Source organism: Suncus etruscus, chromosome 4 (assembly GCF_024139225.1).
Source record: "Suncus etruscus isolate mSunEtr1 chromosome 4, mSunEtr1.pri.cur, whole genome shotgun sequence".
Classification (NCBI taxonomy): domain Eukaryota; kingdom Metazoa; phylum Chordata; class Mammalia; order Eulipotyphla; family Soricidae; genus Suncus; species Suncus etruscus.
In genome coordinates, this window is record NC_064851.1 from 101,266,353 (window position 1) to 101,554,710 (window position 288,358).

At 36.9% G+C, this 288,358-nt stretch overlaps 3 protein-coding genes, 3 non-coding genes and 1 pseudogene across 6 annotated transcripts; 5 read left to right on the forward strand and 2 right to left on the reverse strand.

The window, feature by feature from the left end:
- Nucleotides 1-11,056: 11,056 nt before the first annotated feature.
- Nucleotides 11,057-13,693, forward strand: LOC126007143 (fibroin heavy chain-like). The gene is made up of 5 exons (XM_049772623.1): nt 11,057-11,167; nt 11,278-11,372; nt 11,898-12,491; nt 12,862-13,413; nt 13,609-13,693. The coding sequence occupies exons 1-5, from the start codon at nt 11,057-11,059 to the stop codon at nt 13,691-13,693; spliced, it is 1,437 nt and encodes a 478-aa protein (XP_049628580.1).
- On the forward strand, nt 11,331-135,944 carry L3MBTL3 (L3MBTL histone methyl-lysine binding protein 3). The gene is made up of 22 exons (XM_049771161.1): nt 11,331-11,372; nt 37,089-37,205; nt 49,070-49,181; nt 49,560-49,634; nt 51,008-51,167; nt 53,063-53,189; nt 55,310-55,394; nt 58,395-58,486; nt 60,778-60,882; nt 67,689-67,824; nt 70,740-70,831; nt 73,681-73,832; nt 88,253-88,329; nt 93,079-93,164; nt 94,726-94,836; nt 102,317-102,431; nt 103,796-103,898; nt 109,692-109,841; nt 122,501-122,580; nt 127,964-128,133; nt 128,566-128,628; nt 135,555-135,944. The coding sequence occupies exons 2-22, from the start codon at nt 37,104-37,106 to the stop codon at nt 135,696-135,698; spliced, it is 2,337 nt and encodes a 778-aa protein (XP_049627118.1). The 5' UTR covers nt 11,331-11,372; nt 37,089-37,103; the 3' UTR covers nt 135,699-135,944.
- Nucleotides 135,945-141,116: 5,172 nt separating this feature from the next.
- On the reverse strand, nt 141,117-188,083 carry SAMD3 (sterile alpha motif domain containing 3). The gene is made up of 10 exons (XM_049772625.1): nt 188,005-188,083; nt 187,155-187,344; nt 183,051-183,158; nt 168,546-168,731; nt 168,036-168,120; nt 163,590-163,757; nt 148,994-149,194; nt 144,020-144,191; nt 143,471-143,553; nt 141,117-141,398 (listed from the first exon to the last, which is right to left on the reverse strand). The coding sequence occupies exons 1-10, from the start codon at nt 188,081-188,083 to the stop codon at nt 141,117-141,119; spliced, it is 1,554 nt and encodes a 517-aa protein (XP_049628582.1).
- On the forward strand, nt 166,383-166,484 carry LOC126007469 (U6 spliceosomal RNA). Its single transcript, XR_007495038.1, has one exon. It is a non-coding gene; the product is annotated as a U6 spliceosomal RNA (small nuclear RNA).
- Nucleotides 188,084-260,587: 72,504 nt separating the features above from the next.
- LOC126007941 (small nucleolar RNA SNORA51) lies at nt 260,588-260,719 on the forward strand. The gene has a single exon (XR_007495408.1). It is a non-coding gene; the product is annotated as a small nucleolar RNA SNORA51 (small nucleolar RNA).
- A 3,139-nt stretch (nt 260,720-263,858) lies between these two features.
- On the reverse strand, nt 263,859-263,992 carry LOC126007717 (small nucleolar RNA SNORA5). The gene has a single exon (XR_007495210.1). It is a non-coding gene; the product is annotated as a small nucleolar RNA SNORA5 (small nucleolar RNA).
- A 5,202-nt stretch (nt 263,993-269,194) lies between these two features.
- LOC126005830 (F-actin-capping protein subunit beta-like) lies at nt 269,195-270,138 on the forward strand (annotated as a pseudogene).
- The last annotated feature ends 18,220 nt before the right edge of the window (nt 270,139-288,358 follow it).

The window sequence follows — 288,358 nt, forward strand, 5'->3', positions numbered from 1 at the left end:
TTTCAAATGATTCCTAGGGAATATTCAAGATTACTCAGTAGAGACTATGAAGAAAGTAGAGAAGGCCAAAACATAATTCTAGAAACATTTTTACGAAAGGGAAGGAGAAAATGGACAAGGTAGAGAGACTATTAAGTTCTGAGCACATATGATAATCTCCCCATCCTCAACACTGCATTTTCAAATAAAGGATTATTTCAAGCTATAAATATACAATTAAAATTTTAAATAGAAAGAGATATTAATCCATAGGTTTCATATTTAGGAAGTCATTAGTAACATTTATAGGGAAAATATATGCAGCAAGACAGAAAAAGCAAATGTAAACTAACATACTTGCTCCAAAGTTTGATATAAGGCCAGAGAAGTAGGACAGGAATTAAGGTACTTGCTTTGCTGTTGACCCCAATTCCAATACCCTACCTACACTATGTGTGGCCCCTCTAAGCATGATCAGGCTCACTCCTAAGCACAATGCCAGAAACAGTCCCTGAGCACTCCAGAATAAAGTCTTCAAATCAAGTTCAACAGCAAAGGGACAAAGAAACTATGGTAATTTAAAGGGATACAAACTCAATTTTTATGACATTCTATGATTATACAGTGGGTAAGGTACTTGACTTGGATGTGGCCTATTTCAGTTGGATCCCTGGTACCAAATGCGTTTCCTATATAGTATCACTCTTGGCATGAATGATCATCATATCATGCCAAGAGTGATGCCTGAGCACAAAGTCAGGAGTAGACCCTGATTCCAAGTGTGGCCCAAAACAAACAAATAATTGTAATTGAATTGTACAGATATGAATATGTGTGAAGGCAGTGAAAGATCACTGGAGAATAATGAGCTGTAAATACTAGAAGAAAGTTAAAAGTTCATAAGGAAATAGAGGATATGGTGAAGAGCAGATTTAGAGGGTTGCCTGAAGAAGAAAAGACATTGGACAATGTGGAAGAAAGTTAAAAAGTTAAAAAGAACACCTGAAGGTACTTGCTTTAGGATAAAGAGAAAATTCTAGAGTGGAATCTTGAGATTAAACCTATTTGGACTGAGTCAAATAAAACTTCACCCAGTTGCCCAGGTTTATCAGGATCTTCTGGGATCTTCTTAGACCTATTTTAATTTGAAGATAAGTTAATAAGCTGAGATAGTGGTCCAAAACAATCTTTTAGTCAAAAGTATTCCCATATTTTCCTGAAACCCTGCAGATATCTGATTGGATTTAGGAATGTCCCATATTTTATTCTTTTCTTGACACTTAGCTGAGATAAGTCTTGCTGACTTCATAATGATTTTTAGCCATTTTCTTTTCATTTTCTATAAATTAGGCATACAGACACAAACTCTTGACATAAGAAAAGAAATACATCCTTGAAGAGTTTTTCATAGAAAATCTGGGAAATTACTGAAATATGATAAAAATGCTTCAATACTGAACTTTAAAAATTTTATTCTTTTTTTGTTTGTTTTTTTTGTTTTTGTTTTTGGGCCACACCCGGCGGTGCTCAGGGGTTACTCCTGGCTTTCTGCTCAGAAATAGCTCCTGGCAGGCACGGGGGACCCTATGGGACACTGGGATTCGAACTAACCACCTTTGGTCCTGGATCGGCTGCTTGCAAGGCAAACGCCGCTGTGCTATCTCTTTATTTATTCTTAAATTATTTTAAAATCATTGAAAAACTTGTTTAAGAACTTATCTATTGATTTCAGTTTTTGAAATAGAATCAGATAAAAGGTATAACTAGGTCACGCCTGGTTAATCTGGCCCTGGGGGGAGGGTGGGGGAGAGAAATTCCTCCCCTATGCATCCACAAACTACAGAGGCAGGGGCTGCACCCAGAAGACTCCACATGCCAGTTCTTCTTCTCTTCAGCTGGTATGTTGGGGGCTCTGGGCAGGACAGCTAGCCATAGGCCCCCTGGGCTGACCACTTAGTCCAGGGGTCTGAGATCCCCCCCCCCCCATGCCAGACTGGACCCCATTCAGGAGTTTTCTTCTTACTATAATTCATTTTCAAATGTGTACGGGCACGACATATGTTGTTTTTAACAACACCCAAAAATATTCTTAATTCTCGACTGTTTTTAGGGAAAAAAATGCAATTCCCTAGATTTGGTGGATAATATTCAAATAGGTCTCTAAAATCAGTGTATATGTAGACGTGACTTCCTATACAGTGGTCCTCTCTGACTGCCAAGCCTAATCCATAAACAATTCATCTATACAATGTATATAACCCCTCTGATATATTTCCCCTCCTCCACACCAGAGCCCCTTCTACTCCCTCATCTCCCAATCTGGCTTCGTTAACTTCCCCTTAATTAACCCTCTTTACCTTCAGTTCTTTAATTTGTTAGGCACCAAGACCAACCTCCTGCCCCAACAGATTCTGCCCTTTCACACACCCCTACAAAACTCATTATTACTCCTTAACTCTCTCACCCCCAACCATCAGTACCTCACATTTACCCTTTTTAACTTCAGCACTACACAGTTCTAATCACAGACCAAAGTCGTGCATTGGATTTAACAACCCCAACTATTTCAAAAGACATAAAATGGACACATATGTCTTTTGAATATTTTATGTGTATTTTCTTTAACAGCTATAACTTTTTCTAAATATTCTTTTAGCATGACAATTCTTCCCACCTTTTATCTTGTCTTCTCTTTGTGAGCTGTTCAATAAGAAATTTTGGTGGAAGAGTCCCTCAGTTTAATGCTTTTAATTGAATCATGTCATGGGATTGTTGGACTTGTTCTTTTGGTCCCCATATGCGCCGATAACACCATGTGGCATTGTTCCTTATTTGCATAGGCACATTAAAATGGGAAAATACTATACATACAAATAAGTTCTTATCTAATAGAGATTGGAACACACAAATCTCGTAGTGCAATGGGGCCTTACACCCTGAACATTGATATAATGACCTGCACAGGCCTCAGAAGAATGGGCATCCTCCATTCACCCCTGAACCAGGGAAGCTATCTACAAAACATCCAAGGATATTTATAACAACACCTGGAAGCAATCCTCTACCAGGGAAGACCCTACCACGGCTCTGACATCGACCTGCTCAAAAGAGACTTCCCTTAACACTAAGAAGACTTGACAACAACAATGACCTGCTTACAGGACAGGGTTCTCTGCATTGCCCTTTAATTGTGAGGTTAAAGGAGAGGTCGCTCTGCACCATCTTGACTGCAATATAGGATATGCAGATTCCAGGATCTTTAATACAGAAACATGATACCAACAACAGAGACTGTGTGAAAAATAAAAGTGTACTGGCACTACAGACAATGACCTGGATTGGACAAACTAGTTTGCCTGGAGCCTAGAGTTGGTCTTATGCCAGGAAACTTCAGGGGTAGAGTCTCCTTGTATTTAGGCCAAAGCTTTTCCTTTACATGTACCTCATATTTTGGTGGGCCTATGCAAACAATAATTACAAATCTAACACTGTTTTTACTGTGCTCCTTTGACTCTAATCCTTAAGAAAAACAACCCACTTAAACTTTTGAGGTTAACTTAAACTAAAATGCATGTGCATGGAAATATAAAAAAGTACTTTGCCTTCAATGTTTAAGAAGTTACATAAGTTTTATGGCTTTAGATTGCTTTGTGTGCTGCTAAGAAATATTATGTACTACAATCTGGGGATTTGAGGGATAAAGTAATTGTACATGGGTTCTGTTTTATTTTTCTTAATGTTCTTTGGGTGAAAGCTCAAAGTTAAGATATCAGCAATGGGACTTCCGAGAACTCTGTTTATGGGTGATTGTCCTTCCACTGTAACTTTACCTTGTCCTCTTTTTTTGCATCTTTGTTTTCATACTTAAAAATAAAAAATTAATAAAAAAGGCATAACTAGTATTCTTTAAAGTAACAGAATGTCTTTTATTTTGTACACTAACATTTTATTCGACATTTGACATAAACAAATTAATGTTTCATAATTTTATATACAGTTGTGTTTACTGTATTTATGTAACAAATTCAATTCCAGATACGGGTATTAATGATTAGAACTATTCTTCAGTTACTTCCTATATGAAAGCTAATGAGAAATATTATAATAAATATTTCTGTTAAAAAACTGAAAAAGATTTTGAAAACGTAAAATTGTCATATAAATGCTAAATAAAATTAATATAGTCTAAGCAGCATATATTCCATAATTAATATATTCTAAGCCTTATTTCTTTGAAATAGGGCCTATAAATTTTATTATCACTGTTTACATTTGTTTAGAAACTTTTAGGAGGATGTTACCAATGAATTGGCCTGTGATAGGACCCCTATAGCCTCATAATCAGTGGAGAAGGGACAATAAAAAGAACAGGTGGGATAATTCACACAATGCTATTTATTTATATCGTTCAATGAATACTGGTTACACTGTGCAGAGAGATTCTAGATTCTAGGTATACAGTAGAGAGCAAAGCAAGCAAAGGTCTCAGCTCCCAAACTAACATTTATTAATTGCTAATCGTGCCAAGGATTACTCTTCCATGAATCCATTAAGTCCTTTCAACAACACTGGGAAACAAGAGCTATTAATGTTCCCATTGTACAGAACCTGGACTAAAAGAAGAGGCACACATTAGAGAATGAGTAATGGGGTTGAAATTTGAGCTGGAGTGGCTATATACTTCACTAATGAGAACAAAGTGATTGGCACAGGATTAACTAAATTGACTTTCTGCCTAAGTGTTTATTACTTTTGCAAAGCTAAAGAAGAAATGTTATTCACATTACTATTGCGCAGGGACTTTAGTTTATCCACTAATTAAAAATTGACTTTATTTTCCTTAAAGAATATGAAAATAATTTAAAATATAAACTTATCTTAGTTGTTGTTACAGTGCTAGGGATTAATCTGGGCCCTCACACATGCGAGTCAAATGTTCTATCAATGAACTACATTCCTAGTGTATTCCTAGTGTATGTTCTTAGGAATGGGGAGGTGTGGAATTTCTAATAAAGACAGTAATGCTGTCATTTTTCCTGGTGGTCACAGAGTGACTAGTGTTTTCCAAGTGAAGAGCACCATATGGGAATAGAAAACCATGCAGAGATCTGCACAGTTCTGACCCTTATCTTCATCTTTATTGAGCCAACTAACTGCTGCCTTATGGTACTGAGGTGTAGTAGTTAGAAAGCCTAAAAGTGATAAACTTACATTCTGCCTTTTTTTTCATTCAACTAAATTTTACCTCTAATATCTCCAGTACAAGAAAACTGTGAGTGACTAGCTCATTTTCTCATGTTTATTTATAGGAGGAAGAATCTCATGCTCAATTATACTCAGATCAGTCTTTGAACTAAAAATCCACTTGTGGACCAATGAATTCTTGCCAAGTGACCTGGTCAAATGGAAAGAATAATTTAAAAATTGGCTTTAAGGTCATTAATCTTATTGTCACAGACAAGTTAAGAAATCTGGCTTATCACTGCTAATATTTAGTTAAAAGATTTTTTGTTGCTGCTGTTTTTGTTTTGGGGCCACACCTGGTGATGCCCAAGGATTACTCATGGCTTTGCATGTAGGTCTTCTTCCTAGTGGTGCTTGGGATTATTTTAGATGCTGGGGATCAAACCCAACTTGATTGTGTGCAAGATAAATGCCCTACCCAATATACTATCATTCTGGCTCCAAGTTATAAAATTTTTGAATTTAAGATCTAAATAATCATGTTCTTGAAACTTACAAATAATCTTTTTCTTCAAATTTAAAAGTCTCTTAATAGCCCTATATTATCCCACATTTGAATATGTCATTAGTTTTATGTTTCTACTACATTTTTCCCACAAAGTTACTCATGATTGAGTTACAGTCATACAGTGTATAGCAACCTTCACCAGTACACATTTTCTGCCACCAATGTCAACAGTTTCTCTCTCACCCTCCCTGATGCTCTCTTCTGTCCCACCCACCCTCTCTTTATACCTCTCTCTCTCTTTCTCTCTCTCTTTCCCCTTTCTCTCTTTTTTCAACACTGTGGTTTACATTACTCTTAATGAAGGGATGCCATTCATGTCCCTTTTATAGTAAACCCTTCTCTATTCTAACTGCAGTCTCCACTCTTTGTCCTCCTAATCTTCATCTCTATTGTCTCTGGATATTATCCCCACATTATATTTTACTTTCCTTATATCCTACAGATACCTGAGATTATTTTATGTTTATAAAGATGCTCTTAATTTCTTTAAGATATTTAAAATGTGACACACATTAGAATATTTTCCTTAATGATGAGAATAAAACCCCTTGTCATTCACCCTTGGCATTTCAATTACTTTTCACAAACAGCTTTGTGCTAGAATGTAGGCATATATGTCACATAAAAAGATATCTAGGATCAAATTAGAGTATATATATAGAAATATTAGCGTTTTTAGAACACTAAAAGAAAAATCGACTCAGTACTTACAAATATCAATAATAAGAATCTTGACCAAATCAGTGCTAACATTTTATATATGTGGAAAAACCTGGAGAACATAATTATGTAGGCTAAAGAAATCAATAACTTGACTCATAATTTAAAAGTATGATACTACATTATAAGGGTGATTTCAATTCTTATTCATTTAGAAAATTTCTATGATAAGATTCAATTTTATCCTACAACTTGTTACCAAATAGAATATATTGGAACATGGGAGACTGGGGTTAGGGAAGCAGTTTGTGGCTATGAAGCAGATCAAAGCTAACTAGCCATTAGGGACTGGAACCCATGACCTTCGTCTCATTAGTACCAGCCTTAAACCAATTGAATGAGTTATAAATTGATAATATTCTGAGTCCTAGCAGATGGATTTTTCACTCCTCACTTAAAATTCCTTTCTTCATTTTGTTTGGTTTGTACTAAAATGTGACAATGTTCTTGTTATGTGTGAAGGGTGGGGAGGGATTTGGCTTTCAAAGAGACCTTAGAAATCAATTACTCTGTTTTCTTAGTCTAACTAGTGAGAGGATGGAAGCTAGGAAACTGAGGTGACCTGCCTAATGGTTCCCTGTGGGTGGTGGCAGAACTAGATTAGAACTTAAATCTCTTTGACTTCACTCCTAGGCACTTGCAATTTGTGAGGGGCTGACTCTGGGAGGATGTCAACCTTCAATTGTCCCAGAATTGAACAGAAGAGTCATACCAAGGCCAGATAAGCTTAGTCTATTAGGAAAAGGGAGTTTGGGAAAAGGGAGTTGAAGTTCAGAGAATGGTGATTCCAGTATGGAGTATATATAGAGTTCTTAAATGATATTTGGGAGTGGATAGGAAGCCTCAAAAATTCTCTAAAGTAAGTACAGTAATTCAATAAAAAGTTTCCATTTTTCGATATTTTTTTTATGTATGATAGTTTCAAAACACATATGTTTGAAGTTACCTTAAGTCATTTTTGGGTAAGTTCAGCAAAGCATAAATAAATACATGCAAAATAATCCTTTAGCTTGGGATGTCAGGAAAGTTCCAGATCTGGCCTGAAGGATATATTTAATAGGTTCTGTATGATACAGCAGAACAAGGTGGAATAGGAAGGGAATAATGGTGGAAGATGATGAAATGTAGTGATGCTGGAAAGAAAGGATTAAATGGTACTAAAAGGCAGAAGGGCTAAAGGACAGCAAAGAAGCTTCTTCTAGTCTTTTCCATGTATAGAAAAGATGAAGAAAGGCATTACAATTAGGGCTGATTTATGAAAGAATAACACAATGTTAGTAGGGTTTTCAAACAGCATTCTGCCTTTGTCTCAGCTGATATTGAGAAAAAAAATGTCAGCACCTTCAAGGTCATTATTGTTACACATGAATACCTTCAAATTATTTACTATCCTGAAGCACAATTTGGGAACAATGGAAGTGAAATCTTAGAAGTTTCAAAATGATGTCTGGAAAAGTAAGAAAATGTATTGTAGAATGCCTCAAATCATCCTCAATTTTGTTTATGGAACTCACTAAATACATATATATCCCAGCCAAGCCTGGCTCTCCAAATCCTTGATCTTTCATTGCTTGGATCACTTTTTTTCAGAAAAAAAAGCTGAAACTACACAGCCTGGATGTACATTCTTCAATAATCTCCTTCTCTATTACTATTACTTGGAAAGCCTTTCTTTCTTGCTACAAGTGTTCTTCAGTTGTACTTGCTGCCTACCTCGTCCCACGCCATATACTGCAAAGCAATGTCCAGTTCACTGAACTGTTTCTCTCAACAGAGTTCCTTACGTTCTACTTTTGATCACCTGTTATTTCCTAGCATTCTGCAGAATGCTTTGCCCAGGTAGGCTGTTATAAGTTTATAGACCATTAAACCAACATCTCTGAAAATACATGCAGGTTCTCTGCCTCTCTCTCTTTCTGGTGGCATTGGTGGGAAAATAAAATAGAAATAGAATCCAAAAATTATCTGGAGAGAATGAACCTAAAGAAGGAATTTGAAAGTGCGATCTAAAATTAATTCTAGTTTCTTTGGGAAGGGGGGTGGTAAGCTCTTAGTTTTGCACATAGCTCATGGCGCTTCTTTCCTCTTCCTGTAGTTAGCCTGTGGCCATATCACTGCTTATTATTCAAGGGCTAGAAAGAAAAGGAGAGAAACTGAAATTCAGATCAGCTAATTAGCCTGTTCAGGAGTAGCTTTGCAAAAGGTTGTGGATGGACGGGGTGCATAAAATCAATAGTTTACTGGTAATTGGTTATGAGATTATCTATATTATTGTTCCTCAATAGGGGGCCATATGTCCCCCCCAACCCTACTGGGCCTCTAGGATATTTCAAGGGGTACAAGTGGATATTGGGTATATGAAGAACATGACATGAGAGTAGGTGGCCAACTCATGGGCCATAGGAGAAAAGAGAGAATACTGGGAGCCGGGATAGGTAAAGAGTGAGAATTAATGCTCTGTACCACTCACTAAGCTGCCACCCCCACTTCACTTCACACCTGAAGCCAATTGCTGCCTAATAAATGAAGTATATATATATATATATATATATATATATATATATATATATATACATACATACATGTGTGTGTGTGTGTGTGTGTGTGTGTGTGTGGTGTGTGTGTGTTTTGTTTTGGTTTTGGTTTTTGGGTTCCACCCAGTGACACTCAGGGGATACTCCTAGCTCTCTGCTCAGAAATCACTCCTGGCTTGGGAGGCCATGTGGGACCTAGGGATCAAACCATGGTCACTTCTAGGTCTGCCGCATGCAAGTCAACCGCCAAATCCCTGCGCTATCTTTCTGGCCCCAAATGAAGCATATCACCTCACTCCAAATTCTCCCCTTCAGCCTTGAATACATGTCAAGTCATGTCTCCTGGTTTTTTGGTTTGGTCTATCAGTCGTTTTACTAGCAGAAGAAACAGCTAGTTGTCTGCTTTATAGGGTAATTCTATGGTCCTAACAAAAGAATTTAACAGTTTATTTTCTTTCTTTTTTTTTTGTTTTTTCTTTTGTTTTTGTTTTTGTTTTTTTTTTTTTTTTGGGTCACAGCCGGCGGAGCTCAGAGGTTACTTCTGGCTGTCTGCTCAAAAATAGCTCCTGGCAGACACGGGGGACCATATGGGACACCGGGATTCGAACCAACCACCTTTGGTTCTGGATCGGCTGCTTGCAAGGCAAACGCCGCTGTGCTATCTCTCCGGGCCCTAACAGTTTATTTTCTAACATAGAAAACATATTTATTTTCTAACATAGAAATAGTTTATTTTCTAACATCCTTAAATAAAAAAAAATTCAATCATATTACTTACACTTTGGAAAGCCAGAGGGTAGAGTGTGAGCCTTGCAAAGGCTGACCTGGATTGGATCCCTGACATCCTATCGGGTCTCCAGAGGCCCTGATAGGAGTAATTGGTGAGTGCATATATGGCCTTTAGTAAGCCCTGAGCACAGCCTAAAAACAAAATAATGACCCCCTCCAAAAAATTTTTTTTTATTTTGGAGGAGATTTTTTACTCTAAAATTTCCATCTGTGATATATTTAAATGCTGGTCCTCTGACAAGAATTTTGTACACTCCCTCCCTTAACCTATTATTAAATGCAAAATAAATAAGCCACTCAGAGAAGTGTGGCTTGTACCTCCTCTCCCTATCCTTTCCAATGGTGAAGAGAGCATCAGTCTTCTTTCCGGAACCACACCTGCGACTTTGCCCCCTCCCACCACAAACTGTTACGGACCTGAAACTGTTTAGCCCAACTTCAGTTACTTGAATCATTGTGTCAGTACTTGTAAGTCGAAGAATGGTGAGCGGCCCAAAAGGAGGCCTGCAGTTAATACGTGGAAAGCTGTCAATACAGAAATCCAATATTCTCTCTTGATCTCGTTTTGACGCGTTAAGCGAGGCAGGTTTTGCCATTTAGGCCCACTTAGCGGTCTCAACAGCGTGCATGGAGGGTCTTCCTCGACGTGCTGTTTGGCCAAGCAATTTTTAGCAGTGATTTCTAAGTTGACGTCCTCACCCCGGCATATCTGACAACTGAGGCCTAAACTAACATGTCGAAGCTGCCAATAGAGAACAACACCGAGGAAACGGAAAAGAATGCCGTGCAAGTTTGACTTACACGCTTCACGGGCATTCTTGCACGGCTAAAAAAAAAAAAAAACGAGTGGGTGGGGTTTGGGGGGAGGTCGGTGGAAGAGAGCAAAAAGAAAAAAGGGGGGTGGGGAGAACCAGGCTCTACTTGATCAAAAGAATTCAACTATTTCTCAACCTCCCGCATCCCCGCGACCTGTAGCACGTCTTTTAAGCCTGTGTGTGTCTGTATACATTCATGTATGTATGGTGGGGAGAAAGTGTGTGTGTATGTTTGACGCAGGCCCCACTTTCAGGGCCCGAAGGCATCCATTGAACAAGCCCCGGAGCGGAGGGAGGAAATAGTCTTCTTCGCTGCTCTGGAATTGCCTTTTGCCCCAAAAAGTAAAGTGCAAAATAAAATGAAATGAAAAAAAAAAAGAATAGACAAAGACATGTAGAACCGCCGCCGTCTTTCCTATTTGTTCCCGAGGCTTGGTTCTGAGCCCCGAGCAGGGTTCTGGAAAGAGATGCACCTGAAACGGTCTCTGCGGGCAGCTGCCTTTCTTTTGGCACCAGCGGCTCGCTCGCGGCTCTCCAGCGGCGAAAGAAGACGCAGCACTCGCAGCAGCAGCGAGCGAGTGAGCGAGAGAGCGAGAGAGCGAGCGAGCGAGCCTCCCCGGCGGCGGCGGCGGCGGCGGCGGCGGCGGCGGCAGCGGCGGCACCAGCGCAGTTTTTCCCCTCTCCCCAGCCTGACTACGCGCACATGCGCACTGCGCTCGTAGCCCTGGACCATTTGTCAGGACTCCTCGGGAGACGGAGAAAAAAAAAAGCGAGAATTTGGGGGTAAGAAGCGACCGATCGGTGGTGATCGCGAATGAATCGGCGACTTGGACCCCCGCCCTAGCCGTTGCGGGGGTTTTCCTGGGGATCGGGGGAGGATGAAAGTTCAGGGAGCTGGAGAGAGAAAGAAGCGCACCTTCGTTTTTGGGGGAAACAGAGCACTGGGGAGGGAAAAGGACGGGCGGATAGACTGAAAGGGTTTTTTTTTTTTTTTCCATTTATTTTTTTTTCCCGCTTGGGCTGCGCCCCTGGGAAAGAAAGAGAAGCAAACTTGATCCTGGTGGTGGTGGTGGGGGGGGGGATAAAAAAAAGTGGGCAAGTGACTCGCCAAAGGGGCTGGCGTGGGGTGGGGAAGTCTCCGGGCATCTCACTCTTGAAGGAGTGAGTGCGAGTGTGAAAGAGGAACAAAAGAGCGAGAAAAGAGAAAGGAGAAAATGGGGGGGGGGGGAGGAGGAGAGACTTGTGTGTGTGTGTGTGTGTGTGTGTCTGTGTGTCTGTGTGTTTTTTCTTTGCGCGCACCCGGGGAAGGGAAGGGTGTGGGGGGCCGTGTGCGGAAGGAAAGGGAGCCGGGGCGAGGCGAGGCGAGGCGGCCGTGCCGGGTTTCGGCGCTGGCGCACAGGCGGCGGGATGCGTGTTGGGGGTGTCCCCTCCCCAGCGCCCCTCCGAGCTTGTCACTTGGGTCGCTTCGATGACACCGGGCGCGGGGTTGGGGGAGCGCGGCAGCAGCGGCGGCGGCGGCGGCGGCGGCGGCGGCGGCCGGGGTGGTGCGTGCCCGGGGCGGGTGGGCGCCGCCGGCCAGCCCGCCCGGTGCCGCGGCCCGAGGCGGTGGGGTGGGGGAGCCGCCAGCTCGGGGACCCCCCCGGGAGTCAGGGGTGGTGGTGGTGGAGGAGGCCGGGGCGGCCCGATCGGGGTGGCGGGAGGCGCGCGAACCCCCGCGCGCCGCCCCTGCGGCCCCCTCCGCCCGTTGTGGCCTTTGTGCCGGGCGCGCACCGGAGAGAGAGAGCGAGAGAGAGCGAGCGAACGAGCGAGCGCGAGAAGTCCCGAGTACGGGGAGACCGAGGCAGTGGGAAAAGAGGCCGGGGCCACTTTCTCGGCCCGCTCGGGCTGCGGAGAAACGGACTGGTTGAATGCATATGCAAGGCGGCGCGTCTCTTCTCCCCCCCCCCCACGGCGTGTGTGTGTGTGTGTGTGTGTGCATGCGTGTGCGTGTGTGTGTGTGTGCATGGTGTGCGTGTGGGGTGTGCGCGCGCGGCGGAAAGGCCTCCGCGACTCCCACCGCGTCCACGCACGCACACACACACACACAGACACACACGCGCGCGCGCGGACCCGCGGCGGGGCCGAGAGTTTTGGCTCTTTGCTTCCCCGGTCGCCGAGCGAGCGAGCGAGCGATCGAGCGACTGTGGGAGAATTTCCTCCAGCTCGGCTCCAATTTCCGCCATTTTGGGAAAGTTGCACAAAAATAAAACCCTCCGCTTCATTTCTGCCCGAGGCTGCAAAGTGCTGGCGGGGGGGAAGCCAAGGCGCTCGCCCGGGCCCCGGCGCGGACGTGCCAGCCACGGGAGAGCGCGGGCCGCGCGGGGGCCAGGCCGGGAACCGCGCCGTCGCGGCACACGGTGTCAGTGGCGTTCGCCCCGCGCTGGCCCGGGTGCGGGCGCGGGCGTGTGTCGGGTGTCGGCCGCGGGGCTCTGCCTCGCCTGCAACTTGTTTACTCCAACCGCCCCGAGCTCGGGGAGACTGCGATGGGGATCCGAGGCGGGGCCGCTGTCTGCCTCCTGCCCTCTCTCCTTCCCTCCCGCCTCGCCTCGCCTCGAACCCGCGTGTGCGTGTGCCAGTCGGGCTCATGGGTTTGGCTCCCCGCGCGTCCTGGGCCCGACGCGCCGTTCTCGCTCGCGCCTGCAGTCGCGGCCCCGGAGGCGGGGAGGGAAGTAGAGGCCGGCGGGGGTGGGGATCGGGAAGCGCCCGAGCCGGGCATCCGCCGTGCGCCCCGCGCGAGCCGGTGTGCGGGAAGTGGGGTGTGTGTTTTTAGGGTTGGGAGTGGGAGGTAAAAAAAAAAAACAACTTGGGAACCAACCCCGTAGGAGGCGGCCACGGGGTGAGGGTGCGACTTTTTTGGTGGGGCCAATGGCAAACTTTAATTGTCTTGCCCGAGGCAGGCAAGGCAGGGGGATAAAGATAAAGGCCCTGGGGACCCCCTCTCTATCCTCCCCCCAACACATCTACCCTGTCTTCCCCCCAGTTTTGGACGCGGCTCGGCCCACCGCGCCACCACCGTGAGAGAAAGTTTCCGAGCGGGCGGCTTCCTCTCGGCCCGGCCCGCCTAAGGGCTGGAGGTGTCTGTTTGTCCGTCAGCGCTCGGAGGGAGGAGTGGGGTGACGGAGAGGGGGGGAAACCAGCCCTCTGCGGTGTTTCGGCTCCACCGGGGTTCGTACTCCACCCTTCCACATTTAGAAGGAGGTAAAAGTCGCTTGGGTTTCCTTTCCTTCCCTCCCCCCTCCGCTTCCTTTTTCCTTCCCCTCCCCGCTAGTTTTTTTTTTTAAGGGGCACCCCTAAAAAAAAAAAAGGAATCTCTTTTCTTATGCAACTTCCTCGGGGCGCTGTGAGCACGGCCCTGCCCCCCATCTTTCGCTGCATCCCTTGGCCCGTTTTTTGTATTTTTTTTTTATTTTTCCCACCTCGATTTTTTTCCACGGCCACACAAATGCGTTAGAGAGCAAGCAAAGTGCACGGAAACCAAAAGCTAATTTCTTTTTTTAAATTGATCTAAGTTTAAGTGTGGGGGGGAAAGTCAGCTGAGAAATCATTGAGAATTATGGAGATGGAGGCGATTGTGTGTGCTGGTAGTGGTGGTGGTTTTTTGGGGGGTGGGGGGTGACGATGGTGAAGAGGCCGGGACAAGTGAGACGAGTTTTAATCGTGATTTTCCCAGAGCGTTTTGGCTTCTCTTTATTGGTTCGGGGAGCCCGAGAGTCTCTACTGGCTTCGCTGGGTCGCGTGGATTTTTTTTGCGCAAGTTTTTTTTTTTTTTTTTCTTCTTCTCGAAAAACACTGACTCGCGTAGAGCATTTCTCCGGAAAGTTTCAAGTGCAGCAAAATAGCGAACGTGAAAACTGGCCAAGGGGAGACCTCTAGTGGTTAAAAGCATCTCTTAAGTTCGGAAGGCCGAGAGCAAAGTTTTTGGCCTTTACTTGTAGCTGGCTAAGCAGTCCCTTCAGACGTGGAAAGACAGAAGAGGACCCGAGCGCAGCCAGAGGCTGGATGGATGCTCATCAGAAGGAAAGAAAGAAAAAGCTCCGTTCAATCGCGGGCCAGAGGAGTCCTGAGACCCGACTCCTGACTTCCACTCTTCTTTCCTTAGATGGGAAAAACTCTTTGCATTTAGAATGAGATTTTTACATTGGTCACTAACGCCCGTTAGTTCAAAGATTTTTTTTTGTTTTGTTTTCACCTGTAAGCCAGATCAGCTTGGAGTCAGTAGTTGCAATGGATTATTTCATTTTCAGGGCTACCAAAACCAAAAATGCAGTATGTGTTAAAGCTGAAAAAGCAAAAAAAAAAAAAAAAAAAAAAAAAAAAATGGCCCCTTTGGTTAATATTTTTTTCTTTTTTTGAGCAGATGATTTTTCTTTCTAATTCAAGATTAAGATTTAGTTGATGAGTGCTACAATTTGTATAGTCATTCATTGTATTTTTAGATAGTTTGTATAGAATAATATGTTCTCTTGTTCTCAGAGTGTTAAGTTTGTTTCACTCGTGTAAACATTGTTTCAGAAACTTTGTATAATTTATGGTTCAAACGCTTAGCTCTATGGACATAAACTGCTTACATACTATCCGTTCTTTGTTTGTTCTTCTGTAAAGTATGATTTATTTTAAAGTTAGAAGGCAGAGGAATGAAAGTTGAATCTTTGACCCCTTTAAGACTCATCTATTTCTATTAGGCGTTATTGGTGGAATTTATGATATGAAAAATTTGAAATTAATTTCTCCCCGTTCAGAGTAGTTAAATTTGCAGTGGCATTGTGCAAATTTGTGCAGTAAATCCATGATTCAAAATTCAGACTTAATGTGGATTGTAGACGTAAAGATTTCTTTTTTGTGATAGTGCGTGAGTTTTGATTTTTACCTTTCCTCTTTTTAAACTGATGCTAGAACTTCGAGAAGGTTTTGGAGGAGACGGCAAATCCTAAGAGCACCAGACAGTTCTTTCTTCGTTTCCAGTAGGTTTGTTCAAATTACTTTTAAAAACTGTTTTTGGAAATCAGGAAGGAGCGTGGTAGATGGGGGTACTGCTTTGCATGAAAGGCTCATATTGGGGAGCGGGAGTTCCAAGAAGAGCTCAGGAGAGGGCGCCCTTGGGGCTTTCTCTGCCAACCTGGCTACCAGTTCAACCTTGGCTACCAGACCCAAGGATATGAGTGTGGGTCCTGTGGTCCCTGGCAGAACTGGTCACCTTCAGTAATGCCAGTGGGGACTATGTGGTGCTGGTAATCCAATAGATATTTCACGTAATCTCAACACTGTACTATCTCCTGGCTTCTGCATGAAAGTCTTGATGCTAAGTGTTGTAGTTGGAATGTATCAATAGGAAAAGTTACAGAATTATTCTGGATTATCTGTTGCATTTTTTTTGTTTTTTTGTTTTTGTCTTTGTTTTTGTTTTTTTTTTTTTTTGGTTTTTGGGCCACACCCGGCGTTGCTCAGGGGTTACTCCTGACTATCTGCTCAGAAATAGCTTCTGGCAGGCACGGGGGACCATATGGGACACCGGGATTCGAACCAACCACCTTTGGTCCTGGATCGGCTGCATGCAAGGCAAATGCCGCTGTGCTATCTCTCCGGGCCTTGCATTGTTTTTCTTATTACCATTTCGCTTGCACTGATTTTTGTACTAATAGGAATAAATGGTTTTAGTCTTTGGAATTATAAATGTGTGAAAACTAAATACAGCAGTTGTACCGTACTTACTGTGTATTATATAGGCACAGAGTGGCAATGAAGATTCTGGAACATTCCTTTAAGTGTCTTTGTAGTCTTACTGAACTATTGGAGGTAAAATTTACAATGAGAGTTTCTAGAATAGTTAAATAACAACTTCTGTGGCTTATAATTGTTGACCTGCACCAACTGTTTGATAGAGTTGTAGTTAGTATTCAGTGTGTTAGCTACAGGGTCGTCAACTTTTGAACATATCTCAGAAATCCGGCTTTTTTTTTTTCTCAAAAAGAACTCATAATTTTGAAGATATTGATTTGTCTCCAGTCATTCAGGACCTCCTTTCAAAAACACAGTCATTCTTTTTTTTTTTTTTTTTTTTTTGGTTTTTGGGCCACACCTGGTGACACTCAGGGGTTACTCCTGGCTATGCGCTCAGAAGTCGCTCCTGGCTTGGGGGACCATATGGGACGCCGGGGGATCGAACCGCGGTCCGTCCTAGGCTAGCGCAGGCAAGGCAGGCACCTTACCTCTAGCGCCACCGCCCGGCCCCAAACACAGTCATTCTTAGGAAGAAAGGTAGCTAGCTCTGGGGCTGAGCATCTTAAGTAAATGTATGCCATTGAATTTATACTATTTACACCTTTTGATTTTTTTTTCCTTCCCACCCTACCTCTCCTTAATCTTGCCCTTACATTTTTTGCTACTTTTCATTTTCTTTCTTTGTTTCTTTGTTAAAGCAGTTGCTAGTTTGTTTTGTTGCTGCTGTGTTTTGGGGCCATACCCAGTGGCTCTCATAAATTACTCCTAGCAGGCTTAGGGGACCATGTGGGATGCCAGGGATTGAACCCTAGTCTGCTACAGGCAAGGCAAATGCCCTATCAGCTGTGTTATGGCTTCAGCTCCAGGAGTTGCTAATTATTAAGTAAAAAAAGGGATGAACTCTTATCTTTTGTGAGCCGTTCTAATAATCCTTATCGGAACACCATATAGTTGTGATAGGCATAATCTGGATTTCAAAATGAAATAATTACCAGTAGAATAAAGATTGTTAACAGGACCATATTTTTATTTTCTACTTCTGGATGGTCTTGAGTAACTGTAATTTGTAGAATAAATGACATGGCCCATGTTAAAAGTGCAGCAGAGACAAGCTGTAGGGACAAACATGATTATAAAGAAAATGGGGACAAGTGGATTTGAAACATATTTCCTAGGATGGTGAGCTTGTGCTTTGATCTGCAGAGGAAAGACATATTATTTATTTAAAGTTAGCAAGTACTTGTGGCTGGGAATGAAGTTCTAGAATTGGAATCAGAAGGAAACTTAATCACTAAATGCATCATCTTGCTTGACTTACGTAATATTTTTACCTCAGCCTACATTTTTCACTTATGGAGAGTGGGTGCAATAGTGCTTGCATTGCTTCTTCTGTTAAAAGGATCAAACAAAATGAGATTTTCTGTACTATTAAGAACTATTCAAATGTTTGATCATTGCCAGACTATGGGAAAGGTCAGGAGGTATGTTGTCTAAGATATACTGAGTGAAATAATTCTAGATATAATTATTTGATTAGTTTCTTGTATATATTATATTGAGTTATAGTGATTACAGCAGTTATTTTTTTTTAAAAAATGTACTGTATCATTTATAATGTTGACTTTATGAAAGAAAAGCATATTTTAACATGGAAGTGAATGCAATTGACATTTGTCCTAATCTAGTCATTTTATTTCCAGGAGTAAATGAAACAAATACTTCAGATTTAAGATGATACTTGTGGAAATGGTAGGATGGTGAAAGTAAAAGGATTGGTGTGAGGGGAATTCATATGCTGTAATTAATATTTTAGTTGCCTGAGTCTTCTGGGAAATGAGAATCAGAAAAATAGGTAACTAGGATAGTAAGAATTTAAGCCCCGGGTACCAGAAAATGAATCCTGTAAAATGGCTGTGGTCCATATAGAAAATCTTTTCATCCTATGTTCTGGACCCTTTTGCTACTTTTTCTAATTTTGACCCTATATTAATGGCCCTGTATTTTTTAGATAGAAAAAAATTTACAAGTATTATCTGTCATTATTTCAATTTGATGGTAATAAATTTGAGAAATTATACCTTGACCATTATTTTTAACCATTATTTTTATCTTTCTTGTTGTATTCAATTATGATCAAAAATATAAAATAAAATAAATTCTTCGAAATACCTCAATAGTTACCAGGGAAAAATGAGATATGTGTCCATTTTAATTCTTGAGTAACAGAGGGTTAGTTCTTAATAATTCCCACTTGTTTGTCTGGTACTTTTTTTCCTAAAAAAATATAAACTTGAGGATAAGCTATTTAAAATCAATACAGCTATTTCTTACACAACATGCCCCTGCTAGAAGGCTCAGAAGTCCCCACTACATCCTACATATTCTGTCATAAAAATGACCCGGCTCCACCACTGAACCTCAGAGCCACGAAGTCACCAAATTTCCAAACACCAGATGGTTCCAGCTCTGTAGCTCCTGAGTGGGTGGGAAAGTTGCATAGAAGACCACTAAGCTCAGTGAGTTGAAAATACTAACACAGAAGACTTCACTAGCACCATTCAGACTAGTAAATCTTCACAGACAGTGACTTTGGTAACACAGTTATGAGATATAATAATTATCACACATTGGTATGTATTGATCTAATCTTTGATCATTCCATTAGCTATTTTCTTGTATAAATATGAAGTGAATTTCCCTGTGCCTGCTAAGGGGGCAAACTTGGAGTGTGTGGGAAACTGGTGACATTTCAGGGGGAAAGTCACAATGATAGTGGAATTGGCACGAGAACATCTAATGAACCCCAAAAGACTATTATAAAAATAAAGATAGCAAAGAATTCTTTTTCTGGTATTTCGGTGTCTCAAGCATGGGTCTTGAATGATCTATCTTGATCCTATGCAGTTTCTCTATAACTGAGCCAGTGTTTCTTGAGCCCTTAGAGTGTTGAATACTACAAGAACTAGAAAGGTGGTTGCCCTTCAAGAATGTTCAATACCTCTACCCCAGGACACATAATCCAGAGCTCTTCAAGAGTAATGACAATAGTTGTATTTTATTGTAGTTGTACCCTACTCAGAAATGAATAGAGTTCCAGCATCTTGGGAACTAGTGTGCCAGGAACCTAGATTTCCTGTATTAATGATTCAGCACCACTCTATCTAATATATGACATACAGTCCAATTGAATACATCTTTTTTCTAGTGTTTACCTTTCAGAAATGAGTAAGATACTTTTTGCCCATTCTTGAGGAAAACTTGAATTATATTACCCAGGGAAGGTGATGGGGTTGGGATATTCTTTTCATTTTTAACCAGTATGTTCACAAAATGACATTCAGGTGATGAGTGATTTACTCTTGTTCCTACAAGAACTTGGGGATAGTTCATTGGAAGAGAATTATTTGTATGTTTACATATATATATATTTATGCATGATGCATTAAAGTATGGAGATTTACTGTTCAATAGCAGTAACCTTAGGTTATCTTTTCTTAGTTATTTATTTCATTGACCCACATGGATATGAGCCAATCGTGGAAGATTATGAATAGTTTATATTGATTGCAGAAGCTGTGCAGCAAGTGGCTAAAAGCAAAACACCAGGGAAAGGTTACTTTGAAATATAAATGAGTTTGATTTATGAAGTCAAATTGGGTGCTTGAGAGATGGCACAGGGGTTGACACTTGCTTTACATGTGATCGACCTCGATTTTATCTCTGGCACTGCATATAGTCTCCTTAATACTGCCAGAAGTAACTCCTGAGCACAGAGCCAGGAATAGATTCTTGTCCTCACTGGGTCCAGTCTCTTCCTCCCATTGTCCAAATGAAGTCAAATTGAGAAGAACCTTTAAGACATTTCTGTTTATGCGTCTGAATAGTTTGAAAGATAATCTAAGTATTTTTGTTTTGTTTTGTTTTTTGGGCCATACTTGGTGAGACTCAGGTGTTACTCCTAGCTGTGCACTCAGAAATTGCTCCTGGCTTGGGGAAGCATATGGGACACTGGGGGATAGAACCTAGGTTCCTCCTAGGTCAGCCGCATGCAAGGCCAATGCCCTACCACTGCGCCACCACTCTGGTCTTAGAATAAGTATTTTTAAGAGAAACCAGGGACTGGTATGGTGGTACTAGAGGTAAGGTGTCTGCCTTGCCAGCTCTAGCCTAGGTCGGACCACGGTTCGATCCCCTGGCGTCCCATATGGTCCCCCAAGCCAGGAGTGACTTCTGAGTGCATAGCCAGGAGTAACCCCTGAGCGTCGCCGGGTGTGGCCCAAAAACCACACACACACACACACACACACACACACACACACACACACACACACACACACACACACACACAAAGAGAGAAACCTGAACTTGTGCTATCGTGGTTGACGTATTTCAGAGTTTGAAAGGCATGGAGCTATGGAAAACTAGATTGATTTCTGTTGCTTTATTACATCTTTTTGTTCCTGATTTTTGTAATAGGAAAACATGATTTTCACACTTTGAAATTTTTGTTAATTTACGATTTTCATATTTTGAAAATTTGATTTTTCAAAATATGAAAATATTTCTAAGAAAGCACATTTCCAAATTAGTGTATTTGCTCTAATATATTGAGTTACTAAGATGGGTAATTGTAAATAGGTATAAGAAAACAAATGAAAAAAATTCTTACCTTTTCGGGCCCGGAGAGATAGCACAGTGGCGTTTGCCTTGCAAGCAGCCGATCCAGGACCAAAGGTGGTTGGTTCGGATCCCGGTGTCCCATATGGTTCCCCGTGCCTGCCAGGAGCTATTTCTGAGCAGACAGCCAGGAGTAACCCCTGAGCACCGCCGGGTGTGGCCCCCCCCCAAAAAAAAAAATTCTTACCTTTTCTTAAGACTAAGAACTGGACTAAAAACTGGTTAGCATACCAAAAAAGGATATATAGGACTAGAAATGATCACAGACTGTTAATAAAATATAATTCAGATTGTTTGGAATTATTTGTAAAGATATTTATTTTTTGTAGTAAGACACTTGATGAAGCAATAGAGATAGTTACTTAAAAATATCTTATCAATCAAAAAAGAAAAGAATGGGATGCCAGCTGATAGAAGTGAATTTAACAGATGATAGGATCTATTCAGAAGCAAGGTTTAAAAAAGAGGAAAATTCAATTTAAGGTTAGAGACAGTAGTGGAGAGAAGTTGGGTGCAGAGGAATTTAAATTACCAGAATCAAAATCAAAAGGTAATATGGAATCTGGCTAAAATATACTCAACAATAACATAATTGCACCGTTGTTGTGCTGTTTAGCCAGAAAAGTATGCTCAGGCTTACAAAATGGAGTGTAGTCTGTTTATTCAGTGATTTTTTGTTGAAATAGAAGTCTTATCATATCTCTATGATATGAATAGTGGTTATCCAGCAAAGTGGAAGATGGTCTAACTTAGAAGAATAGCATTGCATGCTATTATAGTATAGTCAGCTATTTCTCCTTGATATTTGATGGGGGTTTAACAAGCTCACAAGACCTGGTTTACCCTCCCAGTTATTCTGCTCAGACCCTGTGGTCTGAGAGATCTCCAGGATTACACCTAGTTATGCCTGGTGGAGGATATGTACCTTATTCCTTATACTATCTTTACAGCTCCAATTTTTCCATTCTTAAAGCTCTGTTATCTGGGGGTGGGGGATCCCTGTTATGTGCTCATTATACTTCATGTACTAAAAGTGTTTGACCATGTGCTCTTCAAGATTTGGCCATAGCTTTCATATATATGAAAGTTTATGGATTTAAGGTAGCCCATTTGTTAGAACACTTTGAGTAGTCTTGTTTAGGATCAAAACCAGTTGCTTATTTTTTGGAACATCTGTTAGATGAACTCTGGACTGTGAATTGAAATTCCTAAGTGGTCAATCTGGGCCCGTTGTTAAGTAATCTAAGTAACAGACACTATTGGTTTGTGGTCTGATTTGATGGATATGGGGTATAACTGTTCAATCTGTTGATAAGGAGGTTAGCTACAAATGGCTATCAAGATAAGCCTGTCCACATGACTTCTGTGGGAGAAATAATATCTGGTCAAATCTCATTTATTAGTCACAAAAGAAAAATCAAATCTAAATCTTTTCATTTTAGCTCTATGTTCTTTAAAAATATGAAGCAAGTAAAAAAGAGGATACTACTTTTAGATGAAAAATTATGAAGTGAAATCAAAAGAGCAAGATACTAGTTTTAGTTTTTCTTTTTTAATTTAATTTTATGCATATTTTTCATGAGCAAAATATGCATGGAAAATATATATGTCTGAAAGGTTCCTATTCTTTTTATGACCTTGGAATCCCACTAATGGGTATAACATTTTGATTACCCTCTTTGTGTAGTATGTTGAGGAAAGTAGTTCTTTTGAGAATATTTTTGCCGCAAATTGAGATGTTTTTAGTCTATACTTAAAAATGAAAGCTTTCATTTAAATAAAAGCATTTGAAGAGAGCACATTAAACATGCCATAGGCCTGTTAATGTCTGTTTGTGATTTCATTTTCTGTGTTGTTTTTTTTCCTACAAAGACATTTTTCATTTTCTATTCCTTCTTTAGAGGAAGTAAGTAGGTTAAGCCACAGATTCTCAAGTAATTCATTCTTTTTAGAGTTAAGAGCAGGAAGTTGAGATTTTTGTAAAGGTTGACTTTGGTGATTAGCTCTTTGCATGTAATCTCCATGTCAGAAAGATAGAACATCAGATGAGCCACTGCTCCATTGCAAACATAGATAACTAAAGTAAATTTAGTTCTCATTATATATGAGGAATAGATGAAGGGGTGCAGTTTTTGAGAAAAGATAAGAAGGAACTGCCACAATAACTGATTTCATGTTTTAAGAAAGCATGGGTTATTTGTCACTGAAAGAACAGGTGTAGATAGAAAACATAGATTCACAAGGATTTGTTCTCAGTGGTCCTAAGCTTACAGTTTCATGTTAAAATGATCTCATTTTGCTTGGCTTACATCTATGAACTTGGGCCTTTGGGGCAAATTTCACATCTTTCCACAGTCCATCTCAATTGTTGTATGTGTACAATTCAGAGTTCTTATCAGGCAAGGTGAGTAGAATATCAAAGCTGGATCTGTCATGCTTGGTTTGAAAAGAAAAAAATTTCTTTTCAGCAAAAATGTGTTGAGAGATGCTTCAAGTGTGAGTTTAGATTTTTCTCTTATCCTTACTGAATAAACCTGTTTAAGAGGTTTGAATTTAACTTCTTTTGATGTGTTCTCCACTGACACTTAAATGAGGAGAGTGTCTTGAGCGGGAATGTTATGCTGCTGCCAAATAGGCGGATGCATGCTTAGTAGCCTTGTTGGAAGAATTTACATTACAGAATATGGACACATGAAGATCTTTGTCTCAGTTGCCCTCTCTTTCTTCCCTTGTGTGACCAAGTCTATTGCATTCTTTCCTTCTCTACTACTCATTTACTTGATAAATTATATTGATAACTATTATGGGTATTTACAAGGGATAAAGAAGTGAATATTTCTTTTTTGTCAAAATTTTCTGTAAAGGGACTGGGACAATAATATAGAGAGTATAGAGGGTAGAACTTTGCCTTGCATGTGATCGACTCGACCTGAGTTTGATCCCAGCATCATATATGGTTCCCTGAGCCTTCCAGGATTAATTTCTGAGTACAAAACCAGGAGTAGCTCCTGAATGCTGCCAAAAAAAAAAAAAAAAAAGCTTCTGATCATAGTTATATGCTTTTATGCCTCTTTGACAAATATGTCACAATAAGGCTACCAATGACCAAGTCTTCAGTAGTTATTCAGAGAGCATATCCTTACTTTTCTGGTTGTATATATGGTTTTGCTTGTTTTTTAAAGTGGTATGAAAAAAGTTACTGCCCATTTTCTCTGACTATGGTTTTGCTTATTTTTTTAAGTGGTATGAAAAAAGTTACTGACCATTTTCTCTGATTTTTAATTTTAATTGTCCATAGGATGTCAGGGTCTCCAATTCCTTCTACCTTCTTTTCTGGCCTCTTTAGTAAAAAAAATAGGACTTCATGGACCCAACTGTGTTGCAGTTACCATTTTTTTTTTTTTTTTTTTGCCTTGAATGCTTCAGATATCTGGAAAACTGGTGCTCTGATCATTGTGACACTGGAGTATCCAGTCTTATGAATAGCTGTCGGAGTCACTCTGACATGTGCAATTCAAACACATTTTTACTTTTCATAAAGTAGGTATTCCTAATTAACTCTTCAGATAAGAAAACTAAGGCTCAAAAGAAGTTAAGGACACAGCCCAGGATTTTGTTGCTAAGTAGTTGGGATACCAGAACCTCAAAGCAGATACACAGATTCCAAAACTTCTGCTATTTACCACTGAATTAGATTGGCCCCTTTGTTTACTCATGTGTTGGGCCATTGGATATAAGTGTGAGGGGCACTGTCCTTGGAGGTTAAATTTGTTTCTCAGTGGTCTATTCTGTCAAAAGTCAATTGTAAGGGTCAAATTGGCTGGTTAGGTAGATCCTTAAAATGACAAAGAATACATGAAATCCTGTCCTACTTCATATATCTCTATATTTCTGTGATTAGACTTAATGTCTTTGTCTCATGACCCATGTAGCCTTGTATTGTTATATGCCATATAATGAAGTTTGGTAAATAACAGACATACAGTGTGTTTCAATAAAATACACCATAAATCTGTGATATTATGTAGATTATACTATATTGTGTAAGTGCATTTAACCCCTTTGTTTATGTAATGAGGAAATTGCCTTTTGACTTTCTCAGAATGTGTGCTTTCATTAAAGTCACACAAGACTATTTGTAGGGAGGTGAATTTTCCCCATTAAAGACTGTGGGCCTGTGTGATATTATGAAGGTTAAAAAAAGGAAGTCATCAGAAAGTACATTAAAAGAAAAAACTACTTTCTCAGGATGCATGTTGTTTTTAAGTCACACAATGGGCAGATGAGTTTTCCCCATACAGACTATGGACCTCTGTGATATTATGAAGACAAAAAGGAAGCCACCAAAGAGTACTTTAAAAAAAAAAAAAAAAACAGACTTTCTTAGAATGTGCTGTTGTTAAGTCTATTGTGGGCAGGTGAGTTTTTTCCCCATTCAGATTCTGGACTTGTTGGATTCTGAAGTTAAAAAAGGAGTCATTAGGGCCGGGCGGTGGCGCTAAAGGTAAGGTGCCTGCCTTCCCTGCGCTAGCCTTGGACAGACTGCGGTTTGATCCCCCGGTGTCCCATATGGTCCCCCAAGCCAGGAGCAACTTCTGAGCTCATAGCCAGGAGTAACCCCTGAGCGTTACCGGGTGTGGCCCAAAAACAAAAACAAACAAAAAAAAAAAAGGAGTCATTATTGAGTACATTAAAAAAAAAATAGATAGTGCTTAGTCAGGGGACACATCCTTTTTCAGGATTTCTTTCTCTGGACTAGATTTAGAGGACTATCTGTTCCAAGGACATGCCACCATTTGACATTCAAACACAATGCATGAATTCATATTGAGAATTAAATCAGAAGGTAGCATCACAGTAGTTGACTTAAATCTGAAGATGAAAATATTTCATTCTGTAAATCACTATCTGTGTTCATGTTGTTTTCTGAATTTATTTTCCATAGCTTCACATGTTTGAAAGGGAGGTTCTATTGGACTTTAGTGTCCTCTAATAACAGTCATTAAGCAAAGTAATGATGGGAAACTTAGGTTTTTATAACCCTTCAGATTTTGCTGCCCTGATGCTAGTATGTGCTATGTATTTGATTTTCAAGCTCTTGGGTGTTGACCATCTTAATCACCAAAGACTTTTGACCCCAAACTTGGAACAACAAATGGTCTCCTTAAAATGAATTTTAAAGAACCAGTCTTTGAGAAATGTTACTCTAACTTTTTGTCTACTCTTAAATACTTTGTCTACTTCGACCTACAGTGTGGTGCCAGACCAATATAATGGTATGAAGAGAGCATGGTCTTCAGGTTCATATCCATCTACACCCCATGTGTCAGTTATTTTTATACTTGAAAGGTCTTATTCTGTTATAAAAACTAGACATAATTTCTGGAACTATATAAATTTGAAAAAATAACTCACTAAATTATTAGCAATAAAATATCTACTTTATAGCCATGGTCTTGACATTTTGTTATATAGTTTTGGACACAAGTGACCTACCTCAATGATGGTATTGAAATAAAATCAAATGGTTCCCTGAATACCTGGAGTCACTTTTGTGCATAGATCCTGCAGCATAGTTGGGTATGGCCCATCCCCCAACCCAAAAGAAATAAGATGAAAGGGAAAACTCAAAATTGCCAACTTTTAAAGTCACTTAGCAAACAGTCAAAGTTGAATGATTTTTAAATTTATTGTTAATAGTTACTATTATAGCTAGTGTTAAGCTAGCATATTAAATAAAATATTAGCATTGACTTTTTATTATATGACAGTGCAGGGCTAAGGTACAGCCTGACTTAAATTTTACCACATTTTCTATTTTTCATATTTTCAAGATGAGGAAATAGAGACTGTAAGAGATTAATTGAACCTAAGTCACAATGTAGGTAATTACCATACTTTGGAAAATGAAATGAAGAGGAGCAAAGGAAGTTGATTTAAAAAAGGGCAAGGAATGCTGAAGACGATACATGAATGTAAGACAAGTTTTGGAGGCAATGGGGAGGAGTGAAGAGTGGTTAGGAAACATGGAGCATGTTCCTGACTTGGATTTGATCTTTGGCACCACATGGTGTCCTGAATATCATCAGGTGAAACCCAGGAAGCCCCTGAACACTGCAGAGATAATCCAGCTAACCACTGGGTACCACAGGGCCAGAGCAACATTGTATCCTAGGGCACTTGTACTGAACTGCTTCCTAGTTGGTCAGGAATTGCTAGGAAGGGACCTGGGCCTCCTGAGCCTTACTTGGGGGACTCTCTTCCTACATCCCTCAAAGTCAGGTTTGGAGAATGATTTCTGAAGTAATTAACCCTATATCGTTGGTTGACAAAGAATAGGGTAGGTAAAGAAAAAGGAGGCTCAAAACAGATTATCTACTCTGTGTTAATAAGGTAATTAACAGCAAGAAGAAGCTTTTTAGATAGCACCTGAACATAGCACTTAAGATTTAGAAGTGTCTACATAATGTGCCAAATGCAGTATTTGATTAGTGATGATGATTTCTGTTGTGTGTAATTCCAAAGGCAGCCTCAGCAGATAGTATTAGCATAAAGGGCAGTCTAGCAACGAGACTTTGGATCTGCATAGTGGAGTTTGACTTTAATCATTGCATTATGATAGTTATCTTTTTTTATAGTTGTCATTTTGTTTAGCAGTGTAATCATACTTTTAGGCTTTGGTAATGTGAGAATGATTTTAGGCTTTATGTTCCTGACATATTCTTTACAAGAGAAACGCTGTCCTCTGAAATAAAAATGAGTGTCTTTTGCAGGACAGGAGTAGGGTTGGGCCACACTTGGCTGTGCTTACTCCTGGCAGTGTTCTGGGGACCAAACCTGAGAAGCACCCTGCCTGCTGTGTTTTCTCTCCAACCCCCATACTTGTGACAACAGCCACTGTTTTCTTGGCACTGTAATTTATAAAATTTCAGTCTACTGAAATTCAGATGCTACTTTGGAGACTATCTAACCTGATTTTAAAGTACTAAGGTACTAAGAACAAAAATTAATGATCTTGTTAACTGATACAAAATGTGACTCTGAAAAAGCAGCTGTAAAGTTACTACAACTTTTTCATGGATCCTAATGGATCTTGCCTAGCCATTCCCCTACATTTATTGTAATTTTCATTTAATTATTTCATTTGTGTGTAGTCCTAGAGATTGACTCCAGTAGTATCATACATGAAAGACAAGTGATTTTGCCACTGATTATATCCTTAACTCTTTTTTAGTATTTTCAAAAATAAACCTTATTTGTATACTGAGACTTTTGTTCTGACAAGATTTACTTGTTTTTGCTTTGTGCTTCAGCATCTGAGATTGGTTCATTATTGTTCAGGTGACTGATGTATTTTCATATCAGGCCCAGACGGTCTTTACCTTGAGTCTGCTACAGAGCTCAAGTCCCAGGAGCCATCCCTGCCTCATTTGGCACAATCATTTTATCCAGTTGTAGCAAATGCGAAAGATTATGAAGGACAAAAATCCTGCTTCTTTCTAGTCAAAAGAAAGTTACAGTAGATTCTTGACATTTGTGAGAGAGGTATCCTAAGATCATTGCTGATTCTCAACATGAAATATTGTAGCACATAATTCCTTCCTTCAAATTACTAAAGTATAGCTGAAAAATGTAAATGATCTCTCCAGACCTGAACTACTTATCTCACTTGATGAGCAATTTTTATACTGTCTGGAGCACTTATTGAAACAAATTCACACATCTTTTCTACTTATTTCCTTTTGGAGCATTTGGTAGTTTTATTCACACAATGTGTCTGAGTCATCATTGCATTTGACATTTCAGTCTTTAATTTATCTGGAACTTCTATTTTGTGGCTAAGAGCTATCCCTTCATAAACATTTTCATATTCCCCTCATTCTGTCACCAACAGAATGCTATAATCAACCATCATTTAATTTTATTTGTCTTTTTTATTAACAAAAAAAAACCCCATTTTTTAAAAAAAAGTATCTTTAGTTACAGTGGCCATAACCCAAAGCATTTCGACCAGAGCATACCTTGCTCAGGCCAGCAGTATGCACTGGTCCTCACTTTGTAGCACTTGAGATTCAGTCGTCTGTACAAAATGACAAATCGCTAAATGTCATGGAAACTTCAGATGTCACTCAAGAATGGTAGAAAATAGAACTAGTCCACAAATACAGAGATCTGCTTATATTTTTCCTGATATATAAATTGTGGAGACGTGAACCTTGCCTTTCCTCTTACCCATTTGCAAAACCTCATTCTTTTGCATCTGTAGTTTTGGGGAAGTTGATTTTCTTGGTGTTTCAGGCTATAGCTTCAGTTGTCATCAGTAATAAAATATTTTCATAGGAAATGTTCATTTTAGCAGACAATTTTTAACAGATATGAAATAAATTTTAAAACACTTGTGTTACTTTTTCCATAATATATATTTAAATAATCTAACAGATACAAAGTATGTAAAGAAGAAAAATTTCTCTTGGTTCAGACTGCCTTTCTAGAAGTTTTTAAAATGTTGTCATTTTCAGAACAATCATTGTAGGTACATGTATATATGTATATATAATTTCAGGTATATATAACACCTGCAATATATAATATATTTTAATATATTTAAACATAAATGCATGAACTTAGACAGCATAAAATGTTATCATTTCAATTAAACAAGAGAGAAATTACATGTGTAATATATATAATGTCATATGATGAATGTAGCATTTGTACACAATATTTATACTGTACATAAAATTAGTATTAGAGATTTAATAGAGATCTAGCAGAATCTAAAAATGATCTTTGTTTTACATAAAGATATTATATGGATATGACAATTTTCCCTTATTGTTAGACAGTTTGGTCATTTCTTACATATTTGGGTTAGAAACAGACCTTCTATAATCTTTTTTGGGGGGTGCTCACACCTGGCAGTGTTCAGGGGTTACTCCTGGCTCTATGCTCAGAAATCGCTCTTGGCAGGCTCGGGGGACCATATGGGATTCGAACCAATGTCCTTCTGCATGCAAGGCAAACACCTTACCTCCATGCCATTTCTCCAGCCCCTCAGACCTATAATCTTATAACATTTCATATTCTATTCAACCATCTATAAAATTTCTAAGTTGAAGAATCTATTTATGAAAACCTCCAAAGAGATCAAATACATTATACAGCAGCATTGTATAAGGGCATCAACTAATCCATATTCTTACACTTAGATTTTTGAATTCTAGTGTAGTTAATTAATTTATCACTACTTAATATTTCTGAGTTACTAATAATATATGGTAGATTTGCACTTCCAGGTACTTGTTTATAAGAGATTGAGGAGATTCATTCTTTAAATGTAATATGGTCATGGAAAGTCATAGTCTAATTTTGATTTGGAGGTGAGGAGTTGTGATACAGGAGCAAGAGAGAGGATGTAACTCTGAGCACAGTGTTCTATGACATTTATCCTTTTTTCTAGACCTTTTGTTGGAGACTTAGGGAATATTGAAAGAGCCAAAGCTGTAGTGAATTATTTCATTAAGGGAGGATATTAGTAGTATACTACATTTGTATTGGTGCCAGTTCAATAGTGTCTCTCTACATTCAGGAAGGTAGTCAAATCTTTGATGAAACATCCCCGGTAGACATTGGTCAGAACATTGGACATCAGTATTATTGATTTTAGCCATTGTCAGCTCAGCTCTGATATCAGTGTTACTAGAAATAAAAAGCTACACTAGTGCATTTACTGGACGTTAGAACCCCAAGTTTCCCTTTTTAACATCAGAAATGGCTGGAAACCATTAGGAGAAATTAGGAGGAAAATTGTGGTTTTTTTATCTGATTGCATAGAGAACTTAATCTGTAGATCATTTCATCTTTTTTTTTAGATTAGTTCCTTTTCAGTATAGGTAATTTTTAGATATTTCCATAAGAAATTTCAGCATCATTAACATGAGATTTGAGATGAGAATAATCTGAAGATAAAAAGTGCTGTTTGTAATTTTGAATGATTCTGACCTAACTGGTTGTTTGTTGTTGTTGTTGTTGTTATTGTTGTGTGCCACACTGGCACCGATCAGGGGTTACTCCTGAATCTGTGCTCAGAAATCACTCCTGGCAGGCTTCGGGAGACCATATAATGTGCCAGTAATCGAACTAGGTCGGCTGTATGCAAGGCAAATATCTTACCTGTTTCAATCTCAACCTACCTGGTTTTTAATCATCCGTGGAATGCAATTTGTGCATGGAGTTTAAGGAATATTTTCAGGTGATAACTGATAGAGGAAACAAAACAATATGCATGTCTAAGAACTAAAAAATGCTAACTCTTAGTTTGTTGAAGTGGAAAAACTTTGTATGTTTGTATACAAGACCACATGCAATTGTGGAGGAGGAGAATAATCCAGGAAGATTTAGGATACCATAGAAATGGTTTTGTTAAAAACAGTATTGGTTGCTGGTGTTCTGCTTGATTGAGATTTGTTGGGGGAAATAGAAGAAGAAACCCAGCCTTTTAGACTTATTGTAATAATGAAAGTAGCCAGTGGCTTTAGTATTATAAAATAAAGTGGGAAACAAAATGGTAAATGTGTCTGTGCTATATTTCACACTAAATGAACATGAACCTTAGAATAAACAATGCATCGATTTTATTTATTTATTTATTTATTTATTTTTTGGTTTTTGAGTCACACCCAGCTGTGCTCAGGGGTTACTCCTGTCTATCTGCTCAGAAATACTCCTGGCAGGCACGGGGGACCATATGGGGCACCGGGATTCGAACCAACCACCTCAGGTCCTGGATCGGCTGCTTGCAAGGCAAACACCGCTGTACTATCTCTCCAGCCCCAATGAATTGATTTTTAATCAATTTTAGGCTTATAGACATAAGATAATTTCTTATCAGTGTACACACATACATCTATAATATTAACAGCATTTTGTTTTGTCAAAAATAGTCTATTTTCTAAAGCTGAATTTTTCAGCTCTTGTATATCATTTTTATAAATACTTTAATTGAATCACCATGAGATACACAGTTGCAGAGATGTACACGATTAAGTTTCAGTGTACAATACATTATACAATACAAGACATTCAATGTACAACATCCTTCACCAGCGCACATTTCCTACCACCCGTGTCCCAAGCTTTCCTCTCACCCTCCCACTTGCCCTCTCACCTGCCACTGTAACATTTTTCTTCTCTCTCTTTCCTCTTTCTCTTCCTTTTTCCTTTTAGACACTGGTTTTCAGTTTTGTTACTGAAGGGCTGTCATGCATATAACTTTCTTCTTTCAGCAACCAGTTCTTGTCCAGACTGATCATTTCCAACTATCATTGTCATCATGGTCCCTTCTCTGCCCTAACTGCACTCCTGTTATTTGTGGCAAGCTCCAAAACATGGACTGATCTTCCTGGCCCTTGTCTCTATTATCTTTGGATATTAATACCATGTTACCTTATTTTGGTGGGGGCACACCCTGCAGCATTCAGGGGTTACTCCTGGCTGTGTGCTCAAAAATAGCTGGCAGGCTCAGGAGACCATATGGGTTGCCGGGGATCAAACCCATTTTGGATGCATGCAAGGCAAACGCCCTACCGGCTGTATATATCCCATATGAGTGCAGTCATTCTATATCTACCCCTCTCCCTCTGACTCATTTAGCTCAGCATGTTCACCAATGAATAATCAAATTTTATGGCTTCATTTTTACTAACAACTGCATAGTAATGTATTGTGTGGATAGATTTGTATCTGTTATCAGGGATTTTGGTTTCCAGATTCTGGCTATTGTGAATAGTGCTGCAATAAACATAGGAGTGCAAACCAAAAAAAGGGGGGGAGTGGAGAAATAGCATGGAGGCAAGGCATTTGCCTTGCATGCAGAAGGACGGTGGTTCAAATCCCGGCATCCCATATGGTCCCCTGAGCCTGCCAGGAGCGATTTCTGAGCGTAGAGCCAGGAGTATCCCCTGAGCACTGCGTATGTGACCCAAAGCCCCCCCCCCAAATAATAAACAAAAATAAACATTGGAGTGCAGAGGACTTTTCAGCATTTTCACTGAATAATTGGTAATACCCAGTAATAACTTTTTTATTTTTTCTTACTTTATCCATTTTATTCACAAAGTACACATACTGATTTCTATAAACTTATAACTTTGAACAATAAGCTGGGTTTTGGAATCGTTCTGTTCTAAGGCATAACCTAGCAAAAAAGTGAGTTTAGCTAAAAAAAAAAAAAAACTCAGATAAGACTTGAGACAAAACATGAGAGCAGTTTCAGAACAAGTCCCAGACTAAAATCAGACTAATAGACTCCAAATCCTTCCACCCAGTGTGATTTGGGTTATTAAAACTTTCTGAAAATCATTTTCTTTAGAGGAATAATAAAACATCTCTGTTTATGAAAAGTAAATGAAATGTATAAATTGAAGTTTTGAACTCTTTCCTGTAGGAATGTAAGATTGTATAAGGTAAAAGGGTACATTATACCTGAGTCTTAATGGTATTAGGCATACAAAAATTATGACTTTTCATATGGGCTGAACCAGATAATATTTCCACTAGCAGTTAATAGCAGTTCCCTTTCAACCCACCCAATACTTCTGCTGGTTTCTGGTCTTTTTGATACATGTCATTTCACTAGTGTGGTACGATACCTTATTTTGATTTTTATTTTCTTGTTAATATATGATAAAAATTCATATTCTTCTTGGCCATCTTTATGTCTTTTATTTGGCTCTTCATGGGCCACACCTGTCAGAGATCAGGGCTTACTCTTGGCTCTGCACTTTAATATAATTCCTGGTAGTCTCAGAGTATCATATGTGGTGCCAGGGATTGAACCCATTCAACCATATGTAAGGCAAGTTACCCTACACACTGTACTATTGCTGCATCTTCCTATTTTTGGAAGTGTTCATTTATCTCCTCTTCCCATTTTATTGGGTTTTTGGGGGGACCAACTTGGCAGTGCTCAGGGATTACTGGATCTGCCTTGTACAAGACAAATACCCTCTCCACTGTACTGTTGCTCTGGCCTCGTCCCCTTTCAAATTGTTGGTTATGTTGTTGTTGCCTTTTATGAGCGCTTTATATATCATCGATATTGTCCTTTATCTGGTACACAGTACAGTACACAAAATACGTTATACATCTCCCATTCAGTAGGATGTTTTGAGTTGAGTTGCCATACAAAATTATTTTCATTTGATGTAGTCCTATTTGTTTATTGTATATTGTTGAAAATGCCTTTGATGTCTAGTTCCTGGAGCATTTCCCCTATATTTTCCTCAAAGCATTTGGTGATTTGTGCTCTGTTGTTGAGGTCTTTGATTCACTTTGAAAAAACTTTGTGTATAGTGTAAAATATGATTCCAGTTTAATATTTGCATGTTATTATCCAGTTTTCTCAGTACCATTTTATTGAACAGACGTTTACTTCATGTGCCTATCTCCTTTGTCAACGTTTAGCTTCCCATAAATCTGATGATTTTTTTCTAGGCTGTAAGTTCAAATCTATTGGTCAGATAGTCTAACCTTATTCCAGGGCCCTCCTGTTTTTTTTTTGTTTTTGTTTTTGTTTTTTTGGTTTTTGGGCCACACCCAGCGGTGCTCAGGGGTTACTCCTGGCTGTCTGCTCAGAAATAGCTCCTGGCAGGCACAGGGGACCATATGGGACACCGGGATTCGAACCAACCACCTTTGGTCCTGGATCGGCTGCTTGCAAGGCAAACGCGGCTGTGCTATCTCTCCCGGCCCCGAGCCCTCCTGTTTTTATTACTATAGTTTTATAATTTAGCAAAGTTGAGACATATGAAACTTTCCAACTTATTTTCTCTCAGAATGGCTTTGGTTATTGGAATTATTTTATTATTTTATACAATTTTTATTTGTGATCATTCTAATTTCTTAAGAGTATAATTGGAATTTTGATGAGGATTATGTTGAATTTAAATAATTAATCCGTAATCATTTTCTCAGTTGTTTTCTAAGTAGTTGGATCTTGAGGATCTTTCATGTGTTAGCATGCCATAAGCAAATAGTGAAACACCTTTACCCCAGTTCCTGTGATTTATTTTTCTTGCTTACCTGCTGTGAACCATTTTTATTTTGGAAGATTGCAAGTACTAATACTTGACAGTATTGATGTTTTTTTGTTAAGGTGACTCGATATTGTTAAACACTTTAATTGAATAATCATTAATTGCATATAGGAATACAACAGGTTTGTCTGTTGGTTTTATATTCTGTGATTTTATTTTACTGGTTTATTATTTCTAAGACATTTTTCATGGGACTTTTAAGGTTTTCTAAGTGTATTTGTCATTTGCAAACAGAAACTAGCTTTTCACTTTCCAACTTGTCTCCCATTTCATATATTTTTTCTTTCCTAATTTCTGTTTATTTGCAATCTTACACACTGCTGTATCCATTTATTAAGGATTGCAAATACTAATATTCACTGCTATATCCACTTTTTAAGGATCGCAAATATCCATTTATTAAGGATTAACATTCATTTTTTATTTATTAGGAAGGATTCTATGGTAGGAAAATTTCTTCCCACTAATAATATCCATAGGTCTTATGCAACATTATTAGTATAAATCCTTATTTCTTTTTCCAGAGAGTAAGTTGATTTCCTTGAACCATCAAGAGGTGACCAGTGAGGTATTCTTGGTTGTTGGTTGGTTTTAAAAATCAGTATGAATACTTGGATTTAATTTTGAAGTGTTTCAATTCACTGCTGCTAAATTCAGTCAGCAGAGCCTCTTTAGGTTGTCTCCTAAATTGTTCTAATTTGATACTCTATTGTCTTTGATAGTTTCTTACCTTTCGTTTGACAAGATTTCCAAAACTCACCTTTTACTTTCTCTCTCAGTGAACACTTTTTTCTCTGGGGCAATGTCATAGAATTTTCTCTAGAGGCCACAGTTCCATCTTCTATTTATGGTCGATTAGGGTCTATTTTCTGAACTTTGTCAGTGACCAAATCTAGAAAGAAAATGCATGTTTTTAAAAGATATAATATGAATTTTTTCTGATACTTCTGTTCAAACTTCAGACTCATTGGTCTTTCACTCTTTTTTTGATACTAACATCATTATTGTTTGTTTTTATTAAACCTAAAAACATAGACTATAGTCTTAGAATAATAACATCATTCTCACCACCAATTATATGGAAAAATTTGCTATGAATAAAAGTTATTAGGTTCACTGGTTGAATTGGTTGTATTAACATAGCATTATTATTGGTATTTGCTGTATGTTTTGAGATTGTTTTATTATTTCCCAGAGCACCAAATTGGCAGATTTTCAACAGATTTAAATAAATCAGTTTACTGAAAGAATCAGTCACAGTGCATTTGTTGTCCTGACAGGACCAGTTTAATTGATATATATAGTGTAGATGACGGCACAGAATGGACTGAATTTTCTTGTTCTTTTTTATGATCTATGTGGCCTTTTGTGTTTATTTACATTTTATATTTAATCTATCCTTTATTCATATTTATTATGTTTTCAACGTCCTAGGTCAGGAAAAAATACTTTGCAAAAAATCCATTTTTATGACATCATTATTTTTTTAAGTGTTTGTGTTATAGAATACTGCATTTTTTCTTTTAAGAATAGCAGTTTCAGTGATACTTTCAATTTAACTTAGAAGTCTAATAATACTTTTCCTCCAACAATTGAACTAAGATAAATAAATAATTAACTACGTTTTAAGCACATAATTAAATAATTTAAGCACATAATTAAATAAGTTTTAATCCACATATCTAGAATATAGGGATCAAGAAAATATGTACTTACTCAAAATTGAATAACCAACCACTAAAATAAAAGCTGATTTTGCAGGGTCTAAGCAATAGTATATACTGGGTAGGGCTTTTGCCCTTAATGCAGCTGGTTTGGGTTTGATTTACTGCACCCAGATGGTCTACTAAGGAGTGCCAGGAATAAGCCCTGAGTACCATCAGTTGTGGCTAAAAACAAATAACAAATTAAAAAAAAAATTAACTGATTTTATAAAATTCTACTTTTTAATATACTTTTTGCTTTATAGGTTAAAAAACAAATCATGACTGAATCTGCCTCTAGCACAAGTGGTCAAGAGTTTGATGTTTTCAGTGTTATGGACTGGAAAGATGGAGTTGGTACGTTACCAGGAAGTGACTTAAAGGTAAGGTGTCTTTATCACATAAGTTACATACTATGCACATTTTTTTACATAATTTGGAATAAGTGGATTAGAATCATTAAGTATCATGTAGGTTTTACTTGATGCTTAAACCTGTACTGAAAATTCTCATGACACTTTGAAATGCTGATGGATTGACAGATACCTTTGACACTGGGGTAGCTGACTGATGAATATTTCTGCTATATGTGTTCATTTTGTAGAAACTTATTTATGGCTTCAAGAAGAATCATCTTGGTATTAACTGTTCATGGTAGCCAATGAATATAAATAGTAGACTTAAAAGAAACCTAGCTTTCATTTTCTAATAACAAACTTTATACTTCATGTGAATAACTACCCTCCCTGTGTCCTAGTTTCATAAAAATTAAATAGAAACTCTTGTTTTTCCTTAGATTGCATTAAAAAAAAACTGATACATGCCAGGGAAATAGTATAGGGTCAATGCATATGTCTGGATCTGGCTTTACTCTCAGTACTACACAGTCTCAAGCAAGTCAGACTAGAAAGCTTAGACTTCCCAACCATTGTCATTGTGATCCTGAAGGTTTCCAAGCACTGCCTGATCTGGCCCCAAAGAACAAAAAACACTGCCAAGATGATATCCTTATGCCCCTATACTAACCTGCTGACCTAGTTGGTTAGTTCTACAGGGATGGCATCCTGATCTTTTTAACATACCTTGTGAAAATGCACCCCTTCTGCCTTTGCAAACAAAACAAAACTGGATAAACTGACTTAGGAGCTGGGATGTGCCTGAATGCTTAAATGCAGGCTTTACCTGCATGAGACCTTGCGTTTGATCTTCCTGCACAGAAAATAGAATAAAACTAAATTAGCAAGATTCTTCACTTTTCTTATTTATATTGCTAATTTGTTGTTCTTTTTAAATATATTCTTTTGAGGGCAGGGCACAGGCTTTTAGTTTTGCAGTCAGGGATCACTGTGGGCAGGCTTAGGGAGACTATGTGGGTATACCAGGGATTCAACCCAGGTTAGCCAATTTGCAAGGCAAATGTCCTATACTGTACTATCACTCGGCGCCTCCAAAATTTATTCGTTTGTTCAAAAGCTTTTCTTTCCTGTGAAGGGTTGATTCATATGGATGAGAACTCTTCAGAAAGCAGTGCTCTAATGTACTCACCCTGCCACACACTCATTCACCTTCTGAACCTACTCTAGGATCAGCTCTGCTCCATAAAACATGCTTGTGCAAGCAGGTATCTGGAAAATCAACCACCCCTACCCTTCAGTTGTCATTTACCTTTTCTCTGATACTGTCTCTGGGACCTTGAACCTGTCTGTGACCCTTTAGACTTTGTATTCGCATTTAGTCACTCAGGTGCTTGAACCTTTTCAACTTATTACTTGACTCTGTTAGTTCATTATTGAACTCTTTTAAACTCTATTAGTTCAATATATGAACTAATAGCAAACTTGGTTTGCTTCTCTACTGCGAGTATTCTTTTTTGTATTCAGTAGAAAGTTCCTGTCTCTGAATATTGACTTCTTGCAGATAGTCACTTGCTAGTTGCATTAGCTAAGCCTTTCTGTTTCATTCACTGGTGAGATTTGGACAATCTGCCCATCATTGGGACTAAGAATTGAGAATATAGCTGGTTAGGTTTAGCTTAGTATTATGTGTCAACTTATCTAAGTTTAGCTTAGTAAAAACCTATTACAGTAAGCTTTAATGAAATCTGGAGAGTATATTTGGTTTTAAATTTTAATTCTGCCTGATGTTGAATATGTTAGTATTTTAGGCTTATTCCTCTTCAGCAAATTGAGAAATTAAATCGACACTTGGATATAATATATGATCTTTTACAGTGTTCTTCTGGTTTAGACAAAAATAGAATGCAAAAACAGCCACGTTCAGCTGTTTTCAGGATTTACTTTGAGCTCTGTTCTCAAGGATCACTCCTGACCATGCTTAGAGGACTATATGAGCTGCCAGGATTGAACCTAGGTCAGCTGTGTGCAAAGGTAAATGTCTTACCCGATATACTGTCTCTCAGGCCCTGAATGCAGAAATATTTGAGATAGAAAAACTTTAAAATTCTTATCGTCTTCCACATATTAACCATATGAATTTTGGCAAGTTCTTTTTTATTATTATTATTGTGGCCAAAGTGAGTTATAAATCTTTCACAGTAATATTTAAGGTACACAGTGACAATGAATAAGGGCATTCCTACCACCAGTGTTGTCCTTCCTCCACCCCTTTTCCCAGCATGCATCCCACTTCTCCATCTTTTACCCCCCAGGAAGCTAGCGTAGCTGGTCCCCACTTGTACAGCTTGTTGTAGATTGGGTATTGATTCTGTTGTCATTGACTTTGGGTTTGGTGTTTGAGTCTGATCATTTTTTATTTCCACTAAATGTTCATATGACGTTCTGGTCTTGGTATCATCCATATTCCCCCTCTCAAATTATGAGGCTGAGCAAGATGATTCTAGTAATGTGGTTCTGTTGTAGGCAAAAAAAGAAAATAAAAAAAAAAAACAAATATGCACAAACAAAATAAATAAAAATAAAAAATGTAAAATAAAAATAAAAACCTAAAAAGCTAGAAGGAATCATCTAGGTGTTATAAATATCAATTTAGAAGAAGGGGGGAAGAAAGGAAAAAAAGGTAACAAAACAACACAAAATAACCCCAAAACATATAACAACGAAGTTGTAACAACAAAATACAAAAAATACAAAATTTAGCAAAGAAAGAAGAAACAAAAACAAAAACCAGCAACTACGAAAGACAAACAAAAAAATCCCAAAAAAACAAAAATATCCAATACAGACAAAAAAAGAAAAAATAAAATAAAACAACAAAAACATAAGCAATCAAAAAGCCCCAAACCAGCAACTACTTAAAAAGGTTTGTGTTTCTTCTTTTATTTATTTATTTACTTATTTATTTATTTATTTATTTATTTTAGAAAAGGCACAGTAAGTATTGGGGAATTTAGAAAGGGGATTCCCTTGGCCTAAGAGATACAGGGTTTCTCCGCCCTTGAAGAATACTGCCATGGGAACTACTACAGACTCCATACACAATCATTTTCACACCCCAAGGTCTTTTTATGGTGCCAGGAAACTTTCCGCTCAGTTGTGGATGATAACATCAGGCATCTGTAGCTAGAGATCTTGGTATTTGCGTAGGTCATAGGACGAAGGCTAGGAGAGAGATTTTCTTTATGGTTCTTGAAGTTCTGTTTCATCAATGTTGTTATAATCAGTCTTCTGCAATTAGTGGTCTTGGTTTTTGCTCAAGTCCTTAGACAAAGCCTCGGATAAAGTTTTTCTGTGAGATTCCAGAAGTTCTGTTCAGTCACAATTGTCAATGTCAGACCTTTAGAATTAGAGATCTTGGTTTTTGTACGAATCCTAGACCTAGGCCTAAACTAGGACCTTTCTGTCTCATTGGTCCTTCGAAAGGTTCTGCCAAGATCTTGTTTGTCAGTCAGTCTTCTCTAGTTAGCAATTTAGGTTTCTGCATTAAGCAAAACCTGACATGTCTTCTGGTTTCATCATACCATTAGGTGATGAGATATGGCAACCTTCTCTTAGATCAAGTTGCTAACCATGTCCTCGTTATCAGGATGTCATATCAAAACTGGTGCAGATTGGTGCCAGAGTGGTATTAGGAGTTCCCCAGGGAGAAGTTTGGTTCCTGGTGCTGTTGCTGGGATCTCTGTTGGTTCTGCAGCTGGGATCTGGGGTTCTGGTTGGACGGTCGCTGTCCAATCATAAGGAGTCTAAGTTGGGACCACATGACACTTGCTCAGGGTGGGAGGTGTCTCTGTATTATAAAATGTAAGGGTTCTTCTCTAGTAGATAAGAACTTTTTTATTTAATTTTTTTGTTGTTGTTTTTGGGCCACACCTGGTGACACCCAGGTTACTCCTGGCTGTAAGCTCAGAAATTGCTCCTGTCTTCGGGGGAACCATATAGGATGCTGGGGATCAAACCCAGGTCTGTCCTGGATCAGTCACCTAACAAACGCCCTACCACTATGCTACCACTACCACTACTGGCCCCAAACTTGTTTATATTTAAGAATATTTATAAAACGACACCTGTGATTTCTATGCAAAAGTGGTTATGAGGATTGAAAAAATAATAAAAAACAATTAAATTCTTTGTGATACCTTTCGTAATCTCCCATTTTTTGTTGTGATTTTTGTTTGGGGGCCACACCTAGAAGCCTAGGGCTTACCTACTAGCTCTGTGCTCAGGGATCACATAGGGCAGGGGTCTCAAATTCGCAGCCCGCGGGCTGTTTGCGGCCCTTGTACAACATACTGTGGCCCGTGGCTGGCCTTCAAATATCACAGTATTTGCGATTATTCTCCTACCGAATAATAGCAATAAAAATCGCATTAGTAAGAAAAAAAATCACATTAAACATTTGCATACCCTGAGCAGTTTTGTTCGGGTTATGCAAATGTTTAATGAGATCTTTTGTGATTTTTTCTTACTAATGCAAATTTTTATTGCGAATATTCGGTAAGCGATTAATTGTGAATTAGATCAGACGTCATTTCCACTGCTCCTGCCCACTGTCCCTTGCATTATCGGAGGCCTAAGGGAGAGAAGGGAGAGAAGTGTATTACAGATTTAGATTTTGTCATACCTTCATCATGACTTCATCAAAGCCTGCAGTGAAGAGAAAGATTGATGACGAGCACAGACAATTTCAGAAAAAGTGGGAGATGCAGTATTTCTTTGTTGAGCACAGGGGCATCCCCACATGTCTTATTTGCTCAGAGAAAGTTGCAGTGCACAAGGAATACAACTTGAAACGCCATTATTCAACTAAACATGCTGAGGAATGTGCAAAATATCAAGAAAATGAGCCAAGCGGGTTGCCAGTCTTAAAGCATATCTAATGAGGCAACAAGATTTCTTCAAGAAAGCAACCAAAAGAATGTTGCATCAGTCGAAGCTAGTTACATGGTTAGTGGGATGAAAGCTAAGGCAGGGAAAACCATTCACAGAAGGAGAGTTTGTTAAAAAATGCATGTTACAGGCTGCAAGTATTATCTGTCCGGAAAAGAAAGGTCAGTTTAACAAAATCAGCCTTACTGCCAACACTGTGGTAGAGTGCATTTCTGACATGTCAAGTGACATTTAACATCAACTGTGTGAGAAAGCAAATGTTTTGATGCATACTCAGTTGCTCTTGACGAGGGCACAGATATAACAGACACTGCGTAGCTCACAATTTATGTCCGTGGTGTTGATTGCAATTTTGAATTGACAGAGGAGCTGCTCACAATAATTCCAATGCATGGCCAGACCACCGCTAATGAGATATTTCGGCATCTGTGTGATGCCAATGAGAATGCAGGTTTGCCATGGAAGAGGTTTGTTGGAATAATAGCCGATGGAGTGCCATCGATGACAGGGAGGAAAAATGGACTGGTGGCACTTGTTCAAAAAAACTTGAAGAGGAGGGTGTAGAGAAGGCCATTGCTCTTCACTGCATTATCCATCACCAGGCCCTTTGCAGTAAATGCCTGCCATGTGACAATGTGGCAAATCAGATCCAGGGGCCTAAAGCAGAGGAGGTTCCGAGCTTTATTCGAGGAAATGGAGTCAGAATATGGAGATGTGCTCTATTTCACTGACGTACGTTGGCTCAGCAGGGGAAATGTCCTGAAAAGATTTTTTGAGTTGAGAGAAGATGTGAAAGCCTTCATGGACAAGGATGGGAATGCTGTTTCTGAGTTGAGTGATCACAAATGGCTCATGGACTTAGCTTTTCTTGTTGACATAACACATAAGCTGAATGTATTAAACAAGATGTTACAAGGCCTGGGGCACCTTATCAGTGCTGCGTATGGCAACGTGAGAGCATTCTCCACAAAACTTGTGTTATGGAAATCCCAGCTCTCTCAAACAAACCTTTGCCATTTCCCAGCATGCAAGGAACTTGTGGATGCAGGCATACCATTCAGTGGTGAGAAATATGTTGATGCTAATTTTAAGCTAGAGAAGGAATTTGATCACAGATTTGCAGACTTCAAAAAGCTCAGAGCCACTTTCCAAATTTTTGTGAACCCCTTTTCCTTTGATGTGCAAGATGCCCCTCCTGTGTTTCAAGTGGAGCTCATTGACCTGCAATGCAACTCTGATCTCAAAGCCAAGTTCAGGGAGATAAGTGGAAAAGCAGACATGAATGGGCAATTTTTGAGAGAATTGTCCCCAGCTTCCCTGAGTTTTCCCGTATGTTCAAGCGCACCATGTGCCTTTTTGGGAGCATATATTTGTGTGAAAAGTTATTCTCCACATTGAACTTCAATAAATCAATGTACAGGTCTAGACTTAATGATGATTATCTTCAAGCCATACTGAGGGTCTCAACTGCTTCCTCTATAAAGCCAAATGTGGTTCAGATTTGTGAGAAGCACTGTCAAGTCTCTGGCAGCAAGGAATAGGCAAAAGATGCCATGTTCAGAAGAACTGTTCATGATCTTCACTCAATGTCCTATTCATGTTCAGAAGAAATAATTAAAACTGTTAATAATGACATTTGAGGACTATTTTTTGTTGAAATCCCTTATGTGGCCCTGCCTCACCCCGACTTTGCCTCCTGCGGCCCCCAGGTAAATTGAGTTTGAGACCCCTGACATAGGGTAAGGGATATATTAGATACCAGGGATTGAACATGGGTTGGTTTCAAACAGATCAAAGCCTTTCCCACTCTTTTATTTATCCAGTCCCTGTAATCTACCTTCAATTTCTTTTTCCTTCTATATATTTTTCCCCATGCTTCTTCCTATCTTCTTTTGATGTCAGTGAAATGATTAAATTGCTAATATCTCCTGGGTTTCCTAAGCAATGGATCTTAGAAATAAACCTATTGTTTTTTATTAAGCTAATCAAACAATGAAGCCACTTAGTGGATATTATTTATTTGTCTATTGTTATTTTAGTCTCATCTTATTACTTGGGTAATTTTTATGTATCTGATTCAATTTGTTGACTTTAAACAATGTAATGCTATACTCTAAAATTTTACAGTGGGTCACAGATGTAACTCAGTGGTAGAGCAAATAGATTCTGTGTGTGAGTCCCTGGGCTCATTTCTCAGCACCACATAGCAGATATGACTATTTGTTGTCTTTTTTTTAACTATCAAAATGGGTAATAGGCACATGGCTTTTTCATAGTAAGTAGTATGCTACGGAAGTCAACCTTCTAACATTAATATAATTAGCACAACTAACATACAAAAGTCAGTTTCTATCATAGGAAGAGATAATTGTTTTGAAAAAAAACTTTTCTATAAAAGGCTCACGAATGCTTGCCAATCAAACTATATTATTTTAGCATTTACCCATATCTTTTGTGGTAAAGTTCAAATCCTTTGAACAATAGTTTGTTTTGATGGTCTGACTCCTTTTCTTTCTGGAGGCATCTCCTTTTCTTGTTGGGTATCAACCTGTTTTCCTTTCAAACTTGTACTGCTAGTTCACACCTTGATTTCTTTTTGCTGTTTGCTGTTGATGGATTCCTTCTCTTTTCACACTGGACTCACCAACTCTTATAACAGAAATCTTTGAGAATTCAATCTCCAATGATTTCTTCTCCTGCATTTTTTAAAAATGTAGTTCTTTGTATTAAACCTTTTGACTTAGTTTCTATTACTATTATTACTTCATAAGTAGAAAACAAGCATAGAAAAAGCATTTTCTGAAGGTCAGACAGTTATTTGGGGGCAGAAATCAGTGTTCAGAACCAGACTTTTCTGATGTTAAGATGGAATTTCCTATCAGAATAATTCTATTTGAAGAAAAAAAGCATTTTCACAACAAAACATATAACTAAAATGATATAACCATTTAGAAGGGGTTATTACTTTACTTGGAGGAAGTGTGGTGGATATAAAGAGCAGATGTCAGGTGTATTTCAAGTACCTGAAAATAGTTGGGCATCTCAGTGACAACTTTATGGAGGGTAAATATGGGAGGAAGAAAACTAGGGCATTTGAATAAGCAACTAGCATAAAAATGTATCGTAATATGAGAAAACAGCAAGTGTCTGACCCTCTTGAAAATATTGTAGTCATTAATAAGACATTTTTGCTTATACAAATTGTGAAAATGTTACCACCAATTTGTTCTTTAAATGCAGATGAGGGGCCAGAGAGATAACATGGAGGCAGGGCATTTGCCTTGCATGCAGAAGGATGGTAGTTCGAATCCCAGCATCTTATATGGTCCCCCAAGCCTGCCAGGAGTAGTTTCTGAGCAGAGCCAGAAGTAACCCCTAAGTGCTGCTGGGTGTGACCAAAAAACAAAACAAAACAAAACCAAAACAATAAAATGCAAATGAGTATTTGCCAGCCTGAACACTGCAGGCGACTAAATATGTTGGAAATGTACATGCTTGATATTCTCTGTCCCTAAGCAATTTCTCTACTAAAATTTCTAACAATCTAAAATTAATCTAAAAAATTATGCCTTTGGGTCATAGGATTTAATCCTTTCAAATCCCTCAGAAAAAAATAATGAAGATATCCTCTAGAGTGATAGCATCTTATCAAGTACAAATAGTTGCCACTTAATCTAAAACAAGTTGAATCAACTTGTGTAGAAATCAACAGTTTAGAAAACCAGTGGAGAATTCTGAGTTTTTAGTGATTTTTTTTGTTGTTTTTTTTTTTTTCTTGATAATCAGAAAGTTTATTTACCTGTTGGAATAGTTTCTTTATGAAAGGCTTTTCACTTAAGACAGATTGGCAAGTAGAAAACAGAATTTTGGTATCTAAAATAATAAAACAAATAAAATTAGCTAACAGTATCTTTTATGATCTATTATTAAAGTTGGCAAAAATAGGCAGAGGATTCCTCGTCTGCAAGAAAAACATAAAAAGGAAATCAGTTAAATGTGCTGGCATAGGTTGTGGCAAACAAGCAAATGAGACTCACATTTCCTTGTTTAATTGTTTTCTGACCTTGTACAATTATTTTCCAGTTGACCTATATTAAAAAAAAGCTATGTCAGTTTATTATTTGATTTGTTTAATTTCTTTTATGAAATGTATATATTTGGTATCTTAGTTGTAGTGTAATAATTTGATACAATTTATGTACTATTCTCTAGTTTAGGAAAAAAAAACTTTAAAAAAAGAAAAAAGTGATGGTATTGATTGCATTGCTTTAGTAGTTCCAAAACAATTAATGAAAACATTATAAATTGGGTGTTTATATTAAGTAAAAAAGGAAATGTGCCAGTCATTGGGAGTTACATTATAGAAGTTTGGTACTATTTGCTGCTTTTAACAGTTCATATTGTTTTTACCTTTTCTGTAGTCATGATAGAAACATCCGTCCAATAGAGATATTAGGAAAAATACATATATACATATATGTATATGTGCGTATATGTATGTCTATTTTTAGGATATTTTGATAGGCTATTTGAAAATGCTTTAAGGTTAAGTTTTGGGTTTTTGTGGGGTCTGCATCTCAGTCTTCTGGGTCCTTCTGGAGGTGCTCCAGCAGGGGTGAGAGTAGACATGCAGTACCAGGGATCAGGACTCCTGCATGTAAAACATGCGATTTCAACCTTTTGAGCTATCTCCCTAGCCCCGGAGGGTAATTTTTGTAGATAAACAAACTGGTTAGAGGAACTGGAGCAATAGCACAGCTGTAGGGCTTGCATGTGGCCTATCTGAAACAGAACCGGGTTCGATTCCTGGCATCCCATATGGTCCCCCAGCCTTCCAGGAGTGATTTCTGAGCCAGGAGTAAGCCTTGAGCACCACCCGATGTGACCCAGAAACCAACCAAACAAACAAACAAACTGGTTAGAGTAGATGTATCTTTACTTTCCTCAGGTTATTAGTGAACTTTTGAGAATATTATGAAATAAATCTCAAACCCTATCCCTGGGGAAGTATCTTTGTCCGTATACAATTATAAATATTTATCTACCCCTGGATCTGTGGTTTACAGTAGTTAACGGAGTCCCCATTGTGTTTTTTTAAATACATTTAGAGGTGATTATTGGTAATATATATTGGGGAAGGAAAAGAGAAAAATCACTGGAATGGAATATTGCATTTAACTTGGAAGGTATTTTAGCCTGAAGTTTACATATATCATAGGCTTGACTATTAATTTGAAAATCTTACTTTTTTTACTTTCTCACAATGTAGAATATTTTTCAATTTATCAGCAAGTTGGAAATAAGCACAGGAAACTTTTTATTTCATGGAAATGCTTGCTGTTCTTTCACATTTTTATTTATCAACTAGATATAAATTAATATAAATATATAATGAAACAAAAATTACTTAACTGAGTTCCTGCCTGTTTGTTTAAAGATTTTCTAACAGAATTGATATTTTCTCATGTTCTTTAATGTTATTAATAGTCACAATAGCTTGTGTTTTCTACTCTTGCCCAGTAGATGGTACTATGAGCTTTATTATGAAATCGATTGATTTCAGAGGTAATCATTAAGTTTTTTCCTGAAAAAGTTATTTTTAGTTGTTTTCCTCCCACTTCAATTTGCTGTTGTGTAGAATGGTATATTTAGGTGAACACACACTAGGTATAGCAAAAACATATTAATTGAATTTATGTCTGAGTTCTGAACTCACTGTTTACCATATAGTATGGTGAAGACTTTTTCACTTTGCTATTTGAACTCCTTATGTCTAGAAGGCATTTAATAGTTATATACTATATGTGGGGAATTATTTTACCTTGTGAAAAGACTGAATTTAGTTTTTGATTTTTTTTTAACCAAAGATTTTTTTAAGTCTGGATCTGATTTACTTAATCAAATAATTTTTTATCTGCATTGTAACCAAGTTGATTATTTTTATTGTGAAATGAAGGATACTATTTAAATAATGTTTCTGTGTTTACTCTTTATTGTTTGTGAGAAATCTAAATGCTTTAAGTAAAAAGTTGCACACATTTTGAAAATTTTGATCCTTCTAGCTCTTCATCATCTGATAAAGTAAGTGGGTCACAAATGTTCTCCTATATGGAAAGGCAAGGAATACCAATATTTTAATTTCACAAATATGAGAGCGAGCCTAGTTGTTTCTAAGACAAAAGCTATAGAGGTTAACTCTTCCTTACACATAGTAGGCCAGGCTGTTACAGAACCATTTTGTTTGAGGTATGTTATCAGGTATGAGGAAATTTTCAGTGGTTGGAGTCAAAATGTCTGTGGAATCACATGGCCCAGTTCTTTAGTGATAAAATTGGCAGCCTGGAGCTAGTAGACCTACCTGTTCAGATCACCTAGATAATACCTGTTGTTTTGGAGGGCTAGAGGTGAATATAGTTAGAATTTTGAAGAGCTTTGAAAGAAGTGTAATGCTGGAGATCATGTGGATTTTTATCCATTTTATTCACATCCTGAAAATTAAGGGCATAAATTTGCAAATCCTTACCGAAACAGAGATAGTGCTTTTCCTTGAACTAGGGAACTTAGGCGAGCTAAGTTGATTTCTGAGAAGACAGAACTTCCTCTCACTAATATTGATTACTAAATAAACAAGATAATAACAAAACAAATAAAAATAATTTAGCACAAAATTGTCTTTGAAGTTATAAGTAAGGGATCCTTTTCTGCAGGACAGTTCAGGATTGGTTGTTTGTTCTTAATTTGTCCTTAGTTCTCTCTTCTAGTTCCCCTTTTCTGAATTTCCTGAAAGTTGGTGAAATGCAGAGGGCATTGCTGGAAAAATCTATCTAGATTTCATTATTTATCTTATTATTAAAACAGTTGACTTGCTTCAAGACTATGTGTTCACCATTAAATGATTATTGTTTCAAGCATGTTTATAAGTTTTGACTCTACCTCTTTACTAGTTTCGAGTAAATGAATTTGGAGCCCTGGAAGTTATTACAGATGAAAGTGAAATGGAAAATGTTAAAAAAGCAACAGCTACTACAACTTGGATGGTGCCAACAGCTCAAGAAGGTAAAAGTAGATCATCTATATTATCATTTCATTCTTTTGAGAGTTAAAGAAAATGAGAATATTTAAAATTCAGATTTTGTTAGTAGGTGGAACTTTTGAAAATCCTGGGTGATCTGTGTCCCATGTTCTTAGGCAAATTTCCACAATGAAACTGATGTAGATGTACAACCTGCTTTTGTGTTTTAAAAGAACTCAACTGTCTTCTTTCCTAATGTGAGACCTATAATAGCACAAGGTTAATTGGAAATTATCAAGTCAGTTCATGTTATAATAGCCTACCCAGGTGATTTAGCCAAAAACCTGACACTTTTTCTCATCTACTCTGATGGTTGTTAACTAACACCTATTTGCTGATGACTCCTAAATCTATATCTCCAGCCCCGACCTCTCCCCCGAGCTCCAGGCCCGTATTTCCACCTGCCTACTGGACATCTCCACCTGGATGTCCCTCAGGTACCTCAAACTCCACATATCTGAAATTGCAATTCATTTTCTATTTCTTTCTCCCCTTACCCCCAAATCTGCTCTTCCTTCTATAATCTGTATTTTGATAGTTGATAGTAATTTCATCCACATAGTGGATAAATAAGACATCTAGGAGTCATCTTGAATTTGTTCTGTCCCAATCCCAAAAGTCTGTTATTTAATCCTGTTGGCTTTGGTTTCCTAAATATGTCTTAGATCTGGCTTTTTCTTCCTTGTTAATCCCTATCATTGCCTGGCCTTAATCAGCTCTCTCCTGAATTGTTGCAATAATCTAAGAAGTCACTCTGCTTCCTATGTCTATACCGAAGTCAGAGGAATTCATGCTTGTCTGACACTTTGCTGTTTTCCTGTTACCTTTTCAACAGAACATACCAAGACCTGGGTGGCCTGCACCCATGTTTGCTTTATCTCTTGCACTCTGTTTTGTTACTTGTACATTGCGGTCTGTTGGTCTATCATTGCTGGCAGCACAGAATTACTTATAATTTTCTCAACACATCCTAAGTTTTTCTTCCCTTTGCCCATGTTGCTCTGACAGAGATGCCATTTCTCTCTTTGTCCTATTGGTGAATTCCTCTTTGGCCTTTAAAACCTTGTTAAAGTTTTTATCAGAAAATCTTTCTCTGTCCTCCTTCTAAACAAAATGAACTACTTTGTTCTCTTTACTATTTCTTGAATTTGTTCATAATTCAGTAATTGCATGTGTCACATTTAAAAATAAATTCTGGCTTTCTTGCTTGTCTTCTAGATTATTAGCTCTCTTGAGCAAAGACTAAACTGTCCTTATCGGTATCTAGTATAAATTGGTTCCTAATAAATGTTTGCTGAGTGAATGATTAGCTTAATGATTCAGGTGAAAGAAAATGTGAGTTCTTCAATAATTTAGAAAGCTATGATTAAGGAGATCTGCTACATTAAAATTAAGATAGATGAAGTTTTAAAAGTTTAGTAAATCAACATTATTCTTCAAAATGTTCTAAATATGAAATAACTCATGATGCTTTTAACATTTTATCAAATATATATAAATAGTAAATCTAATAGAATTTTATTCGTTTTATTTTAAAACTATAGAAGAAATCTGGAACAACCTTTATTTATTACTTTTTACAGATTTTTTATTTGTTTTCGTACATAAGTGATTCCAGTAATTCCTTGAAGTTCATCCTTTTATCCATCCCAAACTCTATTGTTTTATCATTCATTCAACAAACATTACTTCTTTTTAATGCTAACAATAGATTAAATTTTGCTAACAAAATTAATAGAAGAAAAAATGTCTAATTAATTAAAATGTGCTTGGTATGGTTTTCTAACTTTTTCTTATTTTCATCTTTTAGTCTTTTCAGAGAAAACTGGGATGCCTTTCAGGTTGAAGGATCCAATGAAAGTAGAAGGGCTTCAATTCTGTGAGAACTGTTGTCAGTATGGCAATGTAGATGAGTGTCTTACGGGAGGAAACTATTGCAACCAGAATTGTGCTCGACATAACAAAGACAAGTAGGTTTGGCTCTCTTCCATCTATAAAATGAGTGTCAGAGTCCAAGGTCACATTGCTTAAATATATTGAAGCTTTGTATTCTCTACTGTTTGTCACCTGTTTATGCCTTTTACCCTTTTAACTGTCTAGGAAATGCCATGGCCCTGATTCTGTTTAAAAAAACCTTGACTGATCTAAGTTGTACTGCTTATATCCTACTTGCAGTGCAATCTTCTCTCTGTCTCTGTCTTTCTGTCTCTTTCTGTTGTCTCTCTCTGTGTCTCGTTTGTTTTTTGAGCCACACCTGGAGTATTTAGGGCTTATTCCTAGCTCTGTACTCAGAAATTACTCCTAGCAGGTTCTGGGAACCACATAGGGTGCAGGAATAAATCTTGGGTTGGCAGGCTCTAGAACAGGGGTCTCAAACTCGTGGCCTGCGGGCTGCAAATGGCCCTCCATACAAAATTTTGTGGCCCTGCCCTAGAGGAATCTTTTTTTGTTTTATTTTGTTTTAGTTGTTTGGGTCACACCTCCCAATGTTCAAGGCTTACTACTGACTTTGCACTCAAGGATCACCCACCCTGACTTTGCCTCCTGCAGTCCCTAGGTAAATTGAGTTTGAGACCCCTGCTCTAGAACCTGGGTTGGCCTATGCAAGGCAAATAAATGCCCTACCCACTGTACTGTTGTTCTAGTCCACTGTGCTTTTTATTGTTAGATATTTGTTGACATTAATTTGATTTTTATCTATTAGTATTTAAATTTCTCTGAACTACATACACATCTTAGTGAAATTGATGTTTGTGGAAATTTGAGAAGGTTTTTATGAAAACTAAGCTTTAAAAATGAGGAAAACATTTTTCACTGATTGGGAATTAACTGAAGAAAGAAAGTCATAATGTAATGAAGTTTTGTTGCTGATGTCAGCTAATGATTAGAAAATTAGCATCAGTTTTTACAGACTAGGTATCATTTGTTGGATATCTGTTTAACTTATCATGCAGAGGTACATTTTGCATATAATTATTTTTAGTAGATATCTATGACTTTTTATGTATTTTGTTGTTGTTCTTAGGCCACACCCAGTAGTGATCACAGCTTATTCCTGGCTCTATGCCCAGGATTACTCCTGGCAGTCTTAGGGGACCATATGGCATGTTGAAAATCAAACCCAGGTTGGCCCCATGTAAGGCAAACATCCTATCTGCTGTATTGCTTCTAAGTCCTAGACAATATTTTAATTTTTAGAGCCATACTCTGCTATGCTCAGAAGTTGCTCCTGGCTCTATCTGTAATCAGGGATCACTCTTAGTGAGGTTCTGGGGATCAGATGCAGATGCTAGGGGGTCAAATCTGGATAGAATACACGCATGACAAGGTGCCCTACCCACTAAACTATCTTTGCTCCATCATTTAAGTTTTAGTGGAGTTTCCCATGTATTTGAGTCAGCAAAAGTTTAAGAATTCTTTTTATGGGGCCATTTAGTATTTTATAGATTAGAATTATTTTTTTAGTAGATTTGTCCTTCTTATTGTTAAATTGCTTTAAACTACCTGAAATCGAAAATGTCTTCAAATAATCAGTACTTTTGGTAGAATGAGTGACAGATTGAAAGATTATTTTAAACTTACTATAATTTCTTTTACATATAGCCCTGATACCTTTTGAAATTACATTTAAGCTAATTTTCATTTTTTTCCTTTGTGAAAAAAAAATGATACATAGCAGTATCATATTTTACAATGGCTTGAAGTGTTCTTTACTGTGATATTTGAATGCTTACATATTTCTTCTGGATTGAATATTTTTCCTTTGGAAGGCAGTTTTAAAAAATAATTTTGCACAGATAATTAACATGTAGATGTTTGCTAGATATTGTTTCCTGTCACTGTTTTGGGTTTATAAACACAGCAGAGACCAGAAGGAAGAAAGGGACATAGAAGACATTGAAGAGGAAGATCTCAAGTGCAGTCGAAAGAAAAAAACAAAATTGTCTCTGAAAGCTGACTCCAAGGATGATGAAGAGAAAGATGATGAAATGGTTAGTATCTTACATGCAACTGCTATACAGAACAGATGTGTTTATTCAGTGGATAGTACCCTGAATAGATGCACCCAATTCTGAAGTTGCTTGAATTCAAGTGTGTGTTACAAAAACTTCTTGCTTTATATTCAGTAAAATATCTACCTATCTTCTCTATGTATCACTGTACTCTCAAATTAGGAAAAAATTAAATAATATTCCTTGGGATCAAAAAGGAGGATTGCTGACATTTACAGCTAGAGTAAGAGGGGCAATAGCAAAACCCTCAATTTTGCAAGTGGATCTTAAAATTTTCTCAAAGCAAAGTAATAATCATGTTTTAATAATTTGGCAAAAAATTATAAAACCAGGTGAGTCTGTAGAAAATGACAGAAAGTATCAGTATAGTTTTTGAAAACCAACACAAAAAATTTACTAATTAAAATAGAAATGTCTTCGTCCCTAAAGGATATATTAATTATTTTATGTGAAATAACAGTTTGGAGGTCCTAAGGTCGATTTTTAAATTTTTTTAAATCACCTGAGATAAAGTGAAAAATTTGCCGATAGTTGAGTTTTGATCATATAATGTTCCAACACCCATCCTTTCACCAGCTTTCATTTCCTACCACCAAATTCCCCAGTTATCCTCTAAATATCCCACCCCATCCCTAGTTTGCCCCTATGACAGTCTCTCTCTCTCTCTCTCTCTCTCTCTCTCTATATATATATATATATATATATATATATATATATATACATATATATATATATTTGTATGTATTAGTATTGAGTGACGATTATTTATTTGCTGGCTATTCTATTCTAGGGATAAGTTAGATTTCAGAAGGAAAAAGTTGCTTTTCACAGGGACATTGCATTCTTGAATGACAATAAAATAAACAAGAAACTTCAGCTTTGAGTAAATGTGATTTTGAGAATATCAGGGCTTTGAATTGGCTAAGTGGTATTGTCTGGGAGACCTAACTTGGAGAGTGATCTGAATAAGAAAAAGGAATCACTGATTTGTATAATTGGAAGTGAGAAGCCCTCAAGGTAGTAGAACTGCTAGAGAACAGTCTGAAAGGTTTGAGCATTTGTAGCGTATCTTACTTAAGGAACTATTTTCTTGAGCTTTACAGGTTTTAGGGAGGATAGAATAAAAGTTAAAGACGCGCATATAATAGTCCAAGTCATGTAAGGCTTTATGAAAGCCAGAGGAATAAAATTTTATTTTGAGTGTGATAGAAAGACATTGGAAAGATAGTGGCTAGCAAAATGCCTTCATATGATTTGATGTTTTTAAATAACTACTCTAATTTTGACACATGAGGGTGGAAATGAAATTATGGGAACCAGTTATGAATTTATGATAATAGACTAGAAAGTACTGTTCATGATAGAAGTTAATGGAGTTAGGTTAGTTGTTAGGTCCTCAGTATATGTGATGAAATGCAAAAGTAATCAGATATCTTAGAATTTTTGCAAACCAGAATTCTTGTTTTGCCAGATTTGACTGGACAATCATGCCATTTATGGAGATTGGGAAGGGAAGAGTAGAAAATTTAGAGTCTGGGCCTTTTGACTTTGAGTTGCTTATTAGACATTCACATGAAAATTCCCAGTAGCAGTTGCAAGCATTAGTGTGTAAAAAGGGATGAGGTTAGGGCTAAAGATGTGGTCTAGTGGTTTTGGCATACATGATTTTTGAAACCTAGAGAAATGGTTTCAATAATAAAGAGATACTAATTGCAGTAACGTTAGCAATTGATGAAAAAGAAATGAGAAAAAGGAAAAGTGATATGTGAGAAAAGTCAGAACAGAGTGGTCAAATAAGGAACCAAAAGAAGAAAGTTTTAAGGAGTCAGTTTTAAGTTTTAAGGACACATGATGTATTTGCTATTTCCAGGTATAATTCGTGGAAACATTTTTGTTTTGCTACCACCTCAGGCCAAAAACAATACAGTTCTCAAGTGACCTATATTCTCATTTTCCTTAAAAGTTATGAAGTGAAATTGAAGAAAAGTATCAAAAATGCTTCTCTGATACATTTCATTTCATTGGTACCAATTTTACTAATTTCATGAATGTAAAACAAACCAAAAAAAAGAAACCATAATTCATCTTTATTACTATAGGAGAACAAACAAGATGGAAGAATCCTGAGAGGCTCTCAGAGAACTCGAAGGAAAAGACGGGGTGATTCGTCTGTGTTAAAGCAGGGTATGTTGATGAAAGAAACATGTTTTACTTGTTACTTTATTAAACTTAAAGAATTTCACACAAGTAGACATTTTAATCTTAATTGTAACGTGCACTCTGCCAGTTAAAACATTGCTTTGAAGTTTCCTTTTGATTAAAAAATTTTGACAAAAATTAGGGCTTTGAAAAAGTAGAATAGAGAAAAATGGAAAGTAGCAACTTCGAGTATGTCAGAGCAAACATTGAGCATTTTCTTCTTTATCCATTATAGCTTTTTTGCCTTTTTACCAAGAACAACTAATTATTGTTTATATTCAAAAATTTTAGATTTTTAATGTTTATTTTAAACAACACTCTCCCAGTATGTGTTGCTCTGATTTTCCTTTGTCTGTTTTTCTTTCTTTCTTTTTCTTTTTTCTCTCTTTTTTTTTTTTTTGTTGTTGTTGTTGTTCCACTCCTGATTGCTCTCAGGGAACCATATTTGGTACGAAAGATCCAACTAGATCAACTTTGTGCAAGACAAGCACCTTAATTCCTGTTTTATATCACTGGAGCCTCTTTTTTTTTTTTGGTTCATTGTTCTTTGTTATGTTTTTACTTTTTTAATTGACAGAGGTTCTTTGCTGTTATGTAGCATTTTGTTCCTATATGGAATTCTGTTTTAGGACTTTACTTTTTTGTGGGGGGCACACCCAGTGACGCTCAGGGGTTACACCTGGCTATGTGCTCAGAAATTGCTCCTGGGATTTGGGGACCAATGGGATGCCAAGGGATTGAATCACAGTTCATCCTAGGTTAATACATGCAAGGCAGATGCCCTACTGCTGTGCCAATGTTCTGGCCCCTACGACTTTTTTTTAATATATTAGTGGATAAATTTGTTGCTTTAGGTCAAGCCTTTAGAGGCCTTAGTGACTTCCCTGGTTTTTTGTTGTTGTTGTTGTTTGTATTTTAGGTTTTTGATTTTGGGCCAAGCCCGGCAGCACTCAGGGGTTACTCATGGCCCTGCGCTCAGAAATTGCTCTTGGCAGGCTTAGGGGACCATATACTAGGTTGCTGGGAATCGAACCTAGGTCCGTCTAGGTTAGCAGTGTGCAAGGCAAACGTACTACTGCTATGCTATCACTCCAGCCCTGTGGTCTTTTTTTTTTTTTTTTTTTGATCTTTCACATCTTTTTAGCCAGTCCCCCTTCATAAATGTAAAGTCATTGCACTTTTATAACCACTCCTCTCTGACCAGTCTAATCGCCTACAAATCAGGACATGAACTTGTCCTTCTTCTTCACTGTCCTTTTCTCTTCAGTGAGACTAGATTCGTAGTCACTTGTTCATCTCTTAGTTTCTCAGGGTTTGAAATATTTTTCCCTGCTTCAAACACAAAGCCTGACTTCACACTTCTGGGACTAGATGACCTAAGATTAAGGGATATTTCTTCATTACTGTCTACTATGCCTTATCAGTTAGCCCTTCTCTCCTGCTCTTTATTACTTTCTACACTTTATTTCTCAGTTTTCTCTTATTATATCCAGTTTAAAATTTTTCTCTTTATTTACTGTTTTTTTTAAATAAACATTGCTAGTTTTTTTTGAAGGGTTGTGGGGTATCAGGCACATACTTGCCCGTACTTGGGGCTACTATTTCTATTTTATCTAATTTATTTATTTATATTTTGAGACCACACTGGTAATGCTTCGGAATTACTAGCCTTGGCTCAGAAACTACTCCTGGTGGGCTTGGGGGATCATATGGGATATCAGGGATCTAACAAGTGTTGATTGCATTCAAGGCAAGCAACTTCCATGCTGTTCTACTACATTGGCCCCAATTGACTATTCTTAGCTTTGTTTTGGGGGATCTCTCCTAGTGGTATTAAGGGAACCATGAAATAGCAGGATCAGCCACATGCCTTGCAAGTTCCTCAACACCTAGACTATCTCCCAGTCCTACAAGTTAACATATTAATTGGTTCAGATCTCACCTTCAAAATAACTTCGTTCAGTTTTTACTATCACACTGTTATATTCTTCCTATCATTTCCACTATAATTTTTCAATTATGTGTTTTCAAAATTTGTCCCTGTTATATTGAACATTTCCTTCCTCTCCAAGGTTAGTCATTTACTAGTCACTCTGGGCATTGGCCTTTTTTGTCCTTAACTTCTCAGTCTTCTAGGAAAAGTTTTTGAACATTCCAGCTTCTAACAGCCTTTGCTTCCTGTATCTAGCCTATATAATAATGTTCTGACCTGGTTTTCTATTCTGTTTCCTTCATTTACTCTGTTTTCCTGCTTTTTAATCCTCAGAACAAAATTTTTGCTTGTTTTTCATTTTGGGGGGAAGAGGCCACACCCAGCACTTAGGAGTTACTTCTGGCTCTGTGCTCAGAAATTATTCCTGGCATGCTTGGAGACCACATAGGATGCTGGGAATTGAACCTGGGTTGGCCCTATGCAAGGCAAATGCTGTCTCTGCAGTGCTATTGGTCTGGCCCCTTAAATTCTTTTTAAAATTATATTTTTGGCAATGTGATTTGCAATATTGATAATGACAGAATTTCAAGCATAAAACATTCATTACCGTAACGTCCACCAGAATTTAGCTTCCCTCCTCCATTGTTGTAGTGTTCCCCCTCCTCATTTTATACCATCCCTACCTACCCTACATTGATGCACTTTCTACTAATTAACTCTATTATTTTCATTTTTGTTTTTTTTTGGGGGGGGGGCACCAGAGCCAGTAGTGCTCAGGACTTATTCTTGGCTGAGGGGTCACTCCTGGTATTGCTCAGGGAACTACATTGATTGCCTGGTATTGAACCCAGGTCAGTTGTGAGCAAGGTCAATGCCCTACCTGCTGTATTATTACTCTGCCCCCCCCCCCCCCCAGGAAACAAAACTGGGAAATTCCTGCAATGGAAATAAGAAGAGCTCAGTGCAGTAGTAGTAAAGGAAGTGAAATTTTATTATATATTCTGATGTCATAGTATTGGAAATGTTGTTATTTATTTTCACTTGATTTTCAGGTTTACCCCCTAAAGGAAAGAAATCTTGGTGTTGGGCATCCTACCTGGAAGAAGAAAAAGCTGTTGCAGTGCCAGCAAAGTTGTTTAAGGAGGTACAAATACTTCTAGAAGTTACACTTTAGAAAAGTGAATGAATTAAAATTAGTAGTATTATTTTCTATTGTCTGTTTAGAAATAGTAGCTTGAAATAATTTTTCAGAGATGCTCTTTTCCATATGTATATACATGTGGAGTTTATCAAAGGTTGGTAAGAATTAACATATGCACAATATCCCACAGTGTCATCATGAGTATACACCAGGGTAGACATGTACTTTTCTCAACATTTACTGGACTTGTGCTCCAAATTTTTCATTTGTTTTTTTGTTTGCTTGTTTTTGCGTTTGGACCACACCCGACAGTGCTCAGGGGTTACTCCTGACTCTGTGCTCAGAAATCACTCCTGGCAAGTACAGAGGAGCATATGGGATGCTACAATTCAAACCACTGTCTGTCTGTCCTATATCAGATGTGTGCAAAAATGCCCTACCACTGTACTATCTCTATGGCCCATTGTGCTCCAAATTTTAGGAGTGAAACTTCTAACTAAAAACCAGGTGATAAAATGTGGCATGGAATTTCGTGTCAACATTATAGCTGTGAGAGAATAAAAGAGAACTACCATATTTTACATAATACTACAACTACAATCTAACAGTGACTTATAATATTAGCATTAATAAAATATTTTATGGTAAGAGCTATAAAATCAACTTAAAGTATAGATAGAAAATGTACTTCTGAGTACAGGATATGATATTAAGTCTGTCTAAACAAGATTCTGTCGCTTCTGTAAAGGTCCAAATAGCAAGTATTTTAGACTTTGTAAGGCATCTGGTCTTGGTTGTAACAATTCAGTCCAGCAGCCAGAGGCAATATATAAATGAATAGGTATGGCTGTATTCCAGTAAAATTAAATTTATGAAAACTGGTGTTAAGGTGCACATAGCCCATAAATGTGGTTTGCCTGACCACTGGTTTCAATTATTTAATTATATTTTATTGTAGTATGTTATGTTTCTGCTTTTGATCTTTTTTATGCATATATAAATTTAGGAAATGTATAAAAGTAATGAACTGGGATGATTAATTCTGTATTAATTTTTGATTGCATGCAAGGGATGTAGTTCAGTGATACACAGAGGCCTTAAATGTATGAGACCCTCAGTTTGTATGACCCAGCCCCCACTGAGCACTGCCAAATGTGGTCCATGATCCTGCATACCACTGGTTGTGGTGGCATTTGCAATATAAAAAATAATGTTTTAAACAAACATATATTATTAATTACCTATGAACATAAATTATATGAACTTTCTCTGTATAAATACTATAACTTTGGTCCTTTGCAAAATAGACTTCATGATCAATAGATTGACATTTGTCAGTATTATTTTTTTTAACATGCATTGAGTGAAAGCATCTACAGTTATCAGTACCTAGGTGATATATAGGAAGCAGCTTAAATTATTATGGAAGAAGGGGTTGGAACAATAGTACAGGAGATAGGGCATTTACCTTGCATGTGGCCAATCCAGGTTTGATCCCTAACACAACATATGGTCCTCCAAGTCCACCAAAAGTGATTCCTGTGAAGTAATGCCCTCAGCACTTCCAGGAATGGCCTAAAAAATTATTATGGAGCAAATATAAAATAAACTGCCATATATGTGTTATATATATTGCCTTTTCTTTAGACATGTTTTAGTGAATACCATTGTTTACCCAACATGTTTCACATGTGTTGGGATTTGAGTCAATTTCTAGAATTAAAATTGCTGAGCCAAAAAGTGTTCTGTTTTAATAGCTATTGTGAGATTGTAAGATAAGTGTCTCTCTTGCCAGTAAGCCTGATAGGTAGCCTAATAGGTGATAGCTTTTTTTGTTTGTTTGTTTTTGGGTTTTGGGGGGCCAGATCCTTTGACACTTAAGAGTTGCTCCTGGTTATGTGCTCAGAAATTGCTTCTGGCTCGGGGACCATATGGGACATTTGGAGATCTAACCCATGTGTCCTGGGTCAGCCAGTGCAAGGCAAATGCCCTACAGTTGTGCTATTGCTCTGCTCCAGCCCCAATAGGTGATAGCTTCTTAATGTAATTTTGCTTTGTGTTCTATTTATGGGTGAGAACAAGTACTTTTTCGAACATGGTAGTATTTGAATTTTATTTTCTACTAACTTTTTTATAGCCTTTGTACAATTTTTCAATTGAATTACTTGGTATCCTTTGCTGTTATGGTCTTAGGAGTTACTCTAATTGGGAAAAAAAGGTTAAATATTAAGCATCTTGATTTTTTTTTATGATTCCAGAATATATTCTTAAACTGTTCATATTTTACATTTTAGTATCAATCCTTTCCCTATAACAAAAATGGGTTTAAAGTTGGCATGAAGTTGGAAGGTGTGGATCCAGAGCATCAGTCCGTCTACTGTGTCCTAACTGTGGCTGAGGTAAGCTTTGCCTTATCCTTATTAGTGAGTTCTTTTACTTCATGGCAGCCATGGTACTTAATAGTGTATGTATGTTATTTTATTTATTTATTTTTGTTTGTTTGTTTTTGGGTTTTGGGCCACACCAGGTGACACTCAGGAGTTATTCCTGGCTATGTGCTCAGAAATCGCTCCTGGCTTGGGGACCATATGGGATGCCAGAAGATTCAACCACAGTCCGTCCTGGGTCAGCACATGCAAGGCAAACACCCTACTCTTATTTTTTAAGTCTCTTTTATTGATGAAGTAACTAAGGATCAGAGATGTTTAGAAAAGCTCGTACAAACAGTTTCAAAATGTTAGGAACAGAATTTTTATTTACATCCTAAATTTATATGAATTTTAAAAAACACATTAACATATTTTTGAGGTATCCGAAATTTTTCAAGAAAATTAAAATATATATATATACATATGTAAATATTTTACTCCAGTATATTATCAAACACATGTTTTGGCTTTTTTTTTTTTTTTTTAATTTTATTGAAACTGTTGTGATTTACAAAGGCCTTTGTAGTTGGGTTTCCGACATACAATCAATCAGGGCCTGTTCTATCCCCAGTGTGTGCTTTCCTCCACCAGTGTTCACCAGGTGCATTAAATACTACCCCTCCTGTACCATAGCCTGCTAGTATAACAGGCCCATTTTAAGTTTAAATTGTTAAAGTTTGGGTCTCTTGATTCTGTTGTTGTTGGTTTTGGATTGGATATTTAATTCTGTCCTTTTTTAACACTACCAATGCACCTGAGACCAATTGGTGCCTAGCCCTCATTCTTTCATATTTTTATTTCTCTTCTTCCACTCAGTTTCTTTCCTTCTCACTATACTGTGGGCCAACAATAAAACTTCCATTTAGATCATTGCATTTTTTTATGGAGTTATTCTAAATACCACATAAGTGAAATCATTCTGTATTTATCCTTCTTTTTCTGGCTAACTTGATTTAACATAACATCTTCCAGTTCCATGTAACTGTAAATTTAATGATTGCATTATTCCATATAGCTATGTACTATTCCATTGTATATATGTAACACATCTTCATGATCCACTCATCTATTGTTGGACATGGAGGTTTATTTTAAGTCTTGGCTATTGTACTGAGTGCTTCAATGAATAGCGGTGTAAATACATACTTTTGGATGATTATTTTTCTGTCCTGGGTATAGAAACCCTAAATAGGGTTTGCTTGGTCAATTGGAACTCAATTTTGAGTTTATTGAGAACCCTTCCTACTGTTTTCCATGGTGCATTCCCACCATCAATGAATGTGAGTTCCTTTCCTATCGCATCTCCACCAACAGAGATTGTTCCCAGTTTTTTGTTTGTTTGTTTGTTTGTTTGTTTTGTTTTGTTTTTGGGCCACACCTGACAGTGCTCAGGGGTCACTCCTGGCTGTCTGCTCAGAAATAGCTCCTGGCAGGCATGGGGGACCATATGGGACACCGGGATTCGAACCAACCACCTTTGGTCCTGGATCGACTGCTTGCAAGGCAAACGCCGCTGTGCTATCTCTCCGGGCCCTGTTCCCAGTATTTTTGATATGTGCCATCCTCACTGATATAAGATGATATTTCATAGTTGTCCTGATTAGGATTTCCCTAATGATAAGGGATGATGAGCTTTTTTTTTCATATGTCTGTTGACCATCTGTTGGTCTTCTTCAGAGAAGTATCTTTTTCCTCTCCCCATTTTTTGATGTTTTTATTTGTTTGTTTGTTTGTTTGTTTATTGGTTTTGGGGCCACACCGGTGACACTTAAGGGTTACTTCTGGCTATGTGCTCAGAATTCACTCCTGGTTTGGGGGACCATATGGGATGCCAGGGGATTAAACCGCAGTTTGTCCTAGGCTAGCGCGTACAAAGCCAGACGCCTTACATACTGTGCCACCGCTCCGGCCCCTATGATGTGTTTAGGTTAGGTTTTGTAAAGTTAAACTTTGTGAATGCTTTGTATACCTAGATATCAAACCTTTATCGGATGTGTTAAGTGAAAAAATTTTCTCCCATTCAGTTAGCTGTCTTCCTAATTCCGTTTGTGTTTCTTTTGCCATACAGAAACTTTTTAATTTAATATAGTCCCATTTAGGTTTAATGTTCTAACTCTTGGCATTGACATCTTATCATTGAAGATTTCTTTGAGTTCTGAGTGCTGTAGTGTTCTGCCTATTTTCTTCAATGAACTTTATGGACTTGGATCTAATCTCAAGATCTTTAATCTACTTTGTATTCATTTTTATTTAAGGTGTGAGATATGGATCAATTTTTAAATTCTTACACATGATTATTTAATTGTTCTAACACAATTTGTTGACAAGATTCCATTTCAGATTCTTGGCTCCTTTGTCAAATATTTTTTTTCCTTTGTCAAATATTAATTTACCGTATACTTGGTGTTTTGTCACTGGATATTATATTCTAACCCATTGGACTGAAAGTCTGTGTTCTAATTCTATTTTGATCACTATGGCTTTGTAGCAGAGCTTCAAATTAATTTATGAGATGCCTTCCTGTTTCTTGTTTCTCAGTATGGATTTGATATCCTAGATCTTTCATGGTTCCACACCAACTTTGTAATTGATTGTTTTAAATCCTTCAAGAATATTTTTCTAAATTTGAATTTAGAAAATGCATTGAATTTATATAGTAGTTTAAGAAAGATGGTTATTTTGATGATATTGATACTTTCAATCCATGTTCACCCTGATAATTAATTCTAGGGGTAGATCCTAAGGATACATTTACATATGCAAAATTAACAGACTTTGATGTATGCTTCTGATGGTACCATTCATGATAATGAAAAAGTGAAAACTGCTTAGCTGTTTATAGATATGGAAGCAATGAAATAATCATGGCAATTCAGTGAAACAGAACAGTACTTGGTGTTTAAAACAATCTGTATTATATATTATATAAATGTATATTATATATGTATATATTATATATATATAAATACGCATATAAGAATTTAAGAAAAGAACTTGCAGGGGCCTGAACGGTGGCACAGTGGTAGGGTGTTTCCGTTTGCTTGCACCTGGCTAACCTAGGACGAACCACGGTTCAATCCCTTGGCGTCCCATATGGTCCCCAAGCTAGGAGCGGTTTTTGAGTTCATAGCCAGGAGTAACCCCTGAGTATCATCGGGTGTGGGACAAAAACAAAAAAGAAAGACAAGAAAGAGAGAGAAAGAAAGAAAGAAGGAAGGAAGGAAGGAAGGAAGGAAGGAAGGAAGGAAGGAAGGAAGGAAGGAAGGAAGGATAGGAAGGAAGGAAGGAAGGAAGGAAGGAAGGAAGGAAGGAAGGAAGGAAGGAAGGAGGAAGGAAGGAAGGAAGGAAGGAAGGAAGGAAGGAAGGAAGGAAGGAAGGAAGGAAGGAAGGAAGGAAGGAAGGAAGGAAGGAAGAAAAAGAAAGGAGGAAGGGAGGGAAGGAGAAGGGAGGGAGGAGAGAAAAGAACTTGCAGAGTACGAGTACATAATATGTAAAAAAGGACAAAAATGCAAGTGGGCATTTTAAAGTATTTGAAGGAAATACTCTACAAATAAGGACAATCCCATTATTAAATAAGAAGCTTTAATTCTTCCCCTTTCAAATAAAGGAGGTTTAGTAAATGCTCCAAGGACCAGCATACATACACACATCTTTTCTCACTCTGAACATTCCATCCTCATGGATTGGAAGAATCAATGAAAAAGAAAACTAAATAGGGCTGTTTAGAAGAAGGAGAATGGCAGGAAGATCTACATTTAGATTTCATTGTTCTTGGTTGTTTCTCCATTAACAATGAAACTTTGTTCCTAAAATATGGAGAAATAGGGTGTTTCCTGTAAGCTCTGGTCTTACCAATTTCACCAACTGATCAATATAGAAGCTTGGCTTATGTGGATCAGAGTAGATATTAAAAAATATCTATTATAATCCCTTAGCATACAACTCATCAGCCATCAGCAGCAGAATAAAAGCATAGTTGATGCAGTTTCACTCACATACCTTCTCCATAAAACAAACAATAGACTTTATTGCAGTGAGAATAGTTACCCAACACTTGAAATACCTGCCTTTGTGTGGGGTGGGGGTGGGTTTAAGTGGCTAGATCTCCCCCCAAAAATCACAGTTGTGGGAAATGTGGAACCATTAGATTATGCAAAGGACACTTAGAGTGTGAGATGTGAGACAGGAAGTCAGTATAGTCTTGTATGACCTCAGTTGATAACTTGCAGGATGATGGGTGACTCAGATATTTCATCTTTGTCACATATAAATATCCCCCAAATTGAAAGCATTAATGTAGTGTCACAAGTTTTGTTGGTGATTTTGCTAATACCAGTGCTGTGACTAATGATAAATAGCCATATGTTACTGGTCTCCTGCAGCATCATTTCCTGGACCTGGGCTAAATGCTGACTAGGTGGATACTTGGGTTTATGGAGTTTTGCCAAGCAAATGTTTTGTGAAGGACATGGTAGCCATCTTTAAATGTTGGCAAATAAAAGTGTTTTACTTGGTTGGCTAGGAAGGAAGATTTTTTAATAAGGAAGTTATGGGAAGTGAGTACATCCATATACTACAGTTTTCACTGAAATTGAGAGAGAAGTATATTGGGAATGATTAAGTTAGCCTATTGGAATAGGAAGATGTCTTCATAAATTTAATAGTCGAGTCTGTGTTGTTTCTGATGGAATAAGAGTCTTCGAAATGAGCCTTCTTAGTGGAGAGAAACTGCAGGAAGCAGAGGAGTCAGGCTATTGGGTGAGTCATCTCTGTTTGTTGTGGAAGTACTTGGGACAGATAGCAGTGGAATACACCAGCCTTAGTGGCTAGTGAGTGAGAGGGGATGCTTGAGAGGGTCATGTGCTTGGTGAGAGGAAGTGTTATAGCTAACTGGTGGGGGTCTGAGAGGGATAAGAGTGGAGAATGGTGAAAAGTGAAAAACAAAAAGTACGGTTCAGTACACAGGCTGTGGCCCAAAGGCAGGAACACCTCATCAGCCTTGGTGGCTGCATAATGCAGAAGCAGCCTTAAGAGGGTTGAACAGGCATATCACTGAGTAAGAAGATTGAGGCTGTGGAGAAATTTGCCAAAGGAAAGGATTTCAGAGAAAAAAGAAACAGGGATTAGGGCAGTGGAGAAGATCAGGAATTCAGAGCAGGATAACCCTGACCCTGATAAATGTTGTTTATACATAGACAAGAAGCTATTGGGTATTTCTCCAAGCTCTTGGGTTTGTAAGAGAAGCAACCCCAAGTTTTATCTTGACATTAGGTGGTTGTGCAATGTAGAGATGACCTCCTGCCCTTATTGAGAGAGTAGACTCGCAGGGATCCTGGCCTTGACTCTGTTGAGAGGCTCTAATCCCCCTGAGGTTGTCAACTTAGTTGTAAATGTTATATGTGTCTATTATAATTGAAAAATGCTGATGCAGAATGTAAAAAATCCATTAGCCTCTCCTCTTTCTCACTTCTTAAAAGAAATTGCTAATATTTGTCATGTATCTTTAACTTTTTAATTATGAATTAATATGTAAGTATACATATACATATGAGAACTTACATATACATAAAAATGCATATATATACTTGTATATACATTCACAGATAACACAGGTGTGTATTTTAATAACACAAGAATTTGTACAAATGAATTTTCTTATACATGGACTCATCCTGTATAGTTTGTTTTGCTGCTTAAATTTTAGCAAAATGTTTTAGAGAAAATTCATAGTAGTAAATGTGTGGCTAGCATATTTGAGGGATTGTGTAAAGTCATGTACTGCCAGGACTCTGTACTCTCAAGTGTCTTGTTTAAGTTTATGCAGTACAGGGGCTCCTGAAGTAGTTAGAGGGGGCTATATGGGCTGTATTTCCAGTGAATTAAATCTGCTTGTGCTAGTATGAGGGAGATTGAGGAGCAGAATTTCTCTCTAAGAGCCCATGACAGAGCAATGACCCCATTGAAGTCTCATAAATACATGCTATATTTAAAATTTAACTCAGTTTCTTGAAGTGGAGCCTTGCAGGAAGTTTTAGGCCTCGCATGTAGCTTGTGTTACAAGAATGAGCTCTTATAAGTGACTTAGAGATACTTTCTCATCTTCATTATGAATTAGGGAGGCTTTTCTTTTTCTTAATTGAACCACTGCTGGTGAAGAGAATCGTTTTGATTCTCTCTGTGTCTATACCAACCTTGCTCTGGCTAACTACTTCCCTATGTAGTTTTATATATTATAAACTCTATGTGTTTTCCAGACTGGCTGCTTTCCTGCCCACTTTTATTTATTTGTTATTTGGGCCAAACCTGGCTGTGCTGAGGATTTACTCTTGGCTCTGTGCTCAGGGATTACACCAGATAAGACTCAGGGGACATATATGATGCTAGAAATATATGATGCTAGACATTGAACCAAGTACACCAACTGCAAGGACTTACCCACTCTACTGTCACTATCACCCACTGTATTAGTGACTTGTGCTAGTACAAAAGAGAAATTAGTAAGACTAGAGAATAGTTGGAAAAAATAGTCTATAGTCCTTGTCACATGCTTGCTACTTAACTTGTGATGTTGCCAGGACACTACAAATAAATCTTCCCAATATATGGTATAAAATGTCATAGTCTTGCTTTTCTTTTACTTGATCATTAGTTTTTGTTGCTTTTTATGAGAAAGCTTTGAGAATGTATATTACCCCATATATGATGCTCATGTTAATTATTTTTTGCATATATACAATACAGTTTTTTCATCTGTTAACCTGTTTTATTCATTACAGGTTTGTGGATACCGGATCAAGTTGCACTTCGATGGATATCCAGACTGCTATGACTTCTGGGTAAATGCAGATGCTCTGGATATTCATCCAGTTGGGTGGTGTGAGAAAACTGGCCATAAACTCCATCCTCCAAAAGGTATTGCAGTTTTTGTTTTATATTTTAAAGTCTGCACTTATTTCCTTCTATCTTAATTTATAACTTTTAAGAATTCAAATTTTATGATAAAACAATGCTTTGGAGGCCATAGAAATAGCACAGCATGTAGGGCATTTGCCTTGCACGCAGCCAACCTGGATTTGACCCTCGGCATCCCATAGAGTTTTCTTTGCGTGCCTGAAGTAATTTTTGAGTTCAGAGCGGGGAATAATTACTGAGCCCCATGAGGCATGACCTGAAAACCAAAAAAAAAAAAAAATATATATATATATATATATATATATATATATATATATATATATATATATACATATATAGTTATATTCCATGATAATAAAAAATGTATTCAAGTTGAAAGGAACTTATAATATGAATCCAATCTAAGAGAATAGCATGTCATTGATAATAAATATTATCAATTAAAGTGAAATTAACTTTAAAAACATATACTCTGCAGCTGGAAAGATAGTACAGCAGAAGGACAATTTGCTTTGTACATGGCCAACCTGTAATGGACCCAGGTTCCATTACTGGCATCCCATATGATCCCCCAATCCTTCCAGGAATGATTTCTGAGAGCAGAGCCTAGAGTAATCCCTGAATAATGCCATATGTGGCCCCAAAAAAACCCACCAAAAATTAAATTAAAAAGTACATTCTAACCTAGTAAACTGTAAACTGTTATGCTTTTTTGAATATGTATTTGCATTTTCATGATATTTAATTTTGCTTCCAAATTTTAGCTATAGATTGCTAAAATATATGCAATTTTTGAAAAAAAAAACTATTTTGAAAATAAGTTCCACCCTGTTTCTACATTCAGTTTATTTACTTATATTCAGTATGTGGAAAATCTAAAAAATAATACTTTATAGAACTTGTAAATCTTAATAATTCAGAGATTTGGAAAAGAGACTATGTAACATTAAAAGTAGATTTAGATAGTATTAACTTTTTAATTATTACTGAGATCTGTATCACATGCTTACATAGAGAGAAAATGGTAACAATTATTTTTTTCTTTTGTCCTCAATGTATTTAATATCTTTTTTTTTATTTAAACACCTTGATTACATACACGATTGTGGTATTTAATATTTTACTTTCATTTTCAACTATTCATATTCTCCTTGATAACAAACTACCACATTACTCTTTTTCTTTATTTGGTTTTTGAATTCAGGGATCACTTCTGGTGGGGCTTGGGGGACATTTAAAGTACCAGGGGTTGAACTCAGGTTTGTGACTTGCAAGGCAAGTGCCATACCCTTTGTACTGCTTCTCTGGCCCCACTAGTTTGGTATTTTGGGCCTTTCTTAGGGTTATTCCTTTAAGGGGGCCAGTTATCCTTAACTTTAACAAAAAAAACTAAGGACATATGTTTTTTGTTTGGCTGCTTGGTAGGGTTTTTGTTTGTTTAGTGTAGCTGCTTTGATTTATTTATTTTTGGGATTTGTTCTTATTTTTGTTTTTTGGGCCATGCCTGCCTATGATCAGGGCTTACTCCTGATTCTGCACTCCTGCCTTTGCTCTCAGGAATATATAAGGTACCAGGGATTGAATCTGCATTAGCTATAGGCAAGGCAAATGACCTACCTGCTATGCTATTTCTCTGACTATCAAGAAGGGCATTTTCAAACAGCTAAAGAATTAAATAGAAACATTTTGAGAAAATGAGAATAAGAAAGAAAACATGTAAGACTATATAAGATTACTTTTTATGTATGTTAAATTATTAATGTCGGGGCCGGAGAGATAGCATGGAGGTAGGGCGTTTGCCTTTCATGCAGAAGGTCATCGGTTCGAATCCCGGCTTCCCATATGGTCCCCCGTGCCTGCCAGGAGCAATTTTCTGAGCATGGAGCCAGGAGTAACCCCTGAGCACTGCCGGGTGTGACCCAAAAACCACAAAAAAAAAAAAATTATTAATGTCATGCTCCCTTCTTGACCTTGTAGAAATGAAAGAGAGTATATTAACATAAAGTGCTCAGTTTATTTAAGAAAATGTTTGCTTTATGAAATTTTAGACATTAAGACAAGTACATTTCTAGTCTTGTAATTGGCCAACCACTTATTTCACAAACCTTGAATTGTCATTTAGTGATGAGAGACCAAAATACATTATTTCCAAACTTTTTTTCCTATTTATTAAAAGTTAACCTTCCAGGTTTCAGAGTATAGCCAGTAGGGTGCTTGCCGTGTACCTGGGTAACTTGAATTCAGTTCCAACATCACATATGGTTCCCCAAACCCTAACAAGATTAATTCCATAGTACAGTGGCAAAAGAAAACCTGAGCATTGCAGGGTGTGCCCCCCCCCAAAAAAAAAAGTCTTTGAAAAATAGAACAGATGAAGAAGGTAGAAATGCATTTACTTCTCTGGGGCTGGAGTGGTAGCGCAGCTGTAGGGCATTTATTTGCATGAGGCTGACTCAGGATGGATGCAGGATCAATCCCCAGCATCCCATTGGTCACTTGACCCAGGAGCGATTTCTGAACATAGAGTCAGGAGCAACCCCTGAGTGCCCTGCGTGTGACCCACAAAGCCAAAATGAAAAAAACAAATACACTTTGCTTCTCTATCTCAGGCTACACACCAAAGGAAATCCCTGCTAATTAAAAGAAGTGCCTTTATTCATATACCTGATGTAATATGTAGCTACTTTCTGTTTTTTTATATCTACTACTTTTAATTCAGAATTGGAAAAAAAAGCAGTTTGTTGAAAATAATCACAGCTGTCTGTGAAAATTGTTGGGAAATATGAGTTAAGTTTTGTAATTAAAAAGATCACTGATTGCTTGACTTATCCATGTTGAAGTAATAAAGTGGGAATGAAAGGTTATGTAAAATATTTTGGTATTTTACTAAATCTGCTTATATGTGCTTACTCTAGGATACAAAGAAGAAGAATTTAATTGGCAGACTTATCTTAAGACTTGTAAAGCTCAAGCAGCTCCCAAGTCACTATTTGAAAATCAGAATATAGTAAGTACATCCAAAATACTTTTTCAAAAAGAAATGGTTTTGAGAGTTCCCTTAGCATAAATTACAAGGAATAACAAAACTAACTGCAATAAATTTTTGTATGCTTTGATAAATAGAATATCTTTACTGTTAAAAAAAATTTATCTAGAAAAAAGGCATTTGCCTTGCATGCAGAAGGACGGTGGTTTGAATCCCGACATCCCCTATGGTCCCCTGAGCCTGCTGGGTGCAATTTGTGAGCATAGAGTCAGGAGTAACCCCTGAGCGCTGCCAGGTGTGCCCCAAAAACCAAAAAGAAAAAAAAAAGAATAACCTTACTGTAATTAAACTTTAAGAATAGCTTAAAATAATTTGCAGATAAATACCTACTTCTTAGCTATCTCTTTGAGGGGGAGAAGGTATGACAGTACAACATCTAGGTGATTCTTTTTTGTTGTTGTTATGGTGCATAATGAGATAAACTGGGATATTTTGTTTTTAGTGCCTCCTATTTAAGAGCGTTGTTGAAATGGGATTCACATAGTGAGATGACTGTCACCATCTCTAGATATACTTGATGGAGACTGATTTGTTTTCGCTTCAGCTTCTAGCTTCTCTTTGCAGTAGAAGTAACACATGCAGAGTATGATTATGTGTATAGCCATAATCACGTTTTTCCTCTTGCCATCTCTGAGGAACCTGGTATGCTATATTCATTTTCCTTGCCCAAGCTTTGGCCTAATTGAAATGAACAGAGAGTGAGCAGGTGGAAAACTGGTACCATTTTTATAACTTTATACAGGCTCAGTTGGCTTTGAGCCCTTGATTTAAAAAGATTTCCAGTTCCTTTCCAGCCCTGCTGCCCATCCCAGGAGCCACTGGATCAGGGCAGACCTGTCCTACAAAGGGACCCTCATGGAATCTATACACTGTTAGACTATCTTCTTTCATGGGTATGGACTAACCCTTTCAAATTCACCAGTCAGATACTCTGGCTTCTCTTCACATCACACAAGTCTTTCGCCTTTTACCAAATACACCAGATTCAAAGAACTGTGAGTGACAGTGAGAGCAGATCATAAAGTTTCACTAATGGGATTCTTTTCAAAGGAGTAAATATCAGAAATGTAGCAAAACCTTTTTATCCACTCCAAATGCCTTCCATTTAGGAAATGATGCTAATCAGTTATTTTGAGGACATGAGTCCAATGACGGAAACATCTCTGTTTCTATAGAACCCGAGGCAGGTTAAATTAGAGAAATGTGTGTATTGGGGGTGGAGCATTGTTAATGGACCATAGATGCCCATGTTGCTACATTTAAATATTTTAATTAAAAGTATGTTAGCTAAATTGCTGACATGAAAATACTGCCTTGTCAATATCTTAGACAGCAAAGGAGAAGAGACAGGTGGAAACTTTAGTGATCTGCTGTAATCGCTTTCATTTTACTAATCTTTTTCCTGATCTTTCATGATCAATTCAGTAAGAGCTTTGATTAGCTACCTTGAGACATCTTAAATTCTGAGCATTGCTAGGGAACCATTGGATCATGGACTATATGTTTGATATCTAGAAATATTAATTTTTTTTATTTTGTGAATCCTGGCCTTTAAAATACTGTAGTATTTATTGTCAGAATGCATAATATCAGGAGTTAAATGTACAGAAGAAATTTATGTCTAACATTTGTGTTTCAGTTCAGACAAAATTTACTCTGACTTAACTTTTAATTACACCTGTTTATATTTTTTTGAGTTTTATTTTGTAGTGAAAAAAAGAGTTGCATATTTTGCATTGTCTTTAGAATAGTATCTGTGCTCCTCAGTCTGTTGAACTGCCATCCAAGTCCACTTTTGAGATTAAAATATTTTTCTTTACAAGAAGATGACAAACAAGCCAGAGAAATAGCACAAGAAATAGGTTGCTTGCCTTGCTTGCACCTGATTCCCACCAACCCATTACTTTGTGGTAATATAATCCCCCCAGAATAGCAAGAGTTTATCTTGAGGTCAGAACCAGGACTAACCCCTGAACATTACCTGGTATGATACCCAAACCTCATGATCAAAATCTCAGTGTTATGGGATATTTTTTTACTGCTTCTCACACTACATATTAGTGAACTTTTTATTGTTTAAGTTGCATTTTCTAGATGGCTAATGCTATGGATGCTTTTTCATTGAAAAGTATTCTAGTCTGTAGGTATGCAATTCATTCTTTTGGTGATCTGTGAAATATATCTTTAGTGTTAAATAAAAGTCCTAGTAATTTGCAGTTTCAATTTTAATGTATGAAAATGAACTACTCTTTAAAGAAATCTTTTAAGAAATAGTGAATTTGTTAGCTTATTAAGTGACTATTTTGTGTGAAATGATGTTTATTTTGAGTATATAATTAAAAAATTATAGAATGAATAAAACTTGACTAAATTGTAGTGGTAGTCATATAAAGGATCTAGAAAACTACTGTTAAAATGAATTATATACTCAGAGGTTGTGAAATATTTTAGTTTGGTGATACAATGTTAGTTTATTTTGGGGGCCACACACAGGGCTTAGGACTTTCTTCTAACTCTGTACTTAGGTCACACCTGACAGGCTTGGGGCACCAAATGGGGTGCCTGGGATCGAACCAAGTCAGTTATATGCAAGGCAAGCACCCCACCAACTGCACAGTGTCTCAGGCCTAAGGGAATTGTTCTTAAAATGTTGTCTGTTGGAAAACTGCTCTGCTATGAAACTTGTCTTTAATTGGTAAAGTCTCTGAATATAACCCATGGCTGCTATGCTAGTTAGCAGGAGATAAAGACAGGATGCAAGTGTTTCTTAAGTGTGTGCTTATCCCCAATTAAATTTGTGTGTTTTGTAGACAGTGATCCCATCAGGCTTTCGCGTTGGAATGAAGCTTGAAGCTGTAGACAAAAAGAATCCAGCTTTCATCTGTGTTGCTACGGTAACAGATATGGTGGACAATCGTTTCCTCGTGCATTTTGACAACTGGGATGAAAGCTATGACTACTGGTGAGAGAAACATTTTCCATTGCTGTGCTCCTTATCCAGTTGTGTGTGTGTGTTTCCCCTAAAAAGAAGGTACATGGTTTTAATATAGTAATAATGCAAATTTTATAGCAAAAAAAGACATTAGTCTGCTAGTCTTCTGAAATAATTTTTCCCCTGGGACATAGAGTTTGGGAGGGGCGCTTTGAAGTGGTGCTGAGTAGGTAGAGTGGGACGTTGTGATTTTCAGTCCAATGTTGGTGTAATGTTGGTGTTCGGTGGGAGGGCCATATGATTCTAGGAATTATCTCTGTGTGGTCTGGTAGTAAAGGAGCCTCCAAAGGGTGAAACTGGTGATACTTGAGAGATTATGAAGTGCAAGGATTGAACCGGGGTCATTATGTACCTTAAACCCTATACTGTCTCATACATGTGTCTTAACCCCTATATTATATCACTGATCCCCTTCCCCCATTTCAGAATTTTAATATTTTTACATGAAGGATATTGTACATATTCTAGAATATAAAACATATTCTAAATAATATCCTTAATTCTGCTTTGTGATTTGTATTTTAATGAACTTCCTATAGGGGAAGTGTGGTTTCTTTAGCCACATTCCCAGAATGTGCTCAAAAGCGAGTATCTTGTGCCTTTAGCAAAATGTAATCGTTTTTTTTTCATATTTGTATGCTCAATCAGTAACTTAATGATTTATAGGAGTTAAATGCAAACATATTAATAATGGAGGCTTGCTTCCATTGTTTATTTCATTGCATAACTTGGTTACAATAGTATTAACCTTTGTAGCTGTGTTGTACAAAGTTATTGTATTGAGAAAAAACTGCCATCACTACTCCACCTTTGTCTTTTATGTTTCAGGATCATAAGCATTGCTTTGGGACTTATGCCAGCTCTAGGCTTGAGGAAACCTTGAGATGCTAGGAATAGAATTTGAATATCCTACATGTAGAACATGTGCTTAGGCTTTTGAGCTGTGTTGTCATTCCAAGGATACTATTTTTAAATCCCTAAAATCCTTGTATATACCACACAAAGCAGTAGGAAAAACATAAAATTATGTCATTTTTAATCATTTACTAACCTCTGATTTTTATTATAAAACTTGGTTGTCCTGTTGACAATTCCAGTCAAGATTTGCAACCAAGTCCTCATTATATTATGTTCCATAATCTTTCATTCATCATGTATTTTCTGTTTTTGCCTGTTCATTGGTGATTAATTATCTATATTGATCACAGGTGTGAGAGTTGATGAGAAAACTTTAATTTAAAAGCCCTTTTACTTATCCTGAACATCTAAGATTTGATGTACTATCAATGACCAAGGATCCAGCTCTTGAATAAGTGATACACTAAATCAGTTATTGGAATTTATTTTCATTGTATTCAATTTTTTATTTACTTAATGAAAAGTTTTTTAGCCTTGATATAAGCAGAATGAAAGAATAAGTTATATTTGTTATTTTAACATTCTGAAAGTATAAATTGATTGCTTGTTTTATTTATTGATGTATGTCTTTTAAAAATATTCTTCTGAGAAATGAGTGATAAAGAAGGCCAGAAAAAAAATATCACTTTCTTTTGGGATGGGCGGGGAAGCACACCTGGTAATGCTTAAGACTTACTCTTGGCTCTGCACCCAGGGGTCATTCCTGGTGAGCTCTGGGGACCATCTGGGGAATCAGGGATTAAACCCGGGTCAGTCACATGCAAGGCAAATGCCTTAACTCTTGTACTATCTATCTGCACAATCATTTATGTTTGATGCCGAATGCATATGAAATAGAAAGGATCTTTTAAATTATTTGTTGTCTATTTAGAGAGGGGCCATACTCAGCTGTGCTCAAGGGATACTAGGGTCACTCCCAGGGATGCTTGGGGGGTCTAGCAGTGCCAATCCCTGGCAGTGCTTTATTTGGGGCAAGGCCAATGGGTATATAGACAGGGACTAAAGCCAAAATCTTGCACATGCTAGACATGCGCTCTGCCACTTGAGCTATCTCATGTGTTGGTACTTTGTATTAGAAAGAGGAGAAAAAAATGTTTTGTTTTTTTTTTTAAGCTCTGGTTTTGTGGTTTTAGGAGTACACACTAATTATATTTAGGTTGGAATATACTTTGAAGATCTTATTTAAATGTCTGACTATAGACATGAATCTTATTTGTTAATTGCCAGAAAAAGGATAGTGTGTTCTCTTCCACAATTTGCAATTAAGGCACATTGGAAGTTGCTTAAGAACACTGGAATTTCTCCAGCTTTGTTAAGTATTATGTTCTTTGATCTTTGAATTTTGGAATGATTTTTATCTGCATAAATTACTTAGACATATAATTGAGATTACAAATTGGATTGCCTTTCCCGATTTAAAGTAATTCGGAATTGAACATTTTTTCTTTAAATTAGTGATTTTTTTTCTTTTACTTTAGTGATGATTTGAAATTATTTTTTATAAGATCTATGCTGCTTATGTGTATATCTTAGTACACACATTTATACATTTGTGGCATTAAATGATTAGCTGCAGTGAAATTTTTTTTCTTCTTAAGAGGAACACTGAGAAAATTTATGTAGGTTGGAGATGGGATTTTTGTTTGCTTGTTTGTTTTTAGTCTGTGTTTTGTTTGTTTAGGGCCACACCCAAGGTGGCTCTATCTCAGGACTTACTTGCTGGTAGGGTTTGGGGAAACATAATGGATGCCAAGAATTGAACCTGGGTTGGCAGGGCACCCTTATTCAAAGAATCACCCTACCTGCTATATTATTGAGGTTTTGTTTATAAAGTGAAAATTGTTTTACTTCTGAGTTTGTTTTGTTTGTTGTAAAAGTAGCTTTTAATTTTATTGCTTTAACAGTCATTAAACTTAGAAATAGTCTTAAATAGTCTTATTTAAGGCATTCAAAACTAGAAAGGACTTAGAAAAACTTGCAGAAGAATTGAAAATAGGAGGATGCCTCCCAGGCTGTGCTTGGAGGATAGTGTGCAGCCTCAGGGCTGTACCTGTTTTGTTTTGTCCCTGGCAAAACAAACAAGGAGGAGTCATCAATCCTTTCTGCTCAGGCACTGAAAAGGAAATTGCCTTAAAAAAATTCCTGTTTTGTTTGTTTGTTTGTTTGTTTTTTGTAACCTTGTCTGTTGAGAACCAAGATAGCCTGACCACAAAACTTAGCCTATTGTGAAAATAGGTCTGGTGGCAGGAGGTTGCAACTCCATCCATTTCTAATTTTAAGTCAGGAGTTCTATTGAGTCAGTGCAAAAAATCTTAACAAATAAATTAAGGATGGGAGAGAAACATTATATTAGTCCATTAGAACTATACAGAGGGCAGAGAGATAGCACAACAGTAGGGAGTTTGCGTTGCATGCAGCTAACTCAGGACAAATGGTGGTTCGAATCCTGGTATCCCATATGGTCCCCCAAGCCTACCAGGAGCAATTTTTGAGTGCAGAGCCAGGAGTAATCCCTGAGCGCTGCCGGGTGCAACCCAAAACCCAAAAAACAAAACCAAAAACAAACAAACATAGGGCTGTAGTTTTCTCTTGAATGTACTATAAACCTATTTTTTTTTGTTTGTTTTTTTGATTTTTGGGCCACACCATGATATTCAGGACTTACTCCTGACTTGTTTGTGGGAGTTGGGGGACACATGGGGTGCTAAAGATTGAACTCTCTTTGGCTAAATGGAAGGCAAGTATCACTCTGGCCCCTATAAACCTATTTCTTAAAGAGATCAAACTTTTTTTTTTTTTTGGTTTTTGGGCCACACCCGGCGGTGCTCAGGGGTTACTCCTGGCTATCTGCTTAGAAATAGCTCCTGGCAGGCATGGGGGACCATATGGGACGCAGGGATTCGAACCAACCTTAGGTCTTGGGTCAGCTGCTTGCAAGGCAAACGCCACTGTGCTATCTCTCCGGCCCCGAGATCAAACTTTTTAATAAATTGAGAATAATAGTAATTTTTGGTATCTCTTCATACTAAAGTTGACATGTCATTAGTGTTCTCAGTTTCTCAGAGCAGTTTCGGAGCTAAGAGATTTGTCATCTGTTAAATTGGGAAACATCAGGTTTACAGCGATGAAAATGAAAGACCTAGGTAGCCCTGTACTTCGAGAGAAATAAATACAAACACCACTTCTTGGGCTGCAGGGGAGATGGTTAGTGGTTAATTATTAGTAGCATCAGTCTACTTGGCACACCTAATGAAGGGCTGACTCATTCTTACGGCTTCCATGGGGACAATGGAATGGAGCTGGAGAAAGAAGGGTTTGGTAGGTATCAGTACGTAGAGGAATAATATTTTTGGCCAGGGAAAGCACTCCTTTGTATTTATGACCAAGGGTGTAAACTAGACCATTTGGGGAATGGCCTTTAGTATGTTCAGTAAATGACACAACTCTTCTAAGCTTTAGCTGACCCCTTTGCAAAAGGGATTGCTGATTATATCTATATTGTTAGGATGTTGGAAGGACTAAAATCAGCAGAAAGCCATTTGCAATATGACAAAAAGATAGCCTGAAGATAGTTAAGTAAGCAGGGAAGTTTGGTCCTGAAAGCAAAAGTGGATTATTGCTCAATTGGTAATCCATTTTAGAGGAAGGTTTTCTTAGAGAATTTTGAACCTTAAGGCAGCTGAGGGTGAAGAAGACTAGTCAGGGTAAGAGTGAAGTTAGATATGGAACCAGGTCATCTAGGAAGGACTGATCTTGGGAAGTACTAAAAAACTCATAGCTTATCTGGTAGAAAATTAAGGGATAAAAGGAAAAATTGACATTAGGGTAATGAGAAGGCAGTTCCCTTGTTTTTTCTAAGGGAGTATTAGTGTGCATTCAAAAACAAATAATAATGATTTTTAAAAACTAATGTAGCTAATGGAATAGGAAATGAATTAGGAATGAAAAAGAATGAGGTAACTCAATCTGATGAGCTTTGGGTATAGACTTGGTTCTGAAATATACTAAGTATGTGGAGTACTGAGACGTTGAGATCATGCTCTGGAATTGGGAAGCAGGTGAGGACCAGCATCCTGTGTTTCTCTAATTTTCGAAGCAAATAGAGCTTGAAATGAAGACTGATCTCCTTAAGCAGGTGTCTTGAAATGTTCTTGTTTGACTCTGCTTACATCTGAGTTGCCCGATGTGTGTGAATTGATTTTGTTTAGTGTTGTGTATGTAAATATTTTAGGGGATTATTATGTTACTGACCCTATCCTGATCGGTGATTGTGCCTTACCTTAGGGTGTGACCTGGCATTCTGCTCCCACCCTAGGGTGGTACCTGATTCTGCTTCCACCATTGGGTGGTATCTGATCCCCCCATTGGGTGGTACCTGATTCTGGGGGATAAAAACAAGGGTCTGTGGAAGGCGGGGGGCTTTTTGGCTGGAACTTATGCTGAGTCTTTGGACTTCAGTCTTGTCCACCGAATAAAGCTAATATTTCCACAAGCCTGACTGTCTGCGAGCTGTTTACCGGCCACTACACCTCAGAACTGCTGGCTGAACAGGGTGGCAGACGCGTGCTCCGAGCTGGAGGGGAAAGACCTCATCCTCCATCCCTCCATCAGTCAATCCCATCAAGGGCTGACTTGCAACATAATGGCGCCCTGAACGTGGATGTGAACTCTGGACCCAAGAGAACAGCAATCATGGTGAGATTCCTGCTTTTGAGTTTGATGTTGGCTCTTTTTAGTTGCAGTCAGCCCAAAATATTGGGCTGCCACGTGAAGCCATTGTCAAATATGGCCAAAACCCCTTCTGGGGGCAGAAGGGCAACTGAAACATGGGAGGTGGAAGCTTGTATCACCCCAATCTCAGGCCCAGGCCCAGGACTGAGACTTTGTTACAAGAAACAAAAGCCTTGGCCTCCTCAGAGACTGATGGAAAATCTGTATTGGAAACGGACAAGAAAAAAAGACTGTATTTAGAATGGACTGATTTACTGAATATGACTTACAGCTTGAATTTGGATTTCAACTTTGAAAATTTCAGACTGGACTTTTAGTTTAAACCGCTTTGAACTCTTAACATCCAGACACGCCCTACGGAAAAAGCTGCAGACAAGTTGCGTTGCAGCATCTGCGGCAGCGGAGCCAGCTTCCAAAGTGCTTTCTGGGAAAAAGGCAGCTGCGATCAGCACAGAACAACCATCCTGCAGCAGATAAGCGGCAAAAAGCTATGGATAGGCCAGAAGTGGCGACGCCTGTGGCCTGGCTCGGCTCAGCTCGGCTCTGCTCCGGTAAAGCTACGTGGAAACAGCGGCCTGGAAGCGGCTTTTTGCAGCGAGCCTGGGACCCGCCCTCCAGATCAGGAGAATGAAATGGCTCAAGTTAACCCAGTTGAAACCCCATGGAAGAAAGCCATGTGGAGACATCAGCTGGAAGAAGACCAGCATCTGGACTAATGGTTTTTAGGTGAAGGGATTAAGTGGGTAGCCACATATTTTACACATAGTTGGTGATGGGGTAAGTTGTAGTTAGTGGTGTAAAAAGTTAGTTAAAAAAGGGGAAAAATAACAGTAAAGCCCAAATGAACAATCTAATTTAAAAACACCGCATGTAACTTTGCTTCAGGTGTATCTCTTCATTAAGTCAGGTTTTTTGCCAATTTAAATGTGTTTTATTGTTTTCCATAGTTAATATTTTCAATTGCAAAATGTTTTACTGTGTATTTTAATGTAATAGTCTATTTTCAAAATGTACGTTCTGTATTTATGCTTTTGTGCTTGTGTGTAGGGAAGGTTAATAGGAACAAAAAGTTCCCAAAAATAGTTTAAAGGTATAGGAACAAAAAGAAGTTCCAGAATAGTGCTTGGTAGAAAGCATTGAAAAAATTTTAAGTTACAGGTGTATGGTATATTTTGCAGAAATGTTATATTTTTGAAAAAGGCTAGTATGTTAATTTTCACTTTATTACGTTGTTGCTATGGGAATATTACCTGCCTTTGGCTAAAGGCGGAGTCAGGATTGCAAAAGCTTATTATCATTCATTTATGTTAAGGGAGGGGCACCCTGTGCTTAGGTTAGAAGTTTTTCTTTACATTTTCCTGTGATGCGCTTATGCACCATAGGGCGCATCTGGATATTATTGACTAGTTTTTTCTTTAATAATTGTAGACAATATTGTTGGTTTACTAAAAACAAATGGGGGAATTGTTGTGTATGTAAATATTTTAGGGGATTATTATGTTACTGAATCTACCCTGATTGGTGATTGTGCCCTACCCTAGGGTGTGACTTGGCATTCTGCCCCCACCCTAGGGTGGTACCTGATTCTGCTTCCACCATTGGGTGGTATCTGATCCCCCCCATTGGGTGGTACCTGATTCTGGGGGATAAAAACAAAGGGTCTGTGGAAGGCGAGGGGCTTTTAGCTGGAACTTATGCTGAGTCTTTGGACTTAATCGAGCAAAGCTAATATTTCCACAAGCCTGACTATCTGCGAGCTATTTACCCGCCGTTTCACCTTAGAACCATTGGCTGGACAGGGTGGCAGACGCGTGCTCCAAGCTGGAGGGGAAAGACCTCATCCTCCATCAGTCAACCTCTTCAGGGGCTGACTTGCAACAGTTTAGCTTTTGGCTATAATTTATAAAACCAGGGCATATTTCTCTCTAACTGGGAGAAATCATTTAACCTCTGCATCTTCATAAATTTAGAATTCGAAAATTGGTTCCCTTAATATAGTAAATAAAGGTTTTCTATGGGTTGATTCTCTGGTACCTGACAAACACTGAATTCTAACAATCTAAGTTTCTTAACAGCACTTACTGTTTTTTTTTATTTATTCTTTAAAGTTAACTTCTGTAGTGGATTAAACACTCCTGAAGTTCATTTGGAATAATAAACATCCACGAATAGCTAGAGTAACCCTTGGGAAAAGAGGCATCACTTTCCCCAACTATAAATTGTACTACAAAGTAATAGTCATTAAAGCAACATGGTATTGGAATAAAGACAGGCCCTCAGATCAGTAGAATAGGTTTGTGTACTCAGAGAATGTTACCCCAACATATAATCAATTCATCTTTAATAAAGGAGCAAGAAATGCACAATGGAGCAAGGAAAGCCTCTTCAGCAAGTGGTATTGGAACAACTGGTCAGCCACTTGCAAAAAGCAAACTCAGACTATCCTCTAACACCATGCACAAAGGTCAACTTCAAATGGATTAAAGACCTTCATATCAGACCTGATACCGTATAGTATATAGAACAACATATAGGTAAAGCACTCCATGACATTTAGACTAAAGGTATCTTCAAGGAGGAAACAGCACTGTCCAAGCAATGGTAGCAAAGATAAATAGATGGGACTATAGTAAGCTGAGAAGCTTCTATAACCCCTCAAAAAATAGTGACTACAATGGTATCCACAGAATGGGCTACCCATCAGATAAGGGGCTAATATTAAGATACACACGGTACTGACAGAACTCAACAAGAAAAAAAAAAAACATCTAACCCCATCAAAAAATGGGGAGAAGAAATGAACAGACACTTTGTCAAAGAAAAAATACAAATGGCCAAAAGGCACATGAAAAAATGCTCCAGGTCACTAATCATCAGGGAGATGTAAATCAAAACAAGGAGGCACCATCTCTCATCACAGAGACTAGCACACTTTACAAAAAAACAAGATCAGTGCTGGCAGGGATGTAGGGAGAAAGAGACTCATTCTCTGCTGGTGAGAATGCTACCTAGTCCAGCCTTTATAAAAAACAATATGGCAATTCCTCAAAAACTGAACGTTGAGCTCCCATATGATCCAGCTATACCACTCCTAGGAATATACCCGAGGAACACAAAAACACAATACAAAAAATGCCTTCCTCACACCCATTTACACCTATTTACAATAGCCAGAATCTGGAAACAACCAAGATGCCCTTCAACAGATGAATGGCTAAAACACTGGTACATATAAAAACCATGGAATATTATGCAGCTGTCAGGAGAGATGAAGTCATGAAATTTTCCTATACATGGATGTACATGGAACTATTATGCTGAGGGAAAAAAGTCAAAGGGAATGAGACACAGAATAGTCTCATTCATATATGAGTTTTAAGAACAATTAAAGGCAATATTGTAGTAATGACCAGAGATAATAGAGATGAGGGCTGGAAGGACCGGCTCACACTATGATGTTCACCACAAAGAGTGGTGAGTGCATTTAAAGAATTAACTTCTCTAACAACTATCATGGCAATGTTAATGAGTGAGAGAGGTAGAATGCCTGTCTCAAATACAGGTATGGGGTGGGGAGAGGCGGGCAACAGTGGTGAGAATGTTGCACTGGTGAGGGGGGTGTCTTTTTTTGTTTGTTTGTTTTTTCGGCCACACTCGTTTGATGCTCAGGGGTTACTCCTGGCTAAGCACTCAGAAATTGCCCCTGGCATGGGGGGACCATATGGGACACCGGGGGATCAAACTGTGGTCTTTCCTTGGCTAGGTCTTACCTCTAGCGCCACCTCACCGGCCCCAGGGTGTCTTTTTTATGACTGAAACCCAACTACAATCATGTTTGTAAGCATGGTGTTTAAATAAAGATATTATTTTGAAAAAGAAAAAGAATAATAGAACACCAAAAAAATAAAATAAAAAATTAACTTGATTTTTATATGTATTTAGATATATGCATATACTCAAGAAAGGAAAGAGGCATCCAGCAATCCAACAATACCAAATTTGTCACCATTATTTTTTCTTGATTATATTTCCCTTACTTACGTTTCTACATTTGAACACTAGATGGGACTAAGAGATGACTTGTTTTACAATAGTAACGGAAAATATTTCACAGGTTCTGATTGAATCATTTTTTGCTTAGTAAGAACATTAGTAAAATAGAAAAAAAGGCTACTTTTACTTTTACAATTGAGTTGACATTTTTGTTTAAGTGTTAACTTGATCAATATTTTGATAATATTAAAACACTTTGTGAGATTTAGGTAGTACAGAGCCGAACTATGTCTTTTTCTCCTTATTTGTAACTTATAGAGAAATCCAATAAAATTGTGACCTTGTAACAACTAATGTTCTTATTTAATTTCCATAAAGGTGGTAGGTCAATAATAAAAAAAAGTACTTGATACTTGTATTAGATTGGGAAAAACAATCAATGTTTCACATATTTTTAATTTTAATAAGCAAAATGAATTGAGTTCTTCAAAAACAGCTCTCAGATAAAATATCCCTAAAATAAATCATTATTTGTGATCTATAACTAGTTATTTCCTAGAAAAATATTAGTAGACCTAGAAATATTACTCTAGACTTTTATATTAAAATGTTTTATGAAGAAATGTTTTAAACCCAATGTTGACTTAGTGGTGATAATTTTCTTTTCATATTTTCAAACCAATGACACATGCGTGCATATAAACCTAATAATGTTTTAGAAAAAATGTGGGCAAGAAATAACAAAAATTAATATCAATGGGGTATTTTATGCTTTAACTATTTATTGAATGGTATTTTTTATTAAAACAAGTAGAGAAAAAATTTCTCGGTTGAGATTACATCAATTCTTTTGTATTATTGTTCAGGGCTGATTTCTATGACAGGTCCATTTAGAAAGTAGTGACTAATACATTGGTCTCATTCACTTAGAACATTTCTAAGCCATTTATTTCTTTTTTTTCTACTTAAAGACTTGTTTTTCATAATCTGCAACCATTGAACACCTGGTTTTTTGCTTGATTTCCCATTTAAAGGGTTATGCTGAGCGCCAGAGAGATAGCATGGATATAGGGTGTTTGCCTTTCATGCAGAAGGTCATTGGTTCGAATCCCGGCATCCAATATGGTCCCCCGAGCCTGCCAGGAGCGATTTCTGAGCATAGAGCCAGGAGTAACCCCTGAGCGCTGCTGGGTGTGACCCAAAAACAAAATAAAGAAAAAGAAAGAAAAGACAAAGGGTTATGCTGAGATTTCCTGATCTTTTAGGATGTTGTTCTTAATAGATGTGGTAAAGAGAAAGACTGACTTCCTTGTCATTTTCTAGAGTTTAGACTTTTATAGTGTTTCTCAGACACACACACATACACACACTCACACTCACACTCACACATTGGAAGTGGCTTTTTTCTAACACACACACACATTCACACATTGGTAGTGGCTTTTTTTTACCTTGTTTTCTTCCTGCCCAACTTCTCCCTACACACACACACACACACACACACACACACACACACACACACACATTCTCACTCTCACACCGTACATTCACACATTGATTGTTCTCAGTTTTCACCTATTTCCCCCTTACAGTATGTGATGTGTAGAGATTATTCCAAAGCAGTCTATCATACTTAAAATATCTTTAGGAAACTTTAGATTGAGAACTTTGAAATTGGTTTGTTCTTAATATAATTTACAAGAATAATGTGCTTTGGGTATCTCTAAAAAGGAGTATATTTTGAACATGGATTCCCTATATTTTAGAAAACCATTATACCACTTAGAAAAATGATCTACTAATTTCTTTTTGTTTTGTTTTGTTTTGTTTTGAAAGTTGGGGGGGGGCACATCCTGCTGTGCTCAGGGGTTACTCCTGGTTCTTTGCTCAGAAATCACTGCTGGCAGACACCGGGGACCATATGGGATGCCAGGATTCGAATCAATGACGGTCCTGGGTCAGCTGTGTGCAAGGCAGATGCCCTATTGCTGTGCTATCTCTCTGGCCACTGATCTACATTTTCTTAAAAGAAATTTTTGCTGTGATTAGTCTATAGGTATCAATATATTTTACAATCTTTTTTTTTTTTTTTTTTTTTTTTTTGGTTTTTGGGACAAACCAGGCGGTGCTCCTGGCTGTCTGCTCAGAAATAGCTCCTGGCAGGCACGGGGGACAATATGGGACACCCGGATTCGAACCAACCACCTTTGGTCCTGGATCGGCTGCTTGCAAGGCAAACACCGCTGTGCTATCTCTCCGGGCCCTATATTTTACAATCTTATAATAGCTTCCTTTTTTTGTTGTTTTGTTTCTTTTCTCTTTTTCTTTTCTTTTTTTTGGTTTTTCGGCCACACCTGTTGACTGACGTTCAGGGGTTACTCCTGGCTCTGCGCTCAGAAATCGCTCCTGGCTTGGGGGATCATATGGGATGCCGGAAGAACAAACCTTGGTTCATCCTAGGCTAGCGCACACAAGGCAGACGCCTTATCACTTGCACCTCAGCTCTGCCCCGTGTTTTGTTTTGTTTCTTGCGGCCACACCTGGCATTGCTTATGGCTTACTCCTGGCTCTGAAATCAGAACTTACTCCTGGAGATTTGGGGGGACCATAGAATATCACTGCTCCAATCTTGGTCTGCCGCAGTCCGCCGCATGCAAACCAGATGCCCTACCCACTATACTGTCTCCCCATTCCTGACAACTATTCCCTTTTAACTATACTTACATTTCCTATATTGTGTTTGCGTGAAAGAAATCTGAACTCTAGTTGGTTGAATTTTGCTTTCTGTGTACTGATGTCTGTGCTGTTGCATTTGAATACTGCCAGAGAAGAACTCAATTTACTGACTAGTTTAATTTGATAGTTATGACTGCTGACCTCGGATAGGCCTTAGCCCAGTTCCAGAATCTTTCTACTTGTACATTTCTTATCTATTTTCCCAGAGCATTTAATTTTCTCCTCCTCCCACTTTCTCCCCTAAAATTTTTCTCAAACTCCTTTCAATCCTGCCTCTCATTTGATAACCATACTTCCTAGATCACTGAGAAAAAGATAATCAGAAGAGATTCATATACCTCCATGCACTATTTTGATCTTTATCCATACACCAAATCTTCCTGTAACGGTTGGTTTATATGTACCCCTGCTCCTGCCTGAGTGGGTCCTGCTCTCAGCAGAGCATTCTGTTTCCTTTCATCCCTTCCATTCCCCTCTCCTAAATCAGTTATATTTCTCCTGGAAAGTATCATGCCATGCATACCAGTGCTCTCAAAGGAGGTAGTTATGTGAATTATCATGCCTGAGGTTGCCTTGTATTTGAAAATATATTTCTTGACTAGATCAGGTCTTTTTTTTTTTCTGTCTTAATTTTGTTTTGGTTTGGTTTTGAACCATACCTGGCTGTGCTTATTGCTTTACTACTCGTTTTGTGGTCAATAGTTCTTCCAGGGCTCAGACGACCATATGGGGTGGTGGGGATTGAATTCTATCAACTACAATCACCTTCCCTGCTGTACTCTTCTCTCTAGCTTCCCCTTTTTAAAAAGAAATTCTAAATCTCGACTTTTTAAAAGTAATGCAGACTGTCCATATATATCTCATGCAGCTTCCACCAAATATGTTTCTCAACTTAAAAATACAATACCTTTTCCAGAGTCTCATTTCTCATTTCTTTCTAAAACTAGGATTTCTCAGGCAAATTTTCTGTGGAACTGTCCTTCTTTCCACACTCCTTTTTTTCTAAACTTTCTATGTCCTGACCCTTTGCTCATTCCCAGCTCCAGTTTTATCAGCATTGTTCTTGTAAAGTATTCTAGTTCCTTCATGTGGATAACTTGATTAGCTCTGCTGCTTCTCTTCATTGATATTTAGCAAGCAACACTTGATTCCAATGATATTGTTTTCTTTCCTTTCTTTTTCCTCCATTTTACTTGTCATTTCTTCTAGGACAATTGGACTCTCACCACTTCTGTTCTCTCTCATATTCATTCTTTTTGTCTCTGTTTATAGCTTTAAAATACCAGACTAAATGCTGATAACTGCTAACTTTATTTTGAGTCTTAATCTTGGCTCTGAATTCCAAATTCTTGTGCTCTTGATTCTGTATTCCAAGTTCTATTTTTTTTAATGTATCATCTTCACCTGTTTTCCAAGCATTTAGGTTTGTGACAGAACTCTTTGTCACCATTAGAAATACCTAAGCCCAGGCTGACAGCTTTTTCATCTCAAGAAATTCTCTCAGGAAGTGGCAGTGCAGTCTTCTAATTACCAGTGTTCTAACTTGAAAATGCCCTTTCGGTGTCCATTTAGGCCATCATCAACAACTTGACAAATATTTGACAAGCCTCTTCTCTTTTTGTCCAATGTCATTTATTTTCTACAAAGAAGTCAGAATAAGTACTTTCAGCTGAGCATGTGACAAAATAGTAGAGCACTTTCCTTACATGTATGAGGCTATGGGTTTGATTTCTAGCTTTTTTGCTCAAAAAAAGTGTTTACTTCAGAGGTGGGGAGTTGGGCCTTAGAGGAGCTCAAGAGAACTGGGACTGATTGAATGTAAGACAAGAACTTTGCCTGCTGTCTTACACCATTTCTCTGGGACCAGAAATAGTTACTTTAAAATATCATATTATGCCATTCCTCTGCCTAAAGCCTTCAACAATGGTAGTCTGAAAATATTTTACTTTTATTGGTATTTGAATATTTATCCTGTTAATTGGAATTTTCTATATTTTTTATATAACCTACAGGTGTGAAGCAACTAGTCCACACATTCACCCAGTAGGTTGGTGTAAAGAACACAGAAGAACTCTTATTACTCCTCCAGGTTTGTGTTTATTGTGCATTTAATATCAGTCATATACTTTTGGGAATCAGCAGTGTTTTATCTGTAGAGGGCTAGCTAGTAAATATTCTTTTAGTTTGTGCACCTTGTAGTCTCTATCACAACTATTCAATACATTTTTGCCATAAAGCTTGCCAGAGGTAATAGGTAAATGAATCAGTTGTGTTTTAATAAAACTTTATTTACAAAATCTGGCAATAACCAGCAGGTGGTTGGTTACTGACCACTGACATACATGAAAGTATATAAGCATTGTTGTAGTGCCTAGGAATCACAATTTTTCAGTCTTTGAAAAACAATGGCATTTTAAAAGAAAAAAAAATGATTTGGAAGATCTTTCATTTCTCAAGTTGAAATCTCTAGACTTTACATTCACATGCATTTTAGAGTTTTGTCTGACTGTAGAAATTAAGTACCTAAGATTTTGACAAATATAGGAAAATGGGAAAGTGTATATATGGAATATTGTTTGTGGATCAAACCTTGACTATAGCTCAGATCACTTCTGCAATAAATACAGGGTTCACGTTTAGTGAGAATGTGAGGCTTCAGATATTTTAAAATCAAAATGTTTTTTCGTGTGATTCCTGATTCTATAACATTTTTTTACATCTTTAAGTTGTAGTAAAACTTAAAATCAAAAAACTTTAAAATCAAAATGTTTTTTCGTGTGATTCCTGATTCTATAACATTTTTTTACACCTTTAAGTTGTAGTACCTCTCGGTTCTCTTAAGTTTTTAACTATCATATACCTGACTCTGGTCACAAAGCTTTCTCAGCATTCTCCATTTTATGTCATTTGACTTCATGCTGTGAAGAACAGATTTTGTGGCAATTTAACATAATCAAACTGAGTGGTTAAGTATATGTTTGTTTAAGATGCTATGGCTAGTGCTGATAGCAAAAGACAGTCACTAGGTAACAAAAAGCAGCACTGTGCTATAGGGTGATGTTTGTTCAGAGTTTTCAGAATGAAAAAAAAATGCCTCCTTGTTTGCTAGCTATTGTTTTAGAAAGGTTACTCCCAACATGTAAGCAGCAGCATGTAAACACCCAGAGTGGAGCTTCAGATAACTGCTGGTATCGTTTTTAGTCTTGTCCTCAGTTCTTTGTTACTGTTGCTTAGTTAATGCCTGATCATTATTCCCTTGGAACAGAAATTCCTATGGTATGTAAGGCACTTTTTTAGCTTTCTCTTGTGACAAGGGAGAATCTTGTCCTGTTCTGATTTAAAAACTGTTTAGAGGGCCCGGAGAGATAGCACAGTGGCATTTGCCTTGCAAGCAGCCGATCCAGGACCAAAGGTGGTTGGTTCAAATCCTGGTGTCCCATATGGTCCCCCGTGCCTGCCAGGAGCTATTTCTGAGCAAAAAGCCAGGAGTAACCCCTGAGCACCGCCAGGTGTGACCCAAAAACCAAAATAAAATAAAATAAAATAAAATAAAATAAAATAAAAATAAAAAATAAAAACTGTTTAGAACACAAAAATTTTTAGAGAAACCATATTATGTTTTTAAAAATATTAGTTGATGAAATGTGGCAGCTTAGTGGTAGACTCCAGGCCTTGTATGTGTGAGCCCTTTGAGTTCAGACTCCAGCACACCACCAAAGAAAAAAAATTAAAAACTGAACATAAGGTATTGATGGTTTCATTACCCAAGTGTGCCTCTTGGGTAATGTTCAGTGTACAAACTCTGTTTGAACCCTCCTATGTGTCCTATGGCTTATATATAGCAGTACTCCCCAAAGCATTGTACAGATTTAATGCAATTCCTCTAAGATATCCATGACATTTTTCAAAGAAGTGGATCAAACACTCCTGAAATTCATTTGGAACAATAGACATCCACGAATAGCTAAATCAATCCTTGGGAAAAGGAATATGGTAGGCATTACTTTCCCCAATTTTAAACTATTACAAAGCAATAGTTATCAAAACAGCACAGTATGGAAATAAAGACAGATCCTCAGATCAGTGGAATAGACTTGAGTATTCAAAGAATGTTCCCCAGGCATACAATCAACTACTCTTTGATAAAGGGGCAAGAAATCCAAAATGAAGCAAGGAAAGCCTCTTCAACAAGTGGAATTAACATAACTGGTTAGCCACTTGCAAAAAAAGTGAACTCAGAACCCCATCTAACACCATGCACAAAGATCAAATCAAAATGGATTAAAGACCTTGATATCAGGCCTGAAGCCATAAGATATATAGAACAACATGTAAGTAAAACACTATATGACATTGAGACTAAAGGCATCTTCAAGGAGAAAACAGCACTCTCCATACATTTTAATAAATGACAAATGTTGATCACATATGTATTTTTACTATTATCATCTAAATTGCTCTGTGGATTCTTTTAGATCCCCTAACTAATATGAATCCTTTTCCCCACTTACTGTTGTTTTTGGACACAATCAGAGATCTGGTAAATAATGATTGCCTATATCTTCAATAAGTGAGTTATCCTTGTAAGTGGTGATGTATAAGGTATTATTGCTGGCTTTACATGAAAAATAAATGGCCATATCATTTTTTTCCTGAGCTTTTTTAATATACTACAAAAATATTTAGCTTTTTGTAAATATTAAAAATAATATATAATTTATTAAAATGTATGAAGCACACAATAGTGCCACTATCTCCAAAATTAATTAAAATAATAAAATGTATCTGATGTGTGCAATAAAGAGACTGCTTTGTAGATCCTCTGTTGGTGTTACTCTGTTTTATGGCTTCATGACATAAATATTAAAGTGTTCCTTCTCTGCTCGCTTTTCTCTAAAGACAGATTTTTGACTATGCTTCTCAGACACTTAAAAAGAAGACACCCTAGTCACTCAGTTCCCTCAGGCAGCTACCCTTCTAGGGCTCCTGCTGCCTCATTTACTAATCTCTTGATAAGCCATGCTAGCTGTCTCTTCTTGGTGTCCTCTCATATTTTTTTAAATGATTTTTATTTTGGGACTGAAGAGATAGCACGGAGGTGAGGCATTTTCTTTGCATGCAGAAGGATGGTGGTTTGAATCCCGGCTTCCCATAGCCTTCCCTGAGCCTGCTAGGAGCGATTTCTGAGCCTAGAGCCAGGAGTGGCCACTGAGCACTGCCGGGTGTGAAAACAAACCACAAAAAAAAAAAAAAATTTATTTTGAATTATCCAAATTACACTTTCATGCAAACTTTTTCAAAGTTTGAGTTAAAATAGAGATAACCATAGTGTTATCTCACATAGTGTAATTGTCATCATCTTCATGTCTTTACAGAAAACCATGTTTGTCGCTATACACATTAAGGCATACAAGTCAATATTAGCATTAACAGTGGTCCTTAAACTTTTTAAACAGGGGGCCAGTTCACTGTCCCTCAGACCGTTAGAGGGCCGGACTATAGTAAAAACAAAAACTATGAAAAAATTCCTATGCATGCTGCAATATCTTATTTTGAAGTAAAGAAACAAAACGGGAACAAATACAATATGTGGCTGGCGGGCCCTAGTTTGAAGACCACTAATGAGTTCAGGGTTTTTTTTTGTTTTGTTTTTTGTTTTTGTTTTTGTTTTTTTTTCAGGGTGGCAAGTTCAAAAAAAAGTATAGTAAGATGCAAAATTAGTATGGAATACAACTATACCCTTGATGTATGGAGATCCATTCAGCTTTGTCAGAAGATTATAGGTTTATTGTTTTGTGTAATATTTCTTAATTTGGGTCTACTTGGCTTTTGCTTCTAATCAAACTCAATTTATCCAGTATGGGCTGGAATGTCTCAGAAACAATACAGTATTCTATTTGTGTCCCTGTAGGTGACACATAATGTCAATTTGTCTTGTTACTGGTTGACATTTTCACTTTTAAATGAACAAAATGGTTTTTCACAGCCTTCTACCTATGCAGGTTTTTTTTCTGTAGAAGTTACTTTGCGGAAATTTTCTTTGAGACTATAGTAACTATAATGTACTTCATCACCTTATCTTATTCAGTATCTAATGATATTTCTAGTATTAATTATTATCCTAACAGCTGCTAACATGCATTTTTTATTAAATTTGTGCATAATTTGTTGATATTTTGCCGTCAGGTATTTCTTTTTCTATTTATTAATTTCCTTTATACCAGCGTAGACTGATAGCACTTTTGTCATCAATGAGGCATAAATTTGTTAGTAGAACTATTTATATTTATATAGCATTTTAATATTTCTACTTTATGTGTACTAAGCACATTTTTGCATATTTATTTAGTCATATAACATAATTCACACTTAACTTCATTTTTTATTTATGCAGTAGCAGGGATTGAAATAAAAAACTCCATGTTTTAGGCTTGTATTCTACCAATAAGCCAATTACTTGGCCTTCATATTTAACATTTTCACATTTACAACAATACAATTATCTATATATGTATGTAAGATATTACTAATAGAATTAAAGTTGATACTTTAAAAGGTATTTGTTTGTGTACCTTTCTTAGAATCTCTTTGCTTACTTATATAAATTGTATATATGTGCATAAAATTTTAATTAAAAGATTGATAAAGATTCATGATCAGGATGAAAGTAAGTTTATTACAAATTATTCTGAAGGTGTAACTAGTTTAAAATTATTGTACATATTAGAAGCATAAGATTTAGATTACAATGATAACAAATCTCATCATTTTTTCTAGCTCAGTGGTACTCATGATTATTTTGGTTAAATTTGATAGAATTTGCTTTTACTATTCTTAGGTTATCCAAATGTGAAGCATTTTTCTTGGGATAAATACTTAGAAGAAACCAATTCTTTACCTGCTCCTGCAAGAGCTTTTAAAGTGGTAAGATAATTTAATTTACATTTTGGTGAATTGAAATTTAAGAGCAGAGAAAGTGAGCGGATAAACTAGAATAGGCATGGAAATAGAAAAAGGAAAACATATTTCTTATAAAATTCATTATTTTGAATGTCCCAATTATCTCTGGGATTTTCATTCCTGTCATAAAATACTATCTTTACTTGAACTTCAATTTATCATTGGACAGTAAATTTATGTGTTAAGATTTGTGATCTTGTAACAAACCAGTTTTCTCAGATTATATCCTAAAAAAATCAATACAGGACAGGACATGAATTTCTAAGGGAAATTATATTTGTATTTTCTTTAGGGTGGCTTATGGTAAGTTTTCTTTTTTATTCTCATTTATTATAGATCTTATAATTCAGGATCTTTGGTACATACAACTTAAGATTCTAAACCAAGATTTCTTTCTGGGCAGGAATATAGGCAATACGGTGTCTTAAAATAATACTCCTTTTCAGAGACTTTTTTTTTTGAGGGGCCACACCCAGTGACACTCAGGGGTTACTCCTGGCTATGCGCTCAGAAATCGCTCCTGGCTAGGGGGACCATATGGGATGCGGGGGATTGAACCAGGTCTATCCTGGATCTGCTGCATGCAAAGCAAATGCCCTACTGCTGTGCTATCTCTCCAGTCCCTCCTTTTCAGAGACTTTTAAAATGTACATTTTACCATAAATCTAAAGGAAAACATTACTTTTATTATTTTTAGATGATGATGATGTTGATATGATGAAGTGGTCACATATGGCTGTGATTAGGGCTTACTCTGGGACCATTTGTGTCATTCCTTTCAGGGACATATACAGAACCAGGGTTGAACTGGATCAGCCACATATAAGGCAAAGCATTCTGCCCATTGTACACTCCTCAGCCCCTGATTTATTTATTTTATGGGACATCTGCTCTAAGTCTCATTAAAACTTCTAATCTTTCTGTTTTACCTCTGCCTCTTTAATGTCATTCCTCTCTATTTTTGAAAATAATTTCTATTGTTGTTGGTTTTTTTCTAAGACGTCTCCAGATAAAAAGGGAAAAAAATTTTGTCTTCTCCATGAATAAATAGTCAAAAATTTTTTTTTTTTTTTTTTTTTTTGTTTTGGGGCAGTGCTCAGGGCTTACTCCTGGCTCTGCACTCAGGAATTACTCTTGGCCATGCTCAGACATTGTATGGAATGACAAAGATCCAATCCAGGTGAGCCATGTTTTAAGGCAAGCATATTACATGCTATATACTCTTACTCTGGCCCCCAAACCAAAACGTTTTAAATTGTGTCTGAAGATACTGAACGTTCACTTTCTCTTTATGTGTATATAGTTACTGGCACTTTTTCTGTTGCCTAAGGGTTTGGACATGTGATTTAGGATATGGATTTTTTTTTCCCCAGAGAATGTGAGATTCCAAGCTACTTGAGGAATTTTGAGTTTGAAAGGCTAGTTCCCTCATTAATCTGTCTTATTTTTTTTAATCAGACCTTTGTGACATAAGCCCATATTTCTTCCTTTAAATATGAAGATACAATTTCTTTTCTTATGGCAGAAACCTCCCCATGGATTCCAGAAAAAAATGAAACTTGAGGTTATAGACAAAAGAAACCCCATGTTTATTAGAGTAGCAACAGTTGCAGAAACAGATGATCATCGAATAAAAGTAAGTATTTTCTTTCTCATCTATGTTTCAAGACATTTTGAAGTCAGCCACATGGATATTTAATTTGTGAAGTCCTATAATTATTAATGTAGAGAATAATATAAATTAAGTTACTGTATCTTTATAAATCAACATTCATCCAGTTTTTTCTTTATTTTATGCAGATTCTCTTTAATGTCTGAGAAATTGTAATATGTTGTATCATTATTTCTCTAAATACATATTCAATACACTAACTTGTACAGATATTTCTTCATATAAATATAATCACTTTATAGCAATACATTCTTTTTCAATGTTCAATTCTTTTGTTAGAGGAAGACCTTTTTAAAATAATTTGGGAGGCTGGAGAGATAGCACAGCGGTAAGGCATTTGCCTTGCACGCAAAAGGACTGTGGTTTGAATCCCATATGCTCCCCCGAGCCTGCCAGGGGCGATTTCTGAGCATAGAGCTAGGAGTAACCTCTGAGTGCTACTAGGTGTGACCCCCCCCCCCCAAAAAAAAAGAATAAAAGAATTTTTTAATTTATTTTATTTGGTTTTGTGTGCTCACTCAGCATTTCTCAGGGCTTACTCCTGGATCTGTACTCAGGAATTACTCCTGGCAGTACTGAGGTGAAACATAGGTATAATCAGTAATCAAGCCTATTTGCATGCAAGATAACAGCTCTAACTTTCTATCCTGTCTCTGGCCCCAGATTAAGACATTTTAGAAGAATATGTTGCCTTTACTATAAAGAAGTAAAAGGAAACAATTTTATGAATAAAATAATATTTTATTTAGATTTGAATTATAACAAAATCAAGTAATTGTCATAATATAAACACATCTTTAGGAAGATTAATTCAATCTGTTATGTCTGAATATAATAGAATAAAGTGTAGTAAATACCAGGTGATAACCAGAACTTTTTATCTATGGTTCTGGTCTCAGTATTAATTTCACTCTAAAATCAGAGTATGTGTTTTACTTTATAGGATTATTTAGATTTTCTGTGAGGAATAATAATAATTGAAATATCAGACAAACTCCAGATTTATATGGTGTGACAGTGTTGAGTCATTATTTGATAATTGTGGGTAGATTTATAAATATGGGAGATTATTGTCATTATTTTGGTCAATAAAGCTGAAGCTCAAAAAAATTAATAAATACTTGATTATAGTTAGTGTTAAAATTTAGTAATTTTCTTAAGCTGTAAAATATCAAGTTTATATTATAAGAAAATTAATTATATTTACATAAATCTAATGATTTTATGAGTCATAAGATAATATGTAAGAAATATATCATTTATCAAAAAATCAATTGTAAATACCATGGGCAATCTGTATAAATGTAGTCTTTCTATATACAACAGAGATTTTAATATTTATCACTTTTTTAAGGTTTTATAGTTCTATAGCACATTAGAAAATTCACAATAATGCAAGTCTGGTTTTGGGGTTTTTGAGGGGTTGTTTGGTTTTGATTTTGGAGGTGCATAGTGGTAACTCTGGTTCTGTACTCAGGAATTACTCCTGGTGGTACTTGGAGGGCAATAGATGTTGGAGATCAAGCCCAGGTCAACTGTGTGCAAGACAGGGTGCCCTAATCTTTGTACTCCATGCCCCAAATCTGGTTTTACCATCTTTTCAGTGTATTGTTCTTGATAATGTAAATTGTAAAGTAAATTATAACATAAATTATATCAGTTTTAGGGATTTAAATATTTTCAAAGGTGTGGGGTTGTGCACTGAAGATCTGCCAGAAAGAACAAACCTTGACCAGCCCATACAGGTTGAGCTGGTAATGCTAGTGAGCAAGCCTGACTAACTCACAGCGATGTTTTGCGGATCTAAGGGAAAATATTTTTGTAAATAATCTGGACTAGCAAATAATACAGAATTAAGCAATATTTTAATCTAATTTTTAAATGTTTTTTAATGTCAGGTTGGTAAGAATAAAACAACTTTTGTTTTGGGTGCATGAAAACATTTTTTTCTTAAAGTGAAGATAGTAAAATAAAGTGTCTTAGCTTTTCTAAAGAGCATCAAAGAGATAGGTATCTTGGAATGTTGCTTACCCTTTAGAATTTCACTCTTAGGGATGTATGTTAAGGAAATTACTAAAGACAATAGGCAAAGATAAAAGCTACCTGGAAATTAGACTGATGCAGTTTATACTGTGAACAATCAGTCTGAGAGGGGAAAAAAAAAAAAACTAAATATTTTAGGACACTTACTCTTGACAAGTGAGATATTCTGATTTCTTAGTATATATACATACATATATTTATATTTTTGCTTTAATATTTTACAGAATATGTATATAAGCAATTTTAGAAACTTCATACCAAACTAATGACAGTATTTATCTCATGGGGATTGGTTTCAGGAATATATTTATTTTAATAATAAAGAAAATAGATTAATTTTTTCTATTATCTCAGAGAAAAGTTTGGTCCAGAATGTCAATTAGGCATTTAGAAAACTTAAACTGGAATTTTAAGTTTGCTTAAGTTTGTTTCTAGCTGAATACTCTTTGCGATAAAATATTGCAGTTATTTTTTAACACCCCCAAAAGAATTGACTCTGTGGTTTATAGATGCTAGTCATCTTTTTATAATTACTGATATGGATTTCATATCTAAAGGCTAACCATTGGATGCATATTTGTGTTTATGAATACTCAAAAGGTCAATAATCAAGTAATAATGACTCATTACTCATCAGCATCTTCTGAGAAAATAAAAAGCTGTCAGCAAGAGTTTTTCAGGGCCTGGAGAGATAGCACAGAAGTGTTTGCCTTGCAAGCAGCTGATCCAGGACCAAAGGTGGTTGGTTCGAATCCCGGTGTCCCATATGGTCCCCCGTGCCTGCCAGGAGCTATTTCTGAGCAGACAGCCAGGAGTAACCCCTGAGCACCGCCGGGTGTGACCCAAAAACAAAAACAAAAAAAAGAGTTTTTCAAATAATATAATAATTCATTGCAGAAACCTCTTTTCTTTTAGAGAGGTTGCAGAATATATTAAGTTATTAATGCATCCTAATATTTCAGATTTATTTGATAGAATCAATTCATTTTTAAGTGATTTTTAAATTTATATTATATCTTTTATATTTTGAGTTGCTACAGTTAATCATTTCTTAGATTTTCATCTGGTATATCACATGCTGTTGAAGAAAAGTGAAAGAAATATTTTTTAGCTCAACGTTCTTTTTAGTCAGTAAAAATACAAACAGTTCTACTTTCTATTCCTTCTTACCTTAAAATCTACTATTTCTGAATTCATCAACTTTAAATATGGTTTATTTCCTTCATCTAAGGGTAGTTTAAGACTTATATCTTAGCATCTTTGTCTTTCTCCTTTCAATAATATTTCATGTGGCAGTGTTTCTTTTTCTTCAATTTCCTGGAAGAGCCTAAAAAGGACTGTGAGTGGGTCCTTTTAAAAGGTTTGAAAGAATTTGTAGTGAATCCATCTGGCCCTGGGCTTTTGAGTTTTGAAAGACTTTACTTTCTTCAATAGTGATGGCTTTGTTCAGATAAGCTAGATCATCTTGGTTCAAACTGGGGAGGTTATTAGAATCCAAGAATTTATCCATTTTTTTCTAGGTTCTCTTATTTTGTGCCATACAGTTTCTCAAAGTAGTTGCTTTGAATTTTTGTAGTATCTGTAGTATCTCCCTTTATTTGTGCATTTTGCTAGTTATTAATTGGTTTTATTTATTTACTCCAAAACCCAACTCTTGCTTTCATTGATATTTTGAATTGTTTTATGGATTTCCAATTCATTAATTTCTGCTATGCCATTCTCTTCCATTTCTTCTTTCAGAGCTAGTAGGTTTCAGCCTAGTTGACTTATCAAGGGGTGACAGGCAGTGTTGAGGTATCCTATCATCATCATTATTATTATTATTATTATTATTATTATTATTATTATTATTATTATTATTATTATTATGTGTTGCTATCGATGTCTTCTTTTAGATTTACCAACCATTGTTTTAAATATTTTGTTCGTCCCTTATTGGTGCAGATATGTTTAGAAGTGTGATGTCTTCCTATTGTACATATCTCTTGATTCTTAAGAAATGTCCTCTCTGGTCGGGTGGGGAGGAGGGAGACTTGGGACATTGGTGATGGGAATGTTGCACTGGTGATGGGTGGTGTACTTTACATGACTGAAACCCAAACACAATCATATATGTAATCAAGGTGTTTAAATAAATTAAAAAAAAAAAAAAAGAAATGTCCTCTCTGTCCCTTGTAACTTTTTTTTAAGTCTACAGTCTGTGTCATCTGATACTAATATGGTCTTTCCAGCCTTCTTAAGGGTATTGTTTGCTTGGATTATTGTCTTCTAACCTTTAATTTTGAGTCTATGTTTGTTCTGACTATTCAGATTTGTTTCTTGTAGGCAGCAGAATGTTGGGGATTCAGCTTTTTTTTTTTTATCCATTTTGCCACTCTGTCTCTTTTTTTTTTGTTTGTTTTTTGGGCCACACCTGGTGATGCTCAGGGATTACTCCTGGCTATGCGCTCAGAAGTTGTTCCTGGCTTGGGGGACCATATGGGAAACTGGGGGATCGAACCGCGGTCCATCCAAGGCTAGCGCAGGCAAGGCAGGCACCTTACCTCTAGCACCACCGCCCGGCCCCTCCACTCTGTCTCTTAACTGGTACCATTTATCCATTGATGTTGAGAGAGATAGTTGTCATGGGATTTAATGTCATTTTTCTATAGGAGTTTGGTATGTCTATTTATATGTCTTGTCTTTTTTTGTTTTGTATTGTTTTGTTTTTGGGTCATGCCTGCCAGTGCTCAAGGGTTAGTTACTCCTGGCTCTGCACTCAGAAATCGCTCCTGGCTCAGGGGACCATTTAGAATGCCAGGGATCGAACTAACCTCGGTCCTAGGTCAGCCGTGTGCAAGGCAAATGCCGTACTCCAGCTCCTAGTGGTCTGTTTTGTTTTAAAGTAGACCTTTTAGTTTGTTTTTTAAGGCTTGTTTTGAGTCTGTAAAATTTCTGAGCTATTTTTTATCCATGAAGCTATGTATGCTTCCTTCAAACCTGAATGTGAGTTTGGCTGGGTGAAGTATTTAGGCAAATCATTCATTTCTTTGAGTTTTGTCACTTAATTCCTTCGCTGCCTTTGTGTCTTGAGGGTTTCTTGTGACACATCTGCTGTTACATGAAAATGATGAAAGATGCTCCTTTGAATGTAATTTCCCATTTTAACCTTGTTGCTTTCAGTATTCTATATCTATTTGTGGAATTCATGATTGTGACTAGAATGTGTCTTGTGATGCTATTCTTTGGGTCTTTTAGTTCCCTCCACCATAGATATTGCCTCCTCCTTGACCTATTATTTACCAGTCCTCCTGAAGTGGAATGATTTCTTCTAAATGCCAGTGCTCATGGCCTTTTCATTGTTTGTTGGTATTCATTATTCTACCATCATGTTTATTTATATCCCACATGTGAGAGAAATCATTCTGTGTGTTCTGCACGCAAACTTCACTCAATATGATAACTCTGCAGGTCTCTCCCCCATGACTTTATCTTTTCTTATGGCCAAATAATAATATTCAACTGTGTATATGTACCATAGTTTCTTTTTCTACTCATCTCTTTTTGAACACTTGATTTGTTTCCAAATTTTGGCAATTGCTGATGGAGTTTTAAGGATCATAAGGGTGCAAAAGTCTTTCCTCCATTTGTTTTTTTGGCCCTTAGGGTGTATTACAGAGAATTCCTGGATCAAATTGAACCTCAATTTCTAGGGTTTTTTAGGCATGCCCATATTGTTCTCCAGAAAGACTGGAGTAGTTGATATTCCCACCAAAATTAAATCATTCAGAATATTTTTTCATTTGTCTTTTGGCTCTTTGTATTCATCCTTGAGGAAGTTTCTGTTCATCTCTTCAACCCATCTTTTGATGGAATGTGGTGTCTTTTTTCTTGTTAATGATTGTTAGGTAAATAATTTCTCCCACTCCATGAGTTAACTTTATATCCTGGTCATCATTTTCTACAAGGTGCAGAAATTTATTAATTTAGTGTGACCTCACTTATTTAGTTTTTCTTCCAGCTTTATCCTTGAAGATGCCTGTTCTCTGTATACCTTATGGATTCATATCTGATATTAAGGTCTTTAATTTACTTGATTTGACTGAAACTATTTTTTCCAATCTAAGGATGCTAATGAGTTTAACTTATTGAGTTATTGTTTATTTCCTCTAACTTTGCATAGTTCAGTTTTATCTTTGCTTCCATGGAGCTTTACTTAAATGTCAGCTTCTTAAATCATTGAGGAAAAGGCACTGGAAATTAAATGGTTGGTTTTCACAGATGGGATTTATTGACTAATAGGTTTCACTGTCAGATAAGAAAGCAAAGAACCAGCTTTTTTTTTTTTTTTTTTTTACAAGGAAGTGATTTAGTTTGTTGACATGAGTCCTTTCTTTGGTGCTTTTCAATTTTTGCCAATTACCAGGGCCTCTAGTTAGGACAGATTCAGCACTATCGGAGTTTTCGAACTCTTGCCTAAACCTTTAATTTTCCATCCAGTCCATTACTACCTGTGAATAACAAAAAAAAATTATATTGGAACTTTTTTTACTAAAAAATATAATTATAGCAATTCCATATGTAATTTTATCCTAAAAAATTAAAAGGAAAACATGTTAACAAGATATGAATTCACTTTTTGGTGACCTAAAGCGTTAGCAGATGGTAATCTATAAAGATGTAAACATTTACCACTCTGTTAAAAGCTCTTCTAAAGATATTGTAATAATTTATAATAGGAAAGAATCTTAAAATGTGTATAATTGGTATTATCGATTGACTCTTAAGTAGAACATTACATTTTGAAAAATTTGTATCAGGTGAATTCCAGGATATTTTACATTAATTTGAAAATTTTCATCATTTTTTTATTTCTTAATAATCTTCTTCACTGGGGCTGGAGCAGTGGCTCAGGCAGTTGGGCATTCATTTTGCACGTACTAACCTAGGACAGACTGTGGTTTGATCCCCTGGCATCCCATATGGTCCCCCAAGCCAGGAGCAATTTCTGAGTGTATAGCCAGAAGTAACCCCTGAGTGTCACAAGGTGTAGCCCAAAAACCAAAAAAATAAAATAATAATAATAATAATAATAACAACAATCTTCACTATTGTTTTATTCATTACTTTGGTAATATTTGCTGTAGTTTCTTCATAATTATATAAAGAATTATGTGCACCACTTTCTACAGTATTATGAAATATACATATTGTATCTCTAGACATATTGCTACCAAATTGCCTTTAGTGAGACATTTATGGATGGTTTGATAATATGTTGAAGTTAGTTAAAAAGTATTTTCTTTACTCGTATTGTGAAGAAATAATTTAATAATGAAAACTATTTATTTGGTAACATATAAATAAGAAGGAAATGAAAATGGAACTTTCATTTGACTGTCAATTTTCTTTTATAATCTAGGTTCATTTTGATGGCTGGAATAGCTGCTATGATTACTGGATAGATGCAGATTCTCCTGATATTCACCCAGTAGGCTGGTGTTCAAAAACTGGGCATCCTCTTCAGCCTCCTCTAAGTAAGAGACATAATAACAAATAAATGTTAATATATTCATATATAGCCTATTTGATGTTTTCTTCACCAATATTTCTGCTTCTTTATTGTACAGTGACAGTTCATTCTTTGAGACCCTTTCATTTTATATACTTTAAATTACCTAATCATAAAAATATCTAAAGGAAAAAATTTGTTTCTGAAATAAAAAGACATGCATAGACCTTAAAAGGTTTATTTTTAATTTATATTGATTTTTCATCAGTTAAAAATTAGTGCTGAAAATTTGGACTCATAGATTAATGCATCAATATGAATGTCTGTTTTTTAAACTATTACCATTGGGTGAAACTGGTCAGAGTGTACAAAGGATCTCCCTTTTTATTAATATTTATCATTGCAGATCCACTACAGTTACCAATAAATACCAATAAAAGTTTACTAAACTGCATTTTTTTAAGCAGTGTTCTAAAAACTTCAGATCTTAGTTTTGGAGAAAAAAAAAACGCACTGTAGAAAACACATGTATAAAATTAACGTAATTGTGAGATTGAAAAAATTAGAATAATCTCATATCCAAGGACTTTTGCTTCTAGGTGACATTTTTATAAGCTGTATAAGGGAACAAAAATATATAGGCATGATAATCATTACAGTACATTTTAAATGAAAAGACTTAGTAACAGATAGTTGTTAAATTTAAATTATGGTGCACCATACAATATTACTATACTACTGATATAAAGACTGTTCCTGTCATAAAGACAATACTGACACAAAAACTTATTGAGAAAGAATAAGAAATAAGTCAAAAAGTAAAGATTAAGGAAGAACATTTCAGAATAGTATATACATCTATGTGTGTTTGTCACCCATCAAAGTGACAAAACCAGAGAAAACAGTATATGTAACCGAAAGCTTATATTGGAATGCTGAGAACAGTCATTTGGTGACAATGTACTTTAACAAACATGGTCAGGTTTGGGAAAATTGCCATGAAATATGCAGTATCTTGAATGGGAGCTTGTTTTGAATTCTTGTGTGGTTTTTCACAAGTGTGCATTGTTAATGTATTATGATGTTTTAATAAAAAATGCATAGAACCTTTTTACTAATTTCCAACGTACGTATCTCAGTAGTGCGTGAACTTTTTGAAAGGAAAGTTCATATTTTAGTCAAGAAATAGAAACTTAAGGTGCTTTTAATATTTATAGAACCTCCTTTGTTTTTCTTTTTGTTTATATGTATTAATTTAAAAAACTGGATATTTGGGGAAATATCTTTTTTTCTATTCTGGTCCAGACATTTGTCATTTATTAGACTCTCATAATCTTTTGATTAGTGCTCTGTACCTCTTTTTTTTTTTAATTTTCCTTCTTTTAATAGGTCCCCTAGAATTAATGGAAACTACAGAGCATAGTGGATGCTCAACCCCAGGATGCAAAGGGGTTGGCCATTTTAAAAGAGCAAGACACCTGGGCCCCCACAAGTAAGTTATGTTTCTGCTCACTTGTCCCATATTTCTGGAGGGTTCCTGTGTTATATGGATGAGATAATGGATTTTCGGTGTCTTGAATAATGTCATTTTATTCAGTGTGGTTTCATTATCAAATGTGAGTTCAACCAAAATACCTGACTGAAGTTTTATGGTCTCCCTATTTCTGCGTGAGTTTTCTCCAGGGACCCTGTTTCCTGCCACATCCAGAAATGTATATGTGCATTACTTCACTGGCATGTCTCAGTTGTCTCAGTCAGAGTGAATGTGGATATATAGGGGTATACTCATTCTGTTGCCCTTTGAAGTAACTACATACTGACATTCACAGAACCTATGAATTCAATGGAATTATAAACTTGTCTATAATTTAAAGCAAATGGAAGATAACAATATAGGTTTCCTATAACAAAGATAGGTTCTCACTTTATGCTGAACTGCCAGATCAGCTTTGCTCACCCTCCACCTTTAACTGGTATTATCTTGTTTGAAAATGAAAAATTATTGTTTTAAGAATAGATGTGTGGTCAAAGCTATAGCGCAGTGGTAGGGTGTTTGCCTTGCACGCGGCTGACCCAGGATGGACCACGATTTGATCCCCAGCATCCCATATAGTCCCCCAAGCCAGGAGTGGTTTCTGAGTGCATAGCCAGGAGTAATTCCTGAGCATCACTGGCTGTGGCCCAAAAACCAAAAAAAAAAAAAAAAAGTAGACGTGTTTTATGTCTTTATCAAAAAGATTGGTGATTTTGTGACCCTAAGAACCTACATTTGCTTAATATCATTTTGCCCATTGTAAAAGTGATTTCGTTGACAACCATATCATTTAAAGTTTCAGTTTCTAAGGATGATCAACAACAGCTTTAAATGTAAGGGCACACCGAAGGCTAAAATAGTTTGAACTAATTTTAAATTCAACCCATAGGAAATGTGGTTGCCAAGGCAATCCTGTAGAAATTGAAGTGTATATCTGTGTAGTTAAATCTTTCTGAGAAAAAAATATTTTCTCAGTTTAAAACAATTTTAATATGGCTATTTGGCAGGCGTGCGTGCGTGTGTATACATGCATGCCACCTGACAGTTTAGAAGTAGCTTCTTAGTCAGTTTTGGTTGATCATTAATAGTTAAGGAAAAAAGGATAAAAACAAAAATATTAGGTGAAGAAGATGAACAATTTGAAATGAATATGAAATTATTATGGTTTAGCTGTGAAATGAAATGAGACAGAAATCATTCAAACATGAGTACTAGTTTTTCTTAATCCCTCTGGAACTTTACTTGTCTTTTAATTTGGGGAGACTTTCAAGCAATGCAAAAGGGCTACCTATCAATTATAGGGAAGTGTTGCAATGTCAGGGATTGAATTTGGCCTGGGCACCAGTTTTTTAAGCTGTCCTTCCATACTCTACCTGAGATTGCTCTGTGCTCAGGGATCATTCCTGGCAGATCTCATGGAACCAAATATGGAACCAAGGTTTGTTGGGTACAAGATAAGTGCCCTACCACTATACTGGTTTTTTGATCTCTTAACTAATTATTTAAAGAAAAGTTCTATCATCAATTTGGATACAAATTAAAATAATATTTTAGTTAATATGTGTTCTAATTGCTGCTTAAATGGATTGCTTAGCAGCAAAAATGACAGCAGCATTTATCTAGTTTGTACAAGTTTTGACTTTCTTTATGTAAAATATCTAAAGATTGCTCTCCCTGTTTCTCTAAGAAATAATAGGAATTATAAATTGGCTGGATGTTTTCATTTGGAGATGGTTTCTCATTTCTGCTGCTTATCTTCCTTCTGCAGCTCTCCTTCCTCATTCTTTATGACATTCAGTATGTTCCAGAGTGAAAATTCTGGATATGGATAAGATGACAGACACCCATTAAAATTTTTTTCACCATTTATGTGACAGCAAACCAAAAGTCAGGAGTAATTTAAATTGAGTTATAATGATGCACACCTGAAACTGAGATAATGTTAAAATGTAGTTTTACTTTAGAAAAAAAAGTTATTAACTATTGGGGGCCAGTGAGATAGCTCAAAGGGCTGGATTCTGGTTTATGTGTAGGAGATTTTGGTTATCCATGATCCTACATGCTTCACCAGATTACTACTAGATGTGGCTTTGAAGCACCAGAGTGAGTGGTGTCTGAGCAACCGTGCAGCCAAAAATATTTTTAAAAAAATTACTCAGTTTGGGGGATAGCTGAGTGTCTTAGAGCACCTAACTTGCAAGTGCATGGCTCAGATTTTATCTCATGTTTAGCCAAATGTAGTCAACACTGACAAGTTGCCTTTTTTGTTGTGTCTGATGACTATGCTGTCTCAGACTTCATCCCTGCTGCATCCAGGTGCAATTGGCAAAAAAGAACAGTGCAACCCCTATCAGTACCACAACTCAATATGGAGCAATCACAGCTAAGCATGTATGTGACTTCGCATCCCCACCAAGACTTTGTAACTAAAACCATAAGAGGAAATGAGGTGGGAAAAAGAAAACCACTTTTAAAAAAATGAGTTATACGTATGTCTCCCAAGATCCTAAAATTGATCAGTATAGCAGTTGGATTATTTTTCAGACATTGACATGTGTGTCAGAAATAATTCCTTGGTACACTAAATTTGCAGTACATATTCATATTCTCCTTTTTGCAGATGTATTTTTTATTTTTTTCTTTACACGAATACCTACCATTTATTGAGCAACTGTATTCTCTAATTGCTTGACCTATCTTACTAGCCCTCTACAGTAAAGATACTATATTTCTCCAGACGGGGATGAGGTCACTGTTTACTGTGCCTTGCCTAGCACAGCTTGTGTCAGGGAGAACTGAGGCTTTCACTTTTGTCCATTGTATTCATGTCCATTCCCTCACAGCTCCATAAAAGAGTCATAGATCAAGGTTGGAGCAATAGGTTAGGGCACTTGCCTTGCATGTGGCTGACCCAGGTTCAATTCTCCACATCTTGTTGCATGAGCACATTTAGGTGTAATTCCTGAGTGCAGATCCAGGAGTAAGCCCTGAGCATCACTATATGTGGCCTAAAAATAAAACCAAAGCAATCACAAACCAGCCTTCCAAAACTATGGACTAATGGGTCTGCATAGCATGTATATGATTGAATTAAAGTAAAAGACTCAAACTAGCAAATAATTAGTAAAAATTGACGTAAGCCCTTTCTGTGGTCAAGCCACTGAACCATTTGTTGCACTTAACTGGCTTTTATAAATTATGAAAGCTAACAAGTTTCTTTCTCTTTTGATGTTATGAGGACTGGTGTTGAATTGTAGACAAGCTTGGGTTGCTGCTTACACTTTTTGTTGTGGTGATTGCTGGGGGAGCCATGAGGGTGTGAGCACTCTTACTCGTGATTGCACACATTCTGGATGTAATGCTAACTAAGGGGTTGTTACAGTGCTCACCTACATGTATTTCAGGGTTAAGAAACCCTGGCCATGGTGCTCACACATCACTCTAATTGCGATGCTTACCAGGGGTCACATCTTCTTGACTGCAGTGTGGCTCGAAGTTGCTTGTCGCACCAGGGATTATGAATAGCAGAGTTGCCAGCATTGGTCTAGGAACATGTGAAATTAAACTTAGGCATTCATATTTGCAGAGCTGTATTAGCCATCTCTAACTCCTCAAAACAAGAACAAAAAAACTTAATGAGTGAATACTAACACTCTCTGAGGGTCTATCAGTGAATTCTCTGGAGAATTTCTTCAAAACTTAGAAGAAATTAATTGGAAATTAATTTTTTAGGGGAATAGAAAAAGTAGATCTTAAAAAGATAATAATAGAAGTAGACATAAAAAGACAGGCATTGGTAAGGAGCTGGGTTTATTTCCTTGCCTTTACATAAACCTGGGCAGAGTTGGTTAAATCGAGCTTCAGGGGGATGGATACCAAGAGAACTAGTGGACAGTATTCACTCCTGCCCTAGTTTAACTTTTCCTTTTCTCAATCCTTTCATCTAGCTTTTCTTAGTTCCTTGACTCTGATACCATATTTACAATATTATGAGCTCTTTATCTGGCATGATATTAATCCTTAACAGGCAAACCCTGTTTTCCATTTCATTAGTAGATTTGTAGAATAGCTGCTGTATCATGGATATTCTTTGAAAGGTTCATTTCACTGGCACTTATTTTTGTCTTAGCTGAGATTGCTGTGCTTAGAGAAACATAATGAGAAAATTCTCTTAGGATTAATTTACTGAGAAACTGCATAAATCAAAACATGCATTATTTGCTTAGATAACAAGGAAAGTTGCTTTTTTAGCAGGAAAAATCAATTTTACAAACCCATAAGCAAAAGCCTGGATATTGACTTAACATTTGTTTGTAACTTCTCTGAAAATGTAAATAGTAATTTTAATCTAAGAAATGTTTAGAAGTAAAACATATGTCTCAACAATTTGAGAATATGATTTTTGAACATATTGAATTGTAAATAATTGATAGGTATGAAAATGGTATTTTGTAGGGCTATCCATCTGTTGGTGAGCACCTAAGTTGTTTCCAGATCTTGGTGATTAAGAAAAGAGTTCTCTCTCTTTCTTTCCTTACTCTCTTCTCTCTTCTCTCTCTCTCTTTCTCTCTCTCTCTCTCTCTCTCTCTCTCTTTCTCTCTCTCTCCTCTCTGAAAAAAATAAAGAAAAAGATAAAAAAAGAGTTAAAATATTTTTTTCAAAATAAAGATTTTGTGTTCATGAGTAGGTGGAAAGAAGTAGGATTTCTGGATCATATAGAAATTCTGTTCTTCATTTTTTGAGTTTACAAAGAATATGTTTTAAATACTAAACCAAAAGTATTCCACCATTAGTGGATGAACATTCCTTTTTTTCTGTGATAAACTTACATATATGTATATATATGTATTTATGCATGTATGAAGAAAAGTTTCTTGGGAGTATTTAAAATTCCTTTCCTTTTCCCAGATGAATATATAGTATTCTTTTTGCTGGAAGATAGGCATGCGCTATTTAAGAATTTTCTCTTAGGGCCAGAGCGATAGCACAGCAGTAAGGCATTTTCCTTGCATGCAGCTGACTCAAGACGGACCTGGGTTCAATCCCCAGCAATTCCATGTGACCCCCACCCCCACCCCCAAACCAGGAGAAATTTCTGAGCACATAACCAGGAGTAAACCCTGAGCATCACTGGGTGTGGCCCAAATACCAAAAAACAAAACAAAAATTTCCCTTTGTGATAATTTACATTTCCACTCTACCCTAAAAGGAAAAGCTATTGATCCACCAGTGGGACCAGAGAGACAATATAGGTAGGATAGAGGTAAGTTAGATAGGTCATAGTCCACATTAGCCTCTGGTTCATTCTCATAACAGGGACAGATAAGCTAACAATATAGGTACTTTCTAGTTATATGAAATATATACATCAGAATCTGGAGAGAGTAACAGAACTTCCACTGAGGGCAGCATATATTAATAGGTAACTAAAATAGCTTGCAATAGCTCTGAGCACCTAGAGTCACATTAGGAAATAGATTGGCTGAATCCATTTAGCCCTCATCTGTCCATCCATCACCCATCACCCTCTGTCCCACCTCCATCGCCAGCTTTTCCATGGTATCTTAAGCATTTCTCTTTTTAAGACTGATTGTTCACATATGCTGTTCATAGGTAACACACAAAATATATATATATATATATATACACACATATATATATTTAGCTACATTTTTATATTTGTGTAGCCTTTGATTTTAATTGGAAGAAAGAAATTGGTCTAATAGGACTTCATTTTCTTTTCATCTTTAGTGCTGTCAACTGTCCTTATTCAGAAATCAATTTGAATAAAGACCGCATTTTCCCAGACCGCTTAAGTGGTGAGATGCCTCCAACCAGTCCATCGTTTCCAAGAAATAGAAGGACAGATACAAATGAAGTCTCTTCATCTCCTGAAATCAGGTAATTAAAGGAATAATGTTAGTATTGGTTAGAAGCACTCTGTTTAAAAGGGGGGATTTTTACTTACATGTTCTTAGAGTAATTTTTCTTAGACATTATTGAAAATATATCTTATTTTTGTCAAATGGAAATGGAAAGCAGTACCTGGGTTTGGTTTGGTTTAGATTTTAATTGGGCAGAGATATAAAAGCATATCCAAATTAGGCTGAAATACTTCATTCTTGTTCATATTTAACTTGAATTTGCTCATACTAAAGGTTTAGAAATTCTAAATTCACATTTTTAGAGGAATTATTTACTGACATAACATATCATCCTTTACAAAAATAGGTGGTAGATTGCTTGTGAAGAAATCTACTTTGGGGGCCAGAGCGATAGCACAGTGGTAAAGGTTTTGCCTTGCACGTGGCCAACACAGGACAGATCCCTGTTTGAATCTTGGCATCCCATATGGTCCTCCGAGCCTGCCAGGAGCAACTTCTGAACGCAGAGCCAGGAGTAAATCCTGAGCAATGCTGGGTATGGCCCCTCCCCACCCCCCCCAAAAAAAACAAGAAAAAAGAAATCTACTCTGCCTGTTACTTGTCAGTTTTGAGCCAGTGAATTCTGATCTGCCTTAATTTGCTTTCATGTCAGTTAAGACATTTATTTGCGGGGCCGGAGAGATAGCATGGAGGTAAGGCGTTTGCCTTTCATGCAGAAGGTCATCGGTTCAAATCCCGGCGTCCCATATGGTCCCCCGTGCCTGCCAGGAGCAATTTCTGAGCATGGAGCCAGGAGTAACCCCTGAGCACTGCCGGGTGTGACCCAAAAACCAAAAAAAAAAAAAAAAAAAAAGACATTTATTTGCTTTAAAGTTAAATGTTTTCAATTAAGGGGCTTTTTTTTTTTCTAAGATCTAGGTAAATAGGCATTACAGTACATACGGTTTTAAGGACCTAGTTTCTGTACCTTCATCTTTCTAGAATTATTGTTCTTGCCTTATATGTTTATTGACTTATTTGTGCGTGTATGTATAGAAGTAAGCTGAAATATTTAATTATTTAATTAAATATCAGAGGATGCATGAGGGAGACCATCCAAATGACAGTGCTCTTAAAAATTATTTATAATAGCAAATCCTCAATAAGTATAAATTTTATTGATGTTGTAAAAGGAATGACTTTGTTTCATAAGATAATCTTTATGCTGGAGGTGAAGGAATTAAAGAAAGATTGGCCTTTCTTTAATATTCTTAGTCTTTGAATAAAGCATTCCATATAATTTTCATAACATAATTGTCATTTTTACTTTATTTACATAAGCATTAGTCCTGTGGATGATCTCTCTTATTTTCAGGTTTTAGAACATTTTTCTTTGTTGCATTCTTACTAATCTGCTAATATTTGCTTGCTGGACTTTATTTTTAATAATGCAGCAGTTATCATTTGCTCCCTCAGGAACAGACCCTGCCACAAGATTAGGTTGGATATGGTTTATTTACCTGAGACTGGTAGGAGGAGGAGAACAGCAACCAGCAAAGGCTTTAATATCAAAATGGTTAGCATCTTGGACAGCAGGATCACAATTTAGCCAGAAACTCTCTGGGTGTCTGCAGTACACACCTCAAGAGTTTTCCTTTGGAAGGAACAGAGAGATGAGATATTCAACTTCCTTCCAGTTACAGAGGCACATTACCAGGGGTAGAGAGATATTAATTCCCAGCTCTTATTCTTGCTGCATAACAAGTAAAGCAAGATCTAGTGAAAGATCAGGAGTTGTAGGCTAAATACTAAGAATACTCTGGAATACCATGACTTTTTTTTTTCCCAGGAAAAAGCTGGCATACAGGAAGAAGTAACTGAACATATATAATTTTTCCTTTTATGGCATTCATAAATATAGCATTCTTTTAATGGACAATACATAGGCTACATCTGTGCAAGATAGGTCTAGCAACAACTAGCATCATATAGCTTTATCTCCCAAACATTTGTGTGTGTTTTTAAACACATTGGTTACAAGGTAGTTCATAATACTCTTGGGTTTGTTTTTTCCAACTGATAAAATTTGTTTATGATTGAATTACAGTCATACAATGTAGAACAACCTTCACGAGTACACATTTCCCACCGCCAAATGTCCCCAGGTTCCCTGTCACCTCCCTCAATACCCTCTTAACTTCTTGTCTTTGTGGTATATCTATCTCTATTTCTCTGTCTTCCTTTTTTCCCCCCTTTTAAACACTTTGGTTTGCAATACAGTGTACATTACCTGCCATGAATATCTCCAGTTTCCATCACACTCATCCTCCCCTGCCTGCCTCTGGGGCAGGTATTTTACTTCTTTCTCTCCCTTACTCTATCTCTCTCTTTATTTTATTTTATGATATTGCATTTTGCACTATTGCTAATTAAGGGGTACTTATATCACGTTATCTCTTTTGAGCATTCAGTTCTTGTGTAGAGCGATTAGTTCCAACTGTCACCGTCATGATGGACTGTTTACTACCCTACCTGCATTCACCACTCTTTGTAATCAGCTTCCTACCATGGACTAGTTCTCCTGAATCTCATCTCTATCATCTCTGGCTACTATAATCATACTATCTATCATTTTTCTTACACCCCACAAATGAGTGAGATTATTCTATGTCTACTCCTCTCCCTCTACTCATTTTACTCAGCATACTAATCTCCATATCCATTCTCCAATTCCATCCATGTATAAACAAATGTCATGACTTTATTTTTCCTAACACCTGCATAGTATTCCATTTTGTATATGTACCATAGTTTCTTTAACCACTCATTTGTTTTCAGGCAGTCAGGTTTCCTTTTGGCTGTTGTAAATAGTGCTGTAACAAACATAGGAATCATTTACCACCTTTTAGAGGATCATTATCAATTTCATGATTTAAGAGACAATAGTTCTCTAACTTTTGCTTGTCCCAGTAAATCTGCTAGAATCTCAATTTTCTAAGATCCAACAGCAGATATCTAATGATTCTAATTTAAGCAACGATATAAATCCTCTAAATGCATACTGCATTCTAATAAATTAGGAAATTGCTTTAAAACTAATGTTTTAATTCCAGTCCCCTGTAGAAGTATAAAACCATAAAAATGGCACTATTTATATGGAACATCAGTAAAGTAGTTGATGTCAACCTTTTGTGTCTAGATAGATTCAGATTCCTGAGAAGACCCTGGGGTCAGTATCTCAGAGCATTTGTACCCATAGTATCTTAGCTGGGAAGTTTCTGCACCAGTGTTAAAGTCTTTTCCAGGTGTTTGAATGTTTGGGTCTGTGTTTTTTAAAGAGACTTATACATGGGTTGGTAAGGCTTTGAGCAAATTTCCATATGAGTGTGCTCTTCTTCTGCCCTTGTTTGTTCTTGTTTGTTCATCAGAAGTCTCAAAGTGCCTTATGATTTCTTTGAGTTATTTTTCTCACTGTAAGAGTGGCAGCTCAAATCTTCCTTTCCATCTACTCTGGAAACAAGATTTAAGTCAGGGAAGTCTACCATGAAAAGTCTGTGCCTATAGCTAAGTGAAATAAGACCTAAATTTCTCAACCAGCTTAATAAAAAGAAGGAGGTCTCGAGTATTTTATATGAAAATAATCAGATGCTTGGTTAAAATCAGCTTTAGTTCATTGGCAGAGATACTAATTTAGGATTGTAGGGTTTATCCTGTTATCCTGTTACATTTTTTTTTTTTTTTTTGGTTTTTGGGCCACACCCGTTTGACGCTCAGGGGTTACTCCTGGCTATGTGCTCAGAAATCGCCCCTGGCTTGGGGGGACCATATGGGACGCCGGGGGATTGAACCGCTGTCCTTCCTTGGCTAGCGCTTGCAAGGCAGACACCTTACCTCCAGCGCCACCTACCCGGCCCCATCCTGTTACATTTTTAATAAGCACCTCTATGGAATGGATGCAGGCTTTAAGACTCACTTTTGAATGCAAAGACTTTTCTGTGGAGTAATAATTTATAGTCTGTCACCAATTGGAGAACACTGCACATATCTGCCACATATTCTTTTTTTCTGATTAAATCTATTTTTTATAAATTATCTTTATTTAAATGCCGTGATTACAAATATAATTGTAGTTGTATGATTACAGTCCTGTAAAGAACACCCCCCTTCACCAGTGCAGGATTCCCACCACCAATTTTTCAGATCTACCTACTCCCCACCCCACCCATCTCATTCATTCACATTGTTATGATAGTTTTCAGTGTAGATATTTCTTTAACTGCACTTATCACTCTATGTGGTGAGCTTCATATCATGAGCCGCACCTACATGGGAAGATGGGGGGAAATAAGGGTAGGGACTGAAGCAGTAAAATATTAGAAATGAGATTTGTAGGGCAGTATCAAGGTCACAATACAAGATGGATGTTATGGATATATAAAATATATTCATACAATACTATCAATAGGAAAACAAGGAGAAAAAAATTTCAGTGACTGTCCCAACATAAACCAGTGCTAGAATGGCCCGCCCTCCTCCCAAAGCGCATTTTTTTACAGTTGTTTGCAATTTTTTCTCTACATTAGGTGTACTGTCTCTGTTAAAAATAAGCACTGTTTTGTGCTCCCATGTCATTAAGCATGCTTAGATATAGCCACAGAAATACAACAAAAGATCTTCAAAATACTTTTCGTTTTTTTTTTTGTTTGTTTGTTTTTTTCGGCCACACCCGTTTGATGCTCAGGGGTTACTTCTGGCTAAGCGCTCAGAAATTGCCCCTGGCTTGGAGGGACCATCTGGGATGCCGGGGGATCGAACCGCGGTCCTTCTTGGCTAGCACTTGCAAGGCAGACACCTTACCTCTAGCGCCACCTCACCGGCCCCCAAAATACTTTTTTAATAAAACTTTTTTGTTTGTTTGTTGTTGTTTTATTTGGGCTTTTTTGCTTCAAGTCCATTTGAATCTGGGATTTAATTGGGATCAGCTACATGCAAGGCAAACTTCAACCCTTATACTCCCTCTCAGGCCTTCACATGCTTTTCTTATATTTCAGGGCAAGTATTCACAGATAATTCACATCCAGTGAAAATAATTATTTTGCTTATATCTTTCATCATAGGCTATCAAAATGGTGTTGCAAATTGTAGGACAAGTGTCTCCATTCTGAGAGTTAACATAGATCAGTAATAGAAAATGGCAGTCATTAGTGTTATGTATATCTATTAGGATAAATCAAATTTTGTTGGTCATACCAAAAATGAGTGTGTAGTTCAAGGAGGGCTGTCTCACAAATGGGCAAACAAGTCAACCTAAAATATGAAATGTCAAGCATATTTAAACCTATTTACTCTGAAAACTGATAGCTTCAAGTAAAATTAATTTAATCTAAAAAGCTCTAAAGATTAAACAAGTTAACACATAACTTCTGAAATTTTTGTTTCGATTTTTGCAGTTTTCTGGGACTCGGGGCCTGATGTTAACAACTGGACCAAATTTCTTTTTATTATATTTTTATTTGGAGATACTGAGGAAAGGGAGTGAGTGGATAAGAGAGGGTAACGAGTAATGCTCTCAAGAGAAAACAGGCTTCTCCAAAGGCAGAAAGAACCTGGTATAAAGCCCAGCATGCAAGTAGGAAAGTCCACATCTCAATAGTGAAGATGCAGGCAACAGGTGCTTGGACAACACATGTGCACCAAACCAAATAATTTTAATGACAATAATTTTTAAGAAACTCTTATTTAAAGTCTCTTCCTTCTTTTTTCCTAGGTGTTGGCCAGGCAGATTAGGAGTAGAGAAAGTTTTTAAATATTCTAGTTTTTAATCTGTGTCCAGACTATGAAGTTGCCACAGAAATAGCTCAATTTTAGTTAGAACACTCAGAGTTCCAGTGCCAGCTGCTCTAAGTTACTGCCTATAAAACTGTGGTTACAATAGTGCAACAGTTTTCATCTCAAAGAGCACTAGTTCCTGACTCAGGAGATTATTTTACATATAGTCAGAAGGCAGTGAATTTTATTCTCTTTTCTAGAATAAATAAGAAGAGGCAGAGCCAGAGATAGCACAGCAGTAGGGCATTTGCCTTGCTCACGGCCAATCCAGGACAGATAGTGGTGGTTCGAATATGGTCCCCTGTGCCTGCCAGAAGCAATTTCTGAATGCAGAGCCAGAAGTAACCACTGAGCACTGTCAGGTGTGCCCCCCACCCCCCTAAAAAAAGAGGCAAATGGTAGGTTACATGGGTCAGGGTTCAGAGCCTCAAACTCATCAGTCTTGTAGAGGTGTGGTGTATGTACATATCTGAACCACACAATCAACAAAACTGAAAACATGAGACCCAAAATACAATAACCAAACTTTAAAATGTGCCTGTCAAGGAGGCAATTTGGGGTGTGGGAGGGAATCTGCAGACTTGGTGGAGGGAAAGTAACACCAATTATGGGATTGGTAGAAGATTGCATGCCTGAAACTCAGTTACAAATGGCTTTATAAATTATGGTGCCTTAATTAAAAAAAAATTTAATTATTGTTGTCTTAACTGAGATGTGATTTTTATTCCCCATATCTCCATGTATTTGCTGAGATTTTTCATTTCATAAGAAGTTTGATTCACTTAATGCTGCTTAAGTTTTTCCAGGGTGTTTTTGTTCTGTTTTGTTTGGGGAGTTTTTTATTGGTATCTTGATCTTAACTACTGTACAATTGCATTATATTTCTTTTCTCTCTCTTTTCATTCTTTGTGCTGAATTACAATTTGACAGGTTTATTAATTCAAAACCTTTTAAATCATTAGGTAAATGCCATGCTGACTTTTCCTGGGCCACAAAAATACAGTTAAATAAAACTTTTGATCATGTATATTCTCTAAAGAAATGTAATTTTAAAAATCTTTACTTGAAAGTTATCCATAGATATAAAAGTTTAATCCCACTGCTGCTACTTGTCATCTTTCTCGAATCCCTATGAAGGGAGTGACTTCTCTGTCCTGAAATTGTTCAGGCACAGCCTATTTGTTCACAAGAATGTATTTTGAAGATAATTTAAATGCTTTTTAAATTTAAATTTAATTCCTGTTTTACAGTTTCTCTAACATATAATTCTGAGATTCCCTGTTTTCCGTTTTTTTTTTGTTTGTTTAGTTTTACCTGTGAGTGGCTTCTAGCCAGATATTTAAAAATAAAGCTGGAAGTATGCAGAGTCATATTTCAGTGTTCAGAAGAAGAAAGCCTTATGCTTTTTACAGCTGTCAGTATATTCATGATATACCCCCTTGTTACTGGGGGTTCAGCTGTTACTTTTCAACTATAATAAGGCCCTGGGAGACTAGAATAAGCTAAGCAATTCTGGAAAATGAAGGCCAGGGCTATTTTAAATTAGAGCCCAGCCAAACTTGTAGTAGATTGAGAAATATGATTAAAATTTTTGAACTGAAACAATTTGTTCTTTCATGATTTTTCTGTAGTCTTGTTAACAAACAAGAATTGAAATTCAAACTGGTTGATATATAATTGGTTAAGAATTGTTTTTAAATAAACAAACTTGAAAAATACAAGTATATTCATTTCTGTGCCATCCTGTTATTATGCATTATCCTTCTAATACTTGTTTCACTAATATTTACCTCAAAGCATAATTAGAGTAAGATAGTAAGACATCTAAAGCCTGGCACTTAATTATAGAGAAAGGGCGAATGCTGACTCACAAATAATACATTTTTCCATTTCAGTGGATTCCACTGTCTTAATTAAAAGTCTAGAGAGTATTATTGAGTAAGATTTGTGTGTGTTGTTTTGTTTTTCGTTGTTCTGTTATTTTTTTGCTGTAGTTGTATTTCTATATACATGAAAGAAAGATTTTATTAAATTTGTTCCCGAGAATTCTGACATCTCCAGGAATATCAACATATTCCAAAAGCTTTCACAATATGTTAGTATATTTTATCCTCATAATGCCATGTGAGGAGCTAGGAACTATTATTATATCCCCACTCAACTCAAATAGCTGGATTAAAACCCAGACATGACATTCTGGCTGTAGTCTATCTATACTCCCACCATCACTCTAAAGCTGATGTAGTACATGAAGAAAATAGGTGTCAGTAGATGAGTTAGTCATAAAATATAAAACATTTCTGTAGAGTAGAAGCTGCTATTAAAAATGCTCCCATTTGTGTATCTGGCTCTGAACAATACATTTACATGTTACTTTTCTGAATCCTCAAATGACTATAAGTAAAGGATTAATTATTATTTTTTAAATGATCAGCCAAGAACTAGGAAAGTTAGTAACTTTCCCATGGTCTTATAGAAATAGTAAATAGAAGCTGATTGCTTTCCTTTGTTGAGGAGATGCTCTTGAGCCTCACATAGCTGTGTTAATGGCTCTGTACTTATAAATCAGTCCTGGTAGGATTCTGGGACCATATGTGATGTTGGGTATAAACTTAAGCAGATTCTTTGCAAAACTTCCTGTACCTCCAGTCCCAAGAACTGAACTTTGAACCAGCTCTAGTCACATTCATTAACCTTAAGTGTTAAATACTATTATTGAAAAATACTTTGTCCAGATTCATCTTTCACTACGCATATGCCCAATTAGCCCCAGATGTTGAGAAGTGGAGTTTTTGTGTAGAACAAAATTATAGCATTAAAATACAACAAAATTATATGTCTTTTTTTTTAAGTCTATCAGGAAGCATCCCAGCTACTGTGTTGCATAGTGTATTGTAATGTTATCACAATTTTGTTACATTTTTCTTTGGAAGAATTTTATTTAATATACAAGAAGGGATCCATCACAGTTCTTAGTCAATAATAATTAGCATGCTGAAAATCTATAATATAGAGAAATATTGGTGGTTCAGTTGAGAAGAAAAATCTTATTCTCAATAAAATATATTTATTCCTGACTGTATTAATAAAATATCATTTGAAGACCAAGGAGATTGTACAGTGGTAAGGGAGATTGGAATGCAAGTAGTCAACCCAAGTTTGATCTATAGAATAGCATATAGTTGCCAGAACCCAATCAGGAGTGATCCCTGAGTGCAGAAACAGGAATAAGCCCTAAGCATATTTAGGTATGACCCCAAAATGAAAAAAAAATCAATTTTTAAAACCATTATCATGCACAAGAAGGTATTATAACTTTCCCTATAACTTTTGATATTCTTGAAAAATAACTCATAAAACTGAAATTGCAGATTTTAGTATTAAGACTGAGCACTATACTACAAATTTAAGCTTGACTTTTTTAACTTTTGACTTTATATAATTAGAGTCTCCTTTAAGAAATTCTTAATACAAATGGACACATAAAGGAACTTTTCTGAGTTTTGGTTTGAATATAATCTTATAAAACTGTTTAATTTTATTGCCATTAACTGCTTTGACATTCTGGATGTGCTTGATTAAAATTCTGACTACCGTGGTTGCTCTGTTCATAAAACCCATTATAATAGACTGCTCAGATTGATTTCTTCCTCTTTCTCTTTAGCTGAAGACACCAATTTGTAGAGCCCTAGAAGCTTAGTCACATCATTTTAAGGAATTATGAGTCACTTCATTAATCAGGAACAAAGCATTCACTACATATACACATCTATATGAAGTCCATGGAGTCTTTATTTGAATTTTGTTTGATAAAAACTAATATTTTTATATAAATTTTAAGTGAATCACCATGAGATAGAATTGTTACAGAATTGTTTGTAATTGAATTTAGTCGTGTGTCCAATTTCCAATACCCATCTCTTCACACTATACATTTCTCTCCCTTACCCTCCCTCCTGCCCATGTCTATGGCAAACATCCTTCTTTATCTCTCTCTTTCTCTTTCTCTATCTCTCTCTCTTTCACACACACACACACACACACACACACACACACACACACACTCTTTTACTTTCTCTCTTCCTCTTCCATTTCAAGTTCTTGCCATACTTACTCACTTCCACTGAGGTGCAATATTATTACTGAAGGGGTATCATGTATATCCCTTTAGCAGTGTCATGGAGAATTCTGTGTATGTTTTACTCTGTGTTCCCTATTGATTCAAATATGATATCAAGGTCTTTAACTCATTTTTATTTGATTTATGTGCATGGTGCTAGAGATCTGAGTGCATTTGTTTTTTGTGTTTTTTTCTTTTTTAATGTAGCTGAGCAGCACCACTTGTTGAAGAGACTTACCATGGCCTCTTCCAGGCTTCTTAGATTTTGCTCCTTTATCAAAGATTAATTATTCACATACTTGGGGGTCTGCTTCATGATTTTTAACTCTATTCCATTGATTTATTCCAGTACCATGCTGTTTGACTTACTACTACTTTGTAGTACAGTTTCGCATTGAATCCTACTTCCCAAGGAATGCTTTAACAATTCACAGGGGTTTATTGTTCCATATGTCTCTCAAGAGTGTTTTATGTATTTACTTGAAAAATGTCACGTGTATCCTTATAGGGATAGCATTAAGTATGTACAATGCTTTGAGGAGTATTCCTAACTTAATTATGTTAATCCTAATTCATGTGCAGCAGATATGTTTCCATTTCCTCTTGTCCTCTTTTATTTCTTAAAGTGATGTTTTATAGTTTTTTAATAGGTTTTTGCCTCTTTAGTTAAGCTGATTCTATGATATTTAATTTTCTGAGGCACAGTTGTGAATGGGATTCTTTTTAATCTCTTATTATTTGCATATAGATATGCCATTGACTTTTGCATGATAATTTTATAGCCTGTCACCTTATTATTATATAAATTTATTGTTCCTAGGGTCTTTTTTAGTAGAGTCTAAGATTTTCTAAATATAATACCATGTCATCCACAAATAATGAGAGCTTGACTTCATTTTCTATCTTAATGCCCTTAATACTTTAATATCTTGCCTCATTGCTATGGCAAGTACTTTAAATACTAATTTGAATGAAAGTGTCAAGAGTTACAACTGAAACCCAACTACAAACATGCCTGTAATCATGGTGCTTAAATAAAGATTTAAATTAAATAAATAAATAAATAAGTGGCATGAGTAGGCAACCTTGTCTTAGAGGGAAGGCTTTTATTTTTTCCCATTTAATATAAGGTTTGCTGTGTGCTTGTGTAAATGGCTTTGACTATTATAAGAAAAGTTTCTGGGATGCAAAGATAGTTTAGCGTACACATGTTAAGCAATGTAGTTTGCCATGTTAATAAAAGAAATAATCATATGCTCGTATAAATAAATTCAGAATGCATATGACAAGGTCTAGCACTCATTTACAGTAAAACACAATGAGAAGGCTTTTATAAAGAAATTAGCACATATAACTGATTTTAAAATACTTACCAAGTATATTTAATATTACTTTTATAAAGAAGACAAAATATTGTATTATCACTTCAACTAATATGTTCTCAAATTATCAAAATCTAAAAACAAATTATATTTATCTCAAAAACTAATTATATTTGTTTTTATTAGCTCTATCTTCCTAACTTTCTGTGAAATAAGCTATTCCTTAGCCATTTGGTTTTTCGTTTTTCTTGGAATTGTTTTCTTTAGCAAATGTGATGTTTATGGTAAAGTGGGTTGCTGAGATTCACATGAAATTTTAGTTTTTTCTAAAAATGAGTAAGAATCAATATATCAGTTGAAGAGAATAAACATATTGTGTGTATACTGGGATAGCATCAAAACTTCCAAATGGACAATAAGTACATATTTATATAGTTAAGACCATAAAAATACTTTTAATATATTTGTGTTATTCTAATGATCTTTAAAGCTATATGCCCCACACTTCTAAAGCTTTGAATTAGGAATGCAATGATTCATTTCCATTTGAGAGCATCTTTGGAATATGTATATTATTAGCATTGGTTCATTTCTTATTTAAATGAAATGAAAGCTGTTCAATCTGTGGATTTGGTTTAATAATATCTGAAAAGTGTTCCTAGTACTGACTGAATTTCCTAGACTAATCTCATCATCGATCCCAAAGTCCAAAACTTTAAGTTTGATCTCAAAGTCCAAACTTAAAGTCTCAAAGCCAAACTCAAAGTCTCAAAGCCTTTAAGTTGAAGAATGTTTGCTAACAAAGAGAGTACAGGGCCTAGGGTTCTTGTTTTGCAGACCAAAGGGTCTGGTCATCTCTTGAGGTTCTCCCATACCCAGCATCCTGAGAAGTGACTCCTGAGCTGTGTGTGTTTCACCAAGATCATCTTCTCAAAATTGCTTTTGAAGAAAAGAGTATAAAGAAAATTTCCCTTGAATGTGTGTCCCATTTAAAATAAAATAATTGCTGTTTCGTGGAATAAGTAACTTAAATGACAGGCATATTTATTTTTCCAAAATTACATACAATATAGACATACAAATATCTGTTTATTTGGGTAGTTCAGTATTACCTCATAGTACCCACCATCAAAGGCCAATATCCATTTACTTCAGTTCTCTGAAACACCCTCCCTAACACACAGTAATGCTCTATTCTTAACTTTCAAATCTCCTTTCTATACATTCCGTGAAAATTATGAGCAAATAGTGAAAAATGACTTTTTAAACATTATAGTAGGAATTTCCCAATAGAACTGCAAATCCTATCTAACATATTAGTGTAAACTTTTGTTTCTGGATCAAGAAAACCTGTATCTAAAAGGCAGTTTGAATCATTTTTAAAGCCCTTTAAAGATATTAAAATATTGTTGTATTTTTTCACAGAGCACAGCATGCTGATGATGCTAAAGAAGAATTTGAAGAGAAATCAGAGAATGAAATGAGAACATCACATGAAGCCAGAGGTAGCCATAATAAATCTCTTGCTATTGATAGAATTTACTATTATTATTCAGAAATTAAAACTTAACTGAATTCACAATGTTAAAGTTAAGCCTCATTTGATTGGATGTTCCTTGACAGACAGTTTTTTTTGGGGGGGTCACACCCAGCAGTGTTCAGGGGTTACTCCTGGCTCTACACTCGAAATTGCTCCTGGCAGGCTCGGGGGACCATATAGGATGCCGGGATTCAAACCACTGTCCTTCTGTATGCAGGGCAAGCGCCCTACCTTCATGCTATCTCTCCAGCCCCAAATAGACAATTTTTGTAAAAACTTTTATTTGCAAAAATAAACAAAATATCTATTTTCAGGCTATATATGTTATAATTCATCATGATAAGGTTCATATTTATTGTTTCATACATGTTGAAAATATTATATATGAAGTTTGTTAAAACATTATATAAGTTCCTACTTTTTCCTTAATTCATTTTTTTGATTCATTACCTAGTTTCATGTTTAAACTCATCTTATAATGTGTATTGAAACATAAATAGAATTGATACATATCTGGGGCCAGCAAGGTGGCGCTAGAAGTAAGGTGTCTGCCTTGTAAGCGCTAGCCAAGGAAGGACAGTGGTTCGATTCTCTGGAGTCCCATATGGTCCCCCCAAGCCAGTGGCAATTTTTGAGTGCTTAGCCAGGAGTGATCCCTGAGCATCAAACGTGTGTGGCCCGAAAAACCGAAAAAAAAAATTGATACATATAAAAAAATAATGGGAAGATAGAGGCCAGAGCAATAACACAGTGGTAGGACATTTGCCTTGCACATGGTCAACCCAGGATGGACCCAAGTTTGATCCCCAGCATCCCATATGATCCCCTAAGCCTGCAGAGTGATTTTTGAACTCAAAGCCAGGAGTAACCCTTGAGCTTCTTCAGGTGTGACCCAAAAATCTATAAAACAGGGGAGATAAGCACTTGAACAAAAATACTTTGAGTGTTGGAGAACTTGATTGTTTTATGTCTTTGCTAAAAACATATTACAAAGTTTTAAATTAAGCAGTTAAAGCCACATGACTATACTCAGTAAGCATTTAATACATGTTATATTTACAATCATGCATAACTATATAATTATATTTGTGAGAAAATGTTAGCCTTATTATTATTTTAATGATTGTCCTGGGGACTTTGCTTTTCACATGCATTTTTGGTTTATATTTTTAAATATTTGAGAGTGTCACTTACACAACTGTTAATGTAATGACCTATTCTGTGATGCTTTTATTTCCATCTAATTTTCATAAAATAGTAATGTATAAGTAAGTTACAGTCACTGCTGCGTTCACTATGCTTTATGTTGCTTAATGCAACATCATAGAAATACACTACGAGTGGGTAGGGTATGAAAACCCTGCACTGCTACTGCTCCCAGATGATTCTGTGACCTTGGACATTTTACTAAATATGCATATCAAGTTTTTTCTAGATTCATTTCATGTGGAATATATCCAGAATTTACTTCTTGACTTCATTAGTAGTTTTTTAGTTTTCTTTACCTGGACTTCACAAACCTTCAACTCAAACAAAATCCTCTGGTCTTTGAGAACTTCTATATTTTTGTGGTGTATGGGTTCTCATTCCTAGTCAATGGATGAATGTCCTCAATTCTTCCCGTTCTGTCAATTCTCAGCAGAGTTATGCATAGTCTAAATAGATCAATCTCTCTGGAAACTAAAGTTGAAAAAAATGTATGGAAATACTTTGTTGTTGTTGAGTGGCCTTGGGAATAGTAGCCATGAGAGAGCAAGAGAAGTAATATTATACCGAATAAGAAGTTATAATGTTATTATGAAAGAGGTCTCAGTATATCCCTTGAGTATCAAATGAGTCTTCAGTTACCTAAATTCAGGTACATGTATGATACCTTTGTAGTTCTGCTCAGAGCAATCCTTAAATGTTGATTTTTAGGGGACCATGCACTTAGATAAGACCAATTTTCTTAGTCTCGTAGGTTCCCGGAAAAGGAGCCAGCTCTGTGCTGTTAGTCAAGTTAAAATATTTAATATCTTAGTTTTGATTAAACTATTTTCTGTGTATATGGTGCAGAGCATTGAACCCAGGGCCTCACAGAAGAAATGCCAGTGCACAATATTTCCAACTATGAATGTTATTTCTGAAGTGTAATTTGGATGCAACACTACAGTATATCATGCACTCTGGCAAACAATATATTTAACTTATTTTTGGTCTCTAATTTTTTCTTAGATAAAGTAGAGCAGGTGTGGAAACTTAACCAAAGCATCTTTCACATATGTGATTCATCCCACTTGGCTACTGACTTCAGTAAACTTAATTCCTCAATTCAATTTCCTTTTCATTATTTTGCCTGAGAGATCATGAACTTCCTTGATTTGTTTTCCTGCCCAAGTTTCTCCTAAATATAAAGATATTCTTAAGTTAGCATTTGATTGTTACATCATTTCTGTTCGTAATACCTGTTATTCTTGGATTATATCCAATGGATAATTCTTGAAATATTTATGTTGGCAGCTGTGTTGTCAGGATATTTAGAACAAACACTGGTTAGAGTTAGAGCAGAGACTTAAAGATTCCCTGTCAGGAGTTTCTCTCTTTTGCTAATTGCTGACTCATACAATAAGGATACAGATTAATATTTTAACAATTTAGATTTTTTTGATGTTCTAAACACATTCCTAGGGTTGAAATATCTTAGTTTCTTTCTCAGTCCAGCCTATTATTTACTGTTCTTAACATGGTTTTAATTATTAAAAAGTGAAATTATCAGAAATACAGACAGTACAGACCACTCTTTTAAAAATACATACCACATACATACATACCACAATATATTAGAGACCTATAGTCAGTCTTCAACTAGTTGTAGTTAGATCAAGATTGGTATTCAGAATAATTTTCAAGAATTAAGGGACATATTAAATCTTAGCACATCTTGGAACTAGAGCATAAAATAGAGATTAGGACTGAATTAAATAAAACATTCATTTTTAGAGCCTCTGAAATGTGCACTTCAGCAAATCTTAGGGACTTAAGTTAATCCTTGGTATCAGAAATGGTCCTAATCCTGGTACACTACTAACCACAGGTAATCCAAGTAACATCACATCCTCAGGCCCTTGCATTTAATCCCTGGTTGACCAACGATAGCTATGGGTACCCACAGTCTCTTGAGCATGCTTGTGAGCACTCCTCAAAAAAACACACATGTCAACTCTGAATGTCACTAGTATTACTACAGTGGTGACTATTAACTTTATTCTGCCCGATTTGTGATATGTGAGGCATATATCAAGCAAACAACTCAATTACTGTTTTTATGATCTTGTACACTTCCAAAATGATTCTGTCATTGAGATAGTTAATCCAATAGAATTGAGTTATCTTCATGGTCAGGTGCATGGTAATTAAAGCATACCCCAAACTTGAAATCGAGATGATAGCTATAGGAATTTGTACAGATTTGCATTACCTTATTTATTCTTTTCTTTTTAAACTGTGACTCCAATCCTACCAGAAACTAACAATTCAGATTTATAACTTTGTGATATCATTGGCAGTACAGGAATGGAAAAAAAAAAAAGGCCATATGTCCACCTGATTATATGTATGCCATAGAAAGAGTCTTCTTTCCCTGGCATTAATTTTCCTATAACTTCTTAATTTATTTTGTTCTATCTTGTGCCTTCCTAAAATGATGAATAAGTCAGTTCTTCTTTCCAGTGTGTTGTAGAACTTCTATCAGAAATCCCATGAAAAATTTTACTCTTTTGCTCTTTTGTAGTTCAGATACATTTCCCTAAATCTCTTATGAAGAATATTTACCCTCAGAATTGTCACAGTTTGCTAGCAGATGTCTTTTTTAAACCTGAGCCTTAGGACAAGAGGATATGAAATTTTTTGAACACTCACCAGCATGTTCATTCTCAATTCCCTTCTCCTATGGAAAACACTACCCTTTACAAATCTAGTCAGGTTGGAGGCTTGATATAAGGAATGGAAGCAAAGGCCCTTTAGCATTTGGTCAGTATTTGGAATAATAAAGTAGACTAAGAAGCTGCCCTAAATATTTTTATAAAGCCAATAGAAAATTGACATGTACAAACACTTTTTAAGCTATTAAAAAATGCTTTGTGGGACTGGAGCAATAGTGCAGTGGTAGGGCATTTGCCTTGCACACGGCTGACCCAGGACAGACCTGGGTTCTATCCCCAGCGTCCCATATGGCCCCCCAAGTCAAGAGCAATTTCTGAGCACATAGCCAGGAAACCTCTGAGTGTCATTGGGTGTGGCCTAAAAACTGAAGGGAAAAAAAGAGAGAGAGAGAGACACTATATTGGGAGGGCAGTAGCAAACTAAATTTTTATTCAGAAAAACTAGCAAATGAGTAAATAGTGGACTTTTAAAGGGGGGTATCATTAGAAGAAAATAAAATAAAAATACTAGATTTGAGATAACAGGAGAAAACAGAAATGGTAACTTCAGGATAAACATGGTGGCTTGCTGGGACATACTATTTGGGTGCTACTTTTGAAGAATTCAGAGTTACTAAGGAAATCTTCTAAGTCTAAAGTTACGTTTTCCTTTGTTTTGTTTTGGGGCCACATCTGGCATCACTCAGGGATATACTTCTGACTCTGCTCAGAAATCACTCCTGGCAGGCTTGGGGTACCATACGAGATGCTGGAGATCGAACCCTGGTTGGCCGCATGCAAGACAAAGGCCCTACCCACTGTGTTATCACTCCAGCCCCTAAAGTTAATTTTCTTATTAAATATCTGAGGCATATTTCTATTGTCAGGATTTGTCTATAAATAACATTGATTAATGTAATGAGCATCCATTTGCTTAATGTTTCAGACAATGTAAGTTGAATATAGTGACATTTTAGTAAAGACAAAGTGGAATGTTAAGTATTTAGTTTGTTAATCTGAAACAAATAAGGAGCCTTTAACTTCACCAGCAAAATGGATTTATTCAAAAACAACAGAAAACAGCAGGAAGCATTCTTATGGTAAAATAGGAACAACACACTTCCTCAGAACAACACCCACATCTCACATAGATTTCAGGGGTGCTATTGTCAACACTTTAAGACCGAAGTTAGTGACTTCCTGTTACAGACTGTGGTGTTCTGTCTTGCTCTGAGCTGTTGCTGGCTCAGCAAATAGAAAAAGACCCTTCCTCTCATTGCAGATGCAAGGCATTTCTCTTCTGGTAAAATTCTGTAGTGTACTCTCAATTTCATTTCAGTAAGGTCTCATTATCTTATTTATTGAAAGGAATGATTACTTTTATGCATTTGACAGCTCTTTTGGGGCTACTTTTTGGAGAATAATTATCCATTTGTATCTTTTAACCAGGTGCCCGGGAAGAGCCTAGTGTACAGCAGGCACAACGTCGCTCAGCTGTCTTTCTCTCCTTTAAGTCCCCCATTCCATGTCTGCCCTTGCGCTGGGAACAACAGAGTAAACTTCTTCCAACTGTTGCTGGGATCCCTGCCAGTAAAGTTTCCAAATGGAGCACTGATGAGGTATTTCTTCCATGCCAGGAACCAGATAGAGGAGTCTACATACAAGTGTATGTAAAATGTAGCCTCCTTTCCTGACAGAAGTTATCATGGAAAAAATAACTATGACTTAACTTTGTTAAAATATTTTAAACCTTGGGCCGGAGCGGTGGTGCAAGCAATAGGACGTTTGCCTTGCACATTGCTAACCTAGGACGGACTGTGGTTCCATTCCCCAAAATCCCATATGATCCCCGAAGCCAGAAGCGATTTCTGAGCGCATAGACAGGATTAACCCCTGAGCATCATCGGGTATGGCCCAACCCCCTCCAATATATATAATATTGTATATATTATATATCACATATAATACTATATATATATATATTTTTTTTTAAACCTGTAGTGTTTAGATTTGGACTTTCAGCACTGAAAATTTGATACTGTTTTTGACAGGTATCAGAATTCATCCAGAGCTTACCTGGCTGTGAAGAGCATGGAAAAGTATTTAAAGATGAAGTAAGTATTCCACTCAAGTGTAGTATACTTTAATATGATCAAAGTTCTGAGTATAGCAAATATTGCATGGTCTCGGTTTACAGGCAAAGAGATATAGATACGTTGATGCAACATTGTCTAATAAGTTGAATGAATATGTTGTATAAAAAATCGTTATACATTATTGGATGTATAGAGTATGTTTATGAATCTGTTATAAGGCCCATAGTAGTAGCACTAGACTTACTAAAAATACTGCATAAAAAGAAACCTTTAATAGCATGCATGCAAATATGTTCTCGCTTATAAATAAAATTTTATTTTTAGTAAGGTAACATTAGTTCCCGTGTTATTTTCAAAATTTTAACACAAAAATTAATTCTTTATGGTGCTTATAATAAATATTAGCATTATTCTTAGAATAATTTCTTAGATCTTATACATGTCTCGTAATTTTTATAACTGATATTATAATCTGCTGTTGAAAGCTTATTCATTGCTTTTAGTAAATATATAATGGTTAATAATATCACTTTATTGAGCATTAGGACAAAAAGAAATTTATCTTCAAAACTAAACTAGAAGTAATTCTAATCAACTAGAACAGGAGGCGCTTTACAAGAGTTCTCTAAAAATAAGTCACTTGCCTAGCAGATTCTCTAAGCAGAGCAATCAATTATCCCTCAGATCTTGGCTAGAAAGAAGAATAATCTCAAGGTTTTTCCAACATCTGCTGTCTGTAGCTATATGTGTGTATATACACCTGTTTCCCTATTTTCGGCCTCAACTCTTCAGTTGAGTTGTTTCAGTTAAGAGCATTGCCAGAGGGTCATCCTCTGGCCTTGATTATTGTTCCATTATTAGGCATCATTTATGGGCTTTTGTTTGGTTTAGTTTTAGCTTGTTTTGGGGGTTCACCTGGCTGTACTCAGAGACTTACTTCTGGCTTTGTGCTCAGAGATCACTCCTGGAAGTGTTCAGGGGTATGTTGTTCAGATGAATGAACCCTGTTCACCAGGTTCAAGGCATGAGCCCTTCCTCCTTATTATTTGCACCTCGTTTATATTTTAAGTGAATGACTGTGCATATGATTTTTCAACATTCTTTCTGCCTTATGTTATTTCAGAAGTATTTTTCATCATTTATCTAATTGATCTTTAGTAATTATTCAAGTGCTCCATTGCTTTTCTTTATTTTATTGGGGGCTCACACCCAGCAGCGCTCAGGGGTTACTCCTGGCTCTGCATTCAAGAATCGCCGCTGGCAGGCACAGGGGACCATATGGGATGCCGGGATTCCAACCACTGTCCTTCTGCATTCAAGGCAAACACCCTACCTCCATGCTATCTTTCCAGCCCCCTCCATTGCTTTTTTCTTAACCCTTAGTGTCTTTGTGGTTAGCCTGATGTTTCCCCCCACCCCGCTTTTTATTTTCATTAAACTTTAGTGTCTTTGTGGTCCTCTGTTAATTGTCAGTCCCTGAACAGACCTGTAACTCTTCACAGAGCTATTGCTCTTTCTTTGAAAATTCTTATGTAGTTATCATCTTTGAAAATAAGAAAACATTTGAAAAATAAATTTGTATTGAATCATTTTTCGTAAATTAGTTCTGAGTGAAGCATATAATTTGGCATATTATTTAGTTTAAACAAGAGTTGAGTCCAAATCAAATACTCTGTTATTTCTTTCAGTGAGTCTTTTTTTGGATTATGGCTTATTAGACACATACTTCTCAGTCACCATATCACCTTGAAACTAGTTCCTTGTGAATTGCGAGATTAAATCTTCTAAATCTACACAACTCAATCATATAACCACACATTCAGCCTATGAAATCATATTTACCAAGAAGAGCACCTTCTATGTGTGTTTTTCTTCTTGCAGTGGTCTGATGGTGAAAGATTTGTTTAGAGAAAATAGAACACACTCTGTGCTCTGATGTAATGTCTCATAATAAGGTTTCATTATTTCAGCAGGTATATTGCTTCTGAGTCATAGCCAGAAACAGAGTAAAGGTTAACTAACGCCTTGTTAATCATATCTAAGTAGTGCTTTTTATCAAAAGTCTTAGGATGAACTATGACTTGAAGTCATTTTTCAGTTATTTTCTCTTACACATTTTTTTAACTAATGCATTGAAAATCCTGTCTGGATGTGCGATAAGATAAGGTAATTCTCTACCTTATCATTACCATACTGAGTAAAAACACTGCCATTTCCCACCTGGACTCATGTAGTAACTTCCAGTCTCACTAATTCTATTTTGTCTGTCCATCTGTTCCCATCACAACTGGAGTGATCCTTCTGAAGTATAAGGTAGACTAATCAATCCTTTCATTTAGATGAGGGGTCTCAAACTCAATTTACCTGGGGGCCGCAGGAGGCAAAGTCAGGGTGATCCTTGAGTGCAAAGTCAGTAGTAAGCCTTGAACATTGCGGGTGTGTGACCCAAACAACTAAAACAAAACAAAACAAAAAAGATTCCTCTAGGGCAGGGCCACAAAATGTTGTACGGAGGGCTGCAAACCGCCCACGGTTTGAGACCCCTGATATTCTATTAATGTATTTAGAGTAAAAATCAAAAGACCTCATGGTGATCAACCTGACTCATCTCTTATTTTTTATAATTTTTAAATTTAATTTTAGTGAAACCATTGTGATCTACGAAGTTCTTCATAGTTGAATTTTATATATACAGTGTTCAGGGCCATTTTAACAAGCAGTGTCAATCTCCCTCCACCGATGGACCCAGAGTACATCCTATACCACCACCCTTTGCCCCATGGCCTACCACTGTAACAGGTTTATTTAAATTTAGATTGTTAAAGAGGTCTCTTGATTCTATTGTTGTTGATTTTGATTTGGACATTTAGTTCTATCCCTTTTTATCTCCACCAATGCACCTGAGGCCACTTGGCCAATGGCCCCCATCCTTTTTTTTTCTTAATTTTATAGAAAAATGCAGAAATATTACTTTTTCACCCTCAGACCTCTTTGCCCTTGCTTACACTGTTCCACACACCAACCACCAGCCTCTGCTGTTTCTTAGATTGTTCTTACAAACTCCTTTTTGGGGGGGGCAAGAAGGCACACCCAGTGGCGCTCAGGATTACTCCTGGTAGGCTCGAGGGACCATATGGGATTCTAGGAATCAAACCCAGGACCATCCTGGTTCGGCGCATGCAAGGCAAATGCCCTACAATACATTGTGCTCTCTCCAGCCCCACACTCATATTTTTTACTGTCTTAAACATGTTTCGATCTAGATGCCCTTATATCTCATTCCTTCTGCTCAGTTGCCTTCTCAATTAGTCTTACACTGGTTTTCTGAGTGAAATATTTTCCTGCCATCCCATATTCATCCCTGCCTTAATTGCACACTCAACTCTTCAACCAGCATTTTTTGGTAGCACTAATAACATTTTTTACTAATAATATTTTTAAATTGATTAGTAATTGTTTTCTAATATAGTTTCTTGTTGAATTCTTGTTGAATTAGTCTGGCTTTGAACTAAATATTAGAATATAAATTCCATTCGGGAGGGTCTAATGTTTGTTTTCTTGCTTAATTTTATCATTGTAACCTTTATTCTAAGCCCAAACCTTGGAAGAGTATCTAAGAATATGGTAGTTCACACTCCAAGGAAGGCATTTAGACAAAGAGCATATCACTGTGAATTGAAGAGTGGAAGGCATTGGAAAAGAATGCTGAGTGAATAATAATAAAGAAAATGCATGCCCCTGTGGTCCAAATAAATTTTCTTTCTAAATTTAGGGCTTTGGCAAAATGTTTAATCTCTGGATTTGGACTAGTTCTTATATATGACAAAAAGCAAATGAAAAAGAAGTTCTGTCATCATAGTGGTCACCATTCTTTTTTCTTTTCTTTTTTTTATTGTGACCAAATAGAATTACAAGTTTTTCACAGTGATATTTAAGGTACATAGTGACAACGAATCAGGGACATTCCCACCACGAGTGTTGTCCTCTCTCCACCCCTGTTCCCAGCATACATCCCATGTCTCCCACCTTTGCCCCCAGACTGCTAGTGTAACTGGTATCCTCTGTACATAGCTTGTTGTAGATTGGTGATTTATTCTGTTGTCGTTGACTTTAGGTTTAGTGTTTAAGTCTGATCATTTTTTATTTCTACTCAATATTCATATGACTGTTATTTTATTGAAACCATTGTGATCTATAGAGTCCTTCATAGTTGAATTTCAGAGATACAATGAGTCAGGGTCCTTCTCACCAGTGTCAATCTCCTTCCACCAATGGACCCAGAATGCATGCTATACCACTACTCTGGCCTGCAAGTATAATAGGCCCCTTTAAGTTTAAATTGTTAAAGTTTAGGTCCCTTAGGCTCAGAGCAGTGGCACAGCTAGGGCATGTGCCTTGCATGTGGCTAACCCAGGATAAACTGAGGTTCGATCCCCCAGCATCCCATATTGTCCCCCAAGTCAGGAGCGATTTCTGAGCACATAGCCAGGTGTAACACCTGAGCATCACAGGGTGTGGCCCCAAAAACAAAAAAATAAAATAAAATAAAATAAATAAAGTTTAGGTCCCTTTATTCTATTATCATTGAATTTGGCTAGAATATTTAGTTCTGTTCTTATTTATGTCCCCACCAATGCATCCAAGAGTGGCCACTATTCTTGGAATGTAATTTCACTTAGAATTTTACTCAGAATATAAATTCACTTCCTCCAGATTGAGATTTGATCATGTAGCTTTTATATGATTTAATGCATGTCATTGGTCTCCAGACATTTTTTTTGTTTTTCTTCCCTGCATAAAAAAATAACATTCAACTAACTTTTATTATTTTCTGGCTCCTAACCTTAAAAAATCCCATCTTCATTGTTTTGTTTTGGCTTTGATACAAGAAACTTTAATTGACACTTATTTTTAAAAAGTGTGAGGGAGAGAAAGGGAGAGATATTTGAGAGAAAATATAGGCTTTTTCAGAGTAGAAATAAGCAAAGAAACAAAGACAAGCAAACGAGATAGTATTCAAAGGAAAATGCAGGCTTGACGAGCAAGCACCAGCCTTTTCTCTGTTTATTCCTTTGTCATCTGTCTAAGGAATTGGTCATCTGTCATAGTGTTCTCAGTCTCAGGAGGAGACTTTATTGGTCCCAAATTATAATAAACCAATCTACTTTTTTAGTGATTCATTGGGGCCCATTGTGTTTTCATCTCTGATTTGGAAGAAATCTATCAGACAATTTAAATAAAGTGTTAATGGATAAGCCTCTTCCCTTTGCCTGGATTTATCAGTGAACTGTCTTCTCATAAACAGATTAGACTAGAGCAAACGTTTTCCAGAAAACAAAATATTTCTTATGTATTCATTTGATCTTCCATTTGGAAATTAAATTGAAAAGTCTTTCCTTCTGGTTGTCAACAGCAAGATTTTTGTTGCTTCCTAATCGGTAGTTAGCAAAAAAATTCACATAATCATTACTTAAGAGTTATGTACAAATATTCCAGTTTTCTTTCTGGAAGGTGGAGTGGAGTGACACACCCAACTATAGTCGTGCTTTTCTCCTGACTTTGTGCCCAGAAATCCTTCCTGACAATGGTTCAAGGATCAGATGAGGTGTCAGGGGTCTAACTGGGCTGCTCACATGCAAGGCATGTGCCTGAACCATTTTAATCTCTCTTACCTTGAGGAACATTCCAATTCGTATTGAGTCAACATAGAGGCACTTTAAATTTACAAGTGTTTTCTTTTCAGAGAAGAGTTGTTACATAAGAAACATTTAATTTTACCAGTATTTGTTTAAGGTAATTGTTTATAGAATTTAAACCAATATAGTTTGCCAAATTTGCTAGAGTGCTGCACTACAAACTGTTAGGTAGATAGCAAAGATAAATTCTTGCCCGATTCTTGAATTTGAAAGAAAGCAAGAAATGAAGGTGTTGGCGATGTTTCTTTTGAGGATGGGAAGTCTATACAGATCTGTCTCACACCCCTCTCTCTCCAGGCTGCAGGTGTTATTCTCTCACTCTGTCTATTTTCACATAATCTCTCTATTTCTCTATGTGTATGTCCTGCTTCCCCTTTCCACATGGGTGCTAGTCATCTTGGATTAGGTATCTAATTAGTTGGGACTTCATCCTGATTAGTTACTTCTACTTTACCTTCTGAATTTGCTAAGGGCTAAGATTCAACCTCTGAATTTAGAAGGGATACATACAGTACAACCTATTAGCATTGATAACAAGGTTTCTAAGGTATCGTGATGGTAGAGAATAAAAGCATGTTCTTTGTATACAAGGAATTAAAAAATAATAATTCTTAAGATCATGAATCTACCTATGTCACAAGCTAAAAATCTTGCAGAAGAATTCTTTTCTATATATTTGCAACCTATATTCATCTTTATAGAGGTAGTATCTTGAGCCCTCAGAGTATGCTATTCTTTAGAAGCAGACTAAATTTTCAATGATCTCAGAGAAGAAAACTGTTTCTTAAGGAGTTTTCAAGTAGTAGAGAAAAGAGAATAGAGCTTACATTTCTAAATGTCAGTCTCTTGTTTGTCCAGTAGTACTATTGATTTGTCTCTTGAAAGTAACTCATTTTGTTCTGTATGTCAAAAATAATGGTGGCCACTCTGAAAAATATCACTGTTACCATTTGCTCTTATAGTAATAAGCTATTTTTTAAATGTCATCTTATAGCTGACATGTTACTTTGAATTATATTCACGAACATCTGAGTATTCAGTCTCATTTCTAATCCTAAACACACTGCTTTTGTGCTAATAAATCACTATTAAAAGTGCTCAGAGGACCATATGCAGGGCCTGAGATCAAACTGAGGTTGACTATCTGCAAGGCAAGCACCTAATCTCCCTTTTTTCCTCTGGTCTCAAACTGATTGTTTAATCCAATTCATTCACAGATATTTTTCTCTTTCTTTGTCCCCATTTTAGCAAATCGATGGAGAAGCATTTCTGCTTATGACCCAAACAGACATTGTTAAAATTATGAGTATTAAGCTGGGCCCCGCACTCAAAATTTTCAATTCTATCCTGATGTTCAAAGCTGCAGAGAAGAACTCTCACAACGAACTTTGAAGGTGGTGAATATTGAATACCATCAGCTTTCTGCTTTAAAGTTCATATTTTATTCAAAGCACAAGGACAGTTATAACTCCTAAGTGAGAGGCTCCAAAACTCACAAGAACAATGCTATTGGATTATTTATATTCCTCAAGAGACAATATATATGAATTCTTATGAAAGTGCTTGAGCTTTTAACCAGGTACTGTCTAACAACAGTCATCTTTTGGTTCTGTTCACTGAGCTAAATTTACCTTTGTAAAACTTTTTGATGCTGGGGGTGGGGGAAGGGGGACTTCATTAATTATTTATGGGCAAGGGGGGCTGAGTAAGAACTTTTGGCATTTTGTAAACATTGTTGAATTCTCTTTCATGTACACTGTTTCTTTTTCAGTACTTTCAGGAATCTTTTGATATAATCAAATTTCAACTTAAACCAAATTAGTGAAAACCTGGCTCAACTTTAGCCAGTGGGACTGTTATCTGTATTGTTAATACTGTGCCATATTTTGAATTGCAACATTATGCTAAGTATAACTTTGCAAGTCATGATATTGCCTATATGCTTGTCATAATTTGTTGGGACTGATGAATTGTAAAAATTTCTTTAAATCAGTGTTTTTACTTTTGCACGCATTATGAAATGTTAAATTACTTTTCACCAGCATCTTTATGATAATTACCAAAAACATGTATATAAACAATGGAATTGAATAATAAAATATATAAACATGAATAAATTAGGTGATGTATTTAAAAGGCATCAATCTCATACATTGTGGTGCCCTGTGTGTTTACAAGAGTCCAGTGGTATCAAAGGAATATGCAGTTACTTTGGGGGTGGGGGGAACAGTGTTTTGTAAGGACTGTGAACTATTTATGAGATTACCTTGGGCTTCTCTCTTGTTGTCCTGGGAGGTAACTGGTGCTTTTCAGAGATGAAGAGCTCATTCTATAGATTGCAATACTAATCTGGAAAGAGCTCTATCTCAGATCTTGTAGTGTCCTCCAAACCCAAAGCTTTTCTTCAGGGTTGGCTGAAGAGAGAGTGTATAGATTTTACTGAAAGAGCAAGGTGTGAGGAAGCAATACCAGTTGACACAAATATTCTAAATAATCAAAATCAGGGAGGCGATATCCCAAAGCAACTATTCAAGAACCTCTGTTTTGGAAAATTTCTTTAATCTGTAAAACAGTTCGCCTCAATAAGTAAGCATACAGATGCACTTTAAATGAAAATTCTTGATTACCTGCAAAATGATAGCTGGTAGTGTTTCTTTTGCAAGAATGTATTTCCAGTACAGACTTATTTTATCAGCATTTGGATGTAATTTTTAATTCCAGGGTTGGACATTTATTCAAGGTGATTCTATTTTAAAAGTAGAAAGTAAGTTTGTAGCATGCTCTCTGAATTCTGGGGAAAGAAAGTTCCACTTCATTCCTTAGTTGCTCTTATTTTTCCTGATGTAGGACTTCCTTTGTTGACCCACTCTGGAAGTCTAGAGAAATCCTTTACATTTGTCATAATTCATGGGAAAACAGGGTCAGTGATTTCTGCAGTGTCCTGTTCATTTCTTTGCATGAAATCTGCTTAAAAAGTTTTACATTGTTGATTTTCCCCTTTTATGTTCTGTTCTGAATTTGTACATCAACTTGCACTTGTTATATCTGACATGAAATAAAATCTTAATTGCAGATACCTTTTTACATGTGTATGGTTTTTAAGAAAGCTTATCAAATAGAGGCTAAACAACAACTGTGGAATGTAAAACATTAAAGAGCATTAGCTCTAGTGAAGTGAATGTTGAAGAGAATTGTTTGTCAAACAGTCTCAAATGAAAAAATATCAAACAATTAAAATTCATATTACTAGGTAATATAAGATTCAAACCCATTGGGAATTTTTCATTCATCATTTAAACATAGGTCACAAGATAAAAAGACTTGGAAATGTCTACTCTTTAAATAAGTAAGGCATTAACCATCCATAAATTGGAACAGTACACCACAAAAGAAGAAACTTTTCACTTATTCCTGGAATATGAAAGTCTAGCTCAGTTTTAACAGAGGAAGGGGAGCCTTGGAGACAAAGGGGATCTCTAAAAGGAAAGTACTGAGTTTGGGAGATCAAATAGAGTTGAGAAGGAAGGAAATTTCCTTGGAAATTGGTAAGATCCTCTCATCTAAAGGCATTTAAAACAGTTACATTGTACAAGCCAAATGAGACCAGTTTGCAGATTTGAAACATTGCCCCGAGCTACTATTTTGCAAGACTGGATTCAGTGGATTCAGCTTCCAAAGAAAATAGAATTATGATTGTCAAACAACATTGGCGATTTACCAAGTGACAAGACCATCTTGGCACTGGGGATAGATGGTATACATCAGCAGGATGGCTCAGGGCCAAACCACACTATATCCCCAGTCCCTCTCACTGACTTATTGACTCAACTGAAAGAGAATGGCTAGTAGGGCCTCCAGGTCTCCTGGGTGCCTCTTGGGAGATCTTACTCCTTTTCCTAGCCCACAGAAACATTCATTAAAGTTTATGCGAAACTGCCCTTATGGTCAGCTCATAAGTTTGTCATGTTTGGAGCCAAAATTCACTGCCTTTTCCCATCAGGTTGGCCCCCATCTCTGGCTGAGCCTAAGGGATCAAAGATAGGTTTCTGATCCACTTCAGAGAATTTTGTGTCTCTTATGGAGAAAGAAATCTATAAGAACTCATTAAATTAATAGAAAAAAGATTAATACTGTAAAACTTATACAATGGGATATGGTATTGCTCATCTGTGGAATCTAGAGAGACAAATCCATAGAACAGATGGTAATTAATATCAAAACCTTGACATTGGAATACAAAACAAAATAGTGAAATGAGGGGCCGGAGAGATAGCATGGAGGTAAGGCATTTGCCTTTCATGCAGAAGGTCATTGGTTCGAATCCTGACGTTTCATGTGGTCCCCTGTGCCTGCCAGGACTAATTTCTGAACATGGAGCCAGGAGTAACCCCTGAGCACTGCTGGGTGTGACCCAAACACACACACACACACACACACACACACACACACACACAGTGAAATGAGAGGGCAAGAAGACCAGACTAGAAGTGGTACCCCTGAGCACTGCTGAGTCTGACCCAAACACACACACACACACACACACACACACACACACACACACACACACACACACTGAAATGAGAGGGAAGAAGACCAGACTAGAAGTGCTATAGAAATAGTGGTAGAGGAGGATCATAGAGCACTTAAGTGGTCGCTGAGTTTAGTAACTTTAAACTTAAACATTTTTACTACCTAACCTTTAAAATTAAAAATTAGTTTTTAAGAACAAATCATGGGAAAATAATGAAGAAAAGTCTGCAAGGACTTAACTGCATATTCTAGAAAAAAGGAAGACCTGGAAGCTAAAAATGGGAATATTTTCTGCAAAACTGGTGTGTGAATTATTAACTTTGCTGTTTATCTTTTTGGGAGGCCTTTCTACATGGTGCTCAGAAGATCCAGAGGCAATTCCACTGATTCTCAATCAACCTGGCTGGTGATTAGATTCAAGGACCTGAGGATAGACCTTGCAGTACTGGGGGCATTTGGGCCATCCAGGCAGTGCTATCGTACTCCAGATTCATACCTGGTGGTGCTTAGTGGACCATGGTGCCACAGATCAGACCTGTGTTGTGCACATGTTGTAATACTATATCCTGACCTCTAAACTTCTTTTATGAAATATTTCAGGAAATACTACTCACATTGTGATGCAAGTATTAACACACATGTATGTTTTTCCTTTGTCCAAATTCAACCAGTTCTGTAAAATGTAGATAATAGTGATGACAAAAGGAGACATATTCAGATTATACTGCTGCAGTTTTTCCTTGAGACATAGTTAAGAAAAAAAAAAAAGTAAAAACATATTGAATCTTGTCCTTGCAAAATATCTTAGGATGAGGAACCAAATGAGAAGTTAGAGAGCAAGTCTCAAAAGTCCTGGCAGAAAGAAAATCCAGGAATGATCCATAGATCAAATCAACCAGAAGAACAATGACACCTGAAAACAAGGTGAGAGAAAACAGGAAACAGCTTTTGGCTGTATATCAAAAAAAATAGTGGAAAGCAAAGCAGGTCATAGATAATTGAATCAGTAAGATGGATCAGCAGTAAGAAAACAGTATCAAGCAGTTATCCAAGATATTGTTATCCACGTATATTACAATAGACAACCAAAATGTTTAGAATTAGACAGGTCAGCTAAAGAAAGAAAATTGGGGAGGTTTGCAACTTAACGTGTTCCCATCAAAATTTTTAAACAAGATGGAGGGGGTCACACATGTGCATCAGGTAGGCAGCACGTTTTTCAAAGGTGAGTATATTATTTATGCCAGGTATAACTTCATAATTTTCTAAAGATAAGAGCAAATAAATATAGAGAAGCAATGTATCTTTGTTTGGGGGCCACCACCAGAAGAGTGCAGGGGTTATTCCTGCTCTACACTCAGAAATTACTACTGGAAGTCTCAAGGGACCATATGGGATGCTGGGAATAGAACCCTAGTCGACCACAAGCAAAGCAAAAACTCTAGCAGCTGTGCTATTGCTCCAGCTCCAGAAACAATGCATCTTTAAAATCATAAAACGATGGAAAGATTGGACAGCAGGCAGGGGACTTAGCATGCTGCTGATCTGGGTTTGATCTCTGGCATCCCCACCAGAAGTGATCCTGAGCATAGACCAGGATTAAGTCCTGAGCACCAGAAGCAGCTCAAAATCCAAAAAATAAAAATAAATAAATAAAAAATGACCATGAAGTTGTTTAAAAGTCAAATTAAAATAATTTTTTTTGTTGTTTGTTTTTGGGCCACACCCAGCGGTGATCAGGGGTTACTCCTGGCTGTCTGCTCAGAAATAGCTTCTGGCAGGCACGGGGGACCATATGGAACACCAGGATTCGAACCAACCACCTTTGGTCCTGGATCGGCTGTTTGCAAGGCAAACACCACTGTGCTATCTCTCCGGGCCCTAAAATAATTTTTCTAATCAAGTGGATTTTATTACAGATTACACACACACACACACACACACACACACACACACAATGTACGTGTAGGAGCCGGAGCAGTGGCTCAACCTAGGACGGACCAGACAGCCATTTGATCCGCTGATGCCCCATATGGTTCCCCAAGCCAAGAGCGATTTCTGAGCGCATAGCCAAGAGTAACCCCTGAGCGTCACCAGGTGTGGTCCAAAATCAAAAAAAAAAAAAAAAGTAAGTGTCCAGGTGTAAAGATAAAATTCACTAAAATTTTGTCACATACTTGAGGCAAAATGGTTTCATAATATTTATCCTTACCAGCATCTAACTTAAACCAAATTTTTAAAATGTTTCAGCTGCCCCAGATTTGTACAATATTTGGCCTGTTATGAAGTGATTGGGTGTTGAAAATTTTCCTCCTTGCCTTTCATACAAGGAAAATAGGAACTGTGCATATCAAAAATCAGTGTCTCTAGGAAGATGAGAGTTTGAGACAGTCTTTGGGGACATTCAATTTCAAACACATGGAAGGCAGCTATGAGAGCAGCCAATGCAGTGACACAATCATCCACCTTTGTGAGACGCTCTTTTTCTAAATATAAAGAAAATTCACAAACAGCAGTGTTAAAAGGGTTTTTTACTTCTAGTACTGGTGTGGACACTTGTACCTGAAAAAGAAAATAATAGAATCACTACCTCATGATATGTAAGTTACTTTATCATACAATCTTTCTCCAATTAGCTACCATATTGTAAGCATAATTGTTGGAATGTAGCAAAATATGAAATATTTATGACATAAATATAATCAATCTAGCATGTTTATATATATTATAAAACATCATTTCAAATTAGACTGTGTTTGACTTGGGAGGGAGTTGGATAGGGGGCATTGGTGGTGGGTATGTTGAACTGGTGAAGGGAGGTGTTCTGTTTATGCCTGAACCCCAATTACAATCATGCTTGTAATCATGGTGCTTAAATAAAGATTTTATCTTTCAAAAGTAAATTAAATAAACTATTAGATTTAATTATTAAAATATTAAATTATAATTAACCTATGATGTTTATTTTTCACTATTGTCTGTGGATTTCATCCCACACAATCATATTTTCCTTATATCCCACAGGTGAGTGAGACTATACTATTTTTTTGTTTGTTTTGTTTTTGTTTTTGGGTCACACCCGGCAGTGCTCAGGGGTTACTCCTGGCTCCATGCTCAGAAATCGCTCCTGCAGGCTCAGGGGACCATATGGGATGCCAGAATTTGAACCACCATCCTCTGTGCCTAAGGCAAACACTTTACCGCTGTGCTATTTCTCCAGCCCCAGACTATGCTATTTTTAACTCTCCCTCTGACTTATTTCACTTAGCATAATAATCTCCATTTCATGACTTCATTTTTTAATGACTGCATAGTATTCCATTGTGTAGAGATGTACCACTGTTTCTTTAGCCACTCATCTGTTGTCAGGCATCTGGGTTGTTTTCAATTTATAGCTATTTTAAATAGTGCTTTGATGAACATAGAGGTGCAGAGGGCTTTTCTGTATTGTGTTTTTGCATTCCTAGGATATATCCATAGGAGTGGTATTACTGGATCATATGAAAGCTCAATTTCTAGTTTTTTGAAGAATATCCATATTATTTTCCAAAAAGGCTGGACCAGTGTATATTTTCCACCAGCAATGAATGAGATTCCCTACCTCCCAGCACCTGTATCAATATTGGTTGTTCTTGTAATTTTTTTTGTTTTTGTTTTGGGGTCTCACCAGGCGGCGCTCAGGGGTTACTCCTGGCTCTGAGCTCAGAAAGCTCCTGGCAGGCATTGGGGACCATATGGGATGCCAGGATTTGAACCACCGTTCATTCCTGAATTGTCTGTTTGCAAGGCAAACATCCTACGATTGCGCTATCTCTCTGGCCCCTGTAATTTATTATGTATAACAGTCTTTGTGGTGTGAGATGATGACTAGTGGTATTGAGCCTTTTTTTATGTGCCTTTTGATCATCTGAATTTCTTCTTTTAAGAATTGTCTGTTCATTTCTTCTCCCCATTTTTCATGTGGTTAGGTATTTTTTCTTGTTAAATTCGTCCAGTACCTTATGTATCTTAGATATTAATCTTTTATCAAATAGTTATTGTATGAATAGTTTCTCCCTTTCTGTGGGTAACTTTAGTATCCTAGGCATTGTTTCCATTGAAATGCAGAAGCTTATCAGCATAATGTATTCCCATTTGTTTATCTCTGCTTCCACTTGCTTGGACAGTGGTGTTTTCCCCACTAAATGCCTTTAGTCTCAATGTTATGGCGTGTTTTGCCTATGTTTTTTTCTATGCACCTTAAAGTTTCAAGTCTAATATGAAGGACTATAATTCATTTTGCATGGTGTTAAAGAGAAGTCTAAGTTCTTTTATTTATTTATTTGTTTTGCATGTAGCTAACCAGTTTTCCCAACACCCTTGTTGAAGAGGCTTTCCTTGCTCCATTTTGTATTTCTTGGCCCTTTATCAAAGATTAATTGAATGTATACCTTGGGGTTAGTCTTAGAAAACTCAAGTCTATTCCATTGATCTGAAGGTGTGTCTTTGTTCCAATACATTGCTGTTTAAATGACTACTGCTTTATAGTACAATTTAAAGTTAATGAAAGTGATGCTCCTATCTTCTTTTTGCGATCCTGTTTTTAAGTACATAATCATATGAACTATGAGACCAAAAAAGAATATAATGCTTACCTTCTTATTGACAATGAAAAAAAGACTGGAATCATCACCAAAAACATCTGGTAAGAGTAAACATGTGGCTGTCATCTTCATATCTGCTAAGGCAAACATTTTTACAGACAGAGTACAAATAAGGCCTCACCACTATCAGCAAAGACAATATTGAAACATCTGAATATAAAAATATTACCTTCTACAGTAAACAAACTAGCTTTCTTAGCTCAGATTTTCCCAATCATAATTTTCTTCAGATGGACATTCAGATTGTCATGTTCTATAGAAAAATTTGTGAACTCTGTTCATTAGCCAGGATAATTTTTATCTCAATTTGGTTAGTGATTTGTATTATATCTAAGTAACAAGTTACTAGTTTCTTTTAAAAAAAATTGATTGTTCTTTTAAAATGTAAGTTAGCTCCTATATTTAAGTACCTCAACTCTTGTTTAAAATTTTTTTCTTTACCATCGATTTTCATTGATTTTGCTTATTACCAAAACAACTTGTCTAATTATCCTGAGTTATATATGAATGAGACTAGATTGGCTGGCTCAGGTTACTAACTTTTCAACATGTCTTCATCTGTCTGTGCTTTCATTCTTTCTTGAAATGCAATATTGATTGGATTGTCCACAACTGAAAAGGAAGTCAGTATATTTTCCGAATACGATTCCATGATGTGCCTTATTTTCTGATAAATATCTCTCCTTGTAAGAAGTTGGAATTCTCTAAACATCTGGAAAAAAGAAAAAAAATCACCAAAAAAAAAAAAAAAACTCATGTAATCCTAAAGCTTCTGCCATATCAATGTTCCAGCTTAACAGCTTCACAACTATCTTGGAAGAGACACCAAGCCAATGAATCTCACAGGTACATCAGTCTTTGAGCTGAAAATTCTGGGATTACCTCAGGAGGAGTAGGCAGGGTTCTTGCTCTGCTAAGGCCCCAACAGCCACACTCATATTACACAGCCTCTGCCATAAAACCAGTACAGCTTCACTACATCACAACAAATCTCCAAAAAGGTGCCAAGCTGATGAAATTCCCAGATAGACCAGTCTTCAAGCTGAAAACTTTAGGGCCATTTTGGAGTGAATGTGGATAGCCTCCCCCTACCTCACCTCTGGTATTACTGAAAATTGAAGTCATCACACCCACATCTCACTGTCACCCCCATGTAAAGAGCCCAACTTCACAGTTTCACCACTAATTTCAGAAGAGATGCCAAACCAAATTGAGGAAATTCACAGGGCCTTCTCAGGAAAGGGGGTGGGCCAAGAGTCACCATAGTTCTATAAATCCTAGAGCTCCTGGAGCACAAATCCACGTATGTGGTGGTGCAACACATCCAATACTGACAGCCCAGTAGGAGTACAGTAAATTAGATGGAAAAGCAGCATAGAAGCCCAGTAAGCTCAATAAGCAAAAACATTAACAGAAGGTTCAGCCAGTAACAAACAGCTTAGTAAACCCTCAGACAATAACTTTAATAACATTGTGAGATGCAACAATTTTCACAAATTTTTTCATAAAATTTTAAGTACCATGATTACAAGCAAGATTGTAGTTGGGTTGCAGTCATAAAAAGAACACTCTCCTTCATCAGTGCAATATTCCCACCATCAATGCCCCCACACCCTCCTTCCCAACCCCTGCCTGTATTTGAAACAGGCATTCTACTTCTCTCACTTATTAACATTATCATGATAGTTGTTACTGTAGTTATTTTCCTAACTACACCAGTAAACTTTGTGAACTTCATATTGTGAGCCAGTCCTTCTGGCCCTCATCTATATTGTCTCTGGGCATTATTACAATAATGTCCTTAATTTTTTTAAAAACCCATAGATGAGTGAGACTATTCTGTGTCTCTCTCCTCCCTCTGACTTATTTCACTCAGCATAATAGATTCCATGTGCATCTAAATATAGGAAAATTTCATGACTTCATCTCTCCTGATAGCTATATAATATTCCACTGTGCATAAGTACCACAGTTTCTTTAGCCATTCATCTGTTGAATGGCATCTTGGTTGTTTCCAGAGTCTAGCATTTGTAAATAGCGCTGCAATGAATATAGATGTGAGGAAAAGATCTTTGTGTTGTGTTTTTGTGTTCCTAAGGTATATCCCTAAGAGTGGTATAGCTGGATCAAATGGGAACTCAATTTCCAGTTTTTTAAGGAATCTCCGCATTGAAAAAATTTTATTTTGCTGAAATAATTGCCTGGGAGAGTTGGGAGGGATGTGAATTGGCTTCTAGTGGTAGATGTGGTGTTAGGATGATGTATACATGAAAAATATGAGTAACCATATTGTAAAGTCTGGTACCTCAATAAAAAATATGGTGTTTAAAAATCTAAAAAACTTATATCAATACAGAAAGTTAAAAGTTTGAGGGGAGTTAGTTATGAACCTCTCTAGGTTGCTGCTTAGCAAGTCTCTGGGTTAAAAACAAACAAGCGTGAAGTGGAAGCGTGAAGTGCTATTTTTAGTAGAATTTTACTTTGGAGTGGATATGGGTGACCATACCTGGTAGTGCTGATGATAGAACCAGAGTTAGTTGCATACAAAGCAAGCACTTTAACACTTCTATTATCTCTCTTTTTTAAATAAAATCTATACTGGATATATTAGTAGATTTATTTTATATTATTATGGTATCAGATAATAAAAGTAGAAAAACTTGGTATAACAAGAAAAGATTAAAAGTGGTGTTGGAGGGACCGGGGCTATAACACAGCAGTAGGGCATTTGCCTTGTACATGGCTGACCCAGGAAGGACCTGGGTTCGATCTCCAGTGTCCCATATGGTCCCCCAAGCCAGGAGCGATTTCTGAGTGTGAAGCCAGGAGTAACCCCTGAGCATCAATGGGTGTAGCCCCCAAAACAAACAAACAAAAAAGGTGGGACTGGAGAAGCCAGAGCAATAGTGCAGAGGTAGGGGGTTTGCCTTGCATATGACTGACCCAAGACGGACCTGGGGTCAATCCCCGGTGTCCCATATGGCCCCCTAAGCCAGGAGCAATTTCTGAGCTCATAGCCAGGAGTAACCCCTAAGTGTCAGCGGGTATGTCTTCCCCAAAATAAAAGTGGGGCTACAACGATAGCACAACAAATAGGGCTTTTGCCTTGCACGCGGCCAATGCAGGACAAACCTTGGTTCGATTCCCTGCATCCCATATGGTCCCTCATGCTTGCCAGGAGCGATTTCTGAGCAAAGAGCCAGGAGTAACCCCTTAGCACTGCTGGGTGTAGCCCACAAACAAAAAAAAAACAAACATAAAGAACTTTTCTGAAAACCCCTTTCTTCAAAATTTACATTTCTTTTTTCTTTTCCGGCGGTGCTCAGGGGTTACCCCTGGCTATCTGCTCAGAAATAGCTCCTGGCAGGCACGGGGGACCATATGGGACACCGGGATTTGAACCAACTACCTTTGGTCCTGGATCGGCTGCTTGCAAGGCAAACACCGCTGTGCTATCGCTCCAGCCCCCAAGATGCATTCTTTTTTTTTTGGTTTTTGGGCCACACCTGGCGGTGCTCAGGGGTTACTCCTGGCTGTCTGCTCAGAAATAGCTCCTGACAGGCACGGGGGACCACCATATGGGACACCGGGATTCAAACCAACCACCTTAGGTCCTGGATCGGCTGCTTGCAAGGCAAACACTGCTGTGCTATCTCTCCGGGCCCCAAAATTTACATTTCATGCTGTTAAGCAAGATCTTCTTTTAGAATTCTACCCCCACTAGCCACACCCAATATTTCTTTTATAAAATGTTTCTTTTTATGAAACATTTATGAAATGTTTCTTTTATAATACAACAATATTATACAACTTGGGAATCAATGTAATCTTTTCCTTCCTCCATATTCTGAAAAGAACAGTATTACATTAGTCACTGGCTATCATCATCCCTTGACTATTTTTGATAGGTCATAAATTATGAACACTGTTGCCTCAAGTTACCAGAGAAGGTCAAACATTTTATATGTTCAGAATAGTGGTTCCCCAGTCTTTAGGGAAGCCTAAATCTGAAGGCAGTAGGATGGTTATCAGAATCTACTTCTGAAATTCTTTTTGTTGTTGTTGTTGTTTTTTGTTTTGTTTTTTTGGTCACACCCAGCAGCACTCAGGGGTTACTCCTGGCTCTACACTCAGAAATTGTTCGTGGCAGGCTCGAGGGACCATATGGAATGCTGAGATTCAAACCACCGACCATCTGCATGCAAGGCAAATGCCTTACCTCCATGCTAACTCTCTGGCCCCTACTTCTGAAATTCTTTTTTTTATTATTATTTTTTATTTTTATTGTGACCAAAGTGCATTACAAATCTTTCACTGCATCACTTATGGTACATAGTGAGAATGAATGAGGGGCATTCCCACCACCAGTGCTGTCCTCCCTCTGCCCCTGTTCCCAGTATACATCCCATATCTCCCTCCTCTACCCCCCAGTATGCTAGTGCAACTGGTCTCCATTTTACAGCTTGTTGTAGATTGAGAACCTATTGCACCGTCATTGGAGATAAAAAGGATAAGAAAAAGGGGAGAAAAAAATTTGGTGACAACTACCAGAAAAAGAAAGATGAGAGAGAAAAAAAAGAAAAGATAAATGGAAGAAAAAAAAATGGACCTGGCAAATAAAAATAAATCTCTAAATAATAACCACAAGAGTGAAAAAGAAAGAGAAAAGTGAAAGAAAAAAGAGAAGGAAAATAAAGTCAAAAACTAACAAATCAAAACAAAACAAGAAAAAGTATGGGTGCTGGAGTGGTAAGGTTTGACGTTCCCCCCACTTTTTTTTTTTTTTTTTTGCATAGGCACAGTAAGCATTGGGGAAGAAAGGGAATTCCCGTGGCCTAAGAGATTCAGGGTTTCTCCATCCTTGAAGAATACCATCATGGGATCAACCCCTGGCTCCATATATACTCATTACCCCATCCCAAGGCTTTTTTGTGATGCCAGGAAAGTTTCCTCTCGGTTGTGTGAGAAAATTAAGCCACTGTAGCTAGCGATCTTGGTATTTGCGCAGGTTATAGGTCAGGGTCTAGGATAGAGACTCTAGGTTCTAGAGGTTCTTATCCATCGTTGTTGTTGTGTTCAGTCTTCTGTAACACTTGCTCCCTGTTTTTGTTCAGTCCCTAAGCCGAAGCCTAGGATATTATTTTAAATTCTTTTTTTGTTTTGTTTTGGTTTGATTTGGTTTGGTTTGGTTTGGTTTGGTTTTTGGTTTTTGGGCCACACCCGGCATTGCTCAGGGGTTACTCCTGGCTATCTGCTCAGAAATAGCTAGCTCCTGGCAGGCACGGGGGACCATATGGGACATCGGGATTCGAACCAACCACCTTTGGTCTTGGATCGGCTGCTTGCAAGGCAAACGCCGCTGTGCTATCTCTCCGGGCCCTATTTTAAATTTTTACGTAGTAGTGGCTATAGGCCCTGGGACCTCACATCCTGTTGAGAGTCCCGCCCACTGCCTCTGAGCTATTACCTAGGTTTATGTCCGTTACAAGAGGAATCCTTTAGGGAAGAAAATACCTGGGAAGGGCACTTCAAGAAAGGAAACATTTTCAGAACATCTTTCAGAGGTGTTCTGCTGTTGATCAGCTTTCTTCTTATTTCCAAAGTCTGTCTCATTCTCTTATCAATTTCTCTCCAGTCCTTTTTTGTTCTCTCATATTCTTGCTGGAACCAATGAATATGTTCTTTCACCTCAGAATCAAAACAAACACCTTCTTCCTGTAAGATATTTTCAATATGTCAATATGATTTTTCAAGTGCCAATTTATCACTTCATGAACACTTATAAATAAATATATAACATATATAATAAATATATACATATATACTTGTTTTGGGGTCACACTCAATGGGGTTTAGGACTTACTCCTGGCTCTGTGCTCAGGAATTACTCCTGGCTTGGGGGAACTTAAAGGATGCTAGTGATTGAAGCTCGTTTAGTCACATGCAAAACAAGCAGCCTACCTTCTGTACTATCACTCTGGCTCCAAGATATGATAATTATTACACGTAATGAGATCAACCTAGCCTTATATAATATAGAGTGCTCTACGTATGTGTATTTGTGTACTTATATAGTGGACATCATCAAAAACAACCAAAAAATGACTCTTATGGTGTGTAATGAGTTATGATCATGAACATGGTTAAAAGTATAGCCATTAATAAACTAACTGCATAGGAAATTAGCAAATGCAATCATTAACATACTGAACAAATCAAATAATGACTCTTGATAATAATTTATTCTGTTAGGAGATCTATGAAATATTTCATTTCCACTGTGCTATTGCTCTAGCCCCCACATAAATTCTTTTTTTTTTCATTTCATTGCAGAAGCTTTATAAAAGTGATAAATCTAGAGCAAGATAAAGAAAGCAGGCAAATTAACAATTTCTGAAATTATAGAACTTAATCTTACATCCCTCAGAATTGTAAAAGGGCAATAAGAACATAGCACAAATTTTAATGACAATAAATTTTTTTTCTTAACACCACCCATCACCAGTGCAACATTCCCATCACCAATGTCCCAAGTCTCCCTCCTCCCCACCCGACCCCCGCCTGTACTCTAAACAGGTTCTCAATTTCCCTCATACATTCTCATTATTAGGACAGTTCAAAATGTAGTTATTTATCCAACTAAACTCATCACTCTTTGTGATGAGCTTCCTGAGGTGAGCTGGAACTTCCAGCTCTTTTCTCTTTTGTGTCTGAAAGTTATTATTGCAAGAATGTCTTTCATTTTTCTTAAAACCCATAAATGTGTGAGACCATTCTGCGTTTTTCTCTCTCTCTCTGACTTATTTCACTCAGCATAATAGATTCCGTGTACATCCATGTATAGAAAAATTTCATGACTTCATCTCTCCTGACAGCTGCATAATATTCCATTGTGTATATGTACCACAGTTTCTTTAGCCATTCGTCTGTTGAAGGGCACCTTGGTTGTTTCCAGAGTCTTGCTATGGTAAATAGTGCTGCAATGAATATAGGTGTAAGGAAGGGGTTTTTGTATTGTATTTTTGTGTTCCTAGGGTATATTCCTAGGAGTGGTATAGCTGGATCGTATGGGAGCTCGATTTCCAGTTTTTGGAGGAATCTCCATATCGCTTTCCATAAAGGTTGAACTAGACGGCATTCCCACCAGCAGTGGATAAGAGTTCCTTTCTCTCCACATCCCCGCCAACACTGTTTATTCTCATTCTTTGTGATGTGTGCCATTCTCTGTGGTGTGAGGTGGTATCTCATCGTTGTTTTGATTTGCATCTCCCTGATGATTAGTGATATGGAGCACTTTTTCATGTGTCTTTTGGCCATCTGTATTTCTTCTTTGTCAAAGTGTCTGTTCATTTCTTCTCCCCATTTTTTGATGGGATTAGATTTTTTTTCTTGTAAAGTTCTGTCAGTGCCTTGTATATTTTGGAGATTAGCCCCTTATCTGATGGGTATTGGGTGAATAGTTTCTCCCACTCAGTGGGTGGCTCTTGTATCTTGGGCACTATTTCCTTTGAGGTGCAGAAGCTTCTCAGCTTAATATATTCCCATCTGTTAATTTCTGCTTTCACTTGCTTGGAGAGTGCAGTTTCTTCCTTGAAGATGCCTTTAGCCTCAATGTCCTGGAGTGTTTTACCTACGTATTGTTCTATATATCTTATGGTTTTGGATAGCCCCCACATAAATTCTTATTTAACTTTTTTCAAAATAATTTTGAGGGTTACACAAATTTCTTCTAAAATTTCTGAAAGGCAAGAAATCCTCAGACACTAAGATTATACATTATAATATAAAGTAATACATTGACAATAACTGAAAACATCAAAATATTTTGCAACCATAAATAAGAAAAGTTGGAATTCACAAGGGGATTGATAACTTTTATTAGTGGAACATACTAGAGAAATTTTTAGATGCAGAGTTATAGAAATAATAGAAATCACATTATAAGTCCCAGGAAGAAAGAACTTTTATAAAAAGACAGGGAATTAAGGGATGAAGTGTTTTAAGATTTGAGGGACACACAGGTGATGATAGGGAGCAAATCTGTGCTTGGGAGTCACTCCTGGTGGTTCTCCTTGAACCTTGCGCTACTGTGAAAAAGCATGGATTTCCTCAACACCAAACATGCTTTGCATGTGTTCAGGCTTTTGCGTTCTCTCTCTGGTACATGTATGGTGAATTTTATTTTATTTTTTTTTTGTTTTTGGGCCACACCCAGTCACACTCAGAAATCACTCCTGACTCAAGGACCATATAGGGCGCAGGGGGATCAAACTGTCCTAGGTCAACCATATGTAAGGCAAACACCCTACCACTTGCACCACTGCTCCGGCATGCATGTGAATTATAAAGAATAGATCAGTAAGTCATATTTCATTTTGCTTTACTATATATTCCTGATTAATGTTAACTGTGACATTATTAAGGCAAAATGCACCAAGGGGATAAGTTTATTTCTTTATTAGGAGAAATAGCTAACTGAATTACAATTTTAATTTCTCACCTGTTGAATAATTTATTATTAGAACTGAAAGAAAATTAGAAATTGCTTGCTCCTTGCCTCTCACTTGACTGTGAGGAGAATCTTGGAACTCTCAAAAGGAGAAACAACTTTCCTGAGTATAGAAATAGTCAGGGTAGAAGTTCTTATCTTGGTGGAGGCCCCCACTTCACTAAAGAAATGGATGGCTTGCTGAAAAGGCCAGGTCTTTAGCAGAGTACAATATGATGTGAAGACTAGCAGATGAAAAACATCTGAACCATACAGCAACAATGTTGATGTGATCAAAGGAAGTAGACATTAGGCAGGGAAGAAATAGATCACTGTGGTCAAAGAATGCAAGGCATACAATCATTTAAAGGAGCATAAATGGGATTTGTGACTTCAAAGGAAACAGCATAAATTATCCAGATCATTTACTCATATTGGATGCAAAACACTGAAAAAATCATTCCATGTTTCCCTTCGCACTAGAGCATGTAACACAACATTAACTCTGTCTCCACGCCACTGTGGCTGACAGTTCATCTACATTTTACCTAAGTTGACACTGGGATAGAAATAAGAAGGGCCAAGTGATTTAAAATAATTTCCAAGGTAGATTTAAACAAAGTTTTGGTAGCTCTTTTTAATTATAAAACACAACATGGTTTAAATATGTTTATTGCATGTAGCAACATTCCATCCCGCAGAGATGACTAAGACTTGCTTTGGCTAATAGTAACATAATTTTACTTCAAATTTCAGTCAAATTCACAAAGACAGTCTCTTGCTTATAAAAACAAAAAGGTTTTATAAATACTTTAAAATTGCCTTAAAAATGTTTGTGTAGATCTTCAATTTACGATTTACAGTCTCAGAGCACTGACAACAAAAAAATTTGCTGCTAACCACAGCATTTCCTACTCTTTTTATTTACCCTCTCACCTTCTTATCTGAATTACTTAGGATCATAGCCACTAGTGCATGTGGCTAACAAGTATGTGAAAAGTGGTCAGTCCAAAGTTGAGAAGTGTTTGACTGTTTCAAAATCTAAATATGCAAAACATTTATTAAAATATTTTCATAATGAGGCCATGTTGAGATGATAATATGGATATTTGAATTAAATAAAAATACTAATAATATTTAATTCCACCTATACTTTTTACTTGATGTCACTATTCTGAGAATTTTAATTACATATGTGATTCAAATTATTCAATTGGTCAGAGTTGTGTTAAATGCTAGGATTTTCTCACTCATTCCAGTCATCCTTGTTTTTCAATTATATAGTCATCAAAGTTACTTTAGAAATGATCCCTCCCTATGTACTTGAAAAGTGTCTTTGCTTAATATTCAACCATGTGTCTCTGTCAGCAGGGATATTGCTATAAGCTTGCCCCATGTTTCCAAGTGCACAGCTGATTTGTAAAACTTCACAGTATTCGTAAATTTGCCACCTGCTGGTGGCAGTAATTGCATTATATCCAGAATGCAATTAGCTGTCAGTGTTTTTCTTAGGCTTCTGCTGCCTTGTTCAGTTTTGCACCATTAGAGAAACATCTGTAAAAAAAAGACTACTAAGATGATTCCTAAGTATATAATAAATCATTATGTGTCAGGTGCAATAAGAAACAAGCAATAAATGCTATAAATTTTTCCAAAAGAAAACCCAATTTAGTTAGTCTTAATATTGGCTATAGAAGCAGTTCTGCAAAGTTTTACATTTCATTCTCTCCACTCTAACCTCCTTTTTTTCTCTTCTTCCTTCCTTCCTTCATTCATTCCTCCCTTCATTCTTTCCTTCCTTCCTTCCTTCTTCCTTCCTTCCTACCTTCCTTCCTTCTTTCTTTTTTCCTTCTTGAAAATAATTTCTAAAAGAAATAGCTAAAACAAAACAAATAAAAATAAAACTGTGGTGTTTTGCTTAAAGCAAAATGTTTTCCTATATTTAATCCTATTTAAATATATGGTAGTAATTTACATATAACTTCTTACCTTAGATATAGAAAAAGTACTCAAATTATGAAATCCCTGGGAAGGAGAGCAGAATCAACCTGATTCTTAGACTAGCTCTAGAATCAAGAAGTCTTTTCCAGACATGGATTATGAGTCACCAATACCGGACCTCCAAATTTAATAAATTGTTCTTGGAGTCCTGGTATATTTTAAGATCAGCAAGATTATACTAATAAAAATCCACCAGAATAAAAAAATTTTTTTTTGGTTTTTGGATCACACCTGGCAGTGCTCCTGGCTCCAGACTCAGAAATCGCCCCTGGCAGGCACAGGGGACCATATGGGTTGCCGGGATTCGAACCACCATCCTTCTGCATAAAAGGCAAACACCTTACCTTCATGCTATCTCTTTGGCCCCCAGAATAAAAATTTTACCATTCATGTGGCATGTCTCACAGTCATGCTCTCCCTGGAATACCTAACTCCATCATCTAGAATACTGTCCATCATTACTGTAAAGGAAAGTGGGACAGTGGTGCATTATGCTCTAACTCATTAATTCACCTCTGCTCACATTTCCCAGGTCAACATTAGTCTTGTAATCATACCTATTTCAAAGGAACATGAAAGCAGAATCTAGCTGCCAGGAGACTATGAACTGCTTAAATATGTTAGCAGCAATAATACACATTCATCATTTCCTGGCTCTTGTTACCTGAGAGCATACCTCTCTCTATAAATTTGGCCAATTTTAGACAGGTTTTGTGTTGGTTATAGCCAAACCGTCCATTACCAAACCCGGAAGCAATTTCCCAACTAAAGTCTATAGCCAGTAAAAAATACCTTCAAAGAGAAAAAAATCAAAGCAGTCTTGATAAATAACAGAGGGAACTTGTATCTAACATATATGCTCTACCTGAAATACAAAACATATCTGTATAAAAATAAGGTATATTAGGGGCCTTAAGAGCACAGAGAGTAGAGCATTTGCCTTTTATGTGGCTAACCTGGATTTGATCCCTAATATTTCATATGGTCCTCCAAGTACCACCAGAAGTAATTCCAGAAAGCAGAGCCAGGATCAATTCCTGACCAATGCTGGGTGTGGCCAGAAAAGCAAAAATAAATAAATATATTAGGCTCTAACTCAAATCTGGAAGAAAAAATAAAGAGAGCTGATAAAGAATCATTCACATAGATACATAAAATTTAGCATAAATACGTTCTTTTTTGTAACTTTGATCTTTTTTTTTTTTTTTTTTTTGGTTTTTGGACCACACCCTGAGGCGCTCAGGGGTTACTCCTGGGTATCTGCTCAGAAATAGCTCCTGGCAGGCATGAGGTACCATATGGGACAATGGGATTTGAACCAACCACCTTAAGTCCTGGGTCGGCTGCTTGCAAGGCAAACGCTGCTGTGCTATCTCTCCGGCCCCACTTTGATCTTATTTAAAAGAAAATTGCTAAAAGCAATAATGATAAATATGTGTTGATAAGCACAATGTATAAATTGTAATATAGGTGAAAATAACAGCAAACAATGGGATGGAAAGATATAGTGGCAACATTTTTAATGCTATTTACTTAAACTGATTTTACCTCGAAATATCATGTTATAAATTAAGTTGTTTATAATACCCAGGACAACCATTAAGAAACTAATCGAAAGCAATCAGCTTAGGAGTGCATTTCACAGGGACCTGTACTGATCTTAATATTGAATGGTCTGCTATGTTTCACTGGGCTTGAGCAATACTGAAGGTCCACGCACTAAATTATTTGGCCAATTGGTCAGTTATTGCAGATAGTGGCCCAGGAACCCATCTAAGCATATGAGAACTCCAATATAAATAAATATCCCTGAAATAAATAAACTAAAATAAATAACAGTAGGACCAAAGCATTAAAACAATAGATAGGGCACTTGCCTTCCATGTGGCCCACCCAGTTTTGGTTCCCAGCATCCCATAAAGTCCCTCAAACACTATCAGGAGTAATTCTGAGAGTAGAGCCAGGACCTATGAACACTGCAATGTTTGGTCCCAAAATAAAACAAAACAAAATATATGAGGCAGAAGAGAGAGCATGGAGGTAGGGTGTTTGCCTTGCATGCAGAAGGAAGGTGGTTCAAATGTCGACATCCCATATGGTCCCCCAAACCTGCCAGGACCAATTTCTGAGTGTAGAGCCAGAAGTCACCCCTGAGCAGTGCCGGATGTGATCCAAAAACAACAATATATATGTATATATATATATATATATATATATATATATATATATATATATATTAAGAAATATGGAACTATGAATAGTTAATTTTGGAGGCCAGAGAGATAGTACAGAGGGTAGAGTGTTTGCCTTGCATGTGGCTGACTCAGGTTTGGACTCTGGCATCCCATATAGTTTCCCAAGTTCCCCAAAAGTGTTACTGTGTGCAGAGACAGGAGGAATTTCTGAGCACTGCCCATGGTGACCTGAGAATAAAACAAACAACAACAAAGAAATAATAAGAAAAATTAGCCCCATTATAAAACATCCATTAACATGAAAGAATATAGTAATTATGGTGGGAAAAATATTACAAAGAAACAAGATGTGGAGAACAAATAGCAGGCACAAATTCTACCTTAACAGTAATTACATTAATTGGTAGAATATATATTTAAACCATCCAGTTATATATTGTATACAACAGACATACTTTCATTTAGAAGTCAAAAATAGGCTGAAAGTAAACAAGATGAAAAGTAGGCAAATAGACAAAGGCAAGAAAAAAAATGACACTAATATTCTTATAGAGAGAAAGATAGTTACTATATATTGGTAAGAGGGTCAATTCATCAGAAAGATAACTCAATTATAAACTTATCTAAATTTAACAAAAGAGCTTGCTAAATCATGTTGCAATTATTGAATGAATTGAAGAAATTGGCAATCTGATTGAAATATGGATATCGCTATACTTTATTTTCAATAATATTTAGAACCACTAAACAAATGACAAGGTAAGTCACAGACATTGGAACAATCTATCTTTACCCTAGGAAAAGAGAACATGCATGTAAGTATAACAAACTAAATATGAATAATTTCCATTTATCTACAGGGAATTCCAAAACCATTCATTTGGTCCAGTCCATCCACCCAAACTTGGCACACCTATCCTAGATTCCTATTTTCCTAGAAGAAGAAATTAGGGTTATCCACTGATAGGGTTATCCACGCTATAGGAATAGAATCCCTATAATTCCTATAGGTCTTGAGAAAAGGACCAACTGAACTGCACTTTAGTTCACAAAATGAGAAGAAATGTGCTCTGAGTCTCTTAAACTGAGATTTCTAAACTAATTTCTAGGTGACGCTAAGTAATAAACATTAAGTAATAAAATTAATGTGGTGATGACATAAAATGGAGTGAAGTGTGCCCAAATTAACCCAAGTCTATTTGAAAACTTAATATGCAATTACAATTGCATCATAAAACAAAAGGAAAAAGATGGTGAGTTTAGTTACTAGAATGATAAAACTATTAAATAGATGGAGACCTTATTTAAGAATTACACAAATGACTTAATGATTTTAGTGAATTTTAAAAGCTTAAACTTAATATAAGAATAAAAGAATATCATCATAACTTAGAATCTGAGAAAATACTTCCTACAAATAAATAAAAAAAGTTGCCAACTCATTAAAAATTAGGCAATGAATTTAAATAGCTAATTTTCTAGAACAAAAAACTCAGAAGGCTAACAAACACGTGAAGAGATATTCTGATTCATTAGTTATCTAGGGAACTGCAAATCATAACAAGAATGCAATTACACTTTTTTTATTTGACTTGGCAAAACTCAACAGACTGGTTGAATGCTGCCACCAAAGGTTTGCAGGAACAAGGAATGTGCATTATTGTGGAAGTGAAACAAAGAATTCTTCTGGAGAGTCTTTGGTCAAATTAAGAACAAATATAACTGTGCCCCATTTATCATTCTATTTCTGGGTGTACACCCAAAGAATTAATTTACAGGTTTGTTTGGGGGTTTTTTTGTTTGTTTTTTGTTTGTTTGGTTTAGTTTGGTTTGGTTTTGGGGTCACACCTGGCAGTGCTCAGGAGTTATTCCTGGCTCTGTGTTCAGAAGTCACTCCTGGCAGGCTCGAAGGACCATATGGGATGCTGGGATTCGAACCAGGGTCCATCCTGTTTTGGCTGCATGCAAGGCAAATGACTTACCGTTGTGCAATCACTCCTGCTCCACAGGTTTTATTTTTTTTTTATAAAATATAATATTTATATTGGGGTACGGAAGAAATGGGTCATGTTCACTGGTGCTCAGGGCCTATACATGATTCTGCTCAGGGATCATGGCAGAGCTTAGGGGACTGTAAGTAGTGCTGAAGAAAGAACCAGGTAAGTAACATGCAAGACAGTGCCTTCCATCCTATTAAAAAAAAAATCTTTCTGCTCACCCTCCCAATAATTGAGTTTAAAATAGTGTTGCGCAACTGAAGGCCATATGGCTCAAAAAAAAAAACAGTATTTCAAGAAGGCTATAGTTGAAAATCACATAAATGTGGAGGCGAGGCAAGGGGGTGCAACATATGACTAGTAAGCTTACCTGCTTCTTTCTTCAGCACTACCTACAGTCCCCTAAGCTCTGCCATGATCCCCGAGCAGAGTCGGGTATAGGCCCTGAGCACCAGTGAGCATGACCCATTTCTTCCCTACCCCTATAAATCAGGCGGGATATAGGAATAAAATAAAGAGAGACTATGGTTAGAAACTAGCTGAGTAAAAACTAATATCAAATATACATATGCTGAGTTAAGGCAGTCGAATGAAAGGGACAAATACAATATGTTCTCTTTCTTATATAAAATATAAAAATATGTCAATGGAATAGAACTGATCTAAAGAACTGAGATTAGCAAGAACAGGGGGTGAGGGATGGTTGTGAGGTAATGGTGGATGAAAAGGTGGATGAAACCTGACACTCTGGTGGAGAGTATGGTGTGTTGTAGCACATTCATGAAACCTTTTCATTAACAGTATTATAAATCACAGTGCTTCAAAATTATTCTTAACAAACCTACAAAAATATAAAGGTTTACTACACTGTTAATGTATTTTTCATATTATTTTTCTTTTTATTTTGATTGTTTTGGGATCACAAAGTGCTTATTCCTGACTCTGTGTCAGTACTCAAAGGACCATCTACAGTATTGTAACTAGCTGTATGTAAAGCAAGTGCTTTGCCCTCTCTGCTCTCCCCTACATTTTGAAACCAATGTTTTCCTCATTTAAACAGCATCTTATAAAAAAATTAGTCCTATATGTCTATAGTTTTGAGACTCGAATGATATCTATTTATAAATACATGATGCAGTATAGTAAAGGACAATTAAGCAAGAGAAACTAATATGTAAATTCATGTGTCTACTAGTCATTTGCACCTAAAACTGAAAGCTAGAGTGCATATGAAGCACAGTTGATGCATTTGACTACATGACCAATAGGAGGTCTAGAAAGGGATTTTTAAACACTGCAAAAAGGAATTGTGCCCAAGAGTTTTGTAGGTCTGTCAATGGAGGCTAGGGTTCTGACAAATACAGCTTTCTATATAACACAGTGATCAGTCATTTTAGAGTGGGGTGTGAGGAATTCAAATTTTTCATCAGCAGGCACCTTGGCATGTTTTTTGGCATTTGTAACAGAGTTGTATGTATTAAATTGGCTTAAGAGATTGGAGGAAATAGAATGGGCAAAAGATCTATAGGCTAAGCTCACAAATTCTTCAACATTTGAGGCTATCTACAGAAGCACCGATGACAGTACTAAGAAATTCACCTTCCTCAGGGTCGGAGAGATAGTACAAAGGTGTTTGCCTTGCAAGCAGCCGATCCAGGACCTAAGGTGGTTGGTTCGAATCCGGGCGTCCCATATGGTCCCCCATGCTTGCCAGGAGCTATTTCTGAGCATATAACCAGGAGTAACTCTGGAGCACTGCCGGGTGTAACCCAAAAACAAAAACAAAAACAAAAACAAAAAAAAGAAATTCACCTTTCTTAAGTGGGACTATGTACATTAATTTTTTTTTCCAGTAAGTTCTCTTACATCAGCATTTTCCACTAAGATAAGCTTCTCACTATTTTAGGGAAACTATGTGCCCAATAATAAATGTGAGAAAATCTGACAATCTGATGATTACTTACATAATTTCTTTTTTGTTTTTGTTTTTTGTTTGTTTGGGTCACACCGATGGCACTCAGGGGTTACTCAGGGGTTCTGTGCTCAGAAATTGCTCCTGGCAGGCACAGGGGACCATCAGGGATGCCAGGATGATCATTTGTCCTGGATTGGCTGCATGTAAGGCAAAAGCCCTACAGCTGTACTATCTCTCCGGCCCCCCCTTAAGTGAATGTTCATCTAAATATTTCAGATTTTTGGATACCTAAAATACACTAAAACTCAAGATATAGAAAATTCAAAGCCGGAAATAACTGAGACAACTAATCCATAATATAAAACTTAGTGAGTTAAGCAACACCTTCAGTGATATGTCCCTTCTCTTATCGTGTTTGCATCTGTTTGATTTGACCATCAGGAAAGACAAAAACAGTGAAAACAAACTTTCTTGTTATAGTGTAATGCAGATTTACCCATTCTTTAAAGCTTTTGGCTTTAATAAACACTAGGTTATAATGAGTAATAAGTGAGAGAGAGAAAGCTTGTCTAGAGTACAGGTGGGGGCAGAGAGGGTAGGAGGGATATTTGGGACATTGATGATGGGAATGTTACACTGGTGATGGGGGGGGGTGTCATCTTATATGACTGAAACCCAACCACAATCATGTTTGTAACCAAGGTGTTTAAATTAAAAAATATTTTAAAAAAAGAGTCATAATTTGCAACCTCATTTATAAAGAGGAAAAAATATATAATTCTTTAACAGTTAAATTTTCTGCCAGAAAAAAAGTGCTCTCTTCAAAGTTAACAATGTCCATATTATTATCTTTTTTTTATCTTTTCTTTATTTTTTTTGCCTCTGCTGACAAGAAGGTCAAAACTAGATTCTGCTTCAATGTAATGTAAGTGGTATCTGGTATATTCAATTCCATATTCTTTTTGTAATAAAGACCTTTGCATGGGCTTCAGCAGACTGGATCTTGGAATTAGATACATTTAAATTTCTAGAAGGTAGTAATTATAAAGAAGTGGGTATTATTGAGAAGAAACAGAAGTGTGAGTGTATGATCTGATTTAATGATGAGATACCAACTGAAAAGAGGAGCTACCATTTAGCCACATACCCTGTGTGGAGCCCTCTGACCCATGGTTTATCCTTGAATTTCAGTAGTTGGGACAATTACTATTCTTTCCCTTTCATCCATTCCAGTAAATATTGGTTGGACATTCACTGTAGGAAAAGAAGGAAAACTAGGGGCTAGAGGTTCAGTGCAACAGTTAAGGTGCACTAGATATAGCCCTAGAAGTATATGAGGTCTGCTGAGGGGATCCTGGAATCCCACTGAACTATTACACTATTACCCATTATCACTGAACTACAGTGCCTGAAAAGTACTATAGCATTGGACCAAGTACAGAATGCTAGTATGTATGACCTTGCGCAGAATGCCAGTTACTGGGTTCCCTGAGTGAAAGTGAGTTCCCCCTGTCCCATGAAAAGAAGGCAAGCTAAATTTGTAAGTTATGAATTTAATTATAATGTAATACAATTTAATAAACTAAAAATAAATGTCCTATAATATATGCATATTATTATGCATATTATATTATAGCAAATTTACTATGTGACTTTTTCAAATTTTAAAATAGAAAGATGAGATCAGGAAGCATAATGCCCAGAACATGAAAGCTCCTGCATTTGATACCTGGCACAACATAAACACTAAAACATCATTTTTAGAGATGGTACTTCATCTAAAATTTCATCTAAAAGTTTTCTTGATGACGATATTATATTAAAATATTCTTTTCCTCTAGAACTAATAAAATTGAGGCAAGCAAGTAAATTGTTTTATTAGTATCCAATAAATATGACAGTAGAAAACAAAATTTGCATCAAGTATATTCACTAACTCAAATGAGTTTGTGTTGATGAGTTAGAATTTACATACATTAGTCTTCCTTGGGTTTCAGTTTTAGTGTTTCAGTTACCTGCAGTCAACTGAAACCAAAAATAAGATACTTCGTTGAGAAAGAGCATATTCATGTAACTTTTTTGTTTGTCTGGGGCCATATGCAGAGGTGCTCTGGCTCTGCATTTGGGGATCTTTTCTGGCTAGTGCTGGAGATGTGAGGGTGGGGGTTGTGGGGGACTGAATAGGATGCCAAGGATCAAATCAAGGATGGCTGTGTGCAAGGCAAAAGTCCTACCCCCTGTACTATCTCTCCAGCGCTTCATGTAACTCTTATGATACTATATTATTGCAATTTATATTTTATTACTTGTTATACTAAGCTCATAATGTACCTAACTTAGACATTTAATTGCATCATAGGTATGTATGTATAGAGAAAAACATAGAATCTATGGATTTTCTATCCTTGGCTTTACATCCATTGTTCTATAATGTATTGTGACAAGGAAGGAAATCTCCATTCATGCTGGACTGATGTAGAAGTAGAACTAGGGTGTTATAAGATTTCATTTCTATACTTGATATTTTGGGTATTTTTATAAATAATTATATTTCCTTATTTGAAAAGCACATTTCATTCCTTGGGATTTTGGAGGTTCTTAAGTACTTAAAGAATGTTCATAGGTGTTCAGATAATGAGAAACCATGTGGAAATTTTATCTGTAAGCCCACTATTCATCAAAGAGTTACCAGATACTCTCTGAGATCCTTGATACTTAAAACTAGGTTAGGTTAGTGTTGAGCTTTTCTAGTAAGTAGAGGTGAAATAGCATTTTATATCTGTTGTACATGAAAATACTTCCATAAGATTATTCTTTGCCTGTTGTCCCACCTTGATCTTCCAGGTGGGGGCGCTGTGGAGAGCCGAATAAATATCTGGGGTGCAAGGCATTCCGGGTCTTTTGCCAGAGTTGGCTGGCTGGCTCGAGGGGTGTTTTGGAGCTAGCAGCATGCTGACAAAGGACTCTCTTCGCCCAACCTTTTATCCCTTAACCCTCCTATCTGTGTGGATTATTTACCGTGGATAAATATTACCAAGAAGTCCCCCCAAAAAGGGGACAAGGGGACGGGAATCAATTTCTCATTCAGGGAGCTCTTTACGGATTCACAAACAACCAATAAAGGAGTGAACGAAACCCAATAATATCCATCCCTGAAAGCACAACACTATAATCTAGCTAAACCTTACTGTAACATTTTATATATTATATATAACATATTATATAACAATAAACAAAGAAATAACACAACATGAACTTCTGGATAAGATGGAGAGAAATTTTGAAATATCCAGGAAATGAAGAATTTATAAAACAACATAGATGTTCTATAAATTTGTTCAAACTGTATCTTAAATTCCTCTTCTGAAAATATTATTTACATTTGACAAGACATTTTCTTGATTTGGATCACACCTCAAGTTTTGAAATTTGCATCTTATTTTGTTTTCATTGTCTTAAATGCTATGATGTATTATTCATTAAGTTGCCAGGACAATTAAATATATGATCTTACTTTAATCTGGACAATTTTAATTTCATCTAGTCTTCTGTCAGCAAGGGATTTTCTTGTCTGACCTCTTCGATGTCCAAATTTACACTTATTTCTCATCACTTGTTCATCATCTTCTATGGGTCTTCTGACATACTTAAAGCGATCTTTGAGGGCTCGTTTCCATAAAAACTATGTAAGATAGTAAAACAAGAGAACAGGATAATACTCCTTGAGAATATTTAAATTTGTATAAACAATATTTTTTCTACCACCTATGGTTTGACAATATTTTTACATCACATCAAGTAAAATTTCCAATTCCCCAAAGTGGGGTATTTTCCACCAAACTCTCCAAAACTTTCTATATTATTTTAGAGTATTTAAGAAAAGAACTGATATTGGTTGATAAATTCATGAATCAATGAATGCTTTTTTTTTTTTGGTTTTTAGGTCACACCAGGAAGCGCTCAGGGGTTACTCCTGGCTCTATGCTGAGAAATCGCTCCTTTTAGGCTGGGGGGGGGGGCATATGGGATGCTGGGATTCAAACCACCATCCTTCTGCATGCATGGCAAATGCCCTACTTCCATGCTATCTCTCTGGCCCAATGAATGCTTTTTTTTTTTTTTTTTTTTTTGGTTTTTGGTTTTTGGGCCATAACCAGTAGTGCTCAGGGGCCACTTTTGACTCTAGGCTCAGAAATTGCTCCTGGGAGGATCAGGGTACCATATGGTATGCTGGGATTCTAACCACCATCCTTCCGCTTGCAAGGCAAACGCCTTACCTCCATGCTATCTCTCCAGCCCCATGAATTCATTTTTTATGTCATCTCCTGAAAACCACTTTTGTTTGGACTTTGGGCATTTGTTCCCCAAGTAGTCATGGAAAATGAATGCTCAATTGGCCCAATAGGAAAGCAAAGAAAAACAAGTTTTTTTTCTTGGATGGACCTAATCTAGGCCAGAAGAGGGTGATAAGCCATTGGAAGAATCTGGCCATATTTTCTACATTCTCTTTTTTCAAGGTACATAGAGATACCACTGAGATAACATTACATAAGTGCCTGCCACTTTTCTATTGCTCCTGATCCAATAAGTTAAAAATTCTTCATAAACTAAGAAGAATCAAGGTCTAATTCTGGTATATATTAGTGAATAAATGTTCAAGTAACTACCATCGACCTTCATTTTTCAAGGTAAAATGAACAATAAGATCAGTACTGTCAAATGCTCCAAGAATTTTGAAAGACAAATCAAATACATTTATAAAATAAAATGTTCTTCATAAAACTTTTCTGATAAAGATTTCTGGAGGTGAAATGGGAGGGGGTAAAGGTGGGGGGAGCAGCTTTGATCCTGTTAGAAATGTTTGAATCAAGAATGATTCATCATTTTCTGCAAGCTAAAGAGTATAGATTTTGTCACTGATGTTTTACAATAGCACAGAAATAATGGGTGGCTTATATTCTTCTTACTCCTGAAATATAAAGTAGCACAGAAACTTTTATTCATATTCCCTATCTCTCTGAGTTCTTCTAAACCTGTTGTCCTGGTGGGAGATACAGCAGCATTCAAGAGTAAGAACATTTTAAATTGCCAATTTCTTCTTCCTGGCCTCTCTCTTTATTCTTTATTAGGAACAGTTAAAAGTTCAAATAAAGTCATCACATAAGTAATCATTCAAACAGTTTTTATTAAGCATCCGCCATGGAGCTGAAAACATATGTTGTTTACACAGATGCTTTAGTAAGATATTATCTGCTTTGTTGAATAATAATTCCCCTTCTACATTGTTTTCGAATTAGAGGAGATAGATACAGCATTCTTCTAATTACTCCAAAATAAAAAAGACTCTGGAATCAACTGTCTCCTGTTCTGAGCTGTGAAGTGTAAGGTAGTGTCTACATAGGTTTGTCCAACATTTTTACCCAAATGTATTCAAATATGGGCCATCTTATCCAGTGTCTGGAATAGACTTGTCCAAAAAGGAAATATTGGAAAAATGCTTTTTTAGCACAGAAACTCTATTGCATAAAAACAAATTAAAGAGACATGTTAGCCCAATACATTTCAATTTCAGACTCCTTGATTCAGTTTCGTGGGGGAAAATCTGAGCAATTTTTCGAATCTTGAAGAAAAATTAACCATGGAATATATACACTATTATATAATGATTGCTCCTTCTCTTCAGTTTAAAACTAAAACTGACATTGAGCTTACAGAGCAGATTATACTTATTCTTACAAAATGCATGCTGGAGCATTTAGAAATACTGTCTGCCACTTGTTTCTTTCAAATCCTTGTCCAAAACAGACAAATCAATATGAGAGAGAAAGGGTGTAGATTGTTAATGCTGAATAAATAGATTGGCAAATCTCCATCATCAGCAAATTATCTAACTTCTCTCTTGTGGAACATTTGTCAATGTTTGAAGACAACATTGGCTGTTACAAAGATTTGGAGGCTACTCACACCTACTGAGGGCCATTAGCACTGCTAAACATTCTTACAATGCACAGCATGATCCATTCTTACAAAGATTTATGCTGCCCCAAACATAAAAACTGTGAGATGAAGAAACCTGATATAGATGAGGGACTATATGGCTGCTTACTTTAGCAATCTTTCAACCTTCTTTTTGCAATTTTAAAGTTTTTCAAATTGAAAATTACATTAACCCTAAAAACAAATAAGTGTTTCTCTCTGTCTCTATTTGTCTCTGTAACTTTGTCTATGTCTCTGTCTCCCCCCACCCCCAAATAAACACAGTAGGTGTTTAACACATGCAACTAGTGTCAATAGAAATACAACTTCAGTGCTTGCTATGGCAGCACATATATTAAAATTGGAATGATACAGAGAAGATTAGCATGGCCCCTGTGCAAGGATGCAAATTCGTGAAGTGTTCCATGTTAAAAAAAAATAAAAAAGAAAGAAAAAAAGAAATACAACTTCACACAGAGCTGCAGAGAGAATTTAGGGAAACTCCTATTCAAATATAATATCCTTTTTTCTATATGCACTAGCATAGACTTTAATCTGCAAAATTGTTGCGTCAGGTCTCTCTCACTCTCTCACTTCCCTATCATTAGGTAAAGCTACCAGGAACAGACAAGGATAATATACATAGAAAAATCAAAGTCAGCCTTTTCATTACCTCTTACGCTCTCACTTTTATAACTATAAAGCTAAAGGTCAACTCATTGAATATATATTACTTCACTTATATATGTTCAAAGATTTTTTGACATGAATCTGTAATACCTTTGAAAAAGTTATTCCTAGGAAAGAAAATTGGTAATTGGATCACACAGGTTGAGGGAAATACTTTATATTTTATATGCTTTTATACCTTTAAATTTTGAGCCACATAAATATATGTATTCAAACATATTGAAAAATAAAATAATTAAAAAATTATAGGGTTGGAGGGAGAATATAGTGGATAGAGTCCTTGCCTTGCACAAAGTCTTCCTGGATTCTTTCCCTGGCATTATATTATGGTCTCCTGAATCTGATAGAAATGATCCCCAAGCAGAAAGCCAGGAATAAAACCTGAGCACTGGGGCCAGTGAGGTGGCGCTAGAGGTAAGGTGTCTGTCTTGCAAGCGCTAGCCAAGGAAAGATCGTGACCGCGGTTCGATCCCCCAGCATCCCATATGGTCCCCCCCAAGCCAGGGGCGATTTCTGACTGCTTAGCCAGGAGTAACCCCTGAGCATCAAACAGGTGTGGCCCGAAAAACAAAGCAAACAAACAAAAAACCTGAGCACTGCCAGGCATGGCCCCCAAACAAAAAAGTACATATTAATAAAAGAAAAAAAAAAGAAAAAATCTAGTTAATATATAATAAAATGGATTAATTAGCAGATATATTCTGAATGTAGAAAAATTGTCTTCAAATTAGCTTTCTTAGCCATATCTGTTCAACTTTTAGTGTTAAGATGTAGGATTATAACAAATATACTCTGATAAAGGGTCTTCATAATGAGGAATGTGATGGGGGAATATAAAGCCCTAGGAAATCCTTCACCTTTTTCACAATTTAGGGCTGGAGAAATAGTACAGGAAGTAAGATATTTACATTACATGTGATCATTCCCAGTTCAGTCTCCAACACCACATATAGCCCCTTGAGCAATGCAAGGAGTAATCTTTGAGCACAGAGCCAGGAATAAGTCTAGAGCTCAACTTAGCTTGGGTATGGCCCCAAATCAATCAATCAATCAATCAATCAATCAAACAAACAAGCAAACAAAAACTTTAAACTCAGATAGGCATAGCTACTCTAAAAGTAGTCTATTATAAAATAAAAAAAAAAGAACTCAGAAACAGACAAGGTATGAAAGATAAAAGTCTGAAACAGAGAGGTAGGCAGAAGAGGGAATGAGGAACAAAATTATTGGACAATATGAGGTTATTATTTCAAAATAGGCTAAGATGAACAGAATGGTGCCTGTGATCACTTACAAAACCACAGCCATCTTCATCCAGGAAAGGGTGGGCCTGAAGAAGGGCATTGACGACATCATTGTACTGCTGGGTGGTGGGATATCTGTTCAGAACAAGACAAAAGAGATTTTTCACTTCAAGCAGTCCACATACACTGCTTTAAGATGAATCTGAATAATCATCATTTTTCTATATGGCAGTGTAGGTATTTAGTTTTTACATTCAGAATCTTAATCTTGTTAGGTAAATGTTTATGAAACATCCAGACTTTTTACCAATATGTGACCCAAAGTCTAAAGAGAACTGGCTCCACATCAATTTTTATGTACTCTAAGAAGTTGGGGAGGAGAGAAATGGGGGGCATTGGTAGTGGGAATGTTGCACTGCTGAAGGGGGAGTGTTCTTGTTTTATAACAGAAACCCAACTACAAACATGTTTGTAATCATAGTACTTAAATAGATATTATTTTAAAAAAAATAAACCAAACCTTATATTAAAATAATGTACCTGCCCTTATTATTACTCACAGTGATCCTTCCAGATATTTAGTCATGTCAGCCTGAAGAAACTCAACAATCCTTATCCTCATACTGTGATCTGGAGACTTCTGTTCTGCTAACATGCATTTGACATCATAGGGAAATTCTGGTAAAGCATATAACTTAGTCCGTGGTAGCACTTTATTTCTTCTAAGTACATGTTTCACAGTCCTTCTGTTACATAAAAGCATAGAATGGAATTCTATTATAATAGATGCATCTTATTTGTTTTCTGCTTCCTAAATTGTATGGCATAAAGAATTTTCTTATGATATAAACTTATGGAAAATATTAACCCATCTTTCATATATTTATATATTTCTCATACAGTCATCCATTTCCAAAAGCTTAAATGATCACTATGTATGTTTTCTTTTTCACACACAAGTACTTGAGTTATAGGCAGGAGGCTTTCATAATTATTTAAAACACATAGAATGAACCTAAAGATGGAAAAGAAAATGATATGAATCTGTAGATTTAAAAGAGCTACATCTAATACATAGCTCAAAATTGACAAGGTGCTAAACTAAAAAAGATTAAGCTACAACTCAGCAAAGCAAATAAACTCCACTAAGAACTTTTTCTAATTAATTTATACTACTGCTATTTAGAATAAAAATAGGATCTCTAAACTTGGTTGGTCTTTGACTATTTTAACAAGACAAACTTAGTTTCTAAGTTAAGTGTCAGAAAATTCTGATTTGATTTTAATAATTAGCAAAAGACTATAGAAAAATAAATTTACATAATATGACTCAGCAGTTATCTGGAGTTAGAGATGTAAATGGAGATGTATTACTAAATGGCATAAAATTTTTAAGATAAGGGTCAGAAAAAAAAACAGAAATTTTTAAGAGAAGGATACCTTCAGAAAATAGATTGCATTGACATTGTATTGATTGTATTTAAAATTGATTGTATTGGTGGTTTGTATTGAAAGTGCTATATGTCAAACATTTCAGGAAGTATACACACAGAATAACTTGCTAAAACGAAATGAGTTGTACACTTTAAACAGATCCATAAAAATTAACCACAATGTTTCCTTATAAAGTTAAGCCTGAAAATAATTTAACATCTTAAACCTAGTTATGGAGCATTAAATATGCGATAAGATTTTATTGTAGAATTTCCAAATAATTTATTCAGAGGCATTAGATAGGTTTCAGACATTCTCACTAGTACTACTGACTAGAATGAACATGGAGTTGGAGGCAAATTAAGTTAGAGAATAAGAGTGGAAAGATTCCATAATGAGGATAAGTAGGTGAATTTCTCACAGTCACAGAATCCTTAGTAGTACAAACAAAATTCAGATAAGCCTTAAAGTGTTTCCTTCTTAATTTCAAGTCATTCTTTATAAGAATTAATGAAATACAGTGAAACATGAGATACAAAAACATGTTCCCCCTTAAGGATCAGGAAGTCAAACCCAGGGGAGAAATCTTGCCAGAAAGCTAATTGAGTACAGTTAGAGTAGAGAAGGGTCTACTATGACAAAGATACTTGAAACTGATCACTCTGGACAAGAACTCAGTGCTGGAAGGGGAGAAACTGACATACTAGGTACCCCTCTACTGTACTGTAGTGCAAATCATCAAGTGAAGAGAGAAAGACAGACAGACAGACAGACAGACAGACAGACAGACAGACAGTGTCAGCCATAGAAGCAGACTGTGGGGGTCAGGGGTGGGAGGGAAACTGTGGACATTAGTGGCTAGAAGTGTACCACACTGTTGAAGAGAGGGAGGTTGGAATATCTTATGACTGAAACTCAACCATCAAAAACATGTAACTGCATATCTCATGGTGATTGTATTTTTAAAAAGACCATATATTTAAAAATATCAGCTGTCTGAAGCAAAATACAGAAGCAGAGCTTAAGCAGAGAATAGAAATGTTACATGCAGGTAGGACTTAGTTATATTTTTTGAGCATAAAACTTTACTTAACAGAATTGGTACATATGGCTTTTGTTGACAGAATAAACATGGTAAACTGAAAGATGTAATTATATGAGTCTGCTTTAATTCAACTTTCTTTTGGCAATATTTTGGACATTTCAGTGGTTTCTAATAGCATTTACTACCCTGGTAAGCCAACTTCACCATTTATGCTACAAATATGTCCTCCTTCACATTTTAATCCTATTTTTCCTAACCTCTTGAACTTCAATATCTTTCTAACCACTTTACTAAAACCATTCCCTTCCAAAATCAATAATGATATTCTAATTTATAAATCCAAGACTTTCAACAATGGCCTTTTATAAGACCTTTAGAATTGATTTAACTTTATTGACCACTTTTTCAGAGTTGTCTTTTCATTCTCATCATTTTGATACAACATTTCTGCCATCTATATGACAATTTATTTGCTTTATTTGCTGACATTTCTCCTGCAAGAGTATACACATGTCTTGGTCCTTGCCCCTAATTCTTTGCATTGATCTATGTTTTCTTTGCCTAGAGTTTATCTGTGAGTTTAACCTGAGCTCTGAATTCTATATTAAAGGATTTGAAATTTATCATAAATAATTTTGCTTTCTTATGTTCTACCTGATACCTCTAATATTTTATTATTGCTTATTTTATGCTAATGTGCCTAAAATGATAAATAATCCTTTACTTTTTTAAGACTAGGTTTCCATTTTTTTCCATAAAAAGTTCACTTGTAATTGACATATCAATCCCCAATGTAAGTGTATTGAGAGACATGTTTACACAGATAAAATGAAGTTTAATAAGATCCTGAGGGTCAGGCACTGATATGATAAGATTAGTGTCTTACGAGAAGTGACATTTAAAGAACTTGATCTTTTTCTTATTATCCTTTGAGGAAACTCACAGGAGACTACCTGTAAGCTCACAATGAAAACCAAACGAGTTGGCACCTTGGTCTTAAATCTTCCAATCTCCAGATCTATGAGAAATAATTTAAGTTCCAGTCTCTGGTGGTAGTTGGTATTTTATGGCAGCCTAAACTGTCACCATTGTATTTTCTATGATAGTGTCTCTTTCTCCTACTAATTCAAGCTCAATAATTGATGCATTTTATATTAATTTTCCACATTTATATGTTATTAATATTCCCTAACATCTTATCTTTTCTTTTTGACTACTTCATGGTTGCTACATTAATCCAGGAATTCAGTACTCAAATGTGGACTAGTATCAGAGTTCTATTTCCAGAATGGTTTCATTAGTTAACCCTGAACCAATTATCCTATGAATAATAGCAATAAACATTGAACAACATTTTAAAAAATAACCAGAAACACTGGAGAGTGAAAAAAATAAAAGCATGTTTATTCTAAAGATTCACAGATGGGGCTGGAGTGGTGGTGCAAGCTGTAGGGCATTTGCCTTGTGTGCAATAACCTAGGATGGACTGTGGTTCGATCCTCCAGCATCCCATATGGTCCCACAAACCAGGAGCAATTTCTGAGCGCATAGCCAGGAGTAACCCCTGAGAGTCACCATGTGTGGCCAGAAAAAAAAAATAAAGAAATAAAAAGAAAAGAAGATTTATAGCTTACAAGAAAAGAAAGATAAGGAGTGAGTTTCAAATGACTTCAAGCATAAAAACTGAGGATTATAAAACTCTAATATAAAACCAACTCTTTCTTGACTTGATAGTTTGAATTAGTCATAGATACAGGAAGAGAGAAAAAAATTCTTTAAAGGAAATACTAGTAAGAGAGCACTACTATTTCTTTGTATTAACATTAAAATTCTAACGAATCATGGACCATTTGTGAATATCAAAGTAAAAATGAAAACCCAAACTTAGATTTGGGCTAGTCAGTGAGATAATGAGTGTTCAGTTTGAGTCTCACCAATTACATTATTTACTAAAACAAACCAACCAACAATCAACAGTTCTTTGGGTGACTAGGGCAAAAACAAGAATGTCCATACTGTAGGATGGCAAGATTCAATGTAAATTCCAAAATACATAACAAAAAAATTAATAAATAAAAGTATGACACCTTTATTAAGAGTAAAGGCAATTAACAGTGTGAGGTTATCATAATTTCATGTGACAAAATAAATGCTAGAATAATTTATATACTAAGAAAAATTTAAAAATAAATATAAATTGCTTTCAAAAATTAAATAAAAACTTAAAAAGAAAATGGGGTCATAAGAGATTGTACAGATGTTAAGGCATTTGCATTACATATGGCCAAGGTTTGATGTCCCACACTATATTTGGTTCCCTGTGTACAGAACCCCTGAGCACCACTGATGGTGGCGCAAGTCCCTCCTTAAAAGCAAACAAACAAAATACTCAGTGGTCCCTGAGCACAGAGCAATAGAAAATTCTGAGAACTTCAGGATGCTCTCACCACTCCACACCCAAAAGGGAAAAGGACAACATTTAAATTAAAGAAAATACTAGATGAGATTAACAGCAGGACGAAGGTTACAAACAAATGCCAATGGAATTAAAGATAGAAAATTAAATTTTAATTCAATATAAAAATAAGGATGCAGATTTAAAAAATTATCAAGGTAATAGCTTCTGTGCTGTTGTTGTTGTTAAGTTCTTCTATGTAACCTCCTTGTCATATTCATTTTAAATTAACACTGATTTAATCACATTAGTTGGTGCAAAGGCCAAGTATGCTGAGAAATAGCTAGGCAAGTGGTAAAAAGACACATAGGTAAGGAATAAAAAAAGTATTTAGTACTTTAGCCACCTCAGTGGAGTCCCAGACCCAAAGGCTAATGCCAGGCCCAAGATTCAGGTTACATTTATAGATGGCCCAAGATTCAGGCTTCCCTTCACAAATAGAACTGGTCAATGAATTTAAAAATTACCCCCTGGGACTGGACAAAGCCTAGAATCTCAGAAGAGGAAACTATTCCTCTCTGTCATAATAACCAAAACCCAAAAAAAAGAGTAACTCAAGTTATAGGCCATGGGTTTGATCAGATAAATGAAAACAGTGAATTATATCAATTGGTCTGGAGAATTATTCAAGTTATCAACAATATAAATTTATTTAAAAGTAATGTATTGGGGTCAGGAATGTGATTAGTAGTAGAACACACCTGTGAGGTTCTAAGTTTGGTCCCAAAATGGCTAAAAAACTTTCTCTGGGCTATGTTTAGACTTTTCCAAGATAGATTCTCCTCCAGTTACACTCCTTTCCTGGTCCCATGGAGAATTTATTTGACTTAATTTCTTATCTGTTTTGGTTTTCTTATGTTTTTGCTGAGTAGGACATTTTGTAAAAATAAAACTATGGAAAAGATTAGGAATGTTTGAGAATAAAATATATTAAAATATATCACTTTATAGCCCAATAACTTTCTTCACTTATAAAATGTTGTGTTTTTTTACATAAATTATCTTTTCAAAAACGCTATTTTATAAAAAAAAAAATTAAAGCTGTTCATCTATGACAAAGGAACTATTGATGAGCAAGTTCTCGAGCAAGTAAAAAAGAGTGAACAATGCCAAAGCTGAAGTTTGAGGTTTGAAAATCAGTGAAGTACCAGTTATAGAAAGGCCATTAAGGAATTAGATGGAATCCAATACACACAAAACATCTATGAGAATCAGATTGTCAAGGGCAAGGGGACAGCGCAAAGAGCTAGCCAAAGTCACCAGTATTTAAATCTTGGCACCAACTGATCCCTAAGTAGAACCTAAATACCACGCTGAGTGGCCCCAAACCAAAAATGACTCTTGATTGATATGTAGAATTACAACCCTCTCAGTCTATGCTTCCTAATCTTCAGGGCACACATGACACATTTCTTCAAAGTCCTCATTTATAAAAACTGTGATGATGCTTTTCTAGTTTTATTTAATAGTATATTGCTTTCTACTTCTCTCACTCATTAACATTGTCATGGTAGCTGTTAGTGTAGTTATTTCTCTAACCGCACTCACCACTCTTTGTGGTGAGCTTCATATTGTGAGTCAGTCCTTCTAACCCTTAACTCTAGTGTCTCTGGGCATTATTATAATAATGTCATTTATTTTTCTTAAAATCCATAGATGAGTGAGACTATTCTATGTCTGTCTCTCTCTCCCTCTGACTTATTCACTCAGTACAATAGTTTCTATGTCCATACATTTATAGGAAAATTTCATGACTTCATCTCTCCTGACAGCTGCATAATATTCCATGGTGTATATGTACCACAGTTTCTTTAGCCATTCATCTGTTGAAGGGCATCTTGGTTGTTTCCAGGTTCTGACTAATGTAAATAGCACTGCAATGAATATAGGTGTGCAGAAGGCATTTTTGTGTTGTGTTTTTTTCTTCCTAGGATATATCCCTAGGAGTGATATAGCTGGATCATATGGGAGCTCAATTTCCATTTTTTTGAGGAATCTCCATGTTGTTTTCCATAAGGGCTGGACTAGATGGCATTCCCACCAGCAGTGAATGAGAGTTACTTTCTCCCCACATCCCCGCAAGCACATTCTGTTCTTGATCTTTGTGATGTGTGCCAGTCTCTGTGGCGTGAGATGATACCTCATTGTTGTTTTGATTTGCATCTCCCTGATGAGCAGTGATGTGGAACATTTTTTCATATGCCTTTTAGCTATTTGTATTTCTTCTCTGAGAAAGTGTCTGTTTATTTCTTTTCATTTTTGATGGAGTCAGATTTTTTTCTTGTTAAGTTCCGTAGCTTGTTTTCTATATTGGCCCCTTATCTCTTGGGTATTGGGTAATAGCTTCTCCCATTCTGTGGGTGGCTTTTTTTTAATCCTAGCCACTATTTTTTTTTTGAGTTGCAGAAGCTTCTCATCTTAATATAGTCCCATCTGTTTATTTCCATGGAAGCTCAATTTCTAGTCCAAAAACATATTTAAAAAATATATAGATTGGAATATCCAATTTTGTAGTACAAGCTCTGAAACTAAACATCTATAACTACAGCAACATCTAAAATCTTAATTGTTTTTTCCTAACACAGAAGGAAGCTAAAGGAAGCTTAAACATCTGTTAAAAAAGTTTGCTGTTCAGCCAGAGAGATGGTATATAGCATGCAGGACACTTGCCTTGCAATAAATCCCAGCACCCTGTATGGTACCTCATATCTCAGCAGAGAACCAGGAGTAATGAGAGCCGGAGAGATAGCATGGAGGTAAGGAATTTGCCTTTCATGCAGAAGGTCAGTGGTTTGAATTCCGTTATCCCATATGGTCCCCCGTGCCTGCCAGGGACGATTTCTGAGCGCAGAGCCAGGAGAAACCCCTGAGCACTGCCGGGTGTGACCCAAAACACACAAAAAAAGAGAACAGGAGTAAGCACTAAGCATTATCAGATGTAGCCCCAAAACAAAAGCAAAAAAAAAAATAGAGAAAATATGTTATTATCTGAGGACAGTAGGGACACTATAATATATATTGTCAGAATATGATCTATGTATTACCAAATACAAGTTAAATAGAAATGTTGCTTCTATGCCAGTTATCCCCTGTACTTTGGAAATTGCCTGTATTATTTTACCTAGACAAGACTTTCCCCTACTGAGACAGCAATGCAAATACAAAATTTTGAAAAGTTAAGTAAAGATACATATGTCAGTGAGCGAGGGTGAGATGCCACCTCTGAAACTAGTGAACATTGTCACTGACAGGCAAACATGAACTTTGAAGAAAATTCTGTTTTGTTGCTGGAACTCCTAGTATCTACCACTAATTCAGAAAATGTTCACTTCACATACTCAGCATTTCAATGTTTGTTTTTCATTTACATTTTGTAGCTCTAGGCTTTCACAAATCTGCCATTTAATCTATCAAACTCCCAGTGCAATTTACTTTCTAAAATGTATGTGTGAATACATAATCAAATATGGAAAAGGCAGAAATGTAGACACAGAAACCAGTATGATCTTGCTGAGAGACAGACAATTCAAACCCTTTGCTCTGGCTGGCGTGGTCAGCTCCACGGTTCAAGGACCCTTTGGAGTCCAACTAAGTAGAAAAACAGCATAATGGATTGGGATTAGTACAGTGCATGCCTGACATCTGTGAGACCCTGAGTTTGAACTTTCATTCCATAATTCTTCTGGATAATGAGTGAAATGCAAAAATACAGATACCTTCAGTCTTCATGTTTAACATTTATATTACTACCATGACAGTTACAATAGCAGATCATGTCCAAATCCACTTTGGTTTTTTAAATGTTTTTAAATATATCTTCACAATTCCATTTTGAGTTCAATTTCTGTCTCAGTTTAGTTCATTTAAGATTAGATCACAGCAAATGCCTAATAAATCTTTCCATCTTGCCATGAATATCTATTGATAATCAACTCTATGTGGGACATTGTAAAGGTGAATCAGGCTATTCCTGGCCTGATTACCCAGGTATTACACCACTTCATGCTCCACTGTTCTGGGTCTATAAAAGATATATAGCATCAAACCTAAATAACTGGGACTACATCAATCTAAAAAGTTTCTATCTGGCAAAAGAAACAAGGCTAAAATTAGAAGACAGCTAATTAATGGGGAAAAAATTTGCACTCACACATCAGATAAAGGTTTGATATCTAGGATATACAAAGCACTCACAAAAGCTCCACAGAACCTAAAAAAAATAAACATCAAAAAATAGGGTGAAGGGGCCGGAGAGATAGCATGGAGGTAAGGCGTTTGCCTTTCATGCAGAAGGTCATCGGTTCGAATCCCGGCATCCCATATGGTCCCCCATTCCTGCCAGGAGCAATTTCTGAGCATGAAGCCAGGAGTAACCCCTGAGCACTGCTGGGTGTGACCCAAAAAACATAAAAAAAAATGGGGTGAAGAAATGAATAGACACTTTTCTGAGGAAAACCAACAAATAGCCAATAGACACATGAAAACATGTTCATCATCACTCATCATTAGGGAAATCTAAATCAAGACAACAATAAGGTACTATCTTAGACCAGTGAGAATGGCACACATCAAAAATAATTGGACCGGGGGCTGGAGAGATAGCATGGAGGTAGGGTGTTTGCCTTGCATGCAGAAGGTCAGTGGTTCGAATCCCAGCATCCCCTATGGTCCCCTGAGCCTGCCAGGAGCGATTTCTAAGCATAGAGCCAGGAGTAACCCCTGAGCGCTGCCAGGTGTGGCCCAAAAACAAAACAAACAAACAAAAATAATAATGGGACCAATCTCTGTTGGGGGGATGCAGTAAGACAGGAACTTTCATCTAGCGATGGTGGAAATGCTGACTGGTCCAACCCCTCCCCCCCAGACTATCTCAAAAGATGTAATGGGGATGTCTATATTTTATTTGTAAGTTTAATTCCTTAATATTTATACATCTTAGTGTGTTTATTTCCAAATTCAGAGGTAGATGCCTCCATCCCTTTTATTTTAATTTTTATTTGTGCTTGTTTTGGTTTTGCTTAGTATGAAATTCTAATAGAAAAGTCATGCTTGGGATAAAAGCTCAGGTCAAAACCAGAGCACAGAGATTGCACAGTCTGTCATTTTTACCCCCAAATGCACCAACAATATAACAGGCATAGGCACACTAAAATGGGGAAATCTTATGTATAGAAAAAAGCTCTTATCTACTAGGGATAAGAACCCATAAATTTTATAATACAGGGACACCTTCCACACTGAACATGTCATGGGAACTCAATTTAGACCTCATGTGAACATCATGACAACCAACATCGACTGTCAAATCCCAAACCCAAGATTCCAACCTTAGAATTGTCACAGTGCCCTGCAGCAGCACCAGGGAGTAAATTGCCCTTGGGGAGTCCCTAATAACATTCTGGTAACAACTTGCCCAGGGTAGATTCATATGACACTCTGTTGACAAGGAAACAGCAACAACTCGATCTAAGGGCAGGTTGCTCTACCTCATCACCTAATGGTTAGATGAAATCAGAAGACACTCTGTACTTTGATCTCTGCAAAAACAAGACCACTAAATACAGAAGACTGAATACAACAATCATGACTGAGCAGAACATCTGGAACCATAAAGAAAGACTCTATCCTATACTCGTCCTAGTGTCTGTGAAAAAAACCAAGATTTCTAATTACAGAGGACTGTCTTTGTCAACCACAACTTAGCAAAACACTTCCTGGCACCATAAAGAAAGATCTTGGGGTTCAACAATGAATAGGCCCAGAGTCTGTAATATGCTTCAATTGTGGAGACACCCTGTATCTCTTAGGCCAAGGGAATTTCCTTTCTAATTTCCCCCAATATTTACTATACTTATGCAAAACAAAACAAAACAAAACAAAAACAAACAACAACAAAAAACTTTGCCACACCAGCCCCCCCTTTTTTCTTTAACTTTTTCTTTCATTTTTTTCTTCTTTTTAATTAATATTTATAGCTTCTAGACAAGGGCTTCAGCCTGTTTTCTTTATTTTTTAATTTTTTGGTTTTTTTACCAGAGCCATAGTACATGAATCATCTTGTTCTGTCTCATATTTCTATATCTTCCTACAAACTGAGAAAGAATAAGTGGATAGTACCAGAGGAAAAGCAGTCTCATGAGCATTGAGTGAAAATAAAAAATGATCAGACCTAAACACCCAACACAAAGTCAATAACAATAGAATCAAGAGACCCAAACTACAACAAGTTATACACAAAATGACCTGTTACAATAGCAGTCAAGGGTCCTTAGGGTGGAGGGTGTATGCCGGGAACAGTGGCCAAGGGAGGTCAACAGTGGTGATGGGGATTGCCCTAATTCACTGTCACTATGTACCTTAAATATAACTGTAAAAGACTTGTAATTCTAAAAAATAGAAAGAAAATTTTAAAAATTAAAAATAAAAATATATAGCTATATAGAAGTGAAAATAATCAACACATCTAGCTGGAACTTGTACAGATAAATTAGATCATTCCACATTTCACAACAGTAGCCCAACCAAGGAAAATAATCATCATTACGAATAATTTTTAAACATGCATAAAACCAGGAAATAATTTCTTTTTTCTTTCTTTCTTTCTTTCTTTCTTTCTTTCTTTCTTTCTTTCTTTCTTTCTTTCTTTCTTTCTTTCTTTCTTTCTTTCTTTCTTTCTTTCTTTCTTTCTTTCTTTCTTTCTTTCTTTCTTTCTTTCTTTCTTTCTTTCTTTCTTTCTTTCTTTCTTTCTTTCTTTCTTTCTTTCTTTCTTTCTTTTTTGGTTTTTGGGCCACACCCGGAGGTGCTCAGGGGTTACTCCTGGCTGTCTGCTCAGAAATAGTTCTTAGCAGGCACTGGGATTCGAACCAACCACCTTTGGTCCTGAATCGGCTGCTTGCAAGGCAAACGCCGCTGTGTATCTCTCCGGGCCAAAACCAGGAATAATTTATAATTATTCTCAAAGAAAGAAGTAAACTATCTGCATACTTTATTTAAAGTTCAAGCCAAGAGTTAAAAGTAACATTTAAAGAATGTTTATTTATCTGATTTTATGCCTTATTAAGCACTGAAAAGGAACTGAACAGCTTCAAATTGAGCAAATGAGAAATAAAAATATAATACAAAAAAGTAAACAAAAAGCATATCTCTATCCAAATAATCACCATCTGTTGAAGATGGAAACACAAAATCTACTATTAAGAAAAGATTTGACACCCATTCTTAAAAAAAAACTCTCAAGAAAATGGAAATGAAAGGAACTTTTCTTAAGGTCATTTACCACAAGTCATGGCAAATATACTCAATGGTGAGCAACTTAAAGCCTTTCCTCTAAGATCTGACACAAGACGTGGTTGCCCCCGCTTGCCACTTCTATTCAACAAAGTACAGAAAGTACTTGCCATAGCAATTAGGCAAAGGTAACTCTTCTCCCAATGCCCTTTTAACTAAGCTTTTATTTTTGAGATGTTAATTCCACCTGAATGATCAGGCCCGCCCACACTTCGGATGGGGCAGACTGTTTGAAATAAAAAATAAAAAATGTCTAACAGGAGAGATTGCAGAGGAGAAGAGGAGAGGCAGCAAAAAGCTTAGCAGAGAAAGAAATACATGTAAGGAAAAGCACATGGCAGACAGGGCCATGTGGAATAAAAGCAAGCTGTTGGTATAAAATTCTAGAAGAGGAAGTCTTGCTTGGGATAAAAGCTCAGGCAAAATCCAGGACACAGAAATTGTATAGCCTGTCTTCATACCCCAAAATGCACCAGCAATATATGGCACTGTTCCCTTTTGCATATTCTAAAACTGACCTCCAGATATACAACCGATTAAACTTTGATAATGTCATCCAGAAAACTGGTCTATTACATGCAAAAAAAAAATAAATTCAGACCTCTCTTTAACACCATGCACAAAAGTAAAATCAAAATAGACTTAATACATTGATATCAGACTTAAAAACCATAAGGTACATAGAGAAAATATAGGTAAAACATTTCATGACATTGAGACTAAAGGCATCTTCAAGGAGAACGCACCACTGCTCAGTCAAATGGAAGCAGTGATAAACAAATGGGACTACATTAATTCGAGAAGCTTCTTCATTTCAAAGGAAACAATGACTAGGATACAAAGGCCACCAACAGAATGGGAGAAATTATTCAAACAATACCCATCTGATAGAGGATTAATATCTGAGATATATAAGTTAATGGAAGAACTTAATGAAAAAAAGATTAAAAATGGGGAGAAGAAATGAACAGACATTTCCTCAAAGAGAAATACAGATGGACAAAAGGCACATGAAAAAATGACCCCCATAACTAGTCATCAGGGTGATGCAAATCAAAACAACAATAAGGTATCATCTCACACCACAGATATGGCACATATCACAAAGGATAAGATCAACCAGTACTTGTGTGGATGTCAGAAAAAAACAACTCTATTCACAGCTGATGGGAATGTCATCTAGTTCAACATTTCTAGAAAACAATATGGATATTTCTTTAAAAAAATGGAAATTGAGCTTCCTATGTCCAGCAATATCACTCCTAGGGTTTTACCCTATGGATATAAAAACACAATATAAAAATGCGCTCTGTATTCCTATAATCAATGCAGCACTATTTACAATAGCCATACTCAGGAAACAATCCAGTTACTCTAAAACAGATGAGTAGCTAAAGAAACTGTGGTACAACTTTTGAATGGAATACTATACAAATATTAGGAAAAATGAAATTATGAAGTTTACTTATACATGGATGGACATGGATATTATTATGCTGAATAAAATGTCGGAAAAGTGTCAGAAGCAGAGTAATAAAAATAGAATAATAACCCTCATCTGTGAATATAAGGAAACTAAAAGACAGTGTAGGGATAATAGCCACAAACAGTAGAGATATAGAGATAAGGATTAGGAGGACTAGTCCATGGTAGGAAGTTTGCCACAAAGCAGAGAGAGCAGTTAGAGTAGAGAAGGGTCTGTGTGAAAGTGAAATGCATGGCATCCCTTCATTAACAGTAGTGCAAGTCAGAATGTCAAAAAAATAAAAGAGAGAGAGAGTGAAGTAAATGTTGACTTGGTTGTGTGAAATGCACACTGATGAATGTTGTTGTACACTGCATGACTGTAATTCAATCATGCACATATTTATCTGTGAAAAAGACATAATATGAACAACCTTGTAAACTGTGTTTAAGTAATTTTTTTAAATGCAATAAAAAGAGTGACTCCTGAGTGTAGAGCCAAGTAACACCCGAGTATTGTTGGGCATAATTCTCTAAAAATAGACACTCCTCCCTTATTCTTATTTGCCCCTTCTTACATAATTGATTGCACAAGAAAAAGAACTGATCCTGCTGAGATTGTTTGCTTCCTTTCCTAGATATCAACCTAAAAAAACACTGATTGTAACCTGTTAGTTGGCTTAGAGAAACTGAACTGTTTTCAGGGAGAATTTCCTTTTGAGTCCTTGTAATTGGAAGGCAATGAGACAACAGTCAGTTTGAGAACAGTGGTCATGAGAGTAGCATACATCTATACTTATGGGAAGAAACAAGGGACAAGACAGAGATTATAAAGCAGATAGTGGGCCAGAGCGATAGCTCCATGGTAGGGAGTTTGCTTTGCAACCAGCTGACCCAGGACAGACCTCAGTTAGATCCCCATTATCCCATATGGTCCCCCAAACCAAGAGTTATTTCTGAGTGCATAGCCAGGAATAACCCCTGAGTATCCCTGGATATTGCCCAAAAACCAAAAACCAAAAGAGAAAAAGAAAAAAAAAAAAGCAGTTAGATATGGTCATCACATGTCTCCTGATGGCAGGATTGGTGTCCTCCAGACTCAATTCCTTCTTGTCTTTGTGCCCAGATCATCATCACTTAAAAAATTCCTTTCAGGTATACAAGTTTCTAATCAGAGGACTGGAGAGAAAGTACAGCTAGTATGGTACTCCCATACAACCCCCAAAACCTACCAGAAGTGATTTCTGAATTAGGAGTAAGCCCAGAGCATCAATTAGGTGTGGCCCCAAACAAGTTTCTACTGATAAGTATATATAAACACATGAAATCTCATAGATGATAGACATTTTTATAATCATGCCTAGAACTTGGCAGACTCACCTCTGTTTCAGCACTCTTTGATCAATTAGTCCATTATCCCAGGTTTCATCTGGATAAAAAAATGGTATCTGATCACCAGTGTTGACTGGATTTGAAGACTGTTCACCCCTGTGACAAATTAAGAGTAGGTGAGGAACAATGAAGAAAAGACTGAGATCTCATGCAGTCTCTGAGGGTCAGGTGAGAATTACCGTGAGTGGTCTATTTCCAGCATTAACCAATAAGTGCAATAATGAGAATGCTTCTTTCAACTCTGAATTAAGCCCCTTAACTTATGTGTAGCTTAGACTGGCACAGGCCATGATTGATTTTTCACTTATTGGTTCATGCTGAAAGTAGTCTGCTCACAGTAAGTTCCCACCCTTGTTTCTAGAGAGTGTTAACGTATACTTTCCATTATGAACTCATGGTGATTATAAAAGAAACATTTTGGGCCAGAAAGATAGCTCAAGGAATTGAGCAGAAGCCTTGCATGTAGGAAGCCTGGGTTTAATCCATGGCAATTGCATGATTCATTGGGAGTACCACTGGGAGCTTCCCCTGAACAGAGAACCAGGAGAAGCCCTCAACCACTCAATACAACCATGTATTTCTCCCAAACTAAAAAAATAAATCTTTAGTGATTATATTTTTTTTTGGTTAAGATTGAAGCCAGCTCAGTTACCTCTCTGGTTTCAACATGTTTATTTGTCAAAATGAAATGATTCATTAGGTTCCTTCTTCACTATTTGCCACTTTGAAAGACATTCCCTTATCTATACAATAATATTTTACTTATTCCATTCTTTTATGGGAACAGAAATAAAAGTCCATAAGGCAAAGTATTTTGCTTATTACCACAAGCTATTCAAGAGTTGACCTCAGGGGCCAGAGAGATAGCATGGAGGTAAGGCATTTGCCTTTCATGCAGAAGGTCATCGGTTCGAATCCCGGCATCCCATATGGTCCCCCGTGCCTGCCAGGAACAATTTCTGAGCATGGAGCCAGGAGTAACCCTGAGTACTGTCGGGTGTGACCCAAAAACCACACACACACACACACACACACACACACACACACACACACACACACAAGAGTTGACCTCAGTTTTCCTAACTTTCTATCCAGTGAATTATTTTCTATATAAGGATAACAAGGAAACAACCTGAAAGCACTGCCCATTCTCTTTCACTATGACTTACTGTGAACAGGATGACAAATATTCTGTTTTCATATATGGCCTACAATATTTTCAGGTATGGCCTACAAATCCTATTAGGTATGGCCTACAGGGGCCAGAGCGATTGCGCAACGGTAGGGCTTTTGCATTTCATGCAGCTGATCCAGGACAGACCTCAGTTCAATCCCCAGCGTCCCATATGGTCCTCCAAGTCAGGAGCGAGTTCTGAGCTTATAGCCAGGTGTAACCCCTGAGCATCACTAGGTGTGGCCCAAAAACCAAAACAAACAAAAAAAATCAAGGTATGGCCTACAAATCCTAGCAAAATAACATAGACAACCACTCACCATTAAATAAAATTTTTGCTCAGGTTGAAATCAAACTCTCTTATTTAGACTCTTTTTTATAGACTTTTTAATGGGGCCATAAAACTATATAATCTAACCACTTCATTTTATAGATAAAACTAAGAAAGGGCAAGAAAAAAATTCCAAGAGTAGATGAATAGCTAATCTAAGAACTTGAATTCAAAATTAGTATGATACCTATCTTCGGGATATGTTTACATAATACCAAGTTTAAATACTTACTTAAGTGTTAAATAGTTTATTATCATACTTTTTTGTATTTTCGTTTTTTATTTTGACAATAAGCACATTTAACACATTTTAACCAAATACATATAAACAATAAGCTCCACTGCTATTGTGGTTTTTGCAACAACATAATTTAATCATAATACAAGGAAACACATTTCTTTCTTTTTTTTTTCCCATTTTCCCCCTCTACATTCCATACTCAGAGGTGTTGAGGAGCCTGCAGCTATTCCTGAAACTACCTGTGAGTATTGCCAGAGATTGAGCTCAGAGTCCTAAACATTCTAACATGTGCACTTTTATTTGATCTCTCTTTTGGGCCCTGAAAACAAAGTTTTTAAGGTGATTCAGTGAGTAGAATATGAAGTGAGTAAAGTGAAAACTTTACGCATAAATCCCTGAACAACTAGTGTTTCAAGTCTTTGCTATACTTGAAACAGACTTTCATAACCAGGTTAACAAAGTTTAATATTTAACACAGCCTATTTCATTATAGAAGAAAGAAAAGAGATTTTCTCACATATTATGGTATTCCTGGCATCAGTGTGAATTAATATGTAGTTAAGTACTGTATGACTTTTCACATCCTAGAGATGAAGAATAAAGTTTAATATAATCAGTTCAAGACAGTGGTAGAACCAAGGAATGAAACTGAGACTTTCTGGCAGTCCAGCTAATGCTCATTTATAAAGAAACTTTGCAAACTGATTTGTAATGAAGAAAAAAATGACTGTTTTCTTCCAAGCTGAGCCTCAGGCCAGTATAGGATTCCAGTCAACTCAAAGGAACTTCCTAGGTCAAAAGTCCTACTCAACCAGAATGCTGGGAAATTACTTAAGCTTTTGAGGTTCACATGCTCTCTTTGTTGGAAAGGATGAAAAGCATGTCATAAAAAATCAATATACCTGGGCCAGAGAGATAGCATGGAGGTAAGGTGTTTGCCTTGCATGCAGAAGGACAGTGGTTCAAAGCCCAGCATCCCATATGGTCCCCCTAGCCTGCCAGGAGCAATTTCTGAACATAGAGCCAGGAGTAACCCCTGAGCACTGCCGGGTGTGATCCAAAAGCCAAAAAAAAAAAAAAAATCAATATACCTAAGAAACTTTTTAATTAGATATGTCAAAAATAATGAAGAAGAAATTCTTCACATAAATTAAGTGCTAAAATGTCAAGTTGAGGGGTTGAGCAGTAAATAGTGCAGTAGGTAGCGCTTTTGCCTGGCATGTGACAGATTTGAATTTGATCCCTGTGTAGTCCCTGGAACCTGCCAAGAGTTATTGATGCTCACAGAACCGGGAGTAAGCCCTGAGTATAGCTCAGAGTAGCCTAAAACAAACAAAAATCTTGAGTCCAACCATCAACCATACTCTAAAGACTATATATTTCCCTCTAGATCCTAAATATCCAAAGCTTATTGAATCAAATTCCTCAAACCGAGTCTTTCTAAAATATTGCTTGTTACAAAGAAAATAACATTTTATTACAGATATAGTCTGATAAAACGAAAATTAAAGCATACAATAATTTCATTAAATGTCACCGTTTATTTTAAACATTAGAAAATAATTGGCTTTTGGTAATTTTTAATCTTATAATCTTTGTATCTTTTGAATATGGAAAAATTAAGTCAGAAAGCTTGAAATGATCTTGGGGCATAGATTAATTTTTATATCATAACTTCTACACTAATTCCCTTTTAATGAAGAATATTAATTATAATAATAAATGATAATTGAAAGAAAAAAGACAAATAAAAATATTTCCAAACTTCAAAGTTACCACAAATTTTTCTTTGTGATTTTAGAGGAATGCTAATTTAACCTTCAGTATAGTACGACTAATTTTAGAAATCAGAAAATCAAGTGTGACAAGACTCATTAGCAAATTACACTGTGGAAAAAAAAGTAAAATAAAGAGAGAGAAAAAAGTAATTGAGTTGCTATATGGAATCTTTGGAAAATAAATAAAATACTTCTTGTTTTAGGAGAGCAAAGGATCTTCCAAAACTATCTTTTCCAGACCTTGATTTTATGCCCCAAACCACAGGTGTCTATTTTTTTTTATGTGTTACAACTACCTTTCAATCATTTATTAAATATATTTTTGTATTGGAACTCTAACTTCCCTAACAATTGGAGTTGGAGTTTAAGAAGTGATAGTTCTTTCTGAAAGTATGTTGATTCAGAAAAACTTTGCAAAAAGTGTCCTTCATTGAAGGTATAAAATTAACAACAAACATTGCTAGAAATGGCTACAGTGTGATTCTAACTCCTAACATTGTATTACAGATATAATTATTAAAAAAAAAAGCACAACATTAAAAATAAGGCCATTTATGAATAGACTTACTCAGGAGCTGCTTCTGATTGTGTGACTAAGGCTATTTCTCTAGAGCTTCCAAGACACTTCAATCCTTGACTTTTCTGCTTGTATTTTTTAATTAAGTCCATCAGCACAGCCTGGTGCCCAATTTTCTTTACCAGCTGCTGAACCATCCGATCATTAAGTGCTAGAAGAGCAGCCCCATTTACTTCTTCCTCTGGAAAAAAAAAAAAAGAAAAGAAAAAAGGTGTTTATTGCTACCTGGTAAGGTACTGTAAAACAGGGCAATCAGAGCAGGTAAATTATTTCTGGTATTAAGAGTATCATCTAAATCTATTCCCAGCAGTTATTAACTTCTCTATATTGCTAAGGAAAAAGAAACTCTAATATTGCATAAATCCACAAATCTGCATCTGCTCCCAAGAAAGAACCAGAACACAGTGCCACAATAATAGTTTTTACTTTTATATTAGCACCTTTCCACAACTCCCTTCTGACTCTGACAGGAACTGTCAGAGATCTGGGAAAAATCGCAGGAAATCATTTTTTGTACTTTCCGGGCAATGTTCAATATCTGTAAATACCACATTGTGCAAAACCCAGGCTGCATTACTAAAGAAAAAAAAAGCTCAGTATGAAATATATATAAAATACGCATTTAAGTAATTCTAAAAATTTATATTATTTCAATTCTCTGAAATATTTTATTTGCCCATGGATGCTAAGTCAAATGCATTCAGTAAAGAAAGACAATTCCCCGGGGTACTGACAACACATATACATTCACATGCATCAACAGAAAAGTCATTTTCACTACCAAAGGACATTCCACATTTCCATTGCCTAATTAACATTTTTGAAAGTGTAAACAACTCACCTTGAAACCTATGAACTAGCTCTCCTAAGTTTTTCTCCACCAACCAACTGCAGACCTGATCAACTGACCAAGTTTCCATTGCTGTAGACACCTGTAGAGTAAATGGTCAGAGAAGGGAATCTTCACTATTTTCTTTCTGATTGTTGTTCTTTTTGTTTATTCATTTATCATTATTTCCAGACAGCTCTCTAATTTCTACTCCCTCCTTTGTCAGACTCTTAGAAGCTTAAGGCTGAACGTCTTCAAAACGAGTTTTCTGAATACACGTATAAAAGTTACTAAAAGAGGTCTCTTTCTAAGATTGAGACTGTTTTGAACCTCTTTCCTAGAATTATTTATCAGATTTCTTCCCCTTCTACTTTTTTCCACAGACATCCTACAGCTTTATAAACAGACTGCAAGGGACCCAAAGTCTTACAATGGTACCCAATCCTACACCATTAACACCCTAGGTTTCTTCACAAAGAAAAGAGAGGTGTGAAATTCACCACTACCAGGCTCATCAGGAAGTGGTTGACATTTACAAAAGGGGTGGGCAGGAGAGGAAGGGAGATCAGATAAAAAGCCTGACAGATATACTTAGTAAACCAAGATTCGGTTAACTCTTTCTTGCTCCCCAGTTAGAAAAGGAGTGCTTCTAACCATTATGTATTGCTTTGATTGAGTAAAAAATAGAAAAAGTCAAATTTCTCGGGAAAAATTCCAGTGCTTTCCATCATTCCTTCCAATACTCTATATACCAACTTTCAATATATACTCTCTATACTTTATATTCCAACAACACTCTATTTACTTCAAATACTCTATTCAGGTCTAGTAGTTTATCTCACCACTATTATTGGTATGATAGCAAGGAAAACTAGTATGTTCACTGAAAACGGTTTTAAATGTCTTTGGGCATATTCAAAGAGGAATAAATATGGCACAAATGATTTTTAAATAAAAAATATATACAGGGTTTGCGAGATAAATACTTTAACTATTCAACTGTTTCTCTATGCCACCATTCTGTAATCACATGGAAAACTTATAACAGATATATACTAATTTCAATAAATTTTCTATTCCCAGCTCATTTCCTTATGATTCAGTAAAAAAAAATTAAATAGATTTAAACTTAAAAACTATCAAAAACGCTGAAAAAAAATTTAAAGCATTTTATTCTCTTAGCATTATTTCATTTTTTCTGTCTAATTTGTGTACATTTACTCATCTTAAAAGGTTTAAGCTGTTCTTCAAGTAATGGAATCATAAAGACAATATTAACAGTAATAAGATATTATTAAAACTTTATTTCAAGTAGTTGTAAAATTAATATTACTATATTATTTTGTATGTTGGTATTGGAATAAACAATCATCACATTTCGAATGTGGAAATGTTTACATTTTATACTTGGAAATATAAAAGATAACAGATTTCAAAGATTTCTTCCTTGAAAACAAATACATTTCAAAGTACCGATAATAAGCTACATTTTAATAAGTATTTACAAATGCTAAGTTGCAAACTTGAAAACAAGGGTTAAATAGAAAATGTCTTTCTGAATTACAGCAGTGGATTTAATTTGCTAAGACAACAGTTAGCCACAGAGCTCCTCCCCTAGGCTAAGCAGCCATAGTAGGGTGTGAAAAGTCATTATTTGCTAGACTCTGGTGTAAATTAAAAATCACACCTTCCTGTCACACTTTAGACTTCCTTGTGAAGAGTAGGACTTAGAAAAAAAGTAGGAAAGAAAGAGGAAAAAAATCTAATTCTCTAAATTCCAAGATAAAGAGGTATGCAGAGTAGAAGAGTCTTCAATGTAGCCATCAATGGATACAAGGAATTTTTAAAATAAAGTGAGTGCATGAAGACCTCATATATTTGAATATTCAGAATTTTTGTTTTGTTTTTTTGTTTTTGGTTTTGGTTTTTTTTGGGGAGGTCACACCCGGCATTGCTCAGGGGTTACTCTTGGCTCTATGCTCAGAAATCGCTCCTGGCAGTCTCTGGGGACCATATGGGATGCCGGGATTTGAACCGATGACCTTCTGCATGAAAGACAAACACCTTACCTCCATGTATCTCTCCAGCCTTAAATCTTTAGAATTTATCCCAATTTTACTTCCCAAGAAAGAGCACATACTAAATTATAAATCATGAAAACATGATACCTTAAAAATAGTGTCATGTTTTTCCAGTTGTTTTATATAAAATAAAATAGCCATATACTTTAGGCAATGTAACATCTTTTAGAAGTCAACTTAAAACTTTCTCTTGGCTAAACAATGAAAATATTATTCATAGTTTCCACACCATCAAAGATAAGGCAAACAAGAGAAGGGATAGCTACCAGTCTCAGAGACATCTGGGGAGATTTTGAAATGTTTTTGGACACTATAAATCTTACCACTAAATGTTTCCAAACAAAATAATAGAGAAGTAAAAATAATTATAATAAAATTATGTTGAAAATACATACTCATGAAATATCACATTATTTGATTGCTCCTTTCTTCAGCAATACAATTTTTTATTCTTTGGTTCTTGGATTACACCCAGCAGTGCTCAGGGGTTACTCCTGTTTCTACGCTCAGAAATCACTTCTGGCAGATTCAAATGGCAGGACCAAATGGGATGCTGAGATTCGTACCATCGTCCTTCTGCATGAAAGGCATACACCTAACTCCTGCTATCTCTCTAGCCCCAACAATACAATTTTGAATTAAATATTAATGAGTCTTATATAATTAGAGCCAGAATGAGGTAAGACTTCGATAAATATGGGCTAGTTCTCTTTATAAATTTGTAAAATTCAAATGAATGTAATAGTGTAAATTGCTTTGAATATACTTAGTCTTCAAAAGCAATAACAAGATCAACCCAAAACATATTTTAATAAAAATATGAAACATGTCCCTTCTCTTGTGACTTGCTTGCATTTTTGTTTTTATTTTCCAGAATGTAAAAGCAGAGATAACTAAAAGCTTTTATAGGCTTTGTAAGTAGCATATGTCTTTACATGTACAATGGATCACTCTAGTCTGAAAAAGAACATTTCTTCTGTTAGATGAACCAATGAAACATTTTACAAAATTGACATGCTGCTGGTAAAAAGTAAAGAAAACTGAATGCAAGATAGCAGTGTGCTATAACATGGAGCAATATTTGGGCAATTCTGCTGCATAGCAACCTTTTGTAAAGTGAAGTAATATCATTACTATACTCCAGTGGAGCAAAACATCTCATCCACTTTGGGCCAGCCATCACTAGACAGAGTGAAATGGAAGCCAGACTAGTGAAATGAAATACCAAACTCACCTTAAAGTGAAGCATGATAGACTAAAGTAGTTTAGAAATCTTCTCAAAAAGATAAGGCATACTCATAAGCAAATTATGAAGTGAATGAATAATGATTAGTTCTGGTAAATGTACAATGGGTTAGATTTTGTCATAGTTTTCTAAAAGTGAATAATCTTTGAATTTACAAATGAATGATTTGCATTTTGAATCAGAGAGTTTAGAATGTACAGAAACCAGATGAAGTAGAATGAATCGAAAGAATGAAAAGAAAAAGTCAGTAATAAATGAATCATGTTTTGGGAATTGTTTGGAATGGCAAATACATGGCAGGAACAGCAATTCATAACTGGAGGGACACTGGAGGGATTGGAATACTGAATGCAGAGTTCATATATGTACTTCAGCTTAGGAAAATCATTGAGATCTTAGGGTTATTACTTAGGAACCAGGTTAAATAAGTGACAGGTGTTCTTTCTTCAATATATTATGTATGGGAGGGAAGAGTTTATCATTTCCCCCTTCATTTTAGAATATTATTATACTAGCCTCTCAAAGGGTCATGAAAATAAAACTTGATGGGGGAGGGTTGGGCCACATCTGATGACAATCAGTGGTTTTTCCTGGCTATGGGCTCAGAAATTGCTCCTGGCGTGAGGGGCCATATGAGACCCTGGAGGATCGAACCAAGGTCCGTCCTAGGCGCCACAGTTTTGGCCTCATAAAAATGAAACTTAAAAAAAATTTTGTACGGGGCTGGAGAGATAGCATAGAGGTATCTGCATGTTTGCCTTGCATGCAGAAGTTCGGTGGTTCAAATCTAGGCATCCCATATGGTTCCCCGAGCCTGCCAGGAGTGATTTCTGACGGTAGTGTCAGGAGTAATCCCTGAGCACTGCCAGGTGTGACCCAAAAACAAAAACAAAAAAAGAAAAAAATCGTATACAAGGACAAAGGAGTGAGATCTGTATGGCCAGCTGACACAAAGCAAGTGAAACACATCAAGAAAGCATTGTCAATAAACATTAAGCTGAACTGTGTGAAACTGCCATTATCTTTGTTATATTACCTCCATAGAACAAATGGAAATCTTACATTTTACAGAAGTAACTCACATTAGGCCCTATAACTTATAAGAATGGATTTCAAGGCCAATTTATACAACTTTAAATGCTTATAATATAACTTAACATAATCAAAACATCACCACACTTTGCCTTCAAAATAACACTTAATAAAATTTACCTCAATGATGAAATGAAATAAAGACAAAACATGTGCCATATCCATAGTTAGAAGAGAAACACTCCAGCAAGACAAATTGATCAATGAATTATAAAGATTTATATTTAAAATGAAACACTACATGATTTGTTGTAGCAGATCTGACTAGAGTTTAAATTCTTAGGAATGTTGACCACCAGATGCCTTCAGTATTAGAGGTATTTACAGGAAGCCAAAGTATTTCTCTGTGGGCTGATTCCTTTAATGGAAGTAGAAGCACCATTACTCCTTTAATGGGCTCAGCAGTTAGTCCAACAACAACTACTACAATACTAACAGCACCACAACACAACACAACTGCAACACTGACCTAAATCTATGTTCACTATTGTATGGTCCCCACACTTTAGTCATTTCTGCTATTTATTATGCCCATTATTAGTGGGATCAAGCAATCAGTTTATGTATGTAAATGAAGAACCAATTGCAAGTCTTTAATATGTGCTCACTTCCTGCCTAACACTGTAGTAATTAAAAAGTGTGCTTTAGAAATATTGCAATAACGAGAAATTGTCATAGAATATAATTAAAGAAAGAAGGCTCACTCCCTTGGACCCTCCAACAGGGCCTTTATTCCAGCCTTCCCTCAGCCATCACTGTTCATCTGCCCTTTGATGCCAGCCAAATTTTTATCAGGGAGGGAATAGGGGACCTCATGTTTTAACCTCTTTCACCAAATGCAAATGGAGCTTCTTTTTGGGTCTTTTCCCAGTCTCCTTCAGGGTTCCAGTGCCATTGCTGATCCTTTGTCAGGACTGTGTCTGGATAGAACAGGGAATCTTCCATCCTAATCCCCTCCACTCAGATTGAACAGGGCCTCCTTTATAGACTTCCCTCAGCCTCATTCTGGGGTCCAGTGCCATTACTAAAACCCCCTTCCTTCCCACCAGTCCTTCTTTTCCCAAACTATGTGGACATTAGTGCATTCACACAAAGTCATTTAAATTTATATCATAGACTTCTTGGTAGATTGGATCTAGCGCTATTTTTTATTTTAATTTTTGCAAGTAATGTTATGTACAGTTTTACTGCCAGTATATGCACAACAGTAAGTATAGAACTATAAATACACAATGTAATTAACAGTAGAAAATAAAATTGTTATTGGTAAAAGGGAGGGATATAGAGAAATTATTTTCCTGTTGCTTGAACAGAAACAAAGATAAAATCTCTTAGAAAACATACAGCTCAGGGGCCAGAGAGATAGTGTAGTGGTTGGGTATTTGCCTTGCATGCAGCTGACCCAGGATGAAACTCAGTTTGATCCCAGGCATCCCATATGATCCCCAAGCCAAGAGCGATTTCTGAGGAGTAACGCCTGAGTGTCACCAGGTGTGGCCCCAAAACAAAACAAAAACAAAACAAAAAAGAAAATATACAGCTCAGGGGCCAGAGAGATAGCACAGTGGTAGGGCATTTGCCTTGTATGCAGCCGATTCAGAACAAACAATGGTTCAAAACCCAGCATCGCATATGGTCCCTGGTGCCTGCCAGGAGTGAATCTGAGCACAGATCCAGGAGTAACCCCTGAGTGCTGCTGGGTGTGACCCAAAAACCAAAATAAAAAAAAAAAATAACAACTAGTTTTTTGGGCCAGAGCAATGGCACAGTGGTAGGACATTTGCCCTGCACATGGCTGACCCAGGACAGACCTTGGTTTGATCTCCAGCATCCTATATGGTCCCACCGAGCCAGGAGCAATTTCTGAGCCCATAGCCAGAAATAATCCCTGAGCTTCAAAAACAAAACAAATTTAAAAAAGAAAGAAAATATATAGCTCAAAGACCAGCTGAACAAATAAGTAAACTAGTATGCAATATTTTTATCATACTTAGACAACCCTGCTAGTTTAGAGAAATAACCACTAAGAAAGTATAACTTGAGCCACATTTTATGCAAACAATTCAATATATCATTTTCTTAAACACCCTAAAACTCCAGCACTCCAAGCCACTAAATGAAAAGATCAATGGTGAAGCTAAAAAAGACTTCTATTGTGTGGGATATGGAGATAAATCCTGGCAAATCTCCAAGTCCATACAAACACCTGAACCTTACAGAGGAGGACCTAAAATCCACACTTAATGGTTTAGCAAAGGAAATCATGGAGTCACTAGCCTTCAAAATAAAAAAATCTGTAGATGAAAATTCAACAAATCTAAAGAAGAACTCTTTAGAAGATGAGAGAATCCATACAAATGGAGGTGAAAGAACTAAAAAACATGCTAGGAAGCCATAATAGTAGACTTACATTGGTGGAAAAACTTATAGAAGAACTTGAAGACAAATTACAAGTCAGCAGTGAGAAAGAAGTTTAAAAAGAAGGAGCAACAAAACACTGGGAGAAAATGAAAGATACTTAATAAACAAAGAAAGAGAAATAATTTCTGAATTACAGGAATTTCAGAAGGAGAAAAAAAAAGGGAAGAAGGGAAGAACAAGTAGTGAGGGAGATATTATCAGAGAACTTCCCCATCCTTGAAAAGCCAAGAGGCAAAGAATGTCAAATAAAATAGACTACTATAATGGAACAACACTAAGACATTTAGTGATCCAAATGGCAAACAAACAAACAAACAAAAAAAACAAAAACAAAGAGAGAGAGAGATCAACTCTTTAAAGCAGTAAGGGAGAGAAATAAAAAAATTAAAGTATAAAGGAAACAACACAAGTATCAAACCAGATCTTCCATTTGAAATAATCCAGGCAAAAAAAAGAGTGGAATTACACATTCAAACTATTGAATGAAAGAAACTTTCAACCTAGAGTCCACTACCCAGCGAAACTCTCATTTACATGAGAGGGAGGGTTAAAAACATTCTCAGACAAAAAAGAATTTACAATATTTACGCTAACCAAACCGACCCTAAATGAACTACTCAAAGAGCAATTACACAAACCAAATCCCCAATTGTAGCAACAACAACAATATAATAACACAACAGTCCTTTCTATCAATAGTTTCCTTACATGTCAATAGAATAAATTCTTCCAACAAGAAGGAATACAGCCATTTGAGCAGGTGACCAATCAACTGCTCTTTATAGATGTCATAATAATGTTCTAATGTGGGCCCGGAGAGATAGTGAAGCGGCGTTTGCCTTGCAAGCAGCCTATCCAGGACTAAAGGTGGTTGGTTCGAATCCCGGTGTCCCATATGGTCCCCCGTGCCTGCCAGGAGCTATTTCTGAGCAGTTAGCCAGGACTAACCTCTGAGCATCGCCGGGTGTGGCCCAAAAACCAAAATAAATAATAATAATAATAATATTCTAATGTTTTCATTCACAGAAACTGGTGCAGAATGCATTTGGAAGCCATCGAATCCCACTACAGTGTTCGCTATAAGAAGTTGCAATATCTTAATTTTACCATGTCTATAATAACTCATTTGTCTATTTGGGTTTTTTTGTTTCTGTTTGGTTTTTGTGGGTTTTTTTTTGTTTTGTTTTCTGTTTGTTTTTTGTTTGTTTGTTTGTTGGGTTTTTTTTTGGGTTTTTGGGTCACACCTGGCAGTGCTCAGGGCTTGCTCTTTGCTCTATGCTCAGAAATCGCTCCTGGCAGGCTCAGGGGACAATATGGAATGCCAGAATTTGAACCACCGTCCTTCTGCATCTAAGGCAAATGTCTTACTGCTATGATATCTCTCCAGCCCTCACTGGTCTTTTTTGTCCACAGTGGTACTTGTAGATATAGGTTGGTCACCCCACTTCCACATTGCAATGCTATACTATATTAGACTCAGGAGATAGTGCTTATCAAATAATGTCCTGACAAAAAATTCTAATCTATTCTTTTTCTATTTGATTATGCCTGCCAATATAATCTAATGTTTATGCCCACAGATAGCAATAAAATATACAACTGCATGCCAAAAATCACTCTTAGAGAGATCATTCATTGAGTATGTTATTGTAATTTGTTTTTAATTTCAGGTAGTTCACCACTATACCATAATACTCGTGATTTTTGATTGCTTATAAGAAAGGAACTTGGATGCTCAAGACACGTTAGATGTTATTTTATGGTGTAGACTCCTTTTACAGTGCTCATTATCATATCACTTAATTTCTAGACTTGAAAACCCTTACTTTAGTAAAGTTTACCCTAACCAATCATGATTGGCCTACAAAATGAAAAACCTTTACATCTGACTTGCCAGCTATATTTTTTTAAGTGTCCTGTCCCATTTCACATGGGTCAGCTTTCCACCTGTAACCCATGAATTGATTCTCAGTGTCTGTTTATGTGTGCACATGAGTGTATATGTTGGTCAACTCAATGTCTGTCTGTAATATTTATAATGTCTGTCTATGTTGTATATTGTACTTTCCCCTCTTATATATGACCACTCCTTCCCCCCTTCACTTACTACCTTACAACTTACTTTCTAACCATTCACTCTTTCACCCCCCATCTGTTCTTTTCTGCTATTTAATCCTTTTTACCCTCAGTTATTAACTCCTCAGAAATCAAAACATTTCCCCCACCCCAGCCAGCTGACAACCAGCTCCCAAAGTGAAAAGATAGATTCTCAGCACGTCAAGAAGCTGCCACTGCTGCTGTTACTGATTTGCCCCTTCCCCCACTTCCTTGCTGTGAACTGTTCTTTGCTACCAGATTCAATTTCTGAAAAGCTCCCAACTCGAGAACATTTCCTGATTTGTGACTGTTGGGAGCCATTTTTTAGACTCCACAAGATCAAATCATAGGCTGAAGCTGTACACCAGATTTTATTACCCTTGTCCCCCCCAGATTATTTCAAATGACTTAAGGGGGACATGTATATCTTCTTTAAATATTTATTTAGATGTCTTTCCTTAATAAGTATAACTCTTATTGTCTATCTTCTTATGTAGAAGCAATTTCCCCCAGTTTTTTTTTTATATATTTAGTAGGGAATTCTAGTAGATAAGTTTCTCTAGTGTTCTAAGTTCATGTTAAAACCAGGTTGTCAGAATTGTTTAGCTTATTTTTTTCTACATATGCACCAGTAGCACCATGTGGCACTCTTCATTTTTTGCATAGGCACATTAAAATGGGGAAATCTTATGTGTGCAAACAAGTTCTTATCTAGTAGAGAAAGGAACACATAAATTTTATATTGCAGTGGAGCCTTACACCCTGAACACTTGTCATAGTGATTGGCTTAGCCTTCGAAGATTAGATATTAACCATTCACTCCTGAACCTTGGACCCCATCTATGGAAGCAGCATAGTTTTCTACACCATCACCAGGAATGGAATTTCTACTGGGGAAGATCCTACTGCTGCCCTACATTGACTTAGTCCAGAATGGATTCATATGACACCTTGGCCACTCAGCAGAGCAACAACCTGCTTTCAGGGCAGGGTTCTCTGCTTTCTCATCTAATGATGAGATGCAACCAGATGATGTGTCACATCACTCTGATTTTGACGTAGGATCTGTACAGAAACCAGGGTCTCTAACTACAGAAACCTGACAGAAACTATAGTGATTGTGAAACACTTTAACTGGGACAACAGAGAAAGACTTCGGGATTAAACAATTTAGTATGCCTAAGTGCGATTTCTGAGCACATAGCCAGGAGCATCAAACGGGTGTGGCCCCCAAAACAAACAAAACAAAACAAAAAGATCCCTTGAATTAAATTTATTTGGAGGGTGGGCTACACCCAGCAGCACTGAGTGTACTAATCTGCACTCAAGAATCACTCCTAGTGAACTGGAAGACCATATGGGTTACCAGCGATTGAACCTGTGTTGAACACTTGCAAGGTAAGTAATATCACTCTGGCTCCTGAATTGACTTTTAAAATAAAAAATTCAGGAGACAGGGATATAGTATAGAAATAAGATGCTTGCCTTGCATGTAGCCAACCTGAGCACCATTCTCAGCAATAAATGTTTCCTGAGTACCTTCAGGAGTGATCCTTGAGCTCAGAACCAGAATATATGCTGAGCATCACTGAGAATGGATCAAACCTTCCCTATACCCATCTTCAATTTCACTAGAAGGGATGTGTGAGAACTTGGGTTTGATGTTACTACAAATTAAATAAATAAAAATTTTCATATTTGAAACCCTGATTTCTTTTGAAAAACCAGAATTTCTAAATGATAAGTGAGAAGCTAAACTTTTAAAAAATAGTTGTCTCCTTAAAAGATGAGCAAACTCTCTCTGAAATATTCTTTAAGTTCTAAAACGTAAGTCATTTCTTCAGAAAACAAAAAGTAGTTTTGAAATAGACTGTATATAAGATCCTAAGTGGTTGTCAACTTTTAAAGGAAGAAAGACTTAAGAGGGGTAATAAGTGCTCAGTATTATATCTTTGAATTAATTTTATTCTCCCATAACATTTTTAATTCCTAGGGGAATAAACACTTGTAAGAAAAACATTTGCCTTACTTACCTCAAGGAAGATATAGAAATACCTAGATTAGAACTTCAGTGTTGAATCGAAAACCAAATATTCAAAACTTTGTGTCTCAGAAAATACTGGTGCATTTGGACTTTTATTTCTTTGGTAACTACAGCCTTGAAACAAAATTTATCAATTTTTATTGAGCATAGACAAGGGTTAATATACAATTTTTATTGCATAATGCAAGAAGTACATAATAGTGTGGGTGAAAATTGCTTGCTTAATAGCTCTGAATGGTGGCAAGAATGAATGTTATGAAGATGTTAAAGTTATTAAATTGTTCCTTCAGAGTCACTCATCTTTTAGAGCACATGAAAGTTAATTTCTGTACCCTTCTATTCAGCTTAGCTGTGAAGTTCAAGTTGAATTCTCTTAATTTTTATGCTCAGTGTCTACCTGACTTTGGAGGCTCCTTCTGGAAGAAGCAGACATCAGCACATCTGCGGCCATACACAGTAATGCTCAAGGCTTATATCAGACCATATGCTCAAGGCTCCATTACTGCAAGTGCTCAATATAGAATATATATTGGCAAAGATTAAAGCCAGGTTGGTCATAGGCAAGGCAAGAACTTTACTTTCTCTAGCCCAAAATGGATCTTCTGAGTGGAGCATGACTCAGCTATATATGGAGGTATGCAAACAAGGTATGCAAACAAGGTCATATAAATTTCCCACAGGACTGATTCAGATAAGTGGAAAATACTCCACTTTGGTTAGTCCTAGGTTTCTCTGAACAGACTGGTATGCTCATTCTTTTTGTTGGTACAAATATTTAAATTTTCTGTAGTAAAAATTTATCAAAGTATAAATGCTTTAGGAGTACAATGTTGCTATACCCACCAAAATAATGTCTATCTCTCTGCCGTAGATAACCTCAATTTTTACTTGATAACCTCAATTCTTGGGCAAAATGTGTGGCTTGTTTTGGATGTTGTCTTGATTTGTTTCCTTACATATAGCACTTATGAGTGATATCATCCAACATCATGTCATTCTCTTTCAGACATATTTAATGTCATATCCTCCAAATACTTCTCTAAAGAAGTGACTTGCTCAAGGACCCATACATATTTGAATGTGAAAAAATTTTTTTCTAAGGTCCATAAAATAAAGTAAGTAGAACAATACTAATAATTAAGACATTTCCATCCTAATAAAAATTGAAAGTCCTTGTGCAAATAATAAGCAGGTCCTGTATGTTTACAACTAAAATTTTCCAATGATAGATACATGAAGAATTTATTATATGTATAAACTTTGATGAAATTATATATATACATGTATATATAGTTTATATATATGTACAGGTTTGTCTGGCTTAGAGTTGGCTGTTCCCACTTTTTGAGCTTACTGGTTGCATCTAATCTGTTGATATTTGTTGTATCTTTTTCAGAGATGTAGTCCCCTTCCAGGAATACAGATGGTTCCAACAGCCTCATTCCCATTGTGCACTTAAACATTTTTTTCAGTATACCATGATATAAAAAAATGTAATAAAGTGTGAGGAAAGTAAAATCGCACTTAGGTGAACCAGGAATGAACAGAATGATAATATCTTTTTTCACTACTCTCAGGGGAAACTTCAAAAATTAAACTGGTGGTGGTGGGCTGGAGAGATAGCACAGCAGTAGGACGTTTGTCTAGCATGCAGCCAATCCAGAACGAATGGTGGTTGGAATTCGGTATCCTTTATGGTCCCTAGTGGCTACCCGGAGTGATTTCTGAGCAGAGATCCAGGAGTAACCCTTGAGTGCTGCCAGTGCAGCCCAAACCCCCACCCCCACCTCCACCCCTAAATTAAATTGGTGGTCATCTTCAACACCAGTCTAACTTTCAATTAGATGGCTCACAGACATGAATAATTTTTTTAATGCTTCTAGATGTTTCCTCTGTGCTTATCTAGCTTATTCCATTCTCACAGTGCATCAAGACTGAGAACTGGTAGTGTCAAGCAGGATGATAGGAGGATAATTATTCATAAATAAGAATAGACTATGCCTTGGAAGAGCATCCTTTTAAACAGGGGTCTCAAACTCAATTTACTTGGGTGCTGCAGGAGGCAAAGTCAGGGTGAGGCAGGGCCACATAAGGGATTTCACAGAAAAAAGTCCTCAAACGTCATTATTAACAGTTTTAATTATTTCTTCTGAACATGAATAAAACATTGAGTGAAGATCATGAACAGTTCTTCTGAACATGGCATTCTTGCCTATTCCTTGCTGCCAGAGACTTGACACTGATTCTCCTCACAAATCTGAACCACATTTGGCTTTAGAGAGGAAGCAGTTGAGACCCTCAGTATGGCTTGAAGATGATCATCATTAAGTCTAGACTTGTACTTTGACTTATTGAAGTTCAATGTGGAGAATAACTTTTCACACAAATATGTGCTCCCAAAAAGGCACATGGTGTGATTGAACATTCGGGAAAACTCAGGGAAGCTGGGGGCAATTCTCTCAAAAATTGCCCAGGCATGTCTGCTTTTCCACTAATCTCCCTGAACTTGGCTTTCAGATCAGAATTGCATTGCAGGTCAATGAGCTCGATTTGAAGCACAAGAGGGGCATCTTGCACATCAAAGGAAAAGGGGTCCACAAAAATTTGGAAAGTAGCTCTGTGCTTTTTGAAGTCTGCAAATCTGTGATCAAATTCCTTCTCTAGCTTAAAAATAGCATCAACATACCACTGAATGGTATGCCTGCATCCACAAGTTCCTTGCATGCTGGGAAATGGCAAAGGTTTGTCTGAGAGAGCTGGGATTTCCATAACACAAGTTTTGTGGAGAATGCTCTCACGTTGTCATAGGCAGCACTGATAAGCTGCCCCGGGCCTTGTAACATCTTGTTTAGTACATTCAGCTTATGTGTAATGTCAACAAGAAAAGCTAAGTCCATGAGTCATTTGTGTTCACTAAAATCAGAAACAGCATTCCCATCCTTCTCCATGAAGGCTTTCACTTCTTCTCTCAACTCAAAAAACCTTTTCAGGACATTTCCCCCTCTGAGCCAATGTACCTCGGTGAAATAGAGCACATCTCCATATTCTGACTCCATTTCCTCTACAAAAGCACGGAACCTCCTGTGCTTTAAGCCCCTGGATCTGATTTGGTTGATGCATTTCACAACAACAGACATCACATTGTCATAGGGCAGGCATTTACTGCAAAGGGCCTGCTGATGGATAATGCAGTGAAGAGCAATGGCCTTCTGTACACCCTCCTCTTCAAGTTGTTTTTGAACAAGTGCCACCAGTCCATTTTTCTTCCCTCTCATCGATGGTGCTCCATCCTTTATTATTCCAACAAACCTCTTCCATGGCAAACCTGCATTCTCAATGGCATCACACAGATGCTAAAATATCTCATTAGCAGTGGTCTGGCCATGCATTGGAATTACTGTGAGCAGCTCCTCTGTCAATTCAAAATTGCAATCAACACCACAGACATAAATTGTGAGCTGCACAGTGTCTGTTATATCTGTGCCCTCGTCAAGAGCAACTGAGTATGCATCAAAACATTTGGCTTTCTCACACAGTTGATGATAAATGTCACTTGACATGTCAGAAATGTGCTCTGCCACAGTGTTGGCAGAAAGGCTGATTTTGCTAAACTGACCTTTCTTTTCTGGGCAGATATACTTGCAGTCTGTAACATGCATTTTATTTTTTTTAACAAACTCTTCTTCTATGAATGGTTTCTCTGCTTAGCAATCATCTCACTAACCATGTAACTAGCTTCAACTGACCCAACATTCTCTTTGGTTGCTTTCTTGAAGAAATTTTGTTGCTTCATTAGACATGCTTTAAGACTGGCAACTCGCTTGGCTCTCTCATTTCCTTGGTATTTTACACATTCAAGTTGTATTCCTTGTGCACTGCAACTTTCTCTGAGCAAATAAGACATGTGGGGATGCCCCTGTGCTCAACAAAGAAATACTGTGACTCCCACTTTTCCTGAAATTGTCTGTGCTCTTCTTTGCAGGCTTTGATGAAGTCATGATGAAGGTATGACAAAATCTAATTCTGTAATAAAATTCTCTCCCTTCTCTCCCTTCTCTCCCTTAGGCCTCCAGTAATGCAAGGGACAGCAGGCAGGAGCAGCGGAAATGACGTCTGAGCTTGGCGCAAAGTATTTGTGATTAATTGCTTACCGAATATTCGCAATAAAAATTGCATTAGTAAGAAAAAAATCGCAAAAAATCACATTAAACAGTTGCATACTCTGAATGAAACTGCTCGGGGTATGCAACTGTTTAATGCGATTTTTTTCTTACTAATGCGATTTTTATTGTGATTATTTGGTAAGTGAATAATCGCGAATACTGCGATATTTGAAGGCCGGCCGCAGGCCACAAAATGTTTTACAGAGGGCTGCAAATGGCCCGCGGGTCGAGTATTTGAGACCCCTGCTTTTGAATAATATGTATAGAATCAACTCAAGGAAGACTCTTACTAAGGCCTGAATGTGGGAGTTGCAAGCTTACTCAGTAGTAACACTTCTGTGTGTCTATCTGGTTTAATTCTCAAATTTATATATTTTCTTCCCTGTGACTGCCTATCTTCCAAGTAGACTCATATCTACTGCCATTTGGAAGTTAACTACAACATGAAAATCAAAATTATTCCAGGTATATGATTTTATACCTAAACAAAAGTTTGAGACTTGAGAAAGTTCAAGAGATAGTCATAAAGAGAATCTGTTGGTAAAACAGAGAGAAGAGATATATCAAGAAGAAACTCTGTCTTTCTGTGCTACTTTTAGGAGACTGCAATCCTTAACATTACTATGATTTGCCATTTTTGCACAGAGCTAACACCAGGAGACTCAGGCCATATTTCTGGACTCAAATTTTAGTCTGATGCAGCTGAAACCCTGTGGACCCAAGGACAGTGTAAAAGCAATAGTAGGTTTTAAAACCATTTTTGTATTGAAGTAACACTTATTGACAACTCATAAGCATGAATTATACAAATTTATAATTTATTATATTGGTATATGTAGTATGTATATTGGTATATGTATTATAGTTTTCATTTTCCATATATAATTCACCTCTTAAATTTGATATAAATTATTTTTTATATTTTTTATAGATTTTTGTTGTTGTTACTTTGGGGCCAAACTCAGGAGTGCTGAGGGCTTATTCTTGGCTCTGAGCTCATGGGACCATATGGGATGTTGGGAATTGAACCGGGGTCAAATTCATGAAATTAAACACCTCAACCACTCTTGGCTCCTGTGTTAAAAAACTTTAATAGACAGACACAGGCTTGTCTGGAAGCTTCTGAAGAACAATGCAATGAGTTTGCCAAGCAATAAAACCGGAGGGCACAGTTCTCTACAAGAATGAATTCAGAGCAAGTTGCAAGTTCAGGGAGTCCTGACTTCTTCCTTGTTAGTTATAAATGGAGTTTCCATAGCCACTTTATGTTCAATAATTTACTAGAAAGACACAGAAAACTCTGCAAAAGTTTCTATGTTACAACGCATTTAATATAGCAAAGGGATGTAAAGTTAAAAACAGATTTTAAAAAAGAATATAATAATTAAATTTTTTGAGTCCCAAATGTAAAACATTTACTATTCTTTAAACATGGGTCTCTACTGGGTACAAATATGATAGCACTCAGGATATTTTCAATCAGGGGAGTTCATGCAATCTTTACTGTCCAGATTTTTATTGTGATTTCACTAAAATTGAATCAAAACAAAGACATGGAAATTACTGGGCACATCTCAAGAGTTTAGAAGTTATTTATCAAAAGACAAAGACTAGGCGAATTCTTTTTTTGATATGACAGTATTTGGAGGTACTGTAATTCTATGGATTCCATAGTGACAGGCAGTGGGGGTGGAATAGAAGTAAAACAGTGCCCCAATTCTAGAGTGTTCATGGTTTCAAAGCAATATAAGGAGAACTTTATAGTAGCCCATTGGTGACCACAATCATCTAACTCTTCCTAAGCTAGTCCCAAAGATATTTAGTTTGTTTCCCACATTACTATGGCTAACTTGGCTCAGATACAGTGCAGAGAAGATGTGAAAATTTGCTGTTATATTCTACAATCCAATTTTCCCTCAACATTCTCCCATCTAAAGAAGAAAACAGAAATTAGGAAAAGAGGTAGAGAGTAAAAGATACATTTCCTGAGGTGGGAGTGATAACACAGCGGGAGGGTGTTTGCCTTGCATATGGCTGACTCGGGAAGGACGAAGGTCCAGTTCCCAGCATCCCATATGTCCACCAGAAGGTTTCTGGTAGTGATTTCTGAGCTCAGAGCAAGGAGTAATCCCTGAGTGTTACTGAGTGTGACCCCAAAACAAAACAAAACAACAAAAAAGAGATACATTTTCCTTTACTTAGATTCCTGCTATCAAACTGCTTGTCTGTTTCTAAAAATCACACTGAGGAATTAGTAAATATTTGCCTCCATATGTTATCTAGGAATCAACTTCCACATTTGGGGCCTGGGAAAAAGATTAGTCTTAGTCGGTTGCAATCTAGTGTGGAGGAGACACAGGAGTGTTGATTTGTACTATGAACATTGCTAGGATACAGATATTGTCTCCAAATTTATTTGTCATTCTGAACAGAGGCCCTGATTATCAGACAACTTTGTCTCTCTGATTTGATGTTAATGATCATTGAGGACTTAATATCAAATTCAGTATGGAAAAAGTTTGATTTAACTTGCAGATTAAAGAAAGCTCACTACTAATCTCAAAGCTACTCAGCAATCCAGTAAATGAGGTCATCAAAGATTCTGAGTAGAAGGGAAGAATAAATGTCAAGCACCTGGTTGAGGTTTTGTTCATTAGCAATTTTAGAGGAAGAAAGCACTTTAAAATAGCACGACTGAATGAGGTGACATTTGGCCTATAAGGGTCACTGGTTTTCTTTTTTAATAAAAACCTTTAAGTAGAATCGCTTGACTTCTATCATCATGGAAGCTAGGTTGTGCAATTTAAGATTAATTTAGTGTTCAAGAAATTAAAAATCAACTTTATTTTTTAAAATTAATTTTATGGAACATTACTCTTCAATATAAACTAATTGCTTCTGCATTTAAGAACAAACTACTTTAAAAATTAGGTCTTGGGATCAGTAATGTGGTAGGGCACTTGCCTCACATACGAAGTCTTGACTTTTACTGCAAGTAATAACAATAATAATACGTTAGATAGCATGGAGGTAGGGCATTTGCCTTGCATGCAGAAGGATGGTGGTTTAAATCCCGGTATCCCACATGGTCTCTCGAGCCTGCCAGGAGCGATTTCTGAGCATAGTGCCAGGAGTAACCCCTGAGCACAGCTGGGTATGACCCCAAAACAAAACAAAACAAAAAAATTAAATGTGAGGTTTGTGGTTAATCTTTTCACATTGCTCTAAAATAAAACACAGCCCTATTCATTTACAAGTTTCTTCAGTAGTACTTCAATAAGTTTCAGGAGTTAAATTTTCTTGTAAATTTTCTATGTATATAATTTACATTTATATACATATATGTACCTCAAAATGGATAACTTGGGGAAAATTTATTAGGAGTTGCAATTACTTGGATTTCAAATCAGAGTCCACAAGATAATGTTTGAGACTTATTAATAAAACAATATAAAAATAGTCTTGACATAGCTCCAATGATTCTTTTTTCTAAGGAATAATATTTATTGTTTTAAATTAGATATATATCCTCAAAGAAAAATTAATTTGAAAAGTAATATAAGACAATTTTCCCTGTTCCATCTAGTAAATTATCTTGCCTTGCTAGAATTTATTTTAAAACCATTTCGTGATTAATATATGCAAATGAAAATTGTGCAAGTTTATATTCCTTAAGCTGAAAGAGTATAAGTTACTGTTTTATGAAAACTGTCAGGAATATGTTTCTGTTTAACAAATATCATCCTAATGCACTTCTACAGCTGTTCAATACATTTTGTGACTGTTCCATTACTTTATGAGACAATATCTCAGTGATTCACCTGGGCTATTGCCAAATTGATAGAAACGATGGTGTACATTGGCATACATATGTAATTTCTTGTGACTAAAGGAGTCTTGAATATATTCCCCAGAGAGTGATTTCTAGATCAAAATTAAATATGCTTGTCATTTTGCTAGAGATTTTATTTTCATTGACAAATTGTTTTCGTATGATTTTATCTTTTTTGATCATTTATTTTAGCAATGTGGAGAACAGTTGCTCATCCCTGTCTTTCCATATTGTTGCGTGTTGTGTGGGATTTTTGCCATTGTTACATAGTTAACTGAGGTTTAATTTTCTCTTCTGTGATCTGTAATGTTAATATCTTCACATGTTCAAATAATTTAGATTTATTTTTGTGTAAAGTTTGAAAGTTAGCACTCATCAATATATTCAAAACAGACCTTTCTGGAGTCGGAGCAGTAGCGCAGCCGTAGGGTACTTGCCTTACACCCAGGACAGACCTCAGTTCGATCCCCGGAGTCCTTATGGTCCTCCAAGTCAGGAGCAATTTCTGAGCGAATAGCAAGGAGTAAGCCCTGAGTGTCACCGGGTGTACCCCCAACCAAAAAAAAGAAACAAAAACAAAAAACAAAATAAAAGACCTTTCACCTGGCAGCCATAACCATGCCCACAAACACAGTCACCATGTTTGAATGGGTCAATTTTCCATAGACTCAATCTTTTCCTGAACAAAATGTAAACCAACCTGTGAAAGATCATGGGTACACTGGCCCACGCAGTAGAAAACTGGCCATCTCCAGAGGAGAGGGTGGGCCAAGTCCCTGTCCTGCAAAAGCCACACCTGCTGTCTCTGTCACCCAGAATCCTTGTTTTCCCAGTGGTCCAACCTCGTGGCCCCTCTATGATTCCCTTTGAGGACATCAAGCTGACCAAACTTCAGATATGTGCCGGTTTAGGTCTGATCTCAACCAGGGCTCTTTGAAGTAAGTGTGAGCACCCTTGCCCCCTTCCCCTGTGTCGTCCTTCTTCCAGGAGACCTGGCAGCTGAGAACATGCCCCCCCAAAGTCTCAGAATTAGTAATAGTGTTTTGAATTTTTGGGTAACTTTGCTTGATACTGTCATCCCACTAGGAACACACCAGTTTAACAGAATTGACATCTAACAAGAGCTTACTAAACCTTCTGCAAGGTATTAATAGCTTCATTGGAGATACAATAATTTTCACAAATGTACTTGTTACTGTACTTTTTCTTTTTTCTCTCCCTTTTTTAAAACTTTCTTTTCTTCCTTTTTTCTTTTTTTTCTATTTTTTCAATAACTTTGTTTTCACTTACCTAGAAACGGATGTATTAATGTCAATTATGTGGTGCATTTTCTTTAAATAAAGTAAAAACAAAAACAGACCTTCTTAAAGTGTTCTACTTTAGGATGTAGATTATTCCAAGTTAAGGTCAATTTGAAGTCCTACAGTTTCAAGAGAAATTTTTTCCACCTCCTTTATTACCTAGAATATTTAATACTGAGCATGGTATCCAGAGTTAAGGCTATTCCTAGAATAAAAACTACATATATGGTATGGTAGTCATATGATAGAGCTGCTGGTTTTTACAATGTTCCTCCCTTTCCATGTCTATGTTATTATTTTTTCTATATCTCTTCTGTTTCCAAATTTTTAGAAAGTTGTGTGACACCCACTAGCACTCAGAGCTTACTCCTGGCTCTGCACTCTGGCATTATTCCTGGCTGGCTCTGGGGACTATAAAGGATGCAGAGAATTGAAACCTTGCGACCCCTGATGAGGGACCCCCGACCCGCGGGATGTGGGAATGGAGGTCGCTAGTAATTTGTGGATTCTCTCGAGCAGAACTGATCTGTGAAGTAAACTTGAGAGGTTAGTAAAAAGAGGGCTTAAGACAACTCACGCTGTTCAAAAGGATTTATTGCTCGGGGAGACTAGCATTTAAGGCAAAATACGTCTTGGAGGGTGTTACAAGTATGTCACTCAATTTTCCACCAATTACAGCTTGCAAGTGCTTATCATCATAAGCTGGGGGCAGGAAATAGGGAGGGGTAAAGAGGTAGACTCGAGCACATGTAAAATGCTAATCATCATCTTGTTTGTACTGAAAGCACGAGTCATGTAAAACGTTACCAACCAGGATCTTATAAATTTTACTCAGCAAGCATAAATAAAACATCAGCTGTAAACACATTAATCTTTTGCTAACACAAAGGCAAGTTGTTCTTATGGGTAACTTCCCTCTGGCTAGGAGGATGGCTGCTCTGAATATACTTTAGAGTTTAGTTATTTCCTTTGTCCTCAGAGCATGAGTGCCTCTTGTCACGTGGGTAACAAGGTCAGGGACTTCTGAGACACCCTTTTGTTCTAGGTTCTATCAGCTCGGCTCCCCACAAAACCTGGCTGGTTGGGTGCAAGGCAAACACCCTACAAGCTGTACTATTGCTCCAGCTCTAAGATTTTTTCATTTTTTAACTCAGGACATACACTGTTCTTTTGTCTCGTTTACTTTAGAATTATTTTTTGGGGGGTTGCACATCGGTGATGCTCAAATATAACTCCTGTTCATCTCAAAAGAAAGTATAGGGTGCCAGGGGTTGAGACCATTTGTTGTGCATTAGGTAAATGCCCTGCTTGCTGTGCTATCTCTCTGACCACTTTAGAACTTATCTTCATGGGGCTTCTCCATAGGTATGTGATTAATTTTTTCTTTTCTTCTACTAATCTGCAAATGTTCATTTGATTGCAAAAGTATCTATAACTAAAGGAAAATTTTCTTGTTGCCTTTAAAAGCTAATATTTCTAAACTAGTTTCTTGACTATTTGCTTCCACTATAAAATAGAACTTTATGGGCTGAAATAGATCCCCCAAAATTCTCTTTAGTGAGCACAGAGCCAGGACTGAGATGAGTCCTGAGTGTGCCTCTCCAAAAATAGTAAAAGTAAGTTTAATTTTAATTTAAGTTTATTACAGTTATTAATTAAATTGACCAGTGTTGGCTAAATTTAAATAAACTATGCATAGTCAGAGACAGTCTTTGATAAAAAATTTTCATATTAAACCTATGAATGTATATCACATGATGTGTGGTTACAGCTATATATGCATGTATCCATGAAGAATCACTGTAATTAAAAACATTAATAGAGGGGTGAGAGCCATAGTACACCAGGTAGGGTGTTTGCCTTCCAAATGGCCAACTGGGGTTTAATCCCCAGCATTCTATTTGGTCTCCCAAGCCTGCTAGGAGTGATTCTTTAGCACAGAGCCAGAAGTAACCCATGAGCATGGCCGATGTGGCCCCCAAAACAAACGAAAACAACAGCAGCACAGAAGCTCTTCTGACTGTACTTTTGCTCTAGTTCTATGTAGTTGATATTCTGGTCATTCAAGTCTAATATTATTTGATACATGTTATTTTTATTTATATTACACAAACATTCCAATCAGTTTAAAAATAATAATTTGATTTCCTTCTAAGTTTGACCATTATGCTGACTTTTTGAATTTTATAGTGACTACTTTATTGATTTTTTTTGTTTTGTTTTGTTTTTTTTGGTCACAACTGGCTGCACTCAGGGGTTACTCCTAGCTCTGTGCTTAGAAATCGCTCCTGCAGGCTCTGGGGATCAAATGGGATGCTGAGATTTGAACCATCGTTGGTCCTAGGTCAGCTGCATACAAGGCAAAAGCCCTTCAGCTGTTATATCTCTCCAACCCTATTGATAAAACTTTTATCTTAAAGTTTTATTCCTTGATCTTGAAGTCATTGTGAAATCAAAAAAAAATATATCATTAGTTCAAAGCAGTACAATGAAGAGTTTCCACCTGAATCATGTTTAAGCTAGAACTAGAAATATCCTTTAAGCTTTCGAGGATATTTGAATCTAATCTAGTGAAATCAGTCAGAAGGAGGAACAGATACAAATTGTCTCATAGTTGATTATATATATATATATATATATATATATATATATATATATATATATATATATAAAGATGTGAAATATCAGAATGAATGTTTAGAGACAATAAAAACTGAGAACTAATTTACAGAACTGAGCTTACCAAGGGATAGGAGGGTCAGAGAGGCAGTGGACCTGAGACAATGGTAGAGGTATGTACACACTATAATGGAGGTTTTCGAGTTGGGAGTGTTATATGTATGAGAGCCTATCATTAACAATGGTCAATCATGGTACTTCAACTTCAAATAAAAAAAATTTTAATTTAGGGGCCAGAGAGATAGCATGGAAGTAGGGCATTTGCCTTGCATGCAGAAGGATGGTGGTTCGAATCCCAGCATCCCATATGGTCCCCCGAGCCTGCCAGGAGCAATTTCTGAGTGTAGAGCCAGGAGTAAACCCTGAATGCTCCTGGGTGTGACCCAAAAACCAAAATAGTTCAATCTAATTTATAACTATTGCAATAATTTCTCAGAATTTGAAAAATGTTTGAAACACATAAATATTACCTTTGGTTAGAAGTCCAAATTATATAGCAAAGGCTATTACTTCCTTAATTAACACTTAAGAACAACAGAATAGATGAGAATGACATATATGGCATAATTTCTATGTACCAAGAATTTTATAAAATGATTTACAGGCATTATGCCAGTCATCTGGATGATGGCACGTTGAGATTCATTATATAGTTGATATATAGAAAAATAAAACAAAAACTCTTAATCTAAAATTCAACAAACAGTTCCTGGGAGCCGGGAGTCTAGCAGGAGGAGGTTTGGCAGGCCCACGCCATGCCGGAGGCCTGCTTGGCCAGGCCTAGGGGGGGTGCGGGATTTGGGTAACCCCAGCACCCCTCTGCCGCCTTGCTCCAGATCTCCAGGGCTTCCCCGGGCCACACCCCTGGGCAAGCCGGTGAGTTGGGTCCCTTGGTGGAGCTTGAAGGTACCCTAGGCCTTCCCCCACTATCCATGCGGCTCCTTAGGGAGGGTCTGGGTGGGGCTCTGAACTTCTGTTCTCCCAGCTTCTTGAAGGATCTCTCCTTCCTGGGAGCCGGGAGTCTAGCAGGAGGAGGTTTGGCAGGCCCACGCCATGCCGGAGGCCTGCTTGGCCAGGCCTAGGGGGGGTGCGGGATTTGGGTAACCCCAGCACCCCTCTGCCGCCTTGCTCCAGATCTCCAGGGCTTCCCCGGGCCACACCCCTGGGCAAGCCGGTGAGTTGGGTCCCTTGGTGGAGCTTGAAGGTACCCTAGGCCTTCCCCCACTATCCATGCGGCTCCTTAGGGAGGGTCTGGGTGGGGCTCTGAACTTCTGTTCTCCCAGCTTCTTGAAGGATCTCTCCTTCCTGGGAGCCGGGAGTCTAGCAGGAGGAGGTTTGGCTGGCACTGGTAATCTCTGTCCAGTCTACATTTTCAAAATCGCGCGGGGGGCTATCGCCCCCGTGCGCACAAGAAACATTAATAGTACTCTCACAAGAAACATTAATAGTACTCACTATCATTGAATTATGTTTTTATGTATGCAGAATGTCCATTTTGTACTCTGCCCTTTTGCATACCCCTTCATAAGTTCATATTTCTCTTTAACTTCTTTAACTCCTATCATCATTACTCCTTTTTTACCCTTTCTAACTTAAGTACTGTTGAGTCCTAATTCACAGACCAAAGTGGTGCCCTAGAGTTAACACCCACACAACTATTTTAAAAGGCATAAAAAGGACACATATCTTTTCAACATTTTATGGGTGTTTTCTTTGACGGCTATAACTTTTGCTAAATACTTTCTTATACAGTGATGATCCCCCCCCCCCATGTTTTTTATCTTCTCTTTGTGAACTGCTCAATATGGAATTTGGTGTGAAAGAATCCCTCAGTTTAATACTTATGTTTGAACCAAGTCATGGGTCTTGTTGGAAATGTTCTTATGCCCCCATATATCTGATAGCACCACGTGGCTTTATATCTTGTTTGCGTAGGCACACTGACATGGGAAAATACTATACATACCAATAAGTTCTTATCTAATAGAAATGGGAACACACAAATCTTGTAGTGCAATGAGACCTTACACCCTGAACATTGACATAAAGACCTGGCACAGGCCTCAGAAGAATGGGCATTCTCCATTTACCCCTTGATCTACAGAAGACATTTACAAAACATCCAAGGTTGTATATAACATCACCCGGAGGCATTCCTGTACCAGGGACGACCCTACAGCTGCTCTGACATCGATCTACTCAAAAGAGACATCCCTTAACACTGAGAAGACAACAAGAACAATGACCTGTTTACTGGACAGGGCTTGCTGTATTGCCCCTTTATGGTGAGGTTTGTCTATAACATCACCTGGAAGCAATCCTCTACCACGGAAGACCCTACCACTGCTCAGACATCGTCCTGCTCAAAAGAGACTTCCCTTAACACTGAGAAGACTTAACAACAACAACCTGCTTACAGGACAGGGCTTCCTGCATTCCCCTTTCATGGTGAGGTGAAACGAGAAGGCACTCCACATCATGACTTCAATGTAGGACATGCAGATTCCAGAATCTTTAATACAGAAACATGAGACCAACAACAGAGACTGTGTGATAAGTGTGTTGGCGCTACAGACAATGTCTTGGAGCGAACGATAACTTTCCTGAGGCCTAGAGCTGGTCTTATGCCAGGAAACTTCAGGGGTAGGATCTCTTTGTATTTAGGCCAAGGCTATTCCTTTCCATGCCTCTCATATTTTGGTGGGCCTATGCAAACAACAATTGCCACTCTAACACCGTTTTTACTGTGCTCCTTTGACTCTAATCCTTAAAACACACCCACTTAAAATTTGAGGTTAACTTAAGCTAATATGCATGTACATGGAAATGTAAAAAATACTATGCCTCTAATGTTTAAGGAGTTACGTAAGTTTGATGGCTTTAGATTTCCTTGTGTGCTGTTAAGAAATATTATAATGTGCTACAATCTGGGGACTTGAGGGAAAAAGTAATTGCACATGGATTCTGTTTTATTTATCTTAACTTTCTTTGGTGAAAATTCAAAGTTAAGATATCAGCAAGGGGACTTCTTCTGATAATTATGTTATGGGTGATTGTCCTTCCACTGTAACTTTACCTTATCCTCTTTCTTTGCATCTTTTGTTCTCATAATTCATAATAAAAAATTATAAAAAAAAATTCAACAAACATTACTGACTTGGAAATTATTTTCATTACCTAACATTTACAACATTTTAATTATAGTTTAAAAATGTTCAAGATTAGTTGCATTTATTAAAAATATTAAATGAGGGGCTGGAGCTATAGCACAGTGGTAGGGGATTTGCCTTGCACATGACTGACCCGGGACAAACCCGTATTCAATTCCCTGCACTCCATATGGTCCTCTGAGGCTTCCAGGAGCGATTTCTGAGCACAGAGCCAGGAGTAACTTTTGAGCACAGTCGGGTGTGACCCTAAAACAAAAAAAAAGTTAAATAAAATAACTTCATTTCTATAATTCTTGTATACAGATTACTTGTAACGTTTATATACAGATTACTTGTAACTTTTGTCTGAGTGAAAACTTTTCACTAATTAATTTTTAAATAAAGTCCACTAATTAATTTTAAAATAAAGGCCATACTCAGTAATCCTGCTGCAGAGGTTCCAGAACAACTTCTAGCAATGATTACTAGGGGTCTTCAAACTTTATAAACAGGGGGCCAGCTCACTGTCCTTTAGACTATTGGAAGGTTAGACTATAGTTAAAAAAATAACAACAACTATGAACAAATTTTATGCACACTGCACCTATCTTATTTTGAAGTAAAAGACCAAAGTGGAAACAAATACAATGAGTCAGCTTTTAAACAGGACAGACAGTGACAGCAAAAACACCCAGTAGTAGGCAGATAAATGTCCTCGGTAGACCACATGTGGCCCACAGACCATAGTTTGAGAACCCCTGGATTAGACCATACTGTGTGGTTCTCAGGGATCACCAGGGGTCACCAGAACTATGCCCAGGGTGCTATGGGTGCCAGGGATCAAACTCAGGGCTTTGCATCTACTAGGCATGTGCTCTAACACTTCAACTATTTACCCAGATCTATTTAATTTTTAAAAGTAACTTATAGAATTTTCAATTAATATAATAGATCAATCTCCTGGAATATTAGAAAATTGTCAGTGATAGTATGATAAGGCAAAAATATTTTCAGTCAGAGTAATCTCTGAGCACTGCTGGATGTGGCTCAAAAGACAAAAAATAAAACCCAAAGAATATATAAATACAAAGAATACATTAAAATAAATAATGGGACCCCAGAAAGGTAGGACAAATGTTAAAGTTGACCTTACATGTGACTGGCCTCAGTTCAAGCCAATCCAGGCATCATATAGAATACCTTTAATATTGCCAGGAGTGACTTTAAGTACAATGAACTTTGAGTACTGATTGATGGGTCTCAAAAACAAATAGATAACTAACTAATTAACTATAGAGTATGTCTTATATAACATTTGAAGGATGGAACGAGACCCTAAGCACCAACTCCTTTGTGTAGAGAGATAAATCTGACCAAAGTGTCTACAGTTTGTGTTAGGGCAAGGGACAGCAAAAGGTCAGTTATTTGAACTCTGCAGAAAAGAGTAACTGTTTAGAATTAGGTATGTGCTGGAAAGTTGCAAATTAGTTAGCAAATTGTAAGTAGAAGCTAGATCTCTTTCCCATTTAAATAGATTATGGCTAAGAAGTAAACAAGAAGTGATTAATTTTAAAAGTTACCCTAAGGATCATAGACAATTTATGTTATGAAACTTCTAACTTCTATTTCACTGAATTAAAGTATTAGTGTTGTTTGATTTGCATAGTAATCCTGCTGTCTTTTATTTGATTCTTTTTTGTTGTTGTTGTTTTGTTTTGGGGCCACATCTGGCAGTGCTCAGGGGTTACTCCTGGCTCTGTGCTCAGAAATCGCTCCTGTCACAGGCTTGGGGGATAATATGGGATGCTGGGGATCAAACCCGGATCTGTTCCAGGTCGGCTGCATACAAGGCAAACATCTTATTATGCTATCACTCAGGGCCCTGTAATTTTCTTTTGAAGCAAACTATTTTGCAAGGTTTATTCTCTTGAATTATTTTAAAGTGTCCATAAACAAGTAATATACTAAAAGATTGAGCTGCAATAACTGCAATAAACATTTTTCATCTATCCCTGCTAATATTAGAAATCAAATGAACTCAATATAAAAACACTATCATAATTTTATTATTTTATAATAACATAACCAACAAGGTTCTACTAAATATAAATAGACTAAACTGATTTACAAAAATGTTTCTATCTCAGCCATTCTATAATTTTTCTTATGGAGTGATGAGACCAAGGCCAAGGGGTCTGGGCTGAAAAAATAATGTGTGATTGCAACTCTGGCAAATACATCTCAGTTAAGAGTAACTTGGACTATTATCAAATTACATTTGAATAAGTGTGCTATTAGAAGGTGCTTTCATGACCTCATGAATTTAATTCTTTCCTATCTCTATCATTTGAGTGTTACTAATGCTTTGTGTAGTCACTGAATCTGTGCTGAACTGGATCTCCCTTAGTTTAGCATGTATGGGGTTCTGGTTCAATTTCAATCACCAAAAGGCAAAAAAACTAACTAAATAAACTAATAGCTGGTAAATTCTGTCTCGATCTAAATTTTGAGTGTTCTTGACTTTATTTTTTAAGCCAAACATGCAAACTAATGCCCATATAAGAAAGATAAAGGATATATAGAATCTATAAAGGGCAAGGTTTTCTTTTAAATGTTTTATTTGATAAAAATAGATATGGTGGTTCCTCCTAAGTATTTTTCAGAACCCTGAGGCCTCACTGGTAAGGAAACAAGTGCTAAAGGCCTTTGCCTGCCATAGGCCAAGCAGGCAAGACTCTGAAAGAGATTTTTCTGGAAACCTAGTTTCTGAATAGAGAAAGCAGAGTAGAGGACCAGGGACCTTATAACAAACCCCTAGACGAGAGAGAGAGAGAGAGAGAGAGAGAGAGAGAGAGAGAGAGAGAGAGAGAGAGAGAGAGAGAGAGAGAGAGACAAAGAGACAGAGACAGAGACAGAGAGACAGAGACAGAGACAGAGAGACAGAGACAGAGACAGAGACAGAGAGAGACAGAGAGAGACAGAGAGACAAAGAGAGACAGAGAGAGAGACAAAGAGACATAGAGACAGAGAGAGAGGCAGAGAGACAGAGAGAGAGACAGAGACAGAGAGACAGAGGGAGGCAGAGAGAGACAGAGGGAGGCAGAGAGAGAGGCAGAGAGAGACAGCGAAACAGAGACAGAGACAGAAACAGAGAGACAGAGATAGAGAGACAGAGAGAGAAATAGAGACAGAGATAGAGACAGAATGAAAATGAGAAAGACAGAGTTACAAAGGAGAGAGAAGGAAAGAGATGGATTTGAGACCAGGTTAAGGTTAGATAGATAGAGGGCTAGGTAAGAGGGTCAGGTAAGAGGGCTAAGGAGAAACAATAGGATAGAGCCATCCAGGAAAATGCAGCCAAAGTCTGTAGAAAAATAAAGAGCAGTAGTAGTTTACCAGCCAGCAGCTCACAAACTTCAGTTCCAATAACCCACAGCAACCCACGTCTCTGCACTCAAGGTATGTTTTTTTTTTTAATATACCCCTGGCAACTGCCAAGCAATGACAGATATCCAGGGGGCCATCTTAAAGGGGCAGATCCCTTTTATGAGTGTTATAGTGGTGTGTCCTAAGAAACAAGGATATGGTACTGGTTAGGCTCTGTGGTAAACTTTTTTCCTGTATTATTTCTCTAGTCTTTACCATTTTTAAAAATAACTTGTTGCATAGTAACAGATATCTACAAAAAGCCCATGGACAATATCAGTTTCAATGGTGAAAAACTGAAAGCATTTCCACTAAGTTTAGGCACTAGTCAAGAATGTCTATTGTCTCCACTCTTATTCAGCATTATGAGAAGTCCTAGCAATAGCAAACAGACAAGAGAAGGAAATCAAAGGAATACAAATCAGAAAAGAGGAAGTCAAACTATCTCTATTTGCAGATAACATGATGATGTACATAGAAGACCCTAAAGATTCCACACAAAAAAGCTCCTAAAAACAATAAAACAATATAGCAAAGTGGTCGGCTACAAAGTCAATACACAAAAGACAATTGCATTCCTTTATACAAATAATGACTCAAAGAAGAAAGAGGTAAAAAAAATTTATCCCATTTAAAATAGTGTCCCAGGGTTCGGAGCAACAGCATAGCAGTAAGGCATTTGCCATGCACAAGGCTGACCCAGGATGGACCTGGAATCAATCCCTGGTTCCCATATGGTCCCCGAGTCAGGAGGTATTTCTAAGAGCATAACCAAGAGTAACCCCTGAGTGTCACCGGGCATGGCACAAAAACAAAAACAAAAAAATAAAAGGGAAAAAATAAAATAGTGTCCCAAACTAGCAAGTACTTACTTATCAACATAACCTAACCAATCACCACCTAAGGGAGGTGAGAAACCTATACCATGAAAACATCAAAGCACTTTAAAAAAAAAAGTACTAGAAGGCCTAAGAAAATAGAAGAACATTCCATGCTCATGGGTTGAAAAAAAATCAATATTATCAAAATGACCATCTTACCTCAGCTACTATATAAATTCAATGCAATCCCTATCTAAATTCAGATGACATTCTTCAAAGATCTAGAACAATTATAAAGTTTGTGTGGAACTATAAAAGACCTAGTATAGCCAAATTTATTATTGAAAAACAAGAAACTGGAAGGCAATTTGGTACTTAACTTGAAGCTCTACTACAAAGCCATAGTGATCAAAACAGCATGGTATTGGAACAAAGAAGAATTTTTAGACCAGAGTAGAATATCCAGTGACAAATTGGTCAACTATTCTTTGAAATAAAATAAAGACAGGTGCTATAGTAACAATTAGATAACCACCTATAAGAAATTAAAGATTGGGGCCGAAGAGATCGCATGGAGGTAGGGCATTTGCCTTATATAAATAAGGATGGTGGTTTGATATCCTAATAATGAGAATGTACGAGGGAAATAGAAAGCCTGTCTAGAGTACAGGCGGGGGTTGGGTGGGGAGGAGGGAGATTTGGGACATTGGTGATGTGAATGTTGCACTGGTGATGGGTGGTGTTCTTTACATGACTGAAACCCAAACACAATCATGTATGTAATAAAGTTGGTTAAATAAAAAAAATAAATTAAAATAAAAAAGAGAGGAGGGCTGGAAGTTCCAGCTCACGACATGAAGCTCACCACAAAGAGTGATGAGTTTAGTTAGAAAAATAACTACACTGAGAACTATCATAACAAAGTGAATGAATGAGGGAAGTAGGAAGGAAGCCTGTCTAGACAGGCGGGGATGGGGTGGGGAGGAGGGATATTTGGAACATTGGTAATGGGAATGTTGCACTGGTGATGTGGGGGGGGGGGTGTTCTTTACATGGCTGAAATCCAACCACAATCATGTTTGTAATCAAGTTGTTTAAATAAAATATTATTTAAAAAAAAAAAAGGATGGTGGTTCAAATCCCAGCATCCCATATGATCCCTGAGCCTGCCAGGAGCGATTTCTGAGCGTAGAGCCAGGTATAACCCCTGAGCACTCTCGGATGTGACCCAAAACAAACAAACAAAACAAACAACAACGGGCCCGGAGAGATAGCACAGCGGCGTTTACCTTGCAAGCAGCCGATCCAGGACCAAAGGTGGTTGGTTCGAATCCCGGTGTCCCATATGGTCCCCCGTGCCTGCCAGGAGCTATTTCTGAGCAGGCAGCCAGAAGTAACCCCTGAGCACCACCGGGTGTGACCCAAAAACCAAAAAACAAAAACAACAACAACAAAAAAGAAATTAAAGATTGATCCATATTTCACATCTTACAAAAAGTCAATTCTAAGTGGATCAAAACCTTGAGACTAGCCTGAATCCATAAAGTTCATTTAATGAAAACATAGGCAAAACATTACAAGATCAAGATCTTAAAGAAGTTATAGATGATATGATGTCAATGGCAAGAGCTATAGCATCAAATCTGAATAAATGGGACTGCATCAAACTAAAAACTTCTGTATGGCAAAAGAAACACAAGCTAAAATTAGAAGATAGAAAACTAAATATTAGAAAAATTTTGCACTCAACACAGCAGATAATGGATTGATATTTAGCATATTACAAAGTACTCACAAAGGTTAGCTCCATAAAACCTAAAAACACCATCAAAAAATGGGGAGAGGAAATAAACAGACACTTTTCTGAGGTAGACCAACAAATAGCCAACAGGCACATGAAAAAATGCTCCTCAGGGGCCAGAGAGATAGCACAGCAGTAGGCATTTGACTTGCATGCAGAAGGATGGTGGTTCGAATCCCGGCATCCCATATGGTCCCCAGAGCCTGCTGGGGGTGATTTCTGAGCGTAGAGTCAGGAGAAACCGCTGAGTGCTGCCAGTGTGACCCAGAAACAAACAAAAAAAATTTCATCAGTAATTATTATTAGGGAAGTCCAAATAAAGACAACAATGAGATATCATCTTACACCAGTGAGGATGGAACAAATTACAAATACTGGGAACAAACTCTGTGAGCTGGGATAGGTTGAGAAAGAAATTCTCCATTTCTGGTGAGAATGCTGCCTGGTCCAAGCCTATGGAAAACAGTATGGAGGGTTCTCAGTAAATTCAAAATTTTACTGCTATATGACCCAGCAATCCCTCTTTGGGGTATCTATTCCCAGGACAGAAAAGCATTAATCTAAAAAGATATATGCCACTGTTATTCATTGCAGCACTTAGTACAATAGCTAAGACTTGGAATCAATCTAGATGTCCAACAATAGAAAAGTGGACCATAAAGATGTGTTACATATATGCAATAGAATACTCCATAGCTATAAGGAGTGATGAAATTATGCAATTTGCAACATCATATATGGGACTGGAAGATATGTTAAATGATGTAAACCAGAAGATGAAGGATAAATACAGAATGATATCACTTAAATGTGGCATTTAGAATAACTTCATGAAGAAATACATGGTATAAATGAGAGTTGTTATGAATACCTTTGGCCTAGGAGTATAGTGAGGAGAAAAAAAGAACTGAGAGGAGGAGGTGAAACACAAATAGAAAAGGATAGGGGTTTGGGGCCAAGCAGTCTCATGTCCCTTGGTAGAGAAAAAAGAGACAGAACTAAATATCTATGCCAAAATCAACAAAAAACTGTAATCGAGAGACCCAAACTCTAACAATCTAAATTGTAAATGGGCCTGTTATACTGGCAGGTTGGGGGAGTGGGTGGGGCACACTGGAACATAGTGGAGGGAGGTTGATCCTGGTAGTGGAATTCGCCCTAATTTACTGTATGTCTGAAACCCAATTATGAAGCACGCTGTAAGTCAAAATGGTTTCAATAAAATAAACACACACAAAGCAGAAAAACCCTCCACACTCCTAAATTCAGTTAGAGTTGCAGCACAATTCACAATAGCTAGAATGTGGAAAGTACCTAAGTGCCCAAGAACAGATGAGTGGATAAAAATATCTACACAATGAAATCCTATGCCACTGTTAGGAAAATTGAAGTCATAAAATTTGCTTATACATGGATATATATGAAAATTATAATGCTGAGCTTAATGTGTCAGAGGGAGATAGACATAAAATAATCAGCTCATTGTAGCATATACAAAAAAGATTGTATGGTAACAACACCTAAATATAATGGAGAAAAGGGCAGGAGTACCAGTCCATAGTATTAAGTTTGCCACAAAGAGTTGTGTGTGTGTGTGTGTGTTCAGAAGATGGGGTGATGTAATTAGGGTAGGGAAGGGACCACTATGGCAATGATATTTGGAAATGATCACTTTAGACAAGAATTGGGTGCTGAAGGAGATAAAATGATATGTATGATACACCTTTAATAGAATACAGCAGACCACATTGCCTAAAATAAAAAAATAGGAGAGAGAGAGAGAGAGAGAGACAGAGAGAGAGAGAGACAGAGAGACGTCTGCCATAAATGCAGGCAGTAGGGTGAGAGGGAGGGAAACTAGGGACACTGTGGTAGGAAATGTGTTTTGGTGAAGGGGTGGTTGTTTTATATTTTATGACTGAAACTCAATCATGAGTATCTCTGTAGCCATGTATTTCATAGTGATTCAATTTTAAAAATTATAAAGAAGAAAATCAATGCTAACAATTATTATCAAACATTTAACCTCATTAAAAGTACACGAAGTTGGGGCCAGGCGGTGGCGCTAGAGGTAAGGTGCCTGCCTTGCCAGCGCTAGCCTTGGACGGACCGCGGTTCGATCCCCCGGTGTCCCATATGGTCCCCCAAGCCAGGAGCGACTTCTGAGCGCATAGCCAGGAGTAACCCCTGAGCATCACTGGGTGTGGCCCAAAAACCAAAAAAAAAAAAAAAAAGTACACGAAGTTGAGACTGAGGACATTGGTGGCCATAAACATGCCTTGATGAAGGGTATTTTATATTGTATGACTGCAACTTACTCATGAAAAATTTTGTAACTGTTATCTCATGTTGATTCAATTAAGTAATATATTTAAAATAAAAAGTCATATTGTTTATTATTCATTTATCATTGGGTTATAATATTACAGAATTTCAATGATATAGTTTCATACATTTATATATTTATAGATCCACTACACACACTATCAAAATATACTGCCTTTTCACTGTCAAAATTATTCTTATGTATATACTTTTGTGTTTATATATATATAATTTTGTGCCTGATAGTGTTGAGGGCATCCTCCTGTTTCTGTGGTCAGGAGTCACTTCTGAATAGGGTTGGGGGACCATACATGATGTTGGCGAACAAACTGGAACTGTGCAAAGCAAATACCTTATCATCTGTACTTTGTACTTTGTTTCTGACTCCCTTTTCTAAATATTTACATACTTCTATAAATTTATGTAGAAGCTTATAACTCATTGAGTAAATTGAAATTGAGAGAATTCTAGTAGTTCATGTTTTTACTATTTTTGCATGCTTTATATTTACATATTTTACATATTTTCATGCCTATGAGCAAATTTAAATCAAATTCATAAAATCAGTGAGCCTAATAAGTACTTCAAATGACAAGGGGTAGAGGAAATGAAATACTGTCAAAAAACACGGTTTCAATTCTGCAAAATGAATCTATTCTGGTTTCTATGCATCATTATCATTCTTTCAACCATCGTTCCTTCCCTGTTAGGAGTCTTTTTAAAAACAAATCTTTCTGAGAACTCTAATTTTTACTTCTTGTGTCATTTTATTTCTGAGTTGGAAAAGTCTTTTCTGTTAATGAATGAATGCTTTATATGCGCTCCTCCTGCACTGTTCACGGGAACAGATATTGCCTAAGCTTTTTCCCCAATGTAATAGGTGAAACAGGATTGTAATTTTAAAATGTTTTCTGGTTTCAAATTTCTTTTAAATATCCAATCTACATATTACAGTTGATCCAGATGTCATTTGTAGTTCTAAATAGAACTAGACAGTATTGAATAAATGACTTATATATTTGCAGTCTATATTTTTAGATACCTTGATAATTTTGAAATTCAACATTATCACTGTTGAGGAAGAAATTATCTGGAAGAAATTACAACTGCAACAACCTGGTCAGTATGTAAAAGGCAATTGACATTTTCTTTAGAATTACCTGTAATTAGAAACTCCAATCTCTAGTTCTACCTCAAATGATTCATCATTTCATAGCAAAAGGGAAAGCATTCCAAGAATTATTTATGTGGTATGACCTTTAAGTAAGATAAAATATCTTCATTTAAATTTTAATGCTTTATGTATTATGCAAATAATCACCAACTATAACTAATTCCATAAATATATATTGACCTTCAGTTCCACACCTGCTAAAGTTGAAGCTATAGTTGGGTATTTAAATAGCTCTCATAAAACCATGACCTGGCTATGAGGTCTCATGATGCTTTTTTTTTTTTTTCAGGGACAGCACAGGCCTGAAAAAAGATACTTTTGTTTCAATTTCAGAATCCCGCCAGGGATTTCAAGGGAGATAGTTAAACAAACTATAGAGTTTATCAGTTGTTTTTACACATTATGCAAGATGTGATCACTTATAAGTATCAGTCATGGACAATCTAAAAATTCCTTTTTTCAAAAATTTTCTTCTCCCAATATTTTAATGTCCTTATATGTTTATAGACACATTAGTTCACAGGCTTATTTAATAGATATATAACATTTCATTGTTCAAATAAAGATTCCCTTATATAGCCAGTTTTTAGCTAAAGAATTTTTAAGTTATTCTTAGGTTGTTAAAAATTATAAATAAGGGGCCAGAGTGAGAGCACAGTGGTAGGGCATTTGTCTTACACTCAGCTGACCAGGAACCAACCTGGATTTGAACTGTGACATCCCATATGGTCTCCAGTCTGCCAGCAGCAATTTCTGAGTGCAGAGTCAGGAGTAACCCCTGAGCACTGCTGGGTGTGGCCCATCCCCTCCAAATTATAAATGATAATGCAGAAAATTTTTGTAAACATAAACTTTAGAGAATCAATGTCAAATATATTTGTTTACAATTCCTAATGCCAGGGCCAGAGAGACAGTTTAAAGAGACATGCTAGAGAACTAAGTTTGACCCTCAGCATCGTTTGGTTCCTCCAGTACTTCCCAGATTACCCCCTGACCACTGTAATGTTTTAGTCTCTAAGCACTGTATCCCTGGGTAACCCATAAACAAGAAAAAGAATTCCTAAAGGTGGCATTGCTTAGTCAGGTGATATAGCATTTAAAAATTGTTATGAATAAGTTAGGCAAGTAACAGCACGGGGGCACCATGATAATGAAATCTTGGGAAATGAACTGATATAACCAAAAGATGGAATTTGAAGAAGTCACACTAACTCTAAGCCTGCCAGGACCCACCTTGTAAACAGAGGCACTAAGGCTTGATAAGAAAAACTCCAGCAGGCACAAAGGCCAAGAAAAGAAAGTCAAAGAAGACCCAAAATGACTTCAACTCTTCTCTCTGGTAACCACCCTAGAAATAATTCTGATCTAGGTAAAAAGCTAGGAGGATCAGGTTGGGAGAAACAGTATATAAACCAACTTGCTACAAAACACGTATGCATAACTGCTGTTTGTGTCCATGTATAGCTGCTGTCCACATGTGTTGCCAGAGCTTCTCTCTCTTCTCTCTCTCTCTCTTTCTCTCTCTTTCTCTCTCTCTCTCTCTCTCCTCTCTCTCACACTCTTTCTCTCTCTCAAAGCATGTTTAATTTGGAAAACAAGGTTTGGACCACTTCAGGGATATGGGATATGAACCCATTTAGCATATATTCTCAGGTTACAAAGGTCACAAAATGAGACTGATCATCTCAAGGACATCCAGAATCCACTCCATGGTTATGTAACATCTCCCAAATTCAGCTTCCCTTTGCAGATCTCTGATGAGAGTTTGAGGTTAGCCAGTTGAAATTAGGCAGGGTTATTCTCTCTACACAATTGTGACCTGAACTTTCCTTCTTAAACTTCATTTTCTCTATTCTATTCTGTCTCATCTTAGCCAAACTTTCTCATTCAATTGCTTGTGTCATTTCTTTTTCTTTTTTGAGTAGGGAGAATCCATATCTGTGATGCTCAGGGATTATTCCTGGTTTTTTACACAGGAATTACCTGGAGTTGCTCAGAGGACTACATGGGATGCTGGGGATCAACTTCTAGTGTCCTTACCACTTTATCACTCCAGATGCTAAGAATTTTTTATTAAAACTTTTTGTATTTCACTGTTTGTCTCCCCTGAAATTCTTTTCTGAGAGAAAGACAATCGACCTAAAATGCTTGGATAAGGTTTAGGACTAACTTTCCTTTCTTGCAAAGAGCAAGCTTCACAGTCCTAGATCTCCTTGGCTTTTCTAGTTTCCAGAGAGGTAGAGAAGTGAAAGAAAAGGTAGAGAGAAAGAAACAGATACCACTCTTGAAAATGTCCCTTCTGTTCCCCACATGACATAAACCACCTGAGGAGCCTCACTGGCATCAGTTAGACATTATCAAATTACCTCCCTGAAGTTTTACCATTCTTTTACCCAGTCTCTGAAGTTTTATGTTTTACCTCACCAACAAGGTATTCTATCAAACTATTTGATGCTTACAAAGTTGATTGTGTTCAAATGTTTTCTTATGGTGATTTTAATTTGCATTTTTATATATTTATTTATTTTGGTTTTTGGGTCACACTCTTCAGTGCTCAGGAGTTACTCCTGACTCTGTGCTCAGAAAACACTCCCAGCACGCCCGGGAAACCACATAGGATGCCAGAATTCGAACCACCATATGTCCTGGGTTAGCTGTGTGCAAGGCAAATGCCCTACCGCTGTGTTTCTCTCAGCCTCATAATTTGCATTTTAAAAATTGTGTTAAATTTATTTCAAAATTCTATTATCATCTGTTTATTTTGAGAATTTTTTCTATTTTCTGTTTATTTTATGACTCGTCATCATCACCTTGTGCGTGAAAATGTATGTAGGTCATTTTCAAGCTCCTGATTCTGTCCTCAGCAGCTGTTACTCTGCTGTAAGGCCTTCAGTGAGTTTTCCATTTCACCTACCGAGTTTTTCAGTTTTGTCATTTCTGTGTATATTTTTGTCATTTCTACTCTCATTTCCTAGCCTGCCTGGACCCACCTTGTAAACACAGGCACTAAGGCCTGATAAGAGAAACTCCAGCAGGCACAAAGGCCAAGAAAAGAATGTCAAAGAAGACCCATAATGACTTCAACTCTTCTCTCTGGTAACCACCCTAGAAATAATTCTGATCTAGGTAAATAGCTAGGAGGATCAGGTTGGGAGAAACAGTATATAAACCAACTTGCTACAAAACACGTATGCATAACTGCTGTTTGTGTCCATGTATAGCTGCTGTTCACATGTGTTGCTAGAGCTTCTCTCCTCTCTCTCTCTTTTTCTCTCTCTCTCTTCTCTCTCTCTCCTCTCTCTCTAGCGCTTGTCAATTTTTCTAATGCAAGTTTTGAATAAATCCTCTTGTCTGTTCATGTGTGTGTGTTATGAATGAAAGTGGCCACAATGTTGTGTTTCGTGTTGTTTGTTCTGTCTGTTTATTTGTTATTTTTGCATTTCATGATAAATACAATTTTTAAAGCCTTATCCATTTTTGAAATTTCAATTAATTTTTTTTAACCTGGCTTAGTCTGGTCATCTAACAAACTGTAAAATCCTGCTAAAAAATTCTGTGCTAAGCTAGCTTTGTCCTATCAGCATGGCAGAAAGAGTAGGGAATGGTAAACCCCAAATTTCTCAAATGGCCATCAGGAATAACTTTTCCCTGGAGAATTTCTGGACTTTGCAATCCCCAACTTTCTGCTATGTGTAAGTTAAGGCCAAAAGTATAAGGCCAAATGTGGCTAGAAAAAGAAGCATCTAGCTTTAATATAATAACTAAAAAGTTTAACAAAAATCATTTAGGTTCAGTTTAAAGTTTTTGAAAAATTGGCTATTGTTAATTATAACACTTTTTTTTGAATGCTGAAATCTAACAGAGGTCAGATAACATTCCCATGGTATTCTAAAATAATTTGTGTAATGTCATTTTTATATGAAAAATTAAATTCATAAAAATTTTATTGCCAAAAAAAAAAAAAGCCCCCAAGTAACCATTTTGCCTCCTGCCAAGCTGTTTTCTTATAGACAGACTTCCTGCAGCTTCCCGCAGTCCTGTCCTCATTCACTTCAAAAGAGCCTGTCACCCCTCCTGCTAGCTGCCATTCCTGCGAACCTGTTTCTGACTGACTCCACCTTTGACAATGCTGAATTTGGTACTCTGCCTGGCTGCCACCAACCACCCCCTTCAAACCAAGGCTTCATTAATTTGTTTGCTCCACTTGACTCTCCCTTGCAAGACGATGACAACACCTCCGGTTCCTTCCCTTCCCCTTTTGACAATGGTGCCGGAAACATAGCCAACCCCCTCCCACTCATCCCCTAACCCATCCTGGAAGTAGCCCTTTGTGCCCTCGCCATGGGTGCTGAGGAAAAGTGAGCCACCCCCAATCAATTTTTGCCACGACCTGGCCCATTCACCCATTCCCCAGGACACACTGGCTATGTCAGCTCAACCTCTCCCATGCCCTGAGCTCTTCAGGACTCTGCCTGCTTCCCCACCCTTCCAGCCCATGCTGTCCTCCAGACCCCCCTCCTCTTCTCAGCTCATCCTTGTCATGATCAACGCCTCCGCCCAGACGCCTTCGGTACCTGCTACTCACCCACTTCACCGTCCTAAATTGCTGCCTTGAACTGCCTCACTTCACCAACGACACCAACCTTCTGCGATGCGATATGAAGCTTCAACATGGCTTAACTTTAAAACTAGTGGTGGAACTTGAACTTTGCCCCTTGGTACCCAATATGATTCCCCCTATTGAAAATTGTAATCAAATTCTTGTCGTTGATTTCTCCTTTCAGTTCATAATTGCCCCCAATTCAACGTTTTTTGCCTGTTTCACTGGTTTATCTCCCCCATTGTTTTACATTTGTTTCTTTAGTCCTAGGACTACTGTGTTTTGGTTGTTTTAATGCCTAAATTGACTGTTATATCAAAAATTGCCTTATTACCTCTTAAATATAATCTTGTGTCTCTCTCCCGCTGCAGTATAAAAACAAACATTGCCTCCACCCCAGCCTTATTGAGAGGCCTGGGTGTTACTGGTGTGAGCACAAAAATTTATTCATTGGTTCATACTCTAGAATCTGTTAATGCCTTATAACTGTTGTTAAAAATGTTTACAAACTTAATAGAAGTTTTCACTACTTAACTGTTGAATCCCTAGCAGTATTAGAGCAGAATAATTGCCGTGGTTTAAATTTGACATTTTTTTTTGAGGGAGGGGGAAATTTGTGTCATCCTTAGAGTAAAATGTTGCTTTTTATAATAAACTTGGCTTAGCTAGAGATAGCATTAGACTTGTGGAAGAAAGTCTAGAGGATAGAAATAGACAGAAGGATTAAGATGAGTCCTGATATAAAAATTGGTCCTCTACCTCATCCTGGCTGTCTAAGCTGCTGCCTAATTCAGTCCTTTCATTGGCTTTTTGCTATTTTTTCCTTTGGCCCCAAGGCATTCTGTCGCCTCACAAGTTTGTTAAAAATCCGGTTACTGAGATTGCCCTAATGTTCAGTATAGGTCCGATATCAGTGGCTCTCTTAAATGCACCCCGAAGAACTTGAAGCCATGGATATACCTCTGAGCTTTAAGGAGTTTTGAGTATATGACTAAACGCCCCTGCTTGCTCTGCTCCTGGCTGTGAAGATGCCCATGACGGGGATAGTTTGGTGCCAGTGTCTGGGTGCAAACATGGCATTCCTAATATTTTGCGTGCAAAAAACTTTTAATTTGGTCTCTTGTTGCCATGTCCAGAACTGGAAGCCCACCAAATAACCTAAGACAGGCCACTCCACCCATTTTGCTCTTCTTCTTTTATTATTACAGTAAAGGGGGAACTGTGGGGAGCCTAGCTGATAAACCTAGAACATAAGACACCTCGGTAATTCCTAATCTGGTCACCCACGTGACCAAAGGCGCCCATGCCTTGAGGACAAAGGAAATAGACAAATAAAGTAATTCAGAACAGCCCAATATATACAGCCAGAAAGAAAAATACAGAGCAACCTGCCTTTGTGTTATTAAGATTATAGCTGATGTTCTATTTATACTTGTTGAGTATAATTTATAGAACTCTGTTTGAATCTTATGCCTTTTAGTAAAACGTGCTCAGGTCTACCTCTTTGCCCCTCCCTATTACCTGCCCCAGTTTATGCTAATGAATGCTTGTAACTGTGATTGGTGGAAAACTTGTGACACCTTTTGACGTATTTCAGCCCTTAAAAGCTGATCCCCCAACAATAAACTTTCCTTTTTGAACAGCATGCGTTGTCTTGAAGGCTTCTCTTACTAATTTCTCTAGTTCTTCTTTACAGGTCGGTTCTGCTCAAGTGAACCCACTAATAACTAGCAACCTTCATTTCCACACCCCCGCGGGTCGGGGTCTCCCACGGGAGGTTGCATGTAGTGACTATCTATGTCATGGTTTCTTTGAATTTCTTGAACATCCTCAAAATTTCCTTTCGAAAGTTCTTTTCAGAAACTATCTATGTGGCTGATACTAATTGGGTCTTCAGAACTACCTTCTTCATGTACTAAGAGAGTTGGGCTTTCTGTATTGCTTTCTCATTGTGACCTTTGCAGTGTGGTGGTGCTTTTTAGGTGCATGGTGTGGCTCAATTGACTACAAGAAATGAGTGACTGCAGAGCAAAGCAGAGCACTGACCTGGGGTAAAGTAGCTTTTTTTGGCTCAAAAGAGGACCCTCTTGTCAGTCTTTCTGTTTGTCTCAGTTTCTTTCTTTTTTTTTTTTTTTTGGTTTTTGGGTCACACTTGGCAGTGCTCAGGGATTCCTCCTGGCTCTACGCTCAGAAATCACTCCTGGCAGGCTTGGGGGACCATATGGGATGCTTCCGCATGCAAGGCAAACACACTACCTTAATGCTATCTCTCCAGCCCCATTGTCTCAGTTTCTTGAGACTGTATCAGCATTTTGAAGATTGTAAATGGGCATTTTTATGTTTTTAAGTCTTTTTATGGTTATGTACTTCTCCGAATTTTAGCTAGCTTATTTAGTTTTACTTTGTGATTTAAAATTATGTAATTTGTATATATAGAAGATAAATTTATTGTGTGTATTAAGAATCATTTTTAACTTGTTATCAGATTTATGGTTTTACCTCTGAAAAAAATTTAAAAGTTTTCCATAGAAAAAATCTATGCTGGCCCAGTGGGGCCCGACTGTGAGAAACTGTGAGTGCTGCCTGTGTGTGTTAGTCTCCTGTCCTGTCTCCTGAACCTCTTGGAAGTGGGCCAAAAAGGTCCCAGAAAATTCGCTATCCCAGAGGCTCATTCAAGGGGCCCAAATGCCAAGGAACTGCTTCCTAAAGTGAAAACCGGCTATACGCAGTACTTCACAGAAAGCAGGTCCCCTTTTTGTGACCTCAGGCTGGGAAAATCTACGCCGACCCAGTGGGGCCCGACTGTGAGAAACTGTGAGTGCTGCCTGTGTGTGTTTGTCTCCTGTCCTGTCTCCTGAACCTCTTGGGAGTGAGCTGAAAAGGGCTAGGAAAATTCGCTCTCCCAGAGGCTCCAGAAGAGCACTTAGCTTTGCTTCACTTTGCAGCCATGCACTCTTTCTAAGGAAAGAATGCCACTGCAACAAGAAGAAAAAAAATCACACTAAGAACTGAGCTGGATCACTGAAGCCCAGCATTTCTCCCTAGACTTTCTTCTCTGCTGCTTTCTCGGGCCTAAGATATAATCCTGTGTGAGGCTTCATCCATGGAGGGCTCCCCTTCCTTGGAGGCAAGTTGACCCACCCAGATAGGGAGAAGGCAGAGGAGCATGGCTGCACACATTATTTAGAAATGAATACCACCACAACACGTAGAAAAACCTACAATACAAGTGTGACAATGGGGAAACAACAGAGGCCAACATCAGACATAGAGAATGAAGATCACAATCCTATTGACTAGAAAACAGCCAACCAACTAACCAATCTCTCAGATAAAAAGTTTAACAAGAAATATGGAAGATGCTCAAGGAACTCAAAGAAACCATGGATCAAGTTGAACAGAACACTAATAAGAACCAAGAAAATATGAAGACAGAAATCACAAAATTCCAAACTGAAATAACAGGTCAAATAACAGACCTGAAAAACTCAGTAAACAAATTGAATGACAAAATGGATATGCTCTGCAACAGGCTAACAGAAGCTGAGAATAGAATTGGTGCTGTGGAAGATGAGATAAATAACAACTCCATACAGCGGGAGACATTGGAAAAAAAACTTAAAGCAAATGAAAAGATATTGGAAAAATTAGTCAAAGAATGGGAACAGATGAAAATAGAAATCTATGATAAGCTCAACAGAAACAACTTAAGAATCATTGGAGTCCCAGAGACTCAGAAAAGAAAATTTCCAGGAAGAATCAACGGTCAAGAACATCATTAAAGAGAAACTTCCAGAGCTAAAGAATATATGCATCAAATCATGCATGCCCGAGGAGTATCAATCAAAAGAGATGCCAGAAAAAAATACCCCAAGACACATCCTAGTCACAATGATGAATCCCACAGATAGAGACAGAATTCTGAAAGTAGCAAGATCAAAAAGGGAAAGTACATTCAACGAAACATCCTTGAGATTTACAGCAGACCTGTCACCAGAAACACTCAAGGCCAGAAAGCAGTGGTGGTACATAGCAACGAAACTCAATAAATAATGAAATAGATAAATAAAATAATGAAATAAATGCTTTGCCAAGAATACTGTACCCAGCAAAACTCACTTTTAGGTTTGATGGAAAAATACATCGTTTCACATAAAAACAACAGCTCAGAAACTTTACAGGCTCAAAACCAGTCATTTTTTTTTTTTTTTTGGTTTTTGGGCCACATTCGGCATTGCTCAGGGGTTACTCCTGGCTGTCTGCTCAAAAATAGCTTCTGGAAGGCACGGGGGACCATATGGGACACCGGGATTTGAACCAATCACCTTTGGTTCTAGATTGGCTGCTTGCAAGGCAAACGCCAACATGCTATCTCTTCGGGCCCTAAAAACCAGTCTTAAGAGAAACACTGAAAGAACTAATTTAAGACAAGACTGACCAAAAGACACAACAAATTTTGATATGAAGATGGCATTAAATCCCAGGACAATTCTTTCTCTCAATATAAGTGGACTAAATGCACCATTTAAAAGACACAGAGTGGCTAAATGGATCAAAAAAACTCAAACCAACCTCCTGCTGCCTACAAGAAATACACCTGAAAAGTCAGAACAAATATAGACTCAAAATAAAAGGCTGGAGGAAAATTATCCAAGCAAACAACACCCATAAAAAAAGCTGGAGTGTCCATACTAAAAATCAGATGATGCAAACTTTATACTCAGGAAAGTTGTAAGGGACAAAGCTGGACATTTTTTATTAATCAAGGGATATGTACAGCAGGAAGAAATAACTCTCCTAAACATATATACACTGAATGAAGGGCCAGCAAAAATATTTAATATAGTTGTTGACAAATCTAAAAAATAATATTAATAACAACACAATAATTGTGGGGGACATCAGCATGGCTTTGTCAACACTGGATAGGTCAACCAGACTGAAACCCAACAAGAATATACTAGACCTGAGAAGAGAAATGAAAGAAAGAGGCCTAGTAGATATATATAGGACACTCCATCCCCAGAAACCTGGATACACATTTTTCTCCAATGTACATGGGACATTCTCCAGAATAGACTACATGCTGTCACATAAAACATACCCCATAATATCTAGAAGATAGAAAATTTGCAGACTACCTTCGCTGACCACAGGCTCTGAAATTATATGTGAACTCCAAAGGAACACAGAAGAAAAATTTTAATACCTGGAAGTTAAAAAACATCATACTGAATAACCAGTGGATCCAAGATGAAATGAAAGAGAAAATCAAAACTTTACTGGAAACAAATGATAATAAAACACCAACTATCAGAACTTATGGGACATAGCAAAAGCAGTACTGAGAGAAAAATTTATAGCTTTGCAAAAAACATCAGGAAGGAAGAAGGGGCCTACCTGAATAGCTTAATGACGCAGCTCATAGAATTAGAATGTGCTCAACAAAAGGACCCAAAAATAGGGAGACAGAGAGAAATAACAAAGCTGAAAGCAGAAATCAACGAAGTGGAAACCTAAAATACAATCCAAAAGATCAACGAAATCAGAAGTTGGTTTTTCAAAAAAATAAACAAGATTGATAGACCACTGGCAAAACTAACAAAGAAAGAGAGAGAAACTTGATAACTCTTATTTGGAATGAAAAAGGAGAGAACACTACTGACATGGCAGAGATTCAAAGGGTAATCAGAAACTACTTTGAGAAACTCTATGCCACTAAAAATGAGAACCTGGGATAAATGGATAAATTCTTGGACTCTTATAGTCTTTCACGGTTGAATGAAGAGGATGTAGCATATCTAAACACCCACATCACTACTGATGAAATTAAAACGGTAATGAAATGTCTGCCAAAAAACAAAAGCCCAGGCCCAGATGGATTCACTAATAAATTCTTTAAAACTTTCCAAGAGGAACAATTACCAATCCTGGCATGACTCTCATGAAATCAAAAGAAAAAAAAAAAAAAAAAAAAGGAACACTTCCAAATAGCTTTTATGAAGCCAACATCACCTTGATACATAAACCAGACAGAGATGCTATGAAAAAAGAAAACTACAGACCGATATTGCTAATGAATGCAGATGCCAAGATTCTTAAAATAATCATGGCAAATAGGATTCAATGCCTCATTAAGAAGATCATCCACTACAGTCAATAGGTTTCATCCCAGGAACACAAGGATGGTTTAACATCCGTAAATCTATCAACCTAATACACAACATCAACAATAAAAAAAATAAAAATCACATGATCATATCAATAGATGCAGAGAAAGCATTTGATAAAGTCCAAAACCCATTCTTGATCAAAACTCTCAGCAAGATAGGAATAAAACAAACCTTTCTCAATATAGTTAAGGCCATCTACCACATGCCATTGGCAAATATTATCCTCAATGGAGAAAAACTGAAAGCCTTTCATCTAAGTTTTGGCACAAGACAAAGCCGTCCTCTCTCACCACTCCTATTCAACATAGCACTGGAAGTACTTGCTATAGTGATTAGGCAATAAAAAGATATCATAGGAATCCAGATAGAAAAGGAAAAAGTCAAGCTCTCCCTGTTTGCAGATGACATGATACTCTATTAGGAAACCCTAAAGACTCTACCAAAAAGCTTCTAGAAATAATAAACTCATATAACAATATGGCAGTTTACAAAATTAACACACAAAAATCAATGGTCTTTCTATACTCCAATAATAATAAGGAAGAAATGGACATTAAGAAAACAAACCCTTCACAATAGTGCCACACAAACTCAAATATCTTGGAATCAAGTTGACTAAAACTGTGAAGGACCTATACAAAGAAAACTATAAAATTCTGATCTAAGAATTAAAAGAGGACACGTGGAAATGGAAACACATACCCTGCTCATGGATTGGCAGGATTAACAGCATCAAAATGGTAATACTCCCCAAGGCATTGTACTGATTTAATGTTATCCCTCTAAAGATACCCATGACATTCTTCAAAGAAGTGGAACAGACACTTTTGAAATTCATTTGGAACAATAAAAACCCTAGAATAGCTAAAGCAATTATTGGGAAAAAGAATATGAGAGGAATTACTTTCCCCAACTTTAAACTTTACTACAAAGCAATAGTTATCAAAACAGCATGGTATTGGAATAAAGACGGGCCCTCAGATCAGTGGAATAGGCTTGAATACTCAGAGAATGTTCCCCTGACATACAATCACTTAAGTTTAGATAAAGGAGCAAGAAATCCTAAATGGAGCAAAGAAAGCCTTTTTAACAAGTGGTGTTGGCACAACTGGCTAGCCACTGCAAAAAATTGAACTTAAAACCCAGTTAATATCATGTACGAAGGTAAAATCCAAATGGATTAAAGACCTCAATATCAGACCCAAAACCATAAGATATACGGAACAACTTGTAGGCAAAACACTCCCAGACATTGAGACTACAGTCATCTTCGAGGAGGAAACTGCACTCTCCAAGCAATTTAAAGCAGAGATTAACAGATGGGAATACATTAAGCTGAGAAGCTTCTGCACCTCAAAGGAAATAGTGCCCAGGATACAAGAGCCACCCACTGAGTGGGAGAAACTATTCACCCAATACCCATCAGATAAGGGGCTAATCTCCAAAATATACAAGGCACTGACAGAACTTTACAAGAAAAAAACATCGAATCCCATCAAAAAATGGGGAGAAGAAATGGACAGACACTTTGACAAAGAAGAAATGCAAGTGGCCAAAAGACACATAAAAAAATGCTCCACCTCACTAATCATCAGGGAGATGCAAATCAAAACAACTATGAGGTACCACCTCACCACAGAGATTGGCACACATCACAAAGAATGAGAACAAACAGTGCTGGTGGGGATGTGGAGAGAAAGAAACTCTTATCCACTGCTGGTGGGAATGCCATCTAGTTCACCCTTTACAAAAAGCGATATGGAGCTTCCTCCAAAAACTGGAAATTGAGCTCCCATATGATCCAGCTATACCACTCCTAGGAATATACCCTAGGAACACAAAAATACAATACAAAAATCCCTTCCTTACACCTATATTCATTGCAGCACTATTTACCATAGCAAGACTCTGGAAACAACCAAGATACCCTTCAACAGATGAATGGCTAAAGAAACTGTGGTACATATACACAATGGAATATTATGCAGCTATCAGGAGAGATGAAGTCATGAAATTTTCCTATACATGGATGTACGTGGAATCTATTATGCTGAGTGAAATAAGTCAGAGAGTGAAAGAGAAAGATGCAGAATGGTCTCACTGGTCTATGAGTTTTAAGAAAAATGAAAAACATTCTTACAATAATAATTTTCAGACACAAAAGAGCCGAGGGCTGGAAGTTCCAGCTCACCTCATGAAGCTCACCACAAAGAGTGATGATTTTTACTAGAGAAATAACTATATTGTGAACTATCTAACAATGAGATTGTATGAGGGAAATAGAAAGCCTTTCTAGAGTACAGGTGGGATTGGATGGGGAGGAGGGAGATTTGGGACATTGATTATGGGAATGTTGCACTGGTGATGGTGGTGTTCTTTACATGACTGAAACCTAAACACAATTGTGTATGTAATCAAGGTGTTTAAATAAAACAGTAAATAAAATTTTTCCATAGACAAATATATCCATCCTTTTTTTATTAATTTCACCGGAGAGGCGAGAGAGATAGCACAGTGATAGGGTTCTTACGTTGCCTGCAGCCAACCTGTGACATACCCTGGTTCAATTCCCAGCAAATCATATAGTCCTTCAAGCTTCAAGTCCTTCAATTGCCAGGGAAATTTTTGTGTGCAGAGCCAGGAGTAACTGCTGAGAGCTGCCAGGTTTTACCCAAAAACAAAAACAAATTTACTGTAAAAGACCATATGCTTCCCATGTTTTTGTTTTTTTGTTTTTGTTTTTGTTTTTTTGGTTTTTGGGTCACTCATGGCAGTGCTCAGGGGTTACTCTTGGCACTGTGCTCAGAAATTGCTCCTTGCTGGCTCAGGGGACCATATGGGATGCCAGGACTCAAACCACCGATTGACCTATGTCGACTCCTTGCAAGGCAAGTGCCCTACTGCTGTACCCTCTCTCAGGCCTCTGCTTCCCAAGATTTTAAATAATTCTTCCTGTTATAATGCTTAAAACTTTAATTTTCTGTGATTTATTTTAGTGAAAAATATTAAGGTTGAGTTATTGTCTGTTGCATGTAGTTGTTTCTATTGTATATAATTATTTCTATTACTTGTAATAATTATAAATTTTTTGTCTATTTTGAAATAATATCCCCACTATATTCTTTTTAAATTTTTTTTTGTTGGGGCCGGGAAGGTGGCGCTAGAGGTAGGGTGTCTGCCTTACAAGCACTAGCGTAGGACAGATCGTGGTTTGACAGTGTTCCATATGGTCCCCCCAAGTCAGGGGCGATTTCTGAGCGCATAGCCAGGAGTAACCCCTGAGCGTCAAACGGGTGTGGCCCAGAAACCAAAAAAAAAATTCTTTTGTTTATTTTGATGTTTTTTAAGCTACACACAGCAATACTCCAGGCTTACTCCTGATTCAGGGATCACTACTGGTGGTGCTCAAGGGAGTGTAAAGGAATGTGTGAGAAATATAAAAGGGATATGAAGTGTGTAAAGGATATAGAATCCTGATTGGTAAGGCAACTGCCATACCCAGTGTACTATCATTTTAGCCACTTTATTATATTTTATAACTATTTTGATGAATTTATAACTTTTAGATTAGATTAAATCTGGTTGTAAACAAATTATATTAATTTTTTAAATTTTTCTCACAAGAGTTCAGTCTGGGATATTTACTTACTCAAATAATTTACATATTCACTGATTATTTTGCAAAATTTTATGTAATCTTCCAGTTCTTATAACAGTCTCTAAAAAATTTCAATAGTTCCATTTTTTCTCATTATTTCTGTTACTGCAAGGCTACTCCTGGCAATGCTGTAATTGCTATTTGAGCCAATGGAAGGATCTCAGAGCCTCTCACTTGCAATGAAAGTGTGTTGCCACTTGAGTTACATTTCAAGTCATTTGATATTTCCATTTTTATGTTTATTTTTATGTTTACATGAGTCACAAAAGTTTACCAGAATAATCAATTAGTTCTTTAAAGAAGTTAATAAATTATCAACAAATACTTCAAACTTTCTGTGCTTCATAAAGATATGTTCTAATTACATCCAAGATAGAATGATTTTTATTATTTTTGCTGTTGCACAGTACTTGATCTCACCTTTCCAGTATGGACATATATAGATATAGAGTACCCAAATAAATAGAATTCAGAAGAAAATTTAATTGAATGGGAAACACAAAGAGTAACATTCTGATACTCTGCTACCATATATGCTGTCAAATAAATTTTACCTTCAATGTACACGGAATCTATTATGCTGAGTGAAATAAGTCAGAGAGAGAGAGAAAAACGCAGAATGGTCTCACTCATCTATGGGTTTTAAGAAAAATGAAAGACACCCTTGTAATAATAATTTTCAGACACAAAAGAGAAAAGAGCTGGAAGTTCCAGCTCACCTCAGGAAGCTCACCACAAATAGTGATGAGTTTAGTTAGGGAAATAACTACATTTTGAACTGTCCTAATAACGAGAATGTATGAGGAAAATGGAGAGCCTGTCTAGAGTACAGGCGGGGGGTCGGGTGGGGAGGAGGGAGACTTGGGACATTGGTGATGGGAATGTTGCACTGGTGATGGGTGGTGTTCTTTACATGACTGAAACCCAAACACAATCATGTATGTAATTAAGGTGTTTAAATAAATTAAAAAAAAATTTTACCTTCAAATTATTCCTATTCTTTCTACATATAGATAGAAAGTAAAACATGATAAGACCCTATTTTACCACTCCTCATTCAAATTTAAAAATTATCAATAATTTCCTTTATTCCATTTTTTTTTCTTTTTACTGAAGTATTTTTGTTTGGTTTTGAGCCACACCTAGTGGTGTTCAGGGTTACTCCTGGCTGTACACTCAGGAATCACTCCTGTTAGGCTTGGAGGACCATATGGGATGCTGGGGATCAAACCTGGATCCAGCACAGGTCATCTGCATGCAAGCCAGATGACCTACTGCTATGTTATAACTTCAGCCTTTACTAAAGTATTTTTAGGCATTTAACTCTCTTATCAACCTGCACTTTATTTACATATTTATTTTTTTGGGGGGTTCACACCTGGCAGTGCTCTGGGGTTATTTCTGCTTCTGTACTCGGGAATCACTTTTAGTAGGCCCAGGGAACCATATGGGACACCAGAGATGAACTTCAGATCAGCTGTGTGTAAGGCATAGGTCCTACCTGCTGCACTACCTCTCTGGAAGCCTCAACATGTACTTTAAAAAACATGGTTAAGTGACATGCATAGATACTAAGTTTTATTCTACCTAACAAAAATGAAAAAGGATTCATTAGACTGTAGAAAACTTAATTGTAAATCTAAGTATACATTTGTTTCAGATAAAGACTTTTTTTCTTTTGAGTGTAATAGTTCAAATAAGGTTTCAGATAAGTACTGCTTACATTTGATTCGGACATTACTTGAGACTTTTATACCATTTTTCTTAGCCCTTGATAACAATATCCACACCTTTATACCTATTTGTTGTTTGACAAATCATAGTCAAACCCTTAAATATTGCGGTATAGCCACAATCCCTGAGAAAATATTATAACCAGTGGAGAAAAACAAAGCCTTTTTTCTAATACCTGGCAAAAAAAAAACAAAAACAAAAAAAACCAAGGTTGTCCCCTCTCTCCACTTCTATTCAACATAGTACTGAAAGTACTTGACATAGCAATCAGTTAATAAAAAGGTGTCGAGAGATCCAGATAGAAAAGGAAGAAGTCAAACTCTCACTGTTTGTAGATGACATAATACTTTATTTAGAAAATGCTCAAGACTCTACCAAATAGCTCCTAGAATCAATAAGTTGTATAGTAAAATGTCAGGCTACAAAATTAACACCTGAAAATCAATGGCATTTTTTTTTTGGTCACACCCAGCGGCACTCAGGGACTCCTGGCTCTGGTCCCCAGAAATCGCTCCTGGCAGGCACCAGGGATGATATGGGATGCTGGGATTTGAGTCACCATCTGTCCTGGATGGGCTAGATGCAAGGTAAAAACCCTATTACTGTGCTATGTCTCTGGCTCCATCAATAGCATTTTATTTTAATACAATTAATGAAAATAAGAAAGAGACATTAAGAAAACAATCTCATTCCCTATTTGCCTCAAAAAATCAAGTACCTTGGAGTCGATTTAACTAAAGAGAAAAAAAAAACCTACAAAAAAAAAAAACCTTTACAAAACACAGCTTCAGAAATAAAAAAGGAAATTGAAACATATACCCAGCTCATGGATTGAGAAGATTAACATCATTAAAATGGCAATATTTCCAAAGCATTGTACAGATTTAATGCCATAGTTCTATAGATATGCATGACATTTCTCAAAGAAGTGGATCAAACACTCCTGAAATTCAGTTGAAATAATAAATGCCCAAAAATAGCTAAAGCAGTTCTTGGGGAATAGAAGATGGGAAGCATCACTTTCCCTAACTTTAAATTGTACTATAAAGCAATAATTGTTAAAATGGCAAAGTATTGGAGCAAAGAACAATGGAATATATTTATGTTTTCTGAGACTGACTCCTAGGTATGCAACCAATTAATCTTTGATAAAAAGGCAAGGAATACAAAATGGAGCAAGGAAAGCCTCTACAACAAGTGGTGTTGGAAAAACTAGTCAACTACCTGCAAAAAAGGGGAATTCAACCTCTCTTTAACACCATACACAAAGGTAAAATCAAAATAGATTAAAGACCTTGATATTAAATTTGAAACTATAAGATATATAAATTATTCTAGCTCAGGAGCTGAAGAATAAATATAGTAATCAAGTGAGATCTGAATTTCATATCTAGTTTTTACTTACCTTGCTATACTGACTTGCCAAGTCATGTCATCATTCTGAATGTTTCTTAGCAAATAAAATGCTCTTATATCACCTTCTTAATCATATTCAACAATTATATAATCCAAATATGTCAAACTGCTAGCCAGTTACAAAAGTAAAATAAAAAATAAAATAAAAATGTAGTAGGCAATAAATAAAAATAAAATGCTGTGGGCTAGCTTTTGGGGTCCAGTTGCATTAGAGAACTTCTTTGAGTTCTCTTGAGGAGAATGGATGCATGGGTAGCAAAATATGAAGAAATGAGAGCACACAATGTGTGTGGAGAAACAGAGCATGCTAAAATTTAATGTCTGGGACAGGTATATATGAGGTAAATTGCCAGTCATACAGATATGTTCTAGTACACAGAAACATTAACAGTGGTCTTGTTTGATATACATGACAATTCAGCTGGGTACCTGAGTTACAAAGGAGAAGGTTAATTTTAACATCTCAAAGTACTTCCTGGCAGGCTAGTCTCAGATATAAACTAGGGGATTAGTGAGAAGTGAGAAAAAGGGAAGAGGTTTCATTGTTTAAAGGTCAAAGTGAAGGAGAAAAGCTGTATCTAAAGAAATGCAGATTTTATACCTGGTAAAGTTTTCAACAGCCCAATTCTACATCCTGGCCAAACCTTTTCCTATGTAAATTCTGAGGTAAAATTTACCAAGTTTAGAGATGTCCCCAGAAGTAGAAACTGCAAGGGAATTTTAAAGACAGAGGGGGAAAAAGTTGTTGCTAAGTGTCTATAATTTTGGTGCTGTAATTATCCCAGTAAAGATAAATAAAATCAATGCTATAGTTTCCTGTAAAAAATCCTTATATTAGGAAGTAAAAGGTTTTTATTATATACACACAGCAGAAAGGAGAAAGGCCAATTAGATGTGAATTATGTCAATACCATAACAAGAATCTCAAAATTATTTCTAAAAAATAGACCAGTGACCTGTGTAGGAGAGAAGCATCCAGTGGATCTTCTGGAGAAATATTCCTTGGGAATATTCAAGGCAGTAATTTATTCAGGGGAGAAGCATACCAGCTGGACTTCTGCTAAAATATTTCTTGGGACTATTAAAATTTCTCTTGTCATAATGTGACAATAAAAGGCAGCCTTTATTATTATTATCTTGGTCTTGAGTTGTCATTCTCAGGAATCTTTTTGCTAGGGTCTGGACTTGAAAGATGAGACCACACAATTGAAGTAAAGCTGAACAAAACTAATCTGCCTGCCAACAGCTCCTAACTGGGTCAGGGCTCTCTCTTGAAAGAGGTAAACCGTGCCCATGGTCATGAATAAGATTATATAGGGAAGGAATATAGGGAGGTTCTAGCTTTTTTATGATCTTTAAAATGATTGGCTGTTGTCTAGGGGTACATTCCTATTGCTCCCTGAAGTCCTTTCCAGATAGGCTACCTCGTATGGCAAGGTAGCTTGGGATGGTGGTAACGGAAATAAGCTTGAGGAACTTAGCATGTGACTTACACTGTATGTTCCTTACAAAACGGCATCCCTTGCTGTTCAGACCCCAGATACCACCCTTTGTTATTCTTCCTTTCCTTCTAATTTAAATACCATTTTCCATTTTTTATTATCTAATTTTCTCTATGTCAAAAATGAAACTAAACCAACTGACAACAAACTAAATAGCTTTGTCTCCCCCATCCCCTCTATTTAATTTTTTTGGGGGGCTTGGTTTTTGGGCCACACCCAGTGACAATCAGGGGATACTCAGGGCTATGCGCTCAGAAATCCCTCCTGGCTTGAGGGTCCATATGGGACACTGGGGGATCAAACCATTGTCAGTCCTAAACTAGCACAGGCAAGTCAGATGCTTTACCATTTGCACCACTGCTCGGCCCCTCTTTAGTTTTTTTATTTCTTTTTCTGAATGCCAAACTCTTCAAATATTTTTTGTCACTAGTTTTTTCTACTTAAGTTTTTAGTTAGTATTTAGCCTATTGTTATCTTTCTGCTTATTTACTGAAGTTATTCTCATGCAGATTATCATGGGCAAGTGATTTAATTTCCCAAATTTTTGCATTGTAGGTCTTCCCCTCCATTGGCTTTTTTATTTCTTTGTCTTTGATACTTCTATACAGAACATATAGGAATCTTTTCTTACTTTTCAAAGATTGCTTCTTCGATTGTGTTTGCCTTTTCTGTCCATTCCAGAAAAACTTCTAGAAGCTTTTTTCCTTGGCAGTTCCTGGAATTCACTATTAGAAAAAGCCTCAAAAATATCATCTCTAGAGAAGCTACTTCCAATCCAGCACTCAAAATATCCTCTTATATAATCTATTGTTAAGCTTCCCAATTGCCTTATCAATTTCAGATTAATATCATTCCTGCATCACAAATTCAGCGTATTCCAAACTATTCTCTTACTCTTTGGCAGTAGTTCATGCTTCTATTTTGGTATGTATATATATATATATATATATATATATATATATATATATATATATATATTATTTTTACACTATAATTATTAAGAATAATATACTTCAGACTAAAAAGTTCTTAGGTCAGTAAGTCTATAGTCTGGTCCAATTTAATGTTGCTCTGGGGCTGTTTCTGGCTCTCTGTTCAGGAATGTTCACTGACAGTGCTTGTCATAATATGTAATTATGCCAACTGGAGTTAGTAGAATAAAAGACAAGTGCCTTAATTCTATACTATCTCTCCAGCCCTCCCTCTTAATTTTGCATAAATTATAATGCCATTTAGTCATCAGAATATACTTGGATTTAATTCTTTACTTTAAAGATATGGTATAAGATATAGTTGAAAAAGTAGGATCACCACATTCAATGTGAATCATAGTTCAAAAATTGGGGTATAACTTGCTTACTGTTTTTGTAGATAACAGCATTGCTATTTCCCCTTCATTTAAAATTTAGAGCTATCAGACATGCACTCTGCAGGATCCTTGCATTTTTATAAAAAAATTTTTATTAAGTAGTAATGAATGTAAAAAGCTTTTTTTAAATATAATTTTTATTTTGATCATAGTGGTTTACATATTGTTGACAATAATATTTTAGGTACATATTTACATAAAGTCAGGGGGGATTCCCATCATCAATTTGTCCTCCTACACCTCCGTTTTTGTCCTACCTCCCATATCCTCTTCCCTCACCCTTGGGGCTGCTAGAATATGTGGTCCCCTCTGTGCCTAGCCTACTACTTAGTAGTCTTCACCTGTTTGGACTTCGTGCCTCCCTTAATTCCCCATCTAGTCGGGAGGCAGGACTAGCTAGTTTCTCAATATAGTTAAGGCCATCTGCCACAAGTCAGTGGCAAATATTATCCTCAATGGATAAAAACTAAGAGCCTTCCCTCTAAATTCTGGAACAAGACAAGGCTGTCCTCTCTCACCACTCCTATTCAACATAGCACTGGAAGTACTTGCTATAGCGATTAGGCAGAAAAAGATATCAAGGGAATCCAGATAGGAAAGGAAGAAATCAAGCTCTCGCTGTTTGCAGATGACATGATACTCTACTTAAAAAACCCTAAAGACGCTACCAAAAAGCTTCTAGAAATAATAAACTCATATAGCAATATGGCAGGTTACAAAATTAACACACAAAAATTATTGACCTTTCTATACTCCAATAATAATAAGGAAGAAATGGACATTAATAAAACAAACCCCTTTACAATAGTGCCACACAAACTCAAATATCTTGGAATCACCTTGACTAAAAATGTGAAGGACCTATACAAAGAAAACTATAAAACTCTGCTCCAAGAACTAATAGAGGACATGCAGAAATGGAAACACATACCCTGCTCATGGATTGGCAGGATTAACATCATCAAAATGGCAATACTACCCAAGGCATAATACAGATTTAATGCAATCTCTCTAAAGATACTCATGACATTCTTCAAAGAAGTGGATCAGGCACTTTTGAAATTCATTTGGAAGAATAGACACCCAAGAATAGCTAAAGCAATAATTGGGAAAAAGAATATGAGAGGAATTACTTTCCCCAACTTTAAACTTTACTACAAAGTGATAGTTATCAAAACAGCAAGGTATTGGAATAAGGACAGGACCTCAGATCAGAGAAATAGGCTTGAATACTCAGAGAATGTTCCCCAGACATACAATCACCTAATTTTTGATAAAGGAACAAGAAATCCTAAATGGAGCAAAGAAAGCCTCTTCAGCAAGTGGTGTTGGCACAAATGGCTAGCCACTTGCAAAAAATTGAACTTAGATCCCCAGTTAACATCATGTACAAAGGTAAAATCCAAATGAATTAAAGACCTCAATATCAGACCCAAAACCATAAGATATACAAAACAACTTGTAGGTAAAACACTCCAGGACATTGAGACTACAGTCATCTTCAAGGAGGAAACTGCACTCTCCAAACAATTGAAAGCAGATATTAACAGATGGGAATATATTAAGCTGAGAAGCTTCTGCACCTCAAAGGAAATAGTGCCCAGGATACAAGAGCCACCCACTGAGTGGGAGAAACTATTCACCCAATACCCATCAGATAAGGGGCTAATCTCCAAAATATACAAGGCACTGACAGAACTTTACAAGAAAAAAAACATCGAATCCCATCAAAAAATGGGGAGAAGAAATGGACAGACACTTTGACAAAGAAGAAATACAAATGGCCAAAAGACACATGAAAAAGTGCTCCACATCACTAATCATCAGGGAGATGCAAGTCAAAACAACTATGAGGTACCACCTCACACCACAGAGAATGGCAGACATCACAAAGAATGAGAACAAACAGTGCTGGTGGGGATGTGGAGAGAAAGGAACTCTTATCCACTGCTGGTGGGAATGCCATCTAGTTCAACCTTTACTAAAAGCGATATGGAGGTTCCTCCATATGAAAATCGAGCTCCCATATGATCTAGCTATACCTCTCCTAGGAATATACCCTAGGAACACAAAAATACAATACAAAAATCCCTTCCTTACACCTATATTCATTGCAGCACTATTTACCATAGCAAGACTCTGGAAACAACCAAGATACCCTTCAACAGATGAATGGCTAAAGAAACTGTGGTACATATACACAATGCAATATTATGCAGCTGTCAGAAGAGATGAAATCATGACATTTTCCTATACATGGCTGTACAATGGAATCTATTATGCTGACTGAAATAAGTCAGAGATTGGGAGAGAAAGACACAGAATGGTCTCACTCATCTATGAGTTTTACGAAAAATGAAAGACATTCTTGCAGTAATATTTTTCAGACTCAAAAGAGAGGAGGGCTGGAAGTTACAGCTCACCTCATAAAGCTCACCACAAAGCGTGATGATTTTAGCTAGAGAAATAACTATATTGTGAACTATCCTAACAATGAGAATGTATGAGGGAAATAGAAAGCCTGTCTAGAGTACAGGTAGGTGTATGTTGGGGAGGAGGGAGATTTGGGACATTGATTATGGGAATGTTGCACTGGTGATGGTGGTGTTCTTTACATGACTGAAACCTAAACACAATCATGTATGTAATCAAGGTGTTTAAATAAAAAATATATATATATAAAAGAAAATCTCTCTTCTTCATTTGAAATAAAGTCTTCCCTGATTGAGGCTTTTATTGACATAATTAAAATTTTGACATATATCAAATTTATACACACACAAATGTATTATTAGTTTAGTTTAGTAATCTTAGCTCTAAAATTGGCTTTGACTACTTGGAAAACGGATACATTTTCTAAATTTACAGTAGTCTCAAAGAAAACAAAAATTAGCAGAAGTTCTCCTATAAGCAACACTTGTTAAATACTTGCTACATGTTAGTAAGTTATGACCTAAAGTTTGATTTAGAATTAACTGTAAACTAGCTTTGCTGAGAACCTAATTATAGCCATGTCAGGATCAAGTTTTAAGGAATAAAGAGTAGGCCCAGCAGAACAGCCAATTCCTGGAACCAAACCATAAGGCTACATACCAAGAAATATAGCAATGGTTAGATGGCCAGATGACAACCACACCCTGGGGTTGATAAGACACCCTGGATCTGGAGATGCATGATTTCCCCTCACTGAACCTACGACTTACCCTAGCACTTTGCCTAATGCAACATATATTTTATATCCAATCCTAGCCATCTGTTTTGTGCAATTTTGTACTAAGAACCTATAGTTTTAAAAATCAACTACCTGGGGCAGGAATCTCCTAAATTCCTCATAAAAAAGGGAATGTGAGCCCACTGGGGTCACCATTTTCTTCTGAGGTGGTTGACCCCAGCATGCTGAAATAAAGATCCCCTGCATTTTTGCAGTGCTGCCTGTCATCTCCAGTCTTTGTGAGATGGGATTTGAGTCCAGATTTAACAAGTTAAGCATTAAAAGGAAGACTAATCTGGTGGCAGATTGAAATGTGAGGCCAGGTGCTCTGTGACTGTCCTGAAGTATTTTTGGTCTTGACAATCCAGAAGTTTAGAATAAAATATTCTCTGGAACAAAATGTTAAAGTTTTACATTCAAAAACAAGAAGCCAATAGATATCATGTGGTGCTTATCTTAATTTCTGTAGTGCTCACTGGATATTTTATTTGATATTTCTTTGTGTATTGTGGTGTTCACTTTCTTTCTTTTTTCTTTTCTTTTCTTTTTTTTTTTTTTTTTTTTTGGTTTTTGGGTCACACCCAGCGGTGCTCAGGGGTTACTCCTGGCTGTCTGCTCAGAAATAGCTCCTGGCAGGCACGGGGGACCATATGGGACAATGGGATTTGAACCAACCACCTTTGGTCCTGGATGGGCTGCTTGCAAGGCAAACGCCACTGTGCTATCTCTCCGGCCCAGTGTTCACTTTCTTTTTTCCCTTTCATCTCTCAAACCGAGATTGAGAGCCTCTAAAAGAACTCCGCCCATTTTTGGCTTATTTGATTTTTACCCCATTTTATTGCTTTTCTTTTCTTCAAACAAAACCACATAACTAGAACTATCTAGTTCTGCCTCTCAAATAGAGGAAGAAATAATGGAGGATACCAAGACCAAACAGTTGTATGATCACTAAGTAGTAAACTAGACACAGAGGGGACCACTCATTTTAGCAGCCCAGGCGGTGGGGTGGGTGGTGGTGAGGAGGGTTTAGGAAGCAAGATGGGTTCGGAGGTGGAGGGAGGACAAATTTGGTGATGGAAATTCCCCAGATTCAATGTTAATATTACCTAAAATATTACTGTGAAAGATATGTAAGCCACTATAATTAAAATAAAAATTATATATAAAAAAGAAGAGGTTGATTGAAACTGAAACCTCTGCATACATTTTGTTTTATTTATTTTGGTTTTGGGACCACACCCGATGATGCTCAGGGATTACTCCTGGCTCTGCACTCAAAAATTACTCCTGGCTCAGGGGACCTATGGGACATGGGAGGGGGGAATTGAACCATGTGCAAGGCAAATGCCCAACCGCTTGTGCCAACACTACGCCCAATCCCTGCATAAATATTGAACTCTCAAACTCCGTCTAAATCTCAAGGAATTCCTTAAAGGAAGAGTGTTGTATTAATTTTTAATTATAAAGTCCTGGTGGTAGATGGAGTGGATGGATCCTGAGGCCTTTTTCCATCCAGCCCAGCATTTGCATCCCCTACAGCCTGGCTGTTCTGTAGGTATCAGGGTAATGGCAAGGAAATGACCCAGGGCCATCAGATTTCAGGAGACATCCAGCTTTATTTACAAGACCTTAACTGCCATATACATATCTGACATGGCTTCTAAGCTAAACAGCCTCTTTCTTGCTCCTCTGCCTCCATGCTGTCTCTGGTCTCTCTCTACCTCTCCCTCTAACCCCCAGGCAACTCCTTAAATTATCAATCACAGATCCCTCCCAGCTGTGGAAGGGTCTCCCTTTCCAAGTGAGGTAGGCAGGAATTGGGGAAGGGTAACATCTTCGGGTTCTTTGTTTAAAAAAAAAAGGAAAAAAAATGAGACAAGTTTACAAAGCTTTTGTTTTCCTGACCCACGTCAGCCAAAGACAGCATACTTAATATTCCCCAAAAGCAACAAAGTTGCTTTGTGTATAATTAAAATATCAGCCTTTTCTAAAAATAGAACTTTTCTGCAAAATACACTTATAGTTTAAAATTCTTTTTTTGTTGTTTTTGTTTTTGTTTTTGGGTCACAACCGGGAGCGCTCAGGAGTCACTCCTGGCTCTATGCTCAAAAATCGCCCCTGGCAGGCACAGGGGATCATATGGGATGCGGGGATTTGAACCACCATCCTTCAGCATGAAAGGCAAACACCTTACCTCCATGATATCTCTCCAGCCCAAGGTTAAAATTCTTTTTTTTTTTGTTTTGTTTTGTTTTGTTTTGTTTTTGGGTCACACCCAGCAGTGCTCAGGAGTTACTCCTGGCTGTCTGCTCAGAAATAGCTCCTGGCAGGCACAGGGGACCATACGGGACACCGGGATTCGAACCAACCACCTTTGGTCCTGGATCGGCTGCTTGCAAGGCAAACACCGCTGTGCTATCTTCTGGGCCCCCAAGGTTAAAATTCTTAATGCTATTTAACCAAGCACTTTTATACTGAAACATCCTTTCATTAAACTTCACTAAACAAAACTACAAGAACATTTCTGCAAATAATAGTTTGACAACAGGCTACTACATTAAGATATACCATAAACCATTATGCAGTTGGAAATATTAATTAGGAAAACTATAAAACACATTTAAACCAGCATGACAATGATGCAACTAGGATTAAGAAATAACCTAAAATGGTTCAAATGCAGTAGTTTTTAAAAAATCAGCTTTTGTTGGACTTCACTGGCTTCTGTTCTTTTTCTTCTTTTCCCATCAACATCACTAAGTTTTTCAGACTTGGATAAGCTTTGGGCGACTCCCCATGTTGTGCAGGCTGGCCACGTGGCTTTAGCTCTATGGAAACCTGGGTGGCATGCAGTCCTCTGGCTGGAGACACAGCATGGCCCCACTTGCTTGCCCACAGGAAGGGAGCTTTCTTGCTGCATTTCACTGAGGAAGTGGTCAGTTGCCTCTCAATGCGCCTCTCGCAGCTGCCATTGCTGCTGCCCTCTGGTAGCTTAAAGCAGTTAAGGTAGTTTGAACCTAAAAGTCCATTTTAGCCAAAGCCAGAATCATGTTGGGGTCTGAAGATCATCATCCATATGTCATCATCCATATGCCATCAATGAAGCCTTTACTTTCTGGTCTTTTTTTCCAATCAGTGGCCTCTAAAAGTTTCTGCAAATTGGGAGGCCGAGGTTCTTGGAAAAAGCACTTTTCTTATAAGAAAAGTCGGGTGCCTGGGCCTTTGGGGAGCTGCTCCAAGATTTCAGTTACCCTCTTTTCACTGCCTGCTCTGCCATCAGAAGGAATTACTGCCATATTTAGATCAGGCACTACATGGTCAAATCTTTTGGGCTCTCCAGTCTCACTAAAGCTGAAAAGAGCCAAGATTAAACACAAGACTGGGGAACTCGCCATCACTGAGGTCTTCTAGGATTCAGAGTTCAAGTCAATGTCCAGGCACCAAGATGTTGTATAAATATTAATTATGAAGTCCTGGTGGTGGATGAAGTGGATGGATGGATGGCGAGGCCTTTTTTGGCCCTGCCCGGCACCTGCAGTCCCTATGGCCTGGTGGGTCTGTAGATATCAGGGTAATGGTGGAAAAATGACCCACAGCAGTCAGACTTCAGAAGACATTCAACTTTATTTACAAGGCCCTAACTGCCAGGTGCATACTTTACATGGCTTCTAAGCTAAAGAACCTCTTTCTTGCTCCTCTCTCTCCACGCTGTCTCTGATCTCACTCTACCTCGTCTCCTACCCCGCAATCAACCCTTTAAATTACCAACTGCGGCTTTCTGGGGACCCGGGCCAGCAGAGTGAAGGGAATGAATGCTGCAACTTATTCGTGGGTTCACTGAAGCCAACCCGATCCGAAATATCTGTGGAAAAATCTGTAGAGGTTAGAAAGAAGGCCTAAGTCTTTTATCTCATCAAAGGCAATTTATTAAGCAGGCAAGCGCTTATATATATGTTTTACACAAGGGGAAGTATGTCTCAAAAACTATTGGTCATTTCAAACCATCTCTTATCCAATTATATTCCAAGCATAGGCACATAACCAAAAATGAATAAAGGTACTAAACATTAAACTTATGGGGCATACAAGCATTGGTCAATTCAAACAAGCTTTTCACCAATTATATGCTTACTACAGGTATTTGGCCAAAAAGAGAAAAAGGATAGAGTGTGCCTTGTTAAGCACAGCCCAAAGGAGGTGGGAAAGGAAAAACGGGAAGGCATGACTCAATGACTGATCCTAGCAATCTTTAGCTCGACAGATCAGAGACATATAAGGAAATACTATCTTGTCCCTGGCCTCACGGCCCTGTGGTTAGCACAAGGGGGTATGTTGTTGCAAGATTTCCTATTTGCTCATGGGCTAGGAACCTGCCGACAGTCACGTATGCAGCTCAGTGGAACTTTCCATAGAGACAGAGGTTAAGGTTGATAGCATCCATTTTGTGCAGGCTAGAGCAGTCTCCCACATCCAACCATAGATCCCTCCCAGCTGTGGGTAGGTCTCCCTTTCTAGGTGAGATAGGCAGGAAGTTGGGGGGAGATAACAAAAGAGTATTCTAAAAAAAACCCTCCAAATAGTATAGAAGTAACACAAGGACATTATGGCAAAAGACAACTTGTAAGAATTCAAAATCCAAACTTCTATTTCCTGTAGCTTAGGATTTAAAATAATATTGCTCACAAGACCAAACACCTTAAAGGAAATCAATTTGCATAAAAATTAATTCAACAAAATGACCCTGAGGACATATAGGTGAAGCAAATGCTAAAAATGTTAGAGCAGGGGTCTCAAACTCGCAGCCCGCGGGCCATTTGCGGCCCTCCATACATTTTGTGGCCCTATCGCAGTATTCTTGATTATTCGCTTACCGAATAATCACAATAAAATTGCATTAGTAAGAAAAAATCGCATTAAACATTCGCATACCCCGGGCAGTTCAGTTCGAGGTATGCAAATGTTTAATGCAATTTTTTGCGATTTTTTTCTTACTAATGCAATTTTTTATTGCGAATATTTGGTAAGCGAATAATCGTGAATACTTTGTGCCTAGTGCAGACATCATTTCCGCTGCTCCTGCCTGCTGTCCCTTGCATTACCGGAGGCCTAAGGGAGAGAAGGGAGAGAAGAACTTGATTTTGTCATACCTTCATCATGACTTCATCAAAGCCTGCAGTGAAGAGAAAGATGGATGACAAGCACAGACAATTTCAGAAAAAGTGGGAGATGCAGTATTTCTTTGTTGAGCACAGGGGCATCCCCACATGTCTTATTTGCTCAGAGAAAGTTGCAGTGCACAAGGAATACAACTTGAAACACCATTATTCAACTAAACATGCTGAGGAATGTGCAAAATATCAAGGAAATGAGAGAGCCAATTGTGTTGCCAGTCTTAAAGCATGTCTAATGAGGCAACAAGATTTCTTCAAGAAAGCAACCAAAAGAATGTTGGATCAGTCGAAGCTAGTTACATGGTTAGTGAGATGATTGCTAAATCATTCACAGAAGGAGAGTTTGTTAAAAAAAAAAAAATGCATGCTACAGGCTGCAAGTATTAACTGTTCAGAAAAGAGAGGTCAATTTAGCAAAATCAGCCTTTCTGCCAACTCTGTGGCAGAGCACATTTCTGACATGTCAAGTGATATTTATCATCAACTGTGTGAGAAAGCCAAATTAATTTTTATTGTGACCAAAGTGCATTAAAAATCTTTCACTGCATCATTTATGTACATAGTGACAATGAATGAGGGGCATTCCCACCACCAGTGCTGTCCTCCCTCCGCCCCTGTTCCCAGTATGCATTCCATATTTCCCTCCTCTACCCCCCAGTATGCTAGTGCAACTGGTCTCCACTTTACAGCTTGTTGTAGATTGAGCATCAATTCCACTGTCTTTAAAGATAAAAAAGATAAGAAAAAGGGGTGAAAAAAATTTGGTGACACCTACCTAAAAAAGGAAGAAGAGAGAAAAAAAAAGAAAAATGGAAGAAAAAAGAAAAAAATGAACCTGGCAAATAAAAATAAAAATAAAATTCTAATAACCACAAGCGTGAAAAAGAAAGAGAAAAGTGGAAGAAAAAAGAGAAGGAAAATAAAGTCAAAAACTAACAAATCAAAACAAAACAAGAAAAAGTATGGGTGCTGGAGTGGTAGGGTTTGGCGTTCCCCCCACTTTTCTTTTCTTTTCTTTTCTTTTCTTTTCTTTTCTTTTCTTTTCTTTTCTTTTCTTTTCTTTTCTTTTCTTTTCTTTTCTTTTGCATAGGCACAGTAAGCATTGAGGAAGAAAGGGAATTCCCGTGGCCTAAGAGATTCAGGGTTTCTCCATCCGTGAAGCATACCATCATGGGATCAACCCCTGGCTCCATATATACTCATTACCCCATCCCAAAGGCTTTTTTGTGATGCCAGGAAAGTTTCCTCTCGGTTGTGTGTGAGAAAATCAAGCCACTGTAGCTAGCAATCTTGGTATTTGCGCAGGTTATAGATCAGGGTCTAGGATAGAGTCTCTAGGTTCTAGAGGTTCCTTTCCATCATTGTTGTTATGTTCAGTCTTCTGTAACACTCGCTCCCTGTTTTCGTTCAGTCCCTAAGCAGAAGCCTAGGATATTATGCATCCAAAGGTTTGCTCAGTCTCTGTTGTCCAAGTTGAACCTCTGCAATAAGACATCTTGTTGTTGTTGTTTTTTATGTGTCCTGGACTACAGCCTAGGGTAGGGTTTTCCTTTTTAGTCCCAATATATTATATATAGTCTTCAATTTAAATGTCATAATATATATATATATATATATCCCATATTCTAAATGACCAATAATTATAAGAGAATTCTCTTCAGAGATGTAAATTTATTTTGGCATTACACACCAAACTTAATATTTAACAAGGCACCAAGCTGATTGTCAATAACAAATGCCAATAAACAATGAGAAAAAATTATTTTCAAAGTCATACAGGGGGAAATTAATTACTTATTTTAGATGGCTTTTTATTTCAAAATTATATTGGATAGTTTTCATGAAAAATAAAAATATTTTTATTTTCTTTCATATGAAAACTAAATCAAAGATACATGCAACTCTGTAAATTTGTGCATTAACAAAGTTTCTTGTAAACTAGCATTTAAAACATTTAAACTATTGAGAAAGTATATAAAATTTAAAGGGAATGCTTTTATTCTACAAATAGAACCATTTATTTATAACTCTAAATAGATATTAATATTAATGGAATTGATAGTTTTGGCATCATAAATATTAGTATTATAGTTTGGTGTAAACTAACTGTTGTTTAGAAATAGTTGAATACTATGCAGATAAGTAAAGATAAGTAATATTTTGGAAAATAAAATAGTAATTATATTTTAAAATTATTAAGATTTATATTAAGAGATAGAAATCTTTAACTAGAATAGGTGAGATATGCAGCACTATTGTTATTTAAACAACCAAGGCAATTCATCTAACACCATAAATGTTGTGTCGTTTTTAAATTGGTATTCCATATTATATTTCTTAAAATCACATTTAAGAAAATGGACATAGGTCCCGGAGAGATAGCACAGCGGTGTTTGCCTTGCAAACAGCCGAGACCAGGACCAAAGGTGGTTGGTTCGAATCCCGGTGTCCCATATGGTCCCCCGTGCCTGCCAGGAGGCTATTTCTGAGCAGACAGCCAGGGATTCACCCCTGAGCAACGCCGGGTGTTGACCCAAAAACCCAAAAACCCAAAAAAAAAAAAAAAGAAAAAAAAGAAAATGACATATACGTTTAACTAGTAATGAAAATATAGGTTTTAAAGCAATGATTTAAATTAATTTTTAACTTTCAAATATACATTAGAAAATAATGATAAAGAAGGTGCAATGGCTAAAGATACAGTGGTAAAAAAAAGGTACCAGGGCACACAGTCAAAGACTCAATCCCAGACACTACATATGGTGTCTCTAGGATTGCTAAGATTAATCTTTGAGTACCTAGCCAGAAAGTGGGGCCCTATGCACGCCAGGATGTGGTCTAGATACCAATTATAAAAATGATAAAGTTATAATAAAATAATAATAAATAAGTAAGTTTACTAATTGTGAATGATCATTGTAAAATCACTGATATTTAAGAATATTGCTATATTTTCCTACATGAGATTGTATTGTCCTTCCTTGCACAGTCTAAAGGATATTTCTAACTTCAGTCATAGTTATCAAAGTCAGTTTTCTGTTCTTGGTGCTCTTATTTTTCACAGTTCAAAGGACGATAGCTCTTCTGATTTCCATTTAGTGTTAGGTGATGTGATAGGACAGCCTGGTCTTAGGTCAAGTTTTCTTTTCCTCATTGTCATATCAGAACTGGCACAAGTTGGTGCCAGAGTAGTGTTATAAATCTCCCAATGGAGCTTAGTTCCTGGTGGTGTTGCCTGGAGCTGTATCATTTCTACGTCAGGGATCTGGGGTTTCAGACTGAACTAACACTGGGGACTTGGTTGTAATCCACATGACACATGTTCAGGATGGGAGGGCACCCTTCTGAAAGCCAAATGTTTTGATACATACTCAGTTGTTCGTGACAAGGGGCACAGATATAATAGACACTGTGCAGCTCACAATTCATGTCTGTGGTGTTGATTGCAATTTTGAATTGACAGAGGAGCTGCTCACAGTAATTCCAATGCATGGCCAGACCACCACTAATGAGATATTTTGGCATCTGTGTGATGTCATTGAGAATACAGGTTTGCCATGGAAGAGGTTTGTTGGAATAATAACCGATAGAGTGCCATCGATGACAGGGAGGAAAAATGGACTGGTGGCACTTGTTTCAAAAAAAACTTGAGAGAGGAGGGTGTAGAGAAGGCCATTGCTCTTCACTGCATTATCCCATGCAGCAGGCCCTTTGCAGTAAATGCCCTGCCGTGTGACAATGTGATGTCTGTTGTTGTGAAATGCATCAATCAAACAGATCCAGGAGCTTAAAGGCACAGGAGGTTCCGTGCTTTTTTAGAGGAAAATGGAGTCAGAATATGGAGATGTTGCTCTATTTCACTGAGGTACGTTGGCTCAGCAGCAGGGGAAATGGTCCTGAAAAGATTTTTGAGTTGAGAGAAGTGAAGCCTCATGGGACAAGGGATGGGAATGCTGTTTCTGATTTTAGTGATCACAAATGGCTCATAGACTTAGCTTTTCTTTTTGACATCACACATAAGCTGAATGTACTAAACAAGATAGTACAAGGGCCAGAGCAGCTTATTAGTGTTGCCTATGACAATTTTAGAGCATTCTCCCACAAAACTTGTGTTATGGAAATCCCAGCTCTCTCAGATAAACTTTGCCATTTCCCAGCATGCAAGGAACTTGTGGATGCAGGCATACCATTCAGTGGTGAGAAATAAGTTGATGCTATTTTTAAGCTAGAGAAGGAATTTGATCACAGATTTGCAGTCTTCAAAAAGCACAGAGCCACTTTCCAAATTTTTGTGGACCCCTTTTCCTTTGATGTGCAAGATGCCCCTCCTGCACTTCAAATGGAGCTCATTGACCTGCAATGCAACTCTGATCTGAAAGCCAAGTTCAGGGAGATTAGTGGAAAAGCAGACATGCCTGGGCAATTTTTGAGAGAATTGCCCCCCAGCTTCCCTGAGCTTTCCCAAATGTTCAAGTGCACCATGTGCCTTTTTGGGAGCACATATTTGTGTGAAAAGTTATTCTCCACATTGAACTTCAACAAGTCAAAGTACAGGTCTAGACTTAATGATGATGATCTTCAAGCCATACTGAGGGTCTCAACTGCTTCTTCTCTAAAGTCAAATGTGGTTCAGATTTGTGAGAAGAAGCACTGTCAAGTCTCTGGCAGCAAGGAATAGGCAAAAGATTCCATGTTCAGAAGACCTGTTCATGATCTTCACTCAATGTTCTATTCATGTTCAGAAGAAATAATTAAAACTGTTAATAATGACGTTTGAGGACTTTTTTTTTTTTGGTGAAATCCCTTATGCGGCCCTGCCTCACCCAGACTTTCCCTCCTGTGACCCCCCAAATAAATTATGTTTGAGACCCCTGTGTTAGAGAATATAACTTCCATGCATGCTAATTAAGGGGAAATGACTCATTATAGCAAAAGTTTATAAAATAATGAAAATGATTAGAAACACCCCCATTTTAGGTCCAGGAGTACTTAAATAATAAATAAAAGTAAGATTGCTCAGGCTTTGCTGCTTATGGCAGCAAAGATGTCAGCCAACATAATCTCTTTAGGGCCCAAACCCCGTAAGTTTTCCCCACCCAATAAATATGGGGAATGATTCCTGCTGGGTGATTGGGCACAAGAGAGCCATTATAAAAAAAAAAAAACTGTTGCCACTGCCTGCTTTTCTGCATGAGGCAGCCAAAAAGATGCCAACCGACATAATCTCTTCAGGGCCCAAACCCTCTAAGCTCTCCCCAACCAATACTGGTGGAGTCAGAAGAGCAAAGCTGCTTTGCTTTGCTCCGAGGTCGCATGCATCTTTTAACCCATGAACCCCATCACAGCACTTAGTAAAAAACACACTACAAGCGTGGCAATGGGGAAAAATGCAGTACAACACCATGTATAAAGAATGAAAATGGCAGATCTGATGACCCAAAAACTACCAACCAGGTAGATTTCCTCTCAGATCTGTTGTTTAGAGAAGAAATATGGAGGATGTTCATGGAGCTCAAAGAAAGTATAACTCGGGGCCAAAGCAGTGGTACAGTGGTAAGGCTTTTGTCTTGCATGCGTCTGACCTGGGACAGACTGCAGTTCCATCTCCTGGTGTCCCATATGGTCCCCCAAGCCAAGAGCAATTTCTGAGCACATAACCAAGAGTAACCTCTGAACATCACTGGGTGTGGCCCAAGAACCAAAAAAAAAAAAAAAAAAAAGCATAGATCAAATTGAATGGATCACAAATAAAGAATCAAGAGGATATGAAGGATAGAAATCAGAAAACTTTATACTGAAATAACAGATCGAAATGAAAACCTCAGTGGAAAGAGCTTCTACAATCGACTAACAGCAGCTGAGGATGGGGTCAGTGAGCTGGAGGATGAGATGCAAAACAACTCCATACAGCAGAAGAGATTGAAAATACCTTAAAACAAATTAATCAGACAATGGAAAAATATTCAAAGAATTGAACAGATGGAAAATAGAAGTCTTTGATAAACTAAACAGAAACAACATAATAATCATTGGAGTCCCAGACATCCAGGAAGAGAATAATAATAAGAGGAGTTGGAGGAAGAGTGAGAAGAGAAAGAGGAGGAAGAAGAAAATGATGAAGGAGAAGATTAAGAAGAGAAACAAGACAGAGAAAAAAAAAGCTGGGGAGAAAGGGGAGGAAGAAGAGGAAGAAGGGAAGGAAGAAGAGGAAGAAGAAAAAGGAGGAGAAAGCGGAAAAAAGGAAAAAAAAAAAGGAGGAGGAGAAGGAGGAGGCTAGGGATGTGGTTCAATTTGTAGAACAGATGATTTATAGGTGCCAATGCCTAGATTTGATTCCAGATGATCTCTTTTTCATCCTCTAATATTTTCACAACTTGTATGAATTTATGTATATAAGTATGTATAAAATATGTGATATACTTATGCATGCTCACATCTAATAAAAACTGATAATACTTCAAAAAAATCCTTAGTAATGAAGTAAACATTGATCCTTGGAAGAATATGCAGAAATCACTTATCTTTTTTAGTATTAATAATCTACAAATGTATTTTAAATACAATTTAATTTTATATGCAATTTAATTATGTACAATTTAAATATACAATATATAATTTTAAATACAATTTAATTTAAATACAATATAATTTTCAAATATAAAATACAGTATTGACTAATTACTACATCACCATGCTGTACATTATTTTATATGACTTAATTATTTTTTATATATTTTATTATATTATATTATATTATATTTTATATTTATTAGAATATTTATTATATAATATAATATATTTATCATATTTTATTTTATATATTTTATTATATTTATATTTTATTCTTTGCTTTCATTTGTTTTGAGGCTACACCTAGCCTCAGTTTACTCTGGCTCTATGCTCAGAGAAAACCTCTTGGTGGTGCTCAGGGCACCATATAGGTGTCAAGGACTAAATTGGGTTGGCTTTTGCAGTGCAAAGACCTTCCACACTGTACTATCCCTCCAACTCCAAGAAACATATACTTTTAAAAATTATTTATCTTATTTATACACTGATTTACAAGGCTTTTAATAATTGAGTTTTCAGCATTGTTTTTAGCAACTAAGTTTTCAGCAATGTACCAACTCCAAACCCATCACTAGTATCAGCATTCCTCAATCCACAGAACCTTTTATTCACCTCTTCTGAAACCACCTCCTTAGCAAAATCCTTTAAAAACCTTTTATCTGTTATTGAGTCACATGTTTACAATAGTGTTGACTTATGGTTTCGTTGTACATAGTGATCTCACCTTGAAATCACCAAAATGGCTGAGGCATTTAACCCTTCTCTTAGGTTATCTCCACTCTGTCTCCTCAGTTTTTCTTTTTTCTTCCCTTGCCTTGTCATCTGATTTATCCTTCAGATACTTTGGGACTTTTAAAGTCAAAATGAAATGTTTATTTTAATTGTCTCCTTTTTCTGTAGCATGAATTGAGAACCCATGCTAAGAACAGTTTGGCAAAATCAACTAATAGTCCATTTGAAAAGGCCTGATAGGTAAGCTACTGTACAATAAAATAAAAAAAGAAAGAAAAATAAGGTTATTCAAACACTAAAGCATAAAATAGGGAATTTAAATAATAAGGAACAACAGAACACTATAAAAAATCATATACCTAAAAAAGAATAAACAGCATTTATAGGAATATTTAGTAGATGCACTAAATAAGAAAAAAGATACATCTATATAAATGATTAAGGAATTAGAGTTCAAAACATGTACTTCAGAATAGAGCCCAGAGACATTAAAAAATCAGAAAATAAAAAGTAGAAATTAAGAAACAAGGAGAATTGAATGAGAAGATCAGTCAGGTAGAAGTCATAAAAAGTGGGCCCAGAGAGATAGCACAGTGGCATTTGCCTTGCAAGCAGCCGATCCAGGACCAAAGTTGATTGGTTCGAATCCCGTTGTCCTATATGGTCCCCCGTGCCTGCCAGGAGCTATTTCTGAGCAGACAGCCAGGAGTAACCCCTGAGCACTGCCAGGTGTGGCCCAAAAACCAAAAAAAAAAAAAAAAAAAAAAAAGTTAAAAAAAGAGATAAAGGAAAAAAAAGAAAAGAAAAGGCCTCCCAATTCTTACCATAGACTGTATTCTTTACACTGACTTATAGAAAGAGGAGGTACAGTAAATGCACCCCATATACACCTCAACCCAGGCCCTTTGCCTGATCTGTATTGTGAATTGGGGTACCAAAAAAGTGATGGAGACAAAAGAAAAGTCATGTATATTAAGATAATGATGGTTTCCAAAATTGACAATGATATGAGTCCTTAGATTAAAAGATGCTGTGGGTTGAGAACAGACTAATAGAGAAAAAGTAATGCCTAAAATAATATAGGAAAATGTAGAAAATTAAAAAAAAACTTGAAGGCAATATAGGAGAAAGATGAATAATTAAAATGAACAAAAATTACACTGGCTCAAACTTTAAAGGTCACATGTAAGGTGATACTAATAAAGAGCTCTAAACAAAGGATTTCCCTCAAATTCCTTTTTCTTTTTTCTTTTTTTTTCTAATCTCTTCTTTCATTATATAAAAACCCACCTGGATTACAGGATCTTCCCCCATTCTGGTGTATTTGGTTCTGAATAATAAAGAGAAAGGAGTCTGGCTTTGGGCTCTAGAGAGAAAAACACATGGCAGAAGGAAGAGATGATAGAGAGAAGCCATGGAGCAGAAAGGTCATGAGGAAAAAGCAGACTAATTGATTGATCTTTTGACTGGCTTGGTATTATTTATCTGCCGCTACCCTGCTTCATCAGATCCATCCGCTTAAGGAGTTAGAAATATGGTGCCTGGAGTGGTCTCACTAGCTTGTGGATATTTTATTTTACAGTCAAGAACTTGTATTAAATAACAATGGGGCAAACTTAGAGCATAAGAAATTAAGATATTCATTGTGCCTGCAGAAAACCCCAATTCATCCTTGGCACCATATATGGTCCACAAAGCACCTACTGTCAAATTTGGACGCAAGACCCATCTCACAAAGACTGAAGGAGACAGACTTCAAGAATGCAAGGGAGCTTTCTTTTACCTAACATGCTGGAAAATGCTAAGAAATGATGGCCTTAAGTTGACTCACATTCTCCTTTTTTTCCCTAGGGAATTTAGGGGATTTCCACCTCTGGGTAGTTGATTTTTAAAACTATAGGCTTTTAGTTCAAAGTTGCATCAGCACATGGCTAGGATTGGTTGTAGGATAGATGCTGCATTAGACAAAGAGCTAGGATGGGCTGTAGGCTCAGTGAAGGGAAATCATACTCTTTCAGATCCAGGTCTGGCAGTCAGTTTCTGTGAGACCCTGTGTGGTTGCCTGGTCATCTATCAATTGCTATATTTTCTGATATGTATCCCTATGGTCTGGTTCCAGAAACTGACTGTTCTGTTGGGCCTAATCTCGTTCCTTAAAACTTGAGCCTGTCATGTCTATACTTAGAAAAGCTAGGTAACAATTAATTCTAAATCAAACTTTAGATCCTAACTCTATAGTAGTGAGTCTGGAGTACAGAATTAGGAGTAGTCTTAGAGCACTGCTGGATGGAGCTCAAAAACCACATCCCAAGAATGGCAATGGTATTTTTGTCTTTCTTCAAAAACTAACAGAAAGTGGCAATCTATAATAAATCAGCCAAAAAAATGTCTTGAAAGGATGGTTATGTTTTTTGTATTTTTTTTGTTTTGGGGCCACACTATGGTTATGTTTTTAAATAAAATCTGAAGAATTTTTAACTCTCAAGTCTATGAAGAATAAAATTATCTTAAAGAATATAAGGGAAATGTTTAAAAGATTAACTTAAGAACCGAAGAGATAGCATGGAGTAGGGTGGTGTTTGCCTTGCATTCAGAAGGACAGTGGTTCAAATCCCGGCATCCCACATAGTCCCCGAGGCTGCCAGGAGCGATTTCTGAGTGTAGAGCCAGAAGTAACCCCTGAGTGCTGCTGGGTGTGACCCAAAAAACAAAAAACAAAAAAACAAAAAAAAAAAAAAAGAAAAGATTACCTTAAGTAGTAATAATAAACAAAGAACTTAGTAAAGATGTGTGTCAATATAAAAAATACTCCTTATGTAGAAAATTAACAATGTTGTAACTTAATGATTATTAATTTGTATAATACTAATTAAGATAATAATATCAATGTCCAGAGTATTTATTAAAATTAATAATTATTGTCCAAAAGGTTTGAATGATTAATTTTATCCCAGTTTTAACATACATATTAACATAAGATAAAAGAATTTTATCTTAACTTTTATTTATTTATTTATTTATTTTCCTTTTGAGGTCACACCTGGCAGCAGTACTCAGGTTTTAATACTGGCCCTGTACTCTGGGAGTACTCCTGGCAGTGCTCAATGACCATAAATGAAGTCAGTGATTGAATTTGCTTGCCCTGAATTTGATTAAATTTGACTTGCCTTGGTTCAATTCTCCTGAGACTATATGGTCCTCAGAGCCAGGAGTAGTAGGCTTTGAGCACTCTGGGTGCAGTCTACCCACCCAAATATAGAAATGTTCCAGTTTCTTTATGACTCACCTGTTCTTGGACACTTAAGTTGTTGCTAATTGGATGGATCTGAAGATTACCATGCTGTGTGAAGTTAGTTAGAATAGGCACAGCTGCAGAATGATTTCTTTTATGTGTGGTATATAAAGAAATATAGTAAGGGAATTAAAAAATACTCAATGGCCACAGAACCTAACAACATTTCTACAAGAACTAATTCTACTGGGGAGGAGGACAGAATTGTTGGTGGTTTAGGGAGCACACCCTGGTGCAGAGTGTGGTGTGGTGCAGAAAACTATTATCTACAGTATTGTGCTAATGCCTAAAATAAAAACTTTATTTTAAAAACTTTTCGGAAAAGTAATTTAAGACATATCTAATCTTGAAAAGCACACAATGCTACAGTAGCCTCCCAGGTAGTTTGAACCAGGCTGACAACTCTGGGGACTTCTTGAATGGAAACAGGCAGATTTCCCTTTCTGTAACACAAGGCCACAACCAACAATCTCTGAAAGAAACAATACAGTTTCACAACTGAGTATCATCAAACCGCCAAGTCACAAAATCATTCCAGTGCTATATAATTCCTGAACTGTGAGGCTGCATTCAGTCTTGTGACACTTCCAAATTTCACAGTACTGTTAACCCAGTAGTATAAGAGCAAAATTGATGGGAAAGTTTAATATAAGACTACTGAGCTCAGTGAGCCTAAAAAAATAACACAGAAGGCTCAACTAACCCAGTAAATATTTAGATAATCAATGACTTCAGTAATACCATTGTAAGATTATCAATTATTACAAACTGACTTTTTTTTTTTAATTTTGTCTGTAGCCAAATTTATCCCTGAGACCTATGTTAGAGAATCAGGGCCCATGAGTCACATATTGCTGTCGGAGCCTTTTGGGCCAGTGTCTGCCTTGGGTTGAGCAGGCACTGATTTTGACACAGCTGCTGTACAAACTGACTTTTATTTATATAAATTTTGATAATTACATTTGCCTTTATGTTGTAACAAAAAAATACATGAAGTAAATTTGTGCTTGCAAGGGGCAGGCTAGAGTGGTAATATTTTGGGGGGGAGCGGCATACCCAGTGGTGCTCTGGGGTTATTCCTGACTATGCACTTAGACATTGCTCCTAGCTTAGGGGACCATATGGGATGCCGGGGATATGCATATGGGATGCATATGGGAATGCATATGGAATGCATTCGTCCTGGGTCAACTGCTTGCAAGGTAATTTCCCTACTGCTGTGCTACCATGCTGGCCCCAGCCTAAGGTGGTAGGTGGAAAACTTTGGACATTAGCAGAGTCAATTGGTCACACTGGTAGTAAGATTTGTGTTGGAACATTTAATGACTGAAACATAGCAATATGAACAACTTGGTAAATTATGTTGGTATAATAAAAATTTTAATAAATATAAATCGTAAAATTTAAAATGATAAATGCCACAAAATGTTCAACTAAAATAATAACTTGGTTTACTTGGGGGGTTGGGCCACACCCTCTGACACTCAGGGGTTACTCCTGGCTATGAGCTCAGAAATCGCTCCTGGCTAGGGGGACAATATAGGAACCACCATGGGGACCACCCATGCCAGGTAATTGAACAGTGGTTCATCCTAGGTCAGATAAGTGCAAGGCAAATGCCTTACTGCTGAGCCACACCACTCCAGCCCCATAAAATAATAACTTGGACTACCAAAAAATAAAATAAAATGTTGATCTCTGATAAATTAAGTATAAAGTTTGAAGACTATTTAGTATCTCATTAAATATGACTGAGTACCTTGTATGCACATTGCTGTTATATAACAGTTTTTTACTTCATTTTATGTGCCTCTCATTCAAAGCTTGTTGTCTTTATTTTTCCCATTTTATTATTCACTCATGATGACTTGGAGGAAGTAGTCATGTAGTCAAGGGAAAAAAATTAAGATAGAAAAGATGAACCAAAGGAAGTCAAAGAAAGGAAAAAGAGTGTTAGGTTCTAAGGTTTAGGATTAACTGTAACATAAATGTTGAGTTTAGAATATTGTGTGCTTTTGCTTTGGTTTCTGTACTCTGCTTGCTTGAAGAAGTTAACTACTGTAAACCTGGCTTTTCAGTGTAACCAAAGGCTGCGGTCTTAAGGTGTAAAGACTGGGCCCAGAATAGCCAATTCCTAGAACCAGACCTTAGGGGTAAATGTCAGAAAATACATCCATATAAGGTTAAACAGCAGCTGACAGCCAGCCAGATGACAACCCCACTTTGGGTCTGCAACAATGAACAGACAGCCAGATGACACTGCACCCTGGGTCTGAGGGCCACAGCCCACCCAGCTGTCTATCTGGTGCTACATTTGAGCTACACACAATCTTACCTCAACGTACTAAGGATCAATATACCCAGAGGCAGGGAAACCCTAAACTAAATTCCATGTACCCTTTAAATTTGACCTGTGAGCCATTCTTGGGATCCTCATTTCTTAGGAGATGTTGGATCCCAGCATGCTGGAATAAACTCACTTACATTACATCATTGCCTGTCTCCCTGGTGGTCTTTCGGGTGGCAGATCCTGAGTTCTGGACTTAATATCAGAGGTATTTGTAAGAGAAATGGTGAGATTAATAATAAGTGGACTTGGTTTGGACAGGGAATAGCAAAGGAGAATAGAGCTTCTGTTTATGTATTTTACTCTGAAGACAAGTTTTTTTTTTATTCAATTCTTTGCTTTGTTCCTTAACACATGATATCCCATCCTTTGTCTTGAATTTAAAATACTTGTTCTCTGTGGGCAGGGAGAGAGTACAGGATGTAAAGCCCTTACCATACATGTGACTGCAGTGGCCCTGAGCACCACTTGAGATCACTCTAAAGCACAGATCCAGAAGCAGCATTTGAGTAGTACTCAGTGTGACCAAAACTACACCTTCTGCTCTTTTATTTGTTATATTCATATGGGGTCTATTTGAGTATATTAAGCATCCTTTCTCTTCCATGGCACTTTTATTTCATTGCTTTAATTCTCCTTGACAAAGTACATTTTCTTTAAATTTTCTCCTTCACAAACCTCTTTTACTAGATTTAACCCTAGAGAAAATTTCTTTCTTGCAATATCTACATTTTAACTATCTCCAGAATTATTTGTGATTGTATTATTTCTATTTTTTGATGTCAGTTTTGTCTGACAAAAAATTTAATATTGGAAGGACTGGAAATATGAATTTGGGGCACACAATTTACATGGGAGAGTTCTAAATGTGATGAACACGTGATACATTGACCACCACCAGGAACAAATCCTGAGCACCAAGCATCGCTGGATGTGGTCAAAAATACCCTTTCCTGAGGCCGGAGCAGTGACACAAATGGTAGGGTGTGCTACCTAGGATGGACTGCAGTTTGATCCCCTGGCATCCCATATGGTTCCCCAAGCCAGGAATGATTTCTGAGTGCATAGCCAGGAATAACCCCAGACCGTCACTGAGTGTGCCCCCCCCCCAACAAAATACCCTTTCCCTCAAAACAAAAACCTTTAGTGTTTATAACATAGCTAAATTGACATACAGAAGTTACCATCACAAGAATAATGTCAGAGCCAGTGAAAGTTTGGTTTAGAACAGGACGTGGGTCAGCTTGACATAAAGTGCTACAGACGACTTGCATCCCTAAGCAAAAACTTAGTGGGTCAGATAATCCTCACTGGAAGAAAGTGGATACACGAGGCGGACGAATATGAAATATGAAATAAATTGAGACCATACAAAATGCATTATATGGGGACCCACGTCCATGAGACAAGAGACAAATTTTACTGTTCAGCTGATGACATTTTAAGCACAAACTCTGGTATGCAAGGTGTCTTCAGGGAAAACAAAGAGCAGAGAATCATTAGGAGGGACAACACAATGGTACCTGACCCTCGAATCTACATATCAAATAACTACCTGATGTAAGTGAGAAAGAGCCCTGCTAAAGGTAATGTGAAACATGAGCTGAAGATGTTTTTGGGTAAGCAAAAAACAGGTTTTTAAGAAACAGGAGAGAGGGGCCGGAGAGATAGCATGGAGGTTAGGCGTTTGCCTTTCATGCAGGAGGTCATCGGTTAGAAACCCGGCATCCCATATGGTCCCCCGTGCCTGCCAGGAGCAATTTCTGAGCCTGGAGCCAGGAATAACCCATGAGCACTGCCGGGTGTGACCCAAAAACCACACACACAGAGAGAGAGAGAGAGAGAGAGAGAGAGAGAGATGGAGAGAGAGAGAGAGAGAGAGAGGAGAGAGAGAGAGAGAGAGAGAGAGAAGAGGAGAGAGAGAGGATGAGAGAGGAGAGAGGAGTGGAGAGAGGAGAGAGAGAGAGAGAGAGAGAGAGAGAGAGAGAGGAGAGAGGAGAGAAGAGAGAGAGAGAGAGAGGAGAGAGAGAGAGAGAGAGAGAGAGAGAGAGAGAGAGAGAGAGGAGAGAGAGAGAGAGAGAGAGAGAGAGAGAGAGAGAGAGAGAGAGAGAGAGAGAGAAACAGGAAGAGAGAGACAGGTTTTGGAAGAAATGTATTTGCAGTGGCTGGAAAATGAATTTTTTTGGGGGGATGGAAATAATTGTTTACTACTATGGAGGTAGACTCAGAAAAACAAGCTGCTGGCGCCAGGTTTTACTTGGAGTAAGAGTCACAAATAAACTAGCCAGCGGGGTGCTTTTGGCAGGCTTTCTTTGGTACTGAAATTTCTACAGTATAGCTAAGGCCGAATTTCTGTAGTAGAAAAGGAGACAAAAATCAAATAAAAGGAAAAGAGAAAATGTAATATCACAGTCGTGTCAGAAATATAGCCAGTAATCCAGACAAGGATCAAAGATTGACTTCTCCAATGGGCCTTCTGGCAGATATTTCTTGGAAGAAAAATTAGGCACTGCACCAGGAAAGCCAAAAGTCATGTTTGGTGCATGCTTTCTTAATAAATGAGACATGCATTCTGCATGTCTCGACAATAAAATAGGTACTGATTGGGCAGGGAGTTACTACTAAGTGGATTGTATTCCTTTGTGAACTATATTAGATCTTCTGTAATGAGCAAAATGTATCATAGGTTTGAAAATAGTGGATTAGATTTGCAAAATTCATAAAAATTGTGAGTTGCCAAGTAAAAATGATTTAAGGGCAAGTGGTGATTGATACTCATGAGTAATATGAATTTCTTAGCTCATTGCAAATCTTTATTGCATTGTTCATTATATAACTATTTTACTTTACTTAGGTGTCAACCTTAATAATGTTTAAAGAATTACTCTTTCTGCTGGCAAACACAATCTTTAGCTATTATGTACCCTACTGTATTCTATTATTTTATCTATTAGACAGACCTAAGTAGTTCTCTTATTTATTACTTGTTTCATGACATTGTTCTAATTTGTCTTGTAATACTATGTATTAATAAATAATAAAATTGATAGTGGTGCATGGGTGACTTGAAGTGACAGCTTAAAAAGATGGATGTGACTAATGGGACTAATTTAAATTCTTGAAATATTTTATAAGCTCTTAAAGTAGATTTAATACTCTAACTCAATACTAACACAGCACTTTCCCATCTTGCAAAGGGTAAATTCACACATTGTGTTCTCAAATAAACAAAGATGCTGGTTTTCTTAATTTTCTGTACATTTTTCTATTTTCATATCATGTCTAGAAGGGCCAAGGCTGCATAATTTATTTACAATTTTTGCTTAGTGTTTTTCTATGCCTGAATAATCTTAGTAGTACTTGCTTATTGTAGATAGAGAGAAATTACTTTAAAATAGTAACAGAAGACCTCATAGGTTATTTCAAACTCAAATAACTATGAAAATATAACATATCTGCTATAGTTGAACATAAAATACCTGCAGATCTTCTAATATTGATTTATGTTTGTCAATCATTATTAATGATAAGATCTGTGATTTAACTAAATGTTGTCTTATTTTATTTTAGCTTGTTTTAATATATTTTATAGAGAATAAGTTGAAGATTTTGCAAAAAAGTTATATTCCAATACACATGCATTAGTCAAGTTTCTGCCTAGAAATAGAATTATAGACCTGGGCACCCAGGGAAATGCAAGCACGGGAACCTACTGTTGGTGGGTGGGGCGAGAGTCACAGACACTGGGGATGGGACCACCTCCACCATTGCCACCATGAGTGACCAGCAGCTGAACTGTGCCTTGAACTTAATGAGGTGTCTGATTTCTCAGCAAATTGAGAAAAACCTCAGAGACTTGATAGACCTGGTCCCCAGCCTATATAAAGATTTTCTACCTTCTGTTGACCAACTACTGAAATAGCCAGACAAGGTCGTGGGAAAAGATTACCTTTTGATCTACTACAACAGAGATGGGGACACTGTGGAGTAACAAGTACGACCCTCTGGAAGATGGGTCAATGCTTTCAGCATGTCTGAGAAAGCTGGAGGTGGAAGCCAACAATGCTTTTGACCAGTCTTAAGACCGTATTTTGCAGGAATGATCCTCTTAAAGAAGGCTGGAGATGGATCAAAGATGATCAAGGCTTGGCCGGAGTGATAGATAGCACAGCCTTAGGGTGTTTGCCTTGCACACGACTGACCTAGGACAGACCTTGGTTTGATCCCTGGCATTCCATATGGTCACCCAAGTCAGGAGCGATTTCTGAGTATGTAGCCAGGAGTAAACACTGAGTGTCAGCAAGTGTGGCCCAAAAACAAAAACAAAAACCTTAAAAAAGAAGATCAAAGGCGGCTGAGATTCCATTCGCTTGGTGGAAGTGCAGGAGATATTGAGTGGTCATGCTGCCCACTACAAACTGACAATAGTGATGCTGTGGCTGCAACCAGCAAATCTGGCAGGACCACCAAGAACCCTGGTGGCAGCCTGACCAGACAGATGGAGAAGGAATGAAACTGTGAATCACTCTTCCCAAGTAGTCAATATTGGGCACCTGGTAGAGGACCTGAAGAATAAAATCAGGAGTACGCTGAATGAGATCTACTTGGGAAAGACAAGGATATCATCAATGGGCTGAGGTCTGCACAGGCATTTGCAGACAAATCAAACAAGAAGCTCTCAAGAACGAACTGGTGGAGGCTCTGAAGAGAAAGCAGTAATGGGACACATGCACTCATTAGAGTCCTTTCTTAGGAACTTGTGTTTTGCTAGCCTCCCTCACCCTCACCACCCCACAGGTCACTGTACCAACTTGCTCACAGATGCACAGCACCATCTCTCCTGAAAAAAGCCTGAATGTTCTCTTGTCTCTGAGGTCTATTTGCCACCACACTATGGAAACTTGCAGGTTCCTTAGAGACATTGTGTTTTTCCTTTGCCTAGCTTCTAGTCCCTCCCTGGCCCTTTTTTAGGCATAAGGCTTCAGCCTAGGATTTGTACAAAAACCAAGATCTCTAATTCCAGAGGTCTGACTCTGACAACTGTGACTGAGCAGAACTTCTGGAACCATAATGAAAGACATCATCTTAGGCTTTGTCCTAGGATCTGAGCAAAAACCAAGACCACTAATTAGAGAAGACTGATTACAACAACAGTGATGGAACAGAACTTCTGGAACCTTAAAGAAGACTCTATCTTAGCCTTTGTCCTATGACCTATGCAAATGTCAAGATCTCTAGCCACAGAGGCATGATATTATCATCCACAACTGAGTGGAAGGTTTCCTGGCACCTTTGGGTGGGAAAATGAGCATGTCTGGAAACTGTAATTGTTCCTATGCCAGTATGCTTCAAAGGTGGAGAAACCCTGTATCTCTTAGGCCAAGGAAATTCCCTTTCTAATTTCCCCAATACTTACTGTGCCTATACAAAAAAAAAAAAAAAAAAAGCATAAAACATTGCCATACCAGCCCTCCTTCCTTTGTTTTTTTTTTCTTTTCCTTTTTATTTGATTCTTTTTCTTTTTCTTCTCTTTTCTATTTTTTCTCTCTCTTCTTCTTTATTATTTTTATATTTAAAAAAATTTTTTGTGCTAGTGGTTATTATATGATGGTGGTTGTTTTTAGTAGCTGGCTACATTTTTGTAGTTGCTGGTTTTTTCCTTCTTTTTCCCCTTTCTTCTTTTTTTGGGGGTCACACCCAGTGATGCTTAGGGGTTACTCATGGCTCTGCATTCAGAAATCACTCCTGGCAGGCATGGGGAACCATATGAGATACTGGGATTCGAACCATCATCTGTCTTGGGTCAGCTGCATGCAAGGCAAACGCCTTACAGCTGTGCTCTCTCATTCCTTTTTTCTTTTAAATTGATATTTATAACCTCTAAATGAATTCCTCCCATTTTTTTCTTTTTTTCCAACAGAACCACACAACTTGAATCATCTTATTCTGCCTCATGAACTGAGGGGTGGGGGTGGGGTGGAGTAAAGAAGGTACCAGGACCAAACAGTAGTATGAACATTGAGTGGAAAGACAAAATGATCAGACTTAAACACAAAACCTAAAGTCAATGACAACATAATCAATACCCAATCTACAATAAGCTATATACAGAGGGAAGCAGTTACATTAGCAGTCCAGGGGGCAAATGAGGGAGATATGGGATGCATGCTGGAACAGGGGTTGAGGGGGGACAACGCTGGTGGTGGGAATGACCCTGATTTACTGTTACTATGTTATGTACCTTAAATATTACTGTGAAAGATTCGTAATTCACTTTGGTCACAATAAAAATTATTTAAAAACAAAAACAAAAATACTGCCATCCCTCCCCTCTCTTGCCTTTTTTTATTACATTGGTATAAGATACGTTAAAACTAAACATTTATGAACTCTGTTGTGTGAGCGATAGAAGAAAAACTAGAAATCTGATTCCTAGTGTGTTTGGGAGTTGCCTGGGGTTGGGCCTGTTGGGGACAGTGGACAACTCTAGGAGCAGGAGGGCCCCCAACACTGCCCTGCTCACTGGCTCCTGTCCCGTGGAAACCACATTGGGGTGTGAGGTGAAGATAGGGACCTGAGTATCGTTCTGCCTTTCTGGCCAGGTGCTTTTCTGTCAATTTTTATGGACTGCAAAGGAGTATTTGTTTTGTTTTATTGTTTTGTAAAGCTTAAAAAATCTACATCTTAATTATTGAGCTTTCATACTTTAAAAAAAAGGAAAAGTAACAACAACAAAAACAAAACAGAACAAAACTGGGACTGATTCGACTTCCTTTACCTGTTTCTTACACCCATTCAACACGAAGTATTGTTTGATGACTTTTGATTGTTTTAAGACTTCTAATATTTCTCCTGACTAAAGGGGAAAAAGGTACAGAAGATAAAGGCAAAAGAGAAGTAGAACTTATGCAACAGAAGTGTTAATATTTATGCTAATTTCAAAAAATAAGGCAGGCAATGTTCCTTGTTTCTTATTATATAGAAAGTTCATGAATATATTTGCTCATTGAATATTTGGTAGAATCAGCTGGTTTTGATCTCGTCTCTATGAAGATTCTTAACTACTGTTCAAAGTTTCAATTATTGGTTGAAATTCTACTTCTGAATATGACAAAGGGTGTGAATGATTTAGCAATAACCAATTTCTGGTTTAGTTTCTCTTATATTTCATATTCTCTCTCTTATTTCATCTGGGAATGATCATTTTCTGCCTACTTTATTATTTTTAAGTGTTAGAGAATAAATTTGATGGCTTTTAATTTAATTTTTAAAAAGTTAAATTTAGCAGCTAGACAGAAGGCATGGGAGGTAAGATACTTGTCTTTGTGGTGTCAGCAGTGGCAACAATCCTGGATCCACTCCTTGGAACAAATGTGATCCCTGTCAGGGCTCATTCCTGAGCAAAGTCAGCCCCTGATACCTGCTAGATGTGACCTCTCACCCCCAAGGGAAAAAACAGAGGGGACTAATAGATAAGTTAGCAAGATAGAGATTAAACAATCACTGTCATATAGAAATTTTTGAATGCGGTTCTAAAGCCTACAAAAACAAGCAAACCAGTAGCCATATTTGAAAAATAAACCATGTAGGCATCAAAACAAACAAACAAACAAACAAAAAAACAAAAATCTACCTATAGATTAGGTAGTTACCATAAAAACATATTTAAAGGGCTGGAGTGATAATAGCATTATTATGCCAGGAACAGACCTGGATTGATTCAGATTCTATATTGTATTCTCTTGCGTTCCATCAGAAGAGTAGTACTGTGAGGTCAAAGCTTGGAGTAATCCTTGAACATAATTGGAATGAGGTACCCCAGAAACTTCTGAAGAATTTATCTTTTTTACAGTATTTTAGGTGACATTGGTCTAAAACATTAAATGTCAGGTGTACAGTATCACAGTTCAACATCTATATATACTATATCACAATCAAAACTAAAAGTCCAGCTTCCACTTACCATCAGACATTTGACTTTATTTACTTATTTCTTCCACCTACTAATGCCTTTTGATATATTCTCTATCTCTAAAAGTGTTTCATATGGTATTGAGTTCTTTGTATGAATTATTTCACTGCAGGGTTCTCCAACTCGTGGCCCGCGGGCTGGTTGTGGCCCTCCGTACATTTTGTGGCCCTGTCCTAGAGGAATTTTTTTGTTTTGTTTTGTTTTAGTTGTTTGGGTCACACCCCCCAATGTTCAAGACTTACTACTGACTTTACATTCAAGGATCACCCCGACTTTGCCTCCTGCAGCCCCCAGGTAAATTGAGTTTGAGACCCCTGACTTAGCACAATACCATGAAGTTCCATTCATTTGTCATAAATGAGTGAAAGCTCATATATATTTGAGCTCAGATATATTTTGTCTTTTCTAAATAGCTGAGTTCTTTTTCACTGCATATATGCATACTATATCTTTGTTCATTTCTGTCAATGGATATTTAAAGTGTTTTCATTTGCTTTAGTTATTGTAAATAATACTTCAATGAATGAGGGGTGCAAATAAGTTTTCAAGTTAATGTTTTTGTGTTTTCCAAATAAGTACCAAGAAGTGTATCAGTGGAATAATGTGGTATTTATATACCTAATTAAAAAAAAAAACATTTCTATGTTGTTTCAAATACATTCTGTGCTTTTGAATATAATTGATGCATCTAAAGTAGTATGCAATATTTATAAATTCACAAAGCTCAAACTTTACATATATATAAACTTTCATGTGAGAATAAAAAGAAAGCTTTCACTTATAAAGAACCTTTTAAAAGGTTGAATGCAGTTTTAAATAGGGTTAACTTCACATATATTGTATTGTTAGGACACTTAGAAGTGTCTTTCTTGGTTTTATGTTCACATGTCACCCTCTTGAAATTCTGAAAGATTTTCATCAGGGTATCTCAAATTTTATTTTCATATTATTTCCTGAAAATTTTGTGTCTAACCTTGATGAGAATTGGATAACATATTGGTACATTAATATGCTTATTAATTGCTACCCAGTTTTCATTAGTTATGAAGTTTTCTAATATTTTATTAAAACATAACTCAAGTACATTCCTTATAACAGGAATGAGAATATTGATTTAGGAATCCAAAGCTACTTTTCAATAATGAAAAATAGGTTTAATAGTTAGCTGGAAGTTCTATAAATTACAGGAGAAAAAAACTTTACTTTTTAATAGGATTTTACTACAGAATTTATTAAGGCCAACTACCTCTAAAGGACAGATCTAAAAGTTAGAGTAAATTTTAAACAGTTTAGAAAATAGTATACGTACACTTTATTTGATTTTATGTTTTTATTCAATATTTTAAGTGGGCAGGTGTTGCCCTAAAAAAATGGCATATTATAAAGGAAATAAAAATATTTATCAGGAAGACATAACAGGCAGGGTTTTTCCTTGCATGTGGCTGGCCCAGGGATGGTTCACTAACATCCCATATGGTCCCATAAGCATGAATATGTATGACAATTGGGCATAAAATCAGGAATAATCCTGACTACCAATACTCTACTCCTGATAAAGAAAGACTATATAATATGAAATTTGAAAAGTAAAGATTTGTAATAGGACATTTATTGTCAGTTAAGACCTGTGCTTTTTAATGCCTTTTGCCATGTGTCTATCGGGTTTCTATTTCATAAATAACTTAAGTAGCTCTCACATAACTTAAATTTATAGAGTACATAAATAATTTTATGATTTGTATAATAAATTTGGGTGAAGTTCTCATTATACTCCACATTTGACCTTTCTGATAAAAATAATGCTTGGTTATTACATTTTTTAAATTCAGGTTTATGTTAGTCTTGGTTCAAGAAAGAACTATATATTCAATAAAGTCCTAAGGAAGTCTATCTCAGAAAGTTAAGATAAAATTCCAGAAGAGTTTTATATATCTATAAGTCCTAAATCCTGGAGGTTCAAGAGATTATTTTTCTATATCAACCTCTTTTATCTTCAAATATAAATTATATATTTTTGTAGGAAAAGGTTCTATGATAGAACTTAACCCATTCCTAGGGATTTGACTAACAAAAAGATGGTTGACACTATCATTTAATTACATTGCATTAGACTTGCAAAAAGTTTTAGGTAAAATGAATTGGGGGTAGGTACTTGTGGGTAGATACTAGATGGGGGAAAAACTCTGGGAAAAAAATGATAAAAACAAAACTGAAATTCAGGCAAAAAATACTTTCCTAAGATGTGAACTACTATTTTGTAAACATACTGTACATGAATATACAGTATACAGTTTGTATAAATAAATATTCATATAGAAGAAAATCAAGGTGTTAAAAGTCTTTCTAAATATGAATTCACAATTGCCATTATGTCTAGTTCTAAGTAAAGATATTTTAGCTGCTTAGGAGAAATATATAGGAGGCAAATTTCAGATAAAAAATGCAAACATCGTTATTAAAATAGACATTTACTGAAAGAATCATATACATGAACATGTTTTTGTTATAATTCTCAGGTTTTAATTACTCATAATGCAGATTCAATTTTTATTTTTATTTTAGTGATAAATAGGGAGTAAAAAGAATTTTACAAAAAAGAGAATTTTACAGAGATAGTACATAGTAAAATTAAGGTTCAAATTCTACTCTCTTGTTTTAAGACTTGATTACAATTTACAAAATCGAAGGTAATTATGGTATCAATTAAGATAATTCGTCAATCATATATAATTTCAACTTCAGGGGAGGAAATACTTCTGTTCACTCTCATGAAAGAGCATCAGAGTATTTCAAGCACTGTGGTAACAAATAAGAAGATTCTGGCAGAGTATTTGTTGTTATGTATGGCTGTTACTCCTCCCCTAATTCCATATGCTAATATCACCTGGATGGTCAGACCCACCCACACCTGGTAGGAGATGAGGTCTGAAATAATAGAATAAAAGAGGCTGGCTTGGGGAGGGAAGGGGAGGAGAGAAAAGGAGAAAAAGGCAGCAAGGGATCGTGGAGGGCAGCAGAGAGAGGCTGCTTGAAAAGACTAACTCAGAAACCATGTAGGGAAATGCACATTGTGGTTAGGGCTGTGAGATAAAACTGGCTGACACCTGAGACTTCATCTGACTGTTTGTAATCCTGTCCAGATTGTTTTGAATTTTCACAGTTCATAGGGTGATTAGCACTTCAACTCACAGATCTTTCTTGTCTAGTAACTTTAATCAAATCCTGGTATAGGCCATCTATGAGAAACATCAATATTTCATGAGGATCTTGTTGATTATGTCCAGCGAACAGGTCATTAAGTTGACCAATACCTATTTTAAATATTTAAATATTAAATAAATATTTAAATGTCTGTGATGTCCATTTCCCATGGTTTTGATAATCTGGCCAAATTCTTCTGCTGATTTTCCTTTATGTCACAAAGAATTTTTATTGTTAATGTCCTTCATATAATAGTCCTGATAAAAATACTGTGTCAAGTCTGGAATATTATAAAGGCATTGCAGTATTGAGTTCATGTAGCATGAGTTTCCCAAATTTTGAAGTCCAGTGAGAGCAGGTTTCATACTCTCTTTTCGGCTCCGTGGTTTGGGGGCTGGTCACTATTAATAGTCTTGGTCAAACTCTAAGGTGTGAGTGCAATGCCTTTGTTACCTGCTGTGGAGGTTTAAGCAATGTTACTATTATCAGTCTCTCGAGTGGTTTATATTAGATCTGATGGAGGGTTTGTAATCACAGGTGTCTGAGTCTTGTCATTTGTAATTACTTGGTTTCTGATAAGGTGTAGTGGAACCAGAATTTCTTGGCAGAGTTGTCATCTGTGGAAATACAAGCATATCCTCTCCCTCTAATGAGGAGATAGCCAGCAATCCATTTATCATCAACCTTAATCCAAACAGGAGTAATTGTTTCTTGTATCTGCACATCTTTAAAATGCCTGTCAGCTGCAGATTTGCCTCCTTGGGGCAAATTCAGGTAGTTTAATGTAAATAAAGTCAATAATAAAAGGTCAGTTGGTGGCAACCGGTTTTTTTCCATTTTCCTGTAGTTTAGTAATTTAGTTTTTAAAGTCTTGTGTGCCCTTTCCACAATGGCTTGCCCGCAACAATTATGGGGTATTCCTTTTATTTGCTTAATTTGCCACTCTTTACAAAAGAAATCAAAAGTTTTACTAATGTTTTGGTGGCCATTATAAGTTTTAAAGGAATATGGAATTCCCATCACAGAAAAACACTGTAGTGAAAAGGTACAAACTGCTTTAGCTCTCTGTGAAGACATGCCCATATAAATCAGTAATATATGCCCACAACATGAGATAGGATGGTTTTTGGAGGGAAAGTCTGTGTAATTAACATCCATGTGCCAAAGTTCATTATTCTGTAAACCTTGAGGATTTGATCCAGCAATATGAGGTGTTTTTATTTATTTATTTTAGAGGTGCACAAATGGTGCATTCTTCTACAATTTGCCTGGACTGCCTCCATAGAATAAAATTCACGTATAAAGAGCTCTATGTTCTTCAGCAGGTGTTTTAAATATAGCCATTGCCAATTAATCAGCAATCTTATTCCCTTGAGCCATTGATCCTGGAAGTCCTGAATGTGCTCTAATATGGGTGATGAAAATGGGTTCAGATCATTTCTGGGGAATATACTGCAATTGTTTGAATAAATTCTATATTATCTGGTTATTGGCATTGAGGGAGGCTGTAATTTTGCCAGGGAATACAATGTTGTTACAGGTGGCCCATACAGGGAAAGGACTCGAAAACCCGAGAAAACTTCAATGATGGTGAGTTCTTTAACTCTTAGGTGGGTAATCTGGCTTTCTCAAGCTGCAGTTAGAATGGAGAGCCCAAAATGTTGGACCACATAGCGCCTGATCTGAACATGGTGGAGACCCGTGGTGGGAGAGCAGGCAGTGAAGGGAGGAGTGCTGAAAACTTGGAGCACCCTCCAGAGGCCTACAACTTCAACTTTTCTTCGATCAATTTCTGAAGAAATTTATAGAGGCCACTGATTAGAAAAAAAGCTAGAAAAAAAAAGCTTCATGGATGGCGGACTGGCAGCAGGCAGACGAATGGCAGCCCTCAACCCAGATTCTGGCTAAAACGACCTCAGCTTGCTCTAAGCTCTCAGATGTATGGCAGTGGAAGTGGAAAGCTATGCTCCTTGGGGCCAGGGTTCTGTGGAGTTAAAGCCACGTGGCTATCCTGTGTACACTGGGGAGTCTCCCCAGCTCCCTCGTGTTTGGAAACCATGATAATGAAGAAAAAGAAGAAATAGATGGAGAACACAAGCCATTGAAGCCCACGGAGAAGCTGATTTTCAAAGCCTCTTGCATCTTAACTGTATTTCAGGTTAATTTCTTGGCCCTATATGCATGGGTCATTGTCTTGTTGGTTAAAATGTGTTTTATATGGCCGTCGAGGTGGTGCTAGAGGTAAGGTGTCTGCCTTGCAAGTGCTAGCCAAGGAAAGATCGTGACCTCGGTTCGATCCCCCGGCGTCCCATATGGTCCCCCCAAGCCAGGGGCAATTTCTGAGCGCTTAGCCAGAAGTAACCTTTAAGCATCAAATGGGTGTGGCCCCCAAAAAAACAAAAAACAAAAAAAAGTGTTTTATAGAGTTTTTCCTAATGAATATTTCTCAATTTCTACGATGTTTTATTGTGTATCTTATGTAGCAGCCTATTTTCAAACCGTATTTTCTGCAGAAATGTTTTTGTAATTTTGTTTAGAGAAGTTTATGGAAAGGAACTAAGATGTTCTAGACTTATTAATAGTGCTTGGTTTATAATTTGTAAACTTTTCTCATTTTATTTTGTTTTTAAGACAAAAGGTGAAAATGTTACTCCTCTCCCAATTCCATATGCTAATATCACCTGGATGGTCAGACCCACCTACAACTGGGAGAGGCAGAGGTGGTTTAAAATAGTAGAATAAAAGAGGCTAGATGGGGAGAGAAGAGAGAAAGGAAGGAAAAAGGCAGCAAAGTATCATGGAAGGCAGCAGAGAGAGGCTGCTAGAAAAGGCTTCACACAGAAATCTTGTGGGGAAATGCACATGGCGGTCAGGCTATGAAATAAAACTGGCTGACCTCTGAAACTTCATCTGACTGTATGTGACTCTGCTATTATACTGCAACCTTCAAACCGACTGTCTAAAGGGCTACAGGTACCATGCCAAGAAAGGTCCCACCACAAACCTAGGACCATATATTTAATAATTATTACAATATCTGGCATGTTGGAAAGCATTAAAATATTCATTCTTATGGTGCCATGGGCTATCTTTTGGGTCCAATTGCATTAGAGAACTTCTTTTATTTCCCTTGAAGAGAGTGGGTGACACGAACAGCGAAATATGAAGAAAATGAGAGACCACACAAATCTGTGTAGGAGAACAATGTTGTTATAATTTTTTAATGCAGGGGACAGGTCTAATGAGGAGCTAAATTGTCAGTCAGGTATGAGAGGAATGTTAACAAACAAAGCACAGATTAACAGTAAACAATTCACCTGGCTAGGGTGAATGCAGACCTGATTATATCTAATATTTATAAAAGTCCTAGGGGTAAGGTTGATTTTAACATCTCAACCCAGTTTCTAGCAGGCTAGCCTCAGATGAAAAAAATTAGGGGATTAATGAGGAGAGGAGTTTCTCTATTAAGTTTCTATTTCTAAAGGAAGAGGCTTCATTGTTTAAAAGTAAAAAATGAAGGAAACAAACTATATCTAAAAACATATAATTACATTTCTGGTAAAAGTTCAACAACCCAAATCTACATCCTGGCCAAACCTTTTTCTATATAAATAAAAGTTAACAAGTACTCAAGGTCCCTTTAGAAATGTCCCAAGAAGCAGAAACTGCAAGAACATTATAAAAACAGAGGGGGAAAAAAAGTCGTTTCTAAGCATCTTTAGTAAAGAGAAATTTAATCAAGGCTATATTTGCCTGTAATACACACAGCAGAAGGGAGAATCATTTATAGGCCAATTACTGGTTTTTCTTAAAGGAGGCAGAATGTCAGTATCATTACACAAATCTAAAACTTATTTCTCAGGAATTTGTCCAGCCATCCACACTGGGGGAAGCTTCCCAGTGAGCCTTCTGGTGAAATATTTCTTGGCAGTTTTTAGAACAGCAATCCACAGTAAGGAGAAGGCATCTTAGTGGACTTTCTGGTGGTCCTCCTCTAAAATGTAGAAATTCATAGTTATGGGATGACATTATGGTGAAGAAAAAAGAAGTTAAGTGATAAAAATTCAATATTATATTATAAATTTTGGATTTATAACTAAGTATATTTTTGTGAGACATGTACACCTGATATTGCTCAAGGTTTACTCCTGATTCTGAACTAAGGGATTACTACTGGGAAACTCAGGATAATATTTGGAAAACAGGAGATTGATTATGGGTAACTTGTATAAAAGGCAAAAGCCTTACACGCTGTAGTATTTCTCTAGCCCTATAACATATAATTCAGTTGTGTGAGTTTTAGAAAGTTTCCATTTGGGGAGGGTCACACCCAGCAGCGCTCAGGGGTTACTCCTGGCTCTATACTCAGAAATTGCCCCAGGTAGGCTCAGGGGACCATATGGGATGCCAGGATTCGAACCACTGTCCTTCTGCATGCAAGGCAAATGCCTTACTGCTGTACTATCTCACTGGTCCCAGTTTCCAATTTTTTAACCTTTGTAATGGAGATAATAATATTCCCTACTTTGTGGTATTGTGGGACCATTAGTCAGGAAGTTTTGTTCTTAGTACTATCTCTAGAACACAAAGAAAATGTACAAAATTGTAGTTCTTGTTAAATATAATTTTGTTATATTGCTTTTAATATTGATGCCACAAGTCAGTGTTAGTGCTTTGAAAATCACTTACATAGAGAAAAAAATCAGAATGAGAGGCACAAGGTTTTTTTTGTCTTTGTTTTTTTTTTTTTTGTTTTGTTTTTTGGGGGCCACCCCTGGCAGTGCTCAAGGGTTACTCCTGACTCTGTACTCAAAATATCTCCTGGCAGGCTCTGAACAATATGGGATGCTGGGATTTGAACTCAGGTCTGTCCTACATCAGCTGTGTGCAAAGCAAATGCCCTAGCGCTATGCTATCTCTCTGACCCAGGTTTTGTCTTTTTAAAGCAGGTTAACCATAGCTCAAGCAACCATCAAGCAGTGGAATTGAAAAAAATAAGCAGCAAGTAGAGAGACATGGGAAATTTGGGGCACCAATTACTGTGCTGACTGTGGACATTTCCACTAAGACCTTTTCCAGTATCATTGCATTTGTTAACTGATTTCTTTGATTTCACTTCTCTCTAGTACCATGACATTTGAAAGTAAAAACTCATCACCTAGCCCCTTTTTATTTACCTCCACTCTTTACAGATTTTTTTCTTTTTGACTTAGAAGGCAATCATCTAATAATATCAGATGAAGAACGGAACTTTCTACAATTTAAAAATTTTAGGCAATTCTGTTATTAAATTAAAATAATATCTTTATCTGAACATAACCTCCTGGCCTAACTAAAAACACTGAAAGGAAAACAGGCATGTAGGAAAACATGAGAAAAATATAGCCATGATTTCACTAAACTTATTTTAGAAAATAATATTCTCATAGAAATTTCTGATCTACCTAACCATTTGAGACCAGAAACAGTTTCAGGGTATTTTAATCATTTCAAAGAATATAAAACATTATCAGTATAATTGGCCTGTGTATCTTTTGAATACTTTACTATCTGTAACATGAGTATAATCTTGGTAAAACCATATTGCCTTTTAAAATTATTTCATATCAGATATAAGTGTGTTGTAATCTTTAAAGTGTAGAATTGTTATTACTAAAATAATACATGTATTTTATTTTATCATTGAAAAGTAATGATTTCATTTTCAAGGTTAATTGTCTCTTCCAGAAATATTTTTGTTTAATAAAATATTTAAATTATTTTTGGGGGCTGGATAGATAGCATGGAGGTAAGGCATTTGCCTCGAATGCAGAAGGACAGTGGTTCGAATTCTGGCATCCCATATGGTCCCCTGAGCCTGCCAGGAGCAATTTCTGAGTGTAGAGCCAGGAATAACTCCTCAGCGTTGCTGGGTGTGACCCCAAAAATGTTTAAATTATTTTTATTTAAAACACAGAACAAACAGACTACAATAAACAAGATTTCAATATATTTGGTTTTATATTAATCTATCAATAGATGTGAACTGGGGAATACAATTTCTTTGAGTGCTTTATGTTGCAAGTCAGCCCCTGAAGAGGTTGACTGATGGAGGGATGGAGGATGAGGTCTTTCCCCTCTAGCTCGGAGCACTTGTCTGCCACCCCGTCCAGCCGATGGTTCTGAGGTGAAACAGCGGGTAAACAGCTCGCTGACAGTCAGGCTTGTGGGAATATTAACTTTATTCGGTGGACAAGACTGAAGTCCAAAGACTCAGCATAAGTTCCAGCCAAAAGCCTCTCGCCTTCCACAGACCCTTGTTTTTATCCCCCAGAATCAGGTACCACCCAATGGTGGGATCAGACCAATGGTGGAAGCAGAATCAGGTACCACCCTAGGGTGGGGGCAGAATGCCAGGTCATACCCTAGGGTAGGGCACAATCACCATCAGGGTAGGGTCAGTAACATAATAATCCCCTAAAATATTTACATACAGAACACTACATATTTTTTGTTCTAAATATTTTGTTTTCTCATTGTGCTATAATATTTCTTCACAATAAAAATGTATTTTTATTGAATTCACAGTTACAGTAAGTGTGCTCTGTGCAGATATTTATTTTTTAATTAATATCTTTATTTAAGCACCATGATTACAAACATGTTTGTAGTTGGGTTTCAGTTACAAAAATAGACACCCCCTTCACCAGTGCAATATTACCACAACTAATGCCCCCATTTCTCTCCTCCTCCACCCCTTCCCTGCATTCGAGACAGGCATTCAATTTCTATCACTTACTATCATTGTCATGATAGTTGTCAGTGTATTTGTTTCACCAACTGAATTCACACTCTAACTATTTGTGGGTGTTTATTTTTCCAGATGAATTTCAGGAGTGTTTGATCTACTTCTTTGAAGAATATCATGGCTATCCTTAGAGAGATTGCATTAAATCGTGTTACAATGCTTTGGGGAGTATCGCCGTTTTAATGATGTTAATCCTCCCAATCCATGAGCAGGGTATATGATTTCATTTCTTTGTGTCCTCTTAATCTTGAAGAGTGTTTTGTAGTTTTCTTTGTACAGGTCCTTCACCCTTTTAGTTAAGTTGACTCCAAGGTATTTGAGTTTATTTGGCACTAATGTGAATGGTATTGGTTTTTTGTTTGTTTGTTTGTTTGTTTGTTTTTGGGCCACACCCAGTGACACTCAAGGGTTACTCCTGGCTATGAGCTCAGAAATCACTCTTGGGGATAGGATGCTGAGGGATTGAACCACAGTCCGTCCTAGGCTAGCACAGGCAAGGTAGACAGATGCCTTACCACTTTCACTACCATTCCGGCCCCTGATATTGCCTTTTAATGCCTATTTCTTTTCTATCATTATTCGTGTATAAGAAGCTATTGATATTTGTGTATTTTTTAACCTGCCACTTTGGTTTATATAAATTTATTGTTTCTAAAAGCTTTTTGCCTAATTGCTGTGCCTAGTACTTCCAGTACTATGGTGAATAGGACTGGTGAGAGGGAGCAGTTTTGTCTTGTACCAGATTTCAGTGCAAAGGCTTTTAGTTTATCCCCACTGAGAATAATAGTTGCCATTGACTTGTGGTAGATGATCTTGATTATACTGAGAAAAGTTCCTTCCATTCCCATCTTGAGAGTTTTAGACATGAATGGGTGTTGGACCTTATCAAATGTTTTTCTGCATCTATTTATATGTTCAGATGGTTTTTATTTTTCTTTTGTTGATATGGTGTATTATGCTGATTGATTTATGTATATTAAACCATTCTTGCATTCGTGGAATGAAACCTACTTTGTCATTGTGTATGACCTTCTTGATGAGGTGTTGGATCCTATTTGTCAGGATTTTGTTGAGGATTTTTCCATCTGTGTTCATTAGGGATATTGATCTATAGTTTTCTTTTTTTTGCAATATCTTTGTCTGGTTTTGGTAACAGGGTGATGTTAGCTTCATAAGAGCTATTTGGGAGTGTTACTGTTTCTTCAATTTCCTCAAGGAGCTTGAAAAAGATTGGTAGTAGTTCCTCTTGAAAGGTTTGAAAGAACTCATTAGTGAATCCATCTAGGCTTGGGCCTAAGTTTTTGGGAAGACTTTTGATTACCATTTTAATTTCATCAACAGTGATGGGCCTGTTTAGATATGCTAGATTATCCTGATTCAACTGTAGAAGATTATAAGAGTCTTAAAAATGTATCCATTTTTTTCAGGTTCTCACGTTTTAGGTGACATAGAGTTTCTCAAAGTCTCTGATTACCCTTTGAATCTCTGCAGAATCTGTAGTGCCCTGTGTGAGAACAGAAAAGACTTGAGTTGAATATAGGTCCTAATCTTGTGGAAGGAGTGAATAAAACTATAAATTGAGTCAGGAAGTGCTGACAGTGAAATACATATTCTATGCACCATCTCATATCCTCCAGCAAATCATGTAGCTACAAAAAGGAAAAGCTGTATTTAATAAAAAATAACTGATAAACAAATAAATTTTCTCTTTATTTTTACATTTACCATAATTTCAAAAGGGATGTGAATGCTATTTGAATCATTTTTAACAATAAATATTGATTTTATTCATTGAGCTATTAAAAAGAGTGTGCTGAGGACTGGATAGTGATAGGGAGTTTGCCTTGCACCTGGGATGGATCTGAGTTCAATTCCTCGCATCACATATGGTCTCTAGAGCCTATGAAGACTGATTTCTGAGCACATAGCCAGGAGTAACCAGTGAGTACCACCTGTGGTGGCCCAAGAAAAGGCAAAAAAAAATAGTGTGCTATTTATATGATCAAAATGACAACATATTAAGGCTGGAGATTTATTTAGAAGTCATTTAAATTTTGTAAGAATACATGTTAAGAGTGGGGAATTGGGTTCTATGAATCAAAGTGCCCTGTGAAAAGCCAGAGCAAAGGCAAGTTTTCCAAAGTATACTGACTTGTTCTAATCTCTTCCTTGCTATTTACAGAAGCCCTTGAAATAGGTTGCTGATTCTCACAAGAAAATCTAGGATGAGAATTATAGTCTACATGCTTTGGAATTGGCTGAAATTTAGAATGAAGGAACACTTCAAGTGTTGAATATACATTTTTAATGTATTTGTAATGGCATTTATGACTTTTTTTAGTTTCTTTCCTGATTTAACCCTTAGTTTCTATTTTGTAATATCCTATTGAAAAAGATCAAATATACATAAAAGGAAATTCTTTTCTAAATCCAAAGTTCTTGACCTAAGATCTGGTGTGGTCACAGACTAGTTTACCTGACTGAATCAATGGGATTTTCAATCCTAAGTGCTTTTGACTCTCCTTACCACTACTGAGTTTTTCTAAGAGTAAATTACTCAAATGTTTGCCAAGAAAAATGCTGCTAGTTAGGACTACTAAAGCACCAGGGTATTCAACTCCAATTCAGTCTTTACAAGATAATGAAGTAATTTTCCTCATTTCACTTTGGACTAGCACCAACTTATTCTTGTTGCACTTTGGTTCCTAATTTTGAGTTTCCTCTTCACTCTCACTCAGTGCTTGCTCTCAAAATCTACCTGATAAAATACAATTACATTTAATTATATATGCTATCATTTATATTACTAGCTACCATTTCATAGAAATATAATTATAAGAATTAAAAAGTGTGTCTGGGGCTGGAGAGATAGCATAGAGGTAAAGCATTTGCCTTGCATGTAGAAGAATGGTGGTTCAAATCCCAGCATCCCATATGGTCCCCCGAGCCTGCCAGGAGCAATTTCTGAGCATAGAGCCAGGAGTAATACCTGAGTGCTGCCAAGTGTGACCCCTGCCCCGAAAAAATGTGTCTATTGATACATACATTTATATCTTTGTTAATTTTGATCTCTGAACTTTTTCATACTCTGGTGTTTTTCTGGCTCTTTAATCATATAAGTTATTTATTTGTTTTGGTATTTGGGACAGATCTAGTGATGTTTAAGGTCTACTCCTGGCTTTGGGGTCTTTCAGTGTGGTACTTAGTGGGATTAGAGATCAAATCTGGGCCTCCTTCATCCAAAACAGGCATTCTACTCAATGAGGTATATCATTTGTTCTTTGTTTTATTTTTAATTTTGAGGAGGACAAATTAATGTTAGGTAGTCTCATGAAGTAAGATGGGGTTTTGAATGCTGAGATTAGATAAATGAGGTTCAGAATGTTGGGGTTTAGAATGTTGTAATGGGGTTTAGAATGTAGAGGTGGAGTTTGGAATGGTGGGATGGAATTTAGAATGAGATGAAAATGAGACTTGCAGGCTTAATAGCTCTCGAAACTGCAGTCTTTTCTTGCGTTGCAATTTTTGTAAAATAATCAGCACAGATTCTCAAACCACAGTAGCATCAGACTTAGTTGAAGCCTATAAAAGCAGAGTACTCACCTAAGCTTCTACAATCTTTGTACCCAGGTTTGTTTTGTTTTCTTTCTTTTTTGAAAATTTATATTTTTAGCTTCTAAACAGGGGCTCCTCCCCACTTTCTTTCTTTGTTAACAAGCCATAGAGCATGAATCATCTTGTTCTGCCTCATAAACTGAGGAAAAAAATGGATGGTACTAGGGGCAAGCAGTCTCATGAACATTAAGTGGAAATAAAAAATGATCAAACCTAAATACCCAACCCAAAGTCAAAGTCAATCGAATCAAGAGACCCAAATTACTAAAAGCTATACACAAAAGGGACCTGTTACACTAGCATTTCTGGGGGCTAAGGGTGGAGATATGAAATGCATGCTGGGAATGGGGTGGAGGGAGGTCAACACTGGTGGTGGGAATGTAATTCACATTGGTCTTAATAAAAATTGTAAAAAAAAGCAGAGTACTGAACCTCAAGCTCCTCCCCTCACGTCTATTAATTTGTAATTCAATAGTTTAGAAAGAAACCTGGGAGAATCTATGAGAGTCTCCTTGAAGTTCCTGAGTGATTCAGAGGCAATTGGTCTTAATGGTGCACACTTCAAAAATCACTGCCCTGGTGCAACCTTTCTCAATCTTGGCTCTCTTGACATTTTGTACTGCTGTGACTTTTTTGACTTTGGGCTTGCCTTGGCAGTGATTGAAAGCTTTACAGAACCCCTGGCTTCAACCCATTTAAGTGCTGTACCATCATCTGTTAGGTGCTGCTCAATGTCTCTAATAGGAAAAAAGTGCTCCTGAACTGAAAACCACTGACTACAGTCAGTTCTTTTATTTCTTGTTTAGGAACCAAAAGCTAGGTATGTCCAATCTGGGAAGCAATAAGAGAGTTCCTAGAGAGAATCACCAATTAGTAGATTTTGTATTATTCCCTTATCTTATTTTCACTTTTTTTTTTAATTTTTATTTTTTGTATTTCACCAATACAGTGCCACTCAGTTTCTTTTTTCAGCTTTTCCCAAAAGATTATCTGTTCAATAATGATAGCTGATGGCTATGCTTTTGTGAGGAGGAGTACTAGGGGGTTAAAAACTGACACATAAACTTTCTAACCAATCTCTGAAGTTCAGCTTGCAGAAGTACTGACTGTCCCCTGTTTTGAATCTTTCTAAAGTTTAGCAGAGGTAAACAGCTTTCTCTTTCATACAAGCTCATTGCTCTATTTTCTCTGATCTACTAATCAATTACTATTCATTCATCTGCTTTCCAGAATCCAAAGTTTTGTTGACATCTTTCATCTTCTGTAATCTGCTCTTGAGTTCTCTTTGTTCATGTAGATGTGTGCCCTTTTATTTTCATTTTGGAATATTACAAAGGAGCAACAATAAACCTGAGTTTAATCTA

What these genes read in the sequence shown, in the direction of transcription:
- LOC126007143 (XM_049772623.1), top strand. Translation starts at nt 11,057, where the DNA reads ATGCACCTGAAACGGTCTCTGCGGGCAGCTGCCTTTCTTTTGGCACCA. An exon ending in AAAAAAGCGAGAATTTGGGG is followed by an intron (nt 11,373 to 11,897) that starts GTAAGAAGCGAC and finishes CACCCGGGGAAG; the next exon opens with GGAAGGGTGTGGGGGGCCGT. An exon ending in GGCTGCGGAGAAACGGACTG is followed by an intron (nt 12,492 to 12,861) that starts GTTGAATGCATA and finishes TTTCTGCCCGAG; the next exon opens with GCTGCAAAGTGCTGGCGGGG.
- L3MBTL3 (XM_049771161.1), top strand. Translation starts at nt 37,104, where the DNA reads ATGACTGAATCTGCCTCTAGCACAAGTGGTCAAGAGTTTGATGTTTTC. An exon ending in TAAACTCCATCCTCCAAAAG is followed by an intron (nt 67,825 to 70,739) that starts GTATTGCAGTTT and finishes TGCTTACTCTAG; the next exon opens with GATACAAAGAAGAAGAATTT. An exon ending in TATTTGAAAATCAGAATATA is followed by an intron (nt 70,832 to 73,680) that starts GTAAGTACATCC and finishes TGTGTTTTGTAG; the next exon opens with ACAGTGATCCCATCAGGCTT.
- SAMD3 (XM_049772625.1), bottom strand. Translation starts at nt 188,083, where the DNA reads ATGGAAACTTGGTCAGTTGATCAGGTCTGCAGTTGGTTGGTGGAGAAA. An exon ending in CAAAGAGTGCTGAAACAGAG is followed by an intron (nt 168,732 to 183,050) that starts GTGAGTCTGCCA and finishes TTTATGTAACAG; the next exon opens with AAGGACTGTGAAACATGTAC. An exon ending in TCTTGAAGTGCCCTTCCCAG is followed by an intron (nt 144,192 to 148,993) that starts GTATTTTCTTCC and finishes TCTTTTTTCCAG; the next exon opens with ATGTTTAGAGAATTCCAACT.